The sequence below is a fragment of the Triturus cristatus genome, chromosome 6 (genome assembly GCF_964204655.1).
Source record: "Triturus cristatus chromosome 6, aTriCri1.1, whole genome shotgun sequence".
In the NCBI taxonomy this organism is placed as follows: Eukaryota; Metazoa; Chordata; class Amphibia; order Caudata; family Salamandridae; genus Triturus; species Triturus cristatus.
The window spans coordinates 1315375338-1315655733 of NC_140589.1; the positions used below are offsets into that span (position 1 = coordinate 1315375338).

A 280396-nucleotide genomic window follows, 5' to 3' on the forward strand; every position below is an offset into this window, starting at 1 on the left:
AGACTCGAACCCAGTTCCTCAGATTCGAGGTCGACCGCCCTAGCCGTTAGGCCAACTCCTTATTATTATAAGTGTTGGGACAGAAATGTCCCTTGCATGGTGTACATGCAAGTTCCCCTAAGTGCCCGACTGCATGCATCTGGCATCTTTTTAGGTCTCGCCTACGTAGCGCGCATGCGCTGTTTAGGAGGACCTTTAGCCGTCGTTCATCTCCTTTTCAAAGCACATACTCGTGCTTGTGGCGGTATACACCTTGCGGGAGTGCGCAGCGGCACGCCACAGGCACGAGTATGTGCTTTGAAAAAGAGCATTCCCCAGCGCGCACGCACCACTCGTGGGTGCACCCCTCCGCCTCTCTCTCCCGCTGCAGCCCGCACGAGGCTCCACTTAGTTTAAGGAGAGTGTTTGGCTTAGGGATGTTGCATTAATGTTTTTCTTACGCAATTCTGGGTTTAAATACTAACCAAATAAGCATGTTTCTGCATCAGGCCTCGTGGCTCTGGCATGGTCAGGGGTATTCCGTGCCTTACAACACTCCAGGGTTGCACAACAGTGAAATGTTTCCATGAGGTCGAGCTTTTACCAGTAACTGAGTAATGTAACGGAGTAATGTGTCGGAGGCCTTTGCTCCCATCAGAAGCCTGGCACTTCCGACGCACACACGTCACTACTCTCTCTGGCCTTAGTTAGGAGTCGCTACGGCTGGGACTCACCTGGTGACGTGTAACGAGCTATTCATAAACAACGCACCCAGTAACGAGCGCGGCTGGGCAAAACAAGGCCAGGAGAGGCGTGTCTAAACGCATAGTTCAGCTATGTTTATTTATAGCGCTGCCGATATAGTCCGTTGTCACCTTTTCACTCAGCGACCTTTGCTCTATGACCTCTGCCACTCCCATGATTGCCGCTGACTATTTATCGATCACACGAGATGCATCGCCAGTTTTACAAATGAGCACAGCTCCACCGAACTCTCTCAGCCCTACAAAGACATGCTAACACACACACTTGTGGTACTAGAACGAAGACAACATACACTCCTACAACGAGCCGACACATCAATATTGGAATACAATGGTCTATTTTACAATAGCAGCGGAGCTGTTCCCACCGCTTACTGGACAACTTAACTTCTCCTATCATTTGGATACATTACGCAGTATTTTTATTTTATATAATTAATTATATCAATATGGCGTGTATATTTACCAAGATTATTATTATAATTAATATTACTATCGGTGCAGGCTTGAGTAGGACTAGATATAGAAGTGAAACGGGTACTCATCCGATGCTGAGACTGGAGTTAGAAAACGTTGTTGATATTTCTTAACATACGTGTCTCCCCCTCCGAAGCCTTGTAGGACGGAGATAGAATACATTTCCATTTGATTGGTGTAGCAGGCAGGGAGGAGGGGCAGATCTTCTTCCAAAGCACTTACAGTACACATGGTACCAGTCCCTCTCTGGCCCTGGTTCACATCATGCCCAAAGCGGGGGCACCCATGACTGATCAACTTAAGACCCATGCCAATTATTGCTTGTGCAGACAGAGCTGTGTTCATACCCTGCACCATCATCCCTGCCCAAATGCTGGAGCGGCATTGCTACTGTCCCTCTCTTGCCCTGGTTCACATCAGACCGAAGCCAGGGACATCCATGAATGATCAGCTCAAGTAGACCCATGCCAATTCTAGTTTGAGCATAAGGATCTGTGCTCAGGCGTGCACCCTGACTCACTCTCACTGACTGACACTCACTCTCATTGACAGACTCACTCTCATTCTCTCACTGACAGACTCTCTCACTACCAGACTCACTCACTTTCACTGACTGAGAGACTCACTCTCACTGACTGACAGACTCTCACTGACAGACTCACCCACTACCTCTCACTGACTGACTGACAGACTCACTCTCACTGACTGACGGACTCACTCTCTCTCACTGACTCACCCACTCTCACTGACTGACTCACTCACTCTCACTGACTGACAGCCTCACTCTCCCTGAATGACAGACTCACTCTCACTGAATGACAGACTCACTCACTCTCACTGACTGACAGACTCTCACTGACTGACAGACTCACTCGCACTGACTGACAGACTCACTCTCTCACTCTCACTGACAGACTCTCACTGACACTATCACTGGCAGACTCACGGACAGAACCTCGCACTCTCTCACTGACAGACTCTCTCACTCTCTCTCACTGACTGACTCTCACTGACAGACCCACTCTCACTGACAGACTCTCACTGACAGACTCACTCACTGACAGACTTACTCACCAACAGACTCTCCCACTCTCTCTCACTGACTGATTTACTCTCACTGACAGACTGACTGAATCACTCTCACTGACAGACTCTCACAGACTCTCACTGACAGACTCTCACAGACTCTCACTGACAGACTCACTGGCAGACTCTCACTGACAGACTCACTCTCACGGACAGACTCTCCCACTCTCTCTCACTGACTGACTGACTCATTCTCACTGACAGACTCTCACTGACTCATTCTCATTGGATCACTCTCACTGACTCACTCTCACTGACTCACTTTCTTACTGACTCACTTTCTTACTGACTGACTCTCTCACTGACTCTCTCACTGACAGACTCTCACTGACAGACTCTCTCACTCTCTCACTGACTGACTCTCCCACTCATTCTCACTGACTCATTCTCACTGACTCATTCTCACTGACTCACTCTCACTGACTGATTCACTCACTCACTGACAGACTGACTGACTCACTCTCACTTACAGACTGACTGACTCACTCTCACTGACAGACTCTCAGTGACAGACTCTCACTGACAGACTCACTGGCCGACTCTAACTGACAGACTCACTCTCACTGACAGACTCTCCCACTCTCTCTCACTGACTGACTGACTCATTCTCACTGACAGAATCTCACTGACAGACTCTCACTGACAGACTCTCTCACTCTCTCACTGACTGCTTTGTTGCAGCAGAATATAGATCTGGCAAGCATGATATAGTGGCCTAGCAGTGCTACATACATGGTGATGCACTGCAGAATGGATGTGTGAGCTCCTGCAATCAACCTTTGAGAGCTTCACCTATCCATGGCTGTTTATGTACATCTGGCTCTGTATGCAGTTGTGCTCATTATATATATCTTTTTAAACTCTAACAGTGTATCTACTATGTTTTTTGCATTACTGTGTAGGTCTTGGTTTTTGGATTGTTTTACAGCTTTTCTTTCATTCCCTACACTTTCTGGAATTTTTAACACCTCATTTCGATTGGAGGTATTTGAATGTTGTATTTTCCATTGTTTTTAATGACCTCTCATACTTGTGATTGGGTGTTATTACCTACATATTATTTTTTACATATCGTAAATTACACATGTGGTAAATAGTAAATGCGTTAAATAGCGCGAATGGACTCCAAACATATATTGTTTAGCACATGTTGCTAGTGATTTGACGATTTGATAAAGTCATGCAATATTTACCTAGACATGCTGTATTTACAATGATGCCTAACTCATAATCAGTGTCATAGAACACATTTTTAACCAACATTGCACCCAAAATGGCAAGACTCCCTCTTATGGATCAAGAAAACATATAAAAGTTAAAACCAGCACTAAGAAAGCCAGTCGGTCTGTATTTTGAGGAAGAGGACTGGAAAAGTTCAATACTAGAAATACAAAGTAAAACTGGTCAAAAGTTTTGGAATACATTTAGTTCAGACACTAAGATGCAGGGCATTTTTCATAGTGGGCAGTGCCTGTGGTAGGTGGGTGTCCATAGAATGGAGGGTGGGTGATAAGTAGGCCTGGGTGGAGTGCTTTGCGTTGTGCCATGCGCGCAGCTTTTTAGCGCCGGGTGTTTGTCCCACGCTTTAAGATCAGCACGAATGGCACCACGTGCAGCGCAACAGGGCCCTCCTTCTTTCTGCCGCTTGAGTAGATGTTCTATTTGAGCAGCAGATTTTTCAATGCGAATGGAAGATTCTCAGCGTGAGCGGCAGCTAACATCCATGACAGCCCGTGTTGAGAAAACTCGCCGCAAGGTGGTCTGGAGTAATATTTTTCTCACTCGCCAACTTAATATTGGCGAGCGCAAGTGAGGAAAAAACTCGGCTCCGTAGAGTTTTTTTAGAACTCTACGTGCTATGCAGAGTGGGAAAAACTCCGCAAACTCCGCAAGCTGAGCAGAATTTCACGCCCAGGCCTAGTGATAAGTGCCCCTTTGGTGCATTTCATTGTGCTGGATCAGTGATCCTAAGATGCAAAACAGTGGGTTTGTGTTCCTGGATATAAATTCCGTTTGGCATTCTAGAGTCACCAAGATGCAGTTTTACTACCTCTCTGGAACAGTGTAATGGCTGTCATTGTTATGCAGTGTAGTATGGTGGGTTAATATCCTTATTATGCAGTGTAATTACTTTATATCTCTAGAATACCATGCAATTTGATAAGTTTGAGTCCACAAGATGTAGTGTGGTGGGTAGGTGCCCCTTGGATGCTGATTAATGTTACTAACATGCAGTGAATGTGGTGTTTTAGCATCTCTAGGCTGCATAGTGGGATTCTAGTTTGTCTCTGAATGAATTGCAGTGGGTTTTTTTGGGGGGGGGGGAGTTGGGGAGTTTTATATAGCGCACACTCGACCTGAAGGTATCAGAGCGCTTTACATGAGCGCCAGTTGCTTTACAGACGGACAGATTCATTTTGTTACACACAGGGAGATTAAGTGATTTTCCCAGAATCACAGGATGTTAAGCTGTCCCTGCTGAGAATCAAACCCGGTTGCCCAGGTTCAGGGGCGACCTCTCTAGCCATTAGGCTACATCCTCTTTCGTCTTGTGTTTTAGCATTTCTAGAGTGCAGTGGTTGGCTAGCGTCTTTAAGAGGCATTGTAATTTGGTGGGTTAGTCCAATGTGTTGGTGCACCAGGAATGTATTGCATGTATTCTGTGTTCCTAGTACACACGGACATGGGGCAGTTTACTATTACTAGGGTGCAATGTGATAGGTCAATGTACATACGCTACAGTGCAGTGTGCATGCAGTGCAATGTGTTGGATCGTTCTGTCTATGGTACAGTGTTGTGGGTTAGTGTGCAATGCAGTGTTTTGTGTTAGCACCCACTGAGTGGTGTGTTGAGTTAGGGTCCATAAGGTGCAATGGAATGTGGTCGAGTAGTGTCATTAGGATGTAGAGAACATTACTGTATAAGTGTCTCAAAGCTATCAAACAGGACGGGGGGGGGGGGGGTGAACCAAGGAACCGGTTCACTGTTTTAAAGTCCCAACAAAGCAATATAATGTGTCAGTGACTCTAGGATACAGGGGCCTGTGGTAGGTTAGTCTTGCTACGATACAGTACCATGTGGTTGGTTAGGGGCTGTAAGGGTGAAATTCCAAAACACACTCTGTAGTGTTGATATTTCCACTATTTTTCCTTTTTACCCCTTATGTTCCCCCTGTATGTTTGCTGGAGGCAATAGTATGTGAACCCCCTTACTGCAAATTGCTGCTTATGGGGGTCACCTATTTTGGTAAAGGAATGTTCTCTGTATGCTGGACAGTTGTGTTCCCCTGCCCTCAGTGCCCGACTGCAAGTATATGGAATGCTGGTTTTGGATTTTCGCCCTTACTAATCTAGCATGTTCGCAGAGGCATATGCTTATCACTTGATATGACTGGGCGTATAGTGTGACCTGGATGGACACATCAAGGGTGTCCTCATTGAACAAACAGCAGACTACTGTCTATGCCATGGCTTTAGAATATAGAGTTGTGGAGGCAGGGGCTGTGTTTTGTGAATCCAAAGATATGACCCAACTTTCTTTGTCTCTGTCATTGGAGTGGAGGTCTAGTGGTCTGTATCAATGAACTTACCCAGATTCTAGCTCTCACATCCTAAAGTGTATGGCTTACATTCCTGAAGCTGGAGGGAGGAGATCTAGATATCAAGGTAACTGAAGAATGCTGAAGCCAACGCTGCGATTTAGGTTGGCTTGACCTGAGGCGAGCGATGTATACATGGCTGATGTGCTAGAAGAAGGCACGGCTAGAAGGAGGCCGGTGAGAGGACTTCTGTCCCAACTGATATTCGTCTGTGCATGGCCACACTGCCTTGAATCTGGTACTTGCATGGCTGCACCAGAAGCATGTGTGAGCTACACTGTGGAGGGAATCACAATCCCAACCTCCGAGACTGCCACTACGGCTATCAGAAAACATGAAGGATCCACTTCGCTGGATACATGTATGCTGTGCGAGTCCCCAAGGCCACTGATGGTTAGTGTTCTCTAGCCAGTTAGCTACCAGTGATTGCCAACTCTGCTGCAGACTGAGCAACCAAGCATTACCCGTTGAGAATAAAACCTGAACTGTGAGAGACTCAAGAGGGTAATCTAAACATGCTCTAACTTTAACTGGTGGAGTGGGGTGGGTGGGGAATTTCCTAGATCAGCAGGGGGACTGTGGGAAAGCAGCAGGTAGAGTTGCAGGTGACCTCAGCGCCTAGGATGCTAAATTGCAGGAGGCCAAGTTGAGGGTACTTCTTTCGACATATGGGAGATGGCACCAGTTTAGGTGTCAGACCCAGTTCAGGGAATCCCGAGGCAAACAGAGGCTACTGGTCCTCAAGCATGCAGTTAGATCTTGTTTGTCTCTTTCTCAAGGTCCGCCCGAGTGTGGGGTTGCTTGAGTCCTGCACACAACATTCACACAATAGCGCAATAACTGATTGTCCAACCCATTGCTTTACTTTCAAGAAGAAAAGTAATTTAATGCACAGAGGAACTAAGTACTACATACACAATTTTGGTAATATCTGTGTTAGCCCTGGCAAATGGCACCATATCCACTGTTTTGTGGTGCAGTAGGTTAACCCAGGCTAGTCATCTATTGACCAACTGTTGAAAATTAAGTCAAGAGGCATGGGGAAGATTGAGGCTCTCATGTGTTCTTTTTTCTGTGAGAATGTAATTACTCCAAATATTATACTCAGTCTTCCCCTTCATGAGCATTAGAACAAATGCTTTGGTAACCTCTTTACAAACCCTATAGTTGCATCTGTCATGAGGATTGCCTCTAGTTAATGCTGAACATTCACCTTAGTTTAAGAAAGGACTGTGCAAAATGAGAACAATTCCACATCCCTCTCCGTTCACCACTGTTCTCCCAGGTTTAGGGACCGTGTGATTGGAAATATGCAAAGGTAATGTAGTCCGTGCCGTGCCTTCAGGGGAGAGAAGATTAGAAAACTTCTTTCTGAGATGGACACGACTGACCGACCATGTGAGTAGCTGGACATTCGAACTAGAAGGACACACTGGACTGTTATTTGCAGTGGGCATCTTCCCAACTGCCTGGCTTTGTGAACATAAGCTGGAGCTGCCCTGCAGATGACTGATGATGTTCTGCTCTCAGGCTTGTGTGGGTTCTGCCATTTTGGTGGATCCATCGTGCGTGCCGAGCTGGGGTACTATTCATTTTCTCCTGGCTATGATTAAGTATGAAGGCTCTCCTGAAGCGCTGCTACTGACCTTGCCCATGTGAAAGCTCCCACACAAGGAAGAGCCTCAGGTTTGGTCTGCCTCTCACTAAAAGACTAGAAAATGGTTGCTGAAGATTTGCCAATAACGAAAGTGGCGTCTGTAAACATATGCAGAGCACCTTGAATCGCTCACCAGAGGCAGGACAGGCTTTCTAAGATGGTAACTGTTGCATTTGCAGGTCATACTGCTAGTAACTCTGCCTGATCATTACACCGCTCACTGCACCAATTTTTGCTGTTTAATAAAATATTGCGAATGCATATTTTAATCGTGCAAGCTTTCGCCATTGCATTTACAATCCAAGAATCTACATCAATCCCAATGCAGAACAACTCTATTTTGCAACACTTCATTTAAGAAGTTGCATGAGGTCCTTTTCATGCATTTCACTTTCAAACTGAGAAAGACACAAAGCTGCAGGGATTTAGCCGCTGGCACTTAATAGGAATCTTTAAGTTGGGTGATGTTCTCGACGGGAACTCTATTAAATCTTTTACTGCTCTTCAAGTAGAACTCCTGCTTCATCAGACCCAATTTATAAATGCTTGCAGCTTCGCCACGCGCTTACACCGTATGTCTCACACTTGAACTCACACTTGAACATATACCAGAATTTAGTCCTTTGGAAGCTAAGATACTGATTACCAATATCCTGCAACACATGATTTCTGTCATATACCGCTCTCTGATCGCTAATGCCCTGGTCACCATTATGGCCCTTGACTTGGACTCAAGACCAGGAACCACACTGGAGGAGGAAGACTGGAGAGAGGCTTTGGCCTCTCCCTGTGAGGCGGCCATAGCTACCCAGCACTGCATCATTCAACTGCGCTACATCCACAGGGCTTCTTACACTAGGGAGAGGCTGTAGAGGAGGGGACTAATTGAATCCGCCAATTGTCTGCGCTGTCAGACAGAGACAGGAGACTTTGTACATATAGTTTGGGGTTGTGCGGTTCCTGCCCCTTTCTGGGGTGGGGTATTTGACTGTTTAGATGGAGTACTGGGCCTGACTCTGCTGCGGTCTCCGCACACATTGCAAATTTCAGATGATATTGATGGGAATAGATACCGGCGGGCAATCTTGTGGCTGGGCGTTACTGTAGCCAAAGGGGACATTGCAAGGGCCTGGAAAGAAGCTCTGGCTCCCTCATTTGGAAGGAGGGTTTGGATGCTTAGGCCTAGAACTAGTATTTATATTGCCAGAGGCTGCCCTAAGAAGTACTTAAAAATATGGGAGTGCTGGGCTGATTGCAGTGGGAAGAGGATGGAAACGGGCCCTCAGCAGGGGGAATCTCTGGAGGCCGAAATCAGAGTGCTTGTATCCTGAACACCTTACAGAATGGGACTGGGCGGGTGGATTGTGATGCATGGAGCACTCTTTCTCAGCACTGACAGTGGATGCCGTGTGGTTGTTATTGTTTTTATTATGCTTATTATGTTTCATCGCTGTGATGAAGGTAGTCAATACCCGACACACTGCCAGGCAGGATGGCCCTAGAACTCCACTCTGTCAATATTTTCAAGTGTCAACTCTTTCGGGATGACAGAACACGGTTTCCAAAAGAAAAGATTTATTGTATTGTCGTAACGACCCCCAGCAGTCAACCTCTCAGCTGCCCAACCAAACTCCTCTGTTGGCTTCCACAGCAGGATTCCAACAGCAGAACTGGTTGCTAGGATGCAGACGACAACCAGGAAATGCAGTATTAAATGAATACATAACACATCTCCATTTCTTAATGAACAATAAAGAAATACAATAATAACAAAAACAGTAAAAAGATGCTAGACTAGATCAAATCTTAAGTACAAACATAATCATCTACTTTTCCTGGTCTAGTTCTCAAGGGCACACTGGGTTCTCTCAAACCAGATCCAGAAGATACCTCCCCACATGGTAGATTATTTTTTAGGTCTCGCCTAGCGACGCAGCGCGAAGCGCTGTCGCTAGCGAGATCTATTGTTGTCGACTTGCTTCGGAAGGGGGACATGACATGTGCACGCGCACAAAGGACTGCAATTGTGAACGCGTACGACAGCGTTTGATTAATTTGTAGGACAGGGGATGTGCACGTGTTCGGCTGGCGCTGCATTTACGTGCCTCTTGCTTCCTTATGCAACAACTCCCAGGACAGGAAATGGACGCGCGTACGACTGGCTTCCTCGCTAAATAAAGACAGGCGCTCTGCACGCGCCAGCTTACACCATGCTGCGTGTTTATATACCTCCTGCTCCTGTTTTATTGCTGAACAGCTGGTTTGTGTACTAGCAATGCCAGGTGCTGATTTGCGTGGTGAGGCGGGCAAGTACTGTTCCCAATTAAAATCGTCAGTCTATTCTTATGGTGCACGAGGAGGTGGGCATTTTGTGGGCTATGTCTTTGCAGTGATGTAGGGGATAGATAGTAAGTGTAATAGGGCTGGGGGTTGAGGAATCCCACCTTCCAGTCATGTTGGTTGCTCCGGTCCTCTGCTCGGGGTCCCACTTGCCAGTCGCCTCTCTGCTCCCTCTCGGGGTCGATGCAGCTCCGCCCCATAAAGACCTAGCCCCGCCTTGACACTGTTGTAGCACACCTCCTGGGGAGCCAGCGTGCCCGTCTAAGGTGTGGCCGCGACTTCCTTAATCTTATTCCTTCCCCAGAAACAGTCATCTCACGAGTCACGTTGTGCTTCTGCATTCTCCGCCCAGCAATACTACTGCAGAGCGTCACGCCTCCCTTTCGACGTAGCCGCGCCCCTATCGTGCTTCCTCGAGTCTGTTCTCGAGTCTCTCCTCCAAAGCCATTGGTATTTTCAGCGCCGATTTAAATGTGTTTGTCCTTGTTAGTTATTGCCTCCATGCTGCGCGTTCTTGTGCGTTGCCCCCTTTGTGTATATCTGGACGTAGAGGGGTCACTGCCTGTTTCCTCTGCCGAGGGGCTGAGATTAAAATACCAGGTTGTGTTTCACTGACGGCTTCTGCGGCCATAAACCTGGGAGGGAGGAAGCGGCAAGGCAGGGGCGAGCCTCAGCTGCATGTGCGAGATACTGGGGGGCTGTGTTTCCGATGAGGCAGATCAATGGGTCAGCGCTCCTGCTGCAGACATCCCTCACGCCGGTTCACACACAGTACGGGGAGGGGTGAGGTAGAGCACTCATTTGCCAAATAAGTGTAACCGAGAGTCACGGGTCCCAGTCTCAGTAAGAAATCTTGGCGGGTTAATATCCCTGCTGCGGAGAGCTAGCTGTGCCCAGCGGGTCAAGGGTGCCACTCTCAGTATGTGAAGTGGGTGAGTTAACGTCCCTGCTTTACATCTTTCTTTTCTGCAGGCCACGTGCTCCCACCCATTACAGCTCGACTGGAAATGCCCCTGTTATTTTCTGTGCTGTGCGTACACTGATCAAAAGGTTAGAATTTAGCAATGACAGCTCCAAGGGTTAATGCACACCACACTCTGCAGGTGTTTGTGAGTCTGCGCGCTACAGGTCATATGTCCCTTCCAGTTGTGATTGCTTAGCGCTATAATGCCTCTGACTCGTGCGTGTTTATGTGTATACCAGATTCAGGGCACCGCTTCCAATCCAATCCCATTAAAACATCTCTGTGCGTTTTGCCCCTTTGCAGAAATGTGTGTATACGGTACATACCATTGGTTTCATCACATTGACTCGTTGTCTAGATCCATCTATTACTGAAATGTGTGAGCGTTTGCTGTAGGTAGATGTGTAAAGCTTCTTGTCACAGGGCGGGCGTTGTGCTTTGTAGACAAAAGGGGTGCTCCTGGCGTGGCCAACGAAGCCCTGTATCTATGCTCCAGGTGGCAGTGTCGTTTCTTGCTCTGTCCCTAGTTATAGTTAACCCCTGCCATCCAATTCCATATTCCCCAACGTGCCGTGGCTTGTTTATTTATTCTTCCCCTCATCGCCCCTCCCCTCAATTGTGCTTAACTTTATAAGGCATTAAATTAGTTGAAAAATGCTTTTTTATTTAACTTTAGTCATTAGCGTGGCGCTCGCTTCAGGGACACCACACTCTTTTTTTTTCTTTCTTTTTTTCACTTTAATAAGCGCTGCGCCATCTTTACGGACACCATGCTATACAATGCAATAGGTGTTGCTTTTGGTATCGTAAATAACAATGCCTTTTAACTTTTTTTTTAAAGCATTGCCATTTACAATGCCAATAGTTCCAAAACTCACAGTTGCGAGACCTATTGTATTGCAAATGCTTGTTTCTTCCATTCACGTGTCTCGACATCACTGCAAATAGCTACACTTCTCGCATTCCCACCACTTTCCATCAGACACATTGAGAAAATACCCTTTGACCTCCTCAACCCTTCTAGGTTCAGGTAACCTGGAACATCCTTTTTTGACCTTGTTGCAGTCGCCTGGAACAAATGCTGTCTCCAACTTCCCCAATTTGTCATTATGTCTCTGCTCATAATTTTCCTGACATATATTCACTTTAGCACGCAACTGCTTGTCATCAATGTCCTTCCAACCACACCTGGCCTTTCAAGCAGGTACAGCTACGGTGCATGGAACTTTCCCTTTAAGTAAACAAAACGGAGTCTCCCTAGTTGTGAAATGAGGAGTGGTCCTGTAGTTCCACAACATTTTCTTTACTTGTGTCCACCAACATTCATTCATGGAAACAACTAACTGGTTATTTTCACCTAAAACCTGGTTAAAGCGTTCCACTAAACCGTTACCCCTAGGATGATATACAGGGGTCCTGATATGTTTGATGGGGGACCATTATCTGTCACCACCTCCGCAGGACATCCTTCCCTGCAAAAGATCTCTTCACAGAAGATGATAATGTTGTGTGATCTAATTTCTTTAACAAACGCCACCTCTGACCATTTGGAAAAATAGTCCATCATTACCAAAGTGTATCTCTCTCTAAAACCCAGACTCTCAAAAGGACCACAAATGTCAATGGCCACCTTGTCCCATGCTCTCTCAGGCAAATGCACAGGATTAATGGGGGTATCCCTCAACACATGTGACCTGTCACTACATGTGCAAGACACGCAATCCCTCACAAATCTCTCAATTTGTCTATCCATGCCCGGCCACCAAAAATCCATTCCGGCTTTCCTCTTCATTGCCAACATGCCTCCATGCCCTTTGTGCAATAATATTATCAATCTATTCCTCAAACACTCAGGGACCACTAAATTATTGCTTCTCCTCACAATCCCATTCACAACTGATAGCTCCTCCCAATCATCCTTGTAAGATACAATATCATCATCAAATCTCCAACTTCTCCTCTGAGGCAACTTTTCCACAACTTTAACTAATATAGGATCAGCCGAGATAGCTTCCTTCCACTCCCTATCAATGGCATCACACACATCCACTATGTTAGCTACTACTCAATCTTCTGTTGCAACACAATCTTCACAATTTCCCTCAACAGGTAAGCGTGATGAGCAATCCGCATTTACGTTCCTAATGCCAGGAACGTATTTCAAATCAAAAGAAAATTCTTGTAAGTGGTACAACCACGTAGCTATGTGTGGAGTAGCTCTCCCTGCACCCATTGTGGAGAATATGCCAATTAAAGGCCTATGGTCGGTGCGGAGCTCAAACTTTGTGCCCCACACAAATATCCCAAAAATGTTGAACTCCCCACCAATAGGCTAAAGCTTCTTTTTCCACAGTGGAATATGTGCTTTCTGCTCCTCTGAGAGTGTGTGACGCAAAGGCTATGAACCTTTCCTTCCCCTCACGTTCCTGCATCAATACAGCTCCTAGCCCATATCCACTGGCATCTGTCACAATTATGGTTTTATCATAAGGATCAAACGGTCTCAAAGCAATAGCATTTACAATCCCTGTCTAAATGGCATCGAAGGCTAGCTGACATTCATCCGACCACTTAAACACCACCCCTATTTTCATCAGCTCACGCAATTGATGCACCTTATCTGAGAAATGATGCACAAACTTAGAATAATATTCGGCTAAACCGAGAATTTATCTCATCTGATCTTTGCCACAAGGAGCGGGAACCTTTTCCAAATCTTGCACTAAATTCAACTTAGATTTAACTCCTCCTTGTGACAAAGTGTGTGCCAAATACTCGACTTCTTACTTGCAAAATGTTCATTTTTTCAAACTTATAGTCAAACCCAGTTCTTCCAGTTTGGGTAGTACATTTAACAAGATTTCATTGTGTTGTGATTTGTCCTTACCCCACACCAAAACATCTTCCTGGAATACCAAGACATTGTTCATTCCCTTTATTATGGCTTGCATTACTCTTTGAAAACGGCCGATGCCAAAGCAAGACCGAAAGGCATTCTAATGAACTGGAACGCCCCCTCGGGCGTAATGAAAGTGTTTAGAATCTGATTGTAAACGCACTTGGTGGTAATTGCTGGATAATTTCCAAGTGGTAAAATACTTTTTATCAGCCACACTGGACAATATCTCGTTTATACAATGCAACGGGTGGCGATCCACCCAAATATAAGCATTTAAATCCCTCAAGTTCACACACATGTGAATATTTCCATTGGGCTTGTGTGTGATCACAATAGGACTTATCCACTCTGATGCCTTCATAGGTTCTATAATTTTTTCTTTGCACAACCTGTGTAACTCACTCGTAAGTTTCTCTTTAAAAGCCATTGGACATTGCCCACCTTGTGTACTTTGGGTATTGCATCCTTCTTTAAAAAAATACGATGCTCATATTTCTTGAGACAACCAAGTTCTTCCTTGAACAAATTAGTAGACTTCTTTACCCATTCATCCCCTTCATGAGGTACAAATAGCAACACTTGTAAAGGATGATTGGGATCTAAAATTATGCCCAAAGCCTTCTGCTCCCTCCAACCTAAAACCTGTCTCCACCACATATATTTTCGCAAGAGATTTTGTCTTTTGGAAATCCACTCCTATCTCAAAATAACCCAAAATAGGTACTTTCTCACCACAATATCCTTGTGGCTCGACATCAGCAGGAGTTAATTTCTTGGTTCCCAAAATTTCCCAAGTTTGCTTATCAATTAACGTGAAAGGGGAACAAGAATCTGCCCACATATGTATATTTGTATAATTAATGGTCACAGTACACTTTGGTGCGGCGTCCTCAACCACAGATTCACGGATGGGCTTAACCACATTGCTAACGACTAACACTTCAATATCAGCATCATCATCAGCGTACGTCTCTATTTAAGCATTGGACACCACAGCTGGATTTATCATGTTCATAACTTTTTGATTTCTGGAAAACTCATCTGCTTTACATACCCTTGAAAAATGGCCCATTTGTTTACATTTAAAACATCTGCTTTTAGCAGCTGGACACTGGATGGCTTCAGCAGTGTGCCTTGTACTCCCACATCTGAAACATGACTTTTTATAACCCCCCTCTTGTTTTTTAGAGTTACCTTATTCTCTTCCGGAATGGTTCGACCAAGTTTCTTATTGAAATTTACTACACACACCTTATGTTGATCAGATTCGACCCTAGGAAGAGAAATGGACAATTCCTTAACATATAAAGATGTATTCTCTACGCATCTGGCTACTTCTATTGCTGTATCTAAAGTAGGATCCTTCAGATCGAGTAATTTCTCTTGTATTTTAACGTTATTGGTCCTATTAATCAATTGGTCTCTTATAATCTCAGCTCTGAGATCCTTGAATTTACATGTCATAGCTAATCTCATCAAAGCTGCTACATATTGCTCAATCTTTTCACCCTGAACTTGAGCACGAGTAAATAATTTGTGTCTCTCTACTACAATGCTTGACTTTTTCCCATAATTTTCAGCACACGCCGAAAAAGCATTCTCGTAAACATCTTCCTCCTCCTCATCTGAGCCAGTGTCCACATTTCTTATCCCACCGTGTGGGTTAGGTAAAGTATTCAAAACTCTCCTACCCTCAAATCCCAAACTGTGTTTAAGAATAGCCAACTTTCTTTTTGCAATGAACACATCTCCACCTATTGCCTCAAGGTAAGTTATAAGTGACTCTCTCCAGTCCTCCCACTCCATGCAAGTAGGACCAGATTCTTATAGGAACATTGGAGAAGGAGGTATGGACTGAGAGATCATGATTGGCAAGGTAGTAACAAGTGTTTAACGATGCTATGATCACACTATATTTCTATTACGTATTTTGCTAGCGAGCCAACTTGATATTTGCTTTTACACAGTTAGTAGAATTGTTCAAAATGAATAACACCAAAGTCAGCTGTGACAGACAGTGTGCCTGCCACTGATGTTGTATAATTCGGTAGCACAATACACCTTACCACGATCAAAATGGAAATATTCGTGTAAATACACAACCAAGTACCTTGAATACACTGACTCTCACCACGAATACTGATGTGGAATCTATGATAAATGCGGGTAATATTACCGCAACAAAGTACCTTGAACACTGCACAAACGGAACAGCTACCGGAAACAATACACAAGGGCTCGCAGCTCTGGTAAAACAGTACACGAGGGCTCGCAACACTAGCAGCTCTCACCGCCTTACTCTTGTGTAGGATTCCACGATACTTGTCTGAATGGCTCGTCCATGATTCGCTCTGGTAACTGTACACTTCCTGTGTATTTGGGACAATTCCCAAACCAAGATGGCGGCACGCACGACGTCACCACATCACGTCGCCATGCCAATCACACCCAATAAGCTTGGGTGGCAACGTATCTTCACATGACTCACGTCTCCTAGGGCGTGAATTCCGGAACTCCAGCCGCATCACATTAGTCCCTGCTCGCTTGACCCCTTCGTCGTGGGTGGCTTTCTGATTATTGCCAAGTCCAGGATAAGAACGGAGGCGTTGCCAAGAACTCGCACGTATCAGTGAGTAGTGTCCATTCAAATATGAATGCTAACGATGCCCACAGTCCGGCACAGCACTACTCACATGAAATTTGTAAATCCAAATTTCTACGCCGACATCTCCCTATCGATGTAGGCAAAAATTAACACAGAAGCAGCCGGGGGTCGGGATAAAGAAATAATGAAAAGGAGAATATAATCAAATATAGTACATTTATAGATTATAAACAATATCGCATTCATGCGATTTTAAATAAAATTAAAGTGCATGGAGTCTTGACATTTCTTTTCTTTTCCAATCAGAAGCATAAAGCCCAGCCAATGCGTTTTGTTCAATGGATGGACTTCATCAGGGATGTGAATCAGATCACAAAGATGAGCTAAGCCATCTACGAATGTGAAATGTTGAAAGCCAAGAATCCTGTGACGTCTTGTTAATAATATATATCCAAGTTGGGAACAGCTCATGTAAATCACCAGACAAGTTTTGTGATCGATACAAATATGCATCGATATTCCAATCGCACCAATGTCTTCTGGATTTTCTAAGGATTATTACCTTCTTTCCATGCCGGTATCATATGAAGTCGTGCCCAAAGTACCGTATGACTGACCGGGGGTCGGGGTAAATTCGACACCATAAGATATTCCACACTTTTCCAATACTTGCAGAAAAACGCTCAGTACTATGAAAATCAGATGTTACTCCTTGAAACCTTTCTTCTTCTTCTCCTCTTCAGGATCCCATCCTAGTCGCCAATTTGGGGATGACAGGACACAGTTTCCAGAAGAAAAGGTTCATTGTATTGTCGTAACCACCCCTCATCAGTCAACCTCTCAGCTGCCCAGCCAAGCTCCTCTGTTGGCTTCCACAGCAGGATTCCAAATGCAGAACTGGTTGCTGGGATGCAGCTGACAACCAGGAAATGCAGTATTAAAGGAAAACATAACAAACTGTCAGTTCACAATATACCACTTTTTGTTATAAAATCCAATGAAATGTCTTGAAGAAAAGAAAATTATCCATGAGCTATTTCGGCATTGTCTATACAGCAGAATCATGTGAAAGTCAATCGTGTTCTAGGCACCAGTGATATCAGGAAGAGGCAGATGGATCAATCACATTCTCACTTTTTTCCTTAACAGGATCCTCAGCAATATTTTAGAAATGCAAAGTTGTTTATAAAGGACACTCCATTACAAAAAAACTGTACCCAGTGAATACTTTTGAAGTGCTAATGCACTTAGGTCTAGGGGCGTGGCCAAGCAGGCTTCGATGGCAGACGTGCTTAAGCAATGCACCATACCATCCACCCTGCCATGTGCTGAACCCGAGCTCTGGGCCTGGCATCTGCGCTGATTTCTGCCCATAGGAGGTACCCCACATGTCCGAGGCTCACCGTTGTTGAGTTGGGCTGTCTTATGCCCCTTCCTCTTGGCTAATGGCCAGATTGTAGGCCGCACCATCTGCAAGATGGAGGCTGGCGCTGGGATCTAGGCAGCGGCAACTATGCTAGCGGGCTCATCTCACTCCCGCCTCCTCCCACTCGGCCCCCGAAACCTGCGGCAGGGCGCTACATCTACTGTGAGGACATCATTGCCCGCACGCTCGCATGGCACTGACTGGGCCGACAGCTTTGCTACTGACCTACTGGGAAGAGACCCACTCCGGCACCTACCTGCACGGCTTCTTCTGGGCCTGCTTTGCTGCTGTCAGCCCGCACCTGGAATTGCGGTATGGCAGCACTCCTTATCTGACCCCGCCAGGCATCGCCTTTCTCTCTCCTGGAGCCCGCAGTTGGACACAACACGCACAACGTAACCCTTAGTGCTTGCGCTGGTGGGAGACAGGCTAGTAGGCTCTCGGTGCCTGCAATGGGGCATGGCACACCACACTCACAGGCCGCCGACCGCGCTAACGCCTCTGCCGCTTCCTGGGGGACGACAGCCTGCAACAGGCTCTGCGGGTGCAAACGCCACTGCTCCCGGACCTAGCCTGCTGAAGATGGCCCGCTCTTAGGCCAGAGTTGCGGCCACGTTGTCTAGCAGAACCCATCCGTCGACCACTCCATCAAGTCTGGACCCAGGCGCCCACCTAGACACACTAAAGACACTGCCTAACCCTGGGTACCCACATCGGGGCACTGCATGCCAACGGACCTCCTCTCCAGCAGAATACCGTGCCTTTATCTACTTCCACCAAGCCTTAGATCCAGGGCTCACAGCAGGCCCATCACAGCAATGGGCCTTAATTGAGCTTACCTAAATGCTTGCCCTTATGATGCGCCGGAACCTCAGCCTAGCACCTCCGTGGGAGGTCCTGGCATCTGCGACTTTCACCACAATCACAAAACTACTGAGACTTTTGGTGTCCAGGTCGGGACATTCAGGGACAGTTCTTTACCCCTTGGCGCATATTAAGAGAGCAGGCTTATGCATACAGTAGGCCTGAAGTTGCCTAGACTTGACCCGGCCTTCCTCTTGGTGGTTGCCTTTGGAGGACCCCTCTATCACCACTGCTTATCATTTGGGACCCCTCGGGGTTGCAGGGTGTCTTGAGCCACCACGGGGGAGCCGGTAGATGCCACAGCTGGGCTTTGGACCCTGCTGCAATGGTGCCCCACCTCATTGAGGTGCCCCTATCTTTAAAGCTCTCCTTATTTCAGCCACTCGCTCCTATACTGTTCAACATAACCCAGTGGTTCTGCATCCATTCTCCCGCAACAAATCCCAGAGGTAGGTGAGTGCATTCCTGAGGCAAACAATCATGGGCTGTCTGAAAGCCACCACCTGGCTCCAAAAATGGTGGTACTTGACCCTCTGTCAATCATACTGGACACTACACAGCTGGAGAATATGGGCGACCTCCCTGAATCCCCCGTGACAAACTCGATTAGGTGCTAGCGGCCATAGAAATCTCTCGGAAATCTATGGAGATCACCCTTGGGACCTGGTTGCAGAACTCGGCTTCCTGCAAGATGACCATAAACAACTCATGGATCGGATGGCCAACGGGGAGAAAACACTAGCCATGTTACAGCCACTGACGTCGGACAACCAATGTGCTATTCGTGACCTACAGGACCGTGTTCCTACACTGGAGGAATGGCTCGATGCTGCCGACGGACGCTCATGTAGGAGCAACGTTTGGATCCTGGGACTACTGGAGGGACTGGAAGGCAAAGACCCCATGTCATTTCTGGAAACCTGATTTCGTTCATTCGTCCCTGCCTCAAACCTCACTACTTTCTTTTCACTGGAAAGAGCGCATCACGTCTCAGCAAGCCGACAACCACCAGGAGCCAAACACCAACACACACTGGATAAGCTACTACATTATTGGGACTGGGACTTCATCCTACGAGCGTCTCGGTTTGCGAGTCCCTTTAAACTGGAAGACAAACACATTATGCTCTTCCCAGATTACATGCTAACAGTGCAACGTCAACGTATTACCTTTTGGGAAGTCCAGTGCTGTCTCTGGCACATGGGGTTCCGGTACTTTTTACTATTTCCAGATGGTCTCAAAATTCTTGACCAAGGCAAATCTAACTTCTTTACCGACCCCAAAGAAGTCTAGGATGGATAGATAAAACACTCTGACTCCTCCATCCCCTGAAAAGCCAGGGGACAGGCCTCAACCCCTACACCAGGCCGAAAACGGCAGGACCAATCGCAGCGGGGCTCCTCCCCGAGAATGCCACCCCTAAAGGCCTGGCACTGGAGCAAATAATAGAAGACCGCAGACAAGCCCTCAAGGATGCAGCCAGCCTGGGGGTGGAGACTGGCCCCTCTGACCTGGACAGTGGCCTACATACTTTTTCCTTGGAAGGCAATTTTGACTCCTCTCCCGCCCCAACTCAGACTACAACCCTCCTTCCGCAGGCAACACCCCAAACAGCGGAGAGTATTATATGACTGAGACACTTGCTCCATGCTTGCTGATTACCAACTCATTCACCCTGAAGTTTGTCACTTGTAATGACCCGCTGACCCTCTTCACTGCCCTGACCTCATTGGTCCCCCCCTTTCCCCTTCCCTATATGCACCCTTACACAGCTTGAATACCCCTCTCCTGCCAGAACACGGACGGCCACACCACTACAGGCTCACTTTGCCCCAGCTAACACCTTCTTTTCTGTTGCCTGATGGCTCCTTCACCTATTCACTAGTTATTATGATTTTCGCCTAGACACCTCTGTAAGACAACCTCAGTGAAGTCGCACCGCCGATCCCAGATCAACCATAATGTTAACACACAGGGTGGACCACTCTTGCACCCATCTATTCCTCAATATGGCCACCACCCCAATTATTCAGTTGGTTATCTCTAACATACAGTTTGGGCATACCACGCATTGCGGTAGGCTCTACGAGTTCTTGTTTACATACCGATTCCTACATGTCACCCTTACCTTTATATGACCACGGAGGCAGCCATACATGGGACATTATTTGAGGTGCAGAGAGGCAGATATTGCTGCATGGAGGTGCTTATTGACCTTTCCCAGGTACCTGGAGATAGTTCATAATGGTTTCGCCTACAACCACTAGGTTTTTCGAGCTCGCTGTCGGGAATGCAAACAGCACAAAAGCGTTAGTCCATTTACTCATACCTCAAAAGGTAGCAGGCGCAAATCAGTTTCCTTTAGGAAACTGACACTACCACAATAGAGTTGCAACACCTTCGGAAACATTGTGGTGTGTCTGTTTGCGCTTCCAGTTACTCAGCTTTTGCCAGTGGGGCCTTGGTGTGTATTAGTCCAAGTGTTCCCTTTCAGATAACAGAAACCACCATTGATAAAGAGGGGCGCTATTTTCTGCTCGAGGATCAGCTACATGGTATCCCTGTTCTCCTTGGGTGCATATATGCCTGGAACTCCAACCAGGACACATTCTGGATGATGCTCTTGGATGTATTAGCCCACAAAACTCATTTACTGTGGATTCTGGGGAGCAACTATAACTGTCTCCTTGTTTAACACTTGGAGCGCTCCCACTCGCCGCTACCACGCACCCCCTTCAAACAGACAGAGCGCTTTGCCGGCTGGGTAATGACAGACGCGTGGAGAGCCCTTTGCCCCAACTCGCGAGTTTATTTCTTACCATCGATACCTTCACAACCTATATGTGCGCCTTGAGTGCATACTATGCTCCTAACTCTGTTGCCCTACTGCAGACTACTTGAGCTGAGTGGTCTCAGACCACAACGCCCATATAGTGGAAATACAATGTGGCATCCCCCATCCTCCGGCCCCCACATGGCGTCTCCCCCGAGATTGCCTGGATGACCCTATCTTCCGAGATACCCAGGAGTCACACATATGACATTACTTTGGGACTGGGACTTCATCCTACGAGCGTCTCGGTTTGCGAGTCCCTTTAAACTGGAAGACAAACACATTATGCTCTTCCCAGATTACATGCTAACAGTGCAACGTCAACGTATTACCTTTTGGGAAGTCCAGTGCTGTCTCTGGCACATGGGGTTCCGGTACTTTTTACTATTTCCAGATGGTCTCAAAATTCTTGACCAAGGCAAATCTCACTTCTTTACCGACCCCAAAGAGTCTAGGATGGATAGATAAAACACTCTGACTCCTCCATCCCCTGAAAAGCCAGGGGACAGGCCTCAACCCCTACACCAGGCCAAAAACGGCAGGACCAATCGCAGCGGGGCTCCTCCCCGAGAATGCCACCCCTAAAGGCCTGGCACTGGAGCAAATAATAGAAGACCGCAGACAAGCCCCCAAGGATGCAGCCAGCCTGGGGGTGGAGACTGGCCCCTCTGACCTGGACAGTGGCCTACATATTTTTCCTTGGAAGGCAATTTTGACTCCTCTCCCGCCCCAACTCAGACTACAACCCTCCTTCCGCAGGCAACACCCCAAACAGCGGAGAGTATTATATGACTGAGACACTTGCTCCATGCTTGCTGATTACCAACTCATTCACCCTGAAGTTTGTCACTTGTAATGACCCGCTGACCCTCTTCACTGCCCTGACCTCATTGGTCCCCCCCTTTCCCCTTCCCTATATGCACCCTTACACAGCTTGAATACCCCTCTCCTGCCAGAACACGGACGGCCATACCACTACAGGCTCACTTTGCCCCAGCTAACACCTTCTTTTCTGTTGCCTGATGGCTCCTTCACCTATTCACTAGTTATTATGATTTTCGCCTAGACACCTCTGTAAGACAACCTCAGTGAAGTCGCACCGGCGATCCCAGATCAACCATAATGTTAACACACAGGGTGGACCACTCTTGCACCCATCTATTCCTCAATATGGCCACCACCCCAATTATTCAGTTGGTTATCTCTAACATACAGTTTGGGCATACCACGCATTGCGGTAGACTCTACGAGTTCTTGTTTACATACCGATTCCTACATGTCACCCTTACCTTTATATGACCACGGAGGCAGCCATACATGGGACATTATTTGAGGTGCAGAGAGGCAGATATTGCTGCATGGAGGTGCTTATTGACCTTTCCCAGGTACCTGGAGATAGTTCATAATGGTTTCGCCTACAACCACTAGGTTTTTCGAGCTCGCTGTCGGGAATGCAAACAGCACAAAAGCGTTAGTCCATTTACTCATACCTCAAAAGGTAGCAGGCGCAAATCAGTTTCCTTTAGGAAACTGACACTACCACAATAGAGTTGCAACACCTTTGGAAACATTGTGGTGTGTCTGTTTGCGCTTCCAGTTACTCAGCTTTTGCCAGTGGGGCCTTGGTGTGTATTAGTCCAAGTGTTCCCTTTCAGATAACAGAAACCACCATTGATAAAGAGGGGCGCTATTTTCTGCTCGAGGATCAGCTACATGGTATCCCTGTTCTCCTTGGGTGCATATATGCCTGGAACTCCAACCAGGACACATTCTGGATGATGCTCTTGGATGTATTAGCCCACAAAACTCATTTACTGTGGATTCTGGGGAGCAACTATAACTGTCTCCTTGTTTAACACTTGGACCGCTCCCACTCGCCGCTACCACGCACCCCCTTCAAACAGACAGAGCGCTTTGCCGGCTGGGTAATGACAGACGCGTGGAGAGCCCTTTGCCCCAACTCGCGAGTTTATTTCCTACCATCGATACCTTCACAACCTATATGTGCGCCTTGAGTGCATACTATGCTCCTAACTCTGTTGCCCTACTGCAGACTACTTGAGCTGAGTGGTCTCAGACCACAACGCCCATATAGTGGAAATACAATGTGGCATCCCCCATCCTCCGGCCCCCACATGGCGTCTCCCCCGAGATTGCCTGGATGACCCTATCTTCCGAGATACCCAGGAGTCACACATATGACATTACTTTACCGAAAATGGAGGCACTGCCTCCAACAGGACACTTGAGTGGAACGCCTTTAAGGTAGTCTTCCGCAGCATTTGTATCCAAGAAATTGTAGGGGTCTATAGAATTCTTGACAGGGAAATTAAGAAGACGAAACTTCGCCAACCTTTGGTGGAGCGACAAGCAGAGCAGGGCGCTTCCCAGTGGGCCACGCTGGAGGAGGCAAATCGCAAACATGCAGCTCTCTTTGAGCGTCTATGATGCTTTAATCTTACTGCTTATGTGGCTAAGGCCCACAGGAAGGGAAATAAATCCTGTCGCCTCATTCCCTGGTTGATCCATCAGGAGCAGAGAGCAACTTCCATCCTCAAGCTCATCTCCCCCACTGGCATAACCCTGCGCGCACAACTACACCCTACAAGAGTTCTACAGATACTATTCTTACATTTATATAGTACCCAGCCACATATTGGGAAGGGTTGAGGAATTATTCTTATCACATCTTTCTCTACCACAGATATCTGCAACCCAATTTGAAAACCTGGCTACTGTGATTGCTGCCGCCAATGTTATGCAGATGATTCAAGATTTTGCTAGAAATAAGACCCTGGCCTCGATGGCCTTCCTATTGAGTTCTACAGCACTTTTGTTGACAGTCTGGTACCTCGCTTAGCTCAAATGTACGAGGCTATGCAGGTAGGTGAGCTACCATCCTCTCTTCTGGAATCTTTGCTTGTATCTATTCCCAAGCCCAACTGGGACCCTACCTGTGCATCCTCATACCAATCTACATTGCTATAGTATAAAATACTGGGAAAAATCTTGTCCTCTAGGTATGCGCACATCCTTCCAGAACTTATACACCCAGACAAAAACGGGTTTGTCCCTTGGAGCAGCACTTCCCACAACCTTCGGCATCTTTTCTACGTGCAGGATCAGATACAGTGGCGATTCCCGTTTGCAGCCTCCCTGGTTCTCGACGTGGAGAAGGTGTTCAATTTGCTTGACTGGAAATACTCACTTCAGGTCCTTGCACAGATGGGTATAGGTAAGCACCTTCTAGCCTATAAGCTGCTCTTCTATACAAAGCTTCTCTCTCAGGTCAGGTTAGGACGTTCCATCTCCTCCCCCTTCTTGATAGAAAGTGGGCCCCGGCAGGGGTGCCCTCTCTTGGCCCTGCTATTCGTGATTGCTATGGAGCAGCTCACCATCTGGTTGTGGAGGGATGGTCAACACTGGGGTATCCCCGGTGCTGGCCGAACACACGCAATGTCACTATACGCGGACGATCTCCTGTAGTACCCTTGCAACGCCCGTACCGACCTAACCCTGTCCAAGACTCACAGCCAGGCGTTTGCCAGGCACACAGGCCTTGCGGTCAACTGGGACAAATCCTCCGTCTTCCCGCTCCACCCTGACTTGAACCCCACAGGAGATCTGTTTGGGTGGGATACCACTTGCCTGGTGGAACTCTGCATACCGGTATTTAGGAATTTGCCTATATCACTCCCTGGCGGATCTCTTAGATGGCAACATGAGACCCATGCTGACAGCACTGAAGTCAGTGGCACAATTCTGGAAGAGACGGCCACTTGCTACCACAAGGAAGATAGCTTTATAAAAAATTATGAAATTACCTCACCTTTTATATCACTTTCCCAACCTACCGATGATACCTCCCCACAGCTTCTTCCGCAAACTCGATTCACTGTTAATAGAACTGGGGCAGCAGCAGCCACCGGATAGCTCTGAAAAAGTTTCAGTTGCCCACTGGTGAAGGCTGCTTAGGCACGCCTTCATCTGAGGCCTACTGCAATCTAGAGGAAACGTACCATGGATCAAGGCCCCTCACAACTACCACTTTTTAGGGCTTCCTGCTCTGATGACTCTTACCAGACTCCCCACACTCTCTACAATACAAGTGTAAGTTGCGCACAAATGTATCACCAGAGCGTGTTTTCCCATGCAACACATTTCTCCATTTGCCCCGGGTTTCAATTGCTAGCCTCCCCATTACCCAGAATTGCAGAGCTGGCACAAGCGGTCCCTGACCACAACCAGCGATCTTTTCTCAGATTGCCACCTCCTTTCATTCGAGGGACCTCATATGGACTATGATCTCCCACCAGGGCAATTTCTCACTTGCCACCAACTACATAACACTTGTTACACCATATGGTCTATGCAGGATGAGGAATCTCGTACACACACTGTCCTTCAGGAGCTTCTCACCATGGGGGAGGGTGATCACTTGGCAAAACAGGGCACTTAGAGACCATACATGGACCCCCCCTAGGGCCCTAAATGGGAGGATGACATAGGAAGGACATTGAGCGATCCTGACTGGGACCAGACCCTAATTTCCCCCGAGCGTCTCGAGAAACGCCCGATAAAAAAGATACAATTCCATAACCTTCACCATGCTTATTTGATCCCTGCACAACTCAACCACTATCTTCCTGCGGGGACCGTCAGTGCCCTCGCTGTAAGTCGGGGGACGCAGACCTACACCCTCATGCTATGGTCTTGCCCCGTCTTCATCCCCTACTGGAGGTGTGTACACAGTACGCTCAGTGAGATCACCAAACTCCTGGACATATATACGTGGGAGGCCTGCACCCTGGGCATTTTTAAGCACAGGAAGGAATACTCCATGTGCAACTGCTTTACATGGCTGGCCCTTTTGCTGGCCAAACGGTCGTTCATGTTGCAATGAATAGCCCCAAATGCTCCACCGCTGGTGACATGGCAGGGTGCTGAACGCAAATGGGGAACAGCAGAGGGGACCGCTCTCCGCTACGAGGAGGCACAACACCTACATGAATGCACCATTTACCAAGAGTGGGACATACTTTTGACACCATTTTTGCACCTCATGTTCCCTGTGAACTTGACTGCAGAGCAAACCTACCTTAAGAACCCCTAGTGGAAATCTTCCCACCTATCCACTCTCAAGAGTGTACACTGCCTAGCCCTTCTCTTCCTCTCCTCCTTATTTACACATTCAGCGGAAGCCCATATTGGGCCCCTCTCGCCGCTCTGCCTACCCTGCAATTTCTATATTATGTGTACTTCCCACCGTCCTCCACCTTATCACTTTTTTGCCTGTCTTCCCCCCCAACCTCTAGTTGTGGATTTTATTCCCTGAAGTTGTATTGGTTTTTGTCGTAATGTACTTTGATTGGAACTCGTTGTAGCACACTATATATACCATGGGGCAGATTTATGAGGGACTTGCGCCCCTTTTACGCCTCTGTTGCGTCACTTTTGTGACGCAGCGGCGCCGTAAACCCTGCGCCATGCTGCACCCCATTTACATCGTGACGCATCTATGGAGATGCGTCACGGTGTAAAGCCCTGCGCCACATGAAACCTGCGTCAGGTTTCATGTGGGCGTTGCTACTCAGCGGGGACGTTCCGTTGCAGGAACGCCCCTGAAAAGTGACTCAGTGAAATCTATAAGATTTCACTGAGTCACTTTCCCAACGCTGATGCGTCAAAACCCTGCGCCTGCTTGAAGCAGGCGTAAGGCTTGACGCACCATGTTAGGGATAGGGTAGGTTGGAACAGTGCTGGAGTTGTGTCGCGCTTGCGACGCATCTTCAGCACTGCGCCAACCTTACGCCGGCAGATGCGTCACGTATCTGCTTGTCCTTGCGCCAGGGCAAACTTGCGTGACGCATCTTCCCTGGCGCATCCATTGTGATTTGCAGGGATGCGCCAGGGAACATAAATCTGCCCCCATGTGTTTTACCATCTTCAATCAAACAATCAATCAGGGAGATTATAAGTGCGCTACTCACTTGTGAGGGTCTCAAGGTGCTAGGCGCTGGTCATGCGAAGAGCCAGGTCTTCCTGAAGATATGCAGGGTGGGGGCGCGCATGATTTTGATAGGCAGCTCATTCCAAGTCATGGTCGGGATGTAGAAGAAGGTTCTTCCACCCGTTCTTGCTCTGCGGCTGCGCGGGGTTCGGTGAGGGTTTGATTGACGGATGCAGAGTCTTCTTGGGTACGTGGAAGGAGATTGTGTCTTTGAGATATTGGGGTCCAGTGTTGTGGAGGCATTTGTAAGGGTGGGTGAGTATCTTGAAGGTTACTCTTTTCTCGACGGGGAGCCAGTGGAGGTTACACAGGTGCTGTGTGATGTTTTCGTGTCGGGGGATGCCAATGACGAGTCTGGCTGCGGTGTTCTGTATGGTCTGGAGTTTGCGGAGCAGAGATTTGTTTATTCCGGCATAGAGTGCGTTTCCGTAGTCCAGTCTGCTGGTTATGAGTGTGTGGGTGACAGTCTTCTTTGATTCGGGGGGGATCCATTTGAAGGTCTTTCGGAGGATGCAGAGGGTGTTGAAGCAGGTGGAGGCAACGGTGTTGACCTGGCGGGTCATGGACAGGGAGTAGTCAAGTATGATCTGGTCTGTGGGGGTGGGGGGCGTGCCGAGGGTGGTGGGCCACCAGGACCTGTCCCATGCAGAGGGGGAGGGTCAGAGGACGAGGACCTCTGTCTTATCCGAGTTGAGCTTCAGGCAGCTGCTGCTCATCCAGGATGCAATGTCTTTCATTCCCTCCTGGAAGTTGAGTCTGGTGGTGATGGGGTCCTCGGTCAAGGAGAGGATGAGTCGGGTGTCGTCGGCGTAGTTTTCTATGCTAAGTCTGTGCTGTATGACGATGGCGGTGAGGGGGGCCATGTAGACGTTAAAGAGCGTGGGGCTGAGCGACGATCCATGGGGTTCTCCGCAGCTGATTTCCGTGGATTCGGAGAGGAAGGGTGGAAGTCTGATTCTCTGGGTTCTGCTGGCGAGAAAGGAGCGGAGCCAGTTGAGGGCAGTTGCCTGAATGCCAGCTTCGTGTAGTCTGACGGTGAGTATGCGGTGGGAGATGGTGTCAAAGGCTGCAGAGAGGTCGAGTAGGATCACGGCAGCGGTGTGTCCTTGGTTGAGGAGGGTGTGGATGTCGTCTGTGGCGGTGAGTAGAGCGGTCTCCGTGCTGTGGTTGCTGCAGAATCCAGACTGGGAGGGGTCGAGGATGGAGTTTTCATCAATTGGATGTTGACGGTCTTCTCGGTGACTTCTGCCGTGAAGGGGAGGAGGGAGATGGGTCGGTAGTTCTTGAGGTCCGTGGGATCTGCTGATGGCTTCTTGAGTAGGGACCTGACTTCTGTGCGTTTCCAGTCTTCGGGAAAGATGCCGGTTTTGAAGGTAGCATTGATGGTGCGTCGTAGTTCTGGAGCAATGGCGGCGGCGGCTCTGTGGAAGATGTGTGGGGGGCAGGGGTCTGTGCAGGCTCCTGAGTGAAAGCCTTTCATGGTCGATGCAGTGTCTTCGGTGGTGACTGGGGTTCAGGAGGAGATGGTGGGCTGGCTGGCGTTGCTGGAGGATAGAGTGGTTTCGGAGTCAGGTGTCTGGTCGTTGAAGTTGTTGCAGAGGCCCTTGATCTTCAGGTGGAAGTAGGAGCCGAGCTTGTTGCAGAGGTCCCTGGGGGGGGGGTGGTGATGTCTGTGGTTTGGCTGGGGGGTTTGGTGAATTCCTGGATGATGCTGAAGAGTTCCTTGGATTTGCTGGAGTTGGCGAGGATCTTGTTCTGGACGAAGGTCCTTTCGGTGGATCTGATGCGTTAGTGGTATTCTGTCTTGGCATTCTTGTAGGAGGTCTGGTCTTCCGAGGATTTGCTGTTTCTCCAGTTCTTCTTGAGACGTCTGCAGGTGCGTCTGGATTCTTGGAGGTCGGCGGTGAACCAGGTGGCCTTCCTGGGGCGATGTCTGTCGGGCTTACGTAGGAGTGCGAGCTTGTCTGCACAGTTTGAGATCCATCTGTGGAGTTCTTTGGCTGCGATGTTTGCGTTGGTCTAGGTGGAGGGGGAATCGCGGTTGAGGGCAGAGTTGATCTGCTCCTCATGATTTTGCTCCAGTTTCTTTGTGGGGGGTGGGGTGCATGTTTGGGCGCCGAGGGTTTGTCGACGTGGAAGTGTACGCAGTGGTGGTCCCTCCATGGGAGTTGCGTGGTGTGACTGAAGTGGATGTTGTTACCTCCTGCGAAGATGGGGGCAAGGGTGTGTCCTGCCTTGTGGGTGGGGGTGGTGACGAGTTGTTTCAGTCTGAGGTTAGCGAGGTTGTCCAGGAGGGTGGTGGGGTTGGGGCCGTTGAGGTTGTCGAGGTGGAAGTTGAGGTCGCCGATTAGTATGTAGCCCATGGAGGCGATGGTGTGGGTTGCGACGAATTCGGCGATGGAGGTGGTGAACACAGTTCGAGGTCCGAGAGGACTATAGGCAAGAGTGCCTCTTAGGGTCGTTCTGGGGCTTGGCTGGATCTAGGAATGGAGATGTTCCATGGTGGGCAGGCTGTCGCTCGAGCTGGAGGTGATGAATACAGGCCCCAGCTAGGCCCGCAGGACACAAGGGTTCGCTCTCCTGTAATGGAATCTATAAGGAAGTTGGCACGGAAACTGCAAAGTACAAAGACAAGGTTTATTAACCCTTAAGGGTGGTCCTACAATCCATACAATACCCTTCAGTATTGCATAGAGTAGCACAAAGAACTTGCGTACACGGTCCCCTTTTATACACAACAGAGGGGCTCATAAGTGGGAGGATACAACATGAGGCAAGGAATGTTACCTTTTATGGACATTTTCGATACAAGATCAATATGTGGGCGGAGCTGACATACTCCTTGAGCCCGCGAAAACATGGTCAAGCAAGGACTAACTGATAACAGATGTGGTCAAGCCTGGGCATGCGCCAGGCGGACAAAGGAACTATTTATAGACTGTTACTAGTCCAAACTTCAGTCAACATAACGAAAGAGACATGTGTAAGGCAGGAGAATTCATGTCTTTAGTAAATGCTTAATCACATCATGGTTTCAATTTACAACAGACGACCCTTTCAGCATTTACTGAAGACATCCGGTTTGTTAGGATAATCATCGTATATGTCAATTGTCATCATTTCTTCTACTTCTTTAGCTAAACGTTTCTGATAAGTGTTATTGGCAATAGCTTTCTTATCGGGAATACAGAATGATACACATAAGGAACAGAGCAAAGGACCACATTGGACACAGATGCAGCAAGAAAACAGAACTGCTATAATTATACAGAGACCAGTTAAAACCTTCCAACCCCAAGCAGTGATCAATGCCCAAAACCATCCAGAAAAGGACCAAGTGCCGTTTTCTGTATGGATTTCAGCTGCAATTTTATGCAACCTGTTGATTGCATTATAGACTGACGGTGTGTGGTCAGGGATAAACACACAGCAACTACTTCCGATAATTTTACAAGCTCCACCTCGGTCAGCTAACATAACATCTAACACCATACGATTCTGCAATGCAACAATTCGGGTAATTTGCAATTCTTCCGTAAGATTCCCAAGAGCAGCAGCGGTTTGGTTTGTCACAGCCTCTACCACTCTTGTTAACCTCCGAACTTTCCTACTATTTAGGGCAGCTCCAACGAAGAAAAACAATCCTAAATTAAAATCAATGTACTGCTGCAGACTGGTGTCAGTCTGGTCCACATCATCAATTGATAGAGTACGTTTATACCTATTTACAGTTACATTATTTAACAACTTCAAATCCTTATGATAGGATGCAGGTGCCAAAAATACAGGAGGCAACAGAAATGCTACATAACATACTCCGGACCAACCGGCTGGCAAACGGTAATAACCTTTATTCCCGCATACGAAGTATGTATTATGGGATGCTAAGAAGGTACTGTTATTCAACCCGTCGATGTTTAATATGGTAATACAATCACTAACACCAACAGGAATATAACCCACACTCTGGACACACAGGTCCGCTTGAGCTTGTGCCACTTGAATCACAAATTTGTCTTTTCCCACAGTGTCTCTGGTGTTCGTGAAAATATAAGGAATCGATTCATTGTCTGGTCGATACTCTTCCCATTCCCAAATTGTCCCATTCGCTTGCGGATATCCATCTTTATCCTGATGACATTCTTTATTGAGTCTGAAGAGTAATCGTCCCACTGTGGGTTTCCGGGTGGCAAAAAGCAAAGTGTACCATGCTCTACAAGAGCCATTATGAGAGAAAGGAAGAGGTATGAATGGCGTTCCTCCTTTCTTCTGATGAGCTGGCATCATACCACATATCCAACAGTTCGTAGCATTCGTGGCAACGTGGGTATGATGCAACATCTGTATGAAAGTGTTATTCAAATAAGACTGACGATGCTTCAATTCTTGATACGGAAGGGTATAGAAGTAGTGCTCCTCAGGCACTGGAGTGGTTAACACAAGTAACTCTCGAGCAGGAGTCACATCCTCCACAAACCATGTGGTTATCCCAACAATAGCTACTGTGAGCATAAAACCTGTTGCACAAAGGATCTTCTTTTTCTCCATGTCAGAATAGAGAATCAATATCTTCCTGAAACTAAAAGGTTTGTCAGAACTCTTCCCCTTAGGCAGCGGTCGATTTCTTCACCAACGGGCCAAGACGGGTGTCGCTACACTAATGCAGGGCTGATCCCCCCCCCTTGCTTCATTGGCTCTCCGTTTCACTAACCCAAGGGCCGTTCTGACAACATGTCCCGATACTGAAGGATTCACTTTCTTGGCCTCAGATGATATCGCTTTCCTCCAGGAGTCGCGTGGTCCGGAAAGAGATCCTCAGCGTCGTTCGATTCCACAGCACGGCCTTTCTCTGTGGTCAGAATCTCTCGTTGATCGGTCAATACAGCAGGCTCCACCAATCCGGGCGGTACTTTGCGGCAGTGCAGGGAATGGATCCAATTCTTTCTGTTGGAAACACACACAGCCGTCCTCGTTGCAAGTAAGACTTGCTCAGGACCAACCCATCTCGGTTCCAAGCTGTTCGTCCTGTCAAAAATCTTCACCATGACATAGTCTCCAGGCCGGAGACTATGTCCTTCGCCGGTGGACCGATCAGGGAGCGCCTCCCGGACTGATTGAGAGGTGGATGAATGGCCATCTCCGGCACGCGAATCCGACCGCTTCTCCTCCTCAACTTGTTGGCGTGCTTTCTCTTTAAGGTCTTTGGCCGCATCCCGCAACGCAAACAGTCGCCGAACCGCCTCAGGCGCCTTAGAGGGAGAGAAAACACCATTACGCAATGCTTTAGCATCTAGTACCACATCGTCAGGTTCAAAGACACTGGAATATTTCCGGAAAGCAGCAATCACTTCCTCAGAAAAGTGGCCCAAAAAATACAACCTTTCTCTATCCTGCCACGACTCCCAAGAATCCAACAACTCAGCAAGGGATAACTTGCCCTTAAGTGCACGATAGGAAACTTGCCGAAGCTCACCCATTCGCTCAGCCGATAACATGGACCGCGTGTCTACCTTACCCGAACCCGATCCAGAATCTTGTGGCCTCGGGGCAGACGCGCCGACATAAGGAGGCGGAGAACGATCTAATAAATAAAAATCATCGTCATGATTATTAAGGACAGGATAGAGTGACTGACGAACAGCATATTGACCCGAGACTTGTAACCTACGCTCTTTCTCTTGCCTCTCCGTCTGTTCTCTTTCCTCCCGACGCTTTGCTTCCTGCGCTCTCACATGATCATTCTTTCGTTGCTCTTTATCAAACAGCGCTTTCTCACGTTTCTCTCGCTCACGCACTTCCTTCACCCATAATCGCACACATTCAAACATGTCTTGACGAGCACGCCGTTTACACATACACTGTTCCACATACTCAATCTTACGCATATCAAACGATCCATACAAGGGCCACCGTAACTCAGGATCCTTCCTGGTATATTTCCTCCATACTGTGCTGTACATTATGGAAGAAAGACCATGCTTCACATACATATCCCTATTAGGAGTCCCCTCTGGGGGAGCTGGAGCAGATTCCTCGAGGTTTAACCGGTTTCCAAAGCAGCAGCACCACTTACGGAGTGCGCTAAAAGCAGGCATGCTCAAAAATAATGCAGAATATGCAGTATTATCAAAAATGGCACTTAAACGTTGTGCCGTTCAAAGTTACACAGTTCCGGAGAAATATCTCCACATTACCTGCCTATATGTGTTGCAACGCATATATTCTCACAATAATCAATACAAGATATGACCGGTCATCACAAATCAAACTCAAATAGCCAAACCAGGCTTCAAAAACTCGGAGCAAGCACCGTACAACGGTTCTTACCAATCAAGAGTCCAGATTCCAACTGCCAAGCTCCAAAATTCGCCCAAACGGCTGTCACGGCAGGACCGACAGAAGAGGTCTCAGTCGAGGACCGGCGCCACCCAGATGGTCAGGTCGGAAGGGAAGGAAGAAAAACCTCGGGATGCCAGGACTAAAGTGCCTCTGGCAGTGATCACATCCCCGGCCAAATTCCTCACCTTCGTCGCGACCAATCCTTCGACCATCCGAGTCGCCGATGAGCCCCACGTGACGGGCGCCAATTGATGAATACAGGCCCCAGCTAGGCCCGCAGGACACAAGGGTTCGCTCTCCTGTAATGGAATCTATAAGGAAGTTGGCACGGAAACTGCAAAGTACAAAGACAAGGTTTATTAACCCTTAAGGGTGGTCCTACAATCCATACAATACCCTTCAGTATTGCATAGAGTAGCACAAAGAACTTGCGTACACGGTCCCCTTTTATACACAACAGAGGGGCTCATAAGTGGGAGGATACAACATGAGGCAAGGAATGTTACCTTTTATGGACATTTTCGATACAAGATCAATATGTGGGCGGAGCTGACATACTCCTTGAGCCCGCGAAAACATGGTCAAGCAAGGACTAACTGATAACAGATGTGGTCAAGCCTGGGCATGCGCCAGGCGGACAAAGGAACTATTTATAGACTGTTACTAGGCAGATTACAAGAGCAACTAACACGGAGATAGGACTCTTCTCGTGTTGAGCACGTGGAGACATGACAATACAAAATGGAGTCCAAACTTCAGTCAACATAACGAAAGAGACATGTGTAAGGCAGGAGAATTAATGTCTTTAGTAAATGCTTAATCACATCGTGGTTTCAATTTACAACAGAGGTCGTGAGTCAGAGGGAGATCTTTTGTGCAATGGCAAGTCCTCCTCCTCTTGGCACTAACATAATACGACAATGCTCAGGCTATTGTATTTCTGATGGTGCTTAACACTTTATGCTCATTTTTATAAGTCTCTTTTTTGAGAATCGTCTTGCAATACTGTATTTATGTTTCCTACAAACCCTAATAAAAACATTTTTTTTTAAATGAACTTAGGTCTGTTTCTCTAAGATAATTTGTACAATGATTTTTAACCAATAACAAAGAAATTAACAAACGTAGCGGAATACGTAATATCAACTGAAACTCCTAAATGCAACCATCCAGGACATGCAAACATCAATATAAGTCTGAAGAAGCTCCCACTTGGTGTTAAAAAGCTCCCTAATCTTGATAACACAAAAAAGTAATCTTCATGGTGTGATGCTATGTTAGGTATTACAATAATATAGGCAGATATTTTAAATGAGTGTTGCTAGTGACAAAATGCATATTCCACCACTAACGTTTCTCTTTTAGTAATAACAATTGTAAATGGATTTATGCAGAAATTTTATAAATGTTTTACATAAATGTTAAAACATTAAGCCAAAGATAGAACATATATAGAACATACATATTTGCATATATTTAAGCTCATTTACCCAATAGAGCTTGGTGTATTGAAAAGTGAAAGACCCTAAAAGTTGGACACAGATGACTTAAAATATGTAGGTGCTCATGAAGAGATTTCACCATAGCAAACTCCACCATGAGTTCAACAGTGGCTGGCTGGCAGTCTTTTAACCATAAGGTTGGAGGCCGGACTTTACATCCGCATTGACTCTTCATAATGTAGGGTGTCTTAAAAATGACTTTATGGGCAGGAAGTCTGGGGACAGTGTGAAATTAATTGTTTGGGTACTGGTGAAAATAATTTTTACATCTCTATCATCATCTCCCTAAGTACCCTCCACACCGCTACATCATGAGGAAAAGGGCCTTTAATCACACACACCCTTTTTTTCTGGACACGGCTCTGGATGATCTCGGATAGAGCCATTTTCAGAGACACATTGAGAGCTTCACTTTCCAAGGAGGGCACTACATCGCTTCCATGACGTAAACAAATAAAACAGTTGATATTTGTGTCTAGCTGGGCACATTACAGGCTACAGATGGGCTTATAGCTAAGTCTACAATTCATCGAATGGACTGAGAACTCTAATTTTACATTTTAAGCCTTTCCTTTTTCTTTGTAATTAAGATATAAATCTCACAGTCTGGTGCAATGGAGCCAGTTGAGATGGCCACTGAATTATATTTACATACCAAGATAATGACAAGCTATATAGGTGACTTATTCACTTAGTGGGGTGATTTTAATGCCAGGATCAGGAGTCCCACTATGCTACATGAATTGTCTCTGCTCTTAAATGCTGACAGATGCTGAATGGTGCATACCTGAACAATCATGAAGAAAGAGGCAGGCTCTTCTATAGTTGGCATCTCAGCTTCAGACATGCGAAAGGCCACTTTAATAACGAGAAAACAAAACTGCATCACCCATATGTGTCTGTAAGTTAATCATCGTTTTATTTATTTAATTATTTACTTACCTGCAATTATCCATATTCCGTTGTTTAGAACCCCCCACCCTGCCCCTCCCCCGCCCCGCCTTACCGCCCCACGGAACTCCCTCCACGGGCCGCGGCTGAGAATTTTCTGTGGTATGGGGTGACAACAGGATTTTATTTCAAGATGACAGTGACCACCTTCCACGTATCTTTAATCTTTATAATGAACATAGGGCAAATTGCCTAGATAAAAAACATCCCCGATATAATTTAAAAAAATACTTTGACGTGGCTGCCGTTTCATTTTGTAGTTTATCCAATAGTTCCACAAGGCAGAGAACCAAGATGACATTTTGGCCACTGCCTCTGGATACTGGCAATCACACTGTAACTTTATTGGAAGATGACAGAGTTAATTGAGTTTGTTTATTACAATGTCTCATAACGAGTGTGAAAGCTGAATTCCACAATATAGCCGAGTACCAGTAGGTACCCACTACAAGAAAGGAATCCAAAAGATTTAATCACATGTATTCACTGGTAAAGTAAAAAACACAAATCATACAACTTTATGAAAGAAAATGAAACATTACCCAGAGACAACAAGGCTTGGTGAATTTCATTCATCACATTTTTTTAACCAAAATCCCTTGAAGTGCAACTTCACTCTGCCTTTCTTAATAGTACCACAAAGGTAAAAAAGTACTATTACGAAGCAGCACAATATTATTTAGAAGAGAGTTTTATTCAGCAGGTGGAACAACCTCTGGCCACATGAGCTCCACAATCTCCCGACCACCACATTCCAACTGTCACTTGAGGCTCGTGTGGCAAGGGAGGTACCAAAGGGGAAGGTAGAGAGGGGTGGAAACGGAGGGAGAAAAGAGTGGAGGTAGGGAGCCATTGCAGGAGTAATTTAATGTTTAGTAAAAATGACAACAGGTACATTAGAATCTCATCAAATATTCTACATATAATCTTTTTCCTGACAATATTTTTGAGAATTTCCAAAAAGTATCAAAGCAATATGCGTAAAATATGACTCACCACCTTCTCTAGGGGCTAATCAGATTACCTCTAGTCTTGCACCTGGTGACACCAGGTTTATCAACTAGACATGTAGTAGGAGTATAACTCCAGAAATGCTAAAAAAGATATCCATAATTACTCTTCTTAAAAGGCCGTTTTAGACCCAGAGGACCAAAAGAATAATTACCCTAGTGGTCCACAATTTTGAAGAAAGTGGTGGTTTCTCACGAACGCATTTAGATAAGTAACAACTTCTAGATAACTAGCAATCAGGATTCCAGGCACAACATGGAACAGAATCAGTACTTGTTTCATTCATGGATAACTTTCTTTGGCTGCACATGAGGAATACCTGTCAATCTCTATCCGCCTCATCTGCTGTTGCATTCAACACTGTTGATTTTGAACTCTTTCTTGCCTGAAATCAAACTGAAGCATGTTTAAAAAAATCATTAAGCTGGTTTCAATCTTTTCTAATTGACAAGAAGCAAAGTGACACACTCATCTCTGGGAAACCAGCTGCAATGAATGTAGATTAGGAGGTTCCTACTCTGCACTCACATCACACCATACCTGAAGGAGTTCCACTGGCTCCCCATTAAAAAATAAGCACAATTCAAACTCCTCACCCACACTTTCAAGGCACTACATAACACTGTCCCAGCATATCTCAACAATCACATCTGCCTACACAAACCTTTCAGACATCTCTGCTCATCCGGACTCCTACCTGCACAAATCCCATACATTCCGAAAGCCAGATCCGGCAGTCCAGCCTTCTCCTACATCACTCCTAAAGTATGGACCAAACTGATGCTACATATAAGAGCCTCCCCCTCACTTCTTGAATTCCAAAAGAACCTGAAGACCTAGTATTTTTAGTAGTTCCACTAGGTACTATGTGTGGCTAGACTCACACCTGCTCAGTGCCAGTATACCTTCCTGGGTGATAGTGCGTTCTACAAATCTGCATAACATAGAATAACAGAGGTCCCACAGGGATCCTTGCTCTAGTCTCCTCGCTTTAATGTCTATATAAGAATGTTTAGGGCCAATACCTTGCAACATCATTCCTTTACAGAGTACACACAAATGTGTTTGCTTGTCAAAGGACTCTATCATGATTTTGGTACCTTGAAGTTAGGTTTAAACAAGATGGCTTCTTAGATGTGCCATCATATCATGAAGCTAAAAGAGGGGAAGACCGAGGTGCTAGTAATGAAATCCGATCTTAAAAATCAAGACTTAACAACACTTCCAAAGCCACCAGAGCTATTTGGCCTAGCTACTTTTGTGTTTTTTTTCTCCAAGAAACGTGTGGTTGAATAGGATGATAATCTGAACCTAAATGAGTATTTCTGCTGAGGGGTCTAACCTTACTCTTAATCCTTAGCCTGGTAAAACAAACTATGCCCACGCAAACATACAAAGCACCATAAAACTATTGTTGAGTCACTTATTATTCAAATCTTGACTAAGTCATTGCTTCTAGGGTGATCTCCCACGACACCGAAACATAGAAGTCTTTCGTTTCCTTAATTTCAGGAAATGTGAGCGCATTTCAGGAGGACTTTGGCTGTTACAATGGCTATCTGTCAACAAATAAATTACTTTCATTTAACACGGCCTAACTTGAAAATATCTCAGTGGATTGGTTACTCAATAAATTAAGGAGAAAATCAATGAACATCATCCAACACAAATTCTCAGACCAGCTGATCACGAGCTCCTGAAAATTCCCAAAATATGCCTTAAGGGAAAGGTGACTGCAAATTTTCTGTGAAGCCCAAGAAAATGCAACAGTCTCCCAATTGAGCTAATAATTAAACATTCTCTTATAAGCTTCAGAAAAACACTGATGAGACCTCTCTCCAATAGATAGGTTTCTTGCTCTGTGGATAATTGAAATATTTGATTAATATATTTAATTTATGCTCTGTCCAGGCACCTCAAGGTAATTTATTTTGACATGTGTACCGTATAAATATATAAATAAATCAAATAAATAAACTTAACATTCCTGCCTACAAAGAGTCAGTCATATTTCTTTTTATCCATCAATGGCACAATTTAGATATATCATATGAACTCGATAACACAAAAAATACTCTACCTTAGTAGGCATGTCCAAAGGCATGTCCAAAGGCTGCCAGGCACTCTGAGGATGAATTAGGTTATTTCTCTGTTTTTCAGAAACTATTTGAACAATTAATCCACGCTCCACCCCTGCATGCAGATCTATAAAATGTCACATCAAATCATTTAAGAGACAGTTTCGGTGAAAGTTAAAAACACTCTAGAAAATGGTATTGACTTTGAATGGTACCCCCCTCTTCTTTTGAATTTACTAACATATAGTATTTGAGATGTTTTTATAAATAGAAAACATTGTACCCTTAAATACCAGCCCTCACCCCCACCTTTGACATTAGCCTAAACCCTACCAATAAACTAGCCTCCACCTTACCCACAGTTTGTTTCTGGCCCACATGTATACCCAATTCCTTGGCCTGACACTAACCCATCATAGCACAAGCCTTGACTCCAACCTGTAGCATTAACCATACTCTGACCCGGACCTCAGCCTGATCCAGGTTTATCCTTGTTGCTTACCCTTTCTCTAACACTAACCTGACTCTGGTCCAAAATCTAATTTTTACCCTTGGCATACACTTAACGTTAACTATTTAATTTAATTAGTTACCCTCGTCATACATTGATCCTATCCCCAACTCTAGCTTTCAGGTTTATCTTGATTCGTACACTACCTTTATCCCTAATTCTCACATAACCATTGCCTTGGCCCTTACCCTAGCCTGGCCTTGACCCTAAACTTGACCCTAGTGCCAATTAATCTAACCATGTCTTAAGCCCTAATCTTGCCACTATTTCTCAAATTATTATCCTGTAACACATTTCTGTGATTTGTATTTCTCCAGTTTTAAATTTTTTATTGAAACTGTATTGAGTTGAATTGTATTAACGGTCTATTGAAATGTACTGAATGAATGACAGGATGAGTCCGTGTGTGATGGCTTACTGAATGCCTAAACTGGTCATTGACTGAGGAGGTACTTTCATTTAATTGTTAAATATTTAGACACACATGCAACCTACATGCTAAACTGCTATACTGTGAGGCTACCTAAAAGATGAGAATGCTTCACTTAGCATTCCTGCTTCCAATGATCCACCCACAGGCTCATTCTTGCATTCACTCATTTACACAATCACAACAAACTCACACAAAACTCAACAACATATGCAAGGTCTAGTTAAGGGGAAAAAAAAACAGGGAAAATAAAAACATGCTCCTACCTAAACATGGCAGGCAAATGCTTGTAATAACAAATACAATTTAACATAGCATCAAGTGGCCATCTTGTAATGATTATCTACAAGGTGTTTTGTTGTTTTGAAGTTTTAGCCTGGCTGCCATGTTTACCACAAAACCATTCCATGACGGGTGCTTGGCAGGCGGTGTCTTGCAGGATGCAGCACAATGCAAATGAAACAAGCATTGGCAAAGCCAATAGGTCTTAGAGATGCCTCTGTCATTGGCCTTGTCAATGTGATTGTATTTAGCCATGTTATCTAGCAGCACATCTGCTGTTCAGCATAGCTCAACGTTACGGAAAGCCCAGAATTACAGGATGTGGAGGCAACGCCAAGTCTCTCTGCCAAGTTGAGTTTATTGTCCTGCTCTACCTAAAACAAAAAAGTGATATGATAAGGGCGGGAAGAAGCAACAATGAAGAGGGACAAAATACCTTAATTGAAGCCTCATCAGCGACAAAAATGAATGTGTCATTGTGGACCGCGGGGACCGCCGTACTCACGGTGGGGGTGCGGTTGCGGTCGGGTCGGGTCCGACCACCGAAGTAAGAGTTAGGCAGGCAGACCACCATGAGACTGCTGCAACCTGGCGGTTGCGAGGCAGTCTGGGGAAGCATTATACTTGGGGGTGCCACTGCAGCACTGCCCAGCATATTACAACTGTTAGAATCCGGGTTCTCTGGTTGGCACAGGTAGGTACTTGTGACAAGCAGGGAACCTTTCCTCCAGTCAGGGTAAGGGGTTACACTCCTAAAATAACCCCTGCCCACCCTCTAGGTAGCTTGGCGCGAGCAGACAAGGCTTATCTCAGAGCGTTATAAGTTAAGCATTTGTGAACACATACAGTAACCAAGTGACAACACTACAAATGGACACCACATAGGTTTTATATTAAAAATAAGGATTCTTTATATAGAGTTACCACAAGACCATTAAACGACAAGAATACACAATACTGTTACTTTAGATGGTAGAAGTTTGCTTAGTTCTCTTAAGTTCTTAAATGCGACACTTTAAGTCAATATACCTTAGATGCGACACGCAGGGCAACGAAAGTGTTGCAACGATGCTGATGCGATGAAGTTTTTGGTGCAAAGAAATAAAGACGTGAAGATCTTCCAGATGCGTTACGCTTCTCCGATGTTGCGAGAAGACTCGACTCGATGCGTCAGCTACAGCGGCGTCACCCCTTTACGCGATGCAACGACAGCGGCCTTGGCAGCGGCACTCTTCTCCGACGTTTGCGAGACGCTTCCGCTCAATGCGATGCTGCAGCCGCGTCAACCCTTTACGCGATGCGACGACGGCGGCACGTTTCTCCGTGGATGCGAGGCGCTTTTCTTGATGCGGTGCAATGCAACACCTACGATGGCTGCGATGGCGACACGCTTCTTCCTCGATGCGAGACTCTTCTCTTGATGCGGTGCAATGCGTCAGCTACGATGGCTGCGATGGCGACACGCTTCTTCGGCGTTGCAAGACACTTCCGGAATGATGCGAGACGCTTCCGCTCGATGCGATGCTGCAGCGGCGACACCCTTTGCGAGATGCGACGACAACAGCTCCGACGGCGGCACGCTTCTCCTTCTTGAGTCGCGCTTCCAGCTCCTTGCGACACGCAGTCCCTCAGAAGGCCCAACAACAGCAGCAGACACTTCCAAAAGACTCTGGGGAGCTGGGGGGGGTGAAGTCCACTGGTCCTGGGACTTCGTTCAGGGGGCAAGCTCAGCACAAGCCCTTGGAGATCTTTTAAGCACAAGTTGAAATAAAGTCTTTGTAGTCTTTCTCCTCTCCTTCCAGCAGCAAGGCAACCACTGCAGGCCAATCCACTAGGTCAGGGACAGGACTCCTCCTTACAGCTTTCCCAGTTCCTTCTCCTCAGGCAGAGGTTCTTCTTGTCAAGCAGGATCTAATTTCTTGGGAGCAGGTTCCCAATACTTATACCCCTAATTCCTTTGTTCCTCTGGGGTAGAGGGGTAGAGGGGCCTTTGCCCAGTCCAAACCAGTTCTTGAGCACTTTGTTGACATGACTCTGCCTTTCTATTCAGGGTGCAGGGCAGAGACATCAGCCGCAACACAGGAGGTGGAGCCAGCATTGTGGTGGCAGAGCACAGCCCTATTCAGATTCCAAGTGCACTCCTCCCACCCATCTGGATGTCAATCTCTCTATTCACCGCCAGGCTACCTAGCCCTGCCCCTCTGGGTTTCCCCAGCCCTGTCACTCACACAAACCAGACAGGCAGATACACGTCATAGCAGAGGTGGGCTGAAATGGTTAGGCAAGCAAATACCAACTTTCTAAAAGTGGTATTTGCAAACACAGAATATTAAAATAAACTTTACTAAAAGATGTATTTTATTATTCTGAGTTCAGGCATACTAAACTCGATTTTCTACCATGTTCCCTGGGTCTGTTAGGATCATAGGATGTAACAATTCTAACAGCCCATTCTGGCCTATGGAGAACAGGTAGCCTTACAATAGTGAAAAACGAAAATGGCTGTAATTCACTATTAGGACATGCCACACACATCAGGGCTTGTCCTACCTTATGCTTACAATGCACCCTGCCCTTGGGCCTACCATAGGGGTGACTAATATGAAGTTAAGGGAAGGTTTAGGGACTAAGAAGTGGGTGCACTTGCCCAGTCAGCATGACAGTACCAGACTGCACGCAGGTTCTGCAATGGCAGACCTTAGACACATTTTACTAGGCCGCTTCTGTGGGTGGCACAACCAGTGCTGCAAGCCCACCAGCAGCATTTGTATTTACAAGCCCTGGGCACTCCTGGTGCACTTTACTGGGGTCTGACAGTAAACCAAATAAGCCAATCAGGGAATCCAACCAACATATACATTTTAAATAGGGAGCACTTGCACTGTGGCACTGGTTGGCAGTGGCACAGTGCTCTGAGCAGCTAACACCAGCAAAACACATGAGGCACAGCGACAAAAAGTGGAAGGGAGACTTACGCCAAGGTGCCAGGGCTAACAACAACGTTCCTCACCACCAGCCTTTTCATGGCTGTGAGCCTCCCATGAAAAGTGTGGTGGTGGGGAAACAAAGAGGGCCCCTACAGGGACCCTGCTGCCCCTGTGCATGTATGCATGCACCCGCAGTACCTGCCCAGCATGGACTACGCAGTCCATGCCATGCAGGTACGGGCTCTGGTGTTCCCACTGCGGTGCCTTTTGAAAGGCACCGTCGTGGGACGGCCTGCCAAATTACAAAACAACTCGTAATTTGGCGGGTGGATGGCCAGCATTCGACTTTGGCGGTGTGGGTGTGGGACGCTGGCATGGTGAAGTCGGAATCAGGCCCTAAGTGATTTGCCTACATTTATGGTGTCCTCGTAAAAAGTAACTAGTGTTAAGGTAAAGCACTCCAATATGCTCGGTGGTGTTGGCACTCCATAACTATTGCTCAATGTTATCTTGGAAAGAAGGCGAATGTTACATCCTTTGGCTCTAATATTCTACATATATCATATATATTACAAGATCCTGGGAGATAGGTAATCATGTCAGACCTTACGAAGAGATTCTTGAAAGAATTATTATAGTGCTAATTTTCTACCTCCTTGGATTTGTCAGAGGTGGTAATCAACAAATCCTTGCCTACAAAGGTAAGCTGTGAGATTACATTTTCAGTAACAAAATATATATCTACATGCTCAACATGGTAGAATAACAATCCACCCTTAAAGGCGTATTGGCTTTAACATATGTGTTTCATTGTAAATAAATGAGTTCCATTGCCTTTGTAAAAACAGATAAGAACTATGACATCTAGCATAACGTTTCCCAATGAACCTATGAGGCTGTTAGCCTTTATTATTGACTTGCTATCTCAGACCTACTGTAATGAGCATGAGCTTTTCCACACGGCAATCATGAGATACACATTAATAAAATTACAAGTACGTACATAATTACAGTGGTCCAAACCATATCAAATCTTCTAGTAGGTTCTAATAAGGATAATCCATATCTTTTGGGAACATTTCTTTATTGGTATTTTCCCCAAAATAACACAACAGTTCACCTTCTGTCTTTCTTAATAACATGGACTACAAAATGAAGGTTTGTATATTATACATAAGAGAGATCTACAGTGTTAATTATTGCGCAGGTTTGTCCGAATCCTTCCCTTTCATAAAATTGGGTAATGCTTGTAAATATATTTTCTGTTTCCTAAGGAGGACAGCAAAAGAGTAGTGGGGATGGAAGAATATAAATGAAAGCAGCATAGGGTATACAAATCAGGAACTAAATATTAATTACTGTTAATCTTCTCCTCACGTCCGTACCTTCTATACCTTTTAACAAGGAAACGAACATTTTCTGATTCAGTCTAAACCATCTAAGTTGTTCCCGCTTTAGTTATTAGATACACCACCAGCATCAGCAGTATCTGCCAGTCTACCGCATAATCTTTGTAGCTGCTTTGTCTATTAAGCACAAAGCCATCCATGGACTGCATGGCCATCCAGATCCACCTTCTCTATCATGAGTTTTATGTCTCATATACTGCAGAGCTTCTGTCCCAAAAGTTTGTCTGAGTTGGTCACTGTGAAAGTGACACACTGAGGTAAGTTTCTTGACTCAGATTTATTTAGGATAAATCCAATCACCCCAGCCAGGCTGGCACACCCTGTCTTAACAGGGCCAGCTCACCAACTGCCACCAGTTCTGACTCCCGCATTCTAAGAACCCTTCGCTTGCCTAGCAACATGCCAAGCACCCACATGCATATTGTAGCCAGCAGTCCCTGGATACCACAGTCACCACAACCAAAAAGTTTGCGAGATTCCTTTTAAGAAAAAACTTGACTAGAGGCTCTGACCATGGTGTAATCACAATCCACCATTAAACGTCTTTATAAACATGCTTTGCTTTTCACAATAAGGTAGGCCAAATGGCTTTCTCATAACATTTCATAATAAACAGACCAAACCGACGAAATGTGACATAACCTGCCCCAATTAACTAATACGGCTAAAGCCTTTACCATTGGCTTGACACTATAACAGGCAAAGATCTCTGCAGGTGCACATGTGCTAGTTACAATCATGCATATAGTTATAGAATTACAAATATGTGCAAAATTACAGTTGGCAAAACAATATACAACCAGGATTATCACAATGAAAATATTCTAACCCTGGGGTTTATCTTATCAAAGGGGTGACGAAAACCAAAACCCTTGCCTGCTATGGTCATCTGTGAGATTTCTCATTGCAAAATACCAGTCTTCAGCCAGTAGCACACAGTCTTTTGGATTCCACTATTTTGTGTACCCTGGGGAAACCCAGTTTTTTCTTTAACACAAATCTGGGCCTCCTGCCTGAAAACTGCAAGCTTATGGATATGAAGAAACAAGTATTAGTTGCATGGCCGACCTCTTATTAAAACCTGTACCTCTGGAGGAATAGTTATGGCTTCTTTCCCAAGGACTCTGCCTCACCTCCATCAAGAACGCCAAATATCTGAGCTGCGAATTCAACACCCCCCTTTAACTGTCAAGTTGAACGCTACCATTGGTCCCACCTTTTTGAAACTCAAAGCGCATTGTCAAATTTTTTTCTTCCTCCATTCCACGACAGATTAACAGTTATGGCCACCATCATCCCTTACTAAAATATGTCATCATTATCTACTTGGGCCTCAAATTCTGCTAAACCATATATCTCCAACTTTTCATATGAGTAGCCTTGAGGTTATTATTGTTAGCTGGATGCAGAGAAAACATGACCTCTCTGTCTCCTGCCCTACATTAGCTGCTGGATTCCTAACATGCCCAGGTCAAGTCAGGATGCTTCACTTGCAAACCTTTTCTTGAAGCAGTCCCAGAATATCTGGTCTCCAATCAAAACTTCACTCACAAAGCCAAACCAAAACAGTGTTCTACCAATTAATACTCTTACCAAAACGAGGGACTCATTAGCCACTAATGTTTGCAATGAACTGTTCAGTCTGAGTTTGAGAATAGGTCTCGACCTGGCTCTTCTCCATCTACCTGTTCCTCCCCCAAGCTTCTGTAGACCTCCCTCTAACCTTCTGGTTCAGTACAATTTTGCTATTTTCCTCTAAAGACATCCCCGCAACACATATCAAGCGCTTGGATTATAAAAAGTGGAGAGGAAATATATTGCAGGGAACGGTATGGGTCATGTGCTAGAACAGCAGAAATATTCTCATAAAGGCAGATTATTCCCCTCTCTGGCAAAACTGCTTAGTGGGTAAGGCGCCAACTACAGTACCCACCCCAGCACATGGCCAGCGTTGCTCTCAAGCATCCCCTCATGAGTATATACGTATTATCTACCCCCTATTTACCGCAATGACCGGCAGCAAATTGCCCCATTTGAACAAAGACAACACTTTTTACTAGCAGAATCTGCCTTATTGGCTTTGGAGCACTACAAAAAGAAAGCACTACTAACAAAAAGATGGAGATATTTCTTCGCCCTTTATTGCATTTTTAGGTCTCACCTGACTTTGCAGCGCGGGCTTCTTGGAATCAATATACTTTAAGAAGTTAACTTTCGGCTCCCGCCCGTAATTTCCATTGGTGTGCGTCATTTTGCGTCATTGCTTATGCTAAACGGTGTCTTATGATTGTAACCAAGACTTTTTAATTCCTCCTGGTTACCACCCTGTCCTCTTTTGGCTCCGCCCACCCGGACTGGATCTTTTACTGGCGGCGTGAGACACGGTGTGTTTTATAATTACTGTGGAAGCACTTTTTTTTGCCATTACTTGCATGTGGCTTGTTTTTCAAGCGGCGTTCAGGACTCGCTGCTGCACAGGGGCTCCTGTCCTCACAGAGAACAAAGAGGGTCGCTGGAGCTTCAGAAAGAGGACATGCCATTCCTTTAATGGAAGGAAAGTAGCAACGCACTGCCCTGGGTCATGGCGGTGCACAAAAGGAACGGAGCCCACTGGTTCACTGCAAACTAATCATTTCTAGTCAGGGCCGGGCGGCGCGTGTGTACGCGCTTCAGTATTCTGTGACGGGGTTTACTGTGGCAGGAGCCCGTGCTGCAGAGCAGCATGTGTATCGGCCGCTAGGAGATGCGGTTGGCGCGGCTGGTGTTTCTCCGTCAAGCATGTTGCCACCATGCAGAACGAAGAGGAGAGCCAGAAGGGCAAGAACTTCCACAAGGAGACGCCTTCGGTGGTAAGTGCACAGTCCCCTTTCCTGCCCGTTACTTTTGCATTGAGCACAAAGTATTCAAATGTGCATGAACACTTTTGCATAGTCAAAAAAGCTATTAAAGAGAGCTTTGTGATGCTTGTTTTTCCTCTGTCATTCCTTCTCTTTCTGTTTATCTTCTTTTCGTCACGTTCACGAGCTCGTCTACCTCTTCCCTACCCTCCCTGAGTAGAGTACCTGAGCGCACTGCCCCGTCCTCTCCTCGCTGCATGAGTAACCACTTATAAGGTCCCAAAGGCGAGACCTATTGGCTATGCCAATGCTTGTTTCTTCTTGGAAAGTTTTATAAAGAACGTTTCTGAACATTTAACATTAAAAAGTAAAAAGACAGTAAAAACAGTAAAAAGTCACAGTGACCAAAACCTCTTTTAGAGGTCCGTGGGGCAAGCAGGGGTAATCGGACCCAACCGTGGGCGGTTTTAACCTTTCCCTCCTGCTGTTCCAGGGCCCAACCTTCTATGGGCCCTGAGTAACTGGGTCAAGCACTGCTCCTTTTAGCACTGGACTCTCAATGGCAGTGCGGGTCGAGCAATCGAAGGCTCTTAGACAGGGTGGTAGATGTGAGGCATACTGAAAACCCAAAGTCCACATAGTAACGGTAACAAGATGATAACCCAGCCAAATACTTTTATTTTTATTTATTTTTTTTAATAAGTTTTTTGTCCTCATTTTGCAATAGTTGTGTCAGGTTTTGATATAGGAGACCAGTGCTGCCATTTCGGTTTTCCTAGGACAACAACTCAGAGTTTTTTCAACGGAGAGTTTTTCCTTGCAACTGGAGACCTGTTTATCACCTAGGCACAACGGGGGAGACCGATAGCCCTTAATTGTTTGGAGTATTGCCAGGAATAAAATCATTGGACTTGATTTTGGTCACAAGAATTATAAAAAATCTCCCATATTTCCCATATATATAGAACGCCAAATACTTGTTTTTACAAATAAAGGGCTATTTTAATGTGATCGCACAAATCATAGCATCAACGCACACAATAATCCCCACAGCCTCTTCAAGTCAGTGTGCTAGCGGCATCCTAATCTCAGATTAGACACAGCCTGGTGCAAATCAACCTCGGCCCTGCTCCAATAGGAGCAGCCTGAACTGCCAAGCAAGGTTCTCTTTAAACCTGAACACAAGCGACTGAGGCCGATTTTACCATAGGTGGGTCTCTTCTAACAAGTGCTGCTTGGTTCCTGTGGCAAAGTGAGGACGGGACCCACATCTGACCATTTCCTTGGCCACTTAAGGAGTTACATCAAACACACAAAAGGTGAAGGGAAGACTGCTGGCAAACAGTCCAAACCCTTGAAAAACGCAATCAATTCAGGCCCTTAATATGTGTTGTGACAGCCCATTGGCTATAGCTAGCTGAGTATTGTTAGCATACAGGAGGCAATTTATGCCAAGGTTGCTATGGTTTGTCGCTACAACTAGTGAATTTCATAATTATTTTTCCTAGGTTTTCACATCTAGACCTGTTTTGTGTGAAAGGAAAGAAAACAGAATAGCTGCAAGATGGACTATTAACATCAAAGAGGGTCATTCTATGAGGATATGTGCACATTATCTGCACCGGAGAAGAGAGCTGAGGAGGGACTCGGGCAAGAAGGCAATGAGAGAAAAGGCTGAGTAAAAGGTATTTAGTGACGAGAAATGATAGTGACAGGTAAACTGTGACAATGAAAAAGACTGTGGCTGGGGATGGGGGTGAAAACAGATGAAATTACTCTATCTGGGATAGTGAGATAAAGGTAAAAAGTGGAGCCAGGAGAAAAAAGACTGTCAGGAAAATCATAAAAGCAACAGAATGTGACATGGGAAGAGAAAGTGGCAGGGAAATAATGAAAGAGTAAACAGGACATAGTGACAGAGTAAGTGAAGTGACACAGAAAATGTGAGAGTAATGCATAGATTGTGACAGGAAAAATACATTGAGAGCAAGATAAATACAGGTGAACATAGGGCAATAGTGAGCAGGTAAAATGAAGAAAATTAACTGACTCCGGGAAATGAAGTGCACAGCGGGACAGCAGAGACTTGTGTTATTACAAAAAGAAATCAAGTATTACATATCAAGGCAATTTAGTGTTGGTGGGGTATTCTTGTGGGCAGACTTTGGTCCAGGGTAGAAGGAAGGCCTCCCAAACCCCAGTTTGAAATGGGCCCTCCTCATCTTCAGATGACCCTGCCAGAGGGTGATGGACGAGTGAAGGTGTGCCCTTGATAATGCACCAAACTGTGCATCATCTTGTGACCGACTACAACAGCTGTTCTCTTGCAGTGTGGCATCAGAGGGTGTTTTTAACCGTTTGGTGCATCGAAAGAGCTCACCAGTTACTCTTCCGTCGCCTAAAGATGTGAGAAAACCTTCAATGGGCTAATGGACTCCCATTTGTGCTTCTAAGAGGAGCACAATCCCCAACCCACAATCTGGCACATGCATCAAGGAAAAATCCAGTCGGTAAAATACCGAATCGGTAAAATCAGCCGTTAGCGAGTGTCAAAAACCGAATCCCAATGCATCAACACTAATCAGGACAAAATAAAGAATCGCAAAATAATTACCCGGAAAAATAAAGAATCGCTAATAACCAACCCGCTAAAATAAATAATCGCTAAATACCGAACTCGCTATCACCGAAATCCCTATTAGCTACCAGCAAGTGCCAATGGCTAATAACGAATCGCTACTCAATGCATCAAAAATCGCTAATACCGAAAATCCCAAAAATCACTATTTAGCATGAGCAGATTAAGGGGAATCAGAACCTGGAGGTAAAGTTACAAAAAAATTAAAAAAAATGAGAAAAAAAAATACATGTGCCACAGATGGTACCAATCAGTAAGCCCTTAAAATTGGCCCTGGAGACCCTGTTGGCTTGCACAAAATGGCAGCCCTCTACGTGCTTGCAAGGAGGATGCGAATCAATGCAGCAGGACAGCGCAGGAGAAGGGTCCAGGAGAGAGTCTTCAGAGTGCGTATCACATTGCTAGTACAGAATGAGGATGAGGTGTACGACAAGTATCGACTGAATCGTGCCATGATCATGCGCCTAATTGCAGACCTCGAACCACTACTGCAGCACCAGACACATCGGATCAATGCAATTCATGCGCACGTCCAGGTCCTATGCAGCCTGCACCTACTGGCCTCAGGAAGTTTCCAGGGGGTCATCGCCGTAGCCGGAGGCGTAACGCACTCTCACGCTTCTTCCACAAATTCATTGATGCCATGCTGACAATGATACACACCCACATCAGCTTCCCCACAACCCCACAGCAGTTGGACCGCAACAAACAGGCATTCTACCAGGTGGCCCATTTCCCCCATGTCACTGGATGCATCGACTGCACGCATGTCCCCATCTGTCCACCCAGTACATATTCCGTAACCGGAAGTCCTACCACTCAATCAACGTGCAGGTTGTGTGCGATGCCAAGCACATCATCACGGACCTAGTGGCACAATTTCCGGGGAGCACACACGACTCCTACATATTCAGACACAGTGGCATCCACAGGCGCCTACTCAATGGAGAATTTGGAGAGGGGCTTCTGCTTGGTACGTATACATACCTCTTCCAAACATGAGCACCACACATGTATATACATCACCGTTGCTAAGCCTTTGCTTCCATCTTTTAGGTGCCAGTGCATACGCCCTGCGGGAATATATACTCACCCCCTACATCAATCCAGCAACACCACAGGAGCAACGATACAACGCGGCCCACATAAGCACCAGGAATGTAATAGAGAGGACCTTTGGGATTCTGAAGAGTCGCTTTAGAATCTTACATAAGACTGGCGGTGCCTTGCAATACAAACCTGACACCTGCTGCAGGATTGTAGCTGTATGTGCCATGCTGCACAACATCGCAACCAGAAGGGAGATACCCATAGAGGTGGACAGGAATGACGACTACCGGGATGACCAACTACCCGCACAACACCGACAGGCACACGTCCCTAACACAGCTGAGGGGCAAAGGAGGCGGACATACATCACGCAACATCATTTCTGATCCAGGTAAGAATGAACCATGACGATTTCATTTGTGGTGCTACTGTTTAATGCACAGGAGCACTGAGGTATGTGTAGGCACACATGATAGAAAATAAGAGCTCCCCAAAACAAGTGTAACAAAACATGCCCGTTGTAGTCACGGGTGTGCAAGTGTCAAATAGGAGAGGACCATGGTTACCCCACCATGGTCATGGATGGCTTTCAGTTTGTCTAGTGGCGCTTGCCACGAACGCCCAGCCTCCTTTCAGGTGTCTCCTCTACCTCACCACGGCCTGTCCCTGTGGCTGTGGAGCAGCGCGAACTGCGCCTCCTGGTGCTGGCCTCCGCCACGGAAACACTGCTCACACTTGAGGCAGCCTCACTGCCGTCCTCCCCTCCCAATGCGCTAGCACTGAAAGTACCGCTCTGCAGGTGTTCCACTGCAGTGGTCACCTGGCCTAGGGCCTTGGCAACATCACCGCAATAATGACCCAGGTCCACCTGCAGTGACACCGAGCGGCGTGACAAAACAGCTGTGCTGTTGCACAGCCTAGTGATGGCCTTCGTAGAGGCTACGGACCGGAGCAAGTTCTGGCGGTGCCTCCTTCTCTCGCTGTCATGCCCTGCTCTCATGGCACGGGTGAGTTCCTGGATGTCCTCCCTCAGGTTCCCATTACCCTCTGCCACCACAGTGGTCATGTCCCTCACTGCCGCAGTCAGGGTACGCATTTCTTTTGCTAGGCGCGCTATGTGACTGCTGATGGTAGCCATGTGTCTCCCCTGCAGGCGCTGGACACGCAGCATCTGTTCTTCAATGCAACCATTTGGGGAGCTTGCATCTTCGCCTACATTTGGTGTACTGCGCAGAGACCTGCGGCGCAGTGGGAGTCGGACTCGTGCTGGTGGTGCTGCAGGCGGTGGACGAATGTTGGACTTTGGCCCGGTGGTGTTGCAGGTGTCTGACATGCATCCATCACCTGCATGGGTGGGACTTGTGACCTGCGTCTCCGCTGTCTCGTTGCAGTTGGCGCATCAGCAGGTGGTGGTGGTGGTGGTGGTGGTGGTGGTGGAGGTGGTGAATGCGGCTCTGCCGGAGTATCGACGTCTGAATCGGCTGGTGTCTCTGATATGATTAGCCGGCCGCTGTCATCGGAATCGCCAGGAGATGCATCTGTGTGTGAAACAGTGCATGGTTAGTGGGATTGTTACTACTAAGGTGTATTTTACTACATCCATGTCCTTATATGATTCACTGAATTAAAGTCTATTTCTAGCTTCTACAGATGTTTTGACTAAAGTATATTTTTTCTTCCTGTACATGCATACCGGCCTGACATGACTACGACTCCCATGATGCACTATTGTTATGAGTGAAGATGTGTGTGGCAATTCTGCATGCACACTGTGATCGTGCTGGGGGTTTGGGAATGGTTGTACGCAATGCTGAGTATGGACACAGCCATGCATCTTACCTTGGGCACTTGTGGCTGCGCCGGAGGTGTCCATCTGTGTGACTCCCACGACGGCCTCTGGCTCGATGGTCCCTTCAACCAGCTCCTCCAGGGCACTGTTTTCTGGCACTGTTGATGGTCCCCCTCCTGTTCTAGCTGCCTCCCGGAGCCTTTCAGCGATCCTCTCCTTGGCCCGCTTCCTGAGGTCGTACCACCTCTTTTTTAAATCGTGGATGCTGCGAGGCGTCACTCCCACCGCATTGACCCTCTCTCTGATGCGCAGCCATATGCGATGCTTTTCAGCCTCTGGCACCTTTAGGGACAGCTTCCCGAACAGCCGATCATGTTTGCTGCTCACCCCCTCGATCAGGTGCTCCAGTTCCCGGTCGGAGAACTTGCGCTTTCTCTTTCTCGCAGATTCTGCGCTGGCTGGTGCATCTTTCTCCATCCTTGTTGGGTAGGGTGGTAGTCCTGTCAGTGGTGATTCACTGGGCTCAGGCTGTCTCCAGTTCCTGCTCCTGTTTGCTCCTCTGCCGAGTGAATGAGGGTGGGGCTGCTGTACTTCCTGGTTGTGATGTCATTAGACCGTTCCCAGAGCGACCCGTTTTTTGCGAAATTGCTAATACCGATTTCGCTAATACCGATTTCGCTATTACCGGAATCGGTATTAGCGAAATCGGTAATACCGATATCGCTATTAGCTAATTCGGTGTTTGCTATACTCGCTATTGTTGATTCGGTAAATATTAGCAATTTTTAAGGAATCGCTAATTTTTGCCGAATCTGTTGATGCATTCTGAAAAGCGATTCCTTAATAACGATTTCTTATTTATCGCTTTTGGATTTGTTGATGCATGTGCACCAATGTCATTAAAAACCTATACCCAAGCACATTTTATTTATTTATTGAGAATCACAGTTTTCAAATGTAGCCACTAAGAACCACTTTTATTTAAAAATGTTGTCACTTTGAGCAATTTCTAAGCTCCATTATTTACAAAAAATAAAAGTGAAATCTAAAATATTATTTTCACATTTCTGGGTGTGGTTATATATTATTTATATTAGTTATTTATTGATTTTTGTGAAATGCTGGTGCAATGAGGAGTCCCCTCTCTAAGCACTTCCAATAACATAACATGATTTGAATTTTCTTGCATACTGTCACATTGTTGAACTTTATAACAAATAATTGTCTTTGGTTACATGTAAATAACTACGTTTATTTGAACTTGATTAGTTTGAAATATAAACTAAAGTGAAAAAGACAACTGGCAAGAACGTGAGCTAAGGGACACTTGAACCTGGAGCAGCGGTGAAGCAATGGATGTGCCAGGCCCTGTTTCCAGCCTGCAGTCAAGATGACACTTGGATCTCGCTCGCGGCCAAAGGGAGTTGGGGGTGTCCCGAGAAGCAGAAAACAGTAGGCCGCAGCTGAAGTACCGAGAGAGGGCGTGTGGCGGCGCACAACTTTTCACTCAGTAGAGGAGACAGAACCGCTAGGAGAAGGCCTAACGCTGGTGATGGCACTGGGGGCTGATCAGAGAGGGCTTCATGATGCAAATTTAGCGTAACGCTTACTTGCCAACATTTTGAACTTGGTAAGAGGGACATTTAAAAAAAAACACCCGGGGAATTGATTTTACCCATTGCTTACATTGAAAAAGAGGGTATTTTAGGCAGGAAACATAAAATAAAACATCAGGAGTCTCCTGCCTGAATCGGGTCTGTCGGCATGTACGGTTGTACTGCCACTGACTATTTCTTCTGTCCTCAGTAGTCTTTATATGGCCACAGCCTCTGCTGCCTGTACTGCATGGCTGGTTTGTTGCCCCTGCCCCCCTTTTCCCTGCCCTTCATGGCCGTTGTGCTGCCACTGCCCCTCCCGCCTGCCCAGCGTGGTCAGCTTGTTGCCTCTACACCCTCCTACGTGAGAGGTTCTTAATCCCATAGAAATTATGGTTAGTGCTGTAAACAACTAAAATTAGGACATATTTTCTGAGTTCTAAAATAGCAATAAAGCACTTTTAAATAATTTGCTATCTTTATGATTTTTTGATCCAGTTAATCACTTGATTATATGTTACACTTAAAGGAGAGGATGTGGCGTTACAGCCAGAGCTGTAGACTTTGCAACTGGGGAACCAGGTTCGATGTCAGCTCAGCATCCCGTGATTCTGGGCAAATCAGTTAATCTCCCCATGCCAAAAAGCAAAATGAATGTGTCCTTGTGTAATGTAACTGATGCTCATGTAAAGCACTTCAATACCTTTGGGTTAAGTCTGCACTATATAAAACTGCAAAAACACAAAACAATTAAGGGGCATATTTACAAGCCCCTTGCGCCATCGGAGCATCACTCTTTTCTCTCAAACTCTGGTGATGCACAGTGCAAGCCCATTTCTACAAGGCCACACAAAGTCACTCTGCATGGCTTTTCATGGCCTTCTATATAAGGTGGAAGGCCACGCAGCGCAAGTCACTGCCTTGCCTTACATTGCGACACACGGGCGTGCCATGGGTGTTGCTGTGGGTGTTTTCACGCAACACCCATTGATTTTGACACTGCCCCAGATTTACAACATAGGGCTTCATTACGATGTCGGTCGGAAAACATTCTGACCGACTCCTTGTTGGAATGGTTTCTGACTGACTCGGGTTCTTAGAGTCCGACAGACTGATTATGATGGTTCTGAACACCGTTCGGTCGGGCTACTATTGACATCAATGGGAGACTGTGTTCCGACCGACAACACAGGCTCCTATTGCAAAAAGGGGTGGTTGCGGAAACCTTGCACCCTGTGGTGGGCACCCCAAGGTGCCTGCCACACTGTGCATGGTTTGAAAGAGGGGTCCCATGGGTACCCCCACAGGCCCCAATCGGATGCCGCTGGGTGAAGGGGGGCTGCTATGGGCCCCCAGAGTCGGTATCTGGCAGCCTTTTCATGTCGGAAAGACTGAGTCAGAAAGGCTGTCAGACTCCGACATCGTAATTGGTCGGTCGGAAACGCTGTCCATTGAGCTGTACTAATTGTCTCTGACTGGCTCGGATTATCTGAATGCCGGTCGGAATGACAGAACGGTTTCCTTCTATCGTAATCGGTCAGTTGGAAATGTTTCCAAGTCTTTCGGAAACATGGTTTCCGACATGGGTTATCAAAAACCGAATACCGTTCGGAGCCTTTCCGACCGACATCGTAATGAGGCCCTTAGTGTGAATCTGGGACAGTGCCAAAAACTGACGCCTCACAGAGTAGGAGAAATGTTTACAGTTCTCCTCATTTTTTCTTCTTTCCACGTGTGCTGCAGTCTGCAGCACACATAGAACAAGGAAAATGTCTTGTGTGATTGTTTATGTACAGGAAGGTAATCCTTCCTGCACAAAAAAAATCATGCCAACAACACAGACACCCTTGCACCATGGTGCAAGGGTTCATGTGTTGGCGCACGGCTGCAAATTAGTGCCGGCTGAAAAGACAGGAAAGCACAACATGCAGTTCTGTCCTTTTGAACTGGCGTAGCGTAGTGCAGCAAAATGACTTCTGATGCTGCCCTACGACAATTCATTTTAAATATCCCCCTAAGTGTTTTGCACACTTGTGTCATTGGGCTATACTTGGGCTACATTTGGATGATATTTGTGCTATATTTGGGCTCTTGTTTCTCTGATAGCCAATTTAGGAGGCTTTTGTTATGAAGCTCCCTAATTTCCTCATTTAATGCAGTATCCTTGATAGAAAATGCTGTTAGTTTTTTACTTGATTCCATCAAGGTTACGTTCAGATGTGCCAAACATTTGGCATGAATTCAGAATGGTAGCACTCTAGTTGCTCATTAGAACACTGTAGTAAAGCTGCTGATCAGCAGGGAGTTAACTTGCAGTCTGCTGCTGGTGTTTAAAGTGCATGTTTCAGTCTGTATGTCAGAATGTTTTAATGAAATATAAGAGGAAGATATTTGAGGACTCACTTAAAATGCGTTAGAATTTTTCGTTGTACAACACTAATCATCATTTCTATTACAAGCGCCCCTCATTTTGTTCTTTTTTTAAATTAAATGTTTTAAGTTTTACTATTTTGATTCAATCAACATGGCCTCAGGTGTGCCATAGGTTTCTCATCAGTAAGACTGTTAGCATTCTAGTTGTTCTTTAGAACATTCTGGGAGGCTGTAGTAGAACACAAGAGAATCAACTGACAGGCTGCTCCTGTTGGAAGTACATGATTTACTGAGAATGTCAAGCTTCATTTTCATTTGGCTGAGACAATGGCTGAGAAAGCTAGTGTGAATTTACAGAAAATATACTCTAATTTTAGCTTCTGGAGCACCTTTCCTAACCCCTATGGGAAAATCATGAGAACACAGTTTTCTCTCAAACATGATTCATGAAATCCCAGCAGAAGGCTTTGCACAGGGTAAAATCACCTTAAAGCACACCGCAATTCCTAACTATAATCTGTTATCACCCTGTATATGTTCTCCTTATTTTGACCCTCAAAACCTGCCATTCACTACAATGCATTTCAATGGGGTGCTATCATGTATATTGGTTCCACGATGGATGCCAACACTTACTGGTTGTAGTGTTGGCAGCTAATCAGATACCACCATACGATCTGTGCTTAGGCTCCGCCCAGATATACAAATTTGGTTTTCCTTTAATATCTACAAAACTACTGAAAGGATTTACACCAAATAACAAAACGCTTATTCTCCAGAACAAAATCTACCTTTCTGCCAAATTCTGTCCAGCGGTTTGGGCTGCAGGTGTGTCTAAAGTCTCTATGGGAATCCACATAGGAAACATACTTTTTTTGACACCCCCTTTTCCTCAGCCCACGCTTGACGGATTACCCAACCTTTCCATGTACAACTGGAATCAAAGAGGACTTAAAAAAAAATCTTTGTGAAAATTGGTCAACCGGCCCCAAAGATATAGGCAAGTCAAAAAACGCTTTTCCTGTGGAAAGATGGTCCTAACTATAACTACCTACCGGTGACTACCAGTAGGTAATATACATTTTATCATATATATGACCTACTGGCTGTCGTCAGTAGGTAGTTATAGTTAGGATCTAGTTTCCAAAGGAAAAGCATTTTTTGTTTTGCCGATAACTTTGGCGCCGTTTGAAGAATCGTGACTAGTATGACAGTTCACCTCATGTTTTAAAAGTTTTGAGGTGATTTGTCAAGTGGGGGCTGAGAAAAAGGGGGTTCCAAAATTCCCCATGCAATTTTCAATAGGGACTCTAGACATGACTACAACCCAAACCGTTGGACGGAATTTCACCAAATTTGGCAGAAAGGTAGCTTTTGGTCCAGAAGGTGACCTTTTTGTGAACTGGTGTAAATCCTTTTCGTAATTTTTGAGATATTAATGAAAATCCAAATTTGTATATATAGGGATGTGAAGGCTTTGCTGCAAACCCTCCAGATCTCGTGCAGAGATCGGATGGCTGCCAACACATCGAGAAGGAAATGTTGTCAGCCATTTTAGGACTCGGCTTCAGCTGAGTCCCCCCAAAAAATTTTAAAAAAGGAGATGGGGGCAGGGTAGCAATACCCAGGACCCCCTAGATGTCACCTAGGGCAAAAAAGCATTGAAAAAATAAATTTCAGCAGAAGATCCGTGGCTCCAGCCACAAAAAAAAAGCATGGACTTCCACGCTTCAGTAATGTTTAGCCCCCGGTGGGTAGGTTCCCAGGAGCATGAGGAATTATAAATAAGGAGGTGGGCGCAAGGAGCCCTCTTCTAGGGCTTATAAAATCCCAGGGACCACCACCTCCGGGGCATTGCTTTTAATGTATGCTGGGGTGCCGGTGCGGCACAATCTGCGCCCTGGGGACCGCCACTTTCCCAGGACAAATCTCTATAAATATATGCAAAGGGGGCCCCTGCGGCTCCTGCTTGCAGAAAGCAGAAATTTCACCTGTTTTCCTGCATGCAAATATGCGTGCAGAGAAACATGAAAACATTGCTCCCGCACGCAGGGATCTGTATTTCCAGCAATGCCTGCTCCGACAAGAGGCGGGGAGCTGGCTGGGACCGCAGGAGCCTAAAGGCTTCCCGCATAGTCTAGGGGGAAAGGGAAGAGGCAAAATAAAGATGAGAAACGAGCAGAAAGAGACAGAATAAAGGTCAGCAACAAGCAGAAAGAGGGAAGATAAAGGTGAGAAATGAGCATAAAGAAGCAGACTAAAGGTCAGTAATGAGCAGAAGAGGGAAGATAAAGGTTAGAAACAAGAAGAAAGAGGCAAAATAGAGGTCAGAAATGAGCAGGAAGAGGCAAAAAAAAGTAGTCATCAAAGAGTAGAAAGAGGGAAAATAAAGGCCAGCAACGAGCAGAAAAAGGCAAAATAAAGGTCAGCAACGAGCAGAAAGAGGCAAAACAGAGATCAGAAACGAGCAGAAAAAGCACAATAGAGATCAGAAATGAGCAGAAAGAGGCACAATAGAGATCAGAAATGAGCAGAAAGGCAAAATAGAGTTCAGAAACGAGCAGAAAGAGGCCACCAATGACCCTCAGCAGCCAGGAGGACTTCATATCCCTACAAGAAGTGCGCCAGGAGGTGCATTTGCAGAGTGGTTGAGAAAAGGGGCGGGCCTCTGACAAGGTCTCAGCAATCCCTCTGTGGGGGACTTATTGGTGGTAACAATAGGCGTTCTTGGTCCCCAAAGAGCCTCAGCAATCAAGGAGACTTCATCCCTCAACCAGTAGTGCCCCAGTAGGTGTGTTTGCTGAGGAGTTGACAAAGGGTATTAACAAAAGAGGGGGACTAGTGGGCTTTTAAGGGAGGTCCAGCATACAGGCCCAGTAAATCATTTAGAAGAAATGAGTATGCAGTTCCTCGGAACAAAGGGAGAGTAAGAGTGTGAGGAAGAGACCGTGTATAGAGGAAGGGGAATTCCTCTAGTCGGAACTAGGGTCCTCACACACCCAGCAAGCTAGGTGTCATGCTTCATCATATGGACCTGCTCCTCGTCGGGACGGCGCTGCAGTCCCCGACGGGCACCCTTAAAGGGGCTCTTTAGCGGAGATCTTTTGTTCCTGGCCGTATGATGTAATGTGTGTGAGGGGTCTAGTGGTGTAGATGTGGATGTGTGTATGTGATTAAAACAAGTTGGATAGTCCAAAAACAGGACTTTATTAAGAATGGCTATCCACTTGATTAAAAAACAGGAAACAGAGTGGCAGCTGACTGACGTTAGGGTTCAGCTTAGCTATGCTCTTCTGTGATGGTCAACATGTTTCATGCCTAGTGGTCTAATGACCCATGGCAATTCTTCAGGACCTAATTATCTGATAACTATCTACACACTGTGGGAAGTACAATAGTTACCTGCCACGTGTATTATGGGACAACGGTCTCGCCATATGTAAGGGGGGAACCTAAGGGAAGAAAAGTGTTATATAAGGTCACCCAGACATCGGTCAGTGTTGATATTTAACTTATTATTCAAACAGTAATCACACACAAGGTCTCTCTCCCTAGACGATGTGACATTGAACTGAGTCAATTGTGACTTAGTGTAGAACAACAAACTATAGGGTTCTTAGTGCTCTACGTGAAAGTGAAATTAAAAACAAGCACCAATTTAAAAATCAGAAGACAGGAGGTGTACTCTTCACTACAGTGAAGTATAGAGAACTAGTGTTCACATTCTGAGTTTACAGGGCACTCACCTCTGTGGGTGTATATCCCTGCTTCTGTCCGTATTCGTTGCGCCACCCGTGACACCAGACTTCTGGTGTCCTGATAAAAAACAACAAGAGGTAAGATGGAGAACGAAGAACAAATAAGGCCGCACGCCCAGCCTGTAGTGTCATCATAGGTAAGGTACTATCGCCCGTGGTGTGATCCCGTCGTGCGGGCCGGAGTGATGCAGGCCATGACACAGGCCGGGTTTTTTTTTAAAAGTGTCAAGAAAAACCCCACAGGGGACTTAGTTGAGAGTCAGGATGAGGCGTAGGGTTGTAGTAATCAACCATCAACCGGCATAGAGTGTACGTTACCGGACATTGCAGGAGCCCCATCGCGTGGTAGCCAGAGCCCCCAAGTGGAATGCGGGGTGCGTCCAGTCCACACACAATGTATCAAGGGGACCCACGGTGTGGGGAGGGGAACACAAGCATGCGTACCCGGGCGGATCCCCGTTGTTCCTCAAGTAGAGGTCGAGTAAAGCGCGCTGCAGTGGTGCCTGACAATCAGCTAGTCCAACGCACTAACACCGCCAAGTGTTGAGGCTGAGACCACCACGTCTTACCTGGCACCCACGAGTCCAGTGTAAGACTCAGTCTACAAAACACCGCCGTACCCGTTAATCACGGTGTATACTCATGCCGCTTAAAGGACCCATCGTAACCATCCGGGAGCACCGAAATGCTAAAGTAACACTTACGTCTAGGTTGCTGCCGGGATGGGCCGTTAACCTACCCTGGCGCCACACGAACCGGGAAGGATGGCTCCACTCGGGTTCCTTCGTGGATATACAAGTTGGTGTCATGGGGGCGGGCCAGCTAACCGGAAGTGTTCACTACGTCGGTGCGTGAGTGGTGAGGCTGATTCTATGGTATGGATATGTCGTCTACGGCGGCCATCTTTGGATGTGGTTGTTTTAATGTTAAATAAACAAAACCTAGTAATTTAGTGGAGTCCGACCTAGATCGAATGAGGGGAAAGATCACAATCATGATGTGTCAAATGTGATCGTTTAGGCTACCATAACGTATGGTGTAAAATACAATGGAAGGCAATTATATGAAATAGTGAGCTAAAAATTGTCCACATGGTAAAGTAAGTAGAAAATGAGCTCAGTTTGGATGAAGGGAGGCAGTAACCCAAAACAAATCCCCAAGCTGAAGAGCAATGAGACTAACGACTCTGTGTAGAATAATGACCCAACAAGCAGAATAATAAAGAATGTAGGAATCATTTATTATCTATCCGTGAGTAATGCCCATGGGATTTGGTCATTGAGGCCTTCACTATCAGCCCTCAGGCGATGTACCCATCTCTGTTCTATCTTGAACAGGGCTTTCTGTGTGATCCTGGGGTGGGCCTCAAGAACTAACCATTTTAGGGAGTCTGGTTTATGGTTATTCTCTTTAAAGTGAGTGTATAATTTGGTGGTAATCTTCTGACATCTCACATTGCTTTTGTGTTCTGTTATCCGTGTCTTAACTGGTCTCATGGTCATACCCACATATCTCATTTCGCACGGACAGGTGATAAGATAAATACAGTGAGTGGTGTTACAATTGGTGTGTCTCTGAATCTTCCAGGTGAAGGAGTCTGAAAACACCACCTCTTTCGTCACTGAAGTCTGGTGGCATGCAGCACAAGAACCACAGGGGTAGTGACCTTTTACTGGTGGAAGGTCCCATAGGGTTCTCTGTTCCAGATGGTCAGTGTGTCTAGGTCTCGTGTTGATGAGGATATCCTTCAAATTTTGTGTACGTTTGAAAGCAAAACGTGGGGGTGGAATGGTGAGGTCACCCGTAGTCAGGATCCCCCAATGTCTTTTGATTATGCTTTTTATGCGTGTGGAATCAGGGGTGAAGGATGTGACGCAGGTCAAAGTCTCTGTATTTTCCTTAATTTTGGGTTGTAGTAAGGCCTCTCGTGGATTGTTGCGTGCTCTCTTTAGTGAGTTTCTAACCTGACGTTCAGGATAACCCCTATGTCTAAGGTTTGAACTCAAATGGCGAGCTTCAGTTACATAATCATTGGTGGAGCTACAGTTCCTCCTGATGCGGAGGAACTGTCCAAAAGGTAAATTGTCCTTCAGCGCCCTTGGGTGGTGGCTGCTATATAGAAGCAAGCTGTTCCTGTCCGTTGGTTTCTTGTACAGTGTAGTACTAAGGCCTGTGACATCTAGTGTAACCATCAAATCCAAGAATGGCACCTGTAAATCAGAGATGGTGTGAGTGAACTTCAGAAATTGGTTCTGTACGTTAATCCATTCGCAGAAGGCTAGACAAGTTTGCTGGTCCCCCTTCCAGAAGATTAAAATGTCATCTATGAAACGCCTCCACAGGGTTAAGTTGTTGGAGTAAGGATTGTTGGGGTTTCTAATGACTTCTTCCTCAAAAGTGGCCATGTAAATACAGGCCGCACTAGGGGCAAAGGTGCTCCCCATCGAAGTGCCCTGTGATTGATGAAACAGTTGTTTGTTATATTCAAAGAAATTCTCCGTTAGGGCCAGTGTGGCGCATTCCATTATGAAGGAGATGGGGGTGGGAGAAGTCCATTCCTCTCTCCTGAGGACATTCTCAACTGCCATTAGGGTGGCACGCTGGGGGATATTAGTATATAGTGCTTCCACATCCAGTGTGACCAACAGGTCAATGTTACTTGTGTCGTGTATAGCTTCAATGACCTGTAGGATATCCGTAGTGTCCCTGATGTAAGAGGGAGTTTTTTTGACTAGAGGTTGTAAAAAGTGGTCTAAAAATCTGGAAAGGGGTTCCAGAATTGAACCTATTCCTGATACAATAGGGCGCCCAGGGACCGGTATGGTGCCCTTATGTATTTTTGGAAGCGTATAGAAGTATGGAATCTTAGGGTCCTTGGTAGTGAGAAATTCAGCTTCCTTTCTACTGATCCACGCATTGTTTTCTGCTTCAAAGGTCATAGTGGCAATTTCGGTGGTAAGTCTCGGTGTGGGATCAATAGAAATAGGAGTGTAGTATCTTGTGTTGTCAAGTTGTCTTTTACATTCACGGTCATAATCAGTGGTATTTTGTATCACAGTGGCACCCCCCTTGTCTGCCTGTTTAACCCCTTCCATGCTGCGCAAATTCCGCCGCTGTGCTGACGGATTCTTGCGCGGGCGTGGTCATGACGGAACGGTTCCGTCATGAGCACAGCTCAACCGTGGCTCATGACGGAACCGTTCCGTCATGAGCACCGAAGGGGTTAATGGTCATGTTGGTGCCATTGGCTAAGGTTCTCGCAGCTAACAATTCCGCATTGGACATGTTGTGGAAAGTATGCTTAGCGGGAATCGTACTCAGCTCACGAAGAACAGCTTTTTCAAATGTGAGTACTTCCGGGGGAACCATATTGTTGGTTGGAGTAAAGGTAGACGGATTGCGTAACCCAGTGTCTGTACATTCGATAGCTGGTTGGTCTTGGAAAAAAGCTTTCAAGCGTATTTTTCTGAGGAATTCATGGATTTCACAGTTATCTCTAAATCTGTCTGTTCTTGGTGTAGGGACGTATCCAAGTCCCTTCCCAAGGACCACTTGTTCCAAGGAGCTCAAGGGTCTATCAGAGAGATTAACCACTAGTTCTTTCTCCCTCTGTTCCTGCCCCTGGGTCCCTGCGGGAGTTGTTCCTGATCCTGCCATTGAACTACCTTTTGGGCCCCTCTTTTTCGCCCTCTTCCTCTGCCCCAACCTCTGTCTAAAAAAGGAGGGTTGCCAGTGGGATAGAATTGGGGCTGCCCGTGTGGGTATATGGGGTACTGCCAAAAGGGGGGTGGTTGTGTTAGACCTGTGTAGGCTGGTGGGGATAAGGAGATGGAAAATTCCTTTGTTGCTGATTGCCTCCCCAGCTGCCTGTGCTTGAGTCACTGTTAGTCGACCCCCTTCTTGAATTATCAGAACTGTCATCCGAAGAATAACCATTCTTGGTTGTTTGGAAATCTGCTTTCAGATAGGGATAGATCTTTTCCTTGTCAAATTTCAGAATGTCCTTCTGCAATTTGGCTATCTTTAATTTGAGTAGATATTCCCTGTTGTCAGTGATCTCACTGTTTATTTCTGCTAATTTGGCTTTGAAAGCTGTATTCTGGACGGTAGATTTAAGTGCACTCTCTGCCGCCTGGATTCTAACTAGTAGGGCATCCGCTAATCATTGGGCCGTGTTGATAATAAGAACCAGGAGGTCTCTGGTGCACTTCCAAGACACCAGGCACCATTCTTTCTTAAAAGTTGGGTCTTCCAAAAATAACCTAGGAAAAACATTGATGATAAGTCCGCTAGGAGCTATATTGGCTCGTAGATATTCCGTCATCAATGCCCCATGGAGTGTGATTTTGACCCATTCTCTTTTTAATGCTGTGAGTGAAGTCCAGTCTTCTGATTGTGACCCTGAGGCCACAGATCCCCCTGCCCCGAGAAGTGAGGGAGTTTTCCTTAAAATATCTGCTACAGCTTCATCGTTAAAGCTGAGTCCTAGGTTGTCCTCCATAAAGGTAGGTAACCAACAAAAACCGTCAGATATACTGAGGTTTTAAGACAAGTGGGGTCCACTCAGTGCAATTGGCACCGTATGGTATCCTAAATTACGTCCCACGGGGTTGGCCCGTGCAAAACTGTATTAACAAAAGAGGGGGACTAGTGGGCTTTTAAGGGAGGTCCAGCATACAGGCCCAGTAAATCATTTAGAAGAAATGAGTATGCAGTTTCTCAGAACAAAGGGAGAGTAAGAGTGTGAGGAAGAGACCGTGTATAGAGGAAGGGGAATTCCTCTAGTCGGAACTAGGGTCCTCACACACCCAGCAAGCTAGGTGTCATGCTTCATCATATGGACCTGCTCCTCGTCGGGACGGCGCTGCAATCCCCGACGGGCACCCTTAAAGGGGCTCTATAGCGGAGATCTTTTGTTCCTGGCCGTATGATGTAATGTGTGTGAGGGGTCTAGTGGTGTAGATGTGGATGTGTGTATGTGATTAAAACAAGTTGGATAGTCCAAAAACAGGACTTTATTAAGAATGGCTATCCCCTTGATTAAAAAACAGGAAACAGAGTGGCAGCTGACTGACGTTAGGGTTCAGCTTAGCTATGCTCTTCTGTGATGGTCAACATGTTTCATGCCTAGTGGTCTAATGATCCATGGCAATTCTTCAGGACCTAATTATCTGATAACTATCTACACACTGTGGGAAGTACAATAGTTACCTGCCACGTGTATTATGGGACAACGGTCTCGCCATATGTAAGGGGGGAACCTAAGGGAAGAAAAGTGTTATATAAGGTCACCCAGACATCGGTCAGTGTTGATATTTAACTTATTATTCAAACAGTAATCACACACAAGGTCTCTCTCCCTAGACGATGTGACATTGAACTGAGTCAATTGTGACTTAGTGTAGAACAACAAACTATAGGGTTCTTAGTGCTCTACGTGAAAGTGAAATTAAAAACAAGCACCAATTTAAAAATCAGAAGACAGGAGGTGTACTCTTCATTACAGTGAAGTATAGAGAACTAGTGTTCACATTCTGAGTTTACAGGGCACTCACCTCTGTGGGTGTATATCCCTGCTTCTGTCCGTATTCGTTGCGCCACCCGTGACACCAGACTTCTGGTGACCATCACAGAAGAGCATAGCTAAGCTGAACCCTAACGTCAGTGAGCTGCCACTCTGTTTCCTGTTTTTTAATCAAGTGGATAGCCATTCTTAATAAAGTCCTGTTTTTGGACTATCCAACTTGTTTTAATCACATACACACATCCACATCTACACCACTAGACCCCTCACACACATTACATCATACGGCCAGGAACAAAAGATCTCCGCTAAAGAGCCCCTTTAAGGGTGCCCGTCGGGGATTGCAGCGCCGTCCCGACGAGGAGCAGGTCCATATGATGAAGCATGACACCTAGCTTGCTGGGTGTGTGAGGACCCTAGTTCCGACTAGAGGGATTCCCCTTCCTCTATACACGGTCTCTTCCTCACACTCTTACTCTCCCTTTGTTCTGAGGAACTGCATACTCATTTCTTCTAAAGGGTTGACAAAGGGGACAGGGCCTCTGGCGAGGTGTCAGCAATCCCTCCGTGGGGGAATTACTGGTGAAAACATTAGGGGTTCTTGGTCCCCAAGGACCCTCAGCAGCCAAGGGGACTTCATCCCCAACCAGTAGTACGCCAGGAGGCATGTATGGGGAGTGGTTGAGAAACTGAGTGGGGCCTCCGATGAGGTCTCGGCAATCCTGAGGTGGGAGACTTACTGGCAGCCGTGGCCCGTGCAGGTAAGAGCGGTGGGGCCGGGTTGGGGGGGATTCGACAGACGACCAGAAAATTAAATAAATAACTAATTTTCACTCGTCGTCGGCTGCTGAAATCCCCCCCACCTGCCTCACACAGCCCCATTGCTCTTACCAGCATGGGTCGCGGCTGATTACTAGTGGCAACAATAGGAGTTTTTGGCCCCCAAGGGCCCTCAGCAGCCAAGGGGACTTCACCCCCCAACCAGCAGTGTGCCAGGAGGCGCGTTTGCAGAGTGGTTGAGAAAGGAGGCAGGGCCTCCAATGAGGTCTCAGAAGTCCCAGTGTGGGGGACTCACAGGTGGAAGAGCAATACTCCGCCCGTTCTCGGAACTCTGTGGAATTTGGCAGAGTTTTTCAGTAAGTCCGAGGTCTTAAACAGAGTGAAAGTCCGCGAGCTCAGCACCAGCCTAGCGGAAAGAGGAACAATAAAGGTCAGCACAAGCAGAACGAGGCAAAATAAATGTCATTTGGGAGCATAAAAAAGGCAGAAAATGAGCAGAAAAAGAGCAGAACCCACTCAAGCACTCATGCACCCATTCACAGAATAGCTCAAACACACACACTCAGACTCTCCTGCACCCACACACAGATCCACTCACACACTAACATACCCCCTCACACACCCAGTGAGACACTCACTCACTCACCCACTCAGACACTCATGCACTTACTCACAGACTCACTCTCTAAGGTTATAGTTAGGAAATAACATTAAAGAACCATAGAAATTCACTGAAAAAAAGCAAAGGTTACAGGGAAGGTATAGTAAGGAAATATATTTAAAAACCTTCGAAATTCACAGAAAAACCAAAGGTTACAGGAACATTATCGTTAGTCTCAGATTTTCACTTGCAAAACCATAGAAATTCTGAAGTTATAGTTATAACTGACGCCACCACAATGCACTGCTTATGACCTTGCATATTACATCACTCATTACATTGTCAGTGACATCACTGATGACATCACTGATTACATCTCAAATTACATTACTGATGACATCACTGATTAAATGATCCACAGAACCACTCACACACACACTCACACCCCTATACAACTTCTCATGTATCCAATCCCACACAACCACTCACATATCCATTCACAGACTCATACAAGTACTCACACATCCACTCACTGATTTATAGAGCCACTCACACATCCACTCACTCATAAAGCCACTCACACAACCACTACCTCACCCATACAGCCAATCATGCACCCACTCACTCACCAATACAGCCACTCACACATCCAGTCATACAGGCATACAGCCCTAACACACCCACTCATACACCCACACAGCTACTCACACACTGAGTCAGTCACCTTACAGTTACTCATGTACCTACTCACTTACCCATACACTCACTCATGCAGCCACTCACTCACTCATACAGTTACTCACACACCCAATCACTTACTCATACAGATACTAACACCAGTACTCACTCCCCTATACAGTCACTGACACAAGATACACAATCACACATTCAGCCACTCACCCTCACAGTCACTCACACTCCCACTCACTCACCAATACACCACATTTGCACCCACTCACTCGCCCATACAGATGCTCATACACCTCATCAATCACCTATACAGCCTCTCACATACCCACGCACTCACCCATACACTAACACTTCCACACAGCCACACACACAGTCACTCACTCATCCATAAAGCCACTCACATAGCCACCCACACAGCAACACACTAACCCATAAAACCACTCACCCATAGAGTCACTCAGACCCTTACTCACACATGGATACACACACAGCCACTCACATACTATGTGTTCAAATAGTATCACTCATTAGTAGTACACAAACTATTACTTATTTAACTTTTGTAGTATCTTGGTAAATGTCTGTAACACTCAGAAACTTTTAGAAAACACTCACATTCATTTGATAATGTCATTTGAGATTTAATCTGTGTTGTCACTGACCATATCATGAGTGATGTAATATGTGAGGTCATAAGCAAGTGCATTGCGGGGGTGTAAGTTATAGTTAGCTCAGGTTACTATAACTTCTGAATTGCTATGGTTTTGTAAGAGTGAAATCTGAGCCTAACTATATCATCCCTGTAACCCTTGGTTTTTCAATGAATGAATATATATATATATTTCTTCCACCTCCTGCTTCTAAGAAAAAACAGGTACCGACACTGCTGGGATCCTGTTCAAGCAATGTGTTTATTCAGATCTTCCCATGGCGTTATGCATTTCGGAAGTCTCTACTGCCTTGCTCACACACTATAGACGCCATTTTCTCACCCTTATATAAGCATCGCCACAATGTGACTACAGTGGGCAAAGACATAGTAAACACACTATTGAACAATGTAAAAACTTTCTTAGTGAATATATAATTTATCGATCTAGTTAATTCATTATTTTTCTTTCTTTTATCCCTCTTTTATTTTCGATACTTTTGATCCTCTTAGACCACTTTCAAAGTGCAAGTGCTATGAACATGCAAAATTAAATCTTTCATTTCGCATGAATGAAAAAAATGCAAATCCCATTTAAAGTGCAAGTGCTGTGGGAGTGCAAATATGATTCCTTCATTTTACACTAGTGCAAAAATGCTAATTAGAGATAAATCACATAAATAAATATGCTAGGATCTCTAAACAAAATATAATACAAAAATCAACATTGATTTAAAATCAATCTCAACAATCTATCAATAGTAAAAACAAAGTCTGCGTATCAGGAAAACAACAATCATCGTACACAATCCCAAGTGGGATACATTTATGAGAAGGGTAGTATTTGGTTATATTATCCCCTAATGGGTTTATTCCACTCTACTCCCCTCCTCTAACGTGGCTCAACTTCAGATGTATGAATTGTTTGCACATATTTCCATCTCAACTCTACCTCAACAATTTCAGTTGTTAATCCTATATAAAAAACAATTTCATTGATGTATTCATTATTACATTATCATATCTATCCAATTTCCTAAAATAAACTAGGAGAAATTTTGTAAACAATACCTCACCACAGCTTTAAACAAAACCAACAAATACTTACTCAACATATAAAGTGCAAAGACTAGTGCTTACTTTGTGTTTAAAATGAATCTGTGCTAATAAATTAATCTATCTAAAACTGGTATACTACACAACATAGAAGGGTCGCGGTTTTAATGTTGAATTTATATATGTACATATAATTCCTCATCTGTATTCAGTCCATACAGAATATTTGTGTTAAGGATGACAATATATCTAGACTCCAACTGCCTCAATCTTAATTCTCTATTGCCTCCCCTCCTGTTTTTAGGACTGAATCAATTACAAAATACAGAAATTCGTCGCATCTGCCAATGTGGGATTCCTGAATATGTCAAGCAACTACCTTCATTTTGTACCGCTCTTAAATGCTGCAGAATCCTCACATGCACCATATGTATGGTGCTCCCTTCATACATCTTTAGGCAGGAACACTGTAATTCATACACCACATGATCACTTCTACAGTTGAATGCATTATGTATTTTTAACAGAGATTTTAATAGTGGCAACAGAACTTCCTTTGTGTTCAAACCATGTTTGCACACCTTACACCGATGATATTTAAGGAACCCAGGATTGCCCCTAAGCCAGGTATCTAATTGTTATACCTCTGGACTGTTGTACCATCTGAAGATGTTCTACATATGGAATACTTTGTTTAAATTTGATCGGGTGAAAACTTCTAGAGTGCAAAATGGAATTTCCCGCAATTGGCTTTCTATGCGTTTTGGTGTGTATTTTTTTACTCTTTGCAAACACAACCAGCTTAAGAAAGCATACCTCTGTGGTACTAATATTTGAGGTAAAATTCAGCTTTAGATTGTTGTTATTCAATTTTAATACAAATGCCTGCACAGATTCAGAGGTATCGTTCTACAGAATAAATAGGTCGTCAATAAAACATGTCCAAAGGACCACGTTCTCTACCCACTCTGTGGCATATTGCGTCATATATATGTGTGTGTATATATATATATATATATATATATATTCACTGAAAAAAACATAGGTTTCAGGCACGTTATAGTTAGGAATTAGCATTTAAAAACCTTAGAAATTCACTGAAAAAACCATAGGTTTCAGGGGCGTTATAGTTAGCTGGACATTTCACTCGTACAAAACCATTGAAATTCCCCCGTTATAGTTAATTCAGCTAACTATAACTCGCGCGCCCGCAATGCACTGCTGATGACATCACATATTACATCACTCATGACATGGTCAGTGGCATCACTCATGACATCACTGATGACATCACTGATGACATCAACCAGTGAATGTGTGTTTTTCTGAAAATTAAATATGTTTTATATATGTATATCTCAAGGTCGATGGAAGAATAAATGGGTATATAAGTGTCTAAATGGATGATTTTTTTAATGAAAAATTGATTGTATAACAGACTGATTAAGTGTTTCTTAGTGAATACATGGGTTAGTGAGTAATGTTTAAATATGTAAATATCTGTATTAGTCTCTCACTTTGTGTATAAGTGGCTGCATGGGCTGGTGAGTAGCTACATGAGTGTCTATATAGGTTATTAGTTGGTTTTTTGAGTATCAGTATGAATGTCTTAGTGTCTGTATGGTTCGGTGGGGGGTATTACGTACTGCATAGATGCATGAATGAGTGACTCACTGTTTGTATGTGCTGAAAACAGCATGTGTGCAAGGACTGTATGGGTGGATGAGTGTGTGTATGGGTGTGTTAGTGAGTGAATGACTGTCTCAATAGTGTCTTTATGAGTAACTACATATGTTTTAAACTAGTATATGTGACTAATGGTGTATATAAGTGAGTATATGTGAGAGTGAAAGATTGGAAGAGTTCCTGTATGAATAAGTATGTGTTTCTATAAGTGATTGTTTAAAAGACTAAGTATGTGTAAGTGTCTGTAGAAGTAAGTGTGGTGGTGTGTGTATAACTGTATATGCAAGTAAATGGATGTTTGATTCTTTATTAGCATGAGTGACTATGTGTGTGAGTAACTCTATGGATGAGAGGCGGTGTGTAACAGGATGTATAGGTGTATGAGTACATATGATGAGTGAGTACATGTATGAGTGACTGTATAGGACTGTTGGTGAATGAGTGGATGTGTATGTGGATCTTAGAATTACTGAATAGGTTGTTGTAACTGGTATTGGTATGTCCATTGTTTTGAAAATTTTAGTGTCTATTTTTGAATGTGTGTATCAAAGGTTATATTAGGGTGAGAGGAGGTCTGCCACTCTATCACAAAAATGACGTCATCAGTCATGTCATCAGTGATGTCATTTGAGATGCCATCAGTGATGTCATGAGTGATGTCACTGACCATGTCATGAGTGATGTAATATGTGACGTCATTAGCAGTGCATTGCAGGCGCGCGAGTTATAGTTAGCTGAACTAACTATAAAGGGGGAATTTCTATGGTTTTGTACGAGTGAACTGTCCAGCTAACTATAACGCCCCTGAAACCTATGGTTTTTTCAGTGAATTTCTAAGGTTTTTTAAATGCTAATTCCTAACTATAACGTGCCTAAAACCTATGATTTGTTCAGTGATTTTCAAAGGTTTTTTAAATGCTAATTTCTAACTATGCCTACTAAGATAGGACATGTGAAGAAAGAAGAAAAAACGCACAGAAAGAAAAAAAAGAAATGCAGAAAGAAGCAACAGAAGTCTTCAAAGACGAAGAAAAGTGCAGGAAGAAGGAAAACGTGCAGAAAGAACAAACAGAAGAGCAGAAAGAAGCCTTGTTGCAAAATCATCCTGTACCTTCAACTTTTTCAGACAGATACTGGTGGTAACTGAGTCTGACTAACCAGTCCTAGAGCCAGTGCTATGTTAAAAGACACTTAGAATACAATGAAAACACCTACATACACTAGGGAACACTATGCATTGGTGTCCACCTGTGATTAGCATGACCTCCTCTGTAAGCCCCTAGTATATAATAGGGCAGGGGGATTAAAACTACCTCTTAAAACGCGCAACAGGGTGTGTTTGCACACGTCACCTCAGGCCCCGTCCCCTCTCTTCACTACTGTGCAAACACGCTCTGTGGCCGTTTTAAGTTGGGAGATTAAGTCCCCTTGAATCCTGAGGGTCCCTAGGGTCCAACTAGCCCACTAGGTACCTCCAGTAAGCGCCACAGAGCTGCGTTGCAGAGAGGTGTAAAAAGGGGCACGGCCTAGTCCACCTCTCTGCAACGCAGCGCAGTGTCGCTTACTGGAAGCACCTGGTGGGCTAGTTAGCCCCCAGGGGCCCTCAGGATTGAAGGGGAATTATTTCCCCAACTTAAAACGCGCCATAGGGCGTGTTTGCACACGTCACCTCAGGCCCCGTCCCCTCCCTTCCCCACTGTGTAAACACGCCCTGTGGCCGTTTTAAGTTGGGAGATTCAGTCCCCTTGAATCCTGAGGGTCCCTAGGGTCCAACTAGCCCACTAGGTACCTCCAGTAAGTCCCACATAGCTGCGTTGCAGAGAGGTGTAAAAAGGGGCACGGCCTGCACCACCTCTCTGCAACGCAGCACAGTGTGCTTACTGGAAGCACCTGGTGGGCTAGTTGGCCCCCAGGGTCCATCAGGATTGAAGGGGAATTATTTTCCCAACTTAAAACGCGCCACAGGGCGTGTTTGCACACGTCACCTCAGGCCCGGTCCCCTCCCTTCACCACTGTGTAAACGTGCCCTGTGGCCATTCTAAGTTGAGAGATTAAGTCCTTTTGAATCCTAAGGATCCCTAGGGTCAAACTAGCCCACTAGGTACGTCCAGTAAGCGCCACAGAGCTGCGTTCCAGAGAGGTGTAAAAAGGGGCGTGGCCTCAGAACACCTGTCTGCAACGCAGCTCCCTGGCGCATACTGGAGATACCTGTTGGGCTAGTTGGCCTTCAGGGACCCTCAGTATTGAAGGGGAATTTATTTCCCAACTTACAACTCGCCAGGGGGCGTGTTTGAACAATGGTGAAGGAAGGGGGCGTGGCCTGAGGTGACATGTCTGCAAACACGCCCTGTGGCGCGTTTTACGTTGGAGAATTAATTCCTCCTCAATCCCGAGGGACCCTGGGGGCCAACTAGCCCACCAAGTACCTCCAGTATGCGCCAGAGAGCTGCGTTGCAGAGAGGTGTTCAGAGGCCACACCCCTTTTTACAACACTCTACAACGCAGCTCCGTGGCACTTACTGGAGGTACCTGGTGGGCTAGTTGGCCCCCAGGGACCCTCAGGATTGAAGAGGAATTAATTCCTCAACTTAAAACGCACCACAAGGCGTGTTTGCACACATGTCACCTCTGGCCCTGGGGTGCAACTAGCCCATCACCTCCATTAAGCGCCACAGAGCTGCGTTGCAGAGAGGTGTAAAAAGAGGCGTGGCCTCAGAACACCTCTCTGTAACGCAGCCCCCTGGCGCACACTGGAGGTCCCTTGTGGGCTAGTTGGCCCCCAGGGGCCCTCAGTATTCAAGGGGAATTCGTTCCCCATCTGCAAACGCACCATAGGGTGCGTTTGCAGAGTGCTGCAAGGAGGGGTGCGTGGCCTCCGGCGCGATGCCGGTCTTTTATTTATTTTATTTTTTTAAGGAGGGGAACTGTGTGGCCCCCCTTCTTTTTCTAATTTATTGACCCTGGGGACCCCATCCCCCAGGGCCTGCCCCATACATTTATTTATTTATTTATTTTTTAAATTTGGAAGGGGCCCCCCTCCCGAGGCCTTAATTGGCCACGCGGACCCCATCCCCCGGGCCATGGCCTTTTTTAAAATTCTTTAGGAGGGGGGCTGCGTTGCCTCCTCCTCAGGCCACTTATGGTCCCAGGGACCCCATCCCCCGGGGCCGGCCTTTGTTTGTTTTTTATTTTATTTTGGGGAGGGGGTGGTGTGGCCTCCCTCCTTGGCCACTTGTAGCCCCGGGGACCCCATCCCCGGGGCTGGCCCTCTCCGTTGTGGCCCGTGGGGGGGCGCCCCAATCCTCCCACGGTCCCGCCGGCTCCCCACATCCTGCGGGAGCCGGCATTGCTTTTCCAAATGGAGAGCTGCTAAGATGCAGCTCTCTGTGTGGAAAAGCAATTTGGTTTGCATTTTGAACGAGAGAGCAGGTTGCCCTGCTCTCTCTTTCAAAATCCAAACCAAGTTTGCTATGGCAGGGCGGGAGCCGCGAGGCTCCCGCCCTGCTATAGCAAACTACAGTGTCCCGGGGGTGGGCACCCCGGGACACTGCAGGAGCCGGCCCTGGGGGGTGGCGGTCCCCAGGGCCATGACAAGGCTCCAGGAGGGGGGCCGCGTGGCCCCCCTCCCACAATTTATAAAGCCCTGGGGGTGGTAGTCCCCAGGGCTGGGGGGTCCATCACGGACCCCCCAATTTTAATATTTAGAGCCCCCCCACACAGGTTATTTTTTTTTTTAAAGCCCTGGGGATGGCGGTCCCCAGGGCTGCGGGGGGGCAGTGTGCCCCACCGCGATAACAATTAAGTAGAGCCCCGGGGGATGGCGGTCCCCGGGGCTTGGGGGAGCCTTAGATGCCCCCCCCAACATTAAACTAAGAAGCCCCGGGGGGGTGGGGGTCCCCGGGGCTGCAGGGGGGCAGCAAGCCCCCCCGCAATTATGTTTGAAAACCCCCAGGGTTGGGGGGCCCCCCATCCCAATACAAATATTGCCCCCGGAATTTGGCCCACCCGGGGGCTAAATATTAACAAAGCGCGGGAGCACTGGGTGCGCGAATCTCGCCGTTTTAAAAAAAAAATCTTTTTTGGGCCCTGGGGGTTCTTGTGGGACCCCCTGAGCAGGCCTAGGGGGTCAGGGTGTTTCTGCCCTGCCCCCTTTTTGCGTTTTGCGCATTACTTTTTCTGTTTTCTTGTGCCTCGGTTCTACCGAGGCACAAGATGGCTGCCAACACTTCCTGGTTTGGAGTGTTGACAGCCACTTAACATAAAGCTCGTGAGGATCCGCGGCCCTAGATGTATATGTGTTTTTACTTTTGATTATCTCAGCAACTACTGAATGGATTTACACCATTTAACAAAAAGGGTTCTTTCTGAACCAAGAACTACCTCATTGCCAAATTTGGTGTGATTCCATTCAGCAGTTCGGGCTGTAGCCGTGTCTAAAGTTTCCTATGGAAAATTGCATAGGGAAAACACGTTTTGGGACCCCCCTTTTTTCTCGGCCCCCGCTTGACGAATCACCCCGAAACTTTCAAGATAGGAGCGGACCGGAGCGCCCCACGAGTTTAGGCAATTTCGCGAAGATTTGTCAATCGGCACCAAAGTTATTGGGAATAAAATGTTGCGAATTTCCTATAGAAAATAGGTCCTAACTATAACTGTCTACTGGCGACCGCGAGTAGATTTCTTATATATATATATATATATATATATATATATATATATATATATCACAAAACCAATCCAGCACCGCCTAACTGACAGCCAACAGGCGGGAAGAACGCTGGCAGGGACCTCTACGATGTGCTCACGCTGATAAGTATAGGCAGGAATCCGGAATCGGTGCAAGAATTAATTTATTTAGGCAAAGGCAAGTGTAAGTCCATTGCAATCGTCGGACATAGTGTCCACCATGACGCGTTTCGCTCGCATCCGCGAGCTTGATCACATGACGCGCTCGGGAACAATCATGCATAAATTAACACACAAGCACAAATTACTTTAGAAATAAACCTTAATGTGTGCGTGAAACTAAACAACAGACTCCTGATACATATGGTGTCAAGCCTGGAAACTACCGACAGTCCATAAACACCGTATTGGTAGTTAATTGCAACTAAATGAAATCCAATACTTTGAAGCTGCTAAGATGTTACAAATAATTATGGAAAATATTATTTACAAACACAGTAAATGGCGCTTTGTAAAATACCATTAAAACTCACAGACAAGTTTCATCAGAAATGTAGTAAAATCAGCAAAGTTGCTGTTTTGAGTGCAAAAGATGCAAGTGCAAAGAGTCAAAATTATTGTGCAAATATTGCTGAATCTAAGGCCAGTGCCAAAAATCAGAATAATTGTGCAAATACCGCTAAGTCAAAGGCAAGTGCATAGTGCCAAAGTGACATAAATATGAACACAATGGACAATAACAATTGACATATAGCAATAAAATTAACAGTTGAAATTCTAAGACACTGTGCAAATGAGCATATTGTTAAAAAGATGACAGATAAAACTCATAGAACATGAATGAATATCATAATGGTATACCAATTAACATATCATATACAGTACTAAGGATAAACATTGCCAATCTGAATCTGATATACAGAGATAGGTGTAGAAGCAGCAATACAGAGAAACGATTCTCACAAAGGAAACTGTCAAGTCTATCAAACTGGCAAAAAAAGCCACCAAGGAGTCAAAAAAGTGCAATGTGCAAAGTATAAAAAGCTAATAGCTAACGTAGTTAGAATGAGGCAATAAGCAAAATTTGTTCAAGCCTGAACAAATATACGGAGGTAGATATTAAGAACCTAACACAGAGTACATAGGGAAAATTCTCAGTAAATTACAAAGGGTAGATAAAAAGTTAAAATAAATGACACAGTTAGCACAAGTGAGCTGTTATATATGGTTTAAAATAACTACAGCGTAATTAAAACAGGACAGGGCAAGAGTCCAGACAGGGTAGACTAAGGTGAGGCGTATTACAGGAAATTATGTAAGTCCTCACTATTATTAAGGCCATAAGGCATCTTAGTGTCGAGGGACATGATAAAGTGGGTCTCTAATTGGCGGAGGGTTTTCTCACGGTTGCCTCCTCTCACCGAATTAGGAACAGCCCCTAACACAGTGTATTCTAGATCCTTAAGTTTGTTGTCATGGACCATTTTAAAATGTCTCGCCACAGGATATTTTGGGTCTGAATTAACAATAGCCCTGACATGTTGTAAAATCCGTTTATGTACAGGGAACTTCGTGCTTCCAATGTACTCAAGGCCACAAGTACAGCGCAGTTTATAAATCGCAAACTCTGTACGACACGTGAGATAGTCGCGAATTGGTACTTTCTTGTTGTCAAATGCAGTAGTGTAATCAGTGCTGTTAGTGGCAAAGGTGCATGCACGACAGGAATTGCATTTATAAAAGCCTTTTTTAGTCAACCAAGTTTTTTTGAGGGAGACTTCAGGACTGGATTTGACAAGGGCATCCCTCATAGAGGGCGCCCGTCTAAAAGTAATCGCGGGCAATTCTGGCAAAATAGGTTTAAGTGTCATGTCAGTGAGCACAATAGGCCACTGTGTATAAATCATTTTGCGAATTTGTTTATCTTGCTGACTGTAAGTGGTAACAAATCTGATGTTGGTTAAATCAGTCTCACCGTTAGATTGTGGAGAAGGTGTCACTTGTGCTTTTTTAACAATAAGGAGATATACCCTAGGTAACAGATTGGACTTGGTAAGCGCGGAATCCAAAATTGTTTTGGAATAACCACGAGTGAGGAAACGAGCATAGGCTTCTGATTGGCAAGTTTGGCATTCTGAATCCTCACTACAGATTCGGCGAATCCTGAGGAATTCGCTATAGGGAATACTACGAATAGTGTGATGGGGATGAGCACTATCCGCATGAAGAATGGAATTCCCTGCGGTGGTTTTCCGCTGTAGTCTAGTGTGAAGTTGGCCATTGCTAACGTAAAGAATCATATCCAGAAATTCCACTTTAGCATTATCAATGGTAGCAGTGAATTTAAGATTTAGGTTATTAACATTGATGGAATCAACAAATTCTAGTGCACTATGTTTGTCACCCTTCCAAATCATACAAATATCATCGATGTAGCGCCAGAAGTACATCACATTAGCAGTCCATGTAGCTTGATTGCGCAATCTGAGGACATGCTCCTCCCACCAGCCCACATGTAAACATGAGTAGCTGGGGGAGAAGCAAGCCCCCATAGCCACACCTCGCAGCTGCTGGTACACCTCAGTACCAAACAAAAATAAATTATTGGGTGGAGGAGCCTAGCGCGCAACCAAGATGGCCGCGTAGGTGCGAGGCTCCCGAGGACCTCTGCAACCTCCTATGTTTATCCTGTCTTCATCCTGCATCGGTTGAGGGGACTGTGTCGGTGAGCCTGAGCCGAGGTGGTACCCGTTTCCCGTTTTCGAATCGGACCTCGGGTGCTGGAGTGAGCACCGATTGAAGTTTGCGGCCTACTTCTCTCCTGACCCCGGATTCGCGTTTGGGGGCGACCCAGTGGCAAAGTGAACAACAACGGCAGGCTGGGCCTGGCGAGTCGCGTACCCCACACTTTCACTTTCACTTTTGCGCCCCCTTGCCGTTTTCGCAAGTGGGATCACGGCGCTCTTTGTGTTGGGGTGGCCTCGCTGGGAGACCCTGCCTGCCTGCCTGCTGTGGCCCGCTCTGCCGTCCTGGGGTGGCCCCCCGGAGTTCGTGGCCTTGATTGCTTGCTCTTCACTGCGTGACTGGTGCGGGTGTGAGACCCGCGACGATGGCCACGAAGCAGGATGGGGATCGTTTGAAGGCCAAGTCAACCCGGTGTGGCGCCGCACATCAGGCCAACATCATGGACCGCTACACCCTCCCGAAGGGGTCTCCCGGCGGATCGCACAAGTCCTCTGAGTGCCCCCCGGATGCCCCGGACTTGCCCACGGATCTGTCTTTGCAAGACGTCATGAGCGCCATTGCTGAGATGAAGGCCTCGGTGGGCCAGCAGTTCGACACTTTAGCGCACAAAATCGACGCGGTCCTCATTGATGTCAACCTTGTGAGAGCTGATCTCTCTAAGACCAACGACCGGGTCGACTCTTTGGCCCACACCGTGTCGGGCCTCACGACTGAGGTGGCGGCCCTTCAAACGGAGGTGCACCGGCTCCGTCAGGCGAGTGCGCTCATGGATCGGCGCCTGGAGGACTCCGAGAGTCGGGCCCGGAGGAATAATATCCGCATCATCGGAGTGCCCGAGGGACGGGAGGAGTCGGCGGCGGATCTCTTCGTGGAGGACCTGATCACTACCCATCTCCAGCCTCGAGGGCTGAGTAAATTCTTTGCCGTGGAGAAGGCCCATAGAGTTCCCGGGGGCAGACCGAAGGTCGGAGCCCCTCCGCGGCCTCTTATTGCCCGTATCTTTAACTTTCGGTACCGGGATGCGATTTTGCAAGCTTCCAGACTGCAAGGGCCGATTAAGCTGGAGAACATGGAGGTGAACTTTTATCCTGACTTCACCCAAGCGGTCCAGAAGCAGAGACTGAGTTTCCTGGGCGTCAAGCGGCGGCTTCGAGGCATGAACTTAAAATACACCATGCTCTTCCCGGCCAGGCTGCGGGTGGAGGTGGATGGTCGCACTCACTTTTTTGACCGTCCTGAAATGGCCGGGGACTGGCTGGACGCTTTGTCTGGGGGTCATGATCGGGATGGCGGGGGGGGGGGCTGCGGGAGGAGATTGCCCACTGGACCGGGTCTGAGGTACTGATGCCGGGGCTCACTCCGGATGACGCGGCCACTTTCAGCCAAGCTTAGGGTCTTTTGTTTGTTGTACTCGTCTCCCCTCATTTGGAGGCTGTGCGGGGTCTTGAGGGGGTACTCTTTCCTCCTCTAGGGGGTCTAGCTAGTTCCACTTATATAGGGGCGACAGGCACACTGCAAGTTGGGGGGGCTGTCTGGGCTCATGCAGGGGTGCAGGGAGGGGGGAGTTTTGTTGGGGCGGTTGGGTTGGGGTGGGGTATTGTTCATTTGTACCACAAGGCAAAAGTATTGTTGTGCTATTCCTAAAGTGCTCTCGGGGGGACGATTGATCGCTTTCGGCTATGATGGGGGGTAGGGGACTGAGTCTTTTGTCCTGGAATGTCAAAGGACTGGGGGACAGGATAAAACGGGGTGTGGTCCTGCAGTTTCTGAAACGAATTTCACCTGATATAGTTTTTCTGCAGGAGACGCACTTCATTGGCAACTCCTTTTGTGCTATGAATCGACGGGGCTACCGCCTTCTGGCCCATTCGGGCTTCACGTCTGGTCCCAGGGGTGGCATCATGGCTAAAACCTCGCTCCCATTGGAAGTTGATGAGGTGCTCCATGATGACAGGGGACGTTATACGGTTCTGGTGGGTAGAATGGAGGGCAGAGTGATTGTTTTTGTTTCTGTCTATGTCCCGCCAGGGTTGCAAACGACTACTTTTGCGGATCTGGGGGGCCTCCTCCTTGGCCTTCCGGAGGGGATTCTAGTGGTTGGGGGGGATTTCAACGCGGTGGTTTCCGGAACTGAGGACCGTCACCCCCCTAGGGATCTCCCCCGTGCCCAAGCGTGGTTATCTGGCCTCTTGGATACTTTGGGGTTGGTGGATTGTTGGCGTTTGAAACACCCTACGCAGAAACAGTATTCCTTTCATTCCGGGGCCCATAGCAGTCTCTCAAGGCTAGATTATGTCCTGGTGCCGGCGGCGCATGCGGGGAGGATCGGGGAGGTGCGCCATTTGGCGCGGGGTATTTCAGACAACTCCCCGCTCCTGTTGCACTTCGACATTCTCCCGAGGGGGGAGGGTAGGGTGGTCCCGATTAATCCCTGGTACCTGCGTGACCCCACCATTCGCGCAGAATTGGTTAAATCCCTTAAGCGATATTTTGACGATAATGTGGGGTCAGTGTCATCGGCGGTCTCCCTGTGGGAGGCTTTCAAGACGGTACTCCGGGGGGAGGCCCTGTCCCTTATTTCCCATTCCCGGAAGGGCGAGCGGGAGGAGGTGACCCGTGTTGAAACTGAGATAACCGAGTTGGAGGGTGACCTGGAATGTGGGGTGACGGATGACAAACTACATGTTCTCCGACTCAAGCAGGCGGCCTATAAGGCCCTCGTCACGGAGGTGGCCAGGGGCCTCAGTAGAGAGCAACAGGGGAGACTGTATGATGTGGGTGATAAGGCTGGGAAACTGATTGCGTGGCTGGATAAAAAGGAGAGAGCGAGTCGAGTTGTCCCGTCGATTGAGAAACTGGATGGTGTGTGTGTCACTGGACCGGAAGAAATTGTTGATTGCTTTGCAGAATATTTCCGTGGGGTGTATTCCCCGGTGTCCTCCCGCTCGGAAGATGATTCCCATGCCCTGCTCAGGGATATCGCGCTGCCTTCCCTTTCGGAGGAGGACAGGGTGTCGTTGGACGCCGCCCCAACATCTGAGGAAATTGCCCTCGCCATACGTTCGGTCGCTTCCGGCAAGGCCATGGGTCCTAATGGTCTTCCTATCGAATTGTACAAGCTGCGACCGGATACGCTGGCGCCACATCTCCGTGCTATGTTCCTCGCGGCCCGTTCGGCGGGTTCCCTCCCGCTAGACCAGCGTCTGGCTACTATCGTGGTTATTCACAAGGAGGGGAGGCCGCGGGACCGGGTCACGTCCTACAGGCCCATTTCGCTGCTGAATGCGGAACCCAAAATTCTCGCCAAGGTGTTGGCCAATCGGCTGGTTGGCGTGGTGTGCGATCTGATTCACCAGGATCAGTCCGGTTTTATCCCTCATCGCAACACTGCGCTCAACCTGCGGCGCTTACATGGGGTGCTCGCGCGTGTCCCGTTCATACGGGGGCCGGCCATTTTGGCGTCCCTGGACGCCACTATGGCGTTTGACACACTTGAGTGGCCATATATTTGGGCGACGCTGGCGAAGTTTGGGTTTGGCCCGGGATTCATCGGTTGGGTGAAATTGTTGTATTCCGGACCGCTGGCGCAGGTGGCTGTAAACGGTAGAGTGTCGGCTCCGTTTGAGCTGGGCAGGGGCACGCGGCAGGGCTGCCCGTTATCGCTGCTCCTCTTCGCGCTTGCCTTGGAGCCCCTGGCGGAGTGGCTGCGGTGGCATCCTTCTATCCGTGGTCTCCGATGGACCCCCGAGTATGAGGACCGCGTATCTCTTTACGCTGATGATATTCTTTTGTACCTGGCTTCCCCGCGTAAATCGCTGATAGTGCTGGTTGATGTATTGCACTCATTTGGCCTCAACTCCGGCCTAGTCATCAATTGGGCTAAATCTTGTGTGTATGTCCTCTCTGGGGAGGCTCCTATCCTTCCGCGGGGTTGTCCTATCCAGATTGCCCCGCGGGGATTTAGGTACCTGGGTATCTTCATTACCCTGGACGCGAAGGCCCGGTATAAACAGAACTTGCTTCCCCCCCTCCAGCGCCTGAAGGATGATGTCGCGCGTTGGAGGCGCTTGCCGCTCTCGCCGCTCGGCCGGGCGGCATTGTTTAAGATGATGTCGCTGCCACGTTTCCTGTACGCCTTACAGAACACAATGGACGTTGTCCCGGCGCGCTACTTTCGCGAGGTGGAGAGTTTGCAGCGCCGCCTGTTCTGGGAGGGTAGACCGCGTATCGCCCTGGCGAAGCTGACGCTCCCGTGGTACGACGGGGGGGTTGCCCTCCCAGACATCAAGCGATATTACTGGGCCTCCCAGCTGGCTGCGATAAATCACGGCCTTTACGGGCCCGCTCTAAACCCGGCCTTTGAGATGGATAAAATGTTACTGCCGGGCGGCGACTATAATCGGGCGCTTTATTCTAGCTCGCTCGACGCACGTCTGACGGGCCCCACGCGGGTCATGGTGCGAGTGTGGCACGCGGCTAACTTGGCGATGGGGTGGAAGGATCGTTTGACCCGGGCGACGCCACTATACGCATCTGAGCGGCTGGGCTCCCTGTGGACCTCGAAGGGCTTTGAGAAGTGGGACATGATAGGCATCAGCAGGGTGGGCGATCTCTGGACGAGGGGGGGATTCAAAACGTTCGATGTGCTGCAGACGGAATTCCAGTTGCAGGACAGGGAGTACTTTCGATATATGCAGATCCGTCATGCGTTATGCTCCGTATACCCGGACGTTGCCTCCATCCCGGAGAACTCCCCTCTGGAGGATAGAGTGCTAGATGGGCATGTACCGGACGCCACAATTTCATTAATGTACAAAAAACTCATCAATGATCGCTCGGGACTGCTGACTGGCCTTCGTGAGGCGTGGGGGGCTGATGGATTGGAGCTGGATGACGAGGACTGGGTGTCTGCGGTGGCCTCCCCGAAAGAGGTGGCCATACCGGCTCGCCTTCGCTTCGTCCAGCTCAAGATACTCCATAGGGTCTATGTTACGGGGCCGAGTCTGATGCGTATGGGCTATGCTGTGGACGGGTTGTGTAAGCGTGGGTGTGGTTCTTTGGGGACCTTTCTCCATATATTGTGGGAATGCCCGGAGGTGGCGCGATTCTGGCGTGGTGTGCACGAGGTCTTGCAGGCAGTTACGCATGTGCCGCTGCTGCCCGAGGCGAGGAGATGTCTCCTGAATGTGTGGGAGCCAACCGACTACTCAGTGCCGCAGACGTGGTGGGTGACTCTGGGATATATGGTGGCCAAGCGTGATATTGCGCAATTGTGGGGTTCCCAGAGGTCACCGACTGTCTCGGCGTGGAAGGACAACATGGATTGGTGTATGTTTCGGGAAAAGGTGGTGTATGTTGCGAGAGGTAAGCCTGGGAAATGGGTGAAAGTGTGGGGCCCCTGGAACGCCTACCGTGGGGGAATCTGTACCCCGCCGCTGACGCCTGATCCGTCACCGGCCCCGTCTCCTTAGCCTGCTTGTCTTCCTGGTTCTGGGCTTGAGTCCACTTTGTCTCCGTCCCGACCTATCCCCCCCCTTGATATTCCTGTGGACCGGTAGGGTCCCCCCCAGGGGAGCACATGCTATTGTTTCCGATTGTGGGTTGCCTTGTGGACTTGTTTTCTTCGTTATTTATATAAAAATGAAACCGTTGTGTGGGGTCCGAATGGTGTGGCTGCCAACGCTTCTTTCAACTCCTGTGATCTCTCTTCTGCCGCAGCGTGTGTTCTACTGTTTGTATTATATGCTCTTTCTGTCTGCTAGCGGCCGGCCTGAAGGTTGTAGGCCCATCTTTGTATATCTTTTGGATTCTGTAATAAACGGTTTCAACAAAAAAAAAATAATAATAAAAAAAAAAAAAAATTATTGCAGAGGCATAGTTCGATCATCTTTAGCAGCAATTTGTTATGATCACACATAATAATATCTCTTTGCGCAAGAAAATACTGCACTGCTGCTAAACCATCTGCGTGGTTGATACTAGTATATAAGGATTCAATATCCATCACGACTAGCAGGTAATCTGGCTCCCATGAAATATTCTTGATTTTGTTAAGAAAGTCAGGAGTGTCTTTGACAAAAGAAGGAAGGGCAAAAACAAAGGGCTGAAGAAAATAATCCACATACTTGGACATCATTTCAAGTAGACTTTTCTGCGCTGATATTATAGGTCTCCCAGGCACAGGATATATATATATATATATATATATATACATACATATATTAATTATTATATTTAAATGAAGTTGTCGGAGCGGAATGTAAGGGATATGGGGTGATCTGTGGGGAAGTGTATTAATACTCGGGTATCACTGTGATAACCGAGTATTAAGTATGTAATAGAGTTAAGAATAATGTAAATATTTTTTTAAATAATGTAAACAAATTAATTTAAAAATATCAAAAGAACATTTTAGAGGCAGGATGTAAGGGATTTAGGGGTAGTGTGTGGGGATTGTATTATATAAAGTAGTGTGTGGGGTGGATTGTATTAATAATAATTCTGGCAATTTCTGAACTGGATGAGCAAGTCACACATGGATCTGGGGCAATTAATTGAGAGACGCAAGGTGATCAGTAAAAGACGAATAAGATGCTAGCACGCTACAATTGTAAAGAACCGTCCAAAATCGAACTCCTGTCAGGGTGACCAGTTACCATAATGAGGCCTCAGGTCTGTGTGAGTAATGATGTGGTCGGTTGGGCTCGCACGAGAGTCCACGAACGTTCCACAGTCATGTCCTGGCACAAGCTCAAACGCTAGACGCATGTGCTGAGAGCAGACACTGGTCGATCAGATTTAGGAATCTTACCACGCGCGCTGGCATTCTCATCCCCAGTGAACAAAATGCCTGTGTTAAACCAGTCAGTCAGTGTTCAAGTGCAACGAAATTTGTGATAATACCTGCATCAACCAGTGGAGGGAGCCATCGCATCAGAGGATGTGCCCATGAATAGCGTACAACTTTCGAGCCTGCTCAATGCATTTCTCTCAGTTCAGTGCTAGGAAGTAGTGTCTCCTCAGCCTGCTCAGTATATTGCAAAACTGAATTGTAATCCCATGGATGCAAAAGACGCCGGCTACATGAGCTGTTTTGTTTGTAGTAATATTATTAAAAACGATCTGTGTGCTTGGGTGGCACCTGCATCGGAAGGTCCATAAGGAGAGGTGTGTTTGCCCCTGGGCCCTCGTCTTCCAACCAATCACAGCTCAGAAGCTGTGCTTTCACCTGGAAAAATACCATGAAAATCAGAAGGGGAATGTCCCAACAGGATTCGGAGCAGGTAAGTGATGGCCCGTTGTTTCTTAGACCCTTGTGTACAAGTGGACAGCCACTCACTACAGCTCATCTGATCATGTAAAAAACACGTAGTGCTTTAACCTGTAAAAAACATAAGTGCCAGGGGCCCGCATAATTCTCGAGAGGCCAAAGCAGCTTCCCCACACACGCAGTCCCTGCCAGCGTTTCCTATTAACCATCCTCCTCCTCTTCATACATGACGATTTGGACGATTACAGGTCACGCGTAGCTATATAAAGGTCCCTGGACATTCTAGCACTGTTAAGTTTTTCTAAAGTGTACACTTAAACCTCGGTAAACGCTCTGCTGATGTGCTCCGTTGGCTAAACAGCAGACATCGCCACCGTGTGGTGGACTGTGAGGATTGTGGGCTGTTGTTAAAAAGAAAATCCTGGCTGGTGCCAAGCACTGGCAAAGACTGGCAAAAATTAAGCACTGGAACCCTCCATTAAGTATTAGTAATCCCTACCGTTATACAACTTTTATTGATGTTTACAGAAAATGACCTTTTAGGCAGCCGCGGGCGAGGGAGACCCTTACATTAATCATGAAATGTGTAAAATTTATTACGTTTTACGTTCTCAGATACGTGTGTGTATCCAAGATCCATAAATATTTTTTTTCTTGTTCATGATGTCTGGCATTATATAACCGGTACAATTTTTATCAACTTTTGTGACGTCACACCATTGTACAACCAAATTGACGGTACTCAGCTATGTCTTCATACTGGCTGTACCTTTCGTTCATGGTCTTCGTCATGTTTTCACTCCCAAAAGGGAAGTCTGATGGGGTTGCCACAAGCACCTCATATGTCTTCCACCAGTTTTAATAAAAAATATTAATTGTGGTTGTCTCGCACGCTGAGGAAGAAAGGAGGAAGCAGCATACAATATAAATTCTATATAGGCAAACTTGACAGGAGGATTTTCTCTCTGTTTATAGAGTGACATAGGCAGTTTATTCTCTGCTTTCATCCATGATGTCACTCTCAATCCTTCGTGGAAAGCTTCCATGCTCTTAGGTAGTTATGTATTCATTGACATATTTTTGTATTTCAAACATTTTGAGATGGCAGGTCACATGAAATAGCTGTCATTTATCTCTGTTCCTATAGTGTGTCTCTCTGGGAAAATGACGTGATACAAACGGTGGTGCCCGTGACTAGTTGGATTAGTGAGCGCAGCAGGGATGCACATAAATGCATTCATGTACGTATGCTTCAGTGATTCCCATGCTTTTGCAGTAGATCCAACCAGGATACTACGCAACTACCTGAGGTGCATGCTGCCTAATGCTACTTTAGTTTACAAAGCAAACACAAGGAGATGATGGACAAAGCGCTGAAACCTTTCAGACACTCACCACCAGTCACAGATTTGGGTTGAGTCCATCATCGTTCTTTAGCTCACTTTGCCACCCACTTTCAGACCCAGCTATATACAAATCAGTCTTGATCCTGTTCCTCAGGGGAACAGTCTAGCCTGAACTGCCAAGCCAGTTCTTCTCTGGAACGGAAACACACATCCTGGGACTGGTTTCGGGATTTCACCCCTCATCGGCAGTGCTAGCTTGAAACCAGTAGCAAAGTGAGCAAGGGATTCACGCCTGGACATACACTGCCAAGTTAGGGCGAACAAAGCAAACACATAGAGATGATGGATGGAGCGCTGAAACTTTTCACACACTTACCCCCAGTCACAGATCTGGGTTGAATCCATCATCGTTCTTAAGCTCACTTTTAACTCACAGCCCAGATCTGGGAATGCAGTGAGTGTCCGAAAAGTTTCAGTGCTCTGTCCATCATCTCCTTGTGTTTGCTTTGTTCTCCCTAAGTTGTCAGAGTATGCCCATACATGGATCCAGTGCTCACTTTGACACTGAATTGAAGCTAGCCTGGCTGATGAGGGGTGTTACACCGAAACCAGTCTCAGGATGCTTGTTCCCGGTCCAGGGAAGACCTGGCTTGGCAGTTCAGGCTGGACTGTTCCCATGAGTAACAGGGTCAAGACAGATTTGCACGTGGCTTAGTCTGAAGTGGGGTGTAAAAGTGAGCTAAAGAACGATGATGTATTCAACCCAGATCTGTGACTGGGGGTGAGTGTCTGAAAAGTTTCAGCGCTCTGTCCATCATCTCCTTGTGTTTTCTTTGTTCGTCCTAAGTTGGCAGGATATGCCCAGACGTGGGTCCCTTGCTCATTTTACCACTGTATTCAAGCTAGCCTGACTGATGAGGGGTGTTACTCTGAAACCGGTTCCAGGATGCTTGTTTCTGGTCCAGGGAAGACCTGGCTTGGCAGTTCGGGCTGGACTGTTCCCATGAGGAACAGGGTCAAGACTGATTTGCATATGGCTGGGTCTGAACTGGGGTGGCGAAGTAAGCTAAAGAACAATGATGGATTCAACCCAGATCTGTGACTGGGGGTGTGTGTTTGAAAAGATTCAGCACTCCGTCCATCATCTCCTTGTGTTTTCTTTCAATAGTTTTCAACCTGGTGGTGTTGTCCAGCTTCCTTGGCAGATCCAAACAGCTGCCTGCCAGGTGAAGAGTGTATTTCCATCAACACATTCACCATTAAAAGCTAAGGAGTCAGAAAGAATCAAGGGGAAGTCCAAGCCCCCAAGCACCGCTATAGATTGAAGGTTATTGCCAGGCGGTACTGTTGAACCAGTAGATATTTAGCACAGAGAACAGACCCGGGAGAAATGCATGACTGGAGTGTACTCTGGAAGTGCAGAGCTTGGTTGACGGAATGCACAATCCTCTGGAATACTGTTGATGTGGGAGCCGGGCGCATTACACTGGTGGTCATAGAAAACAGGTGCACTTAGATGCACCAGGGGATGGGGCACCAGGATTGAAAGTTTGGGAGAACGCTCTTGAATCCCTGTGACTGCAATAAAGACAATACAGTGGGGAAGGGGGGCTAACTGTGCCCCATTAAAGATTCCTAGGGACATGGTGCTCCGAGGGGGGGGGGTGACACGATAAGGCCAGCAGGAGATGAACATCCTTGTGTTGGATTGTGATGTGGATGATGGGGCCCCTGAGGGCAACAAGGAGGATATGAGGGGCCAGCTGACTACATGCCAGAAAGAAAGAAGAAACACACCAGATGCAGGGTGGAAGCGTCCTGACGAAGAGAATAGGTCGTTCACCCAGAGCTCGAGGGAGGCACTGTCCAGACTGGGGTTGCCCTATTATTGAAGACAACAAAAGGCTGAAACACAGCCAGGTGTCGGACGGACACCCCTCCTTTGGGACTGAACCACATGTTAGGCAAGCCACTCCGACATGACTGTGAGAGTTGGTCTTCGAGATGCTTAAGTTGAGGCAATTATTGGAGGATGATCATGCTTGACCATGTCCACACAAATGGCAGCTATAAAAATAGAAAAGAGTAATCAATGAAAGTCACCGCTCAAAGAAGGATGATCGAGTTCCCTTATTGAAATCTATTTCCCCAATCTTAGAGACCAATGCACCACCAAAGAGTTTATAGTGGAATCTCTATGTATCCTCCGAGAAGACTTCTATACTTTAAAGTTTGCATTGAGAACAAGATTCAATAATTAAAGAAAGTAATGAACCTCGCTGGTGGGAAGATTATGTCACATTGGAAGAAATGTAGGGCCACAGGTCTTAGGGGCACACATTCTTTGGCAAGAAATCAACCTCCACAACCAGAACATAGCTTTATAGGAGAAGATGAAAGACCTGAAAAATAGATCTAGGTGGCACAGTGTTGGAATTGTGGCGCTCCTGGGAGACGCAGACGGTGAGGACATTGATGTCTATGGAGAGGCTTTTTGAAGCAGTGTTGGTAACCAAAGATGCTGAATCAGTGAACATGACATAACACATAGATTTTTTTGGGGGGAGTTTTATATAGTGCGAACTTGACCCGAAGGTATCAGAGCGCTTCACATGAGCACCGGTTATGTTACATACAGACACATTCATTTTGTTGGGCACCGGTATATTAAGTGATTTGCCCAGAATCACAGGATGTTGAGCGTCCCTGCCGAGACTCAATCTTGGTTCCCCAGCTTTGAGGTCGACTGCTCTAGCCATTAGGCCACATCCTCTCCCCGGCAGATTGGCAGGCCCCTTTAAGTTATGAGGTGCCCCAACTCACATCCTAAAAAAGGTGTACTGATTCCAAATCAATTAAAAAAATCAAAGAAACAGCAAGAGAGAAAAACTATTTTCACTTTGAGGGGCAAAAGATCCAGTTGTACCAAGACCTCTTGAGGTTTACGCTTCAGAAAATAAGGTCATTTCATCAAGCCACAGACTTTTTTCAGGGAACAAGGACTGATATATAAATGGGAGCACAACATCTGCCTAATTTTCAAGTCAGGAAGCCAGCAATACCAATTCTGATCGCAGAAAGAAAGCATGGAGATCCTGCAGCCCAACAACAAATGTCAGGACGGGACCGAGCAGCACACTTTGGCGGAATTGCAGAGACTAATGAGGGCATGGAAAGACAGATGGAAGTCGACTGATGAGGAGAGAAGAAGAGTGAAACTGAACACAAACATAATCACCAGAAAGTGGCAAGAAATGATCGCCCGACTCAAGGAGCTTGACAGCCAGCTAGAGTAGGACTGAGAGAGGGCCTTGGAGGTCTCAACGGAAGATGGTAATAGCTGACCCGCTCACAAGGTTTGAAGCTAGGGGTGGGAAGGTTGTACTGGACTGCAGAGCAAAAGAACTGCCAGTAAAGGGAGCTAATAACCTGTGTCTGAGTGACAGACGTTACTGGTACTAATTTTGAGCAAGACACACCTTGAGGAGAGAGAGGGGATGTGGGTACAGCCTCTGCTGTTCTTATTGTTTGTTCTGTGGTTTTCTTGCACTTGTGTTGCTGTTTACATTCTAAATGTGGGTCATATGGGACACACACCTGATTATAGTGAGTTGAATATAGGAAGTCACACGATGTCATGTCATGATGCCACAGATCAGAAGACAAACAGTAGTATTTTGAGGGGTGCTAGCCCAGTGGAAACTGTGACACCCAACCATAACATTGAAAATACTGAGCTACAAGTTCTGGAGTGTAAATGCCCCAGTGAAGAGATTAGTGGTCCTGCACATCCTTCAGCTTGGGGAGACATCTACCTGCTACAATAAACACAATTACTTAAGAAGGACTGGTCCTAGCTGAGAACCAACTGGTGCTCCAGGTAATTATGTTCCTTGAGCCCAGGCAAGAAAGAGGGAGGGGGGGGACGTTCTCATATCTCATACATTCCAGCGGGAGGTATGTAAAGTGGAGGCAGGCTCCTGGGTTGCGTCACTGGTGCTGATTATCAAGCTTGGACCATTTCAGAGCTGCCAAGATGTATTCCTCAAACAGTGAACTGGAGAGATTCCTTCAGAGTAGTTAGACAACATCTATGCCACAAATAGAAAACAGAGATTCCTTCTGAGTACCATCGCTGACATCATACAGGGTATGGAGGGGGGAATAATTATTGGAGGCAACCTTAACATAGTGATGGGCAACATAAAGGATAAAGCCACCCAGAGGAGTGGGCAGCCAGGTTCTCTATCTGAGGGTGCACCCCACCACTGTCTGTTAATACATTTTGTATGTTGTCCTGCTGGACTGTGTTTGTGTTGGCAACGGTTTGAGAGGAAACAAACTTAACACAGGATTTTAAATTGTTTGAACTGAGGCACCTGTGCTTTCATTTATGTTTGTGCAGTTCTGTAACGTGTTTGAACAACCAAGAAAAGTTAGTGGGTGAGTGAGTGAGTGAGCACCATGAAATAGACAGAAGCAAGTTTTCTGTGGCCTATAATTATCCCTGAAATGGTTGAGATGCCCTTTTGAAGAAGATATTGGGCTTGCAACAATTGGTATCCTTATAAATGATCCATTTAGAAAGTGGCCTTTACAAGGCCAATACAAGAACACTGCATAATTTTGGTGAGATAAAGTTTAAGTTACCTCATCTCATCTTAATATGTATTGGAGTCTTATAAGCCAGGCAGTGATCTCTGGTTATATTGATTGTACATTCTTATGTAACAGGTCTTAAGTATAACGTAAACAACTTGGCTGTGTTGCACTTCAGCTTGTCCCAGATGCATCTCAAAGTAAGGTGGTTGGGACTCTTCCGTAATTTGACAATAACAAGAGTTCGCATCATTGTCCTCTCCAGAGGTGACCTGCCAAGGTGTATAAGTGACTTGATTCTTTGTGCTGAGGATTAGTGTATAATGTCATGGTTCCTCCAGAGGAATTTAGATATAGGTTTCCCCACTTTAAGATACAAGTATGACTTGTGTATTGTTTGCAGATTATCTTGACAGTGGGATGCAGGACTCTAGTCAGGGACACTGTAAGCAAGAGAAGACCAGACCCTCCTACCTAGCCCAGCAAACAGCAACACACATACCAGTACAGGGCCACACAACATTAACGTACCCGCCAGATAAAACACTTTTCGTAGAGATATATAAAAACAAAAATTAACAACCACAGAAGAGAAACAATATTATATATAGATATAAAATTACACACATTATTTTGTGGTGGTGAGAGAGTGTTAACCATGCTCAGCTAGGGAAGATTCTGGTAATTGTCTCAAGTGCCACCTGTAGAGTGCAGTTGGCTATGTCTATGTGCTGACAGATGGTGACAGACTTGTGGTTAGTAGCCCTCCACTGGTCTGTGGTCTAGCATTCATGCCTGGCCAATAAATAAGATGCTGGTTGTTAATGCTATTGATGTAGCACAAAATCAATTTTTCATTGTAGGGGTGCATTATAATCTCACGCGTAGACTGCAGCCACATATAATCTTTTGTCAGTGTTAGGATTTTGTAATGTAATAACATGAATGTGATGTGTTTAGGCCAAAATGTAGAATACGTGAAGAATTCAGAAGAAAATCAAATGTAACCAGCAGAAAACACTAACTGAAATGTTTGTGGTGCGAAACTGACAATCATTTTATTATTGAATGTATTTATTAATCGTGTCATTTTACATGTAGATGAAGATATTAACTGTACATGTCTCAAATTCTATATAACTTTGTAAAACTCATATTAATTTATGTTATGTTAGCTGAATTGGTAGGCCTGAAATGCATTTTCCCTGGAAGTGCTTGCATTAGAATTAATAGTTGAATTTCATGTGCGTGTTAGATTCAGTTCTTTCTCATGTTTGTGTTGCAGGTGAAAGAAGCGTTGTTGTTAGTTAGAATAATTTCGGTGTTTTAGGAGGTAGGCAAGGAGAGAAGAGGATACATTGGGAGCTACTGCCAATAAGGAAGACTGTTGTATTTTCCCACTAGAGAGGGCCTGGGAAGCAAGGTCATTGTTATCTGTCCTGTGGAAAATCACCTATGAAAACGTGGCATGATCGGATGGTGTCATCTGAAAGAAATCAGGGAAAGACATTTGTGATATTGGAGCAATACAAGTAGGGAAAGAGTCCGACTTCTTCACTGCGTTTGCGGAGAGAGCCTCTTAGAATGAGCTCTGTTTCAGTAGCTTCATGTTACCAGACCCACTGAAGTGGAGAGGCTTCTAAGGAAGACTCCACACGCTGACACCTTAACCTATCCTGCCCCGAAGAAAGCTTAATTAGGGATGCAATGTTAGTGTAGGGATAGATTAAGGCTATTTTTCCCATCAACTTTCGATGAAAGGGAACCGGAACTCGTGTTCCTTGATCTTTTGTGTTTTGATTCTTGAATTAATTGTCTTGTGCATGCTGCACCGCCTTAACCTTATACAGAGCTTTGGCCTTATATTAGTTCAAATGTATTTCTGTACCCTCGTCTTCAGGTGTCTGTACGTCCAGTTGTTTTTGGCTTTGTAATAAATTAACTAACTTTATTTAGTAGTCTGTGATTATTATGGGCCTAGAGAAATGCAACTGAATTAATTGACATTGTTAACGATTTCTCTCCCCTCCATGCTCTCATGCTGAGAAAAAAGTACCTTCGAGTTGAGGTTCTAGAGCAGATCCAGAAAATATGGGTCTGGTTCCTTCGCTATCAATAATGAAAAAGTTATATTGAAGGTTTGCTGCTAGGTGGTGTAGAAAGACTAGCGGTGCCGATGAGCTGGCGGATAACCAGGTCGGAGTAAGAACAAAAGTAAATGGGGTTGGAGAGGAAAGTTGAGAAGAGACTGACCAATGACGAGCCTAGTTGTAATGTTTGGAGCAGCCTTTTGGTGGCACAAGAAGACCCTAAAGCTATGGAATTGTCTAGGCTCAAGGGGCCCATTGGGTACAGTGAGCCACTACTAACGTTACAGTTCAAAACCAAGGTCAAAAGTTATTTAAATCTCCAACAGATCTTATTATTCCTTTAAGGGACATTAAATAAAGGCAGTGGTCACCAGAGATATTCAACAACACTGATAATGCATTTGCCAGTAAATTAGAAATATACAGAGGCTTCTTAACCCGGTGGCCCCTATTGTGCCACACATATTAATGGAAACTCAGGCACCCACGTTTCACTTCCAAGAAGTCACGTTAGAAAAAATAAAACACACCACAAGTAAGGTTAAGCTTACTGACAAGGAATAAAATCTCTACCTGGGTGGGCATTGTCTGTTTTTTTACCAGATTACCCCTGTGTTAGATCACTGGTGGACTCGTCCCTCCAGGAATGCCTCTTTCCCGCTCCCTCAAGAAAGCTACTGCCATGCCTTTGTTGGAAAAGAAACAACATTTGGTACAAGAGAACCGACCAACGATACCACAAGTTGAAGCCATGCTGAGAACAGCTAAATCGGGTTCTTCTCTTGACATCATGCCAGCCTATCTGTTTGCCTCACTTGCTACGCTATTAGCCCCCACCATCTGCTCCATCCTAAATTCCTCTATGATGGAAGGGTCTCTTCCCCTGGAATGGGAGGAGGCTCAAGTGCTACCAATCTGGAAAAAAGCACAGGTACCCGCCGATACGTTAGCGAATTACTGCCCGATCTCCCTCCTTCCACTCATGAGTAAAATGCTAGAAGGATATATCAGCACTCAGCTCATGGGTTATCTTGATTCTCAAGGCTACCTTGATCCCTCTCAGTCGGGGTTCAGACCTAACCATTCTACTGAGACCACCCTTATAGGTGTCACAGATTACATCAAATTAGCCCTGGACAATAATAAGGTAGTGCTGATTGTTTTGTTGGATTTGACAGCCGCCTTTGATACGGTCTCTTACACGAAGCTAATTCAGAGATTAAGAGAGACTGGTATTCAGGGACTGGCGCTAAAATAGCTTGCAGACTTTTTGGATCAGTGCACTCAAACAGTGAACCTGGGTCCCTTTTGTTCTCGCACTCTGAAGCTCATCAAAGGGGTTCCTCAGGGCTCCTGCCTTAGCCCCATCCTGTTTAATGTGCATGTGGCCACCCTCGCAGGAATCATCAGAGACCATGGGTTTACCCCCATTCCTATGCAGATGATACACAACTGCTTTTATCTTTTGATAATGGTAAAGACCCGTCCAAACGTCTCTTCACCTAGGGCATGTTAGCAATAGCTGGGTGGATGACTGATAACTGCCTCCAGCTAAATGCTGCTAAGACCGTGATTCTGGTGTTTGGTTCCACTCAGAAAACCTGATCCCCAGACTGGTTGCCTGCCGCACTGGGCTCAGCTCCCTGCCCTAAGCCCATGGCTAAAAACCTGGGGGTCTGACTGGATCACTCTCTGTCCATGAGAGACCAAGTCATGTCCACCTCTGGCACCTGCTACCATATGCTGAGTCTTCTTCGCAGAGTGTTCCAGATGCTCCCTTTATCAGTCAGCAGAACTTTGATTCAGGCTTTAGTTATAAGCTATCTCGATTATTGCAACGCTGTCCTGGCTACAGCTAATGAATCTCTTTTGAAGAGTATGCAGGTGATTCAGAATACAGCAGCCTACCTCGCTCTCAAAATGCCTCCCAGAACATCTTCTAGGCCTTTGCTGAAGCAGCTTCATTGGCTTCCCCTCCGCCAGGGAATTACATTTAAAATCTGCTGCTTAGCTCACAAAGCACATCATGGCGGTAACCCCAGCTATCTAGCGGAAAAGCATTTACCCTACCATCCTGTCAGATCTTTGCGTTCTGAGGGCAAAGGGCTGCTTGTTGTCCCCCGCTTTAGAAAATTGAGAACTGGAGGCAAAATATTTGCCCACTTGGCTCCGAAATACTGGAACTCTTTCCCAGTTGAGCTACATAACTGCACCAATCTCCTTCTCTTTAAGAGACTTCTAAAGACAGAATTGTTTCGCTACGAGGGGCTTCGACCTGGCATACCCTTCCTCTCTAGCACGGAGATACGCCTTAAGGGGTGATTCCAGCGCTTTACAAATCCGTTACAAATTACTATAGACCACTTACAGGCCCACTTGTCAGGAGAAAGATTCAAGAAAAGCTAATGACCACCTTATTGCACAAGCATCGGGAGTAACATATGCTCCTGGATCCAATGCAGTTTGGTTTCTGTCCCGGGCACAGGACTGAGCTAGCCTCCTTGGACACATTAAACACAGTCCACACTATGACTGATATAGGAGATTTGGCATCCTGAAGTTCAAGGATATTCCTGCTCCATTCGGCATTCAAATCACGATGTGCTTCTGTCAAGATTGATAGAGGTGAGGGGGGACTAGGCCTCTTTAAATCCATTCTGTGAGTGAGATACTGGATGGTGGAATAGGGACCCTTTCTGGTTACCTTGTGGGACCTACCCTGTGGTGTTCCAGAGGGCTTACCACTCTCCAAATAACTTGTACCCCCCTCTTGCAGAAATATACTGGGTCTCCCAGTAACAGTAACCCCTGGGTGAGGGATTCTTCTGTCCCACTCGTAATGGGGACAAAGTGTAGTGTGAGCTATATACATGTATTTAATTCATTAATCGATCTGTCAGATCATCCTTCCATTCATCCATTTATAGTTAGTGACCTGATGTCAAGTCAATGCACAGGTGCTGCTAGTAAACTCGTATTGACCCCCCTCTATAATGAAGTCATCTTGACTGAGACCATCCCAGAGTCATGGCAAGAAGTATCTTGTAACCCATCTGTAAGCGTGGCCCACCGGAATCACCTGCAAATGATCATTTATTTGCTGTAACAGACGTAGACCTCATAGTATGCTTTCATAGAAACACTTGTGTCAATCTTTAGATGGGGGATAGAAATCTCTCTCATTTAGAGATTATAAACTTCAAACAGCATAAAACAGTTCTGCATTCTCTCCCCCTGTTTATTTAATTTCTTTTTGGTGACCTCAATCAACATTTGGAAACATCTACTACTCACCCTCCTATGCTGCCTAATATTCCCTTAAAATACCTTCAATATGTTGATTATACAGTTTTACTTAGGACTGCAGAATTTAATCAACTCCTTTGATGCATATAAATTAGTCAACTATCTTAAGCTTAATATAAAAAAAAAACTAAGGTAATGATAATTGGAGTATCTCCATTTAGATCACGGTCCCTGTACTCAAGAGGGAAACCTATTGAAACAGATAAAGCTACAAGTGCGTTGGCATCTTGTTTGATAACAAAATTTCCTTCAGGAGCCACTTTGATTTACTCAGGGCTAAAGCTGCAACTAACATCTTTGCCTTTAATGCTCTTCATGACAAACTGGCATGTCCATCTTATGTCCACCTTGTGAATATAATGACAGCTAAATTAATTCCAGCACTAGCTTATGGCTCATTTATTTTTCAAGGGAAGGATGACAAATTATTGGACCCGCTACAGGTCAAGGCAATAAAATCGGTCTTTAGGATTCCGACGTATACTAGCCAGGCCCAAATTCGACCAGAGTTTGGCCATCGATGGCAGGATCTAGTGCGCCAAGCAGAATTCTTGAAACACTCCTATTCCCTGGAATCATCGAAAACAGGATCTCTAGCCAACATGTGCTGGTTAGCAATCACCAACTCTGCCCATACTGGCCCATGGCGGGCTTATATGATGGATGCCCTCCAAGCCTTAGGCTTGAGCATACTTGGCCTCCTCAAATGCCTGCAGATTGACTCAAGAACCCCATTAATCAATCAACTAAATATTTTTCATTTCAATTGGACAAAGTAGCTATTGCATCAAAAAAAGCTTGCCTGCTCAAATATCAGCTCCTATGAACTCTGGGCATCCATCCTTACCTTACTTTTCATTTTTCTCCCTACATGCGAGATTAATTCCTGAGGCTAAGACTTAGTTTTTCTCCAACTTAGAAGGGGACCCCGCTATGGTTACATGATTGGCCAAACAGAAAATGCAGGCTTTGTGGCTACTTGGAGGAAACACTACTGCATATAGTGTGTTAATGTCCAAATCTATTAAACTTCTGTCTAATTTTGCTGAGACCCTTGTTTTTTAGAAGCAGGGGAAGAAAGTGCCTTCAAGCTCTGATTTTGTGTTTATCTATTCCACTCTATTCCACTCATCTGCCAATTTGTCAGGTTTTTGGCTGAGGCTGAGAAAACACTGTCTGTTTTGGAGCCACAACAGTAAGTGTTTGTACGAAGCTGGCTCTGTATATACTATACCAAAGTGAGGTTTAGTGTGCACAGAGTTCAGTGGAACCCCAAAGCTAGGCAGAGGTAAAGTTAGAGAGCAACTCACTCTCTATTTGTGGTAGTGTGGTCGAGCAGTAAGGCAGCATCAGGGGACAGTGCTAAGCATTTGTTGTACACACTCAATCAGCAAATGAATTCACAAACTCAAAGACTGAACTTAAGACCAATTGTTATTGCATAAAAAATATTTTATTTCCTAGAACCAAGCAAGCCTGGCACAGGTAAGGGATAAGTACTTTGCAATAAATATAGAGATTGTAACACAGTTTGGAATGCAATTGTAAATGTACTTTGATTTGATTAGAGTAGTGTTACTGATAATGCAATGCTTTTCAGAATACAGTACATATACTTTGAATGGGATTTTCAGTAAGATTACAGGTAAGTTACTTTTCTTACTCAAAGTAATATACCTGGATACTACTCTGGGACATTTCGTGTAAACAGGTAAGTAAAATCGTTTTTGTTAAACAGTACAATTTTAGAGAATTTCTTTAGGTTTTCAAACTCCACACTTAAAAACTTTTCAATGTTATCCCATGGAGAAAAATAGTGTTATCCGTTTTGAGGTAAGTATTTGGTAGTGGGAGTTGAGGTTCTGGGGGAAAACTCAGGGGTCCCCCAGGGTCAAGGTTGCACACTAGTTACACCCTCAGCGGCACTAGGGTGACCGGGTGCGGAGTGCTGAGGCCCAATGTTAACCAAAGGGGATAGCGGGCCTCCGGTTGGTGGCTGCTGATGAGCAGGCCACTTGGTTGTGGGAGCAAAGCTCCTGGACTTTAGCTCAGGGCAAATGGGGAAACACATTAGCACCAAAGGTGCACCCTCAGCGGCACTAGGGCGGCCGGGTGCAGGGTGCTGTTTTGACGTCGGGCGCCCTCTTGTTTGCAATGGAGAACCTCCGGTTTGCAACGCCACTGCAGGATTGGGGACGAAGGTCTTCTGGGTGCGACCACCACTTCGAGAGGTAAGTTGTGAAGTTAGGGGTTGGTTAGGCACCCAAGGCCGTGAGGCGTCGAGTGCAGGGGTGCCTTTTGGGTCGGATCTTCTTACCAGCTCCTGGTTGGGGAGACCTTCCGGATTTAGGCTGCAGGCGTCGGCTGGAGGCTTGAGGCAGGTCAGGGGTCACTGGATCTTGAGTCAGGATTGCCTGGGGGACCTCCTCGTGGTGTTTGCCCACTCGAGCTCAGGCAGTGAATGGCCGCCACCGAGCTGGAGCTCTTCTTAGACGCTCCGGGGCTAGGGATCACATTACTGTGAAAATCCACCCATATGCCCCACATCCACCCCTCTACTTTACATCCCTGCATCCAGAAACTCGCCTACAACTTAATCGACGCTACTACGAAGTTCAACCACCTCTGCTAATGAAGAGACTGGACGGGAAACATACCTGTGGGCTTGAATCGAAGTTGCTGCCTCCTTGCCACTCACAAGTCCGGGTTTGAGCCGATACAGTGCCCTGTCTCCCCTGCTGCTGATCGAGCCGCTTCCCTTCACCCAGCTCCTGGAACTGGGGACGGCGCTCAGGGACCCTGCAGTCCAACTAGCAATCCCCTCCGGCCCTTGGGCTAAGATTGAGCCCTTCGGGCCGGTTGACACCATTAAAATCCAGAGCCTGTCCGCAGTTCAAATATTAAGCCTCTCTGGCCTATGGGCCAGGATTGAGCCCCTCCGGCTGGGTAGCGCCGAAATACACTGGAGCCCGCCCGCAGTGCTAACAGTTCTAATGGTCTGTGGGTTACGATCGAACGTCCCCGACAGGGTGGTGCCAAGAATTGAGCCCTCACAGATCGGTGCTGCAGCTCCGCTTCTTCCAATGGCTCCGGTGAGTTTGAGCTTTCTCCGCTGTGCGGGCCTGGATTTAGCCTCTTCTGCCTGATGGAGAAGTGAGCGAGCCCCCTGAAACGGTCCGGCCTCCCGAGGTTGTGAAAGAGAGTTTGAGCTTTCCCCGCTGTCAATCAGTTAACTTTCCCGGACCGTGGGCCTGGATTTAGTCCCCCTCTGCATGATGGATACGGTCTACTCATCGTACCGATCAAGCTCTCCATCTACAGCGAATCAGCATATGTGAGAGCCCCCTCGATGTTGCGACAACTACTTGAACCGGAGTCTGTTAAGCTTAAAATGTATTTTTAACTGTCCTCCTACCGCAGACAAGACTTTTGAGTGAATACGAGATAGACGTAAACATTATCACAGAATTTAAGCTATGTCAAAAGCAACAGGCCCCTTTTAGTGACTGTTTTATGGCCTTATTTTGTTTCAGGAGACACAGAATCTGGACAGTGGTCAGGAAATGTGGGCGCCATTTGGACTAAGAATTAGTTGCCATTTTGTCCTTCTTGCCTCTTGATGCACAAACAATGGGGAAAGAAAAAAATGACTCTCCCCACTTCACTACTACTGTGGCCATCTTGAAATGGAGTTAGTCTCGAAAGGGAATGAACCTGAACTTTTAACTATATCAATACGCCCATCACTTTGTTTATTTTCTTAGTCTGTGTTATTTCCATCCCTATCCCCCAATAGATATTCACTCCGCCCTCCTCCATGTTAATTACCTGTCCCACCCCCCATGAGTCTGTTTTATTTAATCATACCCCTAACTATACTTGAGGTGCTGCCATAAACCAGCCCACCTCCCCTATTGTCCACTATTAATCCATTATGCAATCTATCCCTTAGCATACTTTCTGCTAATTTTAACTGTCTCTCTGATTTACCTCATTCTGCCACTTTATTTTATTTTATTTTATTTTTGGATTATCCATCCTGTTTGTAACTTACTGTGAATGGTGCTAATTGTTATTCATCACAGCTCTATGTGCTTTCTTAACGATCTACCTCATTTGATCTTTTTATTTGGTATTCATTTTTATTATTTATCTGTGTTCTACTTGCAATCATAATGATATGCCTCACATTATCTTCTTGTTGTAATGTGAAATTTTAAATCTTCATTCTATTTTTTGCCGAATGTAACTTACCACTTCCCTCAACTATTTTATCTCCCTGCTGGTCCTACCTTCCATTTTCCCCTTTCCCTTAAGATTGACCCTGTCTACTGCCTCTTCCCCTGGAACCTCCCCCCTCTCCCACCTTCCCCCCCAAATGCCTCTCAATCTCACTACCACATTGCACAGCCCCTACTATAGTAGATTCATCATGCCTCCCCTCAACAATACTCTCATGACGCTGGACTCACCCATCACTAGGCATGGCCCTAACTCTTGGTTCATCCTATACCCCTCTAACCTTTCCAAAAATGGCAAGAAAAACTTTAAACACAAACTTCTAATTTGCCACCAAGAAACCTTATTTGTTGACATCTACCATAGCCTAACCTCCATCATAAAAACGAACTACATCTTCTTCACCAAACGCCCTTCCAAATGGAAAAGTATCTTTTTCCAACACCTTCCTGTCAATAAGTCCTGCAAAATTCCTAATGGTCTGAAACTTTCCACCACTCCTTCCTCCACATTTCCTGGCGAAATCGACATCTCTATATTCAAATCAGGAAATATCCTTATTCAAGCCTCCGAAAACCGCCTCACCATTTTTTAACACCACTTCAGCTCCTTATCCCAAAACCTAATTCCTACACTTACCATTAACCTCCCAGCCTCCCAATCGCAAGTTGCCTTTTTGTCCCCTCACACGCTGACCCCTACCCTGCCTTCCCCTGATTCGCCAACCTCAAATGAAACCCCCGATTCTCAGATATACTCCCCCACGACATCATCAGCATCCCCCCTCCTTTTCTTCTCATAACCCCCTCTGCCTCCCAAATCTACCCTCCTCTGGTACCCCTGTCCCCTGAACCCCCAACTGCTCCTCGAATAACTCCAATCTCCTTCCCTCTTAGTAACCTTACTATAACCCCCTCAGCCACTCAAACCCTTCCCCCGCCTCATGTAACGCCTCCCCTTGATCCCACAATGGCTCCACTATTATCTCCAATTTCTTCTCCTGATAACCATCCACCCCATTATCTATCTAGCAGCCCCCAACTCCCCTCCCAGGCCCTCTTTTCCTCTCTTGACTCCCAGTTGACTCCTGGTAAAGCCTTCTCACACTCTTCAACTCCACCTCCACCCTGTAACCTTAACACCCCTCTCTTCCCTCCACCCGGTTTCTGACCTCTTTTACACCCTAGACCTTCACCCCTGACTAACATGGACAATTCCCCCCTACCACCCGATCTCCTAGCCCCCTTCCCTATCTCACTTCTTACCCAAACACTCCTCAATATTGAACTCCACCTCTCAATCCTTGTGTTAGAACTCTCTTCTCTCAGAAATGACGTCAACTCCCTCTCCACAAGGAACCCTTCCTATTGTACTTATTCCTTTGACCCCACACAAATGTAACCAGCACTCTTTAACCAAGGGAATATTTCCCCTAACGACAACTCTCCATCTAGACCGGCAGGCAATAATAGTTCATCTAGACCGCCCCTCTCCCGACCCATCCTCCCTCCAACGTACTCCCTGACCTCAAAAAAGTCTACCCCCTCACCACCACCTTGACTACGAACTCTTCCCCACATCATTCATCTATCCCAGTGATCCTGGGAACTAGTAGGATCCCGTCCTCCCCAGTCTCGCCTAGACTCCCTCAGCAACTCACCAATATCCACTCCTGTTCCTCCACAAAACCAAACGATCTTAAACTCCTCAACTGCATGCTGGTCAACTGCAGATCGGCCTCATGTCATGCTACTGAAATCGCTAAAACCATCCTCAGTGAAAGCATTGACATCGCCTTTTTGACAGAAACCTGGGTCAATTCCCACTCCACATCAATCCTTGACTTGCTCTCTCCCCCTGGTTACTCCATCCTCAGAAAAGACAGGCCTGATAAAATTGGAGGGGGCCTCGCCATAATTTATAAAGTAGAACTTCAACTCTCACCTGTCAACCACCCTGACGCTTCCACTTTTGAATACCTTGGTGCTGAGCTTACAGTACAGGGTTCCCCTCCTATCTGCCTACATAATATCTACCACCCCCCTGGCAACCCTCTTTCCTTTGCTGAAGAGTCTTCTTATACAGTCATCTATTTCTAAATCTAGAAACCTCTTCCTCTGGGACTTTAACCTCCACTGGAACAAAAATGATGACCCCTCGGTTAATCTCATCAACGACTTCCTTGACATCAGTGACTTGAAACAACTCTGTAATTCTCCAACACACTCTAAAGGAGCCACCCTTGACGCTATTATCACTAGCAAGGATCTGGTTTCTCTTTCCCACATTATCCCCATTGATTGGTCCGACCACCACCTCATCCTCTTCACAATCAATAGCTCTGTGCCCCCCCCTCCCACTAACTTAATCAAACAAAAGAAGTTGACCAGAAATCTTCACATTATTCCTCCAGGTGTGCTGGAGACCAAAATAAAAGCTCGTCTACGGCTTACTCCTCTTTCTCAAAGTCCCACCAGTCTCACAGAACATTACAATAATTCTATCAGTGAAGTCCTTGACCAAATTGCCCCAGCTAAATTAAAACTACTAAAAAATAAACCCTCCAGATCCTGGTTCAATACCGACCTTAATAATGAGAGACGAGCTCTCAGGCAGACTGAACGCACTTGGAGACAACAGCCTTCCCCCTCGAATCTTGTCCTCCTCAGAGCTGCAAGGGCTAATTACAAAAACATATCTTTAATGAGAAAGCTTCCTTCCTCCGTTCACAACTTGACCGAGCAAGAAATCGACCCAGGGAACTATTTAACATTGTCAAAATCCAAACTACCTCAGCCCTCCCTAAACTACAGGCTACGGTTGAGATATGTGAAGAAATTGCTAGCTTCTTTTCAGATAAAATCACTAAGATTAATTAATCCTTCGTCTTAACCCCCCCTCTACATAACCAACCTCCCCTCCATAACCTCCCCTCCGTGTCTCCATCCTCTCCCACCACTCCCCCTGATTCCGCCCAACTCCCCCTCGCTGTCACCCCCTCAGAACCTTACTACACCGTCCCCCAGCTAAAAAACAATGCATCCTGCAATAACTTTTGCCCAGTCTCAGAATGAGATGTGCTCAACATCATCACCAAGCTTAAATCATCCTCACATACCAAAGATCCCCTCCCGGCCTATCTTGTACAAGAACTAAAACACTTAATCGCCCCATATTGGACCACTATTATCAACTCCTCCCTTGCCAATGGTTGTGTCCCTGCGTCCCTCCAACTAGGCCAAATTACCCCCACCATCAAAAACGCCACGGCCGACCCTAATGACTAAAACAACCTACGCCCTATGTCTAACCTTCCTTTCTTATCAAAGGCCCTGGAAAAACGCGCCCTACTTTAATTGGACAAACACATTGACTCATTCAATCTCTTGGATGCTTTACAATCAGGTTTTAGAAAGGGCTGTAGCACTGAAACTGCAATGCTCAACATTATTGATGACATCCATTGCTCCCTAGATAAGGGTGAATCCTCCCTTCTCATTCTTCTAGACCTCTCTGCTGCCTTTGATACTGTTAACCATATAGCTTTACTCAATATTCTCAAAGACCGTTTTGGCTTTGACGGTGCTGTTCTCAAATGGTTCACCTTCTATTTCCAACATAGAACCCAACAAATTAAAGTCTGTGATTGCCTTTCTAAACCTCTGACAGTCACCTTGGGCATCCCCCAGGGCTCTATTCTCTCTCCCACTCTATTCAACCTCTTCATGGAACCCCTTACCCTTATTGTTAAACAAGCGGAAATCAGTTACCACCTCTATGCAGATGACACACAACTTTACTACAGGATCAAATCCCATGACGACGTCTTACATCTTAATGATACATTGACTAAGATTCAATCGTGGTTCCATTACAAACTAAGCCCCAAAAAAACAGAAATCATTCTATTCTCTCCTAAAAACTACCCGCTCCCTATTCAACACTGGATCTCTGACATCAAAGCTCTCAACTGCTCTCTCGCCATTTCTTACTCGGTCAAGTCCCCCGGCATCAGCATCGGCCAGAGCCTCAGTCTTACTCCCCACATAAAAACTCGGCCAAAGAAGCTCTTTTCACACTGCATCATCTTAAAAAAATTAAACCCTTCATTCCTGCAGATGACTTTAAGTCAGTTGTACAATCATTGGTCCTGTCCAGAATTGATTACGGTAACGCCAATCTTGCTGGAACTCCTAAAGTCCACCTAGCCCCTATCAAATCTGTTCTTAACCTTGCTGCCAGGCTTATTACTGACTGTAAGCGCTTTGATCACATCTCCCCCGTTCTCAAAAACCTTAACTGGCTTCCGATCGAGGGCAGATCTACCTACAAGATTGCCTGCATCACACACAACGCCCTCCACCAAAACACCCCATCTTACCTCTCTGACAAACTCCACAAAGCGGGCTGTACTAGAACAATGAGGGGCACTAACACACTTGTACTTGTCCCTCCTTTGTTAAAAAAGAAATCAACACAGTCTCGCCCTTTCTCTGGAAACGCGCCCTCCATCTGGAATGCCCCTCCCAAAGATCTACGTTGCAAACCCTCCTACCCCTGCTTCAAAAAAGACCTCAAGCTGCACCTTCTCAATAAATACTGGGGTTCCTAATATATTGTTCACTGATTACTAATTTCTTCCTCCTTACATTGTCAATATTGGTTCCCTTTCCCAGTCTATTCTCTCATTCCGACCACCCCCTCCCCCCCTTTATATTTCTTACGATTTTACCCACCCTCTGCCACCTGCTTTCCCCTTACTCCTCACCCGCCACAATTGTCCTTCACTTTCTCGCCCGCCCCCCTTTTCACATACTTTCTAATCTCTGCTGTCTTCCAGTTCTTCTTGCTTCGATCTGTTACTTTTCTTAGGTCTTCCTAGCTTACTTACCCGTTCTCAAATGTATCAAAGTGCCCTGCCTCATTACCTCAATGTACTAAAAAATAAACTGTTATTCTGTTATTACCAAATCTTGTAAAGCGCTCTGATACTCTTGGGTAAAAAATAAAAAATAAGGTGCAGAGTGGGGCGGATTCGCGAAGTTCAGCCGGAGCCAGAGGTTACATATTAACAAATATGGTGTTTACGGGAGACAGAGTCTTTGTGGTTGAAGGAAGGCATGCAGGTCCTCAGGGGTTTTCGAGGTTGCTGGCTGCAGGACACACCGGTATTTCGCAGGAGCATGTTCGAGGTGGAGACAGGCCGGTAGAGCTGGGGCCAAGTCAGTGGGCGTCTTCCTCTTGTTAGCTGCGGCATGGCTGTTCGGTCCTTCTTCTTCTTTTCTTGTTGCAGGTTCTTGCCTAAGGAAGCAAGGTTCAGGGGTGCCCCTAAATACTAGATTAAGGGGTGTTACCAATGGGTCCTTTCCCTGGGGTGAGTACACCCCCTATTATGCCACCCTCCAGTGGGAGGGGGCATGAGCCTGTCCCTGGTTGGATGAGTCCCCCATCTGCAAGATGGCGGGGACTGAGAGTTGTGCTTTACCTCGTCTCCCCCACCTGAGGGGTGGAGTTGGCAAAGGTGGTCACACCTCTCTTTCTCATTTGTTTTTAACGACGGTTCTCCCGCCCAACGTGGGGGTCAGAACCAGTGGGGACCAGTTGCTGAAAGCAGCAAGTGGCCTGAGGAAGCTCACAAAGGCGGCAAGCCTTTGAAGCTTCCCCTCCGTGAACCCTACCCATCCTGGGGAGGAGGCTTGGCACCTCGTCCCAGGATGTGCATTGTTTCAGGCCCCAGAGAGCAGCAGGCTCTCGACCCAGGGGTCCAGAAACATGTCAGGTAGTGGCAGCTGAAAGCAGCCACTCAGCCCGGACACTAGTGGTGGGTTAGTTTTCAGGGAGCATCTCTAAGATGCCCTCTGTGCGCATTTTTCATTAAATCCCACACTGGCAGTTTTCAGTGTAGCCATTATGGTGCTGTGGAGTTTGTAATGACAAACTCCCTGCACCATATACTCTTAATGGCAGAACTGCACTTACAACGTCTAAGAATGGACTTAGACACTGTAGGCGCATAGGGCTCATGCACCTGTACCCTCACCACTGGTATAGTGCACCCAGCTAGAGGGGTGATTGATCTATGCCAGGGCAGTGGGTTGTAGGCATGGCACACAGAGATGTGTGCCAAGTCGACTCTTCACTTTGTTCTGCACCAAAACACTCAGCCTGCCAAGGCAGTGTGTGAGTGTAATGGTACAGGACCTCTTAGGGCGGCACAATAAGTGATGCAGCCCTTAGAAGCCTTCCCTGGTCACTGTGCCCTGGGTACCTGTGGTACCATTTACCAGGGGCTGACCTGTGGCCAGAGATGCCAGTTGGATTTAGGCTTCAATGCAGTTTTAGGAAAAGAACACAGGCCCTGGGTACGTGATTAGCAGGAGCCCAGGGCACACTCAGTCAAAGCACATCAGCAATTCAGCAAAAATGTAGGGCAACCATGCAGAAAGAGGGCACTTTCTCACTGTGTTTCGCTTTATATGTTAACTTGCTTCCTAAATGAGGACTTTGTTGTTTACTCATTAAGAGCTGACTAGCTGAACTATTGTTTGCCTGGTCCATTTAGTCATTGCATTTTTACTTAGCTTTTTGTGTTATTTTAGGATTGAATGGGGACAATCATTCAACAGTGGGCACATGAGCACATATGGACATGTTTTGTGAATGTTTTGCTACCAAGTAACTCTGGTTACAATTTAGTGGACTTAGAACTTTGTACTTATGAAATCATTCGGTTTTATGAACTGCAGCAAATCTGTAAAATGTATTAAGTTACTGGTTCTAATTCTGCTGCTAAGTAAGGTCTTGCTTATCCTTTCATTTATATTCATTTGCAGTTTAATGAGTTACATTTGTTCTTCTTACCTGTTGGGTTGGAACACTGGAAAAATGCTTTTTGCACTCCAAAGTTGCTTATAGTAATGTTGCATATATGCACACTATATTTAAAGCTATGTTTTAAATGATTCTGTTTTGTTTATGTGATTGTAGTGATTGTAATTAATCAGACAATAAATAAATATAATCACAGGTGCTGCTAGTAAACTGCGGAGATAGCTGTGGCCAGATGTTGTGAAATCTAGGCCTAAAATAGGTTGCAATCTGGTTCTCATATCAATTATTTGCTCAAACCAGCCTTTTCTTCTTTCTCACTGTGGTGCAGTTGCCACACTCTTCTAAAAGCTACAGGAGGCCCATTAGATAGCTTAATGTGAGAATAGCTCTTCATTGAAAGTAATTCTGTTTGTTAAGGGTGGAGTTCTCTGCTGCGAATGAGTGAGTAATTGAATAGGTGATGTGTGTGCGTGGGATACATACTATACCAAAGAGCTGGCTGAAGGAAAGTGCATATTTACATATAGCCTTAACTAGGAAGTCTAATGTCAGGGGCTGAAATGTCTTTAAATGTTCACAGGACCAATCCTTCCCTGGGGTCCTCAGAAAGCCATTTCTACTTTACCTGCACCACTCAAAAGTTGAGAAATGAAGACTACTCACCCCCAGCAATCATCTCTACCTACTAGAAATGATCTAGCTTCTTTCACAATGCCTGCTGTGCCCTTCCTTAAATAGACTGTAAAGAACCACAGTGGACACCCATATGTGAGAACCTGCCCAATCAGCCTAATTAGCTCCTCTGAACATGATAACTTTACAAATGATATGTTATTCTTATCATATGGTTTTCTTTGCTGTTCTTTCTTACATCGCTACATGCCACCTTTTGGCTTCTTCAGATTACTTTGTGGATCTAAGTTTCGTAAGGGGTGATTTGATAGGGTTCTGTTGCTTGCTTAACGATCCCGCAAAATGTATAACTTATTCCCATCTTGGTTGCGGTGCTCTAAAAGGTAAGGAGATTCACCCAGCTCCCCCAAACTTTATGATCAAAGGTCAAAAATGCATAACATGCACACGCTAAATTAAATGTTGGAGTCAAAAAACGTACATTCGATAATAATATTGGTATTTTGATGGTCTTTTTTTATTTCTCGGCTTGCTAGCCAAGAAATAAAAAAGATCATTGGTATCGAAATATAAGTTTTTGAACTCTGACATTTAATTTAGCGTGTGCTTGAGGCTGGAATGTTATCATCATTGAGGATCTAGTTCACACAGAAATTCCAAACCAGAGTATGAGTCCTGCCTGTGGTCGCACAGTCGTGGCAGGCCACCTCACGGGAGGTCTCCCACAGTGTCACAGGTCGGCCTCAGGGTTGCCTTACCTTAAAGAGCAGGTTGCTTGGGTCTTCACTGAGCTATCGAGTACCATCTCTGATTTTGGCAACACTTACAAATGCAAAGCACCCTCTGGCAGCATACACACAGGATCTCAAGCCCTGGCAGTGCAAAGCAACCTCTAAGCAAATAAGGCAGCCTACTTATTTCTCAGCCTAGATCTTCTCCACAGTCCTAGGATTTTGGTCCAGGCCCTTCAAAGAAAGACAGCTGGGGATTCTGTTTCTGTTTTTGTTCTTTTTTATCATGGGTGTTGTCAGAAGGTGAAATCTGCGTAATCGAGAGGGGCTCATTTACATCCAGTTTTGTAGACAGTTAACATCTCCAAATGTCCAATCAAACTCAATATATGTATATGGAGGTTGAGGGGTGCTCTTGAAAATGGTTAAGAACCTGCCATAACGTGTATCATACAGTATGTATCATAAACATTGTATGATGTACATGTACCTGATGATTGTTTGAATATGACAAAATGGTAAATAAAGTTTAAAAAAAAGAAAAAGAAAATGTCCAATCTAACTCAAGGATCGCCCCAAACCTTGGGGGGTGAACCATCCTTGCAGAGTATATTTCTTTTCTGGTAGCCTTATCTCCATGACAGCCCTTTGCAGGTGAAACTGTCCCTTTTCTCTTATAGATTTTCCAGGTAAATAGTCTCTACTTACATTACAAGTCAGTCTTTTGGATATGTTATGCCCATTGTCCCAGGCCACCCAACCAAACCATTTGTCTTAGTGCAGCTGTCTCTCATATTTTACCTTGACCTGCTGGAACTGGTTTGATGTTTCAGTCAGAGCACAAAAGGTTCTTCCTGGGAATGCATTTAAAATCCATGTGGTGCTGCGGGCTTTACAGTGTATTCCACAAAGGGGGATCTAAACAAGGGATCTAAAGGAGCAGTGTGAGAAAGACATGCTGGAGAAGAAGATACAGCAATGTTTGCCCACAACTAACCTAATAGAGAATTCTACAATGTTAACCATTTCATATACACAGGGGGTACCACAACCAACTCACGTGTATCCACAAACACACATGTACATGCTGCATTTACTTGGGTAATGAATTATGAGTAAGGCTCCTAGTTTTGCGTTTTTACTGATTTTTACAGATAAATACAGACAGAAAACAATATGTTTCCTTCCTTTATTTATTTTTAAATACGGACAAATACAGAAAATGGTGCCTATTGTGAGTGACTTTCCTTGCTGTCTCTCGTGAATTCCAGGAGAACAAAAGAGCAGATAAACAACATGGGGAGTTAAAAACACAGGTTAAGAATTCCATAAATACAGGTGTATGTTAACACATATTTGTAGTATACTGCTGATATTTACCTGTAGGTGTAGTGTTTTACTATAATTGGCTCCTTAATTTGCCAAAACACAGCAAGCATCAAAGTATAAACACATGCTAAATAATTGTGAAATATACCATTTTATGACTTCATTCCGTCTCTTAAAACAAAATAAATATGGATAAATACCAGTAGAAGGGCAAAAAAAGAAATATGGATACATACAGACGGAAACGTTAAAAAACATAAATACCTTTAACCAGGAGCCCTAATTATATCCACTACACAGATTTACGTAGGAGAGCCAGCAACCAATCCCTGCAGAGAGATGTGGGATAGATGATCTGTGACACACCAAGAGAATCAGCTGCAAGTGCCACAGACCTTTAATAATGTCACTGTCAGAACATATGGACGGTAATAAGAAAACCTAATTGCAAATAGCAAATAGCAGATAGAAAACCCAACGAGGAACAGAATAGTGTTAAACAGTGGCCAAGAGACTTGAGGTTCTTGCACAAGGAAACGTCCAGGCTGTGGCAAAAGGCTGGAATTGTGGAATAGTTTGTAACATGGGCGCTGAGGCAGGGACTTTCAACCCTAGATATATGATACTGTAATATTAAAAGATTATTTGATATCTTTTCCTTTGTATGAAGCAAGTAAAATGAATTAGGAATGTTTACCATTGACTGCTTCTGATTTACATGTCCTTCTAAATATTGTACTTCCAAATCTTGTCTGAAAGCACAATCATATTCTCATAGCAATACAATTGAGTATCTTGTCGTCACTAATATTACATCTCTGAAATGTAATAAATAAAAGTAATGTTAGCACACGTGATTTATTGAGTGAATGCAGAGGATGCAATAAACACCTATGGCATCATTGTAGTATACATTTTTCTTTGAGTAACAGAGAATGTGACATATGTGTTGATGTTTTAGATGTCGGGTACATTCCACGACGTTGTTGCCTCTTTCTCCGTGGAGGAGTGGAAGCTTTTACACAAGTGGCAGAAGGAACTTTACAAGAATGTGATGAAAGATATTCACAGTGTCTTGAGCTCACTAGGTAAGATAATACTGTTTTTCTGTTGTCGTGAAAGATTCTTTCTGTATTTAATGCAATATGACTTTCAAAAGCACTTATAAACGACACTCTTTAAGTAACTATTGTGTATCTTGTGTAAACCATAAGTAGATATGACATTCAGAATTAATTCTTCAAGTTTCACAGTAGAAGCCTGGACACAAAACTAGTTTGAAAAAAAATCTTAGCCATTGTCTCCACGTACATGAAGCATCCAACAGCCTGAACAATTCTAATTATTGTACGTATATTTACCAGGCCCCAGATCTGTGATTGTGTTAAAATCTCCAGAACATAATATCAGGGAATATCAGAGTGGCGTGGCCGGCCAAGATGACGGATGTGATTCCTTAATGCTCTGTTCGTCGGCCCGCCAAGTCGCTGGCCCGGCATCGAGACCGCTGGCGAGCACAGAGGACCCCTTAAACCTCCCTCTTCACCCCCTGGGGGAAAGAAACTGCTCTGAGATATATGGATGGGTTGCCCACGAGCCTTTTCCCTGTGGCAGAGGGACACGGCACCCGCTGCCTTGAGGCGGAGGCCCTTGCGACTCTCGCAGAGGGATCAAGGCTACCTCTACGGCCCTCCCCTGGGTCTTCAACTAATTTGCCCACGCTGGGGCAGAGGCAACGAGCCCCCAGCGAGCATCCCAGCGTCCCGAGGCGACCTCTCAGGAGAACCAGACGAGGGCCCGCATGGATGTGGTAGACTGCACCTTGAGGACGGCTCTGGGGATTCCTCGGCGGGACTGCACCTTGCGGTCGATCTTCCTCACCCTTTACTGCCCTACTTGGGCAACACAACTGAGGCGTGCAGGGATGCTTTTAACACAGGCCTGGTGCGGCCCCATTGGCTTCCGTGACAGACTCCCTGGGGACCCTCCAAATGTCCCGCATTACGCCACTCCTCCACCCAGCTCCCCCGTGGCACGTGCCTGTGGCCAGCAGCCCCTATACTTGCTTCAAACCACTGAGGCATCCTTGCGCAATCTTGTGCCACCAACATTGCTCTTCTTCTGAACTCACCTCCGCCACCCCTCACCTGCTCTCCGGGTGCACTCAGTGTGGAGAGACGACCATCACACTCCTCCTCCCCGCCTTTCCTTTTCATCACTACAACGTTCACCGGTCCTCCTGCCTTCACCCTGAAACCTCCTTGAACCTTGCCCTGGGAAGGAAACCCAGACCTCACGGCGTCACCGACCATGGGCAGACTGCACTCTGCCACTCCTGCCCTGTCGCTGGCTTCAGCGTATCTGCCTTCCATCGTTCCTGACACACTGTTGCTAGGAGCCACTACATTACATTGCATGTTGGAGAAACAGGACTAGGTGCTGGCGGCCATAGAACATTCTCGGGTCTCCATGGAGGCCAGGCTGGGCTCCTTGGCTACTGAGTTAAGCTTCCTGCGGGATGACCACAGAGAGCTCTCGGATAAAGTTTCAAGCGAGGAGAAAACACTTGCAACTTGATGTGCAAGTATAGTTGATACTATCACGTTAGGTTAAAAGTTTGTTGTGCATCTGGTTGTTGTATTGTGCGCGTAACTGGCAAAACCCTCCCCTGTAACTAGTGACCAGCATCATTATCACCTGATGGCAAAGGGTAAAAATGGGAGTACACTGCAAGGGGCAGGTACTCTGGACAATTATTTAATTAAAAAGGTAAATCAAATTAACTCTGCCCGTAGAGCCTCCCTGGGAAAGGATTCCCACATCATCTTATCTGAAGAGTTGGTTTCTACTCCTGTAGATACACATGATCCAAGTGACCTTATTGTTAATGCTGGTAGTCTCGTATTGACAACGGCACAGGTCCATGAAAATATACATGTACCTCAATTAGCTAACCCTAAGGCGGATCATGTTTTGGATTTGCCTCCTGCAAAGCCGGCGCGTACATTTAAAATAGCTCGCCGGAGACATAGGGGGAAGGTATCCCAAAAGAAAGTATTAGCTACCAGACATAATAGGGCTTTGTCCATGGGGGATTCAAGACCTGTGATACCCTCATTGACCAACCCCTCCACTCCTTCTAGAGTTCACTTAGATTTACCTAACTCTGGGGTTGAAGTGGAGGTGGAGGATGTGGGTGAACTTTTGGCTAGCCCTCGTTTGGAGCATTCTTTTTGTTCGCCTGATTTAGACGGTGAGCTGTTGCCAAATTTTTCTACTAGCAGTGATGGAGGGGGTTCTTCGTACTGTCCGGGATTTTCCCCTGTGTCTTCCCCTTCCCCTTCCTTTTCCTTAAAAAACATATCCTTACATAAACCTGATTGTAAACGAAGGGGGAGAGGTTTATCATTAAAGCCACAAAGAGAAAATTCTAAGAGGAATTTACATTCGTCCTCGAGGACTGCAAGTGATTGCTCATTTACCCGCGAGGCCACCCGAAATGCTATCAATGAGGGGGACCTCTTAGGAAAAATTGAGCTTTTGATTAAACTTTTTATGAAACCTCTACTTGAAAAGATCATGAGAAATAATACACATCTGGATCTGATCGAGAAGAAAGTAGAAGAAAATGTATCTTCGCTCTCTGGTCTGGTGCGTAACCTAGGTAATATGAATCATAGTAAAGCTTCTGTAAAAGTGATGACAGCGTCACTATCAATCCCTCCAATTTCATTATGCCCTGCAACTACCGTTAAATCTATCCAGAGTAGACAATCTTTATCTTCCCCTTCCCAACCTGAGGCGTCAACCGTTCTCTTGCCACTCACTAAGTCTGTCAAGAGGACGGAATCTTTAAGTAAAATAGGAGATTCAAAACTAGCTAACCCGATCCAGGAAGAAAAAATTGAACCCTCTCAACATAAGGCATTTAAACCCAATAAGGATAGGGAGGTAGGAAATATTAGCAATAAAACCAGGAATACCCATAGTATCGTAGACTTACCCCCGGAAGCTGTCCCGTACGTGATTGTTATGGTGGGAGTCCCGGAGCTTCCTCCTGATAACAAGGAAGACCATCAAGCTCTAAGGAACAAAGTTATCTTTTGGCTGAGTAATAACAGATCTCTGCCTGCCCACATAAACGGGGAAATCTTACATGTTAGGCGCTGCAACTGGGTAGGGGCTCGCCCCAAAGATAAATCAGGTGACACGATTATTATACATTTTAGAGACCATAGAGCCGTTAGGCATATTGGGGACTGGTTTGCTGTAAGTAGTAATGACTCTATCTCCACCCACTACTTAAATTATTTCTACCCCTATCCTCTGGCCCAAAGTTGTAAGGAAAATGAGACAAGAAGGAATCCCATGAGTATGCCTGTTTATATGTGTCACGATTCCAGCTGGACACCAATGTGGCAACCAGCTGATCCTCCCAATTTCAACCTCAGGCACCATTTTCCCTATACTAGAGGCTTGACTTATGGTGATAATTCCCTACGGGCCATCAGAGGTACGGTTCCGTTTCTCCACAACATACCAACTTATAATCGTTTTGAGGCCTTTATGGACCTTGATTGTGTGGATTGACACGAAAAGTTTTTTCGCGATAGTATACTCGTAGCCTCAGGGGGGCACGCCAATACTGATTGTGACAATATCAACGCGCAGAAGTCCTTGATTCCCATTGAGAGTAGTTTAAAAAATCGAATTGGCCTCAACGTGTTTAATATCGAAAATGGGAATAACTGCTGCAAGGAAGGAAGTAAATTTGATGCTAAGGCTGAGGGAATAAATGAAGGCCCTTGCCACAAGTTTATCGGAAAGGTTATGGTTAAGGATCTCTTATGTGAAGACCGGGTCAATGAAATAAGGAAAACCTGCACTTTCCTCTTTTGGAATGTGGCAGGTTTAAAGGAGAAAATCTCAAATCCCTCCTGGGAAACTGTTATAGAAGGGCACGATATATTGGCCTTTCAGGAAACCTGGTCTATAGACCCAGTTTACTTTAATGGGTACAGAAGCTTTGTCACCCCGGCAGAGGGTAGCCAGCATGGAAGAGCTAAGGGTGGTTTACTCACCCTGGTATCAAACCAGCTCAACTGCGTCAATTTACAGTTCACGCCCAAAACTAGTTTTTATCAACTAATAACCCTAAGAAACAAGATAGGGTTTAGTATTGTTTTTATAAATTTCTATAATAACATCCCTAGGAAAGAAATCCCTAGCATCTTAATAATGCTGAGGGAGGATATACAACACGAAACAGACAAAATCGGCAGGGATTTTATGATCTTATGGGGGGGGGATTTTAATTGCAAACTTTGCCCTAAGGGACCTCAGGGCATCTGCGGTTTAACAACAGAACAGGATATAAATCCATCTCATTTTAATCATTCCTTGCCTGGGGACTTACTAAATGACATACTTTTCATGTATGATTTGGGTTTTGTAAATGAAATTGCACAGATACCCACAGCCTTTGTACCTACGTTTATTGGTAGAGGAGCTTACTCCACAATTGATTTTATTATTGCCTCAAATAACTGTAATCATAAGATTCTCGATTCCAATATTTTGGAGTTACCAATAAGTGATCATCTGCCCCAAATAATGGAGGTTGTAAACTTCTTTAATCAGCACGAAGATGTACCCTCTGTGCGTACTGCCCCTGACGTAGTCCTAGGTAGACAGAATGGGTATAATTTAAAGTGGAGCAAGGTGGTCCCGGAAATGTTTTTGGGTAGGCTGGTAAATGCCTGCCCAGACAGCTTCGCCATCTGTTTGGACCAAGAATCTAATAGTGAGACGATAATTGATCATTTTAATATAATAGCTTCCACAATAAAGGATAATCTGTGGGTGGAGGTAAGGAAGAGGACTAAGGGTAATACAAGTTGGTTTGATAAAGACTGTACCCGGTCTCTAACTGACCTTAAATGTGCAATTCACAGGACACCACGTAATCCCTCAGAAGTAAAAGACTGTAGGGTAAAGTACAACAAAGCCCTAAAAAACAGGAAAAATGCCATTAAAAAAGAGGCCCTGGTAGTTCTTTGCGAAGCATCACTATCAAAGGATGCATCTGCATTCTGGAGGGCCGTAAATACTCCATTCCTCTACGACAACTCCAAAGCACGTATAGAGATTGCCATTGCGGAGGAGGACTGGGTAGAGCATTTTTCATCTCTTTACAAATCACAAGATGTATGCTATGTCATAGATTCTCCAGTAAGGACCATTGTGGATGAAGGGAATGAACGACTAGTAATAACCTTGGAGGAAGTTATTGCGGGCTTGAAGGCAATGAAGGGTGGCAAGGCGGCAGGGCCGGATGGGATCCCTGTAGATCTGTTTAAGGCAAATCTTGAGGTATGGGTCCCATTGCTGACGCAGCTTTTTAATGCTGCACTAGCAGGGGGCCTGAATCCGTCTTGGCTCACCTCGATCATTGTACCCATTCACAAGAAGGGAGATAGACAAAGCTGTGCTTGTTACAGACCTATCTCCCTCTTGGACTCACCCATAAAAATACTGGGGAAAATTGTCTTGGCAAGACTACAAAGCTGGGTCGAGGAAAATGATTTAATGAGTGATTTGCAGTATGGATTCCAAAAGGGCATCTGCACAATCGAACAATGCCTAAACTTAATGATCCTCCAATCCAAATATACAAGGATAAAAGGCGAACGTCTGTATTTTACGTTCGTGGACCTTTCTTCGGCCTTTGATTGTGTATCTCATTCCAAATTATGGGCAATTCTGAAGGAAATGGGTGTGGAAGATTCCATTATTTGCTTTCTTAAAGACCTATATTCTGGGGCTACAGCCTCGGTCCGTTTTGGTAACGGGGGTCAGTGTACCAGAAGGTTTGTGGTAGGTCGGGGTGTGCGCCAGGGCTGTGTCCTGGCCCCCTTCCTATTTTTGCTTTACATAAATGGTCTGGAGCGCCATTTATTGCAGGAGTGTGAGGACATGCCTAAGGTTGGGAGGAGGTCTGTTCCTGCGCTCCTGTATGCGGATGATGTGGTCCTGATGGCCCGCACCCCTATGGCACTGCAAAATTTGGTAAATTCATTTGAGACCTTTATGTCTAGTCTTGATTTGAAAGTCAACTGTAATAAAACTTTCTCTATGTACTGTGGAAATGGTCCTGGAAAGCAGAAAAAAAGAATGTTTCTGAACAACGTTCCTTTGGAAGTTGTCCACACTTTTTCTTATCTTGGAGTTTTGTTTCACGATACTGGGGCATGGACTAGTGCGGTCAAGGCCAGAACTTTGTTGTTCCAAAAAACCATAATGGCCTTGAAAAACTTTATTAAAAAACTGGGCAAGAAACCAACTAAGTAAATTCTAACAATATATAAGGCCACTTGTATTTCGGTAGCCACATATGGGTCGGCCCTTTGGGGGTATTCCAATATTGACTTAATCCAAAAAGTTGAGAATAGGTTTCTGAGGTATATTTTGGCAGTCCCCCAAAGTGTTGCGACATATATATGCCACATTGAATTGGGTTTATCCTATATTTCTGATATTATTAGAATTCAACACATACTTTTGTGGCACAGGGTCTGGACTATAAGGGAGTGCGTCATGAACCGGGCCATCCTACGGGATGTTTTAACCCTGGACTATGTTGGCAGGTCTGACTGGTTGAACTATGTTAAAAATGTTATGGTTAATATTGGATGCCAACATTTTTATGAAGACCCACTCTCAATGGTCAATACATCTAGAAATCTATTGTCTAAGCTGTGTATGGAATACCTCGAGGACAAAAGAAGACAAGAGGAAGAGAAGAAAAACTCAGTTATCCTGCACCTCTGTGTGTCAACCCATCGTAAAGTACAGCCTTATTTAACCTTGTCGATGTCTAATCATGATCAATTTCTTTTGACTCGCTTTAGGTTGAATATTTTGTTTAGATTCCTGACCTTCCCAGAAATGAATTTATGGTCGCGTAATCTTCCCCTGTGTCCGTGTGATGAATTCTCACTCCAATCTGATATTCATATCTTATTTTTCTGTAAATATTACTCTTTACCTCGTAGGCAGTTGATTATACCACTCCTTAAAGAAATGAATTTTAATCAATGTCGTCCTGCTTTTTTGGAATTCCAACGAATGGAAACTGTTCTAATTGTTACCGTACTTTTAAGCTTTTTTAAAATTGTTTTTAAACTTCGGAAAACGATTGGGCTGGGATGAATTATAATATGCCCCGTCGATTTTCTTTTTTAATATCATCCTTGTGTAAATCTGTATTCTGATGTTGTAACTTTCATGGTTTTTGTTTTTAAACCGAATAAAGTTTTTCTTGACTTGACTTGACACTTGCAACTTTACCACTGCTGGTGCCGGACAACCAGTTTGCCATTTGAGATCTGCAGCAACGTGTCCAACACCTCATGGACAGGGCAGAGGACCTGAAGGGTCGCTCCTGGGGCTACCGGAAGAGATTGAAGGTCGGGACCGTCTTGCAACCTAGAATCCTGGTTCAAAAGTCCTTTACCACGCCATTGGATCTCACTCCTTTCTTCTCCCTGGAGAGGGCTCACAGAGTCCCTGCTCAATGCCCACCACCAGGATCCCCTCCCTGCCCCATGACGGCTATGTTCTTACACTTCAAGGACCGCAACGCCGTCCTCTGCGCTGCCAGACAAGCTGCTCCGCTCCGGATGGAGGGCAAAGTAATAATGTTAATTCCAGATTACACCTGAGCAGCCCAGCGGCAACGCTCTTCCTTCATGGAAGCCAGACAATGTCTTGGACAAATGGAGGTGCACTACTCGTTACTTTAACCAGCACGCTTCAAGATCATATCCAACAGCACGTCTTTTTCACGGACCCAAGAGAAGCCTTGGATTGGGCTGACCAGCATTACTGTGGGCTGGCATCAAATGACACCAGGCCCCTTCAGACCGTGTCGGTGGCTGGAAGGCACGCCACATCACAGGACCTTTCCCCGGCAAAGTTCCCTAATCTGAAACAGACCATCGAGGACCGGCGGTGGGTGTTAGAAGTCGTGGCTACCTTGGGAGCTAATGTCACTGCCACGGATGACGAGAAAGGCCCACACATGTTTACATCGGACGATGATACCCTTCCGTCTGACAACTCACAACGGGGCTCCCAAACCTATCCACTGGTAACAGCTCAGAGAGTGGACAGTCTTAGTTGAGCACCATTTCACTTTCTTGTGCTCAGCCTTTTGTTTCAAGTATTTGCTTTGTGTTGAAGTGTATTATATTGCTGCACACATCGTCCCTGCGGCGAAGGCCACTACCACTTACTCACTCTGTTCGACCCCTCTGTGCTGCTCTTGCCGCCCACCCCTGTGACCCCCACCACATTGACTTGGTCATGCCACCCACACAAAGCTGCACCCCCCCCTTTTTTGGCATTGCACACCTGGGGGCTCTAGAGTATTCTGCTGCTCATGCCGGTCCCGACATGACTCAGCCCCTGCTCTACAGGACACTCAGGACATCACACTGCATCCCAACCCCTAGCTACACCCGCACATTATGTTAAGGTATTGCTGAACATGACTTGTTTGGGTATAATACCGGTTGCAGTAGGCCCCCACTGTTGATTTTTTCCTTATTTATCACAGTTTCAACTACCTCCTTCCCCTCCAATGCATGACTTGTCTCGGCAGGCAGGCCTTTCATATCCCCTGCGGCATGAACTGGGCAGACTATTTTATGCCAAGGCGACCCCCCTGTGCGCTGATCACTGCTCTCTCTCTAAGCAATGGCTCCTGTGACTGATATTCGTTTCCTCACCCTACATGTCTGAGGAATGCACACCGCCAGGACCTGCTAAGTGGTCTATTCCTATATTAAATGCCAACAAGTGCAAATAGTCCTTTTTTTCAGGAAACCCACACCACAAGGGAGGAGCTGGAGTGCCTACACAGGCAATGGAGAGGCCTGATCCAAGCCATCATTTACTCTGCATATGTTATGTTATGTTATGTTAATGGAGTTTTTAAAGGGCACTGTTACCCAAGTGTGTGCTGGTGCTGAGCACTGCCTAAATGGTTGCCAAAGAGGAGATGGCTATTTAGAAAAGAGCCAGGTTTTCAGCCCCTTTATAAAGGAAAGGAGCTCTGTAGATTTTCTAAGATGCACTGGTAGGTTGTTCCAAGCTTTTGCAGCGCAGAAGATGAAACTACCGCCCCCCCCAGTTAGCTTTTTTAACTCGGGGGACGGTCACTTGCTTTGCCTCCGATGAACGCAGCATTATTCCGGGGACGTACCATTGTAGGCGTTGTCTCAGGTAGTCAGGGCCACTGCCCTTCAAGGACTTAAAGACCGTGCAAAGCACTTTTAATTGTGCACGTTGTTTTACTGGAAGCCAGTGAAGATGTCGAAGTCCCTTTCTCACTGAGACGAACCTTAGTGTGCCAGTTAGCAGCCTAGCTGCAGCATTTTGCACGAGCTGGAGTCTGTTCAGATGTTTCTTTTGGATGTTCAAGTACAGACTGTTACAGTAATCCAGCCATGACAAAATGAGCGCTGTGACTGCTGTCCTAAAGCTATCTTCTGGGAGAAGGAATTTTACTTTCCTAAAAATTCTGAGGAGGAAGAAGCTAGTAGAGACAACCCCGCTGACATGATCGCCAAAGGTAAGTTTGTTGTCCATGATCATCCCCAGGTTCTTGGCTTTCATAGTAGGGGCTGGAGGTGTTCCCATTTCTTCAGGCCACCAATCCGGCGTCCAGAGGTGGGTTATTGCCAAATATGATGACCTCCATTTTACCTGCATTGAGTTTCAAGCAGTTCGATGACATCTAGCCTGCAATGGCTTTCACGCAGTCATGGCATCTTGATCCAGTTTCCGCTTCTGTGCCTTGCTGTAGGGACAACACAATTTGTGTCTCGTCCACGTAAGATGTTAGTTGGAGCCCGAATGATCTTATCAGGACTGCCAGCGGGCACACGTATATATTAAAAAGTGTAGGACTAATGGACGACCCCTGTGGCACCCCACAAGGGAGGCTTAGACCTATCCCTACCCAAATCCACCGTTTGGGTTCCGTCAGCAAGAAAACATTTTAGGAGATTCCAGGCCTTACCCTGAACCCCTGCGGGTCGCCATAATTTGGCTTTGACCTGGAGTTTAATTCCGGGTAGTAGGCAAGATTATAGATGAAGAAGGGCGGTACGTACTCCTAGAAGACCACCTGGATGTCCGACCAAGCTAATTGGGAGTATAAACGCCCCAGGCAGATCAAGGAGCCTTTTGGGACACCCTCTCCACCGTTCTAGCCCATAAGACTGCCATGGGTGTTGGGAGGCAACTACAACTATGTGCTTGACCTTACCTTGGACAGGTCCCATCCTCCCCTGCACAGCCCCCATTCACACAGGCAGACTGTTTCCGGAACGGGTATGCCACTAGTCGCTCATAGATGCATGGCGATCTCAACACCCTAGGGACCTTTTCTATTCCCTCCACTCAAGACCACATAACCCCTGCGTGCTCCTCGGCCACTTCCTTTGCACTGCCACCCGAAACACCTTGTTCATCACTCGGATTACATGGGACGCATTACATCATGCCATACAGTATGCCCAAGTGATGGACCTCCAGTGGACACCCCCGCTTCCACCAACACCCCCGTGGAGGCTCCTGAGATATTTCCCAGAGGACCCAGTCTTACGAGAGGAACAGAGAGACCATATTCTGCAGTACTTTACCAAGAACCAACATGGCCTCTACCAGGGTGATGGAGAGGAATGCCTTTAAGGTGGTGACAAGAGGCGTCTGTATTCAGAAGATAGTGTGTATTCACTGGACCCTAGATAGGAACATAGTAGATGCCGAGAAGCACCTCGCTAGCTTGGGCAAAACAGCAGACCGTGATGCTGCATTTTTACCTCGCAACTTGCAGATGCGAAAACCACCTATAATGCCATCCTGGAGCACCTGCGGCCATACAGCTCTACAGCCCATGCAGCCAAAGTCCACAGGGATATTACAGCTCCATCCAACAGGCACCAATGGACGCCTCCGAGGAGCACTCAAATGCTTTCTTGGCAGACATTACTCTCCCATGCCTCCACTAGGCTTTCCTTAGATGCTGTAATCACATCTACAGAGGTGGAAGAGGCGATTTGGGATCTTGTCCGGAACAAAACACCGGCCCGCACTAAGAATACAGGAAACATCGTTTACATCACGGTCTTCACACCGCAATACCTTTACAACGCAGGCATTACAACGCAAGTCATTACGATGAATTGCGCTGGATGGCGCTCTAAGCTAAGAATAGTATGATTAACTATTCCAACACCTTCCCTACTGTACGTAGACTGGAGTTGGAATAGTAAATCATACTATTCCTAAGTCCAGCGCCCTCCAGCGCAAGTCGTTGTAACGACTTGCGTTGCAATGCCTGCGTTGTAAAGGTATTGCGGTGTGAAGACCGCGATGTAACATCATATATTCTTAGAATACCATTGTATCTTTTCCCCATCCCTGGTGTCCTGCCTTGTGGAAATGTATGAAGCTTTGTAATGCCTGCGTTGTAAAGGTATCATGGTGTGAAGACCACGATGTAACATCATATATTCTTAGAAAACTATTGTATCTTTTCCCCATCACTGGTGCCTTGCCTTGTGGAAATGTATGAGGTGGCCTTGCACACCAGCATGCTCCCGCACTCACGCTTGGAGTTCCTCCTGGTCTCCCTCCCTAAGCCAGACAGAGACCCGTGACAGTTAACATCCTATAGACCCATTGCCATCCACGGGGCTGACTATAACATTTTGGGAAAGTTCCTAGCTGATAGATTTGCCCAGTTCCTTCCGAAACTCATCCACTCTGACCAGAATGGGTTTGTCCCAGGACACAGCACTTCCCAGAACATCCGTTGTCTTTTCCACGTGCAGGATCAAGTCAGGGAAGTTCCCTCTGGCTGCCTGTCTCATACTAGAGCAGGCGTTTGACATGGTATTATCTTTTTACGGTCTTGACTCACGTGGGAATCGGGCCAAGGCTCCTTGCTTACACCTGCCTACTCTACACCAAACAGACTTCTCCTAAACATTTGGTTTGACTTGTCTCTGCCCCCTTCCCAGTGGGCCATTGGACCATACAAGGGTGCCCACTCTGCCCTTTGCCCTCGGTGCTTGAGATTAAGCCACTGGCCATGCAAAATGCACAGAGAGGGCAGCAAGTGGGGTGTCCTCCTCGAGGACAGAACGCATGCTGTATCATTGTAAGTGGACAACCTGCTCTTGTGCCTGTGGGATTTAACATCAACCTCTCTCCAATCCGGGATACCCTGGCCGAGTTCAACTCCACCGCGGGGATCTGGGTCAATTGGGCAAAATCGGCCACTTACCCACTCTGTCCCGATCAGCCGCACTTTCCAGCAGCACAGCACCAATTGTTATCACTCTGGATGCTACATGGGCGAGACATGTACAGCGACCAATGGCCTTGATATGCGGTTTTCCTCTGCCCGCAAGTTCTGCCCCTTCCCCTTAGCCCTTGCAAATACAGGTGGCTCGGACGTGCATGATCCGGATACATCGCCTTTCGCATGGGTTTCTGATGTACACTATGACGCTAACCCTAGTTGGCCTCCCCCGCTTCCCAGGTTTTGATTCCTCCAAAGACATGAGGGCTTGAACAGAACACACGTCACTCACGCTGAGGGACCTCTTCTCTGATGGCCGTCTCCTACCATTTGAATAGTTGGCCTCGGAACATGTACTTCCGCCGGGGCAGTTCCTCTTATACACACAACTTCGCCACACATGTTGTACCCTTTATGACATCTTGAGGGGAGAACCCACCACGCATCCAGTATTTCAAGTTATCTTTACATGGGTTACATGGGCGACAGTCATCACCTTATCACCTGGCTGTATAAAGCCATTTGTGAAATGGCGGTTGCCTCTCTCACTGAACTGCGACAAAAGTGGTAAGACGATATTGGTAGAGTGCTACGTGATAAAGAATGGGAATACGAGCTCGAATTCCCCCCACTGTCCACCTGTAATTCCAGCTTTAAAAAAATACAGTTCTTTCTACTACACAGAGCATATCTTACTTCTGCCCAATTGAATTGCTATTTCCCTTGGGCACAGATAAGCTGCCCATGCTGCCAAGCCCCAGATACGGATCTCATACACATGTTGTGGTCTTGCCTAGCCTTGCAAAGTTACTGGCAATCAGTGCACACCAGTCTCTGTGCAGTCATGGAATTGCCGGATAGTCACACGTAGGAGGTGTGCCCTGAGGGTATTTTTAAACATAGGAAACAACAAAAGGTACACACTCACTTTGCAGACCTTGCTTTCCTTCCTGCCAAACGCATGCTCACTCCCCAATGACGATCCCCCATGGCCCCATCAGTAGCGGCATAGCACAGAGCAGTATGTAAATGGAAGTTTTCATAATGAGGAGTTTTGTCATCTATGCAAGCAAACTATCTCACCCCAATAGGCCACCCTCCTCCCGCACATCCTACAGGAAGTGGGGAATGATGACCTACCCCCATGAACTGAGCATGCTCCCTTCACACACCCCACATATCACCCACGTGCTAGGGGTTCGGACCCTAGTAGCTTCACTGTTTTCACCCCCCCAGCTTACCATACATGGCTCTATTCGCCCACCTGCCTGCGCACACACACTTCATATGTGACTGCCGTGGTCTGCCGCCACCACACTCCTACCCACCTCCTCTCTGCCCCAGTTCTTAGTTTTATCCCCAGTTTGCGACATTGCAACAGGGTGCTGCAGTCGTTACCAAGTGCCACCTGGGTATTTTAACCTATACTGTCTTTATATGCACCATCCCTTTGCCGTATTGTGCCTTTTTTCCCTTCTTTCATGCAAACAGTTTATATTCCATGACCAATGCATTTACCATACTGATGGACACTGTCGTTCGCAATTGTTCACTGCATTGTAAAACCCAATAGAAAGATTCCCCTCCCCAAAAAATCAGGAAATATCATAACTGAAAGCATGTACATTGGAAACTCATAAAACGAAGGGTTGTCTAAGTTGAGTCCATAGCTATCCACTAGTGTGATGAGTGTGTCAACTATGCTGCCATGTATGAAGTCTTATTTATCTCCTGTGGATTGTAACATGCTAAATCCTATGGAATGACAAACTTGAACAATTAGTGTGTGCTATAGGAGGAGTGGTACATGCAACACCCTCATGCTCTATCACAGCCCACATACTTCTGCTATGAAAAGTGATCCTCCTTGCGCATGGTCAGGTCTAGACGCTCCAGATACGTCAATGTCTTCCTAGCTTCTGCATGATTATTGAGACTGCTGACAATCCTCAACAAGAATCTTATATGCAACCCACTAAAGGCGTTATTCCCCATCCTGTGCTAGTGAACTGCATGATCAATAGTCCTGAGAACTCACACAATGATCAACACCCTGGATTTACAAAGGTCTACAAATGCACGGGGGCAGGCTTAATAACAAAAGCCCAAATGCCGCATTCCTTACCCTTACCTCCCACACTGAAAACACCACAACTGTCAGTGCCTCTCACCTCCTAAGCAGATTCTCAAATCTAAAGCAACCAAAAACTGAGCACCTTAAGATGCAACACAATATAAAGTTAGGATTCCACTGAGGGTGTAACCCTGGTTTTTACTGTGGCTGGGAAAATAACACCTTTAGATGTATAACCAAAAATGTAACAGGACTTGAGAAAAAAGAATTTCCTGTCTCCCTTTTCCCGTCCCACTTCACCTCCATCCCCTAGTGGAACTTCATGAAGAAATAATGCTAAGCTATAGCGTCTGAATGAAACACAAGCGACCTCTGAGCATTCTCTTACATGTCACACCCAGATAGAAAAAAATACGAGCTCTGTGTTTCTGGTGGGTGATGCAGAACGTGAATGTTCATTCGTCCTTGTTCAGGAGACCCTTAGGCTTGCTTCAAACTTTTGTCCACTGGAGCTCACTGACCCCCCTTTCTTTTCTAGGCTGTTCCTTGTGTTAGGCTCCTAATGTGGTTCACGTGTAGGCTGTGAGTTCATTTAAAACAAATATCTGTTTTTAATTAGTTCAACAATTTTAAAAGTACTTACTATCATAAAAAATCCCATCAAAAATGCATACATTAAAAGAAACTCACCAAAGAGATTTAACTTATCAAAAACAGAAAGAGTGGGTTTTCATAATATTAATAATAATAAAGTTACTTGTAAAGCGCAAACAGCTACCTCAAACAGAGGTGTCCCGGCGCTGTGCGGAAGATCAGGTTAGCAAACTGAGCCTCACAATTAGCCTTGATAGAAGAGCCATGTTCTCAAGTTCCTAGGGAAATTTTTGTCGGTGCCCTGTTAAATCACCACCAGGATAATCAATACTAACAGTCTGGCTGCTGGAAAGCAGACAAATATTCTTTCTACCAATTGTATTTTTAGGTCGAGCCTAGACGGCGCACGTGCTGTTGGGAGAAATGCTGTAATCAGTGTGTGGGCTTTGGCCGCACCCCTCACTGTTTTGTTGGTTGCTTGTAGTTCCCCTCCTAAAATCTTGCTTTTCTGTGTCCCTTATTTTGGCTCTATGTTTCCGCCCTGGAGACTGTCCCTATTACAAGGATCTGTTCACTTTTGACTATTTAGGTAGTTTGGCGCACTACTTATTTTGTTTTGACTCACTTGCTGTGCCCTCCCCCACTATCTCCCGCCAGTCCTGCGTTTTCTGCTTGTGTCGGCCTGCTAATTCACTTAATGTCTTAAAGAGCAGGCATAGTGTGTGGCATGTTTTAACTGCACAAACTTAACTTTGTCAGAAAAGAACTCCGGCCGTAAGTTCCTCTTCTCATAGTTCTCATCCCTCGGAAGACGCGCCCCGAGTCAAGAAGGGTGAAACCTATTCTAGGATACGCCTATGAGAAGAGGAACTTACGCCTGGAGTTCTTTCCTGACAATGAGTGGAGAGCTGGTACGACTGACTTGGGCTCCCACATGTCATTTTTAGAAATTGCACCAGTGTCCATCAATAGCGACGAATGACCCTGCCCTGACGAAATTGCCTGAAAGATTGATTGGCAATGAAACATGTTGGCTGAGAAAGGAAGTGGTCTGCATAAATGCAGCTGGTTTTAAATTTATGAATGAGCGTACATGGAAAGAATAAAATTGGTAAACTGTGCGTCTTAGTTCAGTTTTATATTTCACTGGGTCTTTTTCTGTGTGGTAGTTGCAAAGCACATACAGTGTTTTTGGATTTTTTTTAGCACTTTTTTTGGGACACTATATACTTTATTAAGTAAAATGGTTACCTATGATGACAAAAGTGAGCATAGCTGGTGAGTACCAATCAGCAAGCTCGACTGTTGGTGCGCACGTGAGGTGCCATTTTGCTTTTTTCACACATTTTTAATATAAACACATCTACAGGTGTGGTTTTTTGGTAGATACACCATTTTTCCCATTTTTAATATTAGATGGGATATATGACTGTCACTTGACAAAACATTGTTTTATAAAATAAGTAAAATAAAGTGGAAGGACACTACCTCGTAAGAAAGTGAGGAGTGATTGGTGAAGAAAAATGGTAAAAAGTTCCACCTCCACATTTATGAATCTAAGAGCCCTGGGTGACAGGTCTTGTGTGTGTTTGACATAAACTGAGAGGAGGGCGACCTGCTCATTTTGTTCCCTCTACAGCTCCTTGTTGGTATAGTTGCTATGTGCGTGCCTTGCCGCAGTGCTCTTGGGTGTTTCAAGTGTCATCCAGTGCGTGCAGTGTCGTATCTCTCTAGTGAGTGCTGTTCAGTGTTTGAAGTAGTAGAATTCTGTGTGCGCAGTGCAGTGCTCTCTCATGCATGTACGTTTCCCGAGCTCTTATATTGCAGTGTTGTGGTGCACTGCGTACTGCTGACGCCGTTTCACCGACTGCACAACTGGGGTTTTGTCCTTCGCGAGCATGCATAGTGGTTTGTTTTCAATTTCACCTTGCCCTGGAGTCATCACTGGCTTCCCACTGCGCGTTGGACGTAAGTGTGAAACGGTTACCTCACCGCAAGTCACTAGCACAGTGCCGCACTCTCTAATGCCCGTGTTTCGACATCCAGATTTATTACTTCCGGCCTCTTGTGTCATGCAGGATCACACGCAACCTGACCTCCCATGTTCTGATGCATCACACTAGCTGACCCTGCTGACTTGAGACTGTTTTATGGCGAATCCACGGACTACAGATTCTCGCCATTAGAGGAGATGCAAATTAAACCAGTTGGTGCTGTTATGAACAAGCTTTTGTAATGTAATAGGTCTCGCAATTGCGAGAGTTTGAGCTATTGACATTGTAAATAACAATGCCTTTTATTTATGTGTTTTGAAAATCTGGAAGCAGTTCGTAAACATGCTCTTTGCACTTATAGTCCTTGCTTACAAGAAGCAAGGCTGACAGTAAAAGAGGCGCAGTTACTGCCAGCCTTGCTTCTCGTAAGCAACGACTATAAGTACAAAGTGTGTGTTTATGCACCGCTTGCAGGTTTTCAAAACACATAAATAAAAGGCATTGTCATTTACAATCTAAATGCACAATTAGATCTGCAATAAGCATTTTGCACTTCATATTCGTCTGTTAGTTGTGGTTTGGTTTAAGTTGATTACATTATTGATAGTCACAACTTTACTGTGTTTGGATATCTGGCAAGGAATTGTATTATATTAACACAGTGTATTTTTCCTTTTTAAATAGGGCCTCTTATTGCTACATCCATCTTTTCAATAGGGAGTAAAGAAAAGGAAGATTTATCAATTGTGGACCATCAAGACTCTAAGACAAGACATGGCACTGATCATAACACAAGTAAGTGACAATTGAGAACACTTCAGTGTAGATCTTAGAGCAATGACTGGGAATATTTTCTCTACAAAAATCAACCCTTTATAGAGTGGTGTGTTTTTTAGGTCTGGCTTCAGGAAGATCTTTCGATTATACCAAAAAATAATAATAATAAATTAAAAGAATATATATATGTATATATATATTCACTGAAAAAACCATAGGTTTCACACACGTTATAGTTAGGAATTAGCATTTAAAAAACCCTGCAAATTCACTTAAAAAACCATAGGTTTCACACATGTTATAGTTAGCTGGACATTTCACTCGTGAAAAACCATTGAAATTCCCCCGTTATAGTTAGTGCAGGCAACTATAACTCACGCGACCGCAATCCTCTGCTGATGACGTCAGATATTACATCACTGTATTTAGACACTTATTTACCCATGTCTTCTTCCATTAATTTTTAGCTATACATATATTACAAATATTTTTTTTTCAGAAAGACACATATGTCATCAGTGATGTAATATCTGACGTCATCAGCAGAGGGTTGCGGTCGCGTGAGTTATAGTTGCCTGCACTAACTATAACGGGGGAATTTCAATGGTTTTTCACGAGTGAAATGTCCAGCTAACTATAACATGTGTGAAACCTATGGTTTTTTAAGTGAATTTGCAAGGTTTTTTAAATGCTAATTCCTAACTATAACGTGTGTGAAACCTATGGTTTTTTCAGTGAATTTGTACGTTTTTTTAAATGCTAAGTTATGTATTTTTTTTTTTTTTAAGGTTTTTCACCGTGCGCATACCGTACCCGCGCGCCCACGTTACGCAGTTCGCGGAATTTTTTCGTTTCTACCGTACGCGCACGCTACGCGTACTCCACGATATATCGCAAAAAAATTAAAGGAAATTTTGGCCCTTGGGGGTCCTTCTGGGACCCCCTGACAAAGGCTACGGGGTCAGGAACTGTCCACCCTGCCCCCTTTTCACGTTCTCCACCTTTGTTTTTCACCCCCTCAGACTGCGAGAGACAAAATGGCGGCTGACACTTCCTGGTTTCGACCGATTCGAATGTTTACTAAGATCTAACAACCAATCAGAATCGCGCTCGCGCACGGCAGCGTGCGCGTACGGTAAGTTTTACCGTACGCGCACGGTGCGCGCTTATAGATATATATATTGATTTAAATGCTATTTTCTCAGGAACTACTGAACAGATTTACACCAGACCTGCAAAAGGCACATCCCTGACCTGAGGACTACCTCTCTGCCAAATTTCAAGTAATTCTGTTCAGCCGTTCGGGCTGTAGCTTGGACTAAAGGTCCTATGGAAAAATGCATGGGGAAAACGCATTTTGGGACCCCCCCTTTTTCTCAGCCCCCGCTTGACGAATCCCCTGAGACTTTCAGGGAAGGAGCGGAGCGGAGCGCCCCACCTATTTTGAAAATTTCGCGAGAATTCGTCAATCGGCGCCAAAGTTATTCCAAATAGAATGTTGCGGATTTCCTATGGAAACACGATCCTAACTATAACTATCTACTGGCGACCGCCAGTAGATAAAATATATATATATATATATATATATCTTTCAGCTTTCTTCATTCATTGTTCTTTTGTTATGTCAGTTCCATTTTTCTTTCGCCCACTGCAGCATACAGCCTGGGACCCACTTTGGCCATTGCCTAACTTCACTGGGAGTGAGAGCATTCTGATCTTTCACAAGGAGCACATCCAAAAACAAAGTCCTTCTCTTCAGTGTCAGGGGCAATTATGGCAATGTGTGTTTTTAGAAACAAAAACATTTTTTTGCTTTAAGCCAGTGTTTTCTTATTTCATACTGATGAAGACCCAGAACCTCCTCAAACAATAATGTTTTTAAAAAAACACAACAAAAAAAAGGAGCCATAAGGTTTGCAAGCCAACATCAAACTGATCAACATTGCCAGTGCTTGTTCTTTATTGGTGTTTTTTTAGATACTGAGCATCTCAAATAGAAAATGTGCACAAAGATGACGTCAAACAACCAACATCAATTTAAGATAAAAAAAGATTAAAGTTAATCATCTACAGAGCTATAAGTATTTAAATAAAAGTAAGTGAATGAATATGTATATATTCCCAAGGGTGGGCAAAGTCATAAATCTTGGAGACAACAACACCTTGTGGATGGGATTCTTGAATTGCACTCAATCACTGAATGGTAAATCAGTTTTGGTTCCATTCCAAAATGGAAACTCCATTCCGAACTTCTAGACCACCTCCCTTATTAACAGGGTTTGGTGGGCATTATTGGAGGAGTGTAGCATGCGTCCCTATGGCACAACAAGCTATGGGACCGATGTTTGACTTTTATATGACAACTCAGAGACAACAACAAAAACTGATATATGTAATGCTTGAAATAAGTCTCATCCACCGATAGTTACTCTAGTTTGTGTTCAATACCAATTTGTGGCTCAATTTACCAATCTAGACAAAGACCTACCAAGTGATAAAAAATCAGTAAGTCACACTAAGGATCTCATTAAACATTGGCCTTAATTCCTGTAGACTAAAGCAATTTCAGCCACATATCAACCTGCAAAACGCTGGTCATAACGTGGCCTGAAAGTGGCCTGGATACAGGGAAACCATATGGAAATCAGGCGATGAATCCTGTTTTCCGAATATTATTTGCCATTCCATATGGGCTTATTGGGGAATAACTCACAATCCTCTGGTAATATCAGGACCTGGTATTACCAACATCCGTTTACAGGTAATTTGTATTCCTGTATTACCATCTGCAAATAAGGGCAAGTTGTAATCGGACTCAAAGCATGCACAGCCATGCCCAGATATGAGTACCATAGGTCACTCTCCCATTTGAAATTAAAGCTTGCACCTCATTTCATTTTCATGCTAGGGTGCTTATCTTTGGAATCAAAAGACTATGATTTTCAGAACAGAGCATGCTCAAAAATCCTAGAGTGTCATTTAACTACCATGGGAAAAAGGAAGATCTTTGTATGGCATTTCAATGTTAGCAGACAAGAAATACCTTAATATAGAAATGCCAGGTCTTGCTGCTGAAAGCTTTAGGTTGCTGCAGAACTATACTCATGAACTCCTCAAAAAAAGTAAAATAAAAGGATAGAGAGAGTGATCTTTGGCTCAACCTCCTCTAGCCAATGATATGTATTTGTTTTTCATGATTTGCCAATTTTTGGGTGGGCTGTTCTTCAAGGCGATAGAACGTTGCGGATGGTTATAATGTCAAATATATTGTTGCATTTATGTTGCCATTAGGTTTTGATGAGTGGGTATCAAGCAGTCCTTTTGTTAAGTGTAGATGCAACATAACGGTTAGCTTGGAACTGATAGCACAACAACATTGTAATTGCTTATTTACGGCTTATTTGTTTAGGAACTGTATACTCTCTAGATGCCTTAGCTTCTCTGAAAGGCTCTGGGCCAGATTCACAAAGGGCCTCTGAACCCATGGCGTAGGTCGTGGCAAGGGGCCCGCACTAGTGGTGGGACCTCCGAACTGCAGTTTCTCATTGCGGTGGTCCAGCTGCAAGGGAGGGCCCCCTGCCATGACTGCGGGGCCTCTGCAGTGAGTGCGGAGGCCCTTTGTGAATCGGGTCCACAGTGTTATTGACCAATTGCTCTTGCGAGTTTGCAGACCCAATAGCTGCCGGCCTTAGATACTTGGAATTACGGGGGGGGGGGGCAATATTTCACATTGATTTAACGCACTGTGTGAAATTCGTACCCTCTCATTAAGGGCCTTCAAGTGCGCATTTCATGTTCTGACTCCTTTTCATTCCACTGTTCTTTGAGGTACAACTTAGCTCTGCTAAAGCAGTCTTTTCCGCAAAAGGGTCTGTACTCCGAGCTTTCCTACTGATGATTATGCTTCATTATGGGATTTTCTTGTAGGACAGCTCAGCTGGGGGCTACACTCGCAAAGTTGTTCAACTATCACCAAACACTTCCCCTTAGAAAAGGCCAGATCTTTTGACTTTTTCCTTTTTATTTAGCCTTGTGTTTAGCTATCTCAGAATGTTTAATCCATACGTCGAACAGACATTCTCAGCATAAGAGCATGGAATTGCTTTGTGTTTTATGAAGAATGCAAGCTTCGTGTATATCGAGTGGTGTATGTTAAAAGTCCGAGACCTCAGTGTAGTATTTTACTAATAAAACAAGTGCAACAGAAAACTAATTTATACCTAAAGGACAGCCTACATTAATGACATAGTTGTTCAAAGTTTACTCAGATACCTGCTCCATGTCTAGATCTCTACCCAAATTACACTGGCTACCGGTGGAGAAAAGAATTCAGTTTAAGACTCCATGCATCGCCCACAAAATTTTGACTAAACAAGCCCCCCTGGTTCTATCGAACTTGTTAACATCTTATGTCCCGAACCGGTGCCTACGGTCAGCTGACCAAGGGCTGGTATATACCCGTAGAGTTTTAAGAGGCAGAGCGGGTGGTCATTCTTTTAAAGTTCTGGCTGCCAAACTCTGGAACTCTCTTCCTACTGGTATCAGAGGGCTCCAAGATCATCTAGCCTTCCAGAAAGCCATAAAGACCTGGCTTTTCCCAGCATAACTCTCTCTTCCTTTCCCAGGCTGTCACTACTTACCGGTATGCTGTTTTGGGTAGCGCTGGGACGCCCCGTTGCTGGGGCAGCCATGCGCGATACAAATCTGTTAATAATAATAATAATACCCATTTGCCAAACGTGAACGTTTGTGACCAGTACCATATTGCCAACATTTGTTTTGCTACTAAGATTGCAGCCCACATTGGAAACATGGGACCATGTCACATAAAAGTGAACATTGCAAGTGTTAATTTAAGAAACAGTCTCTGACACAGTTTTGAGCAGACTGCTATACTAAATTGTTTATCATAAGTAGCAACAATATTTTACCACCATAAACAGTGGTAACAGTTAAACGGTTTCTTGTCAATAATTTTAAAGGTGTGAGCTACTTTTGGCTGGAAACAAAGCAACATGTATTAAGAAATACAAGAAGTAACAGAACATAAGACAATTATATATACAAAACAGTGGCGGCTCCTCCGCTAAGGTAGAGGAGCGTCGCCCACTGCTATTTTAGCAGTGCTCAAAAGAAGAAGAAAATGATAATAACAGGACCTTATTATCATTTTATTTTTCTATGCGGCTCTCAGAGCCAGGTGGGAGCGGTGCTGGGCTCTGTGACACCAAGCAGAGTGAGGAGTGCTTTGCACTACTCTAAGTGCGCATGAAATACTGTCCGGCCCTCTGGGCCGGCCAAACCGTCATGCGCACTTGGCATGTTCTCGATTGGGCTGTGTTGCACAGCCCCGTGGATAACATGCCCAGCCTCCCCAGGCACTGCCTGTATCAAAACAGGATGGTCGGACCAATCAGGACGCTGCTTCTGCAGCGTCGTGATTGGCTGGGAGAGCCTGGAAACCTGACTGCTTCCGGTGCTGTAGCAGACCTGAAGAGGACTGCTACAGCACAAGACACGCCTGCCCACCTCACCACCCCCATTTTGAGGCAGCCACCACTGACACAAAGTAACATGACAAAACAAACTAAAACATAACAGGGCACAACACAACAGTCATAAACGAGAGCAATACAAAACAATATTATATTGTGGTAATGCAGCACAAAAAATAACCGAACATAAAACAACCACAACAAAATGCCACACAACTGAGAGGGGAAACTATGAGGTATCCCCCTAGCAAATACTACACATGTGGTATTTTTATTTGCCGATGACATTCTTATATAATTTAGGGAATTAAGTAAGTTTGGCTCAAATCCCCAGAAAATTTGGCACAGCCTGTATGGCAACTTGTCTAAATAATGTATATTCCCTTTCCACCATAGCATACTACCACTTATCACGTATTTAGGTGACAATGCCTTTAGATGGGAGGGGGTCTCCTTTCGTTACTTATGTATATAAGAACCTAAATCACTGACCAGTGTCTTCTCGATGGTAAGGGTGTGAGTGCACTCAGACAGCAATTTCTCCTTTGGCGAACGCTTCCGCTCTTGCTCATTGGGCGAATTGCGTTGTTCAAAATGTTTGTCCTACTTTGTTTACCATCATGTCGATGTTGGTCCTGCCCAAGAATCGACATAGTTAGTAAATACTGCCCAAGTGAGATGCCCGCCTGTCTTACCCTGGAATCTAATCCTCCTCATTTCCCACCCCTACATCAGGGCTGTATCTCGCTTCATTAGACCAATTCCTTGCACCATCCTCACAGTCACAATAACCCCTTCATAAACCTACCTTGCCCCTTACTCGGTCCACAAGCCTTGCCAACTGACCATAGTTAGATTGACAGTTTATAGTTGCAGTCCTAGCTGCAGACCTAGCCACGACCTTTCCTTTTTCTTTGTGGTGCTGCACTTTAGTACTGTTCCATTTTGGTGGTACAGTTAAAATGCTTCACCTCATAGATATTCCTCTACATTTATTGTAACTGATTACTGATATATATTGCAAATGTTTGGAGATATAATTATAAAACTACTATGCTTTCTCTCTCTGCTTGTTTGGAACACAAAAATCAAAGAGGAAATCTCTCTAAAGATGGTTATAATAAAAAAAATGCTACACAACACATATGCACAAACATTCTTTTAGCACATTACCATCTCTAGAAATCTGCTTTCATAATGCAGTGGTGAAAGGTATTGGCACCCAAGTTCTACCTCAGTTTACAGCCAAGAACATTAAATAGTGACAGGCAAAATGTTTTTGATGCTGCCCCTGGCAAATGTCCTTCTTTTATCTGACAAACTATGCATGTTGCTTCACCGTGAATTTACTTGCACACCCATAACATGTGCTTACATTCTGCTGTTATGGTTCCTTCTCTCCCTTATTAGCATAATAAGCCATTCTTTCATTTATTGCTCATGTGCTTTATCTGTTACCCTTCCCTCTCTTAACTGACAAGCAAACTATCTACCTGCACATATACTGCCTGTGCTTGCATCCCACTGTAATGTTCCCTCTCTATTTATTAGTATAGCTAAGTGTCCTCTCAAACAATGTTGTCGTGCCCTCAGTAGACTAATGTTTAAATTACACATGTCCATGTCTCCGGGACCAATGGTTTTGCTTCTCATCTAGATCCTACCAGCTAACACGTTTTCTCGTCCTGATGATGATCTCTAACTAAGGAGATCGAAAGCCGTCGACTTTCACAACCGAAACTCCTTTTACATAACTTAAAACCTCCGGAATTTTGTACAGTGTTGTTAATGCGATGTAAATTTTAAGTCACTAGCACCTATGACTTCACGCACCTGCATCTCTTGTGTGAGCATCGGGACTAACTCCTAATTGTGGATGATACTCCGTTTATGATGTTAATAAAAGTGATGTCATTCGTAGAACCTTGTGTCCCCACATATATTGTTTTTCCAGTCCTGTTGGGACTCTCCTTTCACTACTAAAACCTAGACAAAGGCTACACTTGAAATAATAGTAGCCCTGGCTACCATAGGACCTTATTGGCCTCACCTCAGGCCGCTGTCTTTTTCAACTATATATATTACCCCTGGTCTTACTATTGGGGTACCCTTGTTCTCTACATTAATATCCATGAGCCTCGCAAATTTGCGACCCCATTGGGAATCGCAAACAATGTTAAACACACTGTTGTACATGCAAAATAGCGCCTCGCCAATTGCGAGTTGCAGAAGACTCGCAATTCGCGAGGCGCTATTTTGCGCGTCCTACATCTGGCCCTATGTTTTTTATGAAAAGAAGATCCTAATGTTCCAGAATTTCAGTGGGGACAAGAAATGCTCTCAATAAAATCAGACATTTCAGATCAGGAAATAGTGGCTTTGATCTGTGTTTGGGCCAAACTGAAGGTCATGCGTGCAGGTAAGACACATGCATTCTTCAATTCTGGAGCAGCTCAAGGGTTTCTGAAGAAGATGCAAAAAATAAATTAGGTCATACTGAACTGGAACTGGAGTCTGATGCTTTTGATCCTTATTTTATTACCTGTACTCGTGCAACAGGTTTGACCCTCTGAAATTTGGAGCATGAAGGACAGCTAATATGATAGTTTTCGATGTTTGTAAGATTGAAACTACTGTTTTGGAATCTTCTTCCCTCTCCTTTGCCCTATTTGGACGTGAGTCACAGGTGGCTCCAGGGCCTGTGAGTTTTTATTGGGAACCAGGAAGATCTTTTTGTACAGGCTGGAAAACTTAAAAGGTATTCTTATCCCAAATGCTCTATCTGGCTGTCTGTCTCTTGCAGCTGCCTCTTCTCAATATAAATATGTTTTAGAAAGAGGACATATTGAAGAGTTCAAAAGAAGGCAGCAAGAGAAAAGAAGAAGTATATTGAAAAGAGCAAGAGAGGACAAGCCCCTAAAATAAGTAAAAAAATGGGGTAAGGCAAAAAGGAGAAAGCATGAAAGGGCCATATGGAGAAAATAAGGAGCAATTGAGAAAGAGCTTGAGGGTGCAGAAATTGAAAAGCTGGTGCTTATATTTTCTGATTGTGTGCATGGATGCCTCCATGTCTGTTGCCTTTCTGCAAGTGCTTTTATTCATGTTGTCTGCACGCAATGGTGCACATGTGCCTATTTGAGTTTGTACGTATGCATTATGTAGAAGCCAATCCAAATGGGTCTTCCAATGCTTTTTTTATATTCTAGGTGATACTGTTGCAAGTTATGATGTTTCCTTTGGGCTAAACAAACAGGAACACCTGCTTTTTAAAGATCATCAGGAAACCGAGAGAAGGGAGAACAGTGATTGTCACGACATAGGTGAGGATGGGTTAATGTCACTTTAGTCTCATTGAAATTGTTTCAATACTTTACAGAAATAATGACTATCTCTTTAGAGTAACTACATGAAACTGTTCTATAATGTGCATAGAAATAATCGCATCATTGGTATTGAATCAGGAACTTTTAATTTCTTTGTTCCTTGTGGAAGAAATAACATGGATTCTTTTATAAGTATTTATTGGTTTAATATTAGATTGAAACAATGCAGTGAAGAGATGTAGTCTGCTTGCTTGCTGCTGCCATTGGAACCTGTGGACTTGGTTTCCAATGCCCGCTGCACACTTGACTGAAAGTCATAATTTCTTGATAAATCTTCCCCGTGCTAGAAAATGCACCACTGCTTGAAATGAAATGCTGTTGTAAATATGTGAAATGTCATGCCAGTGTAATTCAGAAGTGTATTCCCAGTTGATGTACAGTGCTCCATTCTACCCAGGTAGGTTCACACAAAATATATGCCAATACATACAGTGCACATAAACATATCACAATCATGAGCGATACCATCTGGAGGAGAGGTAAAATGCAGCATAAACCATCCTTGTCCACATTATATTGTGTAGCTCAACACCTCAGCACCGGTAAAGTGTCGCATTAAACTACTTTCATAGGGTAAACAACGTTAACGACAAAACTTTTTCCCCGCATGGAATTACAACACGGTCGTTACAACGACCGCGTTTTAATTCCGCATACCATTACTCCGTAAGTCGCAACAACGACTTGTGGAGGGGGGAAGAAGGTTTCAGATTTAACATCCAACACCTTCCCTAATGTCCGCACAGACTGGAGTTGGAATTTTAAATTAGACTATTCCAACATCCAGCGCCCCCCTCCGCAAGTCGTTGTTACGACTTGCGGGGTAATGGTATGTGGAATTACAACGCGGTCGCTGTAACAACCGCGTTGTAATTCCCTGCGGGGAAAAAGACTGCGGAATAATGAGGCATATTCTATAGGGTAAACAACATTTAAGCATATTCCTTTTATAGTAACAAAACAAGAAATTATAGGGACATTGCTATCACTTTTAACTTCTCATGTTGGTTTAATAACAGAATACCCACGTTTTCTAACATTCTGAGATGTCCGCCATAAAGAAAAACAGGTCCAATGATTTGCTGCCTTCCAGCGTCAAGCTAACTTAATTTTAGGTCAGATGCTTTTTTTTCCAACTTATCTAAAGATTCATCCCACACAATAAGGATAGTGCATGTGCCCTCTCTCATATGCTCTCTTCACCATACATTTTGCCTCAGCGATTGCATGCTCACATTAATCTCACCCCAATCCTCCCAATAAATGGAGACCACCCATTAAAAGCGGTTTCCCGTTTAGCCAGAAGCAAAATCAAAGAGTAGAACTTTTTCCGAACCCTTCATTTTGCTTTGATCGGTATAGTGCCAAAGCGGTACAAAACTGGGGATGCTGTGATCTTCCATCCTAGAATATTTCACCCCCTCCTCTTCCAGCTTGGTTAGAGCTATACTGCCTTCATCACATAAGGTATAACTCAGCCTTCATCGCATCTGCTAGGTATATAAGAAGTAATTTGTAGTATTTAAAGGAATGTTAATTCAGCCAGGTCCATGACATTTCCATGCAGACTATATAAAGGTTAATGGCAAGTAGAAACCTTCCTATCAGAAAAGTTGGTCTATTCTGTAGCTGGGAAAGTTAACAGGGTAACTTCAGATCTCATGACTATGTATGAGGTTATTCACAAGGTAAACCTACAAGTGGGTAAGTATACACATGTACGTGTATTCCTACACTTATGAGTAACTTTTACTGCTTTAAGATAGTCACTATTTATCAGAGTAAAGTTACGGAAAAGTGTAGACCTATATCCGCTCCACGCCCTTAAACAGGGGGTCCTGGACATAGGCTGACTAGTCCTCCTAAACATATGGACTATGTCAGTGTGCCAGTCCAAGACAGAAAGCCAGGAGGACTGCAACCATGCCGCAACCCACCAAGCAATATCTGAGCGAGATGCGTTTCTGGTAGCAATCAATATTATAAGATATCAGAACAATAATTAGTGGAATTCAAGCCCTTTTTGATTAAGGCAAGACGCAGTCAAGAACACTAGGAAAACATGGGTACATTGTTAAAGATTTATTTGAAATAAATATAATCCTATCCAAGTATACACAATATAAATAGCAACTATTGTGAATAGAAACAATACAGTAGCAACAAAATTCACTAGAAGTGTGAAAATAAATAGTATTGTAACATATTGGTAAAATCATAAAGCTTTTCTTTATGTCATTATTTACAATAACCTCCTTCACCTCTTTGGCTAACTAAACTGATCTTGTCACAAAAGAATTGATCTAATATGAGTTTCAAAGGTGGTTCACGTCCTCATATCTTTTCTGAACAACAAAGGAGTGTTCAGTGTAAAACCCTTGTCTACTATTATCACCTGCATTTGCTGAACAAAGGCTAAGTGTGCCTCCAGTAGCCTTCAGCAAAGAGAAGATGGTAGAGCTTGGATAGAATAACAGATAGTTATACGTTATTAGTACTGCAGCCCGAAAATAGTCCTCATCTGCAATTCTAGCCCCACTGATATCTCCACATTGTAGAAATTCTATTGAGGAGGCACAATGCACAAGACTAGCTCTCTGCCAGGGAAGGTCACTCCATGTTAGTCACCTTCATTGACATATTACCCTTTGAATGCCCGCTGATGTGGGGAGCCCTAGTACCCACACAGCCCTAAAATCCCCCAATGGCACACTGGGAAAATATCGTCTCTGCTAGTATTGGGGAGCGGGAGTCCAGTACAATACAAGGAGGGCACTAATCCGGCGGAAACTGCTGATTTTTGGTCAACAGGTGCCAAAGCTCGAGGTCTACATCTAGCTTTTCATTCCCACCTCACTAGTTTCATCCTGATTTCTTCTCCTGTGCACCACTCCCTAGCATCTTATCTCCAGCTAACAACCACCGGCACGCGCAAGCTTCTATACCTGACAGGCAGACTTGCAAGTTATTATGCAGGTCCACCTGGAATTCTGTCTGAAAGCAATCTGCTATGTGCACCCAGTATGCATATATCCGGTAGCAGTTCCATGTCAGATGAAAATATGCAACCTCCATCTGGCAGCATTTAGGATATTCTCACATGCTAGTGGGTTCTATTTTATGCAACATGGCTGGGGTGACATACGTTCTATGTATATAGTTAAGGAGAATCAGTCGGAAGCAAGCATTACAAGTGATGATGTGAAGGAGAGCCAGGGCACAGCTCCACTGGGCATCAGTAAAGTCCTGAGCACAATCTGTTTCCCATTTTGCCCTAGCCCTTGGAAGGAGGTTATAGATATCCGCCCTCATGGCTGTATATATCCGAATTATTATTCCTCGACTGCCATCTGTGCAGAGCAGTAGCTCCGGCGTTTGGGACACTTGTGGGGTATGGCTCACCGTACCCCACGCTTTCTAAGCCATGTGGCGTAATGCGTAGTAATAAAGTTATTGACCTTGCTCCAAAACCGAACTACTAAATGGCCTGCTGCTGGGGGATCAAACAGCCACCCTCTTAGAGGTCTTCACCCGTTCTATAACCTCCTGCCTTTCATGTCGTCAGCCCCATACGTTCATCCCTGTGATGAAATGCCAGTGTGTACCATAAAGACACAGCCCCAGCATATGGATGTTCTTTGCCCCGTCTAGTTAGATACATTTGCCATGCATGCAGGGTAATTTGTACTATATGTTGATCTGCATCTGTTGTGTGCCCTCCAGCATATAGTTGTTTTGTCAGTGTGCCCATCATCGGGCTCCCATCTAACAGCCTCCCATCCATACTATTCTGTAGGTCATACCACCTGCTGCAAATTGTGGCTGCACCCCTTGATTGTAGGCCTCCATACCTGGGACTCTGAGCCCTCACAACTCATAAGTGCATTGCAGTGATTCCATTTGACCCTACTACACTTCTCTGCCCCAAACTATGGCTATCACAAACAATCTCAAGTGTTTCAATATCTTGTGGGGTATGTGAAACAGGGAGCAGATACAACCAGCATGGGAGACACAATATTTTCAGAATGATAATCCTGCTGACCAATGACAGGGATAGCGACAACCAGTAGTTGGCACTGTTGCGGGATCAGCCAATAACCATATTGGATTGAATTCTAACCATCATTGTTCGTAATGTGTAATTTCAATCCCCAAATATCAAAACGAGTCCGCACACCACATTGCCACTATTTGTGGCAGTGCCTCATGGGGCACTCGTTGCAGCCGCCCAAAAGAGTTCACTCGTGGCCCTGACTTCCCTCCGAAACATGTCAGCTCATCCACCAGTATCCCCATTGACTGATTACGGTCTGCGTTGTACACTAGAAAATCATCTGCATATAGTGGCACCACATGCCACTGCATCCATGTCTTGATTGCCCAGATATCCACCACTAGGCACAACCAACACACCAGCGATTCTGCTGCTAATGCAAAGAGAAGGAGGGACAAGGGACAACCCAGCCATGGTGTCACTCTAAAGCTTCCACTCTGGTGATGTGGAGTCATTGATCCTGACTCTGGATTGGGGCTGCGTGTGTAAAAGTCACCAGCTTTTGAAACTGTGCCCCGAAGCTCATAGTGGTCAGCGTGGCAAATAGGCATTGCCTGCTATTCCTTTCAAAAGCTTTCTCAGTTTCCAGTGACATCAAGGCCACATAGTCCCCACTGTCCTCTAATGCACCCATCACATGTGCCAGTCACCTAATAATCAGTGTTGTGTGCCTATTCGGGATTAACCTGTTTTGGTGTGGGTGTACTAAATCCACTATGACCCCTCTCAGGCATCACACTGACAGTACACCAACGATTTGTTTGTCAAAGTTCAGCACTGAGAGTAGTCAATACGCCAGACAGGCCTAGGGATCCTTACCCTGCTTGTTTAGCAATATAATAGTTGCCTCTCTCATCGTTTTTGGTAGAACCCCATGCTTCAGCACATCCTAGTACACCGCCAGACTTTTTTCTTACTGTATCTCTGCAATAGTCTGATACCATTCAGTCGGAAGGCCATCTGGCCCTGGGGCCTTGGGTGTTTTTAAGTCTCATGTTGCTGCCTTATTCTCGGTTTGTATGAGTGGTCTTTCAAGCAGTTCTCGCTGTACCTGTGTGAGCCTATGGATTGTTTGCATTTGGAATATGTTTCATCCTCTGGCTGGGTTGGGGGCTGCTTTTAAAGTGCCCTTTTATAGGAGTAAAATGTGTAATTAATCTGACGATGTGTGTTTACTATGACACCCTGTTCTTTTCCTACAGCTGTAATTGTGGCTAGTGTTCTATCTTGGTGTAAACGTCAAGCTAGTACCCTCCCAGGTCTGTCCCCCTCCCGGTGAAGCAACTGTTGGTACTGTATGTTATGTAGCATCTCCTTATCTGCCATTTCTGTGTATGATTTCTTCCCCCAGTTTCTGTTCTTGCCTAGTCGTCCCAACTCCCTGGAGCGAGTTAGTTTGTTGTACTTTGAGCTTTAGCTCAGAAGTGTTTAAGTTCCTATCTAACACCCGCCTTGTAGAAGTGACCAGAGATATCACCAAGTCTCGCATAACCACCCTGATTACTGTCCCTTCCCTCATCTGTAGCAGTGTTATTGTTGTGTCTAAAGCACTGTGTTATTTCATCATACGGCAGGGGGGGGGCGTGTTGCATCTCGCAGAATTGCCGCCGGTAATCTCCATGTGGGGATCTGGCCCAGTAGTTCTGACATTGATATGTAAAGTGGTACTCACACAAAGTAATGGGACGCTAGTTCAAACAAAAACAAAAATATGCTTGTGTATGGGGGAAAGGGGGAGTCTTTATCTTAAAGACGAGAACCCTCATTCACCCAAGGGTGACATGCTTCATCATTGGGTCCCCTCTTGCACACTGTAACCGCAGGGTGTACAGTGTGGGCTACAACTCTCCCTGTGGAGAGGAGCGTGAGGTGTTTTATAATGCTCCCAATTTAGGCGATTGGGGTGAGTGGCAGAGTGCAAAAAAACAAGAAAATGTGTATTAAAACTAGCTCCTAGGTGACTAAACTAAATTTAATACGTGTCCCCATAGACTAGGATTAAAAAGGCTAGTGATATATAGGACTGAAAGAATGTCCTATTCGTCAGTGGTCAACATGTTTCTGCCATATGACTAAAAAGTTGGCGACATTCATCAGGACCTAAAGCGATGTCACTCTGCTAGAGATTGGTGAAAAATAATAATGTATTTAAAAACCATACTTAATTATCATGGTAGTTACGACAATGGTACCAGCTGCAGTCCGGTCCAATGTCTGAAAAAGACAAACATTAATGTCAGTTTCATTATTATTTTCTGCCATTATACCTCCCTTAACACCACACACGTGATAAAACACCACACACGTGATAAAAAACCACACACATGATTGAAAACGTGAAAAGGAAACACTTCTACATAAACACAAAACAAACTCACCTAGGCGGTAATATAAGTTTACCTCCACCTTATGGGAGTTTTTTTTACCTCAGATCACAGATTTCTGTGGATGAAAAGGAAAAAACTGAAGCTCAACCTCCACTATGCACAACCCATTATTAGTGTAAAACATCTTTTAGTCACATTCCTATTGCCCATATCATACAATGTTGTATATGGTAGGACTGGTGATGTAATCGAATTGATGCCACATCTAATACAGATAAAATGTCACGAGAATGTAGCTTATGCTCACTACTGTGTTGATAAATGTATGCGTAACATATATATCCGCTATACATATTCACAACTCACTAAAGAGATAACTGAGTCTCTTGTGCGTCTAAACTGTAACGGCCCAGAGCACCACAGTTACCAAACACTCGATAACAAACATTCCAAAAAGCTAATGCCCACCAGTATCGTCAAGGTTCGAATACCAAAACACCAAGCATTCACTCCCAAAATCAAATAAGTCCAGATGCCAAAGCCGTGACATCCGTCCTTCTATGTAAAATACAACCCCGTTACCTCATGTTCCTCTGTGTCTTTGCTCAAGTGGTAAAACCCAAGGGGAGGAAGACATTATCCCGGTGTGTTTTTGTATCGAAGGGTGCCATCGCGAATGCGTCTGACCCGGAAGTGACGCCCCCAGCTTCCGGGTCATTTGAATCATGGTAACTGTAGTTTGTAATTCTCCCGATGTCTGTGAATACGGAGCGGGAGCCCTTATACAAAAACTGACTGTGCGGTAAAACCCAAGGGGAGGAAAACATTATCCCGGTATGTTTCGGAGGGTGCCAGCATAAATGCGTCTCACCGGAACTGACGCCACCAGCTTCCGGGTAATTTGAATCATGGGAACTGTAGTTTGTAATTCTCCCGATGTCCGTAATATGGAGCGGGAGCCCTTAAACAAAAATGACGGTGCACACTACAAAATAGTGTGAACAGTGATATAAACCATAATACGATGCCAGCATCTCACTTTACGTATAACCATGTGCACACGAGGGCAAACCATGAGAAGCCAAAATGTTCCAGCAGGCCACAGCATACATACATATGACAATTTCTAAATATAGACAGACTTCTACCATTAGTATACAACGCAATGCACTCATTTGTACCAGAAAATGTCGCCCCATCAATGACTAGTAGAGTGCTATAAAAACAACTCGTCTGTATCATACAATATATCAGGATCCAAACCAGAAAAAGTGCAATAATGTACATGTATTTAAGTTGTACCCACCCCAGTCAAGGTCTGTGATAGTATATTCAATAAATTGCCATGTGGCGATGCACAGAATGATGTGAGATCCGATGCTCAATAGCTGGGAACCCATTGCTGAAAAACGCCCGAATATCTTCACCACCTTATCCACAGAACCATCATTACTGCGGCTCCGGCCCCTCCTGAGTCCGAGTACGGCTATCCTTTTCCCGCAAGGACTATCCAGGCTATTTTCATTGATTCCGGCTTGCACCTTAACTGTCCTGATGATGATCCTATTATTGTTTTTAAAGGATCGAAACGTCATCGACTAATGTAAACAGTTTGCACGTTAATCGCACATGATAAAAAAAGTGCAGTTGCTGTTTCTCTAAGCTTGTTAGAATTGTGCTCAATATTCCACAAGCTACCCCGTCTTGCCTGATATGTTTTTGTTCTATATGTATTTGTCATGTGTTCATGTAGGATGCAGGATTGTGTTCCCACGTAATTTCTACGTTTGTATTTTTGCTCTTTGACATTTTTGATTTATTAAATTGATTGTCCGGCTGGACACTCGCATTATAGTACTGATTCAAGTCTATATTTATCCTATTTACTCAACTGTTGCGTTTAAGGAGCAAGTATTCAATGGACTCAACCTCAAAGACACATTATTAGGTCTCGCTTAGAGCAGCACTTGCGCTGTCTCTTCGAGACATGCAGTATTCAGTATATGTGAATTACGCTCCGCCCATCTTTACAATTGCCTTCTCTTCCTATCCTTTGTAAATGATGGCTTTTGATTAGTCAATATGTTTGTTAGTTCCTCGTTAGTACCTTCTTGTCTCTCTTTGTAACCTTCCATGAGGACTGGCCCCCTCTTATTGTGGTGTTACGCAGTATGTTTTATTTACTGTCTGTGGGCACTATTTTCTTTAATGGCTTTCTCCTATTGCACGCACGACATGCTTTCCTGAAATCTGCAACTGCTTGTTGACAATTTACTACTGACAGATGCTCCCTCCCTCTCCTCGTCTCCCTCCTGCTTCTTTAATCTATACTGTCTGCTGCTAGTTTTACATTGACACCCCCACCCAACTTTAATTAGCACCAACATCCCTCTCTCCTGTTGCTTGTTTAAATTGCCCTGCCGAAATGCGAGGGCAGAGAAAGATTAAACTTGGAAAAAACACAATTTTTTGGCAAACCCACATTAAATGTAATTTTCCCCAGAGTCACCTTTTCTTTCTCAAAAACAAGAGTTTTGCAGCCGTTCAGATGTTAAAACAACTTCCACAAAGGTGGGGTCTGGCACTTTAAAAAAAAACAGATTATTTATGAAGTGCCCTCTCTCCTCATATGTCCACAGAGACAGTTTAGCAATGCATTAAAGACACATTGTGTCCAAAACGCGCTGTCTCGGCAGACATAAGAGGAGGGAGGGCACTTTATAAATAATCTTGTTATGCTTATTATATGTGCAGTAACAGCCCCTTGCATCTTTCATTTACTGTTACTTAATGCAGTTTTCTGGCTTTAATGCAGAGGGAGTGTTTGTCTTTAGCATACATTTCGGTTGCTAGAAAACAAAGCTTTAGAAAATGCAAATGTCACTGCTCTGTGAGAGCCAGTCTTTTGTAATTCTTAAATAGGGATTATTGCTAAATGTTCACACTAAGCAAGCTTTTTATGGGTGCTCCAGGAAGGAGACAGCCCTGGTAAGATAAGGATCAGCAATCAAAGGCTATGTCAGTTTCCAAGAAACATATGCTGCTTTTCTGTTACTATAATATGATACAGCATGGAATTTTTGTCAAAATCATCCATTTTTGTTTGTAACAAACATTTACGCCATAATCCCAACACTACTAGATTATCATAAAAAATATTTGTGATATCTTCCAGACTTTATTTCTTCAATATGGGATAGCATTGCTGCTTTTGTAAATATTTTCTTTTTTAATCTCTTTATTTTCTTAAGTGTCTACAATATAATTCAAAATCCAAGGGAACTCAAGACCTGTAAACAGGGCATAGTAGATGTAACCAATACATCTGGGCTATTTGTTATAAGCAAACAACCATAACCCACAGGTTTCTACAAAAGAACTCCTCCTTTACTGGAATAACTGCTCACTCAGGATCTATAAACAGGGCAGCCTTCTTTCTAGAAATTGTACAAATGTTAACATTGTTTTTCTGAAGCTTTTGCGTGATGTTTTCACCGTTTTTAAAGGGAACCCTTTTTTATATGTTCTCAGTCAGCACTGTTATAGATAGACAACAAGCATTCAGCACCACATAAATCAAAACAATTGCACACAATTCCACAACACACAGTTCAGAGCCACACAATTCCACAACACACAACATAATTACAATCCACATAATACCACTCAACACCACATAATTCAACTCCACCTAATTGCATGTTACTCAATACCACAATAAATAAACTCCATATAAATACACTCTATGACACATATCAATCCACTTAAATACACTCCACACCATGCCACATAATTCCATTCAACATATTTTCCCTCAACACCACACTGTTCCGTGCCACACTATTTAACTCCACACAAATACATTCCACACTACATAATTCAACACCAAACCACATTATTCCACTCCACAGCACAATTCCACTACACACCACATATATTACATTTAGAACACAGAATTCAACCACACAAACAACACACCACATAATTGAACTACACTACATAACAATCCACAACACAAAATGCCATTCCACACAATTCCAATACAGTCAAAAACACCAAGTTACTATTCACATAATACAACTGCACGCCATGCCACATAATTCCACACCACACAACAATGCCACAACTAAAAATTCCAATCCAACCCACATAATTCCTCTACACGCCACATACATCAGCCACAGTCCATAACACATAAGTAAGATATTTACATTTACAACACAAATACCTCTAACTCGTTCTTTTTTTTTTAATACCCAAACACAGAGCTCTGGAGCTTAGCTCCTATTTGTTGTTTTTTTGTTACAAAAATGCAACACTATCCACACAGTTCCACACCACACAATTCAACTCCACACATTTCCAATGCACAGAACATAATGCAACACCAAACCACATTATTTCCCTCCACAACACCATTCCACTGCAACTCAACAACACAATTACACAACATACCACATATATATAGTACACACCACACAAATCCAAACCACGCCACACAATTCCACATCATACCACAAAATTCAACAGCGCACCACATAATTAAACTCCACTACATACCACTCCACAACACAAAATACCATTCCACATAATTGCACTCCATAACACAGAATCCCCCTCCACATGATTCCAGTACATTAAATAGCACATCATTACTATCCACATAACTCCATAGTACACCATGCCACAAATCCTATCCACACCACACTTTCCCACCCCACACAATTACACAACTAACTAATCCTATTCAACCCACATAATTCCACTACACACCACATACATACACTCCATAACACATAGGTAAAATACATTACCATTTACAATGCCAATAGCTCTAACACAACTAATGCTAGACCACTTTTTTTGTTACAAAAGTATTCCAGCAGTAGCATAAGTAAGGGTGCAGTCCGTCATATGGCTAATAGAGGTCCCTTTACAACTCCACAAAGACACCTAGTAACAGCCTGTGGTACTGCACCCATTTCTTGCTTCATGGATTTTCTTTTATTACTTATGCTACTGCTGGGATATTTTTTAACAAAATAAAATCTAACAAATATTATCATTTGCAATGCGAATAGCTGAAACTTTCAGTAAGGCGAGACCTATTGCATTGCAAATGCTTGTTATTCATTGACAACTATGCCCTTTTCCTGGAGCTTGATCAACACCTCCATAAGATGTTTGTCATGTAATACCTTGGATCTACCTGCCACAAGAATGTCGTCCTGAAACACAACCGTGTCCTCTACACCCTCCAATACCTTTTCCATGATATGTTGGAACACCAAGGCTGCTGAGGCAAGCTCGGATGGCATCCTCTTAAACTGAAAAGACCCCACAGGGGAAACAAACACTGTGAAATGTTTACACCCACTCTCCAGCTCCACCTGATGATAGGTTGAAGAGAGATCAATTTTTGAAAAATATTTGGCTCCTGCAAATTTTGACAGAATATTATCAATATGTGGTAGAGGATGGGAATCCACCCATTTTTTTGGTTCAGACTCCGCAAATCGATGCACACCCTCAAACTACTATTTTCTTTGCATGCAACGACTAGCGGAGATAACCAAAGAGATGATTCAATAGGTTCAATGACCCCTGATTCACACATCTTCCTCAACTCTTCTGACAGGTCATCCCTAACTCTGTACGGTACGTTGCGTAGCTTATGTTTAACTTGGACCACCTGATCTTTTACCTTGATAAGGTGCTTAAATCCTTGAATGCATCCCAATTTATCTGCAAATACATCTTTGTATCTGTTGGCCCAGACTAGCAGATCGTCATCCTGATAGCTATTCGCCACTAACAACACATGTTCTTTGGTCCCTGGTTTCAAAGTCATTCCAAACAAGCCCTGGTGGTACCACCTCAAAATGTTGAGTCCCTTTTTGGCTACATCAACATATATATATTACCTACTGGCAGTCGCCAGTAGGTAGTTATAGTTAGGACCTATTTTCCATAGGAAATCCGCTACATTCTATTTGGAATAACGTTGGCGCCGATTGACGAATCTTCGCGAAATTTTCCAAACTTTTGGCCAGCTCCGGTCCGCTCCTATCCTAACAATTTCACGGTGATTCATCAAGCGGGGGCTGAGAAAAAAGGGGGTCCCAAAACGCGTTTTCCCCATGCATTTTCCCGTAGGACCTGTTGACGCAGCTACAGCCCGAACTGCTGAACGGAATTACACCAAATTTGGTAAAAAGGTAGTCCTCAGTTCAGATTTGTGCCTTTTGCTTTAATGGTGTAAATCCGTTTGGTAGTTCCTGAGAAAATAAGAGTTAAAAAGATAGATATATCTGGGCGGAGCCTAACCAAACATCTCATCATGAGATCTGATTGGCTGTCAGTACTTCATCCAAGAAGTGTTGGCAGCCATCTTGGGACAAATATACATGATAGCACCTCATTAAAAAGCATTGCAGTTAATAGAAGGTTTTTAGACTTTAGTTACATTATAAATAATTTGTTGATGGTACCATACTCATTTTAGGACCGCCCTGATCGCAGCCACCGATGACATCCGAGCCCTGCTTGACAACGGAGAAACAGCAGCCCTCATCCTCCTAGACCTCTCCGCGGCCTTCGACACTGTCTGCCACCGTACACTAGTGCAGCGCCTCAGCAACGTCGGAATCCAGGAGAAGGCACTGGAGTGGATCATCTCCTTCCTCGCCGGAAGGACACAGAGAGTCCGTCTCCCCCCGTTCAGATCAGAAGCCACCGAAGTCATCTGTGGCGTCCCTCAAGGCTCCTCGCTTAGTCCAACCCTCTTCAACGTCTACATGAGCCCCCTCGCAGACATCGCACGCCAGCACAACCTCAGCATCATCTCCTACGCCGACGACACCCAGCTGATCCTCTCCCTCACCAACGACCCCGCCACCGCCAGAGCCAACCTTCACGAAGGGATGAAAGAGGTAGCCGAATGGATGAAGAACAGCCGCCTGAAACTGAACTCGGACAAGACGGAAGTCCTCATCCTGGGATCTTCACCCTCCGCCTGGGACGACTCCTGGTGGCCCCCCGCCCTAGGCAGCGCACCTAAACCAACAGACCACGCACGCAACCTGGGCTTCATCCTGGACTCCTCCCTCTCCATGACCAGACAAGTCAACGCCGTCTCCTCGTCGTGCTTCAACATCCTGCACATGCTACGTAAGATCTTCCGGTGGATCCCCACCGAGACCAGGAAGACGGTCATCCAGGCCCTCGTCACCAGCCATCTGGACTACGGCAACTCCCTCTACGCCGGAACCACCGCCAAACTCCAGAAGAGACTCCAGCGGATCCAGAACGCCTCAGCATGACTCATCCTGGACATCCCCCGTCGCAGCCACATCTCCGGACACCTGAGAGACCTGCACTGGTTCCCGGTCAACAAGAGAATCACCTTCCGTCTCCTCACCCACGCACACAAAGCCCTACACAACCAAGGCCCAGGGTACCTCAACAGCCGCCTCAACTTCTACGCTCCCAAACGCCAGCTTCGATCGACCGGCCACGCCCTCGCCGCCGTCCCCCGCATCCGAAGAGCCACCACAGGGGGACGGTCCTTCTCCTACCTCGCCGCCAAGACTTGGAACTCCCTCCCGACCCACCTCCGCCTGACCGAGGACCACCTCGCCTTCAGGAAGCAACTCAAGACCTGGCTGTTCGAGCAGTAGCGGATGCCCCCCCCCCCCCCCAGCGCCTTGAGACCCTCTGGGTGAGTAGTGCGCTATATAAATGCTTTGATTGATTGATTGATTGATTGATTGATTGATTGATGTGTTCTAAGGTGATTTTACCAAGTGAAAAAGCCTTCTGCTGTGATATCATGAATCATGTTTGAGAGAAAACTATTTTCTCATGCTTTTCCCACAGAGGTTTGGAAGGTGATCTATAAGCTAAACTGAGAGCATATTTTCTGTAAATTCACATTATCTTTCTCAGTCATGTGAGAATGAAGTCTGACATTCTCAGTAAAACATGTACATCCAACAAGGGCAGAGACTGTCAGTTGATTCCTTTGTGTTCTACTGCAGCTTCCCAGAGTGTTCTAAAGAACAACTAGAGCGCTAACAGTCCTACTTATGACTAACGTATTGCACACCTGAAGCCATCTTGATTGGAATAAAGTGGTAACTCTTACAACATTTAATTTCAAAAGGAACAAAATGAGGGGGGTTATTTTGCCATAGAAATTATGATTAGTGCTGCAGGAAGAAAAATTAGGGCACATTTTGACTTCTCAAATCCTCTTCTATTTCATAAAAAAATTCTGATATGCAGACTGAAACATGCACTTTTAATACCAGCAGCAGACTTCCCTGGTGAGTAGTAGCTTTACTACAGTGATCTAATGAGCAACTAGAGTGCTAACATTCTGAATTTATGGCAAATGTGTGACACATCTCAATGCCTTCTTGATGGAATCAAAGTAAAAAACTGAAAGTTTTTCCTACTGAGGAGACTGTAGTAAATGAGGAAATTAGGAAACTTCATAACAAATAAATCTCCCAAGATGGCCACCAGAGACAAAAGAGCCCAAATGCAGCACAAATATCACCCAGATGTAGCCCACATGTAGCCCAATGACAGAAGTGTGCAAAACACTTATTTTTTTGTGTAGTTGCAGTTTTATATAGTGCAGACTTGTCAGGTATTGGAGTGCTTTACATGAGCATTGGTTACATCACACAAGATCAAATTCATTTTGGTTGTAGACATGGGGAGATTAAGTGATTTGACCAGAATCACAGAATGTTGAGCTGAAGCAGAAACTCCAACCTGGCTCCCCAGTTGCAAAGTCTGCAGCTCTGGAAGTAACACCACATCCTCTCCCCTAAGTGCAACATTTAATCAAGTGGTCAACTGGATAAAAAAACATAAAGATTACAAATAATTTAAAAGTTCTTTGTCGCTATTTGAAAACTCAGAAAATATGTCCTCATTTTAGTTTTTTAGAGCACTAACCATAATTTTGATGCAAATAAGACCCTCTCATATATGTAATTTCTAAAGGAAATGCTCTAGGTATTACAGTTTTGATTACATCAAGATGACGTCGGGCGTTCCACACTTTTGTAATAAATATAGAATGTTAGCAATCTAGTTGTTCATTGGGATACTGTTGAGAGGCAGAGGCCAGGGGCACGGACTCTGAAAATTGAAGGCAGGTAGGAGAGTGCAGAGGCATCAATTTGACCACAATGGGCAGACAGGAAGGGCAGTGGCAGCACAACAGACTATGGAGGGCAGTGGAAGGGGACCAGGGGCAACAAACCAACAATACAGGACTGGCAAGAGAAGCTGTGGCAATATAATAGATCATTATGGGCAGAAGGAAGAGGCAGTGGTAGTACAACCATACATGCCAACAGACCCGTTTCAGCCAGGAAACGTCCAATGTTTTTAAGCTCAAATGGGCTTTATTTGATCTGTCTCCTGTCTACAATCTCCTCTTTTTCAATGTAACTCAAAGGGGAAAATCAATACCCCAGTTTTGTTTTCAAAATCTCCCTCTTACCAAGTTCAAAATGTTCGCAAGTATGGTACATTGGATCATGGTAGGCAGGAGGAATTGGGGTAGGGACATGGACTCGGATAACAGAGGACAGGAGGGACATGGAGAGGTGCACCAAACTGACCCTACAGGGCAGGCATCAGGGTTTGCAGCAGCACAATACACCACACAGGGCATGCGGGATGGGAGTGCAGCACAACAATCCATAGAAAGCAATAGGGAGGGGACAGGACCATGCACATGCACATGGACAATAGAGAACAGAGGGGAAAGAGGCAGTGGTAGCTAGCTGACCATAATGGACAGACAGGAGAGAAAGCTGCAGCATAACAGACCATAAAGGGCAGGAGGGACGGATCAGGGGCATTACAATGGAACAGACAAGCCAGGAGGGAGGAAATAGGGGTCTGCACATGGAAACAGAGGGCTGGGGGCAAGGGGGCAGGGCAGGAGCAGCAAGATGACCATGGAGGTCAGGCAGGATGGGCACTAGAAACAAGACACACCATGGAGAGCAAGAGTGAGGCTATAGTGGCATACACACAGACCATGGAGGGAAGGTGGGAGGGGGTCAGGGGCAAAAGCTGACCACACAGGGAAGGTGGGAGGGGCCATGGCAGCACAGAAGACCATGCATGGCAAGCAGGAGGGTTAGTGGCAGCACAATGGCTATGATGGGCAAGAAGGAGGGTGCAGGGGCATGCACAAAGTACCCTGGAGGATAGAAGGGAGGGTCACAGACAAGGGAGTTCAGGGGAAGGGGCCTCACAACAGACCGCACGGGGCAGGCAGGAGGAGCAGTTGCATCACAACAGACCAGGGAGGGCAGAAGGATGTGGCAGTAAAATGGACCATGGAGGACAGGAGGAAGGGGATAGGGGCATGGCATGTGGACAGGCAGAGTGGAGGTGGCAAGGACAGGTTACAGTCAGCTGACAATGCTAGGCAGGTGGGAGGGGAGTGGCAGCTCAACAGAACACTCAGAGTAGATAGGAGTGGCAGGTCCATGGAACATGGTGGGCAAAAAGGATGGAGCAGGGGCATACACAAAGACATCGGAGGGCAGGGGGAAGGAGAATAGGGGCAGCAAGCTAAGCACAGAGGCTAAGCAGGAGGTCAATGATGGGCCATAGAATTGGGCAATGGAGGGCAGGAGGAGTGGACTGGTACATCATGCTAAATGGAGGGCAGTGGCAGCACATCAGACCATGCATGGCAGGAGGGAGGAGGCTAGTCCATGGATTCAGACAACAGAGGATAGGGAGGAGGTGGATGGGGCAGCAAGCTAACTGTTCAGAGAAGGTGGGTATTAGGAACTTTATTGTTTTTAAAATGTGTGTCTGTGCGAACTACTTAAAATATGAACAAGTAAGCAGCATAATCTCACTTTTATTCAGGAAGAAGAGGACGTTTGTGACTGTGACTCCGGGCTCACTTAGCAGAAACACCCCCTGACCCTCCACCCCCCATCGCAAAATGTAATGCCCGTGAAAAGGGTAGGTGGACGCAGTGTTATATAGAACATAGAGAGCACGATTGAAAATGAAAACTAGATATAGTATATGGTATAAACTATGCACCAAAAAGTGTGATATAAGATGAACCGGGGCGTGAAATATAATATGCAATACATTGTGCGCAATGGCAGATTAATTGGAGAGCGCGAGATAGCACAGGCACTAGCGCGTGCTATGCGATATGCGCCTTGGAGTGTAATATGCACAGGGCAGTGTTGTGTAACCTAACTAGTCTCTAAAGTTGTAATATAAAATATGTGCTGGGGAGTGTAACGTTGCATATGCACTGTGACAAAGATATGGATCCCAGATTGTAATATGTATGGCATAGCGCTGTGCGTTATAATATAGGCATCGAGGAAGGCACGTTAGATGGGGCAATATAACCCGTGCGAAGGCAAGTGTGGCATGACATATTCACGGGGTGGTGTTACAGTGCACATGGGCTAGAGAGTGTCATAGCATACGCACTAGCTGGTGGAATACAACACAGAGGTGTGTGGCACTCGGCGGGCACTGGTGGGTGTAACACAGCACTGGGCTCAGCCAGGAGCACGCTGTGACTCTCAAGTGAGGTTCGTCTCCTTTCCAGAGAGTAAAATAAAAAGTATTACACATCCGGCGGTGAATGTGTGTTTTATTAACCGTGAGGCGGGTTTCTTGCATAGTTTGGTCGAATTTTTGTCGAATCCCTTTTGAATGGCTTGGTGTGCGTGTGTATTAAATGTGCCCGTCAATAGCTACCCATATTTGTATAAATAAATGACAAGGGTGTCTACTTGGAGAGTACCCACCGGCGGGGGCACCGGGATTAGGCACGGTAGGGCGTCACTCACGTCAGAGCTTCACTAGCGGTGTAAATACATTCCACGTGGATTAATTGTATGCATAGTTGCCTTTTAAGGAATATCACGCAAATCGTCATGGTGATAGGTACATACGGTTTGTCCAGCATGTCCTAGGTGTTTCTATAAATATATATTTTTAAAAAATAATAAAAAACAAAGGCCGGCCCCGGGGGATGGGGTCCCCGGGCCCATAAGTGGCCTGAGGAGGGGGGCAACGCAGCCCCCCTCCTAAAGAATAAAAAAAAAAAGGCCATGACCCGGAGGTTGGGGTCACCGGGGCCGATTAAGGCCTTGGGAGGGGGGCCACGCGGCCCCCTTCCAAATTTATTTTTTTCAACAAAAAAAATTAGGGTGCAGGCCCTGGGGGATGGGGTCCCCAGGGCCAATAAATTAGAAAAAGAAGGGGGGCCACACAGCCCTACTTCTTAAAAAAATAAAATAAATAAAGGACCGGCATCGCGCCGGAGGCCACGCCCCCTCCTTGCAGCACTCAGCAAACGCGCCCCCTGGCCAGTTGTAAGTTGGGGAATTAATTCCCCTTTAATACTGAGGGTCCCTGAGGGCCAACTAGCCCAACAGGTATCTTCAGTATGCGCCAGGGAGCTGCGTTGCAGACAGGTGTTCTGAGGCCACGCCCCTTTGTACACCTCTATGCAACGCAGCTCTGTGGCGCTTACTGGAGGTACCTAGTGGGCTAGTTTAACCCTAGGGACCCTTAGGATTCAAGGGGACTTAATCTCTCAACTTAGAACGGCCACAGGGCGTGTTTACACAGTGGTGAAGGGAGGGGACTGGGCCTGAGGTGACGTGTGCAAACACGCCCTGTGGCGCGGTTTAAGTTGTGGAAATAATTTGCTTTAAATCCTGAGGGACCCTGGGGGCAAACTAGCCCACCAGGTGCTTCCAGTAAGCGCCACTGCTCTGCGTTGCAGAGAGGTGGTGCAGGCCATGCCCCTTTTTTCACCTCTCTGTAATGGCGCTTACTGGACGTACCTAGTGGGCTATTTTGCCCCTAGGGACCCTCAGGATTCAAGGGGACTTAATCTCCCAACTTAAAACGGCCACAGGGCGTGTTTACACAGTGGGGAAGGGAAGGGACGGGGCCTGAGATGACCTGTGCAAACACGCCCTATGGCGCGTATTAAGTTGGGGAAATAATTCCCCTTCAATCCTGAGGGCCCCTGGGGGCTAACTAGCCCACCAGGTGCTTCCAGTGAGCTGCGTTGCAGAGAGGTGGTCCAGGCCGTGCCACTTTTTACACCTCTCTGCAACGCAATTTGAGATGTCATCAGTGATGTCACTGACCATGTCATGAGTGATGTAATATGTGACGTCATCAGCAGTGCATTGCGGGTGCGCGAGTTATAGTTAGTTGAACTAACTATAACGGGGGAATTTCAATGGTTTTGTACGAGTGAAAAGTCCACCTAACTATAACGCCCCAGAAACCGATGGTTTCTTCAGTGAATTTCTAAGGTTTTTTAAATGCTAATTCCTAACTATAACGTGCCTGAAACGTATGTTTTTTTCAGTGAATATATATATATTTTGCTTTATGTAAATCTCTTTATGTCCATACTCCTATAGCGCTGGAAGACATGGCTAGCAGATATCCTTCTGTAATGGCTTGTAAGTCAATTGAATTAGATTGATGCTCACCAACTTCAACCTTTAACCATATAGTCTACTCCTGCCAGAGTAAAAAAAACGAAAATGCAAATGAAACACTTTAGCTGTTCAACTGAAGCATTGCTGACAGTCGGCATGGAAGTTGCCCTTCAGCGGTGTACACCGGGGATACGTTGGGGATAAGCTGATTCGCACACACGCACAATTCGGCAATCAATGTGCAAATTTATCTTCAGCAAGTGAAATCGCGGATACGTGCTTGGATTAGCTGATTCGTACACCAGCACAACTCCGCCTGGAGGATATAAAAACATAGACAACAGTCAGCGTTCTAGTTACCTTTCGATGACAATGCTACTTAAGGAATCTGCTGACACGAATGTGCAAATCACTCCAACCAGGGGATTCGATTGCGTCAGCACAATGACCCAGTGACTGGAGCTGTGCGGAGCTCCCTGCACCTTACGATGTTCGCCCTCCACAGACTACTCTTACACGGCTCCCCAGAGGCTGTGTCACTCACCGTTGCAGCAGTATCGGACTACAGGAGGTAACCCTTAAACCACATGGAGACTAGGGCAGTAGTATGTAACAAACAACAGTGTCTCAAACAAGGGTATTATTTTGCGTACAAGTATACTGGGCCCAGTTAATTACCATCGATTAATCAAAAGGGGAGAAAGCCAGGGAGACATTTTTTCAAGAGATAATTTGTATTTCAATTGCTGATCATGTTGGACATATTAAACTTCATATGTACAAGCACATGAGGCGGTAGCACTGCGTTACATTAAATTACATGTAACCAGTAACATACTGTGCACAAGTGCTCATGAAGGTTTCATGGCGGCACAAGTGACATGCGATGTGGTATATACAGCGATTGTGGTGAACGCAACAAAGGAGGGTGAAGTTAAAATTTATTTCACATTCCAAGATACCCAGGCAATTAATGGTACATGAATAAAGACAAGTAAGGAAGGGTGTCAGGTATATAAAGGCGCCAGGAGTTTCGCTGTGCAAGTCAACGGCATTTCAGGCCTGTAGTCAAGTTAGGCCATCTTCAGGACCAGGTTACGTAATATTTAGTTAGCAGTGTCAAGGGTTACTTCAGTCGGTGGAACGAATCACACGCACTGGCGTCAGTCAGTCAGCGAAACTCCTGGTGCCTTTATATACCGGATACCCATCCTTGCATGTCCATCCACCTAATTTAAATGGTGGGGACATTTCGCCGTTTTTCAATGCCCGTACCCACCAGGAAAAACCTGGCCATAGTGTCCCCCTAGCAATAGGCAGAGGCTTCCTTGACAAGGGGGCAAGTTTTTTGCATTTGAAATTAAAAAAACACTTTGGGATTTTCTTTTTGAAATAAAAAAAAAAGCTTTATACGTTTGCTCTACAGCTTCATCATGACAGAGCTCTATGGTAAAATTACAATTGAATTGACAGGAACCCCGTGATGACAGTTCCTACCAATGGTAGAAATGTCTGCTGGGCCAGCGCACATTTCTTAATTTTGCAGTCAGGGACTCTGTCAGGGCAGCAGAATAATTTATCCGTCGCCCTAACAGAGTTAACTCTGTCCGCCAAAATATAAATTGGACCCTAAGTCTCTTAGGTGTCATATAAGTCATGTGCACATAACTGAACTGTGTATATTTGAGCCTGCCATCCCTAGAGACCACGTGTGCATGAGTAATAAATTCTTCTCCCACGCTTTTTCAGTAACTGACCTGCTCATGCTATCTTCCCACTTTGTTTTACTGTGTAAACGCTCTGGATAGGTCACTTCTAGCAAGGATCGATAGGACCAAGCGATGCATTTACGACTATTGCTTCTTGTAAATAATAACTGCAGGACTTTATATGTAATTTGTTCTGTGGTTTATGGCCCCATCTGTCTCTAATGTCAGAAATGTTTTACAATGTGTCTTGTTAATGATATTATGATTGCTTGGTATATACAAGTATTTTGTCAGTGCACCCTCTAATGAAGTCAACATAGAATATGATTATGAGTTTCATGCTGCCAAAATATAAGTAATATATCAATTTTTTGAAACTATTACAAAGTTGTAACCCAGTTTAATCTTAACTAGTACTGGCAAGTAGAGATTTCCACTTACAGGTGTTATCTTCTACATAGACCTTTACGAATTTCGCCTAGAAAAATGGTTGCCATATCAAAGGCCAAAGACTTTGCCTTCTTTTTTAGTTTAGTAATTATTACTAAATTTCCATCATGGTTAATAAGTGGGGTTTCTTTCCCTAGGCTACTGCTTATAGGCCTTCAGATTGCAACAGTATCAAATAATCTATGGCACTATTTTTCATCCCATGTCAATATGTCATCCATGTTCCCTGTTGGCTGACATGTGCTCTAGTAGCTATGACAAAACTACAAGAATGTTTGCCTTCAGTGAACTGATGGACTTGCAGTTACAGTGGTTCCCTTGTTGTTACCCAAAGCCCCCGCTGCAGCAGGGGGCACTGAATTTCACTTTGTACATGGCGTTATGCGCCTCTTTTTTAATATGCTCATTATTGATATCAATGGATAGGCCTCAATCAAGTTCCATTAGTTTAAACTTAAACCTTGTCTAGTGTCGTTCAGCTTACTTCTGCACATGTTCTACTACCCTGATAAACCCCATAGCCGCAAAGGCGCTATGGGGATGAGAATAACAAATTGTAAATTGCCATGTAAAGGCAAGCGGGCCACAAATTAATGGTTTAAGAAGCGATGCAAACTCTATGGTAAAGTGTCATGATGTGCATAATGTAACACGGTGCTCCATTATCCCTTTGGACCCTCATCTGTGTTAAATTACAGCCTCAGTTCATTATGTGACATACTCTCCTTTGATGTCATCTATTGTGCGTCAGAAAAGCCTATTAAGTAGCAAAATATCACTGAATTTTCTTCAAGTTTTTGGATAATAATCACACCATGATGGATTTGTCAGTAGTAGAGCTCTTATCAGTTGACTAAAGTATTGGAAGTTGGTATTGTCACAGTGCTTACTTTGATAAAACAGTTGCCATTTTCTGGGCTGTCTGTGTTTTGCTTAGGTTTTCAATTATGAGAGGAGACTGATATTAAATATGGAGAGTAGACCTTTGCCTCATGCGTCCTCTTGCTTTTTGTTTCTTTTTTTCAAACATCTGTTTTAGTGTTGTTGCAACTTTATCCAGTTGACCTTGCAGTTCAGCAAACTGACCAATTAAAACTGTATCAGTATTTTGGGGAAATATTTCAGATACCTCCGTTTGTAAAAATGTAGATATTAACACCAGCACATGGGCCAAAGTTCTTTTTTTTTAACAGAATGTCTATGTTATTTTTTCCCCTACTGAGTTATGTGTTTCTTTGCAGTAAGTTGGTCGACTGTGCTGTGAAGTGTTAATTAACAATTGCTCACAAACATTGGAATATCGAAAATGTAATAGTAGTTATTTACCCAGCAGGATATCCAATTTTGAGCTTCGACAATATTTTAAGGGCAGAACAAGAGTTTGAGACAAGCTTGATGGAGCAGCAAAGCTCGGAACAGGGAGTAAGTCATGCTGGTCCCTGCTCAGGTAAGTTACAAGCACTCTTTTTACTTTTTGAGATATGTGGGATTGGCCATTTCAGGGTAGTCCAGCCATGCAATTGAAATCAAAAGAAGCAAATGGCCAGCAAAGTAATAGATGCGAGGGACAACTCTTGTTAGTTAACAAGTTTGTTGTGTCAGGGCAAAGAGTAGGTGTACGGTGATATTCGAAGAAACAGGATTTATGTCAGAAGGAGACATTAAATCATTGTCAAGGACCATGCATTTTGTTTCTGCTGTAAATTCAAGTAAAAAAAAAACACAGACGAAATTGGGCATCATTCCAGCTCTGCCAGTCTATCTTCTGGTCTGTGAACCTTCAAGACTTATTTAATGTATACCTGTCATTCATTGCTATAAAAAAATGAATATAATGTACGTACAATGGATTAAGTAAGCGTTTGCAAGTTGTATGGTATTAAAAGATAATATATAGCCATTGAAGTTCAAGACATTAAATCCTTCATTTCAGACTGCCCTGCATTGCTGAACTTTAAATCCATGCCCACCGATGCTCAGCACATTTCTTATTACACCACATTTCTTATTAGACCACATTGTTGCACAATGTTGTATGTAGTTAGGCCCTAGCAGCAGACATGATTTATCAGTCTGCTTTGTTTTTAGCTGGATGAAGATGAGCAGAAATATAAACTCAGTATTTCCTCTTTTACAGGATTTCTTGTATTTTGGCCAAGGGCCTAAGCTTTCTTGGATTTGTTAAAATGTCAAAATTTTGAGGCACAGAGGTGGAATGTGGTAGAATAGTACTAAGCATTAACAAATCTCATATTGCAGAGTTATTGATCTGTGTTGCAACAGAGGGAAGTATTTATTCATTCACAGGTCACTCCTTTTCATGCTTCATGGCTTTATAACAGGGAGAGAGATCGAAATATTTGAGGGCAGGCATGAAGTTACTTAACACATTTTCACAGCTGTTTACTACTAAGAGCGTAGGTGGCCTGTGATAAGGAATTAATGATTCTTTAGGGATTGTCGGTAAAAGCAAGCGAGGGATGGCATAGTTAATTGATGTTCTGTTTTGTTCTTGTGGAAGCCAGAGTAAATGTAAAGACAAGAAAGGTATGTTCTTCAAGTGTGGGAGAAAAAATAGCAGGCTGGACTCCACATCACTTTCTTATCTGCTATTTGATTTTATAATGATTAGCTATTACTCAGTAAAAAATATTTCACATTTTTTATAAACCGGAGCATTAGATTGGGCACATCATGTGAAGAGGAATAAAGGTAGTCCACCGAAGGACATACCAACGATAGTATACACAAAAGAAATGGATCTGTAGCAAAACAGACCTAATGTGGAGCCGTGACTTCCCAAAACCTGCATGGAGTGCAATAAGAGGTACATTACCTCTACGTCCCTCGTCCTCGACCCAGTCATCACTAATGAGGTATTCCACAAGACAGGAAACAAAACAGGAAACGCTTTTTAGGCTCCACCCACCCTCCCGTCAGGGGCTATAAGAACCCAGCCAACCAAAAGCACATCCTGTTTTGTTTCCTGTCAGTGGACCTGACGGGGACGCTGGGGTAGGTGCCGGGCACTTACCTGCTTCTAGTTGCTGTTGTCCTGTGGTGTCCTCCTCTGCTGGGCTTTGGGGGCGCTGCTGGACCTCCGTGGGACTTCATTTGAGTCGGGCTGCTGGGCTTCCTGGACTCTTCAGGTGCTTGGTTGCTGGTCCTGCTGGGCTGTGCTGGCTTCCTGTGGTGCCTGCTGCTGCTGCTGCTCCTGTTGGAATTCTTTCCCTCTTTCCTACGGTATTTGGGTTTGTGCTGTCTGGAGGGAGAGTCCTTGTATATGTGCTCCGATGCGCTCGTTCTTTACTGCCTGCGTCCTGGTTGGTGTCCGGGCGCTCCCTTTCTGTCTTGCGGATGCACTGGGGTTCTCCGAGTACTCCGCTGTCCTCCTCTGCGTTTTGGCGCCATTTCTGTTGCCGGAGCGCCCGGTTTGGGGTCCGGCCGCTCCGTGTGCTGGGTGTTCGAGGCTCTCGCCTCTGAGGATCCAGGTGGGGCCCTTTTTGCTGTTGAGCGCCCGGTGTGCGGTCCGGGCGCTCAGTCTTTTGCTGTCCCGCCTTCTCGTGGAGCGCCCGAGATGGGGTCCGGGCGCTCCGTGATCTGCCTGCCTTGGAGCACTCGGGTTGGGGACCGAGTGCTCCTTCTCTCTTCCAACGGTGGTCGCAGCGTCCGGGTGGGCTCCGGATGCGCTGCTGGTCCGATTCTGCCTTCGGCGGCCGCGCGCTGCCTGATTTTCAGTGTCCTGTCCTGGCCACGCCCCCTTTTGCCTCGCCTTCAGTTTCTGCTGAGGGGTGGGGGGGGGGCGGGGTTTGTCTTGGTTCTGTTTCGTTATAAAGGAGGTGGGTTGTCATTACTCTGCTCCTCTGCTGCCGTGGTGGATCTTGCTGGTTTATTTGCTGTTTCTTGCACCCTGCTGTTTCTTGATGGGGAAACATCTTAAGAAGCGGAGACATGTGTCTCCTGTGTCCTATTCCTCTTCTCCTTCGGATAGTGAGGATCCTGCGCCTGCGGTGAAGCGTCCCAGGTTGGATGAGGACAGGTTGAAACGTCTGATTTTGGAGACTTTATCTGACATTAAGTCCTCCAAGAAGTCTGCTGGCGGGCGTTCTGGTGGGGGCGCGACCCTTTATTCTGACATTTCATCTTCTGGGTCCTCTGATGACGCTTCCTTGGGTGCGGTGGATCTAAAGGGAAAATATGTCTCCAGGGAACTGTTGCCGGATTTGCTGTCTCATGTACGTGAGAACATGGGGTTTCCGGATGACGCTGTGGCTGGTACTTCCTCGGATGCTGTTCTGCCGCAGTTTCGGAAGCCTGTTACGTCTTCGCTTCCTATTCATCCATTTGTGATGGATGTGCTGTTAAATGAGTGGAAGGACCCGGATCATATTATGTTGCCTCGCTTCATGTCGAAACTCTACCCTTTGCAGGACATGGAGGAGTCCTTTCCTGAGTCTGTGCGGGTGGACTCCATTGTCGCTAGTTTGGTTGGTCGTCCTTCCATGGCAGATGATAATATTCTTCGCGATGGGGTGGATAGGAAGATTGACACTGCTTTGCGCAAATCATATGCTGGTTCTCACCTTGCCATCCGTGCAGGTATTTACGGGGCTTATGTGGCGCAATCACTCTTGACTGACTTTAAGACTTTGTTCTCGACTATGCAGGAGGGTGGTTGCTGTCCGGATTTACTGGAATCGATGGAACGTCAGGCTGAGTTCCTCTCGGATATTGCCTTTGATTCCGTACGTGCTTCTGCTCTGTCTTGTGGTTCCTCTGTCGCGGCTCGTAGGAATCTGTTGTTGAAAGGTTGGAATACTGATGCCGCCCAGAGGTCCATGGCCTTACGTTTACCTTTTACTGGCCCTCGTCTCTTTGGGGATGCCTTGGAAGACAAACTGCATAAAGTGTTTAAAGAACGTAAACATTCCTTTTCCTTCCGGAGGCAACCTTCCCGTAAAGATTTTTCCTCTTCGCAGGCCAAGTCTTTTCGTCAACCTTCCCGGTTTCAGCAATCCTCCTTTAAAGGTTCTCGTGGTGCTGGTCGGGGTTTCCCTCGGAAGTTCCAGAAGAAGCCTCCTCGTGATGCTGGTCCTGGGCCGCAGCGTTCCTGACTATGCCCCTCCGTTCGTGGATCCCGCTGGAGTGACACCCATGGTTGGTGGGAGATTGAGGTTGTTCCTTCCAGCCTGGCGTCTGTCAACCTCGGATCAGTGGGTGCTGGATGTCCTGGACCGGGGGTATCGGATCGAGTTCCTGTCCCCTCCGCCTCCCTCGGGTGTGGTGCGGACTCCGACTCCCTTGTGCCACTCCCGTCGTCAATCCTTGAGGGACGGTGTTCAGGCCCTGTTTCTCAAGAACGCTATTGTTCCGGTTCCCAGGTTGGAGTGGGGTCTGGGGAACTATTCGATTGTTTTCCTGGTACCGAAGGTCACGGGGGGATTCCGGATTGTCATCAATCTCCGGAGTCTGAACTTGTTTGTGAAGAAAATCCCGTTCAAGATGGAGACCTTGCAGCGAGTGATCCCACTGATTCAGGCCGGATGGGTGTTTACTACTCTAGATCTCCAGGACGCATACCTTCATGTGCCGGTGGCCCGGGAGGATCAGATGTTCCTGCGTTTCTGCCTGGAGGGTCATCATTGGCAGTTCTGTGTTCTTCCATTTGGTCTCCGGTCCGCTCCCCGGGTGTTCACCAAGGTGGTTGCTCCTTTGGTGGCCCTTCTTCACCTCCGGGGGGTGTCTGTGTTCCCCTACCTGGACGATTGGCTGCTCCAGGCTCCTTCCCCGGAGGTCATGTCTCAGCACCTTTCATTGACCATCCTTACGCTAGAATCTCATAGGTTTCTGGTGAACTTTCCAAAGTGCCAACTCCTTCCTGCGACTCGACGGACTTTCATTGGGGCCGTCTTCGACTCCGTCCTGGGCAAGGTGTTCCTGCCGGATTCTCGGATTCGGCGTCTTCAGTCCCTGTTGCGGATCTTGTTGTCCCAGGCTGCGGCCCCTCTTCTTCAGTGGCTCGAGGTTCAGGGTCATATGGCCGCTACTGTCTTCACGGTACCCTGGGCCAGGGTTCATCTGCGGCCTCTGCTGTGGCATGTTCAGCGTTGGATGCCGTTTCCAGTTCGGGACTATGCTCTGTCTGTGCCTGTGTCCTTGGGGGTGGTGTCGGATCTCCAGTGGTGGCTGGATTCCGCGAATCTCTCGAAGGGGATGTGGATTCACCTGCCGCCCCCTTTGGTGTTGACGACGGATGCCAGTGCGGCCGGTTGGGGGGCCACGTTGGGCCAGTGGTCTGTTCAGGCTCGCTGGCTCCGGATGGAGTCCCGTCGCTCGTCCAATTGGAGGGAACTGTCTGCTGTGGCCAGGGCTCTTCGTTTCTTCCATTCCCGTCTGCTGGGGTGCAATGTCCTGGTGAGGTCGGACAACACCGTGACTGTGGCTTACGTCAACCACCAGGGCAGTACTCGCAGCCCTTCCTTGAATTTGGTGGCTTGTGCGATTGCAGGTTGGGCAGAGCGTCATCTTCTGGCTCTCTCGGCTCAGCATATCCGGGGGGTAGACAATGTGGTGGCGGACGCCTTGAGTCGCAGGTTTCCATCTTCCCTCTCCCTGTGTCTCTCCCCCAGGGTGTTCCGGTTGATCTGTCGGAGGTTCGGGACTCCCCTGCTGGACTTGTTTGCCTCCCGGGCGGATGCTCAACTCCCCCTGTTTTGTTCTCGGACCCCGGAGTTGGGTGCTTGGGGGGTGGAGGCGTTGTCTCTTCGGTGGCCTCCTTGGTTGCTGTACGCCTTCCCCCCTTCCCCCTGATTCCTGCCTTCTTGCTGAAGGTCCAGAGGTTGGGTGCCCAGGTGGTAGCGGTCTTACCTCACTGGCCGCGGAGGTCCTGGTTCCCTTTGTTGTTGAACCTGGCGGTGGGCCCTCCTTGGATTCTGCCACGTTATCCGTCTCCCCTGAGGTCCCCCTCCCCTTCCCTCCTGGTCCCTCTCACCTTGGCGGTTTGGAGGTTGAACGGTTGTCGCTTGGGGTCCGGGGTTTGCCTGATCACCTCATCACTGTGATGCAAGGGTCTCGTAGGGGTTCCAATTTGTCCTCCTACTCTAAACATTGGGCTTCTTTCTCCTCTTGGTGTGCGGGGCTTGGTCTCTCTCCTGTCTCTTGTCCTATCGCTTCCATTCTGCAGTTTTTCTTGGATGGGTTTCGGAAGAAATATGCCTTGTCTACTCTGAGGGGCCAGTGGGATGCTCTTCGGGCTTTCCGGGATCCAGCTTCTCTTCCTCCTGCGGATGGTTTGTTGGTTTCCCGTTTGTTCCGGAGTTTCTCTCTGTCATCTCCTTCTTCTCGCTCTACGGTTCCTCCTTGGGATCTCTCTTTGGTCTTGGGTGCTCTGCAGTCTGCTCCTTTTGAGCCATTGGAGTCGGTGGACCTTAAGTTTCTTTCTTTTAAGGTGGCGTTTTTGGTTGCTGTGACTTCTGCCAGGCGGTTGGGTGAACTCACTGCTTTGCGTTGTTCTCCTCCCTTTTTGCGTTTCTTGGATGACGCGGTGGTCCTTTCTTTGGATCCTGGTTTTGTTCCCAAGATTCGTTCTAAGTTTCATTGCTCTCAGGAGTTGATTCTTCCTTCTTTCTGTCCTTCTCCTTCTTCCCCTGCTGAGTTGTTGCTTCACTCTTTGGATGTGCGGCGTGCTTTATCCCTTTATGTTGCACGGTCTGCGGGGTTCCGTTCCTCGGACTCCCTTTTTGTGACTTTTGGTTTGGCTGGTCAGGGTAAAGCTGCGTCTCGGCTTACTCTTGGTCGCTGGATCAAGTCTGTTATTTCTTGGGCTTATCAGGGATCTGGTTTGCCTTGCCCTTCTGGTGTTCAGGCCCGTTCCACTAGGGGTGTTTCTGCTTCCTGGGCTGCTTTTTATGGGGTTTCCCTTGATGAAATCTGTCGGGCTGGGACGTGGGCCTCTGAGTCTACTTTTGTGAGGCACTATCGCTTGAATTGTGCTCTGTCTGACCGACCGAATTTCGGTTGTGGTGTGTTGCGTGCTGTGGAGGTTGTTCCGCCTCCTTGATTCTGTGTTTTTCATTAAACTAATTTTTGCTGCACGCCTCTTTGTGTTCGGTCTCTGTTTTCTGTGTGGTTTGCCAAAGGCCTGTTGTTGGGGGTGCTTTGGTATGCCTCATTAGTGATGACTGGGTCGAGGACGAGGGACGTAGAGGTAATGCTATGATTACTTACCGGTAATCCCCATTACTCTTAGTCCTACTCGTCCTCGACCCAGTCATACTTCCCGCCCGCCCTCCCTGTCCAGGCCTTTGTTGCTTGGTATGTCAGGATGTGCTTTTGGTTGGCTGGGTTCTTATAGCCCCTGACGGGAGGGTGGGTGGAGCCTAAAAAGCGTTTCCTGTTTTGTTTCCTGTCTTGTGGAATACCTCATTAGTGATGACTGCGTCGAGGACGAGTAGGACTAAGAGTAATGGGGATTACCGGTAAGTAATCATAGCATCAGTGAGTCATATGGGAAAAAGCAAGGTCTAGAGCTGAAAACCAAAGTTTAGTTACAGCTCTAGACAGAACTTGAGCAAACCAGAAGACAGGCGTAGAAGTGCATATTGGGGTGTCCAAAGAATGCACGTGGCAAAGTTAAGGCTGTGCTACAGTGGGTTACAGGAGGAGCAAGGAGCTCAAAAACACTAGCTTGCTATTGCAAGGTTTTGGGAGAACAACAAACGGTGATAACCTCAGCAATTTATAGTGTGGGAGTAAGGTGAATATCCGCAATCTTTCTAAGATTGCTTTGGCAGGATTTGATGACCTTAAAGAAAGTGACACATCCCCCAAAGAAAATCAGCTGAGGCTAAATTCAGATTAAGAAGCCAAGGGGCAAACACAAAGATGCAGATGCCCTGTTTGACTGCATGCACTAGTGAATGATTGGCTTTCCAAGAGCCAATAATAACAACACCTTTGTCAATAATAAACAGTAGACAGGAAATCAGGTAATTTTGTCCGGATAAAGTTAGAGTGGATCAGCCGGTGAATATGTGTAAAACATGTAATATCTTCAAAAAAAGAGGTGTTTCAATAACAAATAAAATGTAATCATACACAGAAAACTGCCTGGAGGGGTGGGAAAAGATAATTCCATGGACATCTCAATTTAGTGTGGGCTCTGGTATCCAAGGAGACATCTGTTTTGAGAAACAAATGAATGGAAATATGCTGCGTTGGTAAGCAGAAGTCATGAACATGTTTTTGGTTGTGTGTGATTGTTTAGCTGCGTCTGGAGAGAGTTAAATGTGGCTCAGATAGTCAAAGGTTTGCATACTTGCTTGAAGGATGGAGATGAGATAGAAATTGCTAAAAAACAAATCAGGGAAAGTTCCTTAGGAGGAGTGAGTAGAGTATCATCATTAAAGCACCACGAAAACATTCATGTGTAAGAATAATTTATTGACTATACCAAAGGCTGAAGAGCATAACTTTGTATGCGAAAAGTAGCAGATACTGCTACTGAAATCGTTATTGTGTATTAACTGGGAATTTGCTTATCATTCCAATTTCAGTCACCATTAAAGAAGAGTGTGACAACTTTTGCATGGGAAATCAGGAATCTGAGCTGGAAGAAATTGAAAACAGTTCAACGGGTGAGTTCTTAAATAATGTCCAAATTTATTATCACAAAAATAATTTTGAGCAAATCTGATTGCCAAAGAGTTTTTCCGGATAACTTGCTATGCCTGTCAATGCCTTTCTTATTGTAAGCTCATTATAAATGCCATTCACAAGAGCACTTCTTCAAACAGAACGCTCTCAAAGGTAAATGAATGAGTGAAGACTTAGAGTCTACCATCACACTGTAGCCAGATAAGTGCACAATGGATGCCACAGCTGTCTAGCCTTAATGTAAGCACACTTGAAAAGAAAGCTTTTTTTAAGTCTCACATCCCTGCTTAGAATCTGCATCTATCCCGCTCATGAAATCATCACAAAGAGAAAGAGAAGACTAAAGCTGGAAAATCTGAGAATTAAGATCTAAGATGATCAACAGAGTAAGAGTTGTCGGGTTGAAGGTCCTGCACAAAAATGTCAACTTTTTAGTTTTCACCTTAATTTTGCAGATGCAATGGGAAATTAGTTAACAAATTAATTAAATTTCAGCCTGAGAATCTATGAATAGCATTCTAGAATTTGCCTCTCGCCCCATGGACACTCATCTACGAATAGCGAATCAGCATTTGCCGATAGTCAATGAGCTTGGATGTCCCTGCCCTGACAGCCTAGAGATCCATAGAGCCACTAGAATGTGTATGATGAAACTGGCACAGACTCAGAGGCCAGTGATGAAACAAATGGTAATCTTTACAGGAAACATAACTTGGCCTTGGAAAATAACATTCCCTTATCTTAGCCACACTACACAACAACATCAAGATCTACAATCCATTAGGAAAGAACTGACCTCCCATCATGCGTATGCCTTGCTCTCGCATCCAGCCTGATTGTTAGTTGTGCATGTAGAGAGGAAATATGTTTTCCCAGCCTGAGGCTGCCTAGAATTTTATTGAATTAAAAATGAGTAGGCGTGGATCGGCATTTGCCTCTTATACTTTGTAAAATGGCAGCTCTGTCATTGTCTGTCTCATGGTGCTTTGTGGAAGTAAGACTCTAAGGCCTTATTTAGTGTTTGACAGCCAGGATACTCCATCAAAACGTGACGGATATCCCATCCGCTATATTGCAAAGTCATATGATATAATCAACTTGTCATACAGCAGACGGGGCAGATGGAGTATCCTGTCTGGCACACTCTAAATAAGCCCCACAATCTTCTCCAGTTAAAACAGCCCTGTTCTTGGCAGAGCCAGCTTTCGGGTGGGCACTGAAAATTGATACACTTCTGAAATAACATGGTTGGCCCTACCCTCCTGAACAGCCAGTACATTTCAGAAAAACTTTATCCGTTACATGCTCAAACCAAGAAGTGGATACCCAGCACCTTCAAAGAGGTGCTCCACCACATTGTGTCCAGGAACTTGTCCGCTTTTAGTGAACTTTTAAATGCTTCCTATGGGGAAATTTCGAAATGCCTGCAGGCCCATACATAGTGTCCCATAATTCTTGTTCTTTATGTTCTACAGTGTGGCACATGGATGTTGAGTCCACAATTTCCTCTCCATCAAAAGGACATACTTGGATAACTTCCCTTTACCTTGAACTCTACTGTTTCTACTGCCTCCTCAATGTTGGCTGTTTTCTGCATCACCTTAGTATGTTAAGTATTTCACCTTTAATTAAATCAGCCTTCTCTGGGCAAATTTGTTACAGCTTCTTTCTGGCCTCATTTAGATCTCGAGGCCCTTGGCCTGCAAAGCTCCCGTGCTGTTTTGTTTTCTCAGACAAAGTGGTTTATTATCCGCAAGGGCCACTACAGTGCTTTAGATTTAGCTGTGCTGATAGAATCATAACTGGGTCCTGAAAAAGCTGCATGAGATGGTGAAAAGGGCAGCGATGCCCAAACCAACAGATTTTGGAAAAAGATGTGTCCTGGAGAAAGCCACCTCAGATACTTTAAAGGCAGTGATGCAGAAATGAACAGGTCTTGATCCCCTGCTACCCTCACCTCCCGACCACTAACATGTAACAGTGCCACAGGAGAATCATTAGTGGTCCTGGTCAAACTGCACTGTCATTCCTGAGCCAATCTGCCCTTTCAGTCGTTGGCATAAGTTTGGTTTCGGTGCCTCCCAATCCTAGATGAAGAAATGAACCACTGGCTCAGTGGGCTTTCCACTGCCAACTCAGATTTTGTAGGTGTGGAATTGTGACCTCTCCATTATTCCAGCATGCTTGAGGGAGAACAGAGCACCTCCATCTACAGCAACAAAGCCATCTAAACAGTAAAAAAGAGACTTAATAGCTGCCTCATTGGTTTCTTGACATGTAGTATGGCTCATGTGCTTGCTGGTTGGTGTTGCCCCTATCATTGGATATAAAGAGAGGAATCGATAAGGGAGCTGTGAAGTACGGTAGCTATCTTGGCTGCTAGCCATCCACATCCCCAGGCTTTTTTTTAAATACACACCAATGATTTACCACAGTTTGCAATAACATACATAACATTCCCTTTAAGTTGTTTAATCTTTAATCACACAAACTTGTTTCTAAGTTTTGTTGTGGGTCAGGGAAAAAGGAGGGAGTGGACCTATTACTTAAAAGTAGTCCCATTAATTTCCAAAGGCATGTGCTGAGGTTCTGCTTTGACCAAAATGTACACATTCAGCTTCAACCAACTACATTATTTACCAATTGTATTAGAGTATATTAGTTGTTTTTATAGAGCAGCTAATATTCCAGCACCTAATATACCATGTATCTGGGTCACTGACCTGATTGAGATCTGATAATCTTCTGGAGTATGAAATCACTTGCAGTGACTAGTGCACTAGTAAAAAGTGGCTTTTTAGTTACAACCAATGAGGGATGATACATTCAATGCTATCTAGCTTCTAGGAGTGTGCTTATATAGGTGATTGATGCTGAAGGATATTTTATAGCCTTTCAGTGATTATCTGGAGGCAATGATGACAGAGTTATAGACAAGCAAAGTTTCCGATAACCCACCTATTTCAAGTTAATTTTAGTTGATAAGATCATATGTCTTCACAGAATGTTTCTGGGCACAATCTGTTGATGAGACTAACTTCCTGAACTGGATTGGGGACTTGTGAGGAAGAAGGTTCCTTTGAACATATGAGGTGTGGTTTAGTCTTGTGGTTTAGTCTATACTGCGGCAGCTTTCGAGTCACGTGGATGCCCGATCTAAGAGCCTTCACAAATAAGGATTAATGGCACTGCGAGGATAGGGGACTGGCCAATTGGTTGATTGGGGTATTTGTTGTAGGCCACATGTATGAGGGGAGTCCTCAATGGTTCATCTTGCATTGTATCCTGAGCTGTGGATTGGTCACTGGGACATTAGCAGTTGTGCTGCTGTTAGGCACTGTACTGCTGAAGGTGCAGCAAAGTGAAGTTTGTGTTGGCCCATTTCTAGAATAGAGATTTCTTTGAAATTCTTGAGGATATAAAAGGTCTGCTTTAAATCTCCGAGATTTCTGTCGTTGGCATGAATCGTTACAGTGCCATTGGCATAAATGCTAATTTCCTTTTTGTACTTGAATTGCTTTCTATTTCAAGTCTTTCCCCACCTTGCATTTTCAAAGTTTGGACATATTTACTCAGAAACTCTCTTTCCCTGTATCAAGATTCAGGTGTGAAGAAAATATTAATGTGTTTGAGTGTCCCTTCCTCCTGTTTAGGCTTGTGTACACAAAAACAAAGAGGGTTTCTGGGAATTTCTTTAGTAGGGCTATTATAATGTTTATCAGAAATTCTCGGATGGTACATGGTAAGTGATTGTGTGACTCACTGTATTTTATTCAGAGTGGTGGACGATTTCCCAGAGCCTTCTATGAGTTGACCTTCTTCAGAGGTCCCCTTTTGCCGATATGAATATTTTAGTCGGTCAACTCCTAGGGGTAGTTTTATATTTTTTCAGGCAATCAACTAAAGATGCAGTGCTGTTTCTCTCTTCTCAAGCACTGGCATACAATCATGCAGCATAGCATCACGCACACACTTTTGAACCATAATGCAACGGTTAGTGCCTGAGTCTAGCATAAGTTTGTACTGGAAGTATTTACACTTTTCCCTATTTGTGTGTGTGCTGTACAGTGCACCATACATGCAAAGTTCAGAGAAAAGAAATCTGTTCTCCTACTTTGCACCTGCCTGAAGGAGGTGTATATTTTGCCATAAATCCCAGTCTACAGATGTCAATATATAGGGCTTTACATTAAGGACCATGGGTGGTTGCAAGGAAACGCCCATGTACCATCTATAAAATGCCTCTTGATACAAAGGAATACATCACGCTACTTTTTGTTAATTTTACGCACATTTCCAGCACAAAACAAGTTTTGAGTTTGAAAGTAAATAGAAAATTAGCACTTTGTTTGCATCACATTTGGTGACTTTGCAATGTAGCAAAGTGTTGAACAACTGTCCCTGGATGTATGTCGGTACATCGCAAACGTTTTGAACGCAAGCTTTTACCACTTGACTTACACATCGCAAAGACTGTCACATCGGCAATTTTCACGACGCACGGCGTTTCAACGCCGATGCGTGTAACCTATTGCGAAGTCTATTACCTCGCAAACTGTGAAATCGCATGCCATTACAGTGCTTAATGTAAGCACATCGTTGCGAAGTGTGTTCGCCCTCTCTCCCTTCTTGTACCGTTTCCATCTGTCCTACCACAGTTTTGCAGAAAAAGCATGATCCCACCCCTAACCCCCGCCCCCCACGACCCCCCTTTTACACAACGCTAATTCTTTTCTATGTTTATTTCCAGAATACATTTTTTTTTTGCCAATTAATCGTCCAATGTAAATTGCAACATTACTGAAATGTTTCCTTGATATATTCTGGAAAACGTAATGGGGGGTATAAAAGGTGTCGCCCACCGTGTCTTCAGCCATTTGGTCGCCAGAATTATAACCTAACACCAAGCATGATTCTGTTCACATTACCCACAAATGGCCATATATAATATTAAAATAGATTGGGACGGTGAAAGCTCCTTTCGCACAAACAAGCAAGTGCTTCTTCAAAGTCAAGGCTACACGAAATGGAAAATGCTAAACCAAAACGGTGGGGCATATCATCAAGGACCGGTGATAATTATCGCTAAGCGCACTTAGCGCTAGGATAATTATCGCCGCCTAACGTGGATTTTTATCGCTGAGATAGCGTGCTATTAGCATCGCTTATCTCAAAAGCGATAAAAATCCTAGCCTAACTTCCAAACGTGAGATTATCGCTGGAAACCCAGCGATAATCTCACGAAGTTTGGCATTAGCTTGATGATAGGGCAAGGCAAACTTAGCCATGATATCCACCTTTGATAGGATATCATGGCTAAGTCAGTCCTGAAGCAGGCGTAAGGAAAGTTGCGATAACAGGGGGACATTTCTCCAGTCATGTCAGGGCAGGAACGCCCACTTTGCATCTCATTAGAGATGCAAAGCTGGGCGTTCCGAATTCAGGCGCTAATGCAAGGTTTCACGCGATAGCGTGACCTTGCTGATTAGGCGATAAAATTATCGCCGCTTTTCGCCCGAAAACGGACGCAAAAGCGGCGATAATTTTTTATCGCCTCGCTGCTGATATGCCCCTGTGTTTCGTAACTGATACTTTTAAAGTCTGTGAAACGATTAAATCAAATAATAAAGCAACGCTGAATAGAATAACACGCTGAAATTTAATGTAATATTTAATCCTTTCCTGACTTTTGCATCAAAAATAATTTAAATTTACTCGGAGCACTGTTGTTTTTCCTTCTATATGTTTTACTCAATTTTCTTTAGGTTCAAATATAATTACTGTGCAGTTCAAATGTGTCTGTCTTAGCCAACACGCTTGTAACAACCCAAGCTGTTCCATAAGCAAAAGGAAAACTTGTGTAAGATAACTGTGTTTTTTTCCATCCCTCATCACCGTCGGCCCGCCATTACATTGCGTGACATTGGCGGGAGAGACCCCCCACTCACCCATCTAGTTTTCAATAACTGAAAAGCTATTCTGGTTAAAATAATGTGACACACACAAAAATGAGGTTACTGTAAAAGAAGATTTGGAAGACAATATTGGGCTGCTTCTCCTGCTCCCAAGTATCCACCAATACCACCACCCACCAACAATAGCACCTTGTGACGTCCACCACCCACCAACAATAGCACCTTGTGACGTCACCATGAACGGGCAAGTGGCACGCACAACAGCCGTGTGAAATGTAGTAGTGCCATGTGAAAGAAAAAATATTGGGCTGCAAGTCGCATAATTATAGTCACAATAGCACCTTGTGATGTCACCATGTACGGATAAGAAACAATATTGTGCTGCAAGTCGCATAATTGGCACCTTGTGACGTCACAATGAACGGACAAGTGCACCTTGTGACGTCACCATGAACGGATAAGAAACAATATTGTGCTTCAAGTCGCATAATTAGCACCTTGTGACGTCACCATGAACGGGCAAGTGGCACGTACAACAGCCGTGTGAAATGTACAAGTAGTGCCATGTGAAAGAAACAATATTGGGCTGCAAGTTGCATAATTATACTCACAATATCACCTTGTGACGTCACCATGAACGGATAAGAAACAATATTGGGCTGCAAGTCGCATAAATAGCACCTTGTGAAGTCACCATGAACGAGCAAGTGGCACGCACAACAACCGTGTGAAATGTAGTAGTGGCACGCACAACAGCCGTGTGAAATGTAGTAGTGCCGTGTGAAAGAAACAATGGAGCATATCAGCAACAACCGGCGATAATTATCGCTAAGCGCACTTAGCGCTAGGATAATTATCGCCGGCTAGCATAGATTTTTATCGCTGCGATAGCATGCTATTAGCAACGCTTATCTCAAAAGCGCTAAAAATCCTAGTGCTAACTGCCAAACGTGAGATTATCGCTGGAAGCGATAATCCCACGAAGTTTGGCGATAGCTTGCTGATAGGGCCTCACATACTTAGCCATGATATCCACCTTCCATAGGATATCATGGCAAGTCAGTTTCAAAGCAGGCGTAAGGAAAGTAGCGATAACAGAGGTTATCGCTACTTTTCTTGTCGCTATGCTGCTTTGCGTGAGGCTTGATAATAGGAGAAATGTCGCTTAGTGACATTTCTGCCGTTATCCTAGAGAGGAACGCCATTAGAGATGCAAAGATGGGCGTTAGGAATTCAGGCGCTAAGGCAAGGTTTCACGCGATAGTGTGACCTTGCTAATATAGCGATAAAATTATCACCGCTTTTCGGCCGAAAACGGCGATAATTTTATCGTCACCATGAACAGCCATGAACGGGCAATTGGCACGCACAACAGCCGTGTGAACAATAGGAAAGAAACAATATTGGGCTCAGCCGTGTGAACAATAGCACCTCACCATGAATGAGCAAGTGGCACGCACATCAGCCGTGTGAAATGTAGTAGTGGCACGCACAACAGCAGTGCCGAGTGCGTGTGAAAGAAACAATATTGGGCTCGCATAATTATAGTCATTGACGTTTGCATCTTGCAACATCGCATTACGTCGCATTAACATTTACATCGTAAAGTTGCGTTGCTCTGCCTTACGTTACTATGCCTTACGATGTTAACGTTTACGCGTTGCTGTGACTTACGATGTAAACGTTAATGCACATCGTTGCCATGGGTGTTCGCCACTGTCCCTTAGTGTAGGAACCTGCTCCCTTGTACAACAATATTGCGACTCCATCAACTAGCTGTGTTCCAAACGTTTGAAAAAGCTCAAACATTAGACTCTTGGGGTGCTGAATCAAGGTTGTCTGCTGAAAAGAGAAATGCCACAAAGTTAGGAACATTTCTTCTACTTTCCATCTGTGCCATTTTGATACTCATTGTCAATTTATAACGGTATCGTTTAGTAGTGTTTATGCCATTACATTTCAAAATTCTTTAGAACAGGCTCCAAATAATAACATGCATCTTCAATACCAAATTACAAAGAAGAAAATGCTTATAATTTGTAGATACAGGTCGTCAGTTTAGTCCATTATCTTTCTAACTCAAAAAATGCTAAAGGTCTGAAACTATAAATTGATTTTTGTTTTCCGATAGAATTTCCATTTCTTCAGGTAAAGTCAGTGGACAGTGTGGATGGACATTATAGTGCAGAAGTGGAGGAATGCAACATTGTTCTTAATGCAGGTAAATGTACAAATGTTCCTGTTTTCTACTTGTCTGGGTTTTTGTCAACATACTTATTCTTGGTTAAGATGTACAATAGTTCCTGTTTGAGTCCATTTCAAAGTAAAAGCTATCTTCTAATTATCTTAGTGGTATAGAACAGGGAGCAGTCATTTCTTGTTGTAACATGGTTCAAATGGAACTATATAGTTATATTGCTGGGGGTTTATAGTAAATGTTGTGTTATCCACTCAGAAACATTTGAAATATCCCTGGGTAAGGGGCATAGCTGTCACGGTTGAATATCCTCAGGATCGGTTTGTAGCTGATAATGGTCCACCTCTCGATAGCCCCAAGCCAGAGTAGCCGTAAGGCACTGGTCAACAAGGTGATCAAGTAGGGGAAGGAAAGGAAGGGAACTGCTGGGAGGGAGATCTGGGGAAACAAGAAAGATAATCAACACACAGTTTCCTTCTGTGACATGTGAATAATACCTTTCCAACTGTTATTAAACCTGTATTCAGAAACCTATGCAATATACCTGTAAAGAAAGATAACACAAGACAATGCGTGGTTCCTAGCGAGTTCATACGATTTTATGTCTTGGCGTGCTGCAACAAAATACATAAAATCATCACTATCCATATATATCTTTAATCATGATGACCAGTATTGTAGTACCTAGGAACATATCTTATGCCATGATAAACATACCCTTCTAGGACTCCTAACAGCATCACAGGGGACCGAGGGTAGTCCGTACCTCACACGAGAACTCCTGTTAAGTGGAGTCAAGTAAACAATTCACCCATAAATCAACCAGGCATTACGTGGTAGGAACAACGATAAGAAACAGCTAGGAAAATTAAGCTCATGTCCCTTAGCCTATGGATTGTGGAGCTATGTGCACGGTACCACCAATAACATAAGATGCAGTATCACTGCCATAAAACGACCTCAATGGCTTCAATAAGGATTCTAAGAGATCAATAATCTTTTGAGGAGCTTTGCCAAGTTTTTAGTTCTCAGAGCAGTTCTCTAAGAAAGCGAGCCATACAAGAGAGAAAACAATGTCACACCAATTACACACAAAGCCCTTTAGGACTTTCTGGAACACACCACCAGGAATCCCAGCTGAATCTGACACCGCGGGAGCACTGGAAGAAGAGTGAAAATCCAGACACAGGGAAGAGCACCCTGCAAGTGGTGCCAGGCACCCCAACCTCACCGGGGCATGCTGGAAACGAGTACTTCTCAGGGCGGCTAAGTAACGAGGCGAAGGCTCCAAGGATAGCGGATCACTGCTCCCCTTCCTTGCCGACAACACCCGTGGAAAGGCAAGGCGACCTCCTTGCTCGAAAAAGCAAACAAAGAATTTCGGACACGGAGAAAAGGTCTGTCTTCCTTTTCTGTCTTGCGCGAGCACGTCACGTCGCGTGCTAGAGGATCATGGGATATGTAGTCTTTAGGCTACTTCCGTGTTCCCCGATGACGAGATCACACTATTTGCAACAGTACATCCCCCTTTACCGAGAGCGCGACAAGGGGCCGGGTTTTGAAGGGAACCTTCTATGGAATGAAGAGACAAGTCTGGGAGCCTGAACCCCAGAAGCTGGCTCCCAAGAATTCTCCTCTGGCCCATACCCTTTCCATGCAATGAGGTACCACAGTCTTTGTCTTCGCATTTTGGCATCCATGATCTGTTTGACTTCATACTCGTCCACGTCATTCATCACCACTGGCCCAGGATGTTTCCTCACCGGCGAGACTGAAGGCTTCAACAGTGATACATGAAAGACGGGATGTATACGCATGTGGGATGGCAGAGCCAACTTCAAGGCTATAGGGTTAATGCGTTTGACAATTTTGTAGGGTCCAATAAATCAGGGGTTAAACACACTGCGTTTCCTGAAGTGAATGTTTCTAGTGGATAACCATACCGCATCACCCACTTGATACAAGGGCCCTTCTCTCCTTTGCTGATCGGCAGACATATTGTATTTCATCTTTGATTAATCCAGATGCATACGCACATTCCTAAGTGTCCCCTGAATGTGGGTTATCCTTCTACCCACCTCGGGGAGGTTGTGATTAGCAGTGGGGTGGACAAAAGGCAAGAATCATGGATGATACCCAAAGGAGCTGTAGAAGGGAGATACTTGTGTTGCGCTATGTGTGGCGCTGTTGTATGCAAATTCAGCCAATTAAACCAAAACAGATTGAGAACAGATGGGTCTAAGGGAATTTTAACGACCACAGGGGATTTATTCCCCAATCAACATGCTAAATAACAATACGAAATCCACGGGTCTCAAGAGAAAGTTTCAGAAAATTTTTGTGCAGTAAAGGCTACAAACAGATAAGTGTCTAAGCTTGATGGACAAAGTCACAATTCAAAACAAAATACTTTTAAAGGCCAAAAGGGCATATCCCTTATAAGGACTAAATCCCTCACTCACCACGGAGGTGACATGCTTCATCATGGGGATTCTCCTCTCCAAGGAAACCTAGTTCCTTGGAGGGCTACAACTCTCTCAACTCGAGAGAGGAGCACAGGGATGTTTTAACCTAATAAATAGGATATCCTAAATCCTCAGGTGAGCAGTATGAGTGTGAGTGAAGGCGCAGCGCAAACAAAGTTGTTTGAATGTGTGAAGGTGCAAAAAATGTGGTGTAAAACTGGATAAGGGTTGTATCAACCAATATTTATTCAAATACACCCTTTGCCAGGATTAAAAAAGAGTGCACCAACGGTATAGATTTAAAACCGCTCTGGTGATAATAAAAAGACGGTCGACATGTTTCAGCCAAACAGCCCATCAGTGGGGCAGGCTTTCATCAGGACCAAACCAAGTGACACTGCAACAAACGTGAAAAACAGTGTGGACAAAGGACACAAAGTATAATGTTCCAGTATATCCAAAACGCTCTTCAGGCAATCATTGGAATGAAGAGGAAATTCTACCCACATCTGCTGGGTATTTAAACCAACCTCAGCCTGGCAATCGCTCAGGAAAGGGGCACCGCTCTATCCGTCGGTACTCCAAACGGTCTAGAGCCGACCGTTTGGAGTACCGACGGATAGAGCGGTGCCCCTTTCCTGAGCGATTGCCAGGCTGAGGTTGGTTTAAATACCCAGCAGATGCAGGTAGAATTTCCTCTTCATTCCAATGATTGCCTGAAGAGCGTTTTGGATATACTGGAACATTATACTTTGTATCCTTTGTCCACACTGTTTTTCACGTTTGTTGCAGTGTCACTTGGTTTGGTCCTGATGAAAGCCTGCCCCACTGATGGGCTGTTTGGCTGAAACATGTCGACCGTCTTTTTATTATCACCAGAGCGGTTTTAAATCTATACCGTTGGTGCACTGTTTTTTAATCCTGGCAAAGGGTGTATTTGAATAAATATTGGTTGATACAACCCTTATCCAGTTTTACACCACATTTTTTGCACCTTCACACATTCAAACAACTTTGTTTGCGCTGCGCCTTCACTCACACTCATACTGCTCACCTGAGGATTTAGGATATCCTATTTATTAGGTTAAAACATCCCTGTGCTCCTCTCTCGAGTTGAGAGAGTTGTAGCCCTCCAAGGAACTAGGTTTCCTTGGAGAGGAGAATCCCCATGATGAAGCATGTCACCTCCGTGGTGAGTGAGGGATTTAGTCCTTATAAGGGATATGCCCTTTTGGCCTTTAAAAGTATTTTGTTTTGAATTGTGACTTTGTCCATCAAGCTTAGACACTTATCTGTTTGTAGCCTTTACTGCACAAAAATTTTCTGAAACTTTCTCTTGAGACCCGTGGATTTCGTATTGTTATTTTGCAATTTCAGCCAACCACAAATATTCCACCCAAGCATTGGTACTGTTATCCACATAGCAGCGAAGATACTGTTTGAGAGTCTGATTCAGACGTTCTGTTTGACCATCTGTCTGCGGATGAAAACTTGTGGATAGAGCTGTCTTGATGTGGAGAGAGGCACACCATGCTTTCCAGTACTGAGCCGTAAACTGGGATCCACGGTCCGACACAATAGTCTGCGGTAATCCATGTAAACGCACCACATGAACTAGAAGGAGATTGGCCAGAGCACCAGCTGAGGGAACCTGCTTACATGCTACAAAATGTCCCATTTTTGTGAGATAGTCAATTACTACGAGAATCATCGTGTAACCCTTATCATTCGGGAGACCAACAATGAAATCCAGCTATATGCGTTCCCACGGCGAGTTAGGCGTGGGCATGGGTTGTAACAAACCCGCTGTTTTTTTGGTGATCCGGTTTTGCCTTGGCACAGATCTCACAAGCCCTCATTCAAGCCTTAACATCCACCAACAGGGAAGGCCACCAGAATGTCCGCTTGATGCGATCCACCGTTTTGGCGAATCCATTGTGATCGGCACTAGGTAACTCATGACACCATCGATAAACTGTTTTGCGCAATGGTTCAGTAGGTACCAGAATGCGGTTGGAATGCATTGGTATTCCTTGCGTCACTTTCCATTCTGCATGTCTCTTTAACCAGGCTCTCCATGTGAAAGTGTTCACACCTCTGCGGACGTCTCTGAGGAAGGTGTCTGGTTGTATGGCACACAGGACTTTCTCTGGATTGAAAATGGACTGGTGCGGTTCATTGTCTATCTCCTTAGATGTTGTTTGTCTGGTCAGTGCATCCACTTTTTTGTTACCACTACCCGGTCTATAGGTGATAATGAAGTGGTATTCCGAAAAGAATAGCATCCATCAACGTTGTCGGGGAGTCAGATGTCTAGCTGCGGTCATAAACGGTAAGTTCCTGTGATCCGTGTCTACTGTTACAACATGTACGGCTCCCAGCAACAGATGTCTCCACTTCATGAAAGCATTTTTTATGGCCAACAGTTCTTTTTCTGAGATGTTATAATTTCGTTCTGCATCATTTAATTTCCGGGACATGTAGGCCACAGGATGTAGTTGTCCTGTTACAGAATGTCTTTGGGATAAGACCGCTCCTATGGCTATGTCAGAAGCATCCGCTTCCACCACATACGGTTTAGTGGGATCAGGGTGTGTCAATATAGGAGCCGTCAATAAGGCGGTCTTTAATGCACAGAAAGCCTCCTGTGCTTCCGGAGTCCACTCAAAGACATTACCTTTTTTCAACAGTTTGGTCATAGGTGCCATCATCTTGGAAAACTGGTTGATGAAGCGGCGGTAGAAGTTGGCGAACCCTAAGAAGCATTGAACTTCTCGCACGTTCTGGGGAGCAGGCCATTCTTTTATCGCTATGATCAGCCATCTCTTGTCCTGTGGGGCTGAGCATTACTCCAAGGAACTCTACTGTATGTAAGTGGAATTTGCATTTACTCAATTTGCAGAATAGGTTGTTGTTCTGCAAAATGTTCAACACCGTCTTAACGTGTTTTTCATGTATGAGGCTGTCATTGGAATATACAAGAATATCATCGATGTAGACCACTACATAATGATCCAAGATCTCACGAAAGATGTCATTCAGGAAGTATTGAAAAGCAGCCGGTGCATTGCATAACCCATACGGCATGGCTAGGTATTCAAATAATCCGTATCATGTTTTGAATGCAGTCTTCCGTTCATCACCGTTCCTGATGCGCACAAGGTCATATGCCCCCTTGAGATCTAACTTTGTGTATATAGCTGCCTTCTTTACCTGTTCCAAGAGTACTGGGATTAACGGAAGCGGGTATCGATTTTTTACAGTAATGTTGTTCAATGCTCTGAAGTCTACACAGGCTCTGAGCTCGACGTTTGCTTTAGGAATAAAAAATATCAGTGAAGCAGCAGGGGATTTAGATGGTCTAATGAATCCTGTTTCCAGATGTTTGTCGAGATATGAACGGAGGTACTGATTTTCGAGTTCCGTTAATGCATATATCCTTCCAAACGGTACAACAGTTCCAGGAATCAGATCAATCTGACAATCGTATTGTCTGTGTGGAGGAAGCACTTCTGCTTGCACATCGTCGAACACTTTAGCAGATTCCTGGTACTGAGTGGGCAGTTGGTTATCTTTTTCTGCTGCAGTGGCGATGTATAGACTGGAGGCAAGGGTTGCAGCAGGTCCTTCTGGGGTCTTGACGCAATGTTCCTGGCAATACGAAGATGTTAAGAAAACATCTTTGGTGACCCAATTGATCTCAGGGTTATGCTTTTGCAACCAAGTCAGCCCGAGTATAATGCCATATTGCAGGGCCTGTATTACATTGAACGCAATTCTCTCCCAGTGAGAGGGTCCGAGCATGACTTCCAACATTTCTGTCCGGTGTCCTATGGGTCCGGTGTTCAGCTTTCTTCCGTCCACTGCATATACTTCCTCTGGAGCGTCTTTGGGGACCAATTTTATGCCTCGACGTTGAGCTTCTCCCATAACTATGAATAGACCTGTGGCTCCGGAATCTATCATGGCAGGAACAGGAACCCAATCCATCTGAATCAGTATCTGTAATTCAACGAACAAGTGACCTTTTTTCTGAGTAGGTCCATCATTCAATGAAGGGATATACGTCTGACTCCAGGAATCCCCTTCTTTGATCCTAGAGCGGGTCAGTTTTCCGACGGTTTGTCAGTGTTGGTCTTCCCAAACCGGTTGTTCCCAAACCAATTGTTTTTGGGTTTTTGGGTTTCACTGGGCACTCTTTCACGAAGTGCCCTCTTTTGCCACAATAAAGGCAAAGGCCTTGTTTCCTATGAGCCTCTTTTTCTGTGGAGGTGAGCGCAGCTCATACTGTACCAGCTGGAGCTGTCGGAGGATTTGGGTTTATCCACTCGGTACCAGTTTCGTTCTCTTCTTTTGTATTCACCTTTTCGTTCACTCAACCTGTGATCCAGACGTAGTGCCAGATTGATGAGACCTACACAAGAGGTGGGCTGAGGATTAATTTGTGCGATTATGTCCTTTAGTTCTTCCCGAAGTCCCTGATGAAAGAGTGATGCCTGCTTGGCCTCTGGCCACTTGGTCTCGGCCACCAGGCGCCGAAAGGAATTGAGATACACTAGTAGATACTTGTTCCCCTGTCTCAATTCCAGGAGTTCACGATCTGCTGTGAAGGAGTCAGCCCTTCTATCAAACACCCTGATGAATTCTTCTTCTTTTGAAAGCTTCCCAGCCATATAGCAGGGTGTCGTCTCTATTCACTAGAGGCATGGCGCCTATTGTGCAGCGTCCCCAGCTAAATACGGTATGAGGAAAGCTACTTTTGCCTGGTTGGTGGTGATAAGATTTTTGTTTACATGAGAAATGCAACAATAATTGCGTCAGGAATACTTGCACTTTATCTGATTCCCCATGATATCTTTCTGGCGTAGCCAATGGTATATTGACCGGCATTTCTACCACCACAGTGCTGGATGGAACCACCTGAGTACTACTTATGTCGAACGGATTCCTTTGGAGACGTTCTACACGAGTTCTCAGGTCTGCGGTTTCTTGGCGTGATGCCGCCAACTCCGCCTGTACACCCGTTAGGACAGCTATCACGTCCTCAAGGGTGGCCATTCTCAAACAATCCGACCGGGAGGATAGATATTCGTGGGTCGGAAATTCTGTCACGGTTGAATATCCTCAGGATCGGTTTGTAGCTGATAATGGTCCACCTCTCGATAGCCCCAAGCCAGAGTAGCCGTAAGGCACTGGTCAACGAGGTGATCAAGTGGGGGAAGGAAAGGAAGGGAACTGCTGGGAGGGAGATCTGGGGAAACAAGGAAGATAATCAACACACAGTTTCCTTCCGTGACATGTGAATAATACCTTTCCAACAGTTATTAAACCTGTATTAAGAAACCTATGCAATATACCTGTAAAAAAAGATAACACAAGACAATGCGTGGTTCCTAGCGAGTTCATACGATTTTATGTCTTGGCGTGGAGAGGGCGTGCTGCAACAAAATACATAAAATCATCACTATCCATATATATCTTTCATCATGATGACCAGTATTGTAGTACCTAGGAACATATCTTATGCCATGATAAACATACCCTTCTAGGACTCCTAACAGCATCACAGGAGACCGAGGGTAGTCCGTACCTGACACGAGAACCCCTGTTAAGTGGAGTCAAGAAAACAATTCACCCATAAATCAACCAGACATTACGTGGTAGGAATAACGATAAGAAACAGCTAGGAACATTAAGCTTAGCCTATGGATTGTGGAACTATGTGCACGGTACCACCAATAACATAAGATACAGTATCACTGCCATAAAACGACCTTGATGGCTTCAATAAGGATTCTAAGAGATCAAGAATCTTTTGAGGAGCTTTGCCAAGTTTTTAGTTCTCAGAGCAGTTCTCTAAGAAAGCGAGCCATACAAGAGAGAAAGCGATGTCACACCAATTACACACGAAGCCCTTTAGGACTTTCTGGAACACACCACCAGGAATCCCAGCTGAACCCGACACCGCGGGAGCACTGGAAGAAGAGCGAAAATCCAGACACAGGGAAGAGCACCCTCTAAGTGGTGCCAGGCACCCCTACCTCACCGGGGCATGCTGGAAACGAGTACTTCTCAGGGCGGCTAAGTAACGTGGCGAAGGCTCCAAGGATAGCGGATCACTGTTCCCCTTCCTTGCTGACAACACCTGTGGAAAGGCAAGGCGACCTCCTTGATCGAAAAAGCAAACAAAGAATTTCCGACACGGAGAAAAGGTCCGTCTTCCTTTTCTGTCTTGCGCGAGCACGTCACGTCACGTGCTAGAGGATCATGGGATATGTAGTCTTTAGGCTACTTCCGTGTTCCCCGATGATGCGCTGAAAGTATTCGCAACAATAGCACAAGCCCTTTTGGAGCAGGAGACCCCCCATCCCTTCAGGTCCCCTTAAACCCTTTAGGGGCATTTTCTGGCCAACATCAATGAAGAACTGTGAGGTACAGGGGTTTTGGGGCCCCTCGTTATATTCTGCAGGGGGTCCCCATCATTTTGCATTACACCACTGCCCAGGTTAGTATTTTGTTGATATTTGACCATATTTTCATAGCGCCCATCCTAATGGACCGAACCTGCCTTTCTAATCATGCCTTCATAATCATGACCATGACAGTGAATAAGTATAATGATTACTATAAAGAAAAACAGCATAGGACTGGAGATACTGGATCCTTTATTGTGTAGTTTTCCCTGATTCCGGGGAGAATAAGCTGAAATGTTATGCCTGCTCTGAGCAAGTAGAGCGTGTCAGCAGAAGGACCAGAGGTAGTGCAGGGCATGGTTAGGGGGTCTTGTGTGGAGGGCAGGGGGTGTCAGGGAAGGTTTGTGACTGCCCAGGGTATAGTGTATGCTCGTCCATGCCTGCAGCCCCTTCCCTGCAGTATCTGACTGTTGTATGATGTTACAACGCATTCCGTTGCAACGCATGCCTTTACCACGCATGCATTACAACACAAATGCATTTCCCGTGCATAACCTTTACCACGAATATTCCTTTATCACGCATACTTTTACAATGATTTTCGTTATAAATTCATGCATGGTAAGGGCATACTCTTGGTAAAGGTTATTCCCCCACCCCTAAACCCTTCTTAAAAATACCCCTCCCCTCTGCTTCTGGGCCTAACGACAGCCAAGCGGGATCTAGCCCATGCGTGGAAGGCCCCGGTGGCTCCCTCTCTCAATGTTTGGAAACGGGGTCTGGATTTCAATATGGGTCTGGAGCTACCGATCTTTAGGGCGCATGGGTGCCCTCGGAAACACTTCAAGATTTGGAAGCGGTGGGCTGATTATAGGGGCATTTTCCTTGCACCGGTCCCTGAGGATGGAGATTTGGGGCCTACTTGAATGCCATGCGTGGTACGGCATACTAACTGTGTGGTGATGGTTCTGGTGGTGTCTGGCGGTGGTTTGGTCGGGGGGAGGGGGTTGGGCGTTGGGAAGGGAGGGGGGGGGGTTTCTTGATCGATGCCGTATGAATAGCTCTCCATTGTTCCTCTATACGACAAAATGTCAAGTGTTGTTGCTATTTACTATGTGGCAGTTTCCCCTGGTTTGTCAGGGGCCTGCAGCCCTTGCCTACTTGATTAATAAAAAGTATTGTTAAAAAAAAAAAAATACCCCTCCCCTGCCCTTAACCCTAAAATCGGACCCTGTTTTTTTTTTTTTAAATCTAAAATTCCCCTTACCTCTCCACGTCGTCTCTTCTCAATATTCTTCCGTGTTGACGTCGCACGTCGTTAAGAGGAAACGGAAGTGTCCTTCTGTTTCCTCTAACGACGGGGAATGCCTCCCGATTGCCTCCACATAGAAACTTCAACAGGTGCATTTTTTTCACGCTTTTTTAGGGGGGTGATCCCCCTTTTTTATTTTTAGCCTTTAACACACATACCTTTACTATCTCGAAGGAAAGGTATGCGTGGTAAAGGCTTTCCGTTGTAACCACGCATGCGTTGTAATGCATGCGTGGTCAAGTAATGCGTGGAAACGACCGCGTTGTAGTGGCCATTTCCCGTATCTGACAGGCCTGGTGTCTCCATGCCTGGAATTATCAGGGTCAGATATTATGGACCCAATAATTTTGTGCCCAGGGAGCCCTGTAATTGTGGTTGGCAGCATTTCAACTAGAGTTGTCGCTTTAGGTGAAATTCGGCCTCTAGTAATGAGGGCCTAAATGTTTCTATAGTCTGTGGGACATATTCACAAGGGCATTTTGGAATATGTAAAATAGTACTCTTGTAGTACTATTTTATGTATTCTTAGCTGCCCTTGTAGTTAGCCCTAAAATATCTGAAATAAGAACATCCAGTGAATATTTATTTACATTGAGTTGAAATGTAAAGGACTAGGTCCTCTGTACACTTTTACTAATAAGGAATTAGACACTTCATATGGCCAACTCACAAAGGCGTGTAAGAGTATATAAAAGAGTACCCCTATCTAGTATTACTTACTTATAAATGCTATTGTGAATTGTCTCCTATGTGCTTATGTTCACATGCTGCCTTTGACAAACCCTTCAAGCGTAGGACTAGGTATGTGCTATAAAAATACTACATAGATACATACAGGTCCATAATTTAATAATGCTGTTTACCACCTGAATGCACTGCTTTACATTTTCATTGGCATTTCTGAAGAAAATGGAAGAAGTTTCATAATCTGCCACAGTAGTAAATTCTATCATTCAAAGTCATAAAGAGATAGAGTTATGAAGTACGAGGAAGGAGACCAGAGAGAGAGCAGAAACTACTTGGAGAGGGGCGTGAAAGGAGATGAGCCAGGAGAGAAAAGGTCTAAGAGTGATTAAAAAGATCAGCGCTAGAGTATAAATACCTTGGGGTATGGTGAGGGTGATCCAGCGAAAGACCAGGGATGAACACATAACAATCAAATGAAAAACTCAATGGGCCCATATACACATTCAAGTTTTCCTGGCTGTTTCGCTGGGGGTCAAGTTTTGTAATTCACTTTGCTCTTAATTAGTTATCTTACTGGAGATTCAGTTTTACTCCCAAAAAATTCCATTCAATATCTAACTAATCTCACAGATCAACACTTTTCCTTTGGTCGATGGACCATTAGTTGAGTAGTTGATGGTGATATAAACAATTAATTAACTAACTTACAGAGCTTAGTGAAATAACCACAGACTCTGGGTAAGATTTAATAAAGTTTATCTAAATCTCAGTCATAAATGAACGCTCATTAATACAACATCACAGTGCAAACACCATCAAATTTTCATGGGAGGGAAAAATTCATTTAGCAATATACATTCAATTCACAGACTCATTCAACAAATCGATGCATTAAGAGTGGATAGATGAAGAGATAAAAGGCATAATAAATCAATGCAAATGCAAATTTGAGACAGAATAATAATTACCCAATGGTGATAACGGAAAAACCAACTCTCTGGCCAGAAAGGGCTGGTGGAGGTCTCCTGACAAAGACTATAGGACAGGCCTAGGACAGGATAATACTAAACTCCTCTACAGACCCGACGCACCATGGCACATCCCTCACATACACTCTCCCCCTCCTCGATATTCTTCCGGAATCTTCAATCTAATCAAGTGTCTTTCAGAGGTGAATCTTCCCAGTCTGTTCTCTCCTTCCTCAGCAGCAGTAGTTCTTGCCTCTCTCTCTCTCTCTCTGCAAAGTCGATCTCTCCAACATGCCTGACTACTCTTAAATTTTAAGTCACTCCAGTTATAGTCTTCATTTCTGCATGTCCCACCCTCAAAAGTTATAAATCTTGATGAAATACATACTCTGATTGGGCAGGGACAGGGGAGTTGTCATCACCTCATGCAGACATCTTCACTTTTTAATAAACCCTTTTGTCTAACAAACCCATCCCCTTTAGCTCATTTAATATTCTGTCTCACTTCCTTTCTCACGTATTTAATGTTACAAATCAAAACACATTTCAATACAGTTCCACAGTCGAGAAGAGGCTTCACACTGTGGTTGTCCTTGGCTCTTGGCAGCCTGTCAGTGACACGGTCAGCGGGTCAAATCACTATTACACTGCACATGTCTAGCTCGCCTCCATTTTAGTCGCCATTTTTTTTCTTCTATGCCACATGAGGCCCAAACATACACTATTAATAAAGGAATCATAAACAGATATTAATTTCTCAAATAAGTGATTTTCACTGTTCACCACCCACTTCTACTCTATCCCATGTTATTTTCTCCTTCGTTAAGCAAAAATATTAGCAGCAACAGCTCTCTTTAAATTCAGGCAAGCATATGCCAGGCATGCGGTGCCTCAAGACCTACTGTTAGTAATTTTTGCGCATGCGTGAGAATTTTCCCTCTCAAAACGGGTTAGTCACGTTACTCTCTACGTAGTTCTAATTCACACATGCGCAAAAGCGTTTTCCAGTTTAAAGTGGGTTTTAGTCGCGTTGCATTCTATTTTCATTAGTTAAGCATGCGTAAAGCTCTCTTACCCATATGTAAATGTTGTGCGTGTATATTAATTTCATTTTCTTTACTATTTCTAATAATTAGTTCTGTTAATGATGGATTTCTCCAAGCAAGTTTTGTTTTCTTGAATCCTTGCTCCATCAATCCCCCCTCTGATGGCATTTTAGAGCCATCATAAAATACCCATCCTTACCAAGTGCCAACTTTATCTATTCTTGGCATCTACTTTAGATTCTGCACACCCTTCATTTTTCTCTTTCCTGTTTAGTTCTTTCATCTTTCCATATACATTTTCTTTCATTTCTTCTAATTCTATCTCTTTTTCTCTTTCTTCCCATCCTTTTATTCTTTGTTTCATTCACTAATTTTGTTCTCAGTTTTCCTTTACAACACTTATATGTCATTATTATCATCAAGAAGACTAATGCTATTGATATTACTGGAATTAATAGTTTCCTTATTAAGCTACTCCCAAAAGAGGAAAACCTGCTACCTATAGTGGAAATACTTTTACTTGGTCTTTCCCAAACACCGTCAACTTCCAGTTGGGTCAAATCCTTATGAATTTTTGTAATATTCTTGCTATATGCCTCATTGCCTTTACTTTTGTCTGGGATATATGTACAGCAGTGTTGAACTCCACCCTCTTTTGCCAATAATATATAAAGGGCAAGTCTATTTTGTAAAACCTTAGTTCTTATTGCAACCATTTCGGTATTGGTCATTAAGAACCCTCCAGCAGTATCTGTTGATAAATGATCAATTACTGTTGATAATTGACGTATCTTATGTGAGTTCAATACGACTCCAACTGATGTTATCAGTGCACCAAATATGTCACTATTATTTCTGAAAAACGTGCTCTTTTATTTCTGGTTAGTCCTTTACTTATTACGTCCACTTCATTGTTCTTAGTTATGTGATATACCTTTGGGAATGCAATGCCAAAATAGCAACTACCGTACCATCGTGCAGGCAGCCTATAATAGGCATTTTTACTGCACACGTAATAGATACCTGGTAAAACAGGATCAGTTCCCCCTTTCAGTCCCGATCCCTCCATAATTAGGACGGTATGTTCACATTCACTAGTACCAATGAAAATGCTGTTATACTCTGTTTTTAGTCTATGTAGGCAGAATTTCCCCAATTTTGACAAGTCTAGGGACATTACAGCATGAGTCGAACCTTTCTTATAGTCTCCCTCTAAAGTAGCCCATGGCGGTACATGTGACTTCTGCTCAACAGCTTTCTTTTGGAATCCTGCCTTCTTTCTTCTACTAAATTTAGAAAATCCTTTTCTTCATCACGCAAAAGACACGTTAAATTATTTCTATGAGCATGTGTTATATCTATGGGATTCGTTGTTAGGAAAAATTCACCCATAAATTCCGCATCTTTACACCTAAGCACTGGATTCATGTTTCTCCTAATAGGGATTTCTGAAAAGACTAAAGCCATATTAGAATAATAATATTGCAACTTACCAGTAACATAGAACAAACTAGACACAACACTACAGGACACACCATAAGTTAATGGAAGATGGGGATATGTCACACCTTCTGAGACAGAAGTAGGTAGTTTCATGCAGACATAACAGTCACTCACATCCATCGTGTCAACGTATTGGTAAAGGAGTTTAGTAAATACATTTAATGACGAATCACTATTTGATGTGTCCTGATAATACATGCTCTTATCCATTAGTTCTAAATCTGTAGTAGTAGTTTTCTTGGTGACAGCATTCATTCTTTCACTAATATTTGTGTTATTTTGATTATTAGTCACCATTAGAACAGGTATCACAACAGTTAACAGTAACCACATCAACATTAGTATTGTAATACTACATAAACAACACTTAACACATCTCTGTTTTAAACTAGATTTCGGATGTTCAGACACATTCACTTCTGCCATTTTTAGTACCTAAAATTATTTCTAAAATGTATTTTTTTTTCTAAAAAGAATATGTGAAAATATAAAATCTTTGTGCGATCCCACACTTCAAAAGCTTTCAGCTTTAGTTAGCCCTTTTCTTTGGATACTTTCTTCTTTTTGCTTGATAATATTTTCAATAAAATCCACCCTTTGAGCAAAAAGTCTTTCTTTAAGGTGGTCTAAATTCCCTTTTATCAGATCCTCCAACAGTGTCACTTTTTGGTTCTTCATTTAGATCAAGATTTTCAAAATCTTCAAGGATGATGTACGTCCACTCTGGAGCCTTGTATTCTCTACTTGGAACCCTCACTCTTTTTGACAACCTTAATGATCTTCTTCTTGATGGTTCTTGCTCAACCTGACTTGACACCTCATTTACTTGCTCTAGTTCTTTCCCTGTTTTTCTTCTTAGAAAGAATCTTAGTCTTTTTACTCCACTTATCCAGTGATCTCCCTTTCTCACCCTTTTTGTCTGTACTGCCTTTTCACCTTTCTCACCTATTTCAAGTGTTATTTTATTTTTTCTTTCTTTTGGATGTACTTGTTCTGAATTTTCTGCTTCTTTTCCTTCTGTTGTTTGTATTTGCTCTGGGCCCTCTGGTCTTTCTTTTTCTTCTTCTGACTGAGCTTGATCTGGATTTTCTATAGAAGATTCTTCTATTCTTTGTTCACTTTGTTCTGGTCTTTTATGCTCTGGCTCTTCCTCAGTCTCTACAGCAGTATCTTCAGTCCCAGTAACTGGTGCCCACTCTACTTGATTTGTACTTGGTTGTTCTTCATCAATGCGTTCTCCAGAGTCTGTTTCTCCGATTTCTTCGACTTCACAACTCTCAGCTTCTGGTTCTTTTCTTTGTTCTACCAGTTGCTGCTCTTGTCGTTCAGGTGGACTTGGGAATTCTGGGTATGACTGGCATGGATCCAATTTGGCAAGCCAGCACACTTCACTGCTGTTTTCGTGACCAATATGATTTGATGAGGCCCTTTCCACCTGGGTTCCAAACACGATTTCCTTATGTGCTTCTTTACCACGACCCAGTCTCCAGGACACAAATCATGATCTTGATTCGGCTGTGCTGTGATTGCATTTTCTCCAACCTGGTGAGACACAGAACATACCAGATCAGCTAGTCCTTTACAATAGTCCAACACTATATCATCAGTTATATTCATCAATTTGTTTCCAGGTACAAATGATTGTCTCATTGCTTTTCCCATGAAGATCTCATGTGGACTCAATCCTGTTCTTCGGTCAGGAATGCTTCTAAGGCTCATCAATTCAAGGGGCAAAGCATCAGGCCATTTCAGTGAAGTCGATGCACACACTTTTCCTAGCCTGAATTTTAATGTACCATTGAGCTGCTCAACCACTCCAGAGGCTTCTGGTCGAGTCACAGTGTCATTTCTGCTCAATTTTAAAAGTTGTACAAATTAGTTTGATTACCTCAATATTAAAATGAGGTCCTGTATCTGATTCCAAAGTGACTGGAAATCCAAATCTAGGTATGAGCTCTCTCAACAGTAGTTTGGCCACTGTGAGACTGTCATTCCTTCTCGTGGGATAAGTTTCTACCCATCGGGAAAACAGACACACAATGACAAGGACATACTTCAAACCGTTGCACGGTGGCAACTCAATGAAGTAAAGTTGCAATCTTGTGAATGGTCCCTCTGCCATTCCAATTTTTCCGCAACTGACAACCGTCTTCCTTCCTGGGTTTTGCTGTTGGCAGGTCAAACACCTCTGGCAGAGACTCTCTGCTAATACCCTAAACTAGGGATTATACCATGTCTGTCTGAAATGTCTAATCATGGCGTCCCTCCCAATGTGTGTAGTTCCATGATATACCCTAGCCATTTGTGACAACAAGCTATCCGGCATTATTGGCCTACCAACTGGACACACCCACACTTCATCGTCTGCTCTCCTTGTGCAACCTGATTTGATCCAGTGTTCCTTTTCTTTTGCGTCTGCCTCATCCTGTAACTGTCTAACTTTGTTCCATGTTTCAAAAGCAGAGAAAAACATTAGTTGGCAATTGGTAACTTCTTTTTCCAACCCTCTGTTCAAAGACATTGTATGTCGAGCACAAAATTGTGCAATTTGGTCAGTGTACTGATTACCCAGTGTGTCACATAATCATTTCCTGACTTATGTGCGGCACATTTAACCACGTCCATTTCTTTTGGCAATTGCAATGCTTCCAACAGTTTTTTGACAGTTTTCCCATTTCGGATGGGAGATCCTGAAGAAGTAAGAAATCCCCTCTGTAGCCCCAACTGGCCAAAGTCGTGCACAATCCCAAAACCATATTGACTATCCGTAAATATGGTTACTCTCAATTTCCTCCCAATTTTACATGCTTTGGTTAGAGCGAACAATTCTTCTATTTGTGCTAACTTGACTCCTCTTAAACAGGAAGCTTCTAGAGTACCTGACACAGTACATACAGCATAGGCAGAGCTCAATTCTCCATTTTCCCTCCTCAAGCATGACCCATCAACACACATTACATAGTCTGACTCTTCTAAGGGAACGTCAAGGATGTCGGGCCTGGGCTTTGTACACATTTCTGTCGCATCCAAACAATCATGATCAACTTCCTCTTTCACTTCTTCACAATATGAATCAGGCAGCAAAGTCGCGGGATTCATCATGGTGCTTCTTGTCAGACTTACATTTTCAGCACCCAATATTACTCTTTCATACTTAGTTCACCGACTAGGGGTCAAATGCTGAGTACGAGTCCTTGTTAAAAGGATCTCGATTGAATGTGGCACATACACCTTGACAGGATGTCCCATCACAATCGATTCATTCTGTTCCAGACTCATACAAGTAGCAGCTACTGCTTTTAAGCAGCCAGGTAATGCCGCAGCCACTGGATAAAGAGTAGCAGAAAAGTATGCTACTGAACTTCGGGACAATCTGTGTCTTTCTGCTAACACTGAAAGTGCACAACCTTCTCTTTCACAACAGACCAAAGCAAACTCTTTCGTATAATCTGACATTCCCAATGCTGGCGCTTGACACAAACAACTTTTCAGTTTTACAAATGCTTCTTCACTTTCATCATCCCATTCAATCGGATCCATCACATCTTTTCGTGTCAACCTTATCAAAGGTTTTGCAAGCAGTGGGAATCCACTGATCCATTGACAATATCCAACCACTCCTAAAAACATTCGCACTTCTTTCTTTGTCTTAGGCAGACTTATTTGTCGAATCACTTTTATTCTTTATGACGTCACTTTTCTGAGTTCTCTTTCTATCTTGTGTCCTAAGTATTGAACTTCTTGTCGACAAAACTGTAATTTCTCTGGCGACACCTTGTGTCCTCCTTCTGCTAAATGATTCAGTAAAGCTTTTGTGTCAATGACACAAGCTTCACGTGTCTTTGATGCCACCAATAGGTCATCAATATACTGAACCAAGACCGAATTTCCTGGCATAACCAAAGTCTCCCAAAATTTTTTCAGGATCTTATTAAAAATCGAGGGACTCTCTGTGTACCCTTGAGGAACTCGGCACCATGCCAAAACACGGTCTCCGAACCGAAATGCAAATAAATATTGGCTATCCGGATGCAATGGAATTGAAAATAATGCTTGGCACAAATCAATCACAGTGTACCAATGGGCATCCCACGGTATCTGGTAAAGAACCACTGCTGGATTTGGTACTACTGGACAACAAGATACTACTATTTTATTGATTTTCCTCAAATCTTGCACTATTCTATATATTCCACTAGGCTTTTAAGACCCATGATTGGCGAATTACAAGGACTGCTCAATATTTATTTTAGAAAACCTTGCTCAATCATTTGATCAATCACTGGGGCAACTCCTGCTTTCACTTCAGGACTCATTCTGTATTGTGGTGTGTTTGGATATATCGCACCTTCTTTAACCACAATTTTGATTGGCTCTACCTTTTCCATTAGACCAATTTATTTTCCTGTAAAATCCCACACATTCTCAATTCATCAGGTAAATCATTGTCAGTAAGAAGTGAAAACATCTCATCCACTTCTGTTCCCTGTTCCACTACAAACATTTTAAAGGCAACGTCTTCATCATGTGTTTGGAAAGCAACACCATCAGGCATACAGAAGATGGTACAGTTCATCTTACACAATAAGTCCCTACCTAACAAATTCACTGGACTTGAATCACATACCACAAACCGATGCATGTCTCTGAAATTACCAATATTTACTTCTATTGGTTTTGTGACTGGGGTCCTTATTTGTTTATTTGAGACTCCTACAGCTTGGATAGTTTCTCCCGAGAGGGGTAGGTTTGGAATTTCTGCTGCTCTCACAGTAGAACGGGTAGCGCCAGTATCCACTAGAAAAGTGATGTCATTTCCTTCAACCTTTCCATCAACAAATGGACCTGACTGATCTACCGCCAAGGATTCGCCAAGCACGCACTCCTCCTCCCCCCTCAGGCACCGTCATTGGGACATTTGGAATCACTCTCATTACTTTGCATCCAATATTGTTGAACCGTCTGTGTATTCTTACCACTTTCTCCATGTAGTCCGGTGTTCACACTGTATCTCTGCACCTGAGCGTTCAGTGGCCACTACACTATTCTTGTGCTGTTGGACCTCTCTGCAGCGTTCAACACAGTGTCACAACAGATTTTGCTTATGAGACTGGAGGAGATTGGACTTAGAGGGCCTGCCCTTCAGTGGATGACTATCTTCCTGTCCTCCCCCACTCAGACCGTCAATCTGGGACCTTTTTGGTCTAAGACGAGGGAACTGACCAAGGACGCCCCTCAGGGCTCTTGTTTGAGCCCTATATTGTTCAACATCTACATTGCCCTCTTGGCCAACCTTCTCAGGTCCTATTGTTTCCTGCCCATTTCTTATGCTGATGACATCCAGCTTCTCTTTTCCTTCAACAAATCCTCCTCGTCAGCTTTGTCCACCTTTTCTGAGGGAATGACTGCTATTGCAGACTGGATGAAAAGGAATTTTCTCCAACTTAACGCAGGAATAATGGAGATAATGTTTTTTAGACATGCCCCTCCTCTTTGGTCCCCAGATTGGTGGCCGGCAGCTATCGGCATTCCTCCTAACCCCAAAGCCCTAGTCAAAAACGTGGGCCTTCGCCAAGATAGTGCCTTAACATTAAAGGAGCACGCTGCCCACACAGTCAGCACCTGCTTCTATGTGTTGGGCTTGCTACGACGAGTCTTCCCTCTCCTGCCTGATTATACCCGGAAATCTCTCATGCAGACCATGGTTATGAGCCGTCTCGATTACTGCGATGCTCTCCTGGTCTCTGCGAATGAGTCATCCCTCAGCAGGTTACATGTGGTTCAGAATACTGCTGCGCGACTCGTCAAGAATTCCCCGTTCAAAACCCCTTCCCTTCCCCTGCTCCACAAACTTCACTGGCTTCCAATTCGCAAGCGGGTTAAATTCAAGGTCTGCTGCACAGTCTATAAAGCCGTGCATAAAAAAGGCCCTCTCTACATTGCCAGGAAGCTCCAGCCTTATGCCCCTTCTAGGACTCTTAGGTCAGGCAACAAATCACTTCTCCAAGTCCCCAGGGTAAGGAAAGCAAGACTAGGTGGGAAATCCTTTTCCTACCTCACTCCCCTGTACTGGAACCAGCTTCCCACACACCTGAGACAATGTCCTGACTATCTGCACATCAGGAAACTTCTTAAGTCTTCCCTGTTTCAACATTCTTCATTAGCCTGCCAGCAGCTCTGCCCAAAGCACAGAGATACCCCTCTGGGGGTGATTCAGGCGCTCTATAAAACCAACAAATAAATAAATAAATAAAGATTGTTGGGCATAGGGGCTTGTGGCACCTGCAACTGAAGAGTAACTACCTGTTGCTGTTGTTGTTGACTCACAACCACCTCATTCTGCATCTGTGGATTTAAAATTTGATTTACCCCATTATTCTGTTGAATATTTCTACACTCGTTCTTCCAATGTCCAAGCTTTCCGCATCCATGACAAGGATATTTATTTTTCGCTTCTTCTCTACTCATTCGTCCTTTTCCCTTATTTCCATTCAACACTTGACAATTCTGATTCTGCCCATTCATCTGGTTATCACTTTGAGAACCAGAAGCTGCCTCTTGGGGTTCTGCTAACTTCACTTGTGCCCACATCATTTTCTCTTTTAACTTTTTGTGCTTTGCATCAATGTCATCACTACAATACTTTGCATATTTTAAAATATCACCAATTGGCTTGCTTTGCCAGCAAAGCATATGCTGCTGAATCATCTAATTTTTGACCTTAATCCTTACACAAACCTAAATACGAAATGTCCCATATCTTTGTCACCAATATTTTCAAATCCACTATACTGCTTAAACACCTGTAGCAACCTTTCATAGTATGCATGCACTGACTCCTTTGGTTATTGAGTTGTTCTATCTATTTTAACCCAATCTGTTTCTTTAGGGGGAATTTTCCCTTTCAGAAAGGTAATCACTTGATTATATTTTTTCATCACATCCTCTGAAGGCGCACCTGTCTTTGGGTCTCTAGGATACTTTTCAGTTGGCCAATCAACTGTAATTTTATATTCAATCCACAAATCAGTTGGTACCACTATGTCATACAGGCCATCCAAATCTTTCAACAAAACCTTTGAAACCTTTACAAACCTCTCTACCTGCTTGTACCATTCAATTGGTTTTTCTCTCAATCTAGGGAAGTCATTTGTAAAGTACAAAATATCCTGTCTACTCCATGGAACATGAACATATCCACAACCAGGAACTTCTCTCATCGGACACATTCTTTCAACCTTTTCTACTTCTCTCAACATGAATGTGGATGTTTCCTTTGTAGCTGCTTCATCCCCCTTTTTTATCCATCTACTTCTCCATCGATCTACATCTCCCCATTTCTTTAAAATGTACATTAGTTCCTATATTTGCAATCTCCTTCCTGACGCATTCAAACTCTTCAAATCCTTCTCAGTAAATTCTCATCTATAAGGTTTCTGTAATATTTTTGATTTCTCTACATCTATTCCAAATTCTAAAGCTGCTTCCACTATCTTCTCATGAAGATTCTTTGTTCTCCAGGTTATACTTTTCACAAAAACAACAATTCTTCATCTCCATATGAACCTAATCTGTCTGGATTTATCGTACCAATAATCATTTCCTCCAAATCCACTCTCAACTTGCTTACATCTATAGTTTTTGGTTGGGGTTTCTTTTTCTCTAATCCTTTTGCCCATTCTAGATCTTCTGGTGAAAATCCAATAGAATTTCCTGTTACTGGGGTAACAGTTGTTACTTTCCTCCTTGTATCTATGGGTGAAATTATTTTTGGAGTTTCGGTCACAGTCTCAAGATTCGGGAAACCTAATAATGATATATTTGGATCACTCTCACTAGTTTGATCTTCTAACATCACTATCTCTTTTCTCACACCATTCTGTGTAACTGTCACATGTTGTGGTTTTTTGTGCACCACGTTTGTCACCATAAAATGGAATAACAGGACCAATAGTTACTAGTACTGTCAATGCTTCAGCATTCAAACCTAACTGATTTATTTTCTGAATTATCTCTTTTTTTGTTTTATTCAATGCATCCCTTTCCTTTTTTTGTGATGCTCGGATGACTGTTGGATCATATAGAACTTGCGGAACCAATGGTGTTCCCATCATAGGGGCACTTGCAGTTGTAGCTCTAGTACTTTCTTGATAAGGTGGAGGTCTTTTGACTAGAATATCTTCCAACAATTCAGCATCAGATTCATCACATCCTATCCCTGTCACATCTGTGTTTCATTTTTTCCTTACATTTACTCCCTTATTGATCCTCAGCCATTAATACTGGATATAAACCTTCCATAACTACAGCCCTTCTCCATCTTTTCATTTTACCTCCTCGGGTGTCAAATGGGTATCTAGGTAAAAATCCTCTATTTATTCTTCTGCCTCCTCTGTATTTCTCTCGTTCAAATGCCTCAACTTCCCATTCTTGCAAAGCCTTATACTGTGTTAACCTACAATTTAGTTCTAACTAATTCATCTTGTTTCTCAAATTCTGCAGAATCCTTCCATTAAATGTACCATGTTCTAGAAAAGCCAAGACACTATCATCTTTCGTATACTCCACCCAATTTTCCAACCATACACACGTATGATATCCACTTTACATAATCATATAGGATGCTGGCGTATTAGGAGGTGGCATAAGAATTCCCTCCCTAGTTACTATGCGCTTGCCCTTCCTAAAGAAATTCTTGATCTTATCAACCCCTTGCATGCCCTTGACGGAACCACTCCGTCATGAGCCACGGGCGCCGTGTGCTCATGACGGAGTGGTTCCGTCATGCTGCGGCCGTTGGCGGCCGCTCCGCCCACGCGGCGCTAATTCCCCGCCTGTGCGGGCGATTAGCGCAAGTGGGTGGAGTCATGACGGAACCACTCCGTCATGAGCACAGCTCGCCCGTGACTCATGACGGCGTGGTTCCGTCATGAGCATAGCGGCGCCGCAAACCCCCCCAGCGCTGCAGCGGAATTCGCGCCGCAGCGAAGGGGTTAATCAACTTCATTCTCTCATTCTTGTGATTTATCTAATTCACTTGATAAAATCCCCAAAACTCTTCCGTTTTTTCACGAAGCCTGTTAGCTAACACTCATCCTATACCAGCGCGACTCACACCAACAGTCCAATCAGGTTTCACTACGTTTCTTTTTCCACAACCAATACTAGCACGGTTCTTGTCTACTGACCAATCAAGGCTTACAACACACCCACTCCTCTGACCGATGCCAGCGCAGCTCTTTGTGACATCAGTATTGCTCCTACTACTGACCCTCCCTTTACAATCTGGACTTTTCACATGCCCGCTGTTTCAACCAATACCAGCGCGGCTCTATGTGACGTCAGTATGACTTCTGCTACTGACCCTCCCTTCACAAGGTAATACGACAATGTATTTTTCTTAACTTTTCTTTATAAATTTCTGTTAGTAGCAACGTAAAAACAGCACTACTCTGTCTGCTCCACTAAGTCAAAGATAGTGTCTTCACTTGCTTCAAAGAGAATATTCTTCCTTTCACTATAAGTAAAAACCACTGTTTACCATTCACTTAAGCTCGGGGAGGACCTGTTACTCCTCTAGGGATACTCCTCCTTTGGGCAAGGCCAAAGTTTCACAGGCGGACCCTTTGCTGTCACTCATACTCTACTATTATACGGTATAGTCCCTAATATAACACCTACAGCCCTGCATAGCTTTTAGGTATTATGACAACAGACGAGTAACCTTCTGCAGTGTTATTTGCTTATCACACTCTTCTAAATTCCGTTCCCAGGATTCCCAGGTATCTCTGTACCTGTACTGCCAGACAACATAGAACACAACACTAACTCTTGGTGTTAAACATATAGTTAATATTCTGAAATCAATATTCAATAATCAATAATCACCAAACTAATCAATAATAACCATCAGAAAAACTGATTCAGCGAAAGGCCAGCGATGAACACATCACAATCAAATGAAAAATTCAATGGGCCCATATACACATTCAGGTTTTCCTGGCTGTTTCGCTGGGGGTCAAGTTTTGTAATTCACTTTGATCTTGATTAGTTAATTCACTGGAGATTTAGTTTTACTCCTGAAAAATTCTATTCAATGTCTAACTAATCTTCACAGATCAACACTCTTCTTTTGGTCAACAGACCATTAGTTGAGTAGTTGATGGTGATATGAACAATTAACTAACTAACTTACAGATCTTAGTGAAATAACCACAGTCTCTGGGCAAGATTCAATAAAGTTGATCTAAATCTAAATCATGAATGAACGCTCATTAATACAAATTCACAGTGCAAACACCATCAAATTTTCATGGGAGAGAAAAATTCATTTAGCAATATACATTCAATTCACAGACTCATTCAACAAAACGATGCATTAAGAGTGGATAGATGTAGAGACAAAAGGCATAATAAATCATACATTTGCAAAGGTATGCAAATTTGAGACAGAATAATAATTACCCAATGGTGATAACAGAAAAACCATCTCTGTGGCCACAAAGGGCTGGTGGAGGTCTCCTGATTAAGAATCAGAAGACAAAGACTCAGGCTCAGGCCAGGATAATACTTACTAAACTTCTCTACAGACCCGATGCACCGGGGCGCATCCCACATTTACACTCTCTCCCGCCTCGCTATTCTTCCGTAATCTTCAATCTAATCAAGTGTCTTACAGAGGTGAATCTTCCCAGTCTGTTCTCTCTTTCCTCAGCAGAAGTAGTTCTTGCCTCTCTCTCTCTCTCTCTCTGCAAAGTTGATCTCTACAACACGCCTGGCTAATCTTAGATATTAAGTCACTCCAGTTATAGTCTTCATTTCTGCATGTCCCACCCTCAAAAGTTACAAATCTTGATGAAATAAAAACTCTGATTGGGCATGGACAGGGGAGTTGTCATCACCTCATGCTGACATTTTCACTTTTTAATAAACCCTTTTGTCTAACAAACCCATCCCCTTTAGCCAATTTAATATTCTGTCTCACTTCCTTTCTCATGTATTTAATGTTACAAATCAAAACACATTTCAATACAGTTCCACAGTCGAGAAGAGGTTTCACACGGTGGTTGTCCTTGGCTCTTGGCAGCCTGTCAGTGACACGGTCAGCAGGTCACATCACTATTACACTGCGCATGTCTAGCTCGCCTCCATTTTCGTCGCCATCTGTTTCTCTTGTATGCCACGAGGCCCAAACGTACACTTTTAATAAAGGAATCATAAACAGATGTTAATTTCTCAAATAAGTGATTTTCACTGTTCACCACCCACTTCTACTCTATCCCATGTGATTTTCTCCTTTGTTAAGTAAAAGCATTAGCAGCAACAGCTCTCTTTAACATAACATAACACAATTTGTAAAGCACACTTATCACCCAGGGGTCTCAAGGCGCTGAATAACAGATGTTTATTTAAATTCAGGCAAGCATATGCCCGGCATACGGTGCTTCAAGACCTACTGTGAGTAATTTCTGCGCATGCTTGAGAATTTTCCCTCTCAAAATGGGCAAGTCACGTTACTATCTACGTAGTTCTAATTTGCAGATGCGCAAAAGTGTTTTCCAGTTTAAAGCGGGTTTTAGGTGCGTTGCATTCTATTTTCATTCATTAAGCATGCGTAAAGCTCTTTTCCCCAAATGTGAATGTTGTGCGTGTATATTAATTTCGTTTTATTTACTATTTCTAATAATTAGTACTGTTAATGAGGGATTTCTCAGAACAAGTTTTGTTTTCTTGAATCCTTGCTCCATCAAGGGCATATGGAATGTGGACAGTTCTACTGTCAATGGAAATCTTTAGCGAAGCAGGAATCTTACAGAGAGAAAACCCATCTGCTTCCAAAACATCTTACAGTGGTCAAAGTTTGTTTCAGATTGGTATGAGTGTCTTAAGAGGTGCTCTCATGTTTTGTGTTACGGACAAGGACAGGGGGCTGAAAGCATGTGTTCTTCAGTGATGACACTACCCTTACAGTGTATATTATAACCTGTCCAGACTGCCACAAAAACGACTTTTACATTTTCACTTATGGCATAATTTGTATGGGTGCCTTGTTTGCATGACCTATATGGCAGCTTTCAGTTTGTACTACAGCCACAATTGTGGTGTGAGCAGTAGAAAAGTGTGTGTGAATTGCATTTCGCAGACTAAAGAGCCACTTGAATTTCAAAGGAGCGACTGGGTAGTTGTTCTGTTAGAGATGATGACTCTTTCTGTAGGTAATCCATTCGGAACAAAGTGTGCTGTTGAGCAGATCCTATGTCCATGGGGGATGTAACAACCCGCATGTCTCTATGCTAAGAACCTCCTCTCTGAAACTAGGATTCCTGTGAGGTGGCAGGAGCCTTACTCCTGCCCTCCTTTTTTCAGTGTAGGTTTTTTTTGAAGAGTGAAACTAGCCCATCTCCCCTCTTCCTGTGTTGCTTGATGTCACCAAGCCATTGTGACCTTCTACTAGACCTATGCAGGAAAACATCCTGGCCAATTTAAAATGGTCTGATCTGGGCTCCCTGCTCACAAAGCGGTCAGTGACTGGACACAAGGAGAGAAGATCTCACTGTGTTACGGTATGAGGAAACATAATACATTTTTAATTAAAAAAACTATTAAAATGTTTTAGTGTAAAATAAAAATGTAAATTAACTTAATATATTCATTATTAACCTAGAACTAAAGGAATAAAATGTTACAGTGTGTTAACACATCAAATGAAACATTTAAATACTTAAATAAATAAAATATAGTAATTGAAGTTATAAACAACAATTTGTAATATATATTTAAAACCTCCGCCCATAATATCATTTTTATATTAAATAACATTTTATGAAATGATATAACAATTATCTGTTCAATTCATTATAATATTGTAATGAAGGTTTTGATGTAATTATTTTTAAACAAATAGTAAAATATTAATTACTTTTCTTTTAATATTTTTAACATTCAATCTAACTTTTAACAATAATATATATATATAATATATATATATATATATATATATATATATATACATATATATATATATATATATATATATATATATATATATATATATATATATATATATATATATATATATATATTCACTGAAAAAACCATAGGTTTCACACACGTTATAGTTAGGAATTAGCATTTAAAAAACCTTGCAAATTCACTGAAAAAACCATAGGTTTCACACATGTTATAGTTAGCTGTACATTTCACTCGTACAAAACCAATGAAATTCCCCCGTTATAGTTAGTGCAGGCAACTATAACTCACGCGACCGCAATCCTCTACTGTATTTCGACACTTATTTGCCCATGTCTTCTTCCATTAAATTTTAGCTATACATATATTACAAATATTTTTTTTTCATAAAGACACATATGTCATCGGCAGAAGATTGCGGTCGCGTGAGTTATAGTTGCCTGCACTAACTATAACGGGGGAATTTCATTGGTTTTGTACGAGTGAAATGTACAGCTAACTATAACATGTGTGAAACCTATGGTTTTTTCAGTGAATTTGCAAGGTTTTTTAAATGCTAATTCCTAACTATAACGTGTGTGAAACCTATGGTTTTTTCAGTGAATTTGTACGGTTTTTTAAATGCTAAGTTACTTTACGCCATTCGTGGCGTGCGCGCCCAGTTAACGCAGTTCGTTCCGTGCGCGCACGGTGCGCTTCGCGCACCGCGCGCCCACTTTACGCAGTTAGTGCCGTGCACGCACGATGGTCACGCGGTGCGCTGCGCGCACCGCGTGCCCACGTTATGCGGGATGGGCCATGTACGCACGATGCGCTTCGCGCACTGTGCGCACATGGGGGACATATTATGCGCATCTTTGTGAAATGTATTCTTTGTTAATTTCATATTTCTTTTATGCCATGCACAAATGGTGCCCTTCGGGCACCATTTGCACACGGGGTGGGGAGAATGTGGATACATTTTTTTGTAAAAAATTTTTTACCGTACCGTAAGCGTAATCGGCGATTTTCCGAAAAAAACAAAATTTTTTTTTTGGGCTTGGGGGTAGTTTGGGGACCCCTATATCAATGCTGGGTGGTTAGGATCTCAAGAAACTGCCTCTTTAGACATTATTTGGCTTCGTTTTTGCTGGCCAACTCAGAGAGCGAGAGAGAAAATGGCGGCCGCCGCTTCCTGGTTTCGACCGATTCGAATGTTTACTAAGATCTAATAGCCAATCAAAATCGCGCTCGCGCACGCCACCGTACGCGTACGGTAAGCGCACCGTAAGCGCACCGTAAGCTGTCACAGATATATATATTGATTTAAAGGCTATTTTCTCAGAATCTACTGAACAGATTTACACCAAACCTACAAAAGGCACTTCCTTGACCTGAGGACTGCCTCTCTGCCAAATTTCAAGTAATTCTGTTCAGCCGTTCGGGCTGTTGCTGTGTCTAAAGGTCCTATGGAAAAATGCATGGGAAAAACGTGTTTTGGGGCCCCCCTTTTATCTCAGCCCCCGCTTGACGAATCCCCCCGAGACTTTCAGGGTAGGAGCGGAGCGTAGCGCCCCACCTATTTTGAAAAATTCGCGAGGATTCGTCGACCGGCGCCAAAGTTATTCAAAATAGAATGTTGCGGATTTCCTATGGAAACGTGGTCCTAACTATAACTACCTACTGGCGACCGCCAGTAGGTAATATATACATACATATTAATTACTGGCGGGCGCCAGTAGGTAGTTATAGTTAGAACCTTGTTTCTATTCAAAAAGCATTTTATCTTTTCCCCACAACTTTGGCACCGGTTGACGAATCTTCACGAAATTTTCAAAACATTGGTCTCACTCCGGTCAGCTCCTATCCTGAACGTTTCGGGGGGATTGGCCAAGCGGGGGCCGAGAATAAATGGGGTCCCAAAACGCATTTTCTCCATGTTATTTCCCATAGGAAACTTTAGACACGACTACAGCCCGAACTGCTGAACGGAATGACACCAAATTTTGGCAAAAAGGTAGCCCTTGGTTCAGTAGTTGCTGAGAAATTCAAAAAATAAGAGTGAAAAAATCAATTTCCCATAGGAAACTTTATGTAAGCGCCACAGAGCTGCGTTGCAGAGTGGTGTAAAGAGGGGCGTGGCCTCTGAACACCTCTCTGCAACGCCTCAGGATTGAAGAGGGATTAATTCCCCAACTTAAAACGCGCCACAGGGCGTGTTTAGACACATGTCACCTCAGGCCCCGCCCCCTTCCTTCATCAGTGTGCAAACGTGCCTCCTGGCGAGTTGTAAGTTGGGGAATTAATTCCCCTTGAATACTGAGGGTCACTGGGGGCCAACTAACCCACCAGGTACCTCCAGTATGTGCCAGGGAGCTGTGTTGCAGAGAGGTGTTCAGAGGCCACGCCTCTTTTTACACCTCTCTGTAACGCAGCTCTGTGGCGCTTACTGGAGGTACCTCGTGGGATAGTTGGACACCAGGGACCCTCAGGATTCAAGGGGTCTTTATCCCCCAACTCAAAACGCACCATGGGGTGTGTTTGCACAGTGGTGAAGGGAGGGGGCGGGCCTGAGGTGACATGTGTGCAAACACGCCCTGTGCCGCATTTTAAGTTGGGGAATTAATTCCTCTTCAATCCTGAGGGTCCCTAGGGGCCAACTAGCCCACCACTTACCTCCAGGAAGCGCCACTGCACTGCATTGCAGAGAGGTGGCCCAGGCCATGCCCCTTTTTACACCACTCTGCAACGCAGCTCTGTGGTGCTTACTGGGGGTAAGTGGTGGGCTAGTTGGCCCCCGGGGACCCTCAGGACTCAAGGGGACTTAATCCCCCAATTTACAATGCACCAGGGGGTGCGTTTGCGCAGTGGTGGAGGGAGGGGGCGTGGCCTGATGTCACAAGTGTGGAAACGCGCCCTCTGGCGCGTTTTAAGTTGGGGAATTAAGTCCCCTTTAATCCTTAGGGTCCCTGGGGGCCAACTAACCCACAAGGTATGTCCAGTAAGTGCCACAGAATTGCATTGCAGAGAGGTGTAAAATGGGGCATGGCCTCGGACCACCTCTCTGCAACGCAGCTCTGTGGTGCGTACTGGAGGTACATGGTGGGCTAGTTGGACCCAGGGACTTTCAGTATTCAAGGGGACTTAATCCCCCAACTTAAAAAGTGCCACGGGGCGCCTTTGCACAGTGGTGAAGGGAGGGAGCGGGGCCTGAGTTGACGTGTGCAAACACGCCCTGTGGCGCGTTTTAAGTTTGGGAATTAAGTCCCCTTTAATCCTGACAGCCCCTACCTCATGTAAGTGCCACAGGCCTGTGTTGCAGAGAGTTGGTCCAGGCCACGCCCCTTTTTACACCTCTGTGCAACGCAGCTCTGTGGCACTTACTGGAGGTACCTCGTGGGATAGTTGGACACCAGGGACCCTCAGGATTCAAGGGGTCTTTATCCCCCAACTCAAAACGCACCATGGGGTGTGTTTGCACAGTGGTGAAGGGAGGGGGCGGGCCTGAGGTGACATGTGTGCAAACACGCCCTGTGCCGCATTTTAAGTTGGGGAATTAATTCCTCTTCAATCCTGAGGGTCCCTAGGGGCCAACTAGCCCACCACTTACCTCCAGGAAGCGCCACTGCACTGCATTGCAGAGAGGTGGCCCAGGCCATGCCCCTTTTTACACCACTCTGCAACGCAGCTCTGTGGTGCTTACTGGGGGTAAGTGGTGGGCTAGTTGGCCCCCGGGGACCCTCAGGACTCAAGGGGACTTAATCCCCCAATTTACAATGCACCAGGGGGTGCGTTTGCGCAGTGGTGGAGGGAGGGGGCGTGGCCTGATGTCACAAGTGTGGAAACGCGCCCTGTGGCGCGTTTTAAGTTGGGGAATTAAGTCCCCTTTAATCCTTAGGGTCCCTGGGGGCCAACTAACCCACAAGGTATGTCCAGTAAGTGCCACAGAATTGCATTGCAGAGAGGTGTAAAATGGGGCATGGCCTCGGACCACCTCTCTGCAACGCAGCTCTGTGGTGCGTACTGGAGGTACATGGTGGGCTAGTTGGACCCAGGGAATTTCAGTATTCAAGGGGACTTAATCCCCCAACTTAAAAAGTGCCACGGGGCGCCTTTGCACAGTGGTGAAGGGAGGGAGCGGGGCCTGAGTTGACGTGTGCAAACACGCCCTGTGGCGCGTTTTAAGTTTGGGAATTAAGTCCCCTTTAATCCTGACAGCCCCTACCTCATGTAAGTGCCACAGGCCTGTGTTGCAGAGAGGTGGTCCAGGCCACGCCCCTTTTTACACCTCTGTGCAACGCAGCTCTGTGGCGCTTACTGGAGGTACCTTGTGGGCTAGTTGGACCCCAGGGACACTCAGGATTCAAGGGGACTTAATCTCCCAATTTAAAACGGCCACAGGGCGTGTTTACACAGTGGTGAAGGGAGGGGACGGGGCCTGAGGTGACGTGTGCAAATATGCCCTGTGGCGCGTTCTAAGTTGGGAAATTAATTCCCCTTCAATCTTGAGGGCCCCTGGGGGCCAACTAGCCTACCTTGTGCTTCCAGTAAGCGCCACTGTGGTGCGTTGCAGAGAGGTGGTCAAGGCCATGGCCCTTTTTACACCTCTCTGCAATGCAGCTCTGTGGCACTTACTGGAGGTACCTGGTGGGCTAGTTGGACCCCAGGGACCCTCAGGATTCAAGGGGACTTAATCCCCCATCTTAAAACCGCCACAGGGCGTGTTTGCACACATGTAACCTCAGGCCCCCCCTCCCTTCACCAGTGTGCAAACGCGCCCCGTGGTGCGTTTTAAGAGGTAGTTTTAATCCCCCTGCCCTATTATGTACTAGGGTCTTACAGAGGAGGTCATGCTAATCACAGGGGTACCCCAACGCATAGTGTTCCCTAGTGTATGTAGGTGTTTTCACTGTATTCTAAGTGTCTTTTAGAATAGCACTGGCTCTAGGCCTGGTTAGGCAGTCAGCTACCACCAGTACCCGTCTGAAAAAGTTGTGGGCACAGGAGGACTTTCTGCTCCTCTGTTGGTTCTTTCTGCACATCTCTTCTTCTTCCTGCACTTTTCTTCGTCTTTGTGGACTTCTGTTGCTTCTTTCGGCATTTCTTTTTTTTCTTTCTGTGCGTTGTTTCTTCTTTCATCACATGTCCTACCTCTGTAGGCTTAGTTAGAAACTAGCATTTAAAAAAACCTTTGAAATTCACTGAAAAATCCATAGGTTTCAGGCACGTTATAGTTAGAAATTAGCATTTAAAAAACCTTAGAAATTCACAAAAAACCATACGTTTTAGGGAAAGTTATAGTTAGTTGGACATTTCACTCGTACAAAACCAGAGAAATTCCCCCGTTATAGTTAGTTCAGCTAACTATGACTCGCGCCCCCGCAATGCACTGCTGATGACGTTACATATTACATCACTCTTGACATGGTCAGTGACATCACTGATGACATCATCCAGTGACTGTGTGTTTCTGTAAAGTTTAAATATGTTTAATATATATAGGAAAAGGCATATTGAAGAATGAGTGGGTTTATAAGTGTCTGAATGGATGATTTAGTAGGTGCATGACTGACTATAAGTGAGTGATTAAACGTATCTTACTGAATGCATGGGTTAGCGACTAAACTGTGTGAATGTCTGTATCCGTCTGTCTGTTGGTGTGTAAGCAGCTGCATGGGTTTGTGAATAGCTACATGAGTGTCTATATGTGTTATTGATTGGTTTTCTGAGTATCTGTATGGGTGCCTGAGTGTTTGTTTGGGTGGGGTGTGTGTGACACTGTGCATAGATGTGTGAGTGGGAGATTCACTGGGTGCATGTTTTCAAGAGTGCATCTGTGATGGACTGTATGGGTGGGTGAGTGTGTGTATGGGTGTGTTAGTGAGTCAATGTTTATCTCAGTGGTACATGTGTGAGTAACTACATATGTGAAAGGCAGTATATATGTGTGTTGGAGTATATAAATGGCTATAAGTGAGAGTGTGTAATTGTGAAAGTGGCTGTATGGATGAGTGTGTGCTTGTATCAGTGATTGTATAAGAGCGTAAGAATGTGCTAGTATTTGTATAAGTAAGTGAGCTGGTGTGCATATAACTGTATAGGTGAGTAAATGGCAGTGTGATTAACTATTTGCATGACTGACTAGGTGTGTGAGTACCCATATGGATGAGTGGCGGTGTGTGAGTGTCTATATAGGTGTATAAGTGCATATGATAGTCCTGTACTGAGTGACCATAAGTATGAGTGACTGTACGGATGAGTGAGTAGATTTGTGTGTAAACCTAAGAATCAGTGAGTGGGTATGTAGTTATTGGTGTTGGACTGTCTATAGTTTTGAGAATGGCAGTCTGTAATTTAAAGTGGGTGTATAAAAGGTTATATTAGGGTGTGAGAAGATGCATCAAATTATCACGTGGATGATGTCATCAGTGATGTCATTTGAGATGTCATCAGTGATGTCATCAGTGATGTCACTGACCATGTCAAGAGTGATGTAATATGTGACGTCATCAGCAGTGCATTGCGGGGGCGCAAGTTATAGTTAGCTGAACTAACTATAACGGGGGAATTTCTCTGGTTTTGTACGAGTGAAATGTCCAGCTAACTATAACTTTCCCTAAAACCTATGGTTTTTTCAGTGAATATATATATATATATATATATATATATATATATATATATATATATATATATATATATATATATATTCACTGAAAAAACCATAGGTTTCACACATGTTATAGTTAGGTGGACATTTCACTCGTAAAAAAACAATGAAATTCCCCCGTTATAGTTAGTTCAGATAACTATAACTCGCACGCCTGCAATCCACTGCTCATGACGTCACATATTACATCACTCATGACTTGGTCAGTGGCATCACTGATGACATCACTATGACATCATCCTTGTGATAGAGTGGCGGCCGTGCAAGTTATAGTTATCTGAACTAACTATAACGGGGGAATTTCATTGGTTTTTTACGAGAGAAATGTCCACCTAACTATAACATGTGTGAAACCTATGGTTTGTAAGTGAATTTGCAAGGTTTTGTAAATGTTAATTCCTAACTATAACGTGTGTGAAACCTATAGTTTTTTCAGTGAATTTGTACGTTTTTTTAAATGCTAAGTTATGTATGTATTATTATATTTTTTATATATTTATTTTACAATAAACTACGTATTAAAACGTTTTTTTTTAGGGTTTTTCACGGTGCGCGCTCCGTGCGCGCACCCCGCGATTCTTTTAAAAAAATTAAAATGTTTTTACTGCCTTCGGGGTCCCCCTGACAAAGGCTAGGGGGTCAGGAACTCTCTACCCTGCCCCCTTTTCACGTTCCCCACCTTCCTTTTTCACTCTCGCACTCAAAACAAACAAAATGGAGGCTGACACTTCCTGATTTCGACCGATTCGAACGTTGGCTGACATTTAACCACCAATCAGAATTACGCTCGCGCACGTTAGGGTGCGCGCACGGTGCGCGGCTATAGATATTTATGTGCTTTTAACTCAATTTTCTCAGGAACTACTGAACAGATTGACTCCATATATGCAAAAGGCACTTCCCTGACCTGAGGACTACCTCTTTGCCAAATTTCAAGTAATTCTGTTCAGCCGTTCGGGCTGTACCTTCGACTAAAGGTCCTATGGGAAAATGCATGGGGAAAACGCATTTTGGGACCCCCCTTTTTTCTCGGCCCCCGCTTGACGAATCCCCCCGAGACTTTCAGGGTAGGAGCTGAGCGGAGCGCCCCATTAGTTTTGAAAATTTCACGAAGATTCGTCAACCGGCGCCAAAGTTATTCAAAATAGAATTTTGAGATTTCCTATGGAAACACGGTCCTAACTATAACTAACTACTGGCGACCGCCAGTAGATAATATATATATATATATATATATGTACACACACAAAATGCTACAGAAAGTCATATCTGTAGATATATATAGATTTAAAAGTCAAAACAATTATTTTATGTATTATTATTTTCTGTGCTGGTGTCTCTGCCACCATCATTTTCTATGGGAGTGTGATGCAATAACAATGAGTGACCATGTGTGGTGTCGTACTTACTCCAAGGTTGGGCTGGAGTACATTTATGGCTTTTTTGTGACCTTTTTGGCTGTAGAAACATTAAAAGTGCTGTCTCTAAACTCTTTTGTGGAAGGGTATCTGTATTTGCATATCCTTCTCTAAAAACCAAATCCTCAAAAAGCCCCACTTTTCCCTTCCCTAAGTCCCTCCTATTTAGATGTTAGTATTCCCTATTTTCAAGCCAGTCCCCCAGGCTCCTTCAACATTTACTATTAAAACATATACTTATGTGTGTGTGGATGTCTCCACACACGGCGGAGATCTCTGCAAAGAAAAGATATGAGAGACAGAAGTCTCCACACACCGGTTTGTGAAAAGCATTTTGTAGTACGTGAATAGTACCATTATAGTACTACTAAACATACTACAAAGTGCAGTTTGTGACTAGACCCTTTAGAGTTAAGCTTGCAGATAGAGTAAGTGATGCCTTGTGGTCCATTTGGTGCCCCCTGTAAGGTAGGTGCTCTCCGCTCTCTTGGAAAATCCTGATGGCAACAGCCGTAATCAAGGAAGGGCTACTTTAGCTAGGTTCCTCCAGGGGAAATCCTAATAGATGTTGACCTACTCAAATAAAGCACAGGGTTGATGGATGGAATAATTGCAAAAGTCTCAGCCTCTTGGGTTTGTTCTGGCTGCATTCCACTATGCCACTACTGACAGGGACTGCCTTATTTTAGTCAGACTTGGTCCTGCTCTAGTAGTAATAGTCCATCTCAAACCAGCATGCCGGGTACCAGCAAAATGGGAACACAAGCAACCAGAGACTTCTTTCAGCGTTGTCGGGCTTCCTCAGTGTGCTGCCTCTGGAGCAAGGCAGGACAGGCCGTACCGAGCATCTGGCGTATTCCCGGAATGCTGGAAGGGTGGGTGGCATTTTTTTTACTGGAGACCAGTTTTGTAGCAGTGCAGCAGTTTTAAAAGCACCCGCTGCAAAATTCCTTGTATATCCAGCTGATTTTAGGCAACAGTAAAAGTGTCAAGATAACTCAGGTGATTAATGTGTCTGCTGATGAGAGATCAGTGTTTTCTCTAGTGGCAGTTTTGATTCATCTAAGGTAGCGCAGAGGGTTCATATGTCTGCTGCAAAGAACGTGTGCCATGCAGATCAGAGAACAGTATTTTATGTTCCTAGCTCAGTGTGTTACTGCTTTTCTCACAGAGATCCTTTTGTTACTGTGAAGTTCAGAAATTACAATCATAATCTAGCATAGAGAACTATGAACCGCCAAAGAGATTCAACAAACTGCATGGTACAGGTTATAAAGTTATGTTTTTTTCAAGTCTGTCAGTATCCTAATGTTGCTAAAAAGGGTTTGTTTAGTTAGAAATAATTTCTTATTAGTTAAGCCAATCCTAACCACTGTGTTACATTCTGAATCCTGAGTTTATGCTTCTCCATACAAAGCACTCTTAAAAAATGCCTACCAGTATAGATGACATGTGAATCCTACACCGTGTAGTCCATTTTGTGGAAGGTAACATTTTCTATACGCTGATTTACACACGTATGATTCATTGTCTCTGTATGTATGTGTGTATGATGTAAGGTTCTCCTGTAAGCTACACTTGTATGAGAGGTGCTATAAAACCAATTAAATATATGTGAGAGAGGGGCTATGGAGGGTGATAGTGAGCGAACTGTTGGAGGTTGATAGTGAACGAATCTTTGAAGAGCCCCAATAAAGATTGCTGTATCCAGGTGTACTGTAAGGTCATTGTTGTGGGCTACCATGTCTCTTTTGTTCCTCTCTTTCTTGTCCTATCTTGCTTTCTTCTCTGGGGTCTGGAATGCATGTGTACATTCCAGATGTCCTGGGATGAGCTGCGGGGAGGTTCTGGAACTTGGGGAGCTTTGGCAGTTGGGGGAGCTGTGCCACTGCTGGGGATGTTGTGTTGCTGTTTAACCGTGGTCCAATTCCTGTTATACTGATTAAACTACTGGAGGACTTCTACACGTCTTTGTCATCTTTTCACTGGCGACGAGTTGTACCTGTGTGGGGACAGGTGCCTGGACCACTGGTTTCCCCATCGAACCCACAAGAAGCTGAAGAATATTTCTGTTTCAAATTTGAAAAAAAAAAATCGTTCTTGGACACTTAATCGCACCCGGGTCTTACTGCTCACATGGTGTGAAATTACAGATACAGATAGCGACTACAGCTACAGATACAGATACCGATAGCAATGACAGTTAATTGAATCATCGCTTACCTCGGTTGCCATGACAACGTCTCACCGAAGATCTCCTGTGCTCATTGGATTACCTCGGGCCTTGCAATCTCTTCTCGTCACGCTCGCTCCTTCTGATTTGGGGACTGATAGCGAATTTTGAACAGGAAGGCTGATCGGGGAGTCACGCAGCGCGGAGTCAAGGAGCCCTGAATTTGGGTGCTGGCGCATGCGCACTACGATTGGAAACCGGGATGCTCTTGCTGATTTCTTCGCACATGCGCGGTGGCGTTCTTTCAATCGCTGATCTCTGGAACATGCGCGGTGATGCGCACACTTCCTGAGGAGAACTCGTAGAGTGCCGATCCCGTGCAACGTTACAGGAGAGAGCCTGCGAAGTGACAGTACCCCGAAAACTGACAGAATCTACAGAATTTCTAAGGTGACAATATCATCATTTACAGAACTAGCGAAGAAGAGCTCTTTGGAAATTGGATTGTTGCACATGCGCGGTGATGCGCACACCTCCTCGTCAAAATGCCCTTTAAAATGTAGATAGATAGGTCATTTTTAAACCAGCAGCACGTAAATGCATGTACATTTAGGGATGTGACCTATGAGTTCTTTTTCTGTGGTTATCACTACGTTTAATGCGCCCTTGATTATTTGATTATTTCTTTTTACGCTGCTAGAGTATTGTTTATTGTTGGTTTTAGTGGGATACTCACCAACATCATTCAGGATTAGCAACGTAGTTGTTTTTTTTGTTGTTTTTTTTTTCTCTCTTTTGCATCATGGCTACAGGAATGTCACAACCTCCACAATTCCTTTCGGAATCTGGAGATCCCATCTTGCCATGGAAGAGATGGAAACCTTTGTTTGATTCCTATTTGTTGGCCATTGGGGGAGAGAAATTTTCAGCGGTACGCAAGCAAGCTACGTTGTTACATAATTTGGGGGTTGAGGGCAGACATGTATATGATGGTTTGGATGAAATTGTTCTTGGTCGTGGGGAAGGCGAGCCGGAAAACATTTATGATATGTCCATCATGATGCTTGAAAGACATTTTGGCTCTAAAATTAATGTGGTTTTAGAACGCCATAAGTTTTTTAGCAGGGTTCAGGGTAAACAAGAAAAAATTAATAGTTATGTGGCGGCCTTGAAAACGATGGCTCGCACTTGTGAGTTTGAACAATTGACTGATTCTTTGATCAGAGACCAAGTGGTGAGATGTACGAACGATGTAAAAGTTCAACAGAAACTTTTAGCAAAGAATCCTGATCTTAAAGAAACCCTAGCCATTGTTGAAGGGATGGAAAACACCAATATGTGGGTGCGGGAGATGAGGCCTGAGAAAGCTAATGATGTTTCAGTTGATGAGAAGGCAATTCATGAAATTAAAAAAAATGATTTGAAGAAAGATGACCCTAAAGAAAATAAGCTTGGGTTCAAAGGAAGTGTATGTGACAAGGAAAAGAAATTTCAAGCGTCAGAACAAGCTAGTTCTAATTCAAAAAATTATAATTCTGAACAGAGTGGGTTCAGGAATATCAGGCCTGGTTTTAAGTGTTTTAGGTGTGGTAGTGACAGGCATCTTCCCAATAGTTCAAACTGCTTTGCTAGATCTGTGATTTGTAATAAGTGTGGCAAGAAGGGGCATTATGCAAGAGTTTGTCAATACAAGGGCAACCAAGTGGTACGCTTTGTCAATGATGAGGAAAAGTTTGTTTGCAGTATCAAGGAGAATGGACTTGTGGATGGTGATGATTTAGACATGCCTGTTTGTGAAGTATCGATTGGTGGTCAACTTTTTCCTGTCTTGGCTGATTCTGGTTCACCCTATACTATGGTGGGTGATGCAAATTGGGATGCTGTCTTTGGTTTAGACAAGTTTGAGTTGTTTCCTCCTGATATCAATCCTGTGGGGTATGGTGGTGTCAGAATAGATGTGTTGGGATATGTAGTCAGGAAAATTCAATATAAAGACAGGGAAACTGTGGGAAAGGTGTATGTGGCGAAAAGGGGTGACAATCTCCTGGGTTGGAGGCACCAGAGGGACATGGGAATTACTTTGAATCCCAACTCTCCAGAGAAAGTCTTACTTCTGTCTCGAGAGGTGTTGTCTAACAAAGATGTCAGTTCATGTTTTCCAAGGGTCTTCAGTGATGAGTTGGGATTACTTAGGAACTTTGAACACAAGATCATATTAAAAGAAAATGCTCAACCTTTTGTCTCCAGAGTAAGGAAGGTTCCTCATTTGATGATGGAGCCCTTAAAGCATGAACTTGATAAGTTGTTGGGTTTGGGAGTTATCGAGGAAATTGAGTGTTCTGAATGGTTGGCCCCGATCGTTTTAGCTCCCAAGGATGGTGGAAAGGGGATCCGCATGTGTGTGGACTTGCGCGGACTTAATAAGCACATTTGGGTTGACAGACAACCTTTGCCCAACATCTCTGAGACCCTTGCTCTTATCAAGGATGCTAAGTGTTTTAGTGTTATGGATCTGTCATCTGCGTACCATCAGGTTTTACTCCATCCAGATTCGAGACACTTGACATCTTTTGTGACACCTCTGGGTGCCTTTAGATTTGTTCGTATGCCTTTTGGCCTCGCTTCTGCTGCGGCATGTTTCCAGAGGGTCATGAATAAGGTGCTTGAGGGGTTGTCGAAGGTTCTAATCTTCCAAGATGATATCCTGGTGTATGGGAGAGACCAACAGGAGCATGATGAACATTTATGGATGGTCCTACTGAGGCTGCAAGAGGCGGGTCTAGTTATTAAAAAGGAGAAGTGTAAATTTGGTGTGTCATCTGTAAGTTATTTAGGACATACCATCTCCGCTGGTGGAATTAGTCCTAAATTGGATCTGGCTGAGAGTGTTGTGAAGGCTCCTGTGCCTATCAACAAAGATCAAGTACGATCTTTTTTGGGTCTTGCGGAGTTTTGCTCCAAGTTTGTTCCAAATTTTGCAGCGATTGCGTCTCCCCTTAGGTTACTGCTCAAGAAGGGGGTACAGTTTTCATGGTCTAGTGAATGTTCTTCTGCTTTTGATTCTATTAAAAACAAGATTGGTTGTATGCCAACTTTGGGGCATTTTGATGCTTGCAAAAAAACTGTACTGTGCACTGATGCTAGCATGCTGGGGTTGGGGGCGGTTTTATCACAAGTTGTGAATGGTGAGTCCAGAGTAATTGCTTTTGCGTCTCGTTCACTCAAGGGTGCGGAGGAACGCTACTCTGTGATTGAGCGGGAGGCATTGGCGGTTTTCTGGGCAATACATCACTTTAAGTTTTACCTTTGGGGTATACCTATTGTTATCAGAACTGATCACCGTCCTTTGTGTCAAGTTTTCACCTGCAGGGAATCTGATAATATTTCACCTAGGATCAGGCGTTGGATGGAAGGGTTAATGGAATTTAATTTTGAAGTAGAGTATGTACAAGGTTCAAAGAATGCAATGGCTGATTGCCTTTCAAGGTTGCCGTTGGAACAGCCAGGTGTGGAGGTGGAAAACTCTTTGGTGGCATGGGTGCATGAGTCTGCGGTTGATGCTGAGGAGTGGTCTTCTAATTCTCATGAGGACAGAGATTTGGAGTTGCTCAAGGAGTATTCGGTCAAAGGTTGGCCTATGGACAGGGAGGTACCGGAGTCTTTGAGACCTTTTCTTAATATAAAGGATGAGCTGAGTGTTTTTGATGAAAAAGTATTAAGAGGCAATCGTGTAATACCTCCACAAGGGCTCAGAGGGAAGATTGTCAATTTGGCACATGAGGGGCATTTGGGGAGGAATCTGACCAAAGCCAGGGTGCGTGAGTGGTACTGGTGGCCAGGGATGGATCGACAGGTGGAGGATGCTGTCAAAGATTGTTGGGATTGTGCGAACAGTGACAAGAGTAAAAAAACTCGGGTTGCGCCTCTTTCACCTGTAGATGTTCCTTCTGAGCCATGGTCCAAGTTAGGTTTGGATATTTCTGGACCTTTTGAGCTTTTTCCTCCTGATGAGCGTTATGTGTTGCTTTTAGTGGACTACACCTCTAAATGGGTAGTCACTAAATGTGTCTCTGTTGTAAACACCCGTACTGTTATTGAATTTCTTTCTGAGGAGTTTTCCAGAGAAGGTATTCCAAAATATCTTATCACTGATAATGGGGTGCAATTTGTCTCGCATGAGATGTCCAGATTCTTGAAAGAGTTATCTATCATTCATTTCAAGACGGCTTTATATTGTCCGCAGGCTAATGGTCTTGCGGAGAGTATGAACAAATTGGTTAAGTCTTGTGCCCAGAGGGCTCTACAGACTAGAACTTCTCTTAAGAAGATGCTCAGGGAAACGTGGTGGGCTCATCGTACCACCCCGAATTGGTTGACTTCTGTTTCTCCTTTTTCTATTTTGAGAGGGAGAAAGGCTCATGACAAGCTGAGTCCTGCTTGGTTGAAGCTGGATGTGAATGATTTGAGGATGGATGAGCAAGTAGATGTGAAAAGAAGAGTCCATCAAGCAGAATATAAGCGCAGATTTGATCAAAGGAATTCCACATCCTTTAGACGCTGGTGTGTTGGGGACGAAGTTTTGATCAGGAATCCTGGTTTGCTGAAGAAGGGGCGTCCTAGGTTTATGGGTCCTTTTGTCATCAGTGAGGTCAGGAGGAATGTGGTTGTGTTGGACTCTGGTGATGTATGGAGCATGTCAAGGTTGGTTAAGTGGGAACCAGGTGTTGACACTCCTGAATCTGACCAGGCATGTGAATCAGGTTCCAAGGAGGTCTATGGTAATGCTGCTACATGTGCTTCTGGTTCCGGCACTGGTAGGAGGCTAAGATGTAGGCCGATTTGGCATAAAGATTATCTTTTGTCCTGAAATGTATTCTTTATCATTTGAATGTGATTGAGGTGGCATAAAGTTATTATATGTTTTGATATGTTTATTTTGTTGTTGCCATTTCTCGTCTCTTTTGTTGCTAAAGAATTATTTTGTTCTCACATGTTCTGTTCCTTACATTTTATTTCTCTTATAAGTTTTTCATCTTTTATTTTAAGGGTAGGGGATGTGTTGTGGGCTACCATGTCTCTTTTGTTCCTCTCTTTCTTGTCCTATCTTGCTTTCTTCTCTGGGGTCTGGAATGCATGTGTACATTCCAGATGTCCTGGGATGAGCTGCGGGGAGGTTCTGGAACTTGGGGAGCTTTGGCAGTTGGGGGAGCTGTGCCACTGCTGGGGATGTTGTGTTGCTGTTTAACCGTGGTCCAATTCCTGTTATACTGATTAAACTACTGGAGGACTTCTACACGTCTTTGTCATCTTTTCAGTCATCATTTACCATACTTTAAAAGCTGATACATTTGAATATATAATGATAAATATGTTGTAAAATGTGCCATTTTTCCCCACTTTTTTTGGGGGGGGAGAACCACCACTATCCCCCTTGTAGTGGTCAGGCTCGCTTGCTGCACTTGCTCACTATGCACCATATGGAGACTGGTCGGCCAAAATTTGCCAAGGCTGCTTTGGGTTCCCAGTCCGGCCTTTCTCTGGAGTGCATTTGGACAGTGAGCACAGGACCCACGTCTTGTAAAACTCTTAGCTCATAGGGCATCGCAGTGAGGAAAACACAAGATGATAAGTTTAGTGTTTGCAAAAGTCTCATCCACTGGCAATCTCTCTGACCCACATATTAGTCTATCAGCACTTGCCACGTCAGAAAAGGACCATCTTATGCAAATTAAGCTTGTTCATGCTGTCCAGCCCAAAATATCACGTCCTTTTCAAATGGGAACAGAAGCATCTCAAAACTAGCTCTACATTTGCGCCCATTGAGAAACCTTAAAGCAGGTGAAGGCATAATTGGTCTCTGAGAACCTGCACTGTGTCCCACCTGAACAGGTCATTGTATGGTTCAGATGTTGAGAGTGTTTGTGCTTGGATGAGTGGACAGTTGGAGTGAGAAGGGCTGAGCAGCAGGATGCTGCTCCTGGTGGAACTTTACCTGTAACCTGATCTAAACCTAATAAACCTAAATCTTTTATAAACTACTAGACCAGTGGCGTAGCTAGGCCTTAGGCTGCGTGTTGCGGCACCTGAGTTTGCCGCCTGTGGCGGCCTGATTGAAGAGCATGGGGAGGTTTGGGGGGGGTCCGGTGGTGCTGACGATTCATGGACCGTCGCTGGAAAGAGCGGGGGCGGATAGTGGGGTGCTGCCGATTCTTGCTGCCGTGACACCGACAGGTAAGAGCGGGGGAGGGGGCTCTGGCCACCGCCCCAAAACTTGTGCAGCCTCGGGCGGTCCGCCCCCACCGCCCCCCCAAACCCTCCCACCTTAGCTACACCACTGTACTAGACTACATGCTTGACTGTAACACACTGGTTTCTGATTATAATTGAACTGGACGTTGAGACTCTTGGCACCCTGGACCATTAACTGTACCTAGGTGGTTGAAGGTTTTTTCATCTAGAGGTTTACTATTTTTAAAAGAGAAACTCAGCAGCTTGGGTTTCAGCTGTCTGAGTTCTTCTGTGCTGAACTCAGAACCACAAACCACTGAAACAGTCGGCCAGGCATATATCTTTACTAAGATTATGTTAATAAACATTGTAGTAAAACTGATGGGTCCCAAACTTCCCAAGCTGGCTTGAGTGCAGACATATAGAACAACGTCGGCCATATTGCCAACGTCATAGAAACTCTGGTGGCTACACCAATTATTATGAAAATGTTTTGGATCGTATCTTAACCTAGGTGGTGCTAGCACCTTTTCTATTCTTAGCAAATTTTTAACTGGTCCGTTTGCCTACCTGTAAATAAATGTCTTATTTGTCTTTGAAGGTGTGTAACTGGCCATACATTGAGTTTATTGAGTGTTATTTGGTATGTCTACATGCTGTATCTGAGCTTCTAACTTTACCTCCTCCTTGAGCCTTGACTGTTCTACTCACGGGAAGTCGAGTGCCTAAATGAGTACCTTGTTCATCTACCTGGAGGGCAGCGGTATGTACAACCCTGGAACAGGCATTGAAAAGACAGTATCCACGTAGGAAACGCCGTAGTAGGCAATAAGTGCCCCAGAATCCAACGAAAAAGGCCGTACATGCCGGAAAAGGTTTGTGCGTATGCAGGACTTTTCCATTGTATTTGTGGTTCTCTGTAAAGGAAGATGGTGACCGCAGGATACCTTTGTTCCTGAAATACATGGATATGCGTTCGGGAAGAGAGAAGAAAAGTGCATGCTGGGAAATCTTGTCTTGTTCGCACTGAGATAGTGTTTTCCTTGTTCCTGTCAATGTAGTTCAGCATTGCATTTTCCTTACAGGACTGGCAGCAATGAAACCAGTTGCACCGTTCAGGATTAAGAAAGAGCAAGAGATGTATTTTATCGACAACCTCTTTCCGGAAAGCATCAGTGGTCCTCCTATGTGTAAGTAAATACCATTAGCCTGAAAATAACACACTAAGAACTTTCATTGATGTTGGTACACTGCATTTGATAAAGTGCTTTGAATGAATGAAAATGAGGGATTCTTTCACTGGGTCTCACCATTCTAAATACACCTGACACTGCTTATTGTAAGTCATGGCCCACTTTCCTAAGTGCAGAATTGGTGCAGTGAAGTGCACTTTTTCATTGTTCTTTGCACTGACCAACCAGGAGAAAAATAAGTCGATCAGTGGAAAAGCACGATTTTGCACTAGCTGCTTAATTAGAATGTGTTTTGCACTAGTTGATGGATACAAATGTAAGTGAAAATAGGTTTGAGGGAAATTTTGAAATGTGAATGCATCTTTTCTTTTGTTGATAGGATAGATCCATTTGTCCTAATCCCGCCTAGCCACGTACGTCCGATTCATAGTGAAGCGCAGTCACTGGTACCCAGACAGTATCTCAGGCAAAGAGCACCCTAGCATTGCTTTTGATGGACTCTGGAAATCACCCATGCAATTCCCAAACAACATCCCCCACAGCACACAAAATCACAGAGAAGGAAAGGAAATAGAAAGGAAATTAAGGTTTCAAACCCTCTATAGGGACAGTTTGTGCAGCATTAAATCTCTTATAGAGTCACCTGATAGGACCCGCTTAGATGCATTCAATATGTGCCTGCCCGATGGACAGTTATATATTTGGCAGTCAGGACCACCACCAGGGTGACAGAGTAAAATACGCCGTTGTCCTGGCGGAGAAAGGCTCGACTGACAACATATAAATCAGGCCCTTAGTTTGTTAATGGTCTCTTGTGATGAGGAAATATGAATTTTGTGATCAGTTATGTCCCCTATCGTAGACCCCAACGGCTCCATGTACATGCTATACGTACATGTATGTTCCCTCCTGCTCCAGTTTTGAAGACGCAAATATATGTGCGTCCACCGTCAACATGTCCTCTTTCAGATCCGCCATGAATGGGTCAGATATTCCTTTTCTAAGTATGAAAGGCCACCGACTTTATGTGGTTCACTTTCCACATTTCTACAGATTCAGGCGAGTAGGCCCGAATTCTGTCATCAAGCCTTTTCTGCCTTTTGCCTCCGAAAGCTCCAGTCTGAGCTTGCATCTGTGACCATGAACTTTGTCTCACTCCCTGCGCGGCTAACGGTGCCTGATCCAGCCCGTCGCCTGCCAAAAAACTGTATTTCACCTTCAAGATTATCTTCTCCGCCCCTCATCCGATGCATTCCTGTCTAGTAGTTTAGGTAAACATTCCTCCAGCTACCGTGCACAGGGCCAGGCCTCGCTGCCCTCATGCAAGTAATTCATAGCCCCGTCACCATGGAATATTCCTACCCCCTCGCATCTAGTGTAGACACTTAGACGCTTGTACACGCACTAAACAGTCAGTATAGTCAGTATAGAATAAGATTCTATCCTAAGAGACCTCTCTTTTTGGATAACACAGTTCTTTAAACATAGGATATTAGATATGATTTGGGATTAGGTTGACATAACCCCAGACTTTTGTCTCCACATGTAGAGCTAAATGTCAAGTCCCTTTCTCCCTCTAGTTGCACGTCAATCACACGTCATGCGGCTGCGCACGCATCTCTGCCAAATATTTCTGCTGACATTGCAGGATTCTCTTATGGATCCACCCACTTATGACATCATATATGATGACGTTGTCTAGTTACGCCTATTCTAGTTACGCATGCATAGTTTATTTTTCTTATCAGTTGTTACGCCTCCTGTATCTGTTTCATTGTAATGTATTTTCTATAAAACTGCTTACCTGTCAATAATATATGTTCCTTCCTTCCTGAACTTTCGTGGTGATGGAATAGAAGGCCCACAATTCGAATTGTGTTCCTTTGTATAGGAATAAAGCCTTTTTAAACCCTCTAATACCACGGATTCTGCCTCTCATTTTACTGAGTTATTTTTAATAGACTTTACCGCATAAAAAATAGTACCGGTAACGAAATATTTACCACAGTGAAAGTGTGACATTGGGAAAAAGATACCCCCAGATTTTCGCTTTCAGCGGTAAAGCTGTGCTGTTTCTTGCGGTTAGATAGCACGGAGGTCCTTGCTTGAGGGGGATTAAGCCAAACACATCCAAAGGGAGGAAGCAACCAGAGACAGAGAAAGCCCCTATGGCATGCACTGAGAGGTTGTTCACCTGCCTGGATCATGCTGACAGGACCAGGGTTGGAGTGGGGCAGAAAACATACCTGGGTGCCAAAATATTAGTGGCTTCCATTAGTGTTTTCTAAAATCATGGCCTCTGTGTACAAATTGAGTCATTTTTAGGTCTCGCCTACGCAGCGCGCATGCGTTGCTTAGGCAAAAAAAAGACCTTTAGCCATCGGTTCCCTTTTTCGCCCAAAAACGTGCACGCGTTGCATTGCTTTCAATTGCAACGCGTGCACGTTTGGCGATTCCCTTGCGGGAGCGAGCAGCGGCGTCATATGTTAGCAATTATCGCGCCTTGCTGCTCGATCCCGCAAGGGAAACCGGCGCAGGCCCCCTCCTCTCTCCCCTCCCCCTGCTGCCGTGCGAGGCGCGCGCGCTTGTTGTTTCTATTTTGGGTCGGGCATCATGAAGGCAGGATCAGAAAGTCAACAGGCCTCTACGAGCCCTGTTTACCTCGAGCTGTTTTCACTCCTCCGCCGCATTCTCGCCCATTGAGCTCTATGATGTCAGCGATGGTTAAAAGTGCATAACATCACTTCCGCATTTTACTGAAGAACAATTTGTGGTTGGGTCTTGCTGTTGCAGTAATGACATAGGCAAGTGACGCTGGTTTAGGTTTACTGCCTCTCCCAGTCCTCCCTCCCCGCCCACACTGAGCCCTCCTCATACCTGTTGCTTACGTGATGGTTGCTGGGCCCTCGCCTCCATCCACATCGTCACGGTGATGCAGCGGCCTTGGAAAGACATTGGCTTGTGGGAGACTCTCCATTGTGACGTGTGGCTGTCCCACAATCAGCCGCCCCAGCTTTTGGTGAGGCAGCTGCCTCTGAAAAGCACTGTCTTGTGGGTGTGAAATCTCGGTATTGATGTGCGCCCGACTGCATTCCCAGCCTTTTTAAGCGCAGGCCTGTCGTGGGAATCTCCTACCACCCCCAGCTGTAAATGTGAAATAAGGTTAATGACAGTGATGTACCAAAGGTGCATTGATGCAAACACGGAAATGACCACCGTGGACACTTCCAGGGTGCCCAACATTTCTCCATCTGTGGAAGCATGAGAGGTACTTCAATACCAAATCAGATGCCATTCCCTATGTGGGTACCCAGCTCTACGCCTGAAGGAAAGCCGCCTCAAACTCACTATGTCCTCGCTTTTCCAACTAATGAACTTCTTACAGAGGGAAGCGGGCAAATATATTGTTGACCACAGGAATGGCTAGCCTGTCTCAAGCATTTCAAGAAATTCAGAGGAACATTGGTGCCCTCTTCAGAAACAGCTGTAAGGCACATTGACACATGCGGTGCCCTGTCCTGCCATGCAGTATCATGGCCAAGGAATCTTCAAGGGGGAGATTTGGCGCAACACGATGCAGGCTTTTGCTGTCCATTGACTTACATTAATCACTATATTTTGTCATGGACTGTTTTGGGCCTACTATTACATGATACTGGTACTTCGAGGTTCAAAGACAAAATCAGCTCGCCAACAACGAGCCTCGGATACTCGGATATTTTTTTTTTGCCATCATAGCTCAGTGCATCTCTGACCCTCCGAAACATAAGCCAATTTATTTTGAAATATGATGATGAAATACCTGAACTCTGCTACTAAGGAAATGTTTTTTTCTTTTTCTTACATTGGGTTGAGGGATATTTTTGTAATGAGAATGTGCAAGAAGTTGACAAATACCAAAACTGGAGGTATCTTAAAGGAGAGGTGACTTGTATGCTGTAGTCCCAGGCACACCACTGGGGCACTGATGATCTTGTTCCAATATTTGGGATCGGGGTGGGGGGTGGGGGGGTGTTGGCACTTGGCACCACCGCCAGTGCAGAGTGAATTCTCCACAAAACCAAACACCCTGGAATCTAAGGAAAAAACATGAATAGAGATAGCTGAACGTGGAGCGCTCCCTCAGCCACTGGAAATTTCTCAGGGTCCCATCTAGTTTCTTGTTTTTTCCACCATGCCACTTCAGATTTGGACAAACCGTATCCACATCAGACAAAACCCTCCCAATATGAACATTTCAACCCCTACTGCCAGGCCAAGCCCCCCCCCCCAATAACAGGAACACAGCAACCCCAAACCATGGCCAGCCTCATCATGTTTTGCCTCCTCACTCAGGTGCAGTGTGAGTCCTGTGACGCAGGGAAGACGCGGCCTGTGTTTGGACGTACCCACTGCACTTGGGGAATCTCACTCAAAACAACCAGTAGAAACAAGTGATGGGGAAACTGCTTGTAAAAGTCCCAGCCACGGGCCCTTGATCGTTGGTGCGTTCAAGTGTATCGTTTCTCACCTACCACGCCACTTCAGACCGGGACCAACCTCATGCAAATTAGGCATTGTCCTGCTCCACATTGGATATGGAGACACTGTCAGTGGGAGAATATCACACAACAACATTATTAGTGTGCAAACTGTCAAACAAATGAGCTCCTTCAGTTTTCAAAGTTGGAGCACCTTTGACCTTTCTTTTCATTTCTTGAACGGCATTCTTGTTTACAGTCTTACCTAATAATAACTTTTAAAATTAAATTTCCTGACATGTTTTGGTTTTCTCATATTTCATCAGAGGAACTCATCAACCATAGTCATTTCTGTGTCTTTTTGTCATGAAAATGGAAAGTGCCGGAGATGTGGAATGTCAACACAACACTACAGGGGAGAAACTCCCCCGGTGCTGGTGCACAGGCCCTGGAGAAAGTGGAATGGGCAATAGGGCAATGGAACTGCATGGTACATAGATTAGCATCACCACATGATGAAAGGTGCTATGAAATGGAAGCAGGAACCCCTAACCAAGAAGACATGAGACCTAATATTGGAAGAGCCAGAACAACCAACCCATAGCCGCCCACGGTTGACAATCTGTAAGCCAAGCTCAGTTCATGAATTAACAAGCATTGGCATAGCCAATAGGTCTCGCCTTTGGGACCTTATAAGTATTTAGTTATGCAGCACAATATCCTTACTGCAACAACATTAACTGTTGCATGGCTAAACACTTATAAGGTACGAAAGGCGAGACCAATTGGCTATGCCAATGCTTGTTTAGCTTGTAAAGACACGCTGGGTAAGTGTTTCGTAAGTTATGGAAGACGGCGTGGATTTGAGCTTGCTGCAGTCAATGTTTGTTTTAATATCTGAGAAAACCAGCCCAGCAGGCCATGAAAAAAGGCATAAAAACACCCAAAAACCGGCCCACATATTCACTCGTCAAACTAACCAATCAGGCACTGCCTGATTGCCCTATTGGCAAGTCTGACCCTTGGTAGGGCCTAAATCTCTTTAGAGGTGGCTTACTGTTGAACTCTTCTGCAAGGAACGGGTGCGCAACACTTGTGCCAGGCAGCAGGGAAGACTGCAGTGTGCCGAGCATGCGTCTTGGCGATTCAGTGTGTTGTATCATCATGAGATCGGACAACAAACCCAGAGGTTGGAGCCAGGCAGTACAAATAACATACGAAAATGGCGATCCGTAATGGGAACAAGCACAAATGCCATTAGCAGACAGAGGTAAAGAGACTAATCTAATAATTCCCACAGAAACCAGAATGTATATTAGGGGAACTGAAGGAAGCTAGATTTCCCATAGTTTGGAATTTTATTGTGGGAGACAAACAAGCTGGTGTATGGAATACACATGTGGAGTCCCTCTAATTTAAGGGTACGAATGTGTAGTAGGGGCTATATGAACGAATATGTAAGTGGATAGGGCAGAGGCAACGCTAACTCATTTAGGGGCTTATTTACAAGCCCCTTGCGTCACTTTTTCCCATATTAAAAGTGACGCACCGGTGGCGCAAGGGGCTTGTAAATAAGCACCTTAGTTTTGCGAATTCCTTAACAGGCGACAGTCTCTTTTTACCCTCTATCACTTATGCAGCATTGCAGTACCCAAAGCGATATGGAAACAGATCCAGACACAAGAACAGACCCAGCTACCACCACACAAACAGATAATTCCCCACACAGTTTAAAGGGGTTACAAAGTGCACAGATCAAATTACACATATTCAGACACACACTCATAGGGTCACCTACATAAAAAAAACATACACAAAGACATAATTGAACATTGGTACACATATCTAAGCAACAGCAATACCTGGAGGTTTACAAACGCGGAGAGGTGCCTGCACACACACACAGGTCCAGATATAATCAGATCAACTATATATACAAAACGTTTTTTGGGTCCACTGCCAACTCTCAAACAAACTAGAAAAGAGACAAAAAATAAACTTTTCATTTTAACCGTAACCCTATTTTCTTTAAGGAAAACTAGTTGCTTTTAATATAAATAAAAAAGTTTACTTGATTTAAAGGTGATCGCAGACGGTGTTCTGCTGGCCCTAGCATTCCACTGTGCATATTAAGGTCTCCAATCGGAGTGATTCATTAACATTAATGAGGTAGGTCAGATTGTGACTCACTCCGTATGAGGAATTTCGCAAACCAATGTATTACTACACAGGTCGGTCAACAAAATCAGAATCGATTCGCAAATAGTTGGTGCACAATTTGCGACCGCTTTTTGCACATCAGGTTCTAATACATCTGGCACAGTATTCAAAAACTTAATTCCCTGTTCTCTTTTTTAGCTGATGATCTTTTTACATTGAAACTGAATGGGCTGTCACACATGTCCCTGTGCACGAGGTAGGGTTGACATCCTCGGAGAAAAGTATTGGGCATTTGTACATGTTTGTAATCCTGGAGTAGTCAGGAGTAGGTACCCTTATGATGTGATTTTATTTAAGATCCTCTATACTCCTTCTTAACTCTCAATTCGGATTCCGATTACATTAATAATCATTCAGGATTACTGTGAATATGTCTAAAATACTTTTGAAGGGATTTCATCTCATATTGTATATTTTAAGTTTAGATTTCAAAGTTAAATATACTACCCTTTGCTAATTTGTTCCCATTTTTCTTTAACCAGCTCTAAAATAGAAATCACCATCCATCATCACCACCCCATAACAATCTCATGACTACCTGCTTTCTTTCTCCATTTATTTATTTCTTTAGAAACTTTATGTAACAGGATAAATTACATTTCTGAAGTTACAGTTAGTATGACTCCTTTGTTCCCACGCGTGTTTAAGGCCTAAGTCTAGCATGGTCGTTTGTGATATATATGCACATATGGAACACTGGCCACACGGGAAATGGCCCTTTAACTCCTGAAGGTCCCCAAGTGTGCTCTTGATTATCGTTGTAGTTTTTGATTTTTTGTGGACCTAGAGATTCATTATACTAGTGCTCCATTTCGTTTGAAATCATTTTTATTGAGTTTCAATAACAAGATGCAGTATGCTATGTGGCCACGTCGTGGGCTTCTAGCTATCATTGTGCTTCGCAGAGCATCTGAATGACAAAAAGAGACAAAAATAGAAAAAAAAGACAACTTCCCCACATCCTCCCTTTCCCCCACTCTCCTCCCCTGACATCCGAAAAATAGAATGAGAAGCAGTCCCAGCCCTCCATAGCATCTGGGACATTGTCTAAGTGGCGTTTTGACCCAATCGAGAAGGCGAAGTAGCCGCAGGTATCTGGGGCAGGACAGCAGGGAAACGAAAGGGCGCCACACATCAGCGAAGGAGGCCCCGTCGCCCTGCAGCGAAAAGGTGATGAGCTCCATGGCCAGTACATACCACAGGCGGTGGAGCCAACCCTGTACGTTTGGAGTAGTGTCTGTACCCCAGTGCGATAGGATATTTTGTAGAGCCTTCCCCAGGGCTATGCCTATTTGTTTGCCGTTATGGGATTTGAGGGGGTAAGTAAGTCTGCCTGAGACCCCTAGGATTATGTGCTCAGGAAATCGGAGAAGTGTAGTGTCAAAATGGTGGTCTATCTCGTCCAGCACCTGCGACCAGTACGTAGTAAGTGCAGGGCATTCCCACAGCAAGTATAAAATTGCGCCGTCAGCATCACACCCTCTCCAGCAAGTGGGGGAGCCGTCAGGATCGCTCTTATGGAGCCAGAAGGGTGTGAGGTACCAATAGGTCATGACCTTAGTGGCTGTCTCAATGCTGTTGATATTACGCGCTGAGTGTCTAGTGTGGTTGTAATTGTCCTGGGAGTCAGCTCCCTACCCAGTTCAGTCTCCCAACGTCTCTGGTCGGCTGACTTGACCGGCTGTTCCAGGGGCCGTAGGAAGTGGTAAAGTTCTGTGATGAGTCGCTTGGGGGAATTTTTGGAGAGCAGCCATCTCTCATACCTGGTGAGGAACCCCCCCTTACCCGGGCGGACCTGGGGCTGTGTGACCCAATGTCGTATTTGCAGGTAGTGGTAGCGCTCTGTTTATGGTACTTGGAAACTAGTTTTAAAATCTTCAAAGGGGCGGGGGCCATCAACATCAAAGAAATGTCCCACAGACCTGTGTCCTTCCGCATCCCAATGGCTAAACGTGTCTCGGTCAACGCCTAGAGAGAAATCCTGATTTTCGATAATGGGGGTGAGAGGTGATGGGAAGGTCAACAAACCATTGCGGGTGGCTGCCGCGTCCCAGGCCGCCAGTGTGATGCGAGGCACTGGAGAGCCGTAGAGCCCCGAGGGTCTATCGACCTTGCGGAGGAAGGGAATCTTCCAGAGAGACATTTTCGCAAGCACCCGCTCCATGAATAGGCAGTGCTTCTCTGCCTCCGTCTGGCCCACTCCAGAAGGGCCCTCAGTTGCGTCACTTTGTAGTAGCGGCCAAGGTCAGGAATCCCCAAACCCCCCTCTTTATGGGGCCTATAGCTTAGTTCCCTTTTCAGTCGTGGCCTCTTGTCTGCCCAAACAAAGGAGATAAATTCAAACTGCAGTAGTTTTAGAGCACCTGGGGGGGCTCCACCGGGAGAGTTTGAAAAACATATAAGATTTTGGGGAGTATGCTCATTTTCAAGGCCGCTATCCTGCCCAGCCAGGAAAGGTTGAATGGTTGCCACTGCTGGAGCTCTTGTTTATTTTGGCGCACTAGCTGAACATAGTTGAGAGAGTTAGTCTCCGCTATGGATGAAGATAGCAGAATGCCCAGGTACGATATATCTTTTTGGTTCCATTGAATAGGGCACATCTGGGCCAGCGCGGTTATAGTAGTCTGCGTTAATGAGAAACTCAAAGCCTGGGATTTAGCTACATTGACCTTAAAACCAGAGGCCTCTGCAAACTCCTCCAGTTCGGCCAGAAATGCTGGGATGGAGGTTTGGGGGGACTCGAGTATGGCAACCACATCATCCACATAGAGGCTAACTGTGTGGCACTCTCCACCAAAGAGGATTCCCTTGATCAGCCAGTTCTCCCGTATTCGCTGGGCTAGTTGCTCCATATGTAGAATGAATAGTAAAGGGGAGAGCGGGCAGCCCTGTCGGGTGCCTCTGGCAATGGGGAAAGGTGTGGAGGTGAAACCATTCACTTTGACAGTGGCCAATGGGTGACCGTAGCCGCTAAACATTCACCGTCGGAAGTGATGGCCAATCCCAAATTTCTCCAGGACAGTCTCCAAGAAGGGCCAATGTACCCTATCAAACTCCTTCTCGGCATCTATGGAGAGAAAAATGCGTTCCTCGGACTGCCTATGGGACCTTCGGGTGTTATCAGTGCACTGTCTGGTAGCGACAAAGCCCGTCTGGTCTGAGTCGATCAGACCTGGCATCATGGGCCCTAATCTCTCCGCCAGGATCCGCGTAAATGTCTTAAAATCAATGTTGAGAAGTGATATTGGCCTGTACGAGGTACAGTATCGATGATCTTTCCTAGGTTTGGGTATTACCGCTACTGATGCTAGGAGCATTGTTGGTGGCAGTTCCCCGGTGTCGGTGACCGAGTTGAAAAGTCGCGTTAGTATAGGGGCCACGAGGGAACACAAAGTTATATAAAAAAGGGCGGGGAACCCATCCAGGCCGGGGGATTTAAGAAGTTTAAGTCTGGATATAGCCAAGATAACCTCCTCAAGTCTGATGTGGCTATCCAGGGTGGCGGCCTGATGTTCTGTCAATTTGGTGAGCGTTATGTCCTGACAATACCTAGAAGGATTTTGGTCAGGCAGTGACTGTGCGGAGTACATGGTGGTGTAAAAATCTCGGAATTCATCGGCTATATCTTCCCCACACGTGCGTTCCGCACCATCGAAGGTCTGGATGAGGGGGACCGTAGTTGCGCGTGCAGTTTATGAGCTAAGAGATGGCTACATCTGTCCCCACCAGTATAAAATGCATGTTTCAGGTGAAGCGTGGCATATTCCGCCCTATTTAGGTCAAGGCTGGCCAGCTGTGCTCTGGCCGCTTTTAGTTTTTGCCATACCCGGGCGGGCCCCCGTCCTCTTAGGAATCCCTTCCAGGTCCAATACCTGCTCAGTTAGCTCATCCCTTTTTTCTCAACGGGCCTTGTTGTTGGCTGCAGAGATGGCTATGAAGTCCCCACGGGCCACTAACTTAAGTGTTTCCCAGAGGGATATGATGGAGGTGTCTTGTGTGTCATTTATGACCAGGAAGTCCTATAGTGTCTTCGTAAGGTGGGTCACTACCTCTGGGCGGTGTAGGAGTGCGTCCCTAAGTCGCCATGAGTTTGGTGGTCTATGAGTGGGGGGGAACAGTAGGGTCACGGTCAGGGCCGCGTGATCTGAGAGCATTTGGGGCTCAATGGTTGATGACTGCACCCATGGAAGGAGGGAGCGAGCTAGCAGGAAGTGGTTGAGGCGTGCGTAAGTCCCCCTGGCGTGGAAATAAAAGGTGTAGTCACGCGTGTGGAGATGGAGGTGTCTCCACGTGTCCACCAAACCTAGGTCGTGGAGCCACCGGGGGTGGGTTGCTGAGAGAGCCCCTGTTGCTCCCTGTCGCTGCGCAGAACAATCGAGCTGACCGTCAAAGACTATGTTCAAATCGCCCCCCAGAAGAATTTGTCGGTCGTGCATGGAGGTCAGGTCTCCTATTGTTTTTTGCAAGAAGGCTTCCTGGCCATCGATGGGAGTGTAGAGAGTGGCCAATGTGAAGTTATGTCCCCCTACAGTCAACGAATGTGCCAGGAGGCGGTCTTTGACCTCCATCTCCTTAGTCCCCACCCTCCCAGGGAATGTGCGTGCGACTAAGATAGCTACCCCAGCCTTTTTGGTATGGAGAGAGGAGTAATATTGGTGTGGGAAAGCCTTGGAGTGCATTCTATAGGTGTCACTGGATTTCAAATGAGTCTCTTGGAGTATACTGATGTGGGCCCCAGAGTTCTCCAAGTATGACAAGATAGCTCTGCTCTTGATGGGGTTGTTGATTCCTTTCACGTTCAATGTGAGAATCTTGATACTCTGGAGGTGGGTAGGGCTACGCTTTGTAGGGGCCAGCAAGCTGGGCCGCCCAAAGACACCGTAGAGAAAGGGCGATCTAAGCTAGGTGGTGTCATTATGCATGGGCTGTTAACCAGTATAGATGCAGCAGGGATTCAGCGAGGGGGAGGAGACCCCAACATTATAAAAAGCAGCAATCCCACGGATCCCAACAGCATATACAAAAAAGAAAAACCTGAACTTGACAGTTACATAAGAAATAGCACAATAAGGTCAAAGTCAATGTCCAGAGCGTCTTGCTCCTAGAAAAACAAGAGAGAGGTACCTGTGGCTCAGAGCTCCCCGCTCCCACCGGACAAGCAAATGGGAATGTTCATGACATCATTCCCCGGAGACGAGGGTGCGACCATACCATACCAAGGTGCAGTCCAGAGAGAACATGCTTCACTTCGAGGATGTCCCGGCGGGGGTCAACAGCACGGCTTGCCGTTCTTTGGCCATGGTGTCTGAATCAGGGCGTATCGCTGGACTAGGGGGCTTGATAGTGGTCCATCCATGGATGCTGCGGCGCAGGCGCCGACTCTGATCGGGTTGCACCGGCGCAAGCCCATCGAGGCCCAAGAGTTTGTAGGCCGCCTGGAGTGAGTAGATTTGCCTCAGTTCCCCTTTATAGGTGAAGATCAGCCGAAACGGATGTCCCCAGGAGTATTTTATACCTGCTTCTCGAAGGTGGAGTGTGATCGGTCTGAAGGACTTGCGTTTAAGCAACGTGGAGGCGGCCAGGTCTTGAAATAATGAGGGTTTCTGACCTTGGTGAACAAAGTCCAGGTTGTGCCTTGATTTGCGGAGGATCCGTTCTTTAAGCTGGAAGTCATGAACGCAGGCCAGGATGTCCGCCGGGGCGCAGTGGCTGACCTACGAGGGCCCACCTTGTGTGTACAATCCAGTTTGATCGAGAACTCCGGGGGTTCCCCTAGGATGGATCGAAAAAGGTCCTCTACTTAAGCCTCGAGATCACCCGCATTGTCCGCGTGCACTAGACCCCGGATGAGGATGTTATTGTAGCGGGATCTGTTCTCCAAATCCTTGGCGTGGGCCGGCAGGTCCAGGTGCTGCTCCTGCAGTCGGAGAACCTCTTGTTGGAGATGTTCAATTTCTTCATCCCACCCTGAGTCATGTTCCTCCAGAGTATTGACTCGTTCCCCTAGGTAGTCAACATCTCGGCGCACTTCTCGGAGGTCCGCCTGGAGGTCGCGCTTCATTGTGGCGAGGACGTCCCGAAGGGAGGAGAAGAGGGACTCCAGGAAGGAACGACTGACCGGGCCCTCTGGGTCCTCGCTTCTCGAGGTGTCGTCTGCGCGCCCCGGGCCCATCCAGCCGTCAGACTGCTGTGAGGACTTGAGTAACAGCTCCCGGACCGATCGGTCTTTCCTGCTCTTGGGGGCTGTCATCTCTGCTGTAGCCTCCGGGGTCTTCGTCCTGACTGGGGCCAGTTCTCTCACAGTCCACGATAGGGGGGAGCCCTATGGAGGCGCCAAGAGTGGGGTTGGCACTAGTGCTCAGCCTCCTGTGGTCTCGCCTGGATGCCACACTGATACCTCACCAAAAGCGCCGCTCTCGTGGGTTGTGTTGAGGTCAGATCTAGTCTTGGGGCACAGGTTTACTGCAGCTCCACCAACAGGCCTTTGCACAGTGGCTTCCCACCTGTCCAGTAGACCACCTAGTGATTCACCACGTTCAGCAGGAGGGCCCCTGGCAATGGGGAGTGCAGGACTCTGTGGGTGCGAGCCTGGTGGCCTTGCTCAGTGGTTAAAGTGCGGTGGGTGCGGCCTCGCCGCCTCCGCTGCTTATGCCTGCCGTTGGGGGGGGCTGCCAGAAGCTAGGCCCAGTCCAGGGCCATCCGGAGCATTCTCCCAAGAGTGCGCACCCTCCAGTCGTCTCCCTACCTCCAGGGTCCACCAGCTGTGAGTTGATAACGCCTCCTGCGCCTCAGTGTCCTCTCCTCAGGCTCCTCTCGCCGGCGGCACTACACTTCTCTCAGCCAGCAATGTGGTGCCCCTCCCCCGCCGAGTCCGCAACAATGAGGCCAGCGTCGGGCCGTCGGATGTCACCGGGCTCCTGCAGGCACTGTTCAGCTCCCCGCCGGTCCTCCGCAGTGTGCTGGGGCGGCCCCGCTGCCGAGTCTGGGCTAGTTTTGGGGCGAAAACGCTGCCCCCACACCCCCCTTGACGAGTAGCACTGTCGCAGGGTGCCCTCTCGCCAAACACGGCACCCCCTTCCAGCTAGGAATGCTACAGCAGGTCCGAAGGGAGCAGAGCGCTCCGAAGAAGCGTCCTAGCGCGACGCCATCTTGGCCACGCCCCCCCTTGTGTTCCATTTAAAGGAAATTAGTGGTTTCTCAAAATTGGGTCTGTTGCTGTTCAATATTCACCATTTTTTATTTGTGATATTTTTCACATTGTCTGAACTGTTTTGAAAAGTGCAAACTCAAATCAATTGTTTGGCACCTTTTCTTTCTTTGTCTATCAGCAGTGTTTCCCTGTTATTGTGCCAAGCCCTTTATTCTGATCTTTTTATCAATTGCCACGGATATTGTCTATGTAAATGTTTCTCAGTTCGTGTTTTGGCCTCAGACTTATAGGTCGCCACAGTGGCGTAACGAAAGTTGAGGGGGCCCCCCTGCCATGCTCACAGAGGGGCCCCCGCTCCGGATTTCATCCGAGCTATTGGGCCTGAGTACTGTGCTGAGGGGGCCCCCTGCAGCTCGGGGGCCCCCCCGCTCCGCGGGGCATGCGGGGGCCTGTGTTACGCCCCCGGGGCGCCAGTTCTAAACAATTACCTCTTCTGCTTAATAATCGGCCTATCAGCAATTTTCTCTCAAGGATCATGGGAGAGCACTCTCCAAGTATAACAATTTTAAAAGTAGTCTCTTGACCACATGCTCTATAAGCAGAAGCGTGTTGTCAAATTGAACAAAGGTGTGGAATTCCTACAGGCCGACACCCAAGAAATGTTGTTTGGGGTCAAGGACAACAAGGTTTTATGTTTAACTTGCACCATGGACAAGTAGATCCAAGCCCCTACAGCACAAACCCTTTGGCTGTTAATTTATAGTACCACAGAGTATTCGTGCAAAAGAGAATTGTCTGCTGATACGGCAATATATGCATCCTCATTTATAAAATGACCAAAATTGTACACAAGGAGCAAAAACATAAAGCCTTTATTATCAGGTCAATTGCACTAAAAATACAGTGAGCTGTAAGCTCACCTTGCATTACTGAAAATGGTTCTAATGAAAAAACCTGTATACATGTGTTGCTCGAATATGAATTTGCCTTGAAAAAACAAAAGACAAAAGGCGTTTGGCAGAACAGGAACAGTTGGTTTAATTAAACACTTTAGCCGGGAGCACAGTTATAGAAGCGGATCTGAGAACTGTCTCAAAGTACAATCAATCTGAACAGGGTTTTATACATTTCTACTGGCGATCCTTGTTTAGTTATCAAAATAAGGGGGGAAGGAGAGGTTGATGGTTAGGTTCACCCTCCAGAAGTATATGTATCACAAAACAACCTGAACTAGTCAAGTATAAGAACCTAACCTTAGGGGGAAGGGAGGTATCAGAAGCCAAATAGGTTCTAAAATACCAAATGTAGAAAAAGGAAAAGATTGTCCTTTTCTTGAGTCCCCTCACTCACTAGGGTTTCCCCACGGTGACATGCTTCATCATTGGGGTCCTCCCAGTCCTCTACGGACTGAGGCGTGCTGCGACTTGCGGATTACGTAGGAGCACTACGTAATCCGCAAGTCGCAGCACGCCTCAGTCCGTAGAGGACTGGGAGGACCCCAATGATGAAGCATGTCACCGTGGGGAAACCCTGGTGAGTGAGGGGACTCAAGAAAAGGACAATCTTTTCCTTTTTCTACATTTGGTATTTTAGAACCTATTTGGCTTCTGATACCTCCCTTCCCCCTAAGGTTAGGTTCTTATACTTGACTAGTTCAGGTTGTTTTGTGATCCTTGTTTAGTGAAAGAATGCAAGTCTTGCCCGTGGAATCATAAATAAGGCCCCTGTTAACATATGCAGGCGGGTCTCGACCTTGTGTGGACACATTGTGGGCCAGTGGGTAAGGTGTCCAGATGTCCGGCATGAGGGGCACGTGATCACTGCTTGTTCTGAATATGCTGTGTCTTGATCGGCTGTGTGTTCCTAACTTCATGTGGCATTTGACTTTATGGTGTTTTGGGAATACGCGCACCCCTCTGGCCAAGTGTCCTTTATTGAGGCCAATCTCCCTGGACCATTGTGGTGTCGCTGCACTTATCTGGGGGATAGACCTGAATTTTCTGTTTGTGCATTTTTCTGCTGGCTACGTGTCACTCCACCTGTGACCTGTCAATCGGTAACCTCAGTCCTAGGTTGCAGAGCCTGCCTGACTACGTATTTCTGAGTTGGGGTTGATGAAGAGTTCATGACGTGCGAATTTGAAAAAAGTGACGCAATTTTGTCTTATGGGCGAATGTATTATTTTAAACATTGCCATTGACTCTATCAATATTAACACATTTGCTAAATTCAATAATTTGTGAATAGATGCATTGCTCCAAAAATGCTCTTCAATTATATGCAATTACATACAGTAGAATGAAAGCACAATTGGTGATTGTTTATTTTCAAAATAAAATGCACGTCAAGTCAGTTTGAAAAAAAGCTGATGAAGGTTATGGGAAATGTTTTAAGGACAATGTTAAGCTAAAGCCTCACTTGATAAAAAGTTTTTGATGCATGCTAGGCTTATGATGTTGAATTGCTGTAGATGTAAGAATTCACACGAGGATACAGAAGAAAGCTTGGAAGCCATATTTCTAGTAAAGGTCTGTCAGTTCCATTTCCGCATGAGCAAATTATAAATGCTAATGCAAAAATCTGCAGAGCAACGGCAAATTCACTTGTTAAAACTGTTTTCTCCAGGGAAACTATCTTCCCATATAGAGAAGCTCATTTCCCTATACTCTACATTTTTATTTAAAAGGAGCCTGGGGGAGAGCTTTCCCTAATGGAAAAATGGTTCAAGTCTTGTTTTCATAAAGAGCCCTGCTAAAATTCTAGCCCTGACAAATGACCCCTGACAAATTTCAGGAGTTATATGCCAGCTCTGATAATACCATATAGTGCATATCTGAAAATACCCTATAGAATGTAATTTTACAGCTGCAATATAAGGCAATGCTGCCATAATTTCCCACCTCACTGCATGTTACCAAATGGAACAAGTCAATATTTATATAGTACAGGTAGATTTCTAAGGATCCTCTCCCTTTGATAAGTAGATATTTTATAAAATTCCACACCCCTATTGAATACAAAGTTTTTATCACCAATGTTGTTGACACATCATCTCATGAAATTGGTTGAATGCACATTTACACATAACAGAGTTTTAAGATTCAAACATGGCTCAAAATGTTGAATAATTTTGGCAGCCCTAGACAAACTAACATCAAATAAGTTGCCCTCACAATGCATGCTCGGTAAAGAAATTCTGATGTTATTTTAAGATACTAGTAATGCTCAGCAGTGTGCTAACATGCACTGGTTCATGGGTGATATTCATTGTACAGAGTCATTGTAGAGAAATGTAGCTGGATCCTTCCATGAGGCTCAGACAGGCTACTTCTGTTGTGTTACCTAAAACCACTGACTCATATACTTATACAATGGGGCTTTTAATGGCAGTGCAAATTTAGCATCAGCTAAAGTGAGAGACCATGAAATATTGTTTCATTATATATTAGTATTTTAAATCACAATAAGTGAATGCCTTCAATATTTTTTATCCTACAGGTGACGGAAACAGAGGGAGAAAAGGGAGAAATGGAAGTGATTTACAGTATGGTGAAACAACAGAACCGTGCACAATGTCATCAGTAGAAATGACTGCTCCTCAGTGTATGGTAATGGAGCTACAGTCTTGGAGTCAGCTACAGTCAGACTTCAGTCAGGAACTGAAAGAAGAGCGAACCACTCAGTGTGAAAGTTTTTTTAGGAACAAAATGGATTTGCATGGTGTTTCCAACATAGAGGTTACAGATTCATATAAAGAGAACGAGAGTAAAATGCGAGATTCACCGCTCCTTACTTGTCAGAAAAACTCAACAAAAAATTGGAGTCTGTGTCAGTTTCCAGAAGGTGAGAAAAGCTTCAGGCAGAACTTAGGACTTTCTAAACCCTTTCAAACATTTAAGGAAGAAAGACCATATCAGTGTACTATATGCAGAAAAAGATTCATTCGAAAAAGTTATCTCATTACCCATATGAGAACTCATACAGGCGAGAGACCTTTTCAATGTACTCAGTGTGAAAAATGCTTTAGTTTGAAAAAATATCTTGTGAGACATCGGAGAACTCATTCAGGAGAACGACCATATCAATGTTTTGAATGTGATAAAAGCTTTAATTTGAATGCACTCCTTATAACTCATCAGAGAATACACACAGGAGAGAGGCCTTATCAGTGTACTGAATGTTTGAAAAGCTTCTGTCAAAAGGGACATCTGAGTAGACACCGAAAAAAACATACCGGAGAGAGACCCTATAAGTGTACTGAATGTGAGAAAAGCTTCTTTCGGAAGGAACACTTTACTAGGCATCAGAAAATACATACCGGAGAAACAATTAGAAGCAATCCGAATTTTGAGTAAAGAGACTGAAGAAATACCACTCTTCTTAGGTGAAACAGGACTAATACTCATCAACTCACAAGTTCACATGGACCCAAAAGTGTGACATCATACGAAGATAAGAAATAAGCTATCATCACAAAGCAAGCTCAGTGAAGAACAGCTGATGTTAATTTAAGATGATAATACTGCTTAGCAGTACAGTAGCATGCACTGTTTAAAGTGCAACATTCATTTGTCTTGTGGCATATATACAACTATAAACATTAGGAGTAAGAAATAAAATCTTCATCAACATATTTGATCTGATAAGCTCTAATTGTATGTTAAAAGAAAAACATTGCTAGGTGAGGCAAATAAAGTTTTCCTATCTTATGGACTGGTATTCAGATGTGGGACGAAAACAGAGAACTGTTACTGATAATCTAAAATGTAACACATTTTATAAAGAAACTCCACATGAAAGGAACATGATATAAACATCAAATAAAATTAGTCTATGCCACGGTGCTGGAGTCAAGAAGACTGTTGGGTTTAAAGAGTGAAAATACTGATATTGAACACTTTTGTGACCTGTTTTGAGGTGCCCAGCGCAAAAATTAGGTTCTTGGCGTGAATGTAGCATAATTCCTTAGGCTAAATCTAACCTATCCATCAAGACGATTTTTTTAGTCGTTAAGATTGTTTTTCCTCTTGAAATGTTTGACCACTGTACTGCAGCCAGAAGTAATGTGAGCAAAACTTCTTCAGCTGGAGGGGTGCGTCCTTGTGACACAGGAGAGTGGACCACTTAAATTTATATAAAGCAAAAAAAGGGGACCTTTTGTGAAAATCAGTATTGAAGATTAATCAATAAACAAAAGATCCAGGCACAATTCAGTTGATCATCATTGTATTATTCCAAACTTCAATTACATGTAAATAATTTTGATGTAGTGTACCTCAATAGAGACATCATATGCATGAATAATGAATCAAACATATTTTCATAAAACAATATACAGAATAAAAATGCATAAAACGCATAGTGCCATCACCAGTCAGTGATAACCAAAAGTGAAATACATAGGCTTTCAATTATTCATGGAATGCAGTTCCATTTCCACCATTAATAAAAAAGGTACATCAGTGTCTCTTAGTGGCTAGTTCCATATGTAACGATAATGGGGATATGCAGGGGATCCGGCTGTGTGTTTAAATGAAGCTAGCTGTTATCAGATATGTCCTGTGGTTTAGCCCCGATTGGAATTATTTGTGCCTACTACCCCTGCTTGATATTGTCGACGTGTTTGACCCCTGGCAATCTTAAGGTCTCCTCATGGCTCAGAACTGATGTACCTTACTTCTCAATATCTGCACATTTTCCTTTGTTTTTTGAGGAAATATGGCTTAAAAGTACATCATCTCTGATCATCATGTGGAATCTTAACTAGTAGTTGGCTTGTGAATATAGAGTCTTCGTAGGAATAAATCTGCATCTTAGTTTTGTCTCGAGCGTTAGCCCGATATATTGGTGAGACTTAACTCAAGCAAAGTTAACTAGTGTGGGTTTTCCAGCATTCAAAGGTAGAATTAAATTGTAAATTATGTAGCCACTGGATGAGCCTTTGCACATAAGAGCACAAAATTGGCCTGAAACTGAATGCTGGAGTTTATTTCCAAGGAATGTTTAAGAACGTTTGCAGTGATTTTCCACCTAAACTAGAAAAGTACAAGGTTGTTCAGTGATGTAGTGTTTAGGTTTAGCCATCAGAATGCAAATGACAAAGTGGCAGACTGAGGGATTAGAGTGTAGTACTGTTACTACCTACGTCACCTCAAGACTAATATAGTAAAATCAGCAAAACCTTTAATACGAGTGGAGGAGGTAGGAGAGCTGATACCATGGGCTACCAAGATAATGGTCAAAGTAACTGTCCTGATTGGATGGACAATCAAGCAAGACATTGAAGTGACCCACCCAAGAGAGTGCATGTGTTGTGTCCAAAACTCAGATGGGAATATCAGTCAGAGGTTCCAAATGGACAGAGCCAAGGGTTGGTAGCATACCAAAGCCCAAATCACTGTGGAATTGATACCAGAATTAAGGATTCCACCCTTGCCTTTAATATAGGACCAGAGACAGGTGGAAGGGGGTGAGAGAGAGAGAGCGAGAGAGATATTAAGAAAGGAAAGGCAGAGAGGGAAAAAAGATGGCGAAAGAGAGTAGTATATGATATATAGTGGTGGAAAGAGGAAAAATAACAGAAGGGGAGAGTAAGGAGTAGAAAGGATGGGATAGTGGTTAATGTTAGGAGGAAGTGAAACTGACAGTTAAGACAGATGAAAGAAAAACAAGTTACATAACTGTCGGTACACACTCTTTTTGGTGGATACTCTTATCTAACCACAGATTAATAACCTTAGAATGTTACCTGGGCACCTGACTGGATAGAGAGATTTTGCATAGCCATGCTCCTGTGCGCCTCTAGATGCAGCTGTGCGACTCTGCATTGGCTCTACACTGTCTGAAGGTAACAGAGCAGAGATGTGTATATGTGTGCTGATATCAGTTTCTTTTATTTTCTTTTTCCCCCCACTCAGACCCAGAGCGTGAAGGATTGTTGGATACAGTGTGCTGAACACTAACTTGGCAACTTTTAAGATGTTAAAAAAGGCCATTCCACAGAAAGAGGAGGTGAAAGCACAGTGTGGAATCTGCGGGTTAGACAGAGTATCCACCAGAAGGAGGTAGGTATCTTATTCTTCTGATGGATACTACTAACCTGCAGATTCCTGAACTTAGAGTAGATAATAAAGCCATACCTCCACGAGTGGGAGGGTCTGAGGAGAGAACTCGGATGTAAAAAGTCTTGGCTAAAGTGACCCTCCAAACCGGACCTGACTGTCAAGGCAGTAGTGCTAATGAACGTATGCAATGACCACCACATTGCAGTATGGCAGATGACAAGATTAATCACTCTTCACACCAGCATGGTGGTGGCAGACTTGGCCCTGGTAGAGTGGGCTCTCAGATCTCCTGGGGGCTGCTTCTTGCCAAATGCTTAGAAGATCTGAATGCAGAGGACTATCCACCTTGACATTGTTCTCTTCTGCACAAACTTCCCTTCTGTGCTCCAGATAACGCCACAAAAAAGGCTGATCATCCAATGAATGATCCTTGGTAAGATACTTGTAAAAGATTAAAGGCCTGTTGGAGTCCAACCAACAGAGCATCTCATCTTCTTTTGAAGGGTGAGATGAGCAAAGAACACTGGCTGAGTGATTGATTGCACAACATGGAAGGGAGCCATGACTTTGTGTGAAGGTTGTTTGAGTCGGCACCAATTTACCTCAGAAAAGGTGTAGGGCATTTGCAGTGAGAGTGCCTATAGTGCCTTACATGCCAAACTGACATAATCATAATGAGGAAGACAGTCTTCAAGGTCATAAAATGAAGCAAGCACCTATGCATCAACTTCAAGGGAATATCAAGACCAAATAAAGATTCCATTGTGGCCTCACAAATGGTTTGGGAAAAACGTGTGTCAAACCTTTAATAAGTTTCATCACATCATGTGGTTTGAACAAGAATGGTCGGCCAGCAAAAGTAGAGAGGCTGAATTGACTGACAAATCACCTTTCATAGTACTCATTGCAAATCAACGAAAGGACATTGGACATCTTTGCCTGTAAGTGGTCTGTAGTCTTTGCAAAGCACCAGGTCTCTAATTTGTCCCAGGGCCCAGCATAAATGTATTTCACAGAACGTTGCTTAGCAGCGAGGGTGATATCCACATCTGTTAGCATATGAATGCAGCCAATTGCTGCCGCTCAGCCTCCACACATGGAGGCGTAAGTTACATAGATTATGGTGGAGAATCTTGCTCTGTTGTTGAGACATGAGGCCCTCCTGAAGTGGCAGCCTGATTGGAGGACAGATGCTCATGGTCATGAGTTCTGGGTGCCACACTCTTGGCCCAATCCGAGGCCACCAAGATGACTTGGGCCTGGTCGTTCTTGATCATTTTCAGAACTCTGGGCAGCAGAGGAAGTAGCAGACATACATACAGAATAATCTCTTGTTCCATTCCAGTTCGAAAGCATCTTAACAAGTATTTGTGTGAAACCTAACATGCAAAATAGTTCACACTGCATTCTTGAATGTGGCAATTTTTTTTAGCCAAGGCTCGCCCCACTGGTGATAGATGCCCTGCGACAACTCAGGATGTATGCACCACTCAAGATCCGTCAAATCATGCTTCCTCAGTTCATCCTCTCTAGCATTCAGGGACCCTGCCAGGTGGTTGGCGACCAGAAAGATGTCTTTGTAACTTCAGCCACCACCAGAGGCACAAAGCCTTCAGGCACAGGGCCAAGACCCTACTCCACTCTTCCTGTTACAGTACCAAATGGTGTTGGTATTGTCTGTGAGACCCTGTACCAGCCTCCTCTTGATGAACAACGGGAATGCCTTCAGGGCCAGATGAATGGCCCGCAGCTCCATATACTAATGTGGAACTGACCTTCCACTGGAGACCGCAATCCTCCATCTCTCTCAATGACCCCTGCAACACAGTAATGATGCGTTAGTCACCACTGTTAGCTCCAGGTGGGTAAAAGAGAGTGGCCTGCTCCTGGCTCATCTTGAACTGCAGTTAATGCCTGTGAGATTGCAGGATCGGTGTATGAAATATGCATCCTGCAAGTGCATGGACACATCCAGTCGTTCGGATCCAGAGCAGAGAGGATCTGGACCGATGTGAACATTTTGAATCTGTCATTCCGTAGGAGGTTATTGAGGGGACGGAGGTTCAAGATAGACCTGAGGCCCCCATCTTTTTTCAGGATGAGGAAATATCAAGAATAACAACCCCCACATTTCTCCAAGTCCAGGACCCTCTGTATGGAGACTTTGGTGAGCCACAGGTGTAGCTTCTCTGGCAGGAAGACAGATGGTCCTTTGAAATCCGTTTTGGTGTGGGATGGATATTGGGTGGGAAGGAAAGAAAAAGTCTTAACATTTCTGAATAATTTGCATGACACTTGTGTGGGATGTGATGGTTCGCTAACCTGGAAGCAAGTGCCAGATCCTGCCTACCTCTGGGTAAGTGGGTGTTGCTAAGGGCCATTTAAAAATGGTTGGTAGGCCACTGTTGCAAGGTAGCGGGAGATGGAAGACTGCCTCCCTTGCTGGCCCACACATTGCCCGCTGGATCCTTCGAACAGTAAAGTATTCCACTTCTGTAGGTTCCAGTTAGCAGCCGCTCCTTAGCGCGGGGACACGCCGCTGTGCGTCACCAAGCGCTTTACAAAACTCCCTAAAATAGAAAATGCACAGTCCCGAAAAGCCTGCACTGTCTGTTGCATCACTAGTTGGGAAGTCTGTCTTTGTGTAGATGCCAGCCCTCTGGAGAAGCCCCTATATTTGAAAAACTGATGTGAGAATTGTTTGGGAAAGAATATGGTTTCAACCAGGTAGCCATCAGAGTATCATTGAGTACAACATTAAATAGAAGTAATGGCTCATACGTTGCTGGTCAGTGCTACAGAATTTGATAAAAACTTTTATTTTAGTGTCAACACAGGGCAAGTGTAACTCGAGCACCTCGGCTGCCCTCTGAACCACCACTTTGAATGAGGTGCTCTCTTCCATTGGTAGCCCATGTGGCGAGTCAAACTCAGTCTCAGTAGAGGTGTTCTGTAAATCAAGGTACAAGGCCTCATCAGTGTAATGAGGAGAAACAAGCTATCCCACTCACAATCATCATTAACATCCAAGGGTGCACAGTGTTAGAGTCAGAACCAAAGAAATAATTAACGCCTCTTCTGATATCTGCAACAAGGTAGAGGCACAGGGTTAGAGTCAGGCTTTATGACAACCAGTTGCACTTTTATAATTTCAAGCTTGGGCTGACATTAGTTTAGAGTCCAACATGGGCATCGGCACTGGGTCATCCACTGGTGCTGAAGGGGCAGGAATCCGTTTAGATTGCTGGGACAGAATAGGAATCGGCACAGAAGACAGTACAAGGCTGGCAACGGGTCCCAAGAGAATAGATGGTGCCAGGAAGGAGCCTGCTGGCAGTAACCTGACCAAGTCTTGTTGAAAGCCTTAATCTCCTGGGGGATCGATGACGACGTGGGGTACGCAGGGCACATCGGTATCAGCGGATAAACTGGCTCTGTGACCTCAACAAAATGCTAGTTACATCTTGATGTCTTTGGGGCATATTATCAAGGACAGCGTTAAAATTATTGCCGGTTTAGCGGCAGAAAACTGCCGCTAAAGCGGCGATAATGGGATGATAATATGCCCTGGAGAATTCCAATAGAAGCCCATGTTCACACCAGAACATGGACTTCTATTGGAATTCTCTGCGGCATATTATCAAGCCCATTATCGCCGTTTTAGTTGCAGTTTTCTGCCGCTAAACCGGCGATAATTTTTACCCCCGTCCTTGATAATATGCCCCTTTGTGCCTTCTCCTTGGAGTCAAGAGTGGCGGGATAGAGTCAAGTTCCTTTTTGCTTTTTTTATGCTCACGATTGAACTTGGACTTACTGGCAGACTTCAAGCCAGAAGTGGAATGGTCACTTGTGAATGAGGAGTTATACATCTGGTGTAGGAAATAGGTGAACAAATACAATAGAGTAGGAAAATCATAAACTGGCCACCAACGAAAGAAATATGTTATTTGCTGCCCTAAAAATAAAAGATTAGCCTAAATCTGTGTCAGGAGAAAAACAGAGAGTGTATAAGCATGCTGTCATCACTGCAGAGAAAAAGGGAAAAGTTCTGATTTAAGGACAGAAATACACATGGCCAGGGGTCCATAATTATGCAGTATTGAAGGCAAATAGGTGTCAAAGTAGTAGAAGAAATTTAAAAAGCACTAATTTATAACAGTAACATGGCTAGCAAAATTGAAACTGACCTGTTGGGGTACAATGGTACTAAGTTGACAATACTAAAATGTAGGTGACCGAGAGATATCAGCAGCGACCTGACGTAAGAGGACATAGGTAGAACTCATAAAATGTCTCATGGATGAACTGAGATGAAGAAAGAATAAAAAAAAGTTTCAAATAGTAATAGTAGGTACTGCTTCAATTAGGAAGCACCAAATATGAATTGGGAGAAGCTACTACAAATTAAATATTCAGCACAGTATAAGTCAAACTGGTGACAAAAGGAAAAAAAGTTGTAATCATTTCCAATGTGCCATAGAAGGACAAGAGTAATATTTAAAGTGTAGATGGGGGTAGATGGGGGTCACGGTAGTGACCTGTTTGTCATTATAATGCTGCTATGTGGTGATGCAGCCGTGGATGCTAAAAAAAGCATGTTAATCAGAAATCGAGTAAGAACGAGGGTGATGTTGTCTCCATACCAGAGTGGTGTTGAAGTGTGTAGGTATCGGAACATGTAGTTAATGGCTGATGGTAAAACAGGAGAGAATAATGAAAGCAAGATAGGTAGTCAGTGATGACAAGTTGGGGGAAAAGAAGGTAGGCCAACACATTGGAATATTAGTCAGTGCATATCCCAAGAAATTGGGGACTAATCGCCAAATTTAGAACTGCCTGGCAGTAAAATGCAAATGCAGTACAAACAAAGTGGCCTGCAGTAAACAGTACTGTAAACATCACTAAGTCCGGTTTTAGACCCAACCACAGCACAGAAACTGCCCTCATCACTGGCACAGATGACATCTGCATGACTCTGGACAAAGGAGACATGGCAGCCTTATCCTTCTGGACCTCTACAGAGCATTTGTCACAGTCTCCCAATCCATCCTCATCCAACACCTACATTGTTTTAAACACATTTTATTGAGCATTTATAATAATATCAGTACATTTGAATAATGTAGGTTGATCTGTTAACGTAAGCTCTACAGGATTATATACTGTAAATATCGTCAAGGCTGTTCATTTAATCTACAAGCTTTTACAGTATAACACCCAACATCCCTCCCCTCCCCCCCACAAGGTCTTCACAGCAACATTGATAGATGTACATAGAACTTATGGGCCTGCACATATCTCCCAACTAGTAGATGATGACAAGGGTTATATAGTATTGGGTCGGTACCTACATCTATGTGATTCAGATCTAGTAGTAGCTGTAGGGCCAATCTCCGCCCTATCGACGTGTCCATTGAATGATACCATGTTCTAATCGTCTTCTTCCTCCCTCATCCAACACCTACATGACATAGGAATCCAAGGACAAGCACTCTAATGGATTTGTTCTTTCATGATTGGAAGGACGCAGTCAGTCAGCTTGGCACCGTACATCTTGAACACCCACAACCTCATCTGAGGACATCCTTAAGGATCCTCCCTGACCCTCTTCAACACGTACATGATCCCTCTAGCCCGCATCATCTGCACTCACAATATTAACATCCTTTTCAAAGCGGATGACATGCAACTTGTTCTCTCCCTCCTGGACAAAACGCCAAGTACCCAGATCAAGTTCAATGCCTGCATGACTGAAATTGACCACTGGATGAAGACCAACTGTCTAAAGCTAAACACCAACAAGACTGAAATAGTGATCTTCATGAAGAGCACATCATCATGGGATTCCACCTGGTGGCCAACAGAGCTAGAACCGACACTCACCCCAACCACCCACGCCAAAAACCTCAAGATCATCATCAACAGCAAACTCAATATGACTGCCAAGTCAATGGCATCACTGCCTAATGCTTCCATGCCCTCAAGGTGCTGAGGAAGATTTTCAAATGGCTACCAATTAGCACCCAGAAAAGCATCACACATGCCCTGGTCTTAAAGAAGCTGGAATATGAGAAATCCCTCTACAAACAGCTCACCAAAAAGCTACAAACCATTCAGAACACGGCAGCCGGAATAACTCTCAAACTTCCACGCCGCACTCACTTGACACTGTTGCAACACAAGGGTGTCAAAATGTTATTATAAGCTTACTCTCCTTACTACTTTAACTGTACTGGGCCCTTTACGATTAGACAATATACAGCATTTCCATGTACCACATTTAATTTGCTACAGAGGCAATGACCCTCTGATGAATCTTTTTCCGCCAATAGGAGGAGTGGTAATTGGGTTGGCCAAAACAACCCATTTAACTGTCCAATGAGGACTGGTAATTGACCTCTAAATTGCAAATTTGAGATAAGCTTTAGGTACACCACTCTCAAAACCATGCTGTAGAAATAAAGAATATCAACGGGAATACCCAATCTCTTGAAGAAGTAAAGTCGGAGTAGAATTATGCAGACCAAAAGCTCTGCAAAAGGAATACAGAACAAAAGAAGTAATACCTGATGTTCTGACAGAGCTTGGTGATTCTCCCGACAACTCATAAAAGAAATCAGTAAAATAGCACAGTTTAAATGGAAGAACCAACAAGACTCAGCCAGATATTACTTTAATTTGGTTATTGTAATAAAGATTCAAAATCCATGGCACTGAGCAATCTTTTGAGAATTTCAGTAAAAGAATGTCACAGCTTGCATTAAATGGCACACATTTAGGCATGACTTCATCGGATGGTTATTATAAAAATCTGTTTACAAAGTCCCACTACCATTAAAGGCAGAAGCATAGTGTGTTTGTCTAACAGCTCAAATCTTGAAGAAGAAGGGGAAAGGGTTCAGATTAAAAGCCTATTATGGGCGAGTCCATGAGCACAGAACAAGAGAAATAAAGGAAAATTAAATTGAAATGGTTCAGCAAAGAAGGTTTCAGTCTATCAGCTACTGACTGTAACCTCAGCAAAGCAGTCCAAAAGTAAAAGGATAGTTCTACATAATCATCAAAAATCAAACAGCATAGCGTTCCGGTATTAAGTAGGAAAAAATCAGAATGGCGTTGCCCTTCCTTTGGGGTTTCTTCTTTTACAAAATCTTTAACAAAGTTCCAGTGATGTAGCATCACACCACCATCTAAAGTCTCTCATATAATCAGATTCACATATTTTCACCTAGGACACTCGCAACAGTAAGATGCTTTCCAATGCCAGTCATGAGAATTTAGAGATTCGGGAGTCTACATAGGCCTAACATCGGTGAAAAAGAAATACAAAGTAACCATCTATGGCAACATTCCTACTCCCACAGGAATATTTCACTGTGAACGTTGAAGAACCATTTAGGAATGTCGAAATTTACCCATGTACTGAACAAATAAAGCAATATTTCACTAGTTGTAAAATGACCATTGTATTAGGTCAGGTCATCATTAGAGAAAAAGTATATTCGAAAGAGCCTTTAAGTTGGCATTACACATTTTAAATTAAATAAACTCTAAATCCATATCAAATTTAATGTAACAAAATCACATCGAATAAGGAATATGTAGAACTTCCAACAAACATTAATACATGGAATTAGCTAACATTACAAATATACTACTACCACAATTTTTTCTCAATAATCATATAAGTATATCATTTATTAAATTCACATTACATAATTTGTTTTTCAGTTTTAATAAAGTATAGAATCTTTTGTATTAGCCGAAATTTCTATATCGTACCTAGGGGTATATTCACAAGAACGTGTGATAACTACCGCAAGGGTAGCATAACGCAACTTCCAATATCACAGCCCATCGCGGGAAAATAACCCTGTGTCAACGTGGAATTCACAACAAGGCGGTACCATGCGATAGTCCGCCGACATCGCAGACAATGTCCGCGATTCAACCACCAGGATGGAGATAAAACCACAACACCAAAAACACGTGATGGGCCAAAGCGCGATGAGGAAATCAGCGATAAGCAGCGCCAGGCCTGCAACACACACCTGGCAGGCCGAAAAAATCACAATAAAAGTAGAAAAAGCACCCACACCCAAACTGACCTACACCCAAGCACCATGGAGGCAGCCAGAGTAGGTGCAGAGGAGGAGCGCAACCCCACAAGAACCCCGGACGATCAGCCCGGGACATTGGGGACAGGGAAGGACAAGGACAAGAAGATGAGGAAGACGAAGTTCAGTCCGCAGGCGAACACGATCATAGTCATGGAGGTGATGGAACACCATCAACAACTCTTTGTCACCTCCAATGTGTCATTGGGCACCAAAACTGGAATATGGCGGGACATCGTGGACACGGTGAATGCCGTCGGAGAGCACAAGCGGACAATGGACGAGGTCAAGAGGCGATGGAATGACATCAAGCGGAAGACCAAGGATAAACTCTCCGCCAACCAGAAGGCAGCAATGCAGACTGGAGGTGGGGGCCCAGCGCCACAGCTCGAGCTGGATGACATGGAGGAGCTGGTGTCGACAGTCATCAGTGTGGATACTGTGGCCAGAGTTGGGGGACTGGACACTGCTCGACAAGACACAACACAACCGCAACAGGGTGAGTGACCACCAGGTACTGGGGGGACGGGTGGAGATGGTCACGATGGCACACATGCACAATCAAGCAGGGCACAGTACACACCCAAAAAGACCCTGGCTCCTCGCCCAGACCCACAGACTGTCACAGTGTACAATGCCATACTGTCAGAATGGCAACCTGTAGCATGCGGCTACATACATGTGGACACATTGTAATACACCATCTCCCCTTCACATCGCAGGGGCATCGTCAACGCCTCCTGCAGAGCAGCCCCAGCCACTCTTCATTGATGACGAGGATGACAACACCAGCATCGACGCACAAGCCCTCCTAGACATCATTGACCTCATCCACGACTCACCTCCAGGATAAGGGGAGCCCAGCTACATCGAGGAGACCCCACCCACCACCCAAACCACTCAGCAGGAGGCACCCACAGCCCCGGCACCCTCCCAAGTCCCCCAGGAACAACAAATGGCCTTCCAATGCTGTGTGCTGGAGGGCAAGAGGGAGGCGGCTGAGCAGGTTCAAACTCATGGCTGCCAAACCGGACACCATCCTTGGGTGTCTATGTCCGCCCCATGGTCTCCAACGAGACCTGACTGACATCGCTGGAGTCATGACGTGGAGAGTAGAACAGCTGTCCGCTCAGAGTGGCTCCAGCGATACCAGCCGTGAGCTGGCACACATGCGGAGGCTCATGGAAGACATGTTGCGGATGGAGGCGGAAAGGATGGCTGTCACCGCTGCACATCATCGAAATGAAGCAGGGATCTATCATGCCCTGCAGACCTCCATCATGGCATTGCCGCCACAAGGCGTGGCGCTGATGAATGCTGCTGCCCCCACACCATCCACATCCCTGACCCCTGGTGTGTCAGTGCCTCACATTGCGGCAGACGTATCCACTCTGGCACCTGATGTGTCACTGCCACACAGTGCGGCCGACCACCCTCCTCCGGCCCCTGATGTGTCAGTGGCACACAGTGCCGGAACCGGTACTGCAACACCCACAGGGGGGACAGGGCACACATCCGGAGATGAGGATGTGGATGGGTTTGTGATCAGGAGACGCTAGCTTTCATTTCCGCCACCTGGCCTGTTCCTGCTTTGTGCAGTACATGGCCCCATGACCTTCCACTGACCCCCGATACACTCCAATGCACTCACCTTGGACAGCGACATTGACTGCCACATCCTGTTTGACGACCAATGACACGGCGGATAGACTGCGGACTGTACCCTTCCTCTTCCACAGTACATGTCATCCCCATGATGGACTCTGGCTGGCCCTCCACGGGCCCATATTGTGTAGTGTGCTCGGCATTGCCCGGTACCGCTCCAGCTGCATAACTGCACTGGATGTGCAAATAAACATCCAGTGATGCACTGCTGTGTCATGTCTTACATCATTCAGGTATGGATGTGTGGATGAATGTGGGGACAGTGCCTTCCCTTGCGTCAATGATGTTCATCCTGTGGGATGCGAGTCAGAGTGTGCGACATTGCATTTTGTGTACCTGGTCCCGTGAACACTACAACAGGGACACACACATCAGTCACTTCCTTGTCCGGACATGGACTGGACCACGCACCGAGCCCACGAGTCATTGTGGCAAGCCCTGCGCTGGTCCGGCGTACGGCAGGCCAGACCACTCCAATGACGCACCGAGGGGGGGCCATCATTGCTACCCGTCGCAGGCGTACTCGCTGGTGGTGTGCAGGTCACTGGTCTAGTTGTCAGCATGTCACAGCCACTCCCTGAGGGCAGGTTTGCACACACACCACACCCATCCGGCATAGGTGTCACTGGCCATGTGACTCCACCAACATAAGGGGCCAATGATGTCACATTCCCCTCTTCCGGTGGTGACTGGATGACGGCCGCTCCACACTTCTCATTCATAAAGGGCCCATGAGTTGTTGCGCACAGGGTTGGTGACATCCGAGGCCTGGCGCACACATGGGCCTACCGCCATGTGGCGCTGACTGGGCTTGCACAGGGTTAGTGGCACTCGGAGCATTGCGGCCAGCACAGGCACCCCGCCACGGGACAGTGACTTTGGGTGCACTGAGTCAGTGGCACCTTAAGCTGCTGAGCGGGTGTGCAGCCTGCGATGATACCGCGTGCCGGCGGTCCGGACAGCTCAGGTTTAGTATGCCCTGCTGGACCGCAGTGTAGGCGAGAGCCAGCGGGCAGCACGGGCCTACCGCCCCATGGCGTCGCTTCCGGGATCCCAGAGTTAGTGGCACCCATTGGGCTGAGCGGGTGTGCAGCCTGCGATGGTGCCGGGTGCACTGGTATGTCCTCTGCCATGGAGTAATCAAGACCCAGCACCAAACGTGAGACCTGTTGGCCTGCGGAGCGTGGCTGCATGGTGTGGAGGGTGCCATGTCCCCGGGCCCCGGCCTTGTGGCTTGCAGCGGCACGTGGTGGGACCTCCTGTCTACGTGCCGGTGGCGGAAGGTGAGCAGTAAGGCCTGGGTGTGCATGGGCAGGCATGCTCTGATGGGCGGTGGGAGGGGTTGGGGTGCCTCTGCCTGGGTGTGCATGGGCGGGCAGGCGATGTTGTCTTGTGCAGGTGTGTGTACTGTGCCAGTCATGTATCTGGACTCTTTTTCAGCTGATGGCTCTGACTCATATGTGTGACCTGGTGAACTGCGATACATACCGGAACGTGATTGGAGACACACTGGTGGCAGCAGGTGAGCAGTGTGGCCTGGGTGCGCAGGGGCGGCACTCTCTCTCCTCCTCTCTTCTTCTCTCTCTCTCTCTTCCCCTCTCTTCTTCTCCCACTCCCCCTCTCTCTTCTTCTCTCTCTCTCTCCCTCTCTTCTTCTCTCTCTCTCTCCTCCTCTCTTCTTCTCTCTCTCTCTCTCTCTCTTCCCCTCTCTTCCTCTCTCTCCCCTTCGCTCTCTGTCTGTCCTTTGATGTGCGGAGGACACACCTTCTCATCATGTTTTTTGTCTTGCAGGCTGAGACCTACGGATTGTCCCGAGGGGAGCGACCGTGTGTCTTCATTTCATTTCAGTGTTCATTTTAATAAAGTTTCATTTGTTTCTTCGAAAGTGAATGTGTGCTGCTCATTTCTATGTCGATACATGCATGTCACTAGTTGTGATTGTGCGACGTCAGGCGGATTATTTTGTGCATGTTTAGGTGTAGCTGATGTGGCATGTCTTTGGTCGGAGGGTGTTCCAGGGAGGGGTGGTCCTAGGGGTGGTGTTAGTACGTGTTGTGGCCCTCATGGGTGTCCGGGCCGCATGATGAGTGGCTCCATGGCATCTGTTGCCCTTCCGATGTGGCCCTGGGCTGTGCTCCCTTTTGTTGTGCAGGCTGCCATCCGACTTTACACCAGGTCAGAGCAGGTGTAGATTTCCTGGTGCTAACGCACCTTGTCGCCTGTTTGGTGTTTTTATCGCAGTTCTGTCTGGTCGTTGTGAATGTTGAGGCGTGATGTTTTCGCGGCTTTTGGCACGGGAACTCCCACTCTGCATCTCATTAGCGATAGTTGCGGCGGGCCTCTGTGGTGATTTTTTTTGCGGCTGCTATCGCGGTTATACTGGTGCTGTGGGCTGTTAACACCAGCTTGTGAATGGGGCGATAGATTTATCGCAACTTTGGCTGCGATAAAGTGCCGTTGACTCGGCTATAGATTCTTGTGAATATACCCCCTAGTTTCTACACATTTTTGCACCAACTTTTCTAAATGATGCATTCTAATAGAAGGCATTAGAAGCTCTAGGCCACTTTATTAACAGCGCAATTTCATCAGTAAACATTAATAAACAACATATCCGTAAGAAATTAATTAGTGCAGCTCGTTTACATGTATTAGTATTACTTTGTATGTATGTTTGCTTCATCTTACATTTTAAAGCACACTTTTCCGGTGCTTCTACTACATTTGTCTCAGTTTCATTGTCCCCGTAAGTAATGTGTGCAAAGTGTACTTTCAGCTTTCCATGCCTTTAATCAGTAAATGTGTTGTGTATTATGATTTTCGAAATCTTGCTTCATCGACAGATCCTGAAGTAGCTCCACTGGTTCCTCATTCACAAACTAGCACAATTCAAACTCCTCACCCGCCCTCTCAAGGCACTACATAACACTGTCCCAGCATACCGCAACAATGCATCTGCTTGCACAAACCTTCCAGACGCATCTGCTCGTCTGGACTCCCACTTGCAAAAATCCCACTCATACGGAAATCCAGATCTGGCGATCGGCCTTTTACTACATCGCTCCTAAAGCATGGAATGACACATTAGAGTCTCCTCACTCATTGAATTCCGCAAGAAGCTGAAGACTCGGCTTTTTTTAGTTCTCCCACAAGGACCTAGGTGTGCTTAGACTCGCACCAGCTCAGCGCTCGCATACCCTCTCGGGTGATAGTGTGCTCTACAAATCCGTATAACAACATAACAACATATCATCATAAAATAACACAACAGTAAGGAAAGGGGAAACCATATTAACTGAATTGGAACAACTAGAAACTGGTACCCAGAGTATCGTCAAAGTGAGTACATAAGAAATTCAACAAAATGAAATGTATTGTTATGAAGATACAACATAGTAATATATAAGGACATAATCAACCATGACAATAATGATCTGCATTTGTTGTGCCAATTTGTTCCCTTTCTGTAACTAGATTTAATTACAGATTTGTATATGAAAAAACTATACAAACAATGAACAGCAGGAAAGCCCTGAACAAACCTGAAACACCAAACACTGACACCAATGAAAACAGTATGCAATATGGAAATGTGTCACAGGCTAGTGATAACCTTGGTAACTGTTCAAGGATATAATTTAGAGATGCCATTATTACAATTCCAGAGCATACTATATACAGTAAGTCCACCATTCCCAAATGTCCTCAAAATTAGTAGAGACAAGACGATATATAAAGATATATGATCTGTCATCATACTTGATTAGCATACAGAAAATATGAGGGAAGGTCTCTGGAATGTATTATTGGATCCCCGTGGAACTTCCCTTGCCATCACGTGGGTAGAGAACATGGAGAACGAATGTCACTCAGTCTATGAGAAAGTAATGTAGATCCCTATCCTCATTAATATCCCTGTCGACTGATATGAGTCAAATAATCTATTATACTTCCATTCTTTGTAAGTCCAGAGCTCTGTGGCCTCCTCTGGGATTCATTCTGACCAACGCTATTGCATGAAACCTAATAGCGATTTAGTCATTATCTTAATTCTCAGTGTTCCAAGGTTTGGCCAGGGGGTAATTGCCGTCCATGTTTCTGATAGCCCTAATATACTGTTGGATGCGAACATGGGGGCATATCAGCAAGGCGGCGCTATGAAATTATCGTTTTACCGAAAACGGACGCAAAAGCGGCGATAATTTCATCGCCTTAACTGCAAAGACACGATATCGCGTGCTTTGCTGATTTAGCACCCCTTACAACAACGCCCAGCTTTGCATCTCTAATGAGATGCAAAGTGGGCGTTCCGTGCCAAACTAACTGGAGAAATGTCGCTAACCGACATTTCTCCAATTATCGAGCTGCACGCAAACAAGCAGAGCGATAAGAAAATTAGAGCTAACCACAGTTATCGCTACTTTCCTTATGCCTGCTTGTAATCTGATTTAGCCATGTAATCCAACGGGAGGTGGATTACATGGCTAAAACCACTCTGCCCTATCAACAAGGTATCGCTGGTCGCAGTGCGATTATCGCTGGATTTCCAGCGATAATCACACTGTTTTTCAGCTAACGCATGGATTCCTATCGCTTGGGAGATAAGCGTTGTTGATAGCACGCTATCTCTGCGATAGAATCCAGCGTTAGCATGCGATAATTATCCTTGCGCTAAAAGCGCTGAGTGATAATTATCGCAGGCCCTTGCTGATATGCCCCTTCTAGAGGGGGAAAGATACTGCTCATCTTTGAGCAGTGACAAATGATGAAATATATTACATTTTGGTGTTGCAGTTAATGAAGTCCTGGATTTTAAAATAATTACTTTTGTGGTATTGAAATATGTTAGTCTTTGCCAAAGCAAAGGTGCACATGTTACACTTACCACAAAAACACCAAACTGGTTTAACCAAATATTATATCATTGCTTTATATGTACTCATTAAACACTGAAACATTAATTCACCTCTTCTGGGACTGTGTCAAGGCAGTCATAACGAAATTTCTGAGAGGCACAGACTTCTGTTTTTTTGATGAACCACTTTAGACATTATACACACAAAACAAAACATATGAATATTACTTCATATACTCTTCTTCTCCAGGGAAAACAAACAAATAATCTGTCTTGTCCGGTCTGAATCCAAGTTCTTTCTGAACCACTTAGGGCCATATGTAGGTAGCCAAATACCTGTCGGTAACGGCCGAAATTCGGTAAATATCCCGTTACCGACCGGTATTTAGGCATTTGAGATGTAGGAGGCATGATTTAAGGAAGATCGGTAAAATACCGAATCGGTAAAATACAGATTCGGTAAGTTATAGAATCCTTAAATCATATGTAGGGAGCACTCAAGTGAGTGAATTTCAGTATTAAGGATTCGGTATTTATCACCAACTACAGGTTGATGATAAATAACGAATACCTTTCAAAAAGCTATATTTTGCTGATGTAAAAGTGCCATGTGGCAGACATACATGCCCTTAGGGCATGTATGTGCGCCACATGTGCACACATGCACGATTTAGGGGTGCAACAGGGTGTCAATGTGACACCCTGCCACCCATGAATATGCTTCCCCTATTACCGATTCGGTATTTACCGAATCGGTAATAGTAAATGGCTTCCCATTCATTCCTATGGGCCTCCAGGCCCAAAGGAATGAATGGGAAGGGATGCATTATTACCGATTCGGAAATTACCTATTCATAAATACCGAATATTACCGAATCGGTAATAATTACCGAATGTTTACCTACATACTATTTACCGATTCATAAATACCGAATCGGTAAAATTCGGTATTTATGAATCGGTAAATATAATTTATCTACATATGGCCCACAGTGACTAAAAAGCATTGCTCAAGAAGCTGCCCTCCCGATAGAAAGTCCTGAGGAGCACTTTTAGTTCCAGCCAAGGTCTTGAAGGCAAAACCCACGTGCATCAGCTGAAGCCTTTCTGAACATCGATAGAGCATCCATTGTCGCAATCACGGCAGGTAAATTTCTCCACCCAATATCTATGCAAAATTGTGCAATGACTTATTGACCACAGATTACATAAAAACATGTATCGTTTGAATCAGCCTAAAATAGCACTATTCTTTCATTTCCATAAATACGAATGAAATGCACATGTAAAAAATTGATTTTTCTGAGTATTTTTTTTTTCTTTTTAGTTTTGTCCTGTGCAAATTAGACCCAATGGATATCAATGCACTGTATATAAGAAATGTTAAATGGATTGGCACTTTAGTTTTGTTACCTTACATTCTGCGGAGGACAATTTCAAATTGCGAGTTATAATCAAGCATGAGCAATTTCTTTAAGGCAGTTTGTGCACTGGTTCCTAGATCTACAATCTGTAGGATTAAGGCATCCATTCACATAATCTGCTCCATTGCTAGGTCAGAACACCTGTAGCATGGAGCTAGCACTAATCCTACCCCGGCTGTCGTTCCGGCGTGGGTGTGACGGATACAAAAAAGTGATGGATAGAATGGTTGAATTAATCCCAGGCACTGACAGTTACACTGGCTGACACTCAAATCATCCTCACCATGCCACAGGCAAATGAGCCTGGGTCCTGCTTCAATAGGAACAGTCCAGCCCAATCTCCCTAACCAGGTTCTCTCTGAATTGGAACAGATGACAATTAAGACCAGTTTCAGCATATTTGGGTCTCTTCAGTCAGGAATAGCTTAGATCCTGTGGCACACAGCACTGGACCTGCATCTGGGAATACCCATTGCACTTAGGGTGTCAACATGAGGAATACCAAAAAAGTGATGGATACAATGCTTGAATTCATCTCCGCTACTAGTCATTACTTGGGCTGAATCCCAAGATATTGTGTTTTTTGCTACTAAGGCACCCCAAATTAGACCCAGCCTTGGTCCTGCTCGAAAAGGACCAGTCAGGCCAGAACTGCCAAGAACAGTCCTCTCTGTACCGGAACCCAAGCAACCCAAGACTAGTTTCAGCCTATTTGGGGTTTTTCAGTCTGGTGTAGATTGGTTGCAGTGGCACAAAGAACACAGGCCTATGTCTGACAATATCCATTGCACTTAAGGCATCAAAATGCAGAATACACAAAGTTGATGGATTGAATGCTTGAATTAATCTCAGCTAATGGTAATTATTTGGGCTGCATCCCAGTCCATCATATTTTTGGCCACCATGCCACCTCAGATTAGACTCAGCTATATTGAAATCAGCCTTGGTTTTACTCCAGTAAGAACAGTTCAACCAGAACTGCCAAGCCAGGTCTTCTCTGACATGGACCACATGCAACCTAAGACTAGTAACAGCCTATAAGGGCCTTTTCACTCGGGTGCAGCATGGATCCAATGGCACCGTGAACATGAGACCCATGCCCGGGCATACCTGTCACACTTAGGGCATCAAAATTAAAAATACAAAAAAGTTATGGATGGAATTCTTGTAATAATCAGAGCCACTGGAAATTAGGCCACATCCTAATCTATCATTATTTTGCTCACCATGCCACCTCAGATTAGACACAGCCATGTGCACATCAGGCTTGGTCCTACTCCAATTGTAAGAGTCCAGCTGAACTGCCAAGCAAGGTCCTCTTTAAACAAGAACACGAGAAACCCAAGACCAGTTTCTGCCTCTCCAGTCAGGTGAAGCTTGGTTCCAGTGTCAAAGTGAGCACTGTATTCCCTGTCTGGGCACAGCCTTTTAAATAAGGGTATCACAATGAAGAATATAAATAAGTAACAGATAGAATGCATGAATTATTCTCAGCCACTGGTAATTTCTCTGAGCTGTGTCCCAAGCCATAGTTTTTGCCCACCATGACAACTCACATTAGAGCCAACCATTTGCAAATCAGTCTTGTTCCTGCTCCAATGGCAACAGTCCAGCCTGAACTGCCAAGCAGGTCCTCTCTGAACTGGATCACAGGTAACCCAAGACCGATTAGAGCCTGTTTGGGCATCTTCAGTTAGGTGTAGCTTGTTTCCAGGGGCACAGAGAGCAAAGGATCCAAGTCTGGAGATACCCGTTGCACTTAGCACATCAAAATGAAGAATACAAATTGAAGAATAGAAAAAAGTATGTACTGTTGAAATTGCAGCAGGATCAAGACTGATTTGCTAAAGGCGGATCTGTCTAGAGTGGCACAGCAGACAAACAATAATGGTCTGGAATGCTGCCAAGAGTGATTGCCAGTGGCTGAGATTACTTCAGACATTCCTTCCATCACCTTGTGTTTTTGCAACAGATGTGCTAAGTGTAGTGGGTATGCTCAAACCTGGGCCCTGTGCTGACTGTGCCGCAAGGCTCAAGCTATACCTCACTGATGAGACCTATATAGGTCAAAGCTGGTCTGGAGTTGTCTCTGTTCCCATCTGAAAGGGATCAGACCTGGCAGTTCTGTCTGGACCAAGACTGAGTTTCAAAAGGCGGGCCTCTGTCTAGAATGGCCCAGTGGTTAAAAACAGTGGTCTGGAATGCTGCCCAGAGAGATCATCCATGGCTGAGATTAATTCAACCATTACTTTCATCACCTTTTTATTTTTGCATGGGGCCTGATGGAGTCACGCCCCACATCTTTGCAATTCCAGTCAATGTCTTGGATATAAATGTTGATATTTCTCATTTGTTGATCATTTATTTTTTTATGACAGTTCCGTTTATGAATTTTTATGTTTATTTGCAATACGTTCCAAACTGCGAAAGGACAAATCACTACAAAAAGCGTGGATCATTTGTTTATGCAACAGAAGCATATAGTCTAGATTGTTATGTTGCACTCAACATAGTTAAGCAATAATGATATAGCACTATGCAAATTATTAACCTCAAACACTTTTCACCGACTGATGATACTAAGGTGCTAACAAGGACGGCCATTCAGGGCCCTTTCATTTCAATTATGGAGCACATACTTGCACCAGCTGTGAAGACCAGACTTTACCAGACTTCAATACGGAGAACATAACAAAGAAATGACTGGTTAATGAAGATAAAGGAGTAATGGTCAGAGGAAAGAAAGTAACACAGGCTAGCAAGGCAACTCTACTCATGTGGGAAACCAGGGACGTTAGGGAGTGAAATGATTATGTCAGTTCTAATGATTGATTAATTCAGCTAGATAACTAAATCACAGTAATCCTTTGTGACATAATTTAAAGTGTTCTGCTATAATAAACCAAGACTTGGACTTTAGATGGTTTTAATGTGTATTTCTAAAGAGTAGACAATCAGAACAAGTATGTGTTTGAATAAAAAGTAACAAGTAAAAACATTTATATAAGTAATAGCAGGCTATTTAACATCTTATGATGCACACATGTAAGAGAAATATCAGAGAATGTCTCAGTTATATTTTCCACTTTGACAGTGATTGATGAAAATATGGAAGGTAACATTGGAAGACAGCGTCTACCAGAGAGCAATACACATGCCAAGGAATAGAGTGCTGCGAAGTTAGGAGTGCAAAAAAATACTCAGATAGACAAAGCAAAAACATCAAATTGTAGCCTATCTGCCTTACTACGATCTGTACCCCATGTCCTCAATATCATGAAAGGTCCATTCATACATTGTATGTACAGTGAGAGAACTCGAGACATTGGGGAAACACAGTATCTTGCTGTACAGTACCCACTTCCAGGTGTACTTCTTTTTTAGAGATGGCGTAAGCCTACCCCATTTGATTTTACTAAAATTATATGTATAATGTACTTAGGTAAAGGTGCTTTCAGCCCCTCTCTTCATCCTTTGGTCTGTTGTCATTAATATTTGCTTCTGCATAATACAGCACTCAGAATAGGGCAATGGCCAGCCTACTTCAGCCACTGGGTAACATCAGTTTCAGTAACTGCATTTAACCCTTTCACAAGAAGCACATTCACACGTTACTTCCCTTCAGTGCCGGTATTTTTGTTTTTACTTTATTATTAATTTAGTATTCTTTGTTTGCAGAGCCTGGTGTTATAGCAGGACACCTTTTACCATATAAGAGCACAGGGCACATTCCAGCTTTAGTTGTTCCCTTTCTTCTGACAATACTGTTCTAAATTTCTTTTGAAGTGACCTTTGTTTACCTTGCTGCTGCTTTTTCGCACTAATAGAAGCTAACATGAACTCTGAATAAACGTTCATGAGGATGATTTCTAACCATACCTATCAGTCCTTCTTTCCTTCATCCTCTCCTTTTTTCTTGAATGACTTTTTCTTTTTTGCATTCTTCTTTTATTCTGTCTTCGTCTTTCTTGCTTTCGTTCCTTCTTTATTTTTCCTTTTTCCTTCTTTAATTCTTCCTTTCTTTCTTTTTTCATCTTCCTTCTTGCTTTCCATCCTTCTTTCTTTCTTTGTTTGTTTCCTTCTTTGTTTCCCTTTTCTTGAATGTTTCCTTATTCTTCCTTTCACTTTTCCTTTGTTTGCTTCTTTCTTTCCTTCTTTTATTCCCTATTCCTTGTCTCCCTCTTTCGTTCATTTTTTCTTTCCTTCATCTCTTCTTTCCTTAAAGTATCCTCCTTCTTTCCTTCCTCCCTTCCTTCTGTATTTCCCTTTTTCTTCTTTGTTTTTTCTTTGTTTCCATTTTTCTTTTTCTTATCTTTGCCTCTTTCTTTCCTTCTTTCTCACCCTTTCTTGCTTTCTTTCTTTCCTTCTTTCTTACGTCTTTCTTTTCTTATTCTTCTTTCTCTTTCATTTGCTTCTTTTTCCCTCTGTCTTTGTTTCCTACTTCTTTCTTTCTTTCTTTCCTTCTTTCTTTTTCAATCTTTCTATTACTTTTTTCTTCTGTCTTTCATACTTTCTTGCCTTCCTCTTTCTTTTCTACCTTCCTTTTTCTTCATGTGTCCCTTCTTTCTCTCTTTCATCTTTATTTCCTTCCTTTTTTCTTTTTCCTTTCCTGCTGCTGTTCTTTCCTACTTCTGTTCTTCGCTTCTTCCTTTCTACTTTGTCTTTCCTTCCTTCCTTCTTTCTTTCCTCCCTTCTTCTCTTTCTTTTTCTTTCTTTGTTCCTTCCCTTTTTCTTTCCTTCAGGCTTTGCTTTTTTCTTTCCTTCTTCTTTCTGTCTTTCATTCCTTTCCCCTTGTTTCTGTATTTTCCTTTCTCGTTCTTTCCATCCTTTTTTTATTCTTTCCTTTTTTCTTGCTTTCTATCTTTCTGTCCTTCCTCCTTTCTTTTATTATTTCCTTCATCTTTCTTTTGTTCCTTTTTCCTTCCCTTCTGTCTCTCTTTTTTCCATGTTTCCTTATGTATATTTCTTCTTTCCTTTTTTAATTCCTTCTTTCCCTTGTTTCTTTCGTTCCTACTTCTTTCTTTCTTCCCTTTCTTTCTTTGTAATTCTTTCTTCTTCCTTTCTTCACTTCTTTCATTTGCCTTTCCTTTCTTTTTTTCTTTCTTTCTTTCCTTCTTTTATTCCCTTTTCCTTGTCTCCCTCTTTCGTTCATTTTTTCTTTCCTTCATCTCTTCTTTCCTTAATGTATCCTCCTTCTTTCTCCCCTTCTTTCTTTCCTCCCTTCCTTCTGTATTTCCCCTTTTCTCCTTTGTTTTTTCTTTGTTTCCATTTTTCTTTTTCTTCTTTGCCTCTTTCTTTCCTTCTTTCTCACCCTTTCTGGCTTTCTTTCTCTCCTTCTTTCTTACGTCTTTCTTTTCTTATTCTTTCTTTCTCTTTCATTTGCTTTTTTCCCCCTCTGTCTTTGTTTCCTACTTCTTTCTTTTTTTCTTTCCTTCTTTCTTTTTCAATCTTTCTATTACTTTTTTCTTCTGTCTTTCGTACTTTCTTGCCTTCCTCTTTCTTTTCTGCCTTCCTTTTTCTTCATTTGTCCCTTCTTTCATCCTTATTTCCTTCCTTTTTTCTTTTTCCTTTCCTTCTGCTGTTCTTTCCTACTTCTGTTCTTCTGTTCTTCCTTTCTTTCTTTCTTTCTGTCTTTCCTTCCTTCCTTCCTTCTTTCTTTCCTCCCTTCTTCTCTTTCTTTTTCTTTCTTCGTTCCTTCCCTTTTTCTTTCCTTCAGGCTTTGCTTTTTTCTCTACTTCTTCTTTCTGTCTTTCATTCCTTTCCCCTTGTTTCTGTATTTTCCTTTCTCGTTCTTTCCTTCCTTTTTTCATTCTTTTCTTTCCTTTTTTCTTGCTTTCTATCTTTCTGTCCTTCCTCCTTTCTTTTATTCTTTCCTTCATATTTCTTTTGTTCCTTTTTCCTTCCCATCTGTCTCTCTTTTTTCCATGTTTCCTTATTTATATTTCTTCTTTCCTTTTTTTTTTTTTTTTTTTTTTTTTTTTTGAAACCGTTTATTGCAGTTTATAGAAGTTACAGGTATGGGCCTACAACCACACGGCCGGCCGCTAGAGCATCAAAAGCATATTACATACATACAGCAAAAAACTTTCTCAGCGGTGCACAGTAGGAAGACAGGAGTGATCAATGGTGCAGGCCTCACAGCTCCATGCCCACAGTACGGTTCCATTTTCTTAAAGCAAAACAACGTGAACAAACCACAACCGCAAGGCAACCCTCGATCCAAAGTGACAACACGTGCTCCATAAGTGGGGGATCCAAACCAGCAGCAAAATTCTGAAGAGGGGGACGGGAGTAGATCAGGGACTGGGGGACCGCGCGCCCGCGGCCAAGGGAGGGGCGCCATCTAGGGAGACGGAGCCGGCGAGGCCGCCGGTAGCAGCGGCGGCTCACAAATACCCCCGCGGTAGGCGTTCCAGGGGCCCCAGAGTTTCATCCACGCCCCAGGCTTACCCCTCGCCACATACACCACCTTTTCACGAAACATACACCAATCCATATGCTCTTTCCAGGCCGACACCGCAGGGGGCCTCTGGGATCCCCACAATTGGGCAATATCACGCTTGGCTATCATGTATCCCAGAGTCACCCACCGCGCCTGCGGGACCGAGTAGTCATTTGGTTCCCAGACATTCAGCAAGCATCTCCTCGCTTCAGGCAGCAGCGCGACACGCGTAACCATTCGTAGAACCTCATGCACACCACGCCAGAATCGCTCCACCTTCGGGCACTCCCACAGTATATGCATGAAAGTCGCCAACGCACCACAGCCACGCTTACACATTCCATCACCGGCAAAACCCATACGTAAAAGCCTTGGCCCCGTCATGTAGACCCGGTGAAGGATCTTGAGCTGGACGAAACGAAGGCGAGCCGGGATGGCCACCTCTTTCGGAGAGGCCACCGCGGAGATCCAATCCTCGTCGTCCAGCTCCAGCCCGTCGGCAACCCAAGCCTCGCGGAGACTAGTCAGCAGACACGATCTATCGTTAATCAATTTTTTGTATATGAGGGAGATCGTGCTGTCCGGGACATGGCCATCTAGCACTCTGTCCTCCAGGGGGGAAGACTCCGGAATGGATGCAACATCCGGGAAGACGGAGCCCAGCGCATGGCGGACCTGTAGGTACCGAAAGTACTCACTGCCCTGCAGCTGAAACTCCGCCTGCAGCGTCTCAAAAGTTTTGAATCCCCCCCTCGTCCAGAGATCTCCCACCGTGCTGATTCCGATCGTGTCCCACTTCTCGAAGCCCTTCGACGTCCACAGGGAGCCCAACCTCTCAGATGCATACAGCGGAGACGCTCGGGTCAAACGGTCCTTCCACCCCATAGCTGCATTAGCCGCGTGCCAGACACGCACCATGACACGCGTCGGTCCCGTCAAACGGGAGTCGGGCGCGCCAGAGTAAAGCGCTCGATTATAATCGGCACCGGGCAGAAGCGTCCTGTCCATCTCAAATGCCGGGTTCAAGGCGGGCCCGTAAAGGCCATGATTAATTGCAGCTAGTTGGGAGGCCCAGTAATACCGTTTGATGTCCGGGAGGGCGACCCCTCCATCGTACCACGGGAGCGTCAATTTAGCCAGAGCAATACGCGGCCTCCCGTCCCAGAACAGGCGCCGCTGGAGGCCCTCCACCTCGCGAAAGTAGCGTGCCGGGACCAGGTCCATGGTATTCTGGAGGGCGTAGAGGAAGCGCGGCAGGGACATCATTTTAAATAAGGCCGCTCGGCCGAGCGGCGAGAGCGGCAGACGCCGCCAGCGCACCACGTCCTCCCTCAGACGCTGGAGGGGGGGGCAGCAAGTTCCGCTCATAGCGGGCCTCCGGGTCAAGAGTGATATATATACCCAGGTACCGGAAACCCTGGGAGGCAATCTGGATCGGACAGTCCCGTGGCAAGACCGGGGCCTCCCCGGAGAGCACACAGACACAGGATTTCGCCCAGTTGATGACCAGGCCTGAGTTGCGACCGAAGGAGCGCAAAACATCAACCAGGACGATCAGTGACTTGCGCGGGGAGGCGAGATACAAAAGGATATCGTCAGCATAGAGGGACACGCGGTCCTCATGCTCGGGGGTCCAGCGGAGACCACGGATAGAAGGGTGCCACCGCAACCACTCCGCCAGGGGCTCCATGGCCAGGGCGAACAGGAGAGGCGACAGGGGACAACCCTGTCGCGTGCCCCGTCCCAGCGCGAATGGGGCAGATACTCGCCCATTCACCACCACCTGCGCCAACGGGCCCGAATATAGCAATTTGACCCAGCTGACGAAACCCGGGCCGAACCCAAACTTCGCCAGCATCGCCCAAACATATGGCCATTCGAGCGTATCAAACGCCATGGTGGCGTCCAAGGACGCCAAGATGGCCGGCTCCCGCACAAATGGACACGCGCGAGCACCCCGTGTAAGCGCCGCAGATTAAGCGCCGTGTTGCGGTGTGGTATAAAGCCCGATTGGTCTTGGTGGACCAAGTCGCCCACCACGCCAACCAACCGGTTGGCCAACACCTTGGCGAGGATTTTGGGCTCCGCGTTCAGAAGCGAAATCGGCCTATAGGATGTGACCCGCTCACGGGGCTTCCCCTCCTTATGGATCACCACAATTGTAGCCAGACGCTGGTCCGGCGGGAGGGAGCCCTGCGAGTGGGCCGCAAGGAACATCGCGCGCAGGTGGGGCGCCAACACATCCGGGCGTAGCCTGTATAGCTCAATGGGAATACCATTGGGGCCCATGGCCTTGCCGGATGCAACCGAGCGAATAGCCGAGGCAATTTCGTCCGAGGTGGGCGGGGCATCCAGCGAATCCCTGTCCTCCACCGTAAGGGAGGGCAGTGCGATGTCCCGAAGCAAGGCATGGGAATCTTCCTCCGAGCAGGGAGAAACCGGGGAGTAGACTTCGCGGAAATAATCCGCGAAGCAGGAGACAATGGCTTCCGGCTCAGTGACGCACACACCATCCACGCTCTCAATCAAAGGCACCACGCGGCTCGCTCTTTCCCTCTTGTCCAACCACGCAATCAATTTGCCAGCCTTGTCACCCACATCATACAATCGCCCCTGCTGCTCTCTACTGAGGCCCCTGGCCGCCTCCGTGACGAGGGCCCGATAGGCCGCCTGCTTTAAGTGCAAAACATGCAACTTGGCGTCTGTTACCCCGCTCCCCAGGTCACCCTCCAGTTCTGCAATCTCGGCCTCAACCCGGGTCACCTCCTCCCGCTCGCGCCGCCGGGCATTGGAAATAAAGGAGAGAGCCTCCCCTCTAAGAACCACCTTGAAAGCCTCCCACAGGGAGATGGCAGACGGGACCGACCCCACATTCTCATCGAAATAGCGCTGTAAGGCTTTGATCAAGTCGGCACGAATGGTGGGGTCGCGCAAATACCATGCATTGATCGGGGCCACTCTGCCATCCCCCCTCGGGAAGACATCGAAATGCAACAACAATGGGGAGTGGTCTGAGATACCCCGTGCCAAATGGCGCACCTCCCCCACCCTCCCTGCCTGGGCCGCCGGGACAAGGATGTAATCAAGCCGCGAGAGGCTACCATGGGCCCCCGAGTGGAAGGTGTACTGTTGCAATACGGGATGCTTTAAGCGCCAGCAATCCACCAGGCCCAGCGTGTCTAAAAGGCCGGGCAGCCACGCCTGTGCCCGGGGGAGGTCCCTAGGGGGATGGCGATCCATAGACCCAGAGGCAACCGCGTTAAAGTCCCCTCCAACCACCAACAGGCCACCCGGAAGGTCCAGAAGGAGGCGCCCCAGGTCCGCAAATGTAGTGGCTTGTAACCCAGGCGGGACGTACACTGATATAAAGATAAACACTCTACCCTCCATTCGTCCCACCAGAACAGTGTAACGTCCCCTCTCATCATGGCGCACCTCGTCAATCTCCAACGGGAGCGAGTTCTTGACCATAATACCCACCCCCCGCGAGCCCGAAGTGAAGCCGGAGTGGGCCGCCAAACGATATCCCCGCCGATTCATTGCATGAAAGGTGTTACCTATAAGGTGTGTCTCCTGCAGGAAGACAACATCTGGAGAAATACGTTTTAAATACTGCAGGACCACACCACGCTTAATCCTATCCCCCAGGCCGTTAACATTCCATGACAACACAATCAAATCCCTACCCCCCATCATACGTCAAAACAATCGGTCGCCCCCCACCGAGCATCTTAAAAACAACAAAACGGTTGCGGGTTTGCCTTGCGGTGCTAACAAACAACACACCCCCCCCACCCCCCGGTCCCAACAGAACTCCCCCCTCCCTGCACCCCTGCATGAGCCCAGACAGCCCCCCCAAAGTGCAGTGTGCCTGTCGCCCCATAGCTAAGTACTAACTAGTCCCCCCGAGGAGGAGGGAAGCCCCCAGCAGACCCCACCCGACCTCCATGGGAGGGGAACATACGAAAGCAATATATGGTAAAGGAACAATATCCAGAGCAAGGCCTATACAGTCACCCCTCAATTCTGATCCGGCGGGCCCTCCCCGCCAGCCGCGCCCCCCCCACCCCGATCTCCAGGCAAAGTATCTAACCAGTCCCCAGCCACCTCGGGCCGGTCGAAGAAGTGCGTACGGCCATCCACCTCCACCCTCAGCTTAGCCGGAAAGAGCATTGAGTACTTGAGGTTTAGGTCCCTTAGGCGACGTTTAATACCAAGAAAGCTCTGTCGCTGCTTCTGGACCGCCGGAGTAAAGTCTGGGTAGAAGTGTACATCCATGTTGTCCAGCCTGACCGGTCCCTGTTGCCTGGAGGTCTGGAGGACGGCGTCTCTGTCCCGGAAATTAAAAATCCGGGCAATAATAGGCCGCGGCGGGGCACCGGTCTTAGGGCGGCCCCCAGGGACCCGGTGAGCACGCTCCACCGCAAAAAGCTTACTCAGCCCCCGGGGCTGGAGATGGGTCAGGATCAGTTCTTCCACGAAGAGATCTGCCGCCTCCGCCTCTCGGCCCTCCGGCACACCAATAATGCGAACATTGTTCCTCCGGGCCCGACCCTCGGAATCCTCCAGTCGCCGGTCCATCAGGGCGCTCGCCTGGCCAAGCCGGCGCACCTCCTTCTGGAGGGCCACCACGTCCGTAGTGAGGCTCGTTGTGGTGTGGGCCAGGGAGTCAACTCGGTCGTTCGTTTTTGACAAGTCTGCCCTCACAAGGCCCACATCCACCAGGACCGAGTCAATTTTTTGCGCCAAGGTATCGAAACGCTGGTCCACTGAGGCCTTCATCTCTGCGATGGCGCCCATGACGTCCCGGAGGGTCAGATCCACCGGTTGGGCAGGCGCCTCCGTCGGGCCCACCAGGGATGACCGCGATGTCTCCGGAGAACCCTTCTGGAGCGTATAGCGATCCATACTATTGGCCTGGTGCGCCGTGCCACGGCGGGTTGTCTTCATCTTCGCCCGGTCGCCATCTTGTTTGGTGGACATGCTGGCCCTTCCACCGTCGTACCAAGATCTCCAAACGGGCCGCCACACCAAATCACGGGTGGCAGGGGGGGGGGCGGGGGCGACCACCGGGCCGCGGGTCAACCCACCGCCGGCGGGTCAGCCGGGCACCTGGACAAGGCAACACCACCGCACCCCGCTCCGCAGCCCGACCCCGCCTGAGGCAAGGAGGGCGCAAAAGCGAAAGTGAAAGTGCGGGGTACGCGAGTCGCCCAGCCCCGCTCGCCGCTGTTATTCACTTCGTCCCCGGATCGCCCCACTACTCCAATCCGGGGGGCCCGCGAGGAGAAGGCCGCAACCTTCAATCGATGCTCCCACCGGTGTTCGGGGTCCGATTCGAGCCCAAAAAACGGGTGGCGCCTCAGCTCGGGTTCACCGACACAGTCCCCTCAACAAGGACAGGATATCGGCAGGATTAATTCAGGAGGTCGCGGAGGTCCTCGGGAGCCTCGCACCTACGCGGCCATCTTGGTTGCGCGCTAGGCTCCTCCTCTCTCTTCTTTCCTTTTTTAATTTCTTCTTTCCCTTGTTACTTTCCTTCCTACTTCTTTCTTTCTTCCCTTTCTTTCTTTGTAATTTTTTCTTCTTCCTTTCTTCCCTTCTTTCATTTGCCTTTCCTTTCTTTCTTTCTTTCCTTCCTTCTGCCTTCCTTTTTCTTCATGTCTTTCTCTCTTTCATCTTTATTTCCTTCCTTTTTTCTTTTTTCTTTCCTTCTGTTCTTTCCTACTTATTTTCTTTCGTTCTGTCTTTTCTTCTTATTCCTCCTTTCTTTCTTTCCTTCCATCTTCTCTTTCTTTTTCTTTCTTCGTTCCTTCCCCTTTCCTACAGGCTTTCCTTTTTTCTTGCTTTCATTCTTTCCTTCTTCTTTCTATTTTTCATTCCTTTCCCCTTGTTTCTGTATTGTCCTTTCTTGTTCTTTCCTTCCTTTTTTCTTCTTTTCTTTCCTTTTTTTCTTGCTTTCTATCTTTCTGTCATTCCTCCTTTCTTTTATTCTTTCCTTCATCTTTCTTTTGTTCCTTTTTCCTTCCATTCTGTCTTTATTTTTTCCATGTTTTCTTATTTATATTCCTTCTTTACTTTTTAATTAATTCTTTCTTTCTTTCCCTTGTTGTTTCTTACCTTCCTTCTTCTTTCTTTCTTCCCTTTCTTTCTTTATAATTTTTCTTCTTCCTTTACCTTTCCTTTCTTTCTTTTTTCCTCCCTTCTTCCATTCCTTCTTTTCTTTCCTTTTTATGCTTTTCCTGTTTTTGTTTCCTTCTTTCATGTGTTCCTTCTTTCTTTCCTTTTTCTTTCTTTAGAGTTTTTCGGCCAGACTTTGTCCATTAGTATGGGGTGATAAATCGCGCTATGTAAATACTGCTTAATTGATTGATTTACATTTTTCTTCCACACACTCCAGCCTGCATCAAGGGGCAATGTATTCGCCCCCTTCAGCCTTGAAGAGTTACAGCTTGCTGTCCTTTCACAAGGACCACAACAATACACAAAAAATTGCCTTCTGGTCCAGGAAGTGCTTTGGCAATGTGTTGTTTTTTTTATACCAAATCAACATTTTTGCCTTAAGCCAATGTTTTTGTTTAGAAAGATGAGGGCCGGCAGCTTTTTTGAACAATAGAGTTTTGGATGAAACATGACAAAGCAAAACAACAATTGCCAAAAGGCTGGCAGGCAACGCCAGACCTACTAGCTTTGCCAATGTTTGTTTTAAATGTGTTGTATTTTTAGGGTTGTTGGCCACCATTGCCACACATGCACATGTTTCACAAACAGCCAGCTATATGAGAAGGACATTTACCAGTCTGTGGCTAGTATGTCTAGACTGATTGTTCAAAGTGTATGATCCCTGAACATCCCTTGGTATTCCAGACTATAAGAACATTAGAATGGGGTGTACACAGCTATTATTGCATAACTAATTAAAATGGCTGCTGCGTGAGTAGCACAGAGTCTGCAACCATTAATGCTCTCTGAGTGGCAGCACCGCCCACCTCTTTCCACCATGTAAGGCTTTAAATGTGACAGACAATGGACAGAGGTATTCCAGTGATGACACTCGGCTACCCTTCCTCCTGCTCACCCTACCTGTTCCCATAACTCTATCAGGACTGGTGGCCACTTCCTGCAGCTTGTAAATGGGGTTGCTGACTTAATTCCAGGCCCCTCCTTCCTCTCTTTTTTCCTACAAAAGATTATGCTGATGCAGCAGAAACCCTCACTCCTTATTGTGAGAGACTTTGGGCTATGAATGACTTCTGGAGAACTGTTCTTATGCTCTTTGTCGAGTCAGGGTAAATAGGTAAGGAGTTACTGGAAAGAAGGTTGTAAACAGATAAAACAAACCGTACCCACAGGCCATGGATTATTGGCGCTGCTGGCTGCTATTGACTCTCATTGCACTCTGCCCTCCCAGGCTGTGCCAATCTTGGTATCTGGGCTCTGGATCTTCCCAAAGGCAAGAGAGATTATAAAAGGTCAATACAGCATTATTTTAGTTAAGAGATAGTTGTGAAGGAGACATCTAGGAGGCCAGTGGCCGGAGGAGGATTTTACTACAAGGTCTGATGGGTCAATTATGATTGATTTTTCTTCACTGTAAACTCTAGTAGCAAAGTTAAATAAACAAACACGAAAAGATCTGATGCATAAAAAAGACAGAAGTTTCAAAAACACAAATTTTGAACAAAGGTCAGCACAGCAGGCATTTCCAGTACATGACACCACAGTGGACCGATTGTATAAATAGCCCTGACCGAGAGATCTCCTATTCTTTGCTGCTCTAGCAGAAAATAAGTTCTCTTATTCACCTAAAAAAACATACAGTCAATTGGTGTATTTAATGCGATATTTGGGTGAAACAGTTTGTGAGTTTACATTTGTAGGTTTCCTTAGAGTACCTGGTCACCTGATTTGTACACCGGTTCACATTGAATATTCGTGAGCTGAGGTGGCAACCTTCTTGGTGGGGTGTTTTGCTTCGCTTCTGCGCTGGGACCTCTCTTAATCGTTCCAACTGACGCATTGAAGTCATGGTGGCAGGGGTGGAGGAACATTTGCGGCTTAACGTGCTTGAACATTTTCTTTGTTTTTAAGCCAAGAGGCTTTCCGAAGCGTTGGAGCCGCAAACTTCATTTACCTCAGTCGCGCTAAGACATTTTCTTGCATTTCATAGGCGCGTTGCGGTGTATTACGCGGCTTCAATTAGAACGAAGAGTGCTTCTTTTATTTCACACATTTCTGTATTACGGCCGGTTACTGGGTTTTTGGTACATTTAAAACATTAAAATACAGGCAAAAGACAAAATTTAGGGGCATATCAGCAAGGGCCGGCGATAATTATCGCTCAGCGCTCTTAGCCCAAGGATAATTATCGCTGGCCAACTCTGAATTTTATCACGGAGATAGCATGCTATCAGCAACTCTTATCTCCAAAGCGATATAATTCAGAGTGCAAGCTGCCAATTGTGAGATTATCGCTGGAAATACAGCGATAATTCCACAAGGTTTGGCGATAGCTTGCTGATAGGGATAGACCTACTTAGCCATGATATTCACCTTACATAGGATATCATGGCTAAGTCAGAAAAATAACAGACGTAAAAAAGCAGCGTTAACCGCGGTTAGCGCTGCTTTTTTTTATCGCTAACAGGGTTAGCGATATCCATGATAATAGGAGAAATGTCGCTTAGCGACATTTCTCCTATTATTTTACTCTGAGACGCCCCCTTTGCATCTCATTAGAGATGCAAGGGGAAGCGTTGAGTAAAAGGGTGCTAATATGCGAATTTGCGTGTTAGCACCCTGTTGCTGATAGGGCGCTAGTTTAATCTCTGCTTTTTTGGCTTTTAAAGCCAAAAAAGCAGAGATAAAGCCCTTGTTGATATGCCCCTTAATTTAGTAGGTTTGGAAGATAGAATATTTGCTGTGTCTGGTGGCTTAGTGGACTAATCATCCACTGTAGGTGCCTGTGTTTGACCTCATGGTCACAAGTTCAAATCCTGGCAAGTCCACTCCGCCTTTCATCCTTCTGAGGTCGACAAATTGAGTACCATTGAGTTGGGTATCAATAAACATCCGTTATTCAGCGCTCAGAAACCCTTCCGGGTGAAAATGTGCTTTAAATACACGTTATTTTATTTGGGAAGTTTAGTAGGTTAGGTTTGTGTTAGGTTACAGTTTGACCTGTGGGATTTTTTTCCAGGGAAGGTTTCATTTGGTCAACAGATGCTCACTTTATTACATATTATTTGGAGATTTTGTTTCAGTAGTAAATGGGTGACTGAGAGAAGCAGGTTGCTCAAATTGAAGTTACCAGCCTCTCTGATAAAACAGGACGTCCAAAGGTCCCACTCCCCAATGGATTAGGCAGAACAGTCAGTAATGGAGAAATTGGAGTCTACTAAGGACGCTGCTCTACTTAAATTTCAGGACATGGTTCACTCAGCAGTGAGTTCCGCACTGCAGTTCACACACAAACTGTGAATAGTTCTTTTGCATCATTGTTTGACTGCTCAATTTTCAATTTGCCTCCCTTTTTGAGAGATAATCCATGTATGCCCCCTGGTGTTTGCAAAGGAGGGTAGAAAGCGCTCTCTCATAAAAAAGCACATCTTTGAGGCATTGCGGAGTGACAGGTCTTTAGTACTGGACATTACTTATAGCTCTTATAAGAAAGAATTGCCTATGAAAAGGGTGAAAGTGATTAGTGTTGGAACTATCATCCTTAGGGTGGTCTTCCCTCCAACTTTTTGCTGTATCTTTTTGTTGGCCTTAAGACTCTGAGCACTTTACCACTGCTAACCAGTGCCAAAGTGCATGTGCTTCTCCCATAAACATATTGACATTGGTGTATAATTGATATACATATTTAGTTTACCTGCAAGTTCCTTGTAGAGTAGTATACCATCTACCCAGGGCCTGTAATCTAAATGCTGCCCGTGTGACTGCAGCACTGGTTATGCCACCCACACAAATAGCCTTTCAAACCTGCCTCAGGCCTGCCATTGCAGGCCTGTGTGCAGTTTACTGCCACTTCAACTAGGCATTTAAAGCCACTCGTGTGTGTGAAGTTTACTGCCACTTCGACTTGGCCTTTAAAACCACTTGCCAAGCCTTAAACTCCCCTTTTATTACATGTATGTCACCCCTAAGGTAGGCCCTAAGTGACCCTACGGGCAGGGTGCTGTGTAACTAAAAGGCAGGACATGTACCTTTAAGTTTTACAGGTCCTGGCAGTGGAAAACAGCTACATTCGTTTTTTTTAGTGCTGTGAGGCCTATTGCTTCCATTGGTTAGCATTGGGGATTCTTTAAAACACCTTTTAAGCAGTAATTCCCAATTCGAAAGGAGTAGCTACTTCATGTTTAAAGAGATAAATCCTCTTTAATGGTAAAGTTGGATTTGGCATTGCCATTGTAGAAATGCCACTTTTAGGAAGTGTACATTTCTCTGCTCTTAACTTTGCTCTGTGCGTCTGCAGCTTGTCTACAATACACGTCTGGGCTGGGTGACAGTTACACTTTGTGCATTCCCTCTAGATAGCCACTAGACAGGAAGGGCCCAGTGTGACAGGGGATTCATCTGCATACTGATAACCTCCCTGAGCTGGAAGGGGGGAGAGGAGGCTCACTCTTACATCTGAATTGGTAGTGTCCAGCACTTACACAAATTGCTAAATTGCCCCTCTCTGGTAGTGTGGAGCCAGGGCAGGTTTGAAAGAGATCCTTGTGCACTTCAGAGAACTCCTTTGAAGTCCCCCTCTACATCAAAACCACATTTGGGTATAAGTACCAGGGCTCTGGCCCTATGAAACCAGTACACTAATGGACATTGGAAGAACTCTGCTGTAGTAAAGGCTGCTTTGCTGAAGGACTGCCACTCTACTGTGACTGACTGTTCTCAGCAACTTCTTCTCTGCTTTGCTGCGCTGCCCTGCTGATCTTTGCCCTGCTGAGGCCTAGGACTGAACCCAGTGTGACTGCAAGGGCTTGCTGGCTTGCCCCCTGTTTTCTGAAGACTCATGACACACACGACTTCCTACAATTCTGCTGGAGCTGCTTGACTCTGTCTTCTGAGTCCTACCCTTGCCTGTGGTGCTCGCCTCCAAGCTCTGGGCCTCTAAAACACTTATCCCCTTAACCTTAAGCTGTTTCCTATAACACCCTACTTTTACACTCTTGTCATTTTTCCTCCATGCCCCTACCCAGAACACCTTACTTATAACCCATATACTTAACTCCTTATTTTTATATTCTTAGCTTTTACCCCTTCTCCTTAAACCTTTATCTCTAACCCTTAAGCCCTTATTATAAAATCTTAACCATACCCTGTTATCATTACTTCCCTGCCTTTATGTTTAACCTCTTAGCACTAATCCTCAATCCTAATCCCATTATGCCTTACCTTTACACCCTTAATATATTACCCCATACTCTTACTTTCTTACCTAATAATGATTACTCTTCCTCAAATCCCTTTTTCCCATAACCTATTACCCTTAATCTCATACCCTAATACCTTACCTTAATGGTAGTACTCAAACTGCCTTAGATTAACCTCTTTAACCTTATCCTTAGCCCCTCACCTTTACATCATCAATCATATACTCTTGCCACCTTACTCCTGGGTATATTATTTTAACTCCTTACCCCTACCCCAGTCCTTTACTAGTATATTTAGCCACTTAAGTAGGTTTAACATCTTACTATTAATGTGATAGAGAAATGACAAAAAGATGGTCTATGATGAAACTGTAGTCAGTATTTTTTAGAAAGTTGTTACAAAAAGGTATTAGAAGCAGTTTAATATAAGTCAGTTAAAAAAAGGTGCAGTAGAAACATTCAGAAAGTTCCTATATTCTATAATTGATTAGAGTAGAAAAAAAATCATAACAATCGAGGTAGCCTTCTTTAGCAAACACCATAGAATAACTCTAAGTGTACTTTGCAGTTATTGCGATGGTAAGAACAGTTTCCTCCACTGGTAATTTGTTTGCTGTACACAAGTTTACGCAGCTAGTGCCAAAGTCAATATGTTCCTTGTCGAGTGTGAACTGGGACTGAAAGGAAAAAAGAGGGCCCCTTAACTGGCTGGATATTAGGGGGCTGATCAAGGGGAATCTAAACAAGAACAAAAACAGTTACAGCCTACTGCATATGTCAACTGATAGATGATTATTTAGAGCATGTGTATTGAGCCTAACATATAGTACAGATATACCAAAAAAGGCATTTTTTTATTCATTGTTTTGTCAATATATTTTCTTTTGATTGTGATGTGACCAAATCTACACCAATATCATCAAAATGATTCCTGCAAGGCTATACAAGTCCTTCTCCACTCATTGTGATATTAAAAACCTAACAAACATTCATGCTTATCAACACACATCCATCAACCATACCCTAGTTACAACCAACACATCACATCAATATAAAACACCTATGTGGGGACACCAGAAGATATCTAAGCATCATTGTGCTCATGTATCATTGACTCTTAACATAACACTATGACCTCACATCTCAAGTGCGCAACTAGCCTCTGAAATAGCTCCTATGCCTTGAAAAAGTCCCAGGCCTGTGGCCGTCTATGGGTGAAATGTGTCAGCTGTCATTGTGCACATTTGTTTCTGCCTTTGCAAGAACAAGATTAAAATCAACAAAATTCAAATTAACGACCTACCTTTCTTTTTCCATTGGGAAACATCATT

General features: G+C 45.1%; 1 protein-coding gene across 2 annotated transcripts; it reads left to right on the forward strand.

The window, feature by feature from the left end:
- Nucleotides 1-86193: 86193 nt before the first annotated feature.
- Nucleotides 86194-243330, forward strand: LOC146821359 (uncharacterized). 2 transcript variants are annotated; one of them, XM_085612306.1, is made up of 9 exons: nt 86194-86682; nt 112735-112861; nt 130498-130608; nt 139292-139405; nt 162838-162951; nt 171059-171139; nt 179205-179294; nt 224184-224288; nt 241620-243330. In XM_085612306.1, exons 1-9 carry the CDS (start codon nt 86641-86643, stop codon nt 242474-242476), a joined length of 1641 nt encoding a protein of 546 aa, XP_085468432.1. In that variant the 5' UTR covers nt 86194-86640; the 3' UTR covers nt 242477-243330. The 2 variants fall into 2 exon arrangements, with proteins under 2 accessions (XP_085468432.1, XP_085468433.1); XM_085612307.1 differs by having other exon boundaries at nt 86404-86682; nt 162835-162951.
- The last annotated feature ends 37066 nt before the right edge of the window (nt 243331-280396 follow it).

What these genes read in the sequence shown, in the direction of transcription:
- LOC146821359 (XM_085612307.1), top strand. Translation starts at nt 86,641, where the DNA reads ATGAAAATCAGAAGGGGAATGTCCCAACAGGATTCGGAGCAG. An exon ending in TCATGCTGGTCCCTGCTCAG is followed by an intron (nt 162,952 to 171,058) that starts GTAAGTTACAAG and finishes TTCCAATTTCAG; the next exon opens with TCACCATTAAAGAAGAGTGT. An exon ending in AATTGAAAACAGTTCAACGG is followed by an intron (nt 171,140 to 179,204) that starts GTGAGTTCTTAA and finishes GTTTTCCGATAG; the next exon opens with AATTTCCATTTCTTCAGGTA.